Source organism: Argiope bruennichi, chromosome 6, assembly GCF_947563725.1.
Source record: "Argiope bruennichi chromosome 6, qqArgBrue1.1, whole genome shotgun sequence".
Taxonomy (NCBI): domain Eukaryota; kingdom Metazoa; phylum Arthropoda; class Arachnida; order Araneae; family Araneidae; genus Argiope; species Argiope bruennichi.
In genome coordinates this window covers 90,321,223-90,552,601 of record NC_079156.1, presented here as the reverse complement: position 1 = coordinate 90,552,601, position 231,379 = coordinate 90,321,223, and the positions used below count along the sequence as shown (strand labels likewise).

At 29.1% G+C, this 231,379-nt stretch overlaps 10 protein-coding genes across 14 annotated transcripts; 5 read left to right on the top strand and 5 right to left on the bottom strand.

Moving 5' to 3' along the window:
* The first annotated feature begins 9,261 nt into the window (after window positions 1-9,261).
* On the top strand, window positions 9,262-61,245 carry LOC129972095 (TWiK family of potassium channels protein 7-like). Its single transcript, XM_056086076.1, has 4 exons — window positions 9,262-9,632; window positions 21,332-21,455; window positions 53,927-54,641; window positions 58,693-61,245. The coding sequence occupies exons 1-4, from the start codon at window positions 9,351-9,353 to the stop codon at window positions 59,126-59,128; spliced, it is 1,557 nt and encodes a 518-aa protein (XP_055942051.1). The 5' UTR covers window positions 9,262-9,350; the 3' UTR covers window positions 59,129-61,245.
* Window positions 61,246-67,398: 6,153 nt separating this feature from the next.
* LOC129972388 (N-alpha-acetyltransferase 40-like) lies at window positions 67,399-71,029 on the top strand. The gene is made up of 2 exons (XM_056086512.1): window positions 67,399-67,619; window positions 70,335-71,029. Exon 2 carries the CDS (start codon window positions 70,342-70,344, stop codon window positions 70,999-71,001), a length of 660 nt encoding a protein of 219 aa, XP_055942487.1. The 5' UTR covers window positions 67,399-67,619; window positions 70,335-70,341; the 3' UTR covers window positions 71,002-71,029.
* A 3,990-nt stretch (window positions 71,030-75,019) lies between these two features.
* Window positions 75,020-92,597, bottom strand: LOC129971649 (inhibitor of growth protein 3-like). 4 transcript variants are annotated; one of them, XM_056085601.1, is made up of 3 exons: window positions 92,414-92,597; window positions 90,414-90,584; window positions 75,020-76,410 (listed from the first exon to the last, which is right to left on the bottom strand). In XM_056085601.1, the coding sequence occupies exon 3, from the start codon at window positions 76,350-76,352 to the stop codon at window positions 75,114-75,116; it is 1,239 nt and encodes a 412-aa protein (XP_055941576.1). In that variant the 5' UTR covers window positions 76,353-76,410; window positions 90,414-90,584; window positions 92,414-92,597; the 3' UTR covers window positions 75,020-75,113. The 4 variants fall into 4 exon arrangements, with proteins under 4 accessions (XP_055941576.1, XP_055941577.1, XP_055941578.1 ...); XM_056085602.1 differs by having other exon boundaries at window positions 90,414-90,527; XM_056085603.1 differs by lacking the exon at window positions 90,414-90,584.
* Window positions 92,598-93,204: 607 nt separating this feature from the next.
* Window positions 93,205-129,705, top strand: LOC129972561 (digestive cysteine proteinase 1-like). The gene is made up of 10 exons (XM_056086741.1): window positions 93,205-93,421; window positions 98,941-99,096; window positions 102,832-103,004; window positions 108,156-108,426; window positions 114,400-114,592; window positions 118,402-118,592; window positions 120,642-120,733; window positions 123,110-123,271; window positions 125,922-126,111; window positions 129,358-129,705. The coding sequence occupies exons 1-10, from the start codon at window positions 93,370-93,372 to the stop codon at window positions 129,540-129,542; spliced, it is 1,665 nt and encodes a 554-aa protein (XP_055942716.1). The 5' UTR covers window positions 93,205-93,369; the 3' UTR covers window positions 129,543-129,705.
* Window positions 129,706-130,893: 1,188 nt separating this feature from the next.
* On the bottom strand, window positions 130,894-150,287 carry LOC129972562 (protein-L-isoaspartate O-methyltransferase domain-containing protein 2-like). Of its 2 annotated transcripts, XM_056086742.1 has the most exons (6): window positions 150,152-150,287; window positions 149,293-149,343; window positions 142,968-143,293; window positions 140,649-140,923; window positions 139,243-139,360; window positions 130,894-136,890 (listed from the first exon to the last, which is right to left on the bottom strand). In XM_056086742.1, exons 2-6 carry the CDS (start codon window positions 149,316-149,318, stop codon window positions 136,043-136,045), a joined length of 1,593 nt encoding a protein of 530 aa, XP_055942717.1. In that variant the 5' UTR covers window positions 149,319-149,343; window positions 150,152-150,287; the 3' UTR covers window positions 130,894-136,042. The 2 variants fall into 2 exon arrangements, with proteins under 2 accessions (XP_055942717.1, XP_055942718.1); XM_056086743.1 differs by lacking the exon at window positions 149,293-149,343.
* Window positions 150,288-156,827: 6,540 nt separating this feature from the next.
* On the top strand, window positions 156,828-157,673 carry LOC129971827 (uncharacterized). Its single transcript, XM_056085804.1, has one exon. It carries the CDS (start codon window positions 156,828-156,830, stop codon window positions 157,671-157,673), a length of 846 nt encoding a protein of 281 aa, XP_055941779.1.
* A 285-nt stretch (window positions 157,674-157,958) lies between these two features.
* Window positions 157,959-159,353, top strand: LOC129971826 (uncharacterized). The gene has a single exon (XM_056085803.1). It carries the CDS (start codon window positions 157,959-157,961, stop codon window positions 159,351-159,353), a length of 1,395 nt encoding a protein of 464 aa, XP_055941778.1.
* Window positions 159,354-165,210: 5,857 nt separating this feature from the next.
* Window positions 165,211-183,202, bottom strand: LOC129973097 (astacin-like metalloprotease toxin 1). The gene is made up of 10 exons (XM_056087479.1): window positions 183,063-183,202; window positions 181,359-181,391; window positions 178,318-178,364; window positions 176,587-176,662; window positions 175,397-175,514; window positions 174,030-174,205; window positions 171,404-171,631; window positions 170,424-170,561; window positions 170,012-170,262; window positions 165,211-165,429 (listed from the first exon to the last, which is right to left on the bottom strand). Exons 1-10 carry the CDS (start codon window positions 183,106-183,108, stop codon window positions 165,340-165,342), a joined length of 1,203 nt encoding a protein of 400 aa, XP_055943454.1. The 5' UTR covers window positions 183,109-183,202; the 3' UTR covers window positions 165,211-165,339.
* A 6,669-nt stretch (window positions 183,203-189,871) lies between these two features.
* LOC129972156 (astacin-like metalloprotease toxin 1) lies at window positions 189,872-210,745 on the bottom strand. Its single transcript, XM_056086174.1, has 10 exons — window positions 210,630-210,745; window positions 209,694-209,726; window positions 207,375-207,421; window positions 204,752-204,827; window positions 202,172-202,289; window positions 200,988-201,163; window positions 197,965-198,192; window positions 194,103-194,240; window positions 191,834-192,084; window positions 189,872-190,223 (listed from the first exon to the last, which is right to left on the bottom strand). Exons 1-10 carry the CDS (start codon window positions 210,676-210,678, stop codon window positions 190,134-190,136), a joined length of 1,206 nt encoding a protein of 401 aa, XP_055942149.1. The 5' UTR covers window positions 210,679-210,745; the 3' UTR covers window positions 189,872-190,133.
* A 4,245-nt stretch (window positions 210,746-214,990) lies between these two features.
* On the bottom strand, window positions 214,991-225,845 carry LOC129972644 (MAM domain-containing protein 2-like). Its single transcript, XM_056086856.1, has 4 exons — window positions 225,711-225,845; window positions 223,024-223,137; window positions 220,880-221,130; window positions 214,991-215,188 (listed from the first exon to the last, which is right to left on the bottom strand). The coding sequence occupies exons 1-4, from the start codon at window positions 225,760-225,762 to the stop codon at window positions 215,099-215,101; spliced, it is 507 nt and encodes a 168-aa protein (XP_055942831.1). The 5' UTR covers window positions 225,763-225,845; the 3' UTR covers window positions 214,991-215,098.
* Window positions 225,846-231,379: the final 5,534 nt, after the last annotated feature.

Genomic DNA, 231,379 nt, shown 5'->3' with positions numbered 1-231,379 from the left:
TGTATCAATCGACGAATTATTTCATGGTTACCTGGCAACAATATAGGGCACTTAAAATTCTCTTCTTCATCTCCCAGTATGAGCTTAGTTGTAACTTTAAGAATGTCGGAATCGTCTTTGAAAGTTTGCATATTTTTCAATGCTTTCATCTTGCTTCCTGCAAAACTTTCCTTTTGAATTAGCTTTAGCGAACAGTTTTCAGCTGATTGGGCTTCTTCATAGGTTAGTTCGGTTTCCTTACATTTTTCTTTAAGACGACAGTTTTTAATAAAACGTAGTATCCAAGTCAGCATTCTTAAAATCTTTGTATATTTCGAGAAATAAAGTAGATTGTCAGTAAAGTTAACTGATTCATGCTCCACATTACTGACTATTGTTTTCCTTTTCTCTGATTCAACTAAATTTTCATCAATAATTTGTTTTTCATTCAAAGGCCAGTATTCTTGTGACTTTGATAACCATTCTGGACCTTCCCACCACTTGCTCTTCAATAAAATCTTTGCATCACAACCTCTTGAAGGAAGGTCTGCTGGATTCATATGACCTGGCACGAAATGCCAGTTATCAGAATTGGTATATTTTCTTATTTCAGTTATCCTATTTCTTACAAATGTATTCCAAGAACTATCCCGTTTAATCCAAGTTAAGACAACAGTCGAGTCAGTCCAAAAGTATACTTCATTAAAATTTACCTCAAGTCCATCTGTCACTTGGCAATATAATCGGGATAATATAAGAGCTCCCAACAGTTCTAATCGTGGAATTGTAATTTCCTTTGTTGGTGACACTCTTGACTTATTTGCCACTAATTGAACTGAAACTTTCCCGTTATATTCAGCACGTAAAAAAATACATGCAGCATAAGAGGCTTCACTGAAACAGTGAAGACTTATCTGACAATCTTTAAAGGGATTTGAAATTAGTCTTCTTGGAATTTTGCAATCTTTTAGCAGATTTACATGTTTGTACCAAGCTAAAAATTCATTACATATATCTGGTGGAAGCACATCATCCCAATTAATTTTTCTTTTCCATGTTTTTTGTAGAATGATCTTTGGAATTAGAGTAGTTGGACTTGTAAATCCTATTGGGTCGTAAATTCGTTGAGCAATAGATAATAATGTTCGTTTGGTTATATTTTCTTCTGAAATTTTTATAGCACTGTTACAAGAAAGTTCATCATTTTCAGTATCCCAGGAAAGTCCTAGTATTGGAATATATCTCTTTTTTGTTTCTTCTACAATTTCTTCAGAAGTAACCCAACCTCGTAAATCAAATTTGGCTGCAGACATTAGTTCTTTAGCTTCAGAAATAAATTTGGCTGCCTCTTCTCTAGTTTCTAAACTAGTTATGCAGTTATCTACATAAAAGGATTTTTGAAGTTGACGAGCTGTTTCCTTTCTTCCATCTGAGACATTCTCTAGATGATGAGCTATCGTCGCCCCAAGTAAAAATGGACTAGGAGAAGCACCAAATACCACTCGACAATGTCTCAGGGTGATCAATTCCTCTCTTCTTGAAAAATCTTTCCACCTTAAAAACTTAAAATAATCTCTATCCTTTGGGTTCAAACTGATTTGTAAGAAGGCCTTTTTAATATCTGATGTTATTCCAATAGCATTTTTGCGAAATTGTATTATCAATTTTGGTACTAATTCTAATAAATTTGGACCCTTTTCTAAGCAATTATTCAAGCAATTTCCTTTAGAGTCTTTTGCTGAGGCATCGAAAACAGGGCGAATCTTTGTAGTTGTATCTCCAGTCTTTATTACAGGATGATGAGGTAAATAATGTCCTTTATTCTTATCTTCATTTACAATTTCGATAATTCCCTCTCGAATCCATTCATTAAACACATCATCATATTCGCTTAAATGTCCTGACCGAATAAGATTTTTTGTAGTTGACATCAAACGCTTAGTGGCTAATTCTTTGTTGCTTTCTAACTCTGGATATCCACTTTTCCATGGCAAACATACTTCATATCTCTTGTCTTCATTTCTCTTAATAGTTTTACGGAAAAATTCAACTGCTTCTTCATCGGCTACCTGCCTTGATTTAATTTCTACAGGATCTCGTATACCGATGGCATCTAGACTCCATAATTCCGTCAAATCTAAATTGGCAACATAAATAATATTCTCCAAAGATTTCGACTGTTTCGTTTGTTTACCTTGAAGTGTCCATCCGAGTTTTGTTTTTATGGCTACTAAATTTTTATCAATGTGTTCAATTGATCCCGTCAGCAATACACCAAGGTAATCTGCTCCTATTAATAAATCTATTTCAGGAGTGTCTTCCCCTGTATCACTTAATTCTATATTTTTTTCTCTTCAAAATGGGAAAAATGTCAGGATTACTTACACGAGGAATAGCAAAACATATTTTCTTTTCATCTAAAACGGAAATGTTGTGCCTGAAATTTGAACACAAGCTTTGCAATGTAATGTTATACACATTATGGGACTTTTGTTTAGTTTCACTGCCCCCAAAAAGTCCATGACTTAACATTTCTTGATCTACTGGTTCCAATCCCAGTTTATCCACAATATCCTTTTTTATGAAAGATCTTTGAGCACCGGTATCGAATAATCCTCGGATAATTAAAGATCTGTCTTTATTGATGATTTTCACCAATACCGTTAACAATAATGTAGATGAATTTCTTGGTGACAGGAGAATCTTGGCATCTAATTCAGGTGATGGATTCTGTTTTGTTTGATTTATATTTGGACACATAATACTATGATGTTTTTTCTTGCATATAATGCACTTCAAATAGGCCCTACAAATCTTCGAATTATGACCTGGTTTCAAACAAATAAAGCACGCACCTTTCTTCTTTAATATTTCTTTTTTCTCTTCCAGTGACATATCAGGAGCTTAAAACATTCTGTTGTATTATGAAATGACTTATTACAAAATATGCATTGCTTGTCATTTTTTTCAGCTCTTTTCTTTTCACTAGATACAATACAAGCTGCCGTAGGAATTTTATCTTTCGGTTTAATTCTTTGAAACTCTTGATCCTTCGCAAAACCGGATCGAGCAAGTTGTAATCTCTCATCACTCTCGACTTCCGATCGAAGAAATTCTAACAAGTTTCCCAAAATATTCGGCTTGACTTTATTTTCAATTCTGCTACGTGTTCGTTCCCACTCTTTTATAAGATCTTCTGGAAGAGCTGACTCTACTAATGGATACAGCATTGCTTCGTACTTTTCAGATGTCACTCCTAATGTCTCTAATGCTCTTAACTGGGTTTCTAATTTATCATAAAGAGCACGTAAAGTGAAATTTTCTCCATTCTTTGCTTGCGTTAAAACAAGATTCAAAAGTTCACGAACATAAATTTGGATCAACAACTCATCTTTAGCAAAACGCGATTTCAATTGCTCAATAGCTTTAGTATAATTCGCGCCCGACGGCGGAAAACTTTCTACTAAATCTTTTGCGGATGAACCAATTTCCGTCGCTTGCAAAAGATACTGAAATTTATCATCCGAATCAATAGTATCATCATCGTGAATTTTTTTGAATTGTCCCCAGAATCCGAGCCAGTTCTTTATATCGCCGTCAAAACGTTTTAATTCCAACTTGGGAAGGCGAAAAGTTCGTTTTGTTTCATTTAATACACAGGAAGTATCACTATTTTCTTCTTTCGTAGCCAAAACAAAATCGACTTTCGTTTTCAAAGCAATCCACTGATCGCGATAATTTTCCGCTATGTCAAGGTCATTAAAAAATTCTTCTTCGTCAATATTTTCCATTTCGGACCATTTTACTCTTATTTTTTCATCTAATACAAATAACCTTTCAGCTTTATCACTTAAAATATTAAATACCGGTATCAATTCAATTTTACTTACCGGTTCCGTTTTCACAGCATTTTCAACTTCTTTCAACGATTTGGTAAATAATCGCCTGAGTTGTGTTCTCTCCCGTTTTAGATAATCCATAGTCCTGTCACGGACGCCAATTTGTAAAATATCTCTCATATCACATCCATAGTAATTATTGAAGATATTTTACAGGTATCTTAGTTTTATTCACTATACTAGCCGCCTTTGGCGACCAGCCGGTTCGCCAATCTTAATGTTCGTTTAAATTTTAATAATTAAATAAGTTGAACCGGAGTTTAACCACCTTCTTCGCCAAGTTAGCGCGCCAAAGCTGGCAATCTTTATTATGCACTATAATTGAACATCTGCTTTGCTTTTGAACATTTCGCACGACCGTTGCTGGCGATTTTTAAAAATTTCGCCTTGTAGGGGGTTAAACTCCCGTCGTACCATTAAATATTTTACGTAATTCCAACTTTAATAGATTCTTCATCAAAATATTTTAAAACTTCAAATTTTGAGAGTCATATAATTCACTCATAATATTATAAAGGGCTTCAGTCATAACGTAATATGTATCTCTCTAATTTTCTGTTACCTCTCGTAGAATTTATGCTTTAAATTAAAGTGTAAATGATTAATCTGCAATTAGTATAATAATATTTTTTACTGAAACAAAGCATTTTTTTTAATAATATGATTACTGATAACAGAGTCACTGAGTGTTTAAACTTTATGGGCACTAAAGAATATCTTTCTTAATTTATGTAATATCTCAAGAATTTGTCAACAAAATTTTCTCAGACTCATCATGAACAGATCAATTAATTAACAATGTTTAATTTTAAATGCATCAAACACTAACAAAATAAAATGAATCGTTTAAAATAATCGGTCGAAAACAGGTTTAAAAAAACTACTTAAAAAACGATGTACTTAAAACTATAAGCATATACAAAAAAATATATAACTAACATAAATACAATTTAATTACAAAAGCATGCAACTAACCTAAAAATAATTTAAATCATTGAAAACAGGTTAAAAAAAAACTACTTAAAAAACGATGTACTTAAAACTATAAGCATATACAAAAAATATATAACTAACATAAATACAATTTACTTACAAAAGCATGCAACTAACCTAAAAATAATTTAAATCATCCGTTGATAATGGTTGTCATGTCAACAATCAGAACACAATGCGCATGCGTGAATTTTCTTCGCCAGTTATGGTAACGCAAATGCGTGAATTTTTCTACGCCAGTTGGGGTAACGCTATACAGATTAGACATTTTTAATTTCCTTTACTATGTGTTATTTTAATTCAAAAGTACTTCAGAATGAATCTGAAACATGGATTAATTAACAATGTTTAATTTTAAATGCATAAAACATTAAGAAAATAAAAAGAATTGTTTGAAATAATCGGCCGAAATATATTAACCCTACCCTCATTACTGTTGGGAGAAAAAAAAACTGAAGCATTACTCATTTGGTGGTGGGGAAAATGGAAGATTTTTTGGCGGGAAAGTTAGTTTTTAATTAATAATTAAAATTCTAATTAAAAATTCAAAAAAGGGACCCCAGGTGTACATTCTCGACCTCTAAGGTATACATGTACCAAATTTGGTAGCTGTATGTCAAATGACCTGGCCTGTAGAGCGCCAACACACACACATATTGAACTTTATTTATAAGTATAGATATAGATTACGAAGGACAACATCGTGCTGTGTTCCTCCCCGTGGAAGTTAGGGAGGAGAGGCACTCACGCTTGCTGACTGGCATAAATTTCGAAGATTTGCCACCTTCCTCCCTACAACTCCACTCCTTTTTAAAAGTTCATTAGGAGGAGGAAAAATAACAAAGAAGATACTATATTATCTATGAATTCAAGAAAATCCCTTTCATTCAAATGATATTGATTCATGTTGCTCCGATACACATCAAAAGTACTCCGCTAATTTAAAGTTTGAATTCACGACACATTTTCTGAAGAAGAAAAAAGTTATTACATTATCTATGACAGCGTGCAATAGCATGCTAAATGACATGCTTGGTGATGTGATTTTGACTTTGTGTGAATTAACCTTTAGATTTCAAAGTATGAACATGACGATGAAAATGTCTTACTTTGAAGAAGCTTTTGATTTCTTTAATAGGATCTAATCTTCTATTTATTCAAAAATATAATTAAAAGATTTAGAACCAAATATTACCTTGAATGCATTAAAGAAATTAGATAACGCTAACATTTTTCATTCTAATTTTATTTTCTTACTCCTAGAATTTCATACTAATACTGTATTAAATTATTCCTCTTATACTTTATTTCGATTAATTCGAAATCAAAACTGAAACTGCAAAAATAACTTTTATTCTAGAATTGTTTTTATTAGTTAGATACGTTTAATTCTTTTATCCTCGTTGATTACAGTGAATAATTTTTAAGGCCCTTAATTCGCTGAAGAACTTTACTACTGTCAAATATATTTAATAAAAAGGAAGCAAATATATGAATAGAATAAAAGGAATAAATAAATATCTCTTACTTTAAAAACCTTTATGCAGACGTTAGATGAGAATTGTAAGTTCAATTTATAGTTAGAAACTCCTTGTTGCAAAGGCTGTATATCAATTATTTATTAAAAGTACTTGCTTCTTCAATGAAATTATTAATTTGTGAACTTGTTAATTACAATAATCATTGCTATAATTATAAAATCTATTTATTTGCTTAATAATTACTATTTATTCAAAGAGTTAATATTAAAAACAAATTTTTACTGCCATTTTAATTCCAAAATGTATTTTCATGTATCCAGTTTTAGATCCCAGTTTTTATTGATTCGAATTTTTGAATGGATTGAGTTTTCATCAAAGTCTTTTTTCATTTTTATTTTGCTAAGTTTCATTGTAATTATAAAATTTAAAGTAATTTCTTTTATTTCATGTTTTACGTTCCATTAAATCTATATAAAAGATTTAAAGTAATTACAGATGAATTCTGAGAACAGTATAGAAAGCATAAAAATATATATAAAATTAGAAAGAAGAAGTATAAAATGAAATATATAGAAGTATAATATGACGAAGTATATATTAGAATGATGAAGCATAAAAAATATATATATAATTCAAACTATTTCCCTATATTTAGTTACAATTTTTACTAACCATAGTAAAGTTACGAGCATATTTTATATTTTAGAGAGCATAACAATATATTTCAAGAAGAAGACGACGATTTATTATATTTTACCGACGAAACAATCGAAAACTGCACTTTGAGATAGCATCAGTACTCATGAAATTTCGCTGTGTTTCAGAAAAAAATCTTCATGTATTGGAATTTCAAAGCAAACGATTTATCTAAAATCTTTAGAACTCTTTTAGGCAAAAATTTAAAATTCTGGCAAATTTTCAGTTGCAATAACTTGAAAGATCGATTAAAATATATAAAAATTAATAGTCCAGTTAAATGAAAATGAAGTTCTAATACAAGAATAATGAGAAAAAAAATCAAGAATAGATATCAAATATTTTCAGTGCAATATTTTGAAAAATTATATTATAAAATGGTAAAATAGAGGGGCTGAATTATTCCAATGAACCGAATATATTTAGAATTATATTATTCGAAAATGGCTTTACAATATTAAAAGGTCTATACCCAATCAATAACTTTATTTTGATCAAGTGTGATTTATCGTATTGGTATAAAAATCAATTAGAAAACATTTAAAGCTTTCGACAATAAAATAATATTGAAAAAAGCAAATATCTGTAAAAGATAGATATAATAATAAATCTACATTTTATTTATTTTTCACATACTTTTAACCACCTTCTAAAAGAGAAAATAGCAGACAAAGAAAAAAAAATTTTAACAGGTCGAATATGTGAAAAGATTGAACGTTATTTGATTTCCAAATTATATTCCAGAAATAAAATTTATCTGGAATATAGTAGGAAAGAGACACAAGGCGATTTAAAAATGTAAATATAAGTTAAAAATATAGAATTTGTCATTTACATTAAGAAAAAACCATTCATTTACATTATTAACAAACAAAAACCTGAATAATTTTCTTCGAGATGTAAAATAGTCTAAGTAACAATTAATTTCCTTTCAAACTTTTTCTTTTTTTTTTAACGACAGAACCCATTACACTTAAGGGCATTCTAAAAGCGTTGAAAAAAGATCACAGGTTAGATAACTCCATTATGTAAAAAGGAACAGTCACGCTACCCAAGAATTGACATTCAATGTAATTGAAGGAACTCCTCCCTTTTCCATATCCATGTAATATTTCGTCGCGTGGCTTCCGATCTTTCGCTGACAGCTTCCTCGCCTTCTTCCCTCCCCTACAGTAAAGCATATTTATAACCGAAGCCATGCCAAAAACGTTTCTCTACGTAAGAAATCCGGAGGAGTAAGAGAGCAATCACGTGAAACAAGTTCACTTTGTTTCGATGGATTCTGAAATAATTGATTAATTTGGTCCATTGCTCGAGATTTTCGAATTATATGTAACAGCTAAAATATTTTTTAGAACTGAATTAGAAGTTTTAATAAGAATTATAAAAAGGACGAACGAATATTGGGAACGTATTCTAACTTTTGAAATAGGCAAAGATACATGTGCAGAATAAGAAGCGAATAAATTTATCGTCTGAGGAACTTAATTCATGAATTTGAAATCTGGCTCTTTGTATTCTATGGAAAAATTTGAAAACGAATAAAAAGTTAAAATGTTTTGTGAAAAAAAGGCAAATGGAATAAGAAGAAAAAAAATGCCTACGAGTGTTTCTCCAGAGCTATATTTAGGAATATCAGAAAAGAAATTTGTTGGAAAAAGAAAGGCGATGATCTGAAAATTCTATTTTCCAATAATTAGAAGCAAAAGTTTTTGATAGCTTTTTACCATTTTATATACTAGAAATCCTTTATTGGTAAAACTTTATACTGTGTAAGGTTTTGATAGATGAAAGTGGACATGTCGTCTGCTATTTGAAAGCCAAGCAAAGAAGTATTGTGAAAACAAGGTGCAACGATTTTATTTAGTAAAAACGGTTCATCAAATGCATGGTCATCTTCACATTTTAAAAGAAAATTCACTTCACAACCAGCGATGGTTGGAAGCAGCGCATATACGAAAATACTTTTATCTAAGATATTGATGAAAATGTGCAGTTGAAATAAATATACTGGAAATTTTATTTTATTTTTGATTTTTGTTGAATTCTGGTTTAAAAAAGAATTCATTCGATAAATTTAGCAGAAAAGAATGAAAAAATCTATTGAAATTTAAAATCTATTATTGGATACTAATCATAAAATGGTATATAATTATAAATATCGTTATTATTTCTTTTATACAAGCAACCAAAAAAGAATGCTAAAATACATCTAGTAAAGTGATCAATCTTTAACAATTTTTGAATGAATATTTATCATTGGTTTTGAGAGTGAGAGAAATTTTTATTATAAAAGACAAGCATGGCACAGGCAGAAATATCGAAATGTTCCAAATGTCGAAGATATTGTCGACTGATAACAACTTTCCTATTCTCTCACATCGGTCTCTGTGGTTTAGTGGTTGGATACAGTTTGATTGGAGCTTTTACTTTTGAAGCCCTGGAAGCAGGATACGAACAAACAAAACGTCAGGTTATGCTAAAAGAAAGAGAAAATGTCGTTACGGGATTGTGGTCACTAACTACGATGAGCAAAGTGCTATCTGAAAGCAACTGGACAGCCCGCGCTACGGAAACGTTACAGGTATGCGATCATTTCCTTGTTAAAGTTAGAATAACGGTTAAAGTTGCTTTTTTTTATTATCACAAAGGTCAATGACCATTTCAGGTTCCATTATTCGGGAGTGCTTTGAAGCTTTTATTAGCAATTATAACAAATATGCTAAATATCTATAAATGTAACAAATGCACGGATGATTTAAGAAGTTGGTGTTCACCACCACAGCAGTTTAATGCAATCTGCTGAGGAGGCGACTATCTGGTTCACTCATTTTATTACTGATATTAATTTAATAATGCTAATTAACAATAAAATTTTACGTTATTTCATTTTTGAAAAACGAAAGCATTAATCCTGCGAAAGACAAAAATGAATGCATAAGATGAAATGAAATGCATAAGAAACATATACAGCATACGAATAAAATTTTTATGCGTAATTAGAAGAATTGAAATAATAATACTGAACTAGATGGAATTAATCATTTACTCTGGCATTCAAATTCATATTCATATTCAAATTCTTGCATTCTAAATTACAATAATTACAAATTATTTAGTTAAGTATAATTACATTTTTAAGTTAGTATAAAATATAGTTCATAATAATTGAATCGCATAATTTTTAAAGATGGGTGATTTTATATTAAAAAAAGTAAATCCATGAAAATGAATCGAAAAAAAATAAATTTTTTCGATCCAAGTTAACAAAAAAAATCAAATTCATCAAAGTTAATGCTAATAAAAATGAAACAGAAGTTTATTCTTGATTTCAATAATAGGAAATACATTGGACTGAAAAAACTGGCAAAGCAATAAATCTTTTTTTTTTTTTTAATTTTTAAAGCTATTGAAGGAGGTAATATTACAAAGTACTCTTAAAAAATATTTAAAAAAAAATTGTGAATATACAAAATATTATGGCTATAAAATTAACACTGATAAAACGATAATATCCCTGTAAGTCAGCATTCTGTCGGTACGGTATGCTAAATAAAAATTATTTTTATATATCTTTTTTTTTTTTTTTTTTTGAATAGAGGGGAAAAAATATGCGAAACGTGATTTAATGAAACAAAGTAATCGCTTTGATTTTCATTATAATAATACAAATTATTGTTGCACATCATTTTGAAATTTTTCGGATTCGTTCAAATTAGAAAATAAAATTGTACGTTTCTTAGTTAGTTATTTAAGTTAATGAAAAAACTTTTTTATATTATTGCGAAAATACTTTATATACCCAATACTATACTTATACATCGCTCTTTTGTTTTAAGTTCAACTGGTATGTAAAATTAAACGTTTATTTATGAATGAATGATTCCAGCATTGGTTTGAAACATTGTTTTAAATTAAATATAAACAAAATATTGTATCTAAACTACAGATAAATCTCTATTAGTAATAAAAATGTATGTATGTGTGAGTATGTGCGTAGATATATTCAAAAATGCTAATTTAGCTGCCATTTAATTTTTGCCTAGTTTGTATTATTTTTCAAAATATTTTTAGTATATTTTACAATAATATATTTTATTCGTTAGGAAACGCAAATCGTTTTAATTGCAATAACACATATTTCATTCTGGATTTTTTTTCCTATTGTTAATTATCAATGTATGAATATTCGGCTTATTTTTTTTTTCATTCTAAATAGTTTCTGTTTAAAACTTTTAATAAAATTTCTCATCCTTTTTCAAAATTTTATGGCAATTACAGTAAAAATTTGACTTCAAAAGTAAGCAACGGGAAAACGGTTTTAAAAATTCATCCATTTTAAAAACTGACCTGCTCTTTCTTGTAAGGTAATTGAATTTATAAAAATAAATTATTGTTCCTTTAATTTGAAGTTTTGTTTTCTTGTTATATTACATTGAATTTTTTATTCAATCAGATAGAATTCTATTCATTTATTCCCTGAGATGTAGCGAAATCTACAGAATATATTCTGTAATATATATAAAATTTTAATATTTAATGATTCTCCTTTCTAATCTAATATTTCTTAAGAATTTGTTTTGATTCAGCAAATATAATTTTGAATTAATTAAAATATGATTCATCCGGATTCAAATTGAAATTTTCTGTGCAGTTACAGAAAATCCATTTGGGGCATGACATAATGAACAGGACGATGTATGGGCACTTAAATATTCAAATTACGCTTTTATCAAAATTTGAATTTAATAAATTGCCGAGAAAACCATTCAGATCAAATTATGTATGAAAGATTTAATTGAAAATTTACACAATTAATAATATCAGCGAACGAGCTGGTCGCCAGAGGTGAACTTATGAATGATATAAACAACAAATGAAAATCAATAAAAGTAAGATGGATATAAAGGTGAAAATCATAAATTGGTGCCCAAGTTATAAATTACTTCCTCTCTCTCACTTTTTATGAATTGCAATAAAATTTTATCTTATTTTGGAGAATTATTGGGAATTCTATTATTTCCCAATGCAATTTTACAATATTGAGAGTTACATTATCATGTAATATTTACATTAACAATAATGTATAAACATTTTTGAATATTACATATTGTTTCAAACTAGACGCCTTTATCGACCAGCTGGTTCTATAAGCAAATATGTTAATTTAACAATGTCAATCAACTTTAATTTCATTTTTGGTTCGTTGAAGACATTGACTGCTATAAATAACCAGGTAATAAACTGAAAACTATGTGATAGAAAAAACATGAAATGTATTATTATTTGAAATTAATTTTAATACATGAAAAAAAAGAAAATGTTCACAATTTTGTACTTAATATTTTGCATCATGTAAAAGTGTTAGACAAAGTGACTTCCAAAAAATTGATATTAATTATGATTATTTACCTATGGTCAAATATGAATTTAATTTAAACTAAATAATTGCACATAACTTAATTAGCTGTTGGATATATTTAGCAAACGCTCAACTGAATAACAAATTTGTTACTGCAGATAATTTTACCTTGAAACAAAGCAAAATTACAATCATATGAAAACTACAATTAAATATAGCTAGAAAATATCAAAGATAGTAGAAACCATCTAAATCACTCTTACTAAATACAGTGCATGCTAAATATAACTGAAATATAAATTATCATACGCTCTTAATAATAACACAGAAAAAATTGCGATATTTATAAGCTGTAAAATAGCCAGGTCATGTGTAATCTAATTATACTTCATAAATGAATAATATAATTTAACAACTACAGATACTTTAACTTTCATTGAAAATATAATAATTTTTTTATGAAAATATATCTATATCTTTAGAAATTATTAAAATATCCTAAGTATTTCATGTACATTTAATAAACATCAAGAAATCTAATTCCTGAAATAAAAATTACTTTTTAAAAATCATAGAAAGATAAAGATAGAGAGAGAGTGTAAGAAATAAACTGAAATATTTCAGCTATAAAATCATTTACTATCTGTTCATAGCCAAAGGATAAATTAAAATTGCTGATTGAAAAAAATTGTCAGATGTAAGACGATATTTTAAAAATTATAAAAAACAAAACAAAAATCTATGGATTTGATGAAACCATGAAATGATTTAAATTTCTGCTGTTGCCAATCACATCTAAAAATAATTTTACACATGTGTCAAAAATAAGGAAAAATTGAATAATTTCCTTTATAACCCAGAAAAGATTAATTTTCGAATTTTAAGTTGCTGTAAAAAGGACTTTTGTGCAATAATATTTTCAGAAATTTTCAAGTTTAATTAATTAAATTTCATTTAATTTTTATTGTTGAATTATTATTATTGTTTTAATTTTTATTCAATGAATTAAAATTGATTGAAGCATTTAAAAATGATTTCGAGATAAACGTTCAGTTTCTTTAAAGTATATTTGAGGCAATTTTGAGTAACAGAAAATTAAACGGCTAGCCTGAAGTAATGAATTAATATAATGACTTAATATAATATAGCCTTAGTAATGAATAAATATATAGACAACAGATACAAATATTTGCTTTTAGTATTAGCAGAAATCACTGTATAACGAACTTTAATTATGCACAGCTCTTTCATTTAGAAGGAATTATCATGATAAATGGATTAAAGGATGAAAAAAAATTGTAAAATTTTATCAAAGGTTTCTTAGTGAATTTTGTTGAATCAATCCAGAAAATTCGATAATTTTAATTTTAACCGTGTACCAGCGGGAGATGTATTCCTAAAACTTTCTTGCATGCTGTTTAATAAAGGTATATACCAGAAAATGCCTTCCAATTAATACAATAGTTACAAAATATTAACCTTTGGCATGAATTTAGCATTTTCATTGCTTCTGTCAAGTGACCTCTTGGCGAGTTTTTTTTTTTTTTTTTTTTCTGAGATTAATCCTTTTTATGCGGTTAATAGTATTCAAAAATCGAATTTGTGTTTTAGGCGTTTTTTTCCCAAACGAGTGGAACAAAAATTTAATACAAAGCTACACTTGTATTCATAAAATTCCATACCAAATTTCATACAATTAAATCTTTGTGTTTCTGAATTATTTCTGAAAATACGGACCGACAGTCGGTCAATCCCTTGTGAAAACTGATTCAATATTTGATAGGTTTTCTATATAGATTTTAAATATGTGTACCGAATTTTATCAATCTAGCTCCTCTCTTCGTTTTATAATTATCCTGTTAACTTATACTTGAACAGCCAGGCAGACTTCCTCTGAAAGGATTTTACTCAAAATTTGATAGAAATCTACAAATATACTGTCCGTCTATCAGAAAGCATTTTTGAGGTATCCTTGTCACAGACACATAGACATTTTCCTTTCCAAAAATGTGTTCTTCGAACTCCAGGAGGTCTGAAAAACTCGAGTTCAGATATTTTGACGTTTACTATTCTTTTTCTATGCCACGTATACGAGAAAGTAATAAGCTTAAAATAAAAAATTTTCGTGGTATACAAATTTTTTTACACATATTTTTTAGAATTTATTGTATACTAAAAGAAACACCCTCCCCTCTATAGTAGCATGGAGGTGCGAGCTCAAATTTCGCCTTCACATCTGACCACTATTCAAATTTATGAATCCCCAAATGAAATTATAAATTGTCGCAAAACAATTAGAGCTTTACTTCAAAATGAGACGTTAATGTAATGTAATTTAAACTAAAGTAAACCAAACATTACTTTTTATCCGTAATATTTAAAATTAAATATTTGTGACCTTAGAATGGATTATCTTTTCACTTTACCAAACACACAAGGACAGACAACTTTCTAGAGGCCCTAAGGGTTCCAGTCTTATTTTTTGGTATTTTTAAAGTAATTCCATTTTGTGCTTTCACTTCATTTGCAATGGTAATGTACTCAAATATATTCAAATTAAAATCAAGCATCGTTTCAGTTTCAAAGCATTGTTCATAGGTATTTTTTCCCATTGTTTTCAAATTTGATTGCAGTTGATGTTGGTCTAAATCTTTGCAGTTGGCTGACATGCCAACAAATCAGTACTATGGCAATTTTATATTCGAATGTTGCTTCAAAGGGAGACGTTTATATAACTTAACTAAAGTAAGATAGTAAAGAACCTGTTTAGCATGAGTTAAAAATATTTGTTATCACTTTTATAAAATTTTCATCAATTTTTTTTGTTTGTTTACTTTTGAAATACCGAAACCAAATTTCTTGGTGGTAATAAACAATTAAATGGTTTGTTATTTCAATGTGTCGTCACATATATATGTTTTTTAAAAATGTTTACATCGAGCATATATTAAAATCAATAAAGATATTTTATTTTTGAAGGAAAAGAGTGATGAAGCACAAAATCTATCTTGACAAAATGCGCCTACAGATTCATTTCTGTAAATATTTAAAAATGTTTTTTTGCTTTTCCATGCTCTTTGAAAATAGGTATAATATTTTATTTCCAATTATTTGTCACAAACTTCCGAAGAAGCCAACATCCAAGCAATATTCATCGATATATTATCTTCCTTTTTTTTAATATTATATATAAAAAAAATATTCATTCCTTAAGAGGGCATCTTCCTTCCCATTAAGAAAAGGAACGAGCTTACTATTTCACAGGATTATCATATCTCAGAAACATAAAGTTATTTATTATTTTGAACCTAGCTCGAGTTGGGCCAAAGGTTGAAACAGGGATTGTGCTTTATATGTTTTCTCACACTTGAACAGCGTCATCAGAATTTTTTTAAGAATCTAAAGAATAAAAGTTTTATTCTTAAAAAAAAACTAACTTTTTTAATAGATGTTGTTAGTTAATTCCTGCATTTCGTAACCGTGATAAGGACACCCTGGGCATTTGTCTTGGCGATGATAGAGCACAACGCATGAGAAGTTAATTCGAGTGCAAAAATCGACTAGGAAATAAAGCAATTTGAGAAATTTTTTTCATGCTTGGGGGAGAGTTTAACAAACAAAAGGCAGCTTTCTTTGACACACATGAGCTTCACCTTTGTCGACCCTAGGAGCATGTTAAAGACAAGCTGCAATAGATTCGCCCTATTGCTCTCAGACTGAAGGAGAGCCCCGAAAAGAACAATATTTTATTATTTATTCTTTATCGTCCTTTAATATTTTATGTTTTTTTCAGCTTTTATATTTATTAAATGTTGTGTAGAAAATAATTGTAATTTATTCAGTAGTTATTCGTGTAATTTTACTGGAAAGTGCCAATTACTTTTTCTTTGCGTAACGAATCCTTACCTTCTTCCGACTGCATTCATGTTCACATATTTAGGATATAAAATGAAATTGTTGAACTCAAATAATATTAATTATCAACATTTAATCTTAATTATTTCATTTTGTTGTAGTTATTATTATAAAATTACAAAACATAGCAGATATAATATGTAAAACTAATGTTAATTTTCATGCAGGCTATAGCCTAGCTGATCGTTTGTATTCCTTTGAAATTTTACCCATTTCTTCCCGGGCGTTTTTAATTTTCAGAACGTCGGTTCATTTCATTTCTACTTCATTCAATCTACCAATTTCAATCCAAATTGATATTTTTATAAAAAGAGTCAGCAAAAATTTTAAGATGAAACATCTCTGTCTCTCTCTGATGAAATATCTCTCAGTGCAAATTTTTTTCCAACAGAAGTCAATTGTTTTTGGTATGTACATAAATTTAATACTAAAATACATAGAGTATTTTCATACTAAATTTATTATATATGTTTTACACATAAAAACTAAACACAAAAAATGATTTTCAAATTTAAGTAATTTAATAACTTGACAGTTATTCTTATGTGTTTGTTAATATTAAAATTCAATTTAATTAATGTAATATGAAAAATTCGAAATAAAACAATATTTTGTTATCTGCATATCAATTACATTAATTTAAGCATTTTAATGAAAAAAACAATATAGTTTTAAACGAAATAGTAATGAATTTACTTCTTTCAATATTGTTCGATTTTATTTATACAAAGCCAAAACAAATGGAGACATTGCTTTCCATTCTGATTTAAATTGGAACAATCTAGTTCCTTATTTATCAGTTGATATACTTCTATTATTAAATAATTTGAATTTGAAAATCGTTTTATATTAATCTGTCTTCACATGTTGCTTGAATTTTCTTTACAAAGCAAAAAATAATCAAATTGTATTTTTCAAAAGATTTTTCCAGTTTAAATAAGAGCAACTTTTGATAAATCAAAAAGGCTTCAGTGATTTTTATATTTAAATAAAGATACAAGCCGTCTGATCTTTGTATGTCACTTTATAGGTCAATCTTATTGAGATAATAATCATTATTTTCCTCATACAGTTGACTATAAAATCTTATTGACCAGGATACAATTTTAGATCTATGAAAACTCATTGTTCACTCGGGCCTATTATTGTCTATGCTTTGTATTCTATCTGTAGAAATAAGTATTATGTAATTAAATCATAAATATTTTAAACACGTCAAATTCGCAGAAAAGTTTATAAAGCAATGAATTATTTATCGTTTGCAATTTGCAAATATTTAAATTCTCAACTGCCTTTTCGTCGGAAGCTGATAAATGTGACGGAAATTTTTGTACTAACTTGTTTTTTATCTGAAAAACCAAGATTACAGAACATTTCATTGTAACTAGTTTCCTTTAATATTAATGTTTAGCTTTGCCTTTCCGAGTTTAAAAAAAACAAATTTGTAGAACTATGTTTGCCTGTTTTTGAACATAATAATTCAAAAACATTTGAATTATCGTGTTCACAATGAAAAAGATCAAGAAATTTGAAAGGTAACGTCCAAAAAAAGTTGTTTTGAAAAAGATGTCCAAAATGAGTACTCGATTTTCTTCACTATAATACAAAATACGACAATATATTTATATATTTCTATTAAATCTATACTTATAATAAAACTCAATGTGTGTGTGTGTGTGTGTGTGTGTGTGTGTGTGTGTGTGTGTGTGTGTGTGTGTGTGTTGGCGCTCTACAGGCCAGGTCATTTGACCTACAGCTATCAAATTTGGTACATGTATACCTTAGAGGTCGGGAATGTGCACCTGGGGTCCCTTTTTTTGAAATTTTAATTAGAATTTTAATTATTAATTAAAAACTAACTTTCCCGCCAAAAAAATCTTCCATTTTCCCCACCGCCAACTTTTCCGCCAAAAAAAATCTTCCATTTTCCCCGCCGCCAAACGAGTAAGGTTTCAGTTGTTTTTTTCTCCCAACAGTAATCAGGCTAGGGTTAACATTTTTCGGCGGATTATTTCAAACGATTCTGTTTATTTTCTTAATGTTTTATGCATTTAAAATTAAACATTGTTAATTAATCCATGTTTCAGATTCATTCTGAAGTACTTTCGAATTAAAATAACATAGAATAAAGGAAATTAAAAATGTATAATCTGCATAGCGTTACCCCAACTGGCGTAGAAAAATTCACGCATATACGTTACCGGAGCTGGCGAAGAAAATTCACGCATGCGCATTCTGATTGTTGCCATGGCAACCGTTATCAACGGATGATTTAAATTATTTTTAGGTTAGTTGCATGCTTTTGTAAGTAAATTGTATTTATGTTAGTTATATATTTTTTGTATATGCTTATAGTTTTAAGTAAATCGTTTTTTAAGTAGATTTTTTTAACCTGTTTTCAATTATTTAAATTATTTTTAGGTTAGTTGCATGCTTTTGTAATTAAATTGTATTTATGTTAGATATATATTTTTTTGTATATGCTTATAGTTTTAAGTACATCGTTTTTTAAGTAGATTTTTTTAACCTGTTTTCAATTATTTAAATTATTTTTAAGTTAGTTGCATGCTTTTGTAAGTAAATTGTATTTATGTTAGTTATATATTTTTTTGTATATGCTTATAGTTTTAAGTACATCGTTTTTTAAGTAGTTTTTTAAACCTGTTTTCGACCGATTATTTTAAATAATTCATTTTATTTTCTTAGTGTTTGATGCATTTAAAATTAAACATTGTTAATGAATCGATCTGTTCATGATGAATCTGAGAAAATTTTGTTAACAAATTCTTGAGATATTACATAACTTAAGAAAGATATTCTTTAGTGCCCATAAAGTTTAAACGCTCAGTGACTCTATTATCAGTGATCATATTATTAAAAAAAATGCTTTGTTTCAGTAAAAAATATTATTATATTAATTGCAGTTTAGTCATTTGCATTTTAATTTTAAGCATAAATGCTACCGGAACTAACAGAAAATTAGAGAGATACATATTATGTTATGGCTGAAGGACTTTATATTATTATGAGGGAATTACATGACTATCAAAATTTGAAGCTTTAAAATATTTGATGAAGAAGCTATTAAAGTAGGAATTACATAAAATATTTAATTATTGAAATTTTAACGAGCATTAAGATTGGCGAACCGGCTGGTCGCCAAAGGCGGCTAGTTGTGAATAAAATCCATTCAGAAGAAGTCTGGCTGTTTGGTTATCAGAATGCAAGGAAACTCGATAATTATGCAAAGAGCTAGATGGATAAAATTTGGTTCACAAATTTAAACCTAACGTGTAAATTCGTAACAAAATTTGAACTCAATCCGATAATTGATTGATTGTATATCGATCTATACTTTTGCGCATACATGTAAATACGCTAACTCAAAAACACAATAATGTAGATGAATGCAGTTGGGTGTGCGATGCGATCTTGTTATTAAATGTCACTTTGCTTAAATTTTGATTTCATTCGGTCAAAAAAATTGTCTAATAGGCGAAGTCGATTTTCTTCACTATACTACGAAGTACAGAACGCTAGTATGCAAGACTCTGAAAATAAAAATATAAGTACTTATATCATTCATGACTTTCCTCAAAGTTCATAATTTTTTGTAGCAAGGAAATAATGATTTTATTAAAGAGTAAGAGAGAAAGTTCCTGAGAAACCATCCCCTCTAATTATTTTCAGTCTCTTCATCAAAAGAGTAAAATACTGTGCAATATACTTCCGAGTATCCGGTTTGCGACTTTCCGGCTTCCATATTATCCGACCTAATTTTATTTTATGGCAATTAAATGATTAAGGCAAAGCGTTGAATTGGCAACATTGCCAAAGCATTGGAAACAGGTGCCTTCTACAATCCTCCTACGTATCGTGTGCAAAATACAAATTGTGACAAGAAAAGAGCAGCGTTCTTCATTTATCAGTGAAAAATAAAATCAGTTTGAATCGCTTTTCTTATGAATTAGGCCTACGAATTACGTTAATGTTTTGTTTATGTTTCCTGCATTTAAGTTAGGCATTATATAATTTTATGTTAAAATGTAAACAGTTTATATCTTTTTACATACTTTTTCGCTAATAAATTCTTGAAATGTGCAGTGCAGTATATAAACATATATAAACTACCAGTACAAAACCTTCTATTTTAACACGCCAAGTTACCGGCAACTGCTTCTATTATTCTTCGGGCCCCGGCCGCGTTCACTTTCTACGTAGCTTGAGATAAAAAGAGGGCTTAGTACTCAACAAGAATTGAGAAAATACGCATTATAACAATGATTTTTTTTTAATAAAAACTTTGTCTTCTGGTATTGGTGGACAAAGAAGTGAGTTCATAGGACTCCAACCTATCCGGCTTTCCCTCCCGCCACATTAGGCCGGATACTCGGCGGTATACTGTACTTGATTGTCTTTACTATATTACGAAGAACAGGACGCTAGTGTGCAGGACTCTGAAAACAAAAATATATGTTCTTGCAGAGTTCAATACTTTATCCAAGATTCATAATTTTGTATGACGAATGGATAATGCGTATATTAAGGTGTAAGCGAGAAAATTTTGGAAGAACCACTCCCGCTAGTTATTTTTAGTTTCTTCATCAAAAGACTAAAATATTATACATAATAAAATTATTATAATGAATAAAGAATGATTTTGAATTCACTTAGACCAAAGCCGAGCTATAAGCTTAGTTATCTAATGTAATAACTGGAATATTATTATCAAAGGAGGCATGAAATTAAGAGGAAATATTCATTTTAAATAGAAAAGTAATTGGTTTTATTGTTATCAGCAGCAATCACATAATCTGCAATGGATGAAATAAATCCAATAATAATTTGAAATTTTTTAATACTTTATTTATTCTTCCTGATTACTTCATATTACTTATAAAATAAGTAACTTTATAATAAACGTGATTTAATATAATGTAAAATCTTAATTCTTATATTAAATTAAGCTTTTACAGATAAAAAAAATAACGAACTCCTTATTTCAGGAATTCGAAGTTACTCTGGTGAGAGCTGTCAGGAAGGAAGGTTACGATGGTAAAGATGAAAGCCCTCTACAGTGGACGTTTTCTGGAGCTCTTTTGTATTCAATAATCGTTATTACAACTATAGGTAAAATGCCACATAGTTTTTTATTGTATTTTTAATGAATATTTCAATATCTATTATTATTACAATTCAGTAAGTAATAACAGAAATTAGAAACATCCATCTAAATGAAATTTCCTGAAACAAGATATAAGGTTTTAATAAATATAATAATATATTTTATTATAGGTATAAAATAACATTTTCAAAATTTAATACATTAAATTTAATAGATATGATCTATTCTTATAAAAACAGTGTTTTGTTTATGAATGTTTTGATATTCTAAGAAACAGAACTATTAGGCATAGAATTACCGAATTCGGCACTGATATAGAAAGCAAGAATGTATGTCTTGAGGCGATTTAAAAAAATTTTTTATTAATTAATAATCAAATGAAATTCTTATGTTTTTCATCACTCCCTAAAATATAGCAGAAATTTAACTTTCACAGCATTTTAAAAATAAAAAAAATTGCAATTTTAATGATACCAACCTGATTGCGTACAATTATTTTCTAAATTTTGACAGTCATTTAAAAATATTTTTGTGTTATTTTGTATGAGTTTTTTTTTGTATGATTTCAATATATTTCATTGTTGCAATGAAATTCAAAAACTGTTTTTAATGTTTCATCAAATATTTAATTGAGAAATTATCTTTTATCATCGAAAACTGAGGAAGAAAGATCTACATATAATCAATGCAATTTATATGAGGAATAATATAGTGAAAATATATAATGAAGTAATACGGTGAGGTTACAGTAAAAGGCAGTTGCCATTTGAAATGGATTATCCAGGAACTGAAATTTTTTAATGGAGGCATAGAAAATCTTTCTACAAAGAGGTAATGTTAACCTATGCAAAAGAGATTTAATTTAAATAAAACATAATCAACATTCCTAGGAACTAATTGATAGCCAAATACTCCTTTTTCCGTTGATTAAACTTTTAAAATTTATATTTAAAGATTATGATTTAAAGTTATAATAAATCTAATTTCAGAATATAATTGTAAGGATATAGTGATTTTGAGAATTTATTTACAGCTAATTATATAAACCTAAAAATTAACGAAAAGAAAAAAAAAGAGTAGTCATACTTATTTCTCATTTAGAAGTTATAATTATGATTATTTCTCAATTATTTGAACATAATAATTTATATCGCCAAGGCAACATTTTTTAGTAAAAATATTTTAAAGAAATTAGAAAATTATCTAATTAAGATTTTTTACACAAAGGAATTGGAATTTTTATTTATGTAAGGATTTGAATTCACATTTATAAATATATCTTAACTGTTACGGAATTCATCTTAAATAAAATGTCTATATTTCTTAACTAGCTATACACTGAATGAGCCATGTGGCTTTAATTTTGAAATCATTAAAATACAATAGAAAAAAAGACGCGGGTATACACAGCACAGTGTAATCATAGCGATTGGTTAAATTTTTAGTAACATAAACCATTTTTTTTTTTTTTTTTTGTGTGTGTGTGTGTGTGTGTGGCAGTGTCGTCAAATGAATAGATTCCATTACTTGAATTGCTCTATATGTAACCATTTTTTAAATGCAATGCGATTGAAGAAAATTGCTTTAGTGTTCAAAAGGCATTATGCATAAAGCCGATGATATTCACATTGGTTTGCAAAGAAAATAAGTTTTAAAATATTAATGATTGAAAAAGTATTCTTTTCGTGTTTTGAATATTGTATAAGAAATAGCAATTAACAGTTAAATGTATTCAACTAATCTTTCCAAGAGAGAAAAAGATTAAATTTAAAAATTACCATTTTAAAACAGATAATCTTAAAAATTCTTTAAGGTAAGATAAATATTTATCACAAGAAATTCCATAGTTCAAACTGCTATGGAAATTACGATAAAATGATTTTAGTTCTTATGTATATCCTATTTTTATTATATATTCTAAGGGTTTGCTTTATATAAAGATTTTTTTAAAGCTAAATCTAATTTTTTATTTTATTCCTTTATTAACCCTTATGTTCATTTTGTATAGTATACCATACATACAACTTTATAAAAATATACTACCACTATAAAATAATTTTTATAAAGTTGTATGTATGGTATACTATACAAAATGAGATGCTATACAAAATGAGGTATACTATATAAAATGTATAGCTACCTATATACATTTTTTTTTTCTTTTCTTCAAAAAAGCAATCTTACCACGATAAGGGTTAAAAAGATTGATTAAAAGTAATTTCAATAGAAACTACTAAAACAGATATCAGTTTCCGAACTATAGCTGACCTTGTATATAAAAACATCCTAAACGTTACGCAACATTTGATATTATCGTGTTTATTTAACATATTGTGTTTAGCATTTTATCGAACAAATACGTTTTTTTTTTTCTGTCACTGTTTTGGTAACGGGGGACATGTCACATGACCTGCGATCGTGAATGAATTTCGAATCCTCTATTATTAATTTCCCTTAGTATTTTTTCATTCGGAAGCGAATCAAAACACAATAGAAATTCATCTGCTGCTCTATTCTATAAGAACGAATCGTTTTGCTACATATGCGTTTGAGAGTATATTTTTTTTCTTCTTCGACACGCAGTTTGGCTGATACGGTACAATGCGCAGTTGTAGTAAATGTATCTTCCATTTGCAAGCAAGAATGAAAATTGTTCTGCTTGTGTAACTCGAATCATTATTTTGAATTTTCAACACACAACAATTTGTATCGGGATTAGTATGATAAAAAGAGAAACATAAGCTTCCGGAATGCGATGGTCACTGCTTATTGTTGATTTCTTAATCAAACGTTGCACATTACTGAAGTTCGCTGTAGTTCATTCATGCAGATAAAGAGCACAGATGAACGGACCTATCTAAAGACTAATATTAATGAGCAAAAACAAATGTAGTACTTCAATTCTTCGTTTTGGAATCAAATGGAGAATTGGCATTCAATACTTTTATTTCAGTTATTGCTTACTAGATGGAGAATTTATCTATGAAAAATGCTTCTTTGTATAAGGAAAAAAAATTTTGTTACGGGATGTCCAGTTTGAGGCAATGCAGTATGATAATGTTTTAGGTTTGATTCATTTATCTCTCTCTCTCTCTCTCTCCCTATATATATATATATATATATATATATATAAAAGTAATAAAATCAAGTTAATAGGAAAATCAAATTAAACCAAATAAAAAAAGAATCCTGCCTGAAGACTTTTTCAAGGATCACCTCTCTAAATACTATGAAGTTTTTCCTGTTCTTTTTTTGATTTTAGTTTGAATTAGAAATAATCTTTAGTTGCGATTCCGGAACTATTTAGTTTCGTTTTCAAAATATTTCTTACTTTAGATTGGTTACTATATATATATATATATATTTAACATCTTTGTAAGGAGTGTGTTAGGAGTGTATACATCCAGTAGCTATCAAAATAAGAAGCATTTCTAGAAAAATTTTGTATTTTAAATATTTTTAAAAATTTAATGAAATGAGAGAAAAAATTGAACGAAGATGAAATCATCTCTGAAAAACCTACTTTTTAATTTTAAAGTGGTTTTCGTTCAGTAATATGCTCCTAATTTAATAATAAAACGGCAAAATTTGATTTTTTAAAATTAGAAGACTAATTAAACCAATTTTTGTCAATCCAATCTTCTAATACGTTCTTAGACCTCAAAAAAATAAAAATGTGTCAAAAATTTCAACGATTTTTAAGTCATGCTAGTCATATGACACAAATTATTGATAGCATGCCAACTTATGAATATAGTATGTTAATAAGTAGAATTTTCATTTTGTTGAAAAATTGTTGTTGTAAAGACTGACATTTAAAACCATTAACAGAATTAATGTTTCCTAACACTAAAATGTATCGGTTTCTACTAATATTGAAAAGTTTAATTTTTTCCAAGAAAAATTGTCTGCTTATACACCAAGTCAGTGGATGTATAATAAAATTCTCTTCTGCTCTTTCTTCTTTTTGTTTTTATTCTCAACTAATATACTGCATTCTTGCTCATTAGCAGAAACTCCAAAAAAAATTCTAAAAATGGAAACATTTTTAAATTACGAGTGTTTGTTTATTTTAATTGGGTTTCTTTTTACAGTTCCAAGCCATGTGCTACCTCTCCATGCCAGGTCCTTGACATAAAGGTTAATTTTATTGCTCTTTATGTATTAGTGGCGAAGGAAGGTTATTTTTGCGGCTTTTGCAGCTGTTATGTTTGCAGCGTAAGAAACAGTAACCTTAAAATAACTTTTGTCATGCCACCCTTAGTTTATGTTTTGCTTTTCGTGGTCATAACAGTTGTTCCTTTTTTTAAACTCGGTTTTTTTCCCCTCATCATTAAATCGTTAGCAAAAGAGAAATCGTTTTCTCTTTTTAAATGCTGTCGGTAAAGAGAAGCATTTTTATATTTCTGATGGAACAAAAATATGAGAGTCAGATATTGCAACATATGTTTTTCCTTGCAAAAATATTCATATATTTCACACTAACGTGTTCTTTTTAACTCTATGAAAAAGCATTAAGAAAAAATGGTAAGATCACTAGTTTCAAACCAAGAAAATACTGTCGAAGCACATGCAGTCATTCTTAAAGTTATTTATAAATGCAAAAGCGTTTCATAACTTCCATATGTTACAATTTTAAAATCAGTTCTACTGAATTTTACAGGATCTCTGATTCTCCCTCCTCCTGTATATCTCATAACAGTTGAAATATACATGAAAAGAAAAAGTAATAAAAATAATATTTATTTAAAATTATTTGAGATATTTTTGACTAAATGTTGTTCATTAAATATTTATATTTCTTGACAGTTTTAATTTTGCTATTCGAACTAAATATTGCGCATTTTAAAACAAAAGTGCAAACGATTGAAATTACAAAAAAAATTATCATAATTTTTTACAAATTCAATTTTTTTTTTTTTTTTTTTTTTTTTTTTGTAGTATCGTATGAAAAATAAATATACACTTCCCTGAATTAATATTTTCGGAAATGACGGCATTTATTGACGAGGGAGAAAACGCCAATTATTCTCGACATATTGAAATTGCCATCTACTTTTTTTTCTCTGTAAACAATGGAAAATGTGTATTGTGAGAAGATATTACTTCTTTTCTTTCAAAAACATATGCTTTTATTTTTGGACAATTTTACTGCTTAATAAGGTTAATAGACAGCGAGTAAGAAGAGTTCGTCTTCGGGGTCTTTGTTAGCCGCTTTTTCTTTTAGCTTTTCTTTTTTAATATTAATTTCATTTTCTTTTTTTAATCGTATTATTTTTAACTAGATATGTTTATTTACTATATGCTTTACAAAAAGTAAACATTTTTCTATTCTATCTTTCATCTCACCCTATATTAAAGAAATCAAAATCGATTAGCATATGCGCGAAAGTACGGCGGTTTTTCCCATCAGGAAAATTTACAACGGTAGAGCATTTGAAAATTCGAAAAAAAATTTACTTGGATAATCGGTATAAATATATTCATTTTCTGATGCAACATAAATTTAATTTATTTAAATTTTTGCTGCCTGAGTTTGAATTAATATTTGAATGATTGAGTTTTAACTTAAGGAGTAGTTCATTATTTATTTTTCTAATAATTGATACTTCATTATATTACGATGCATTTAAAATTATACAGCTTTTTGTCTCTATTTCTGTATTTGTTGACAAAAATTATAAAACTAAACTATTTAATATGGTTTAATTGCATTAAATATTGAAAATTGCCTAATTTATTGCCTTCCTCGAGATCAAAAGGTATCAAAATGACTAGATGTTCTGGGTGAGCCAAGAATAGTCCTAATTTTTTAACTCTTTATTCTAAATTTAATGATTAAATATTCCCCGAATTTGAATAAAACATAGATTTAATTTCAAAGTAGTAAATTCTGAAGAAATATTTTTCTTAACTGTTGCTATCATTGTTAATATAATGACCAATGTGAATGAAGGAATTTAAAGGAAAAGTAGTAAAAGAAATGGCAAATATGCTATTCACATTTCTTCCTCCTTCTTTTGAAAATATTGAATAATTAACTGTTACACATGGCCTTTTTTACTTTTACTTAAAATTTTAATTGTCTGATTCATCTATCTCTTAATTTTCATGGTGCTGTTACTTCTCATTTTTTTTTAATTCGTAACTAGTTGCTTCAAGCGACCAACTGATTTCCCGGGAATATTGGTTATGTTTAATTTCATTTAAATCGCTTAGACATAATTTCATGTCCATAATTTCGTTAAATTGTCAGGTATTAAATCAATGATATTTTACATTCTTACATATGTTCTATTCATTGAATACATGAACATTTCTAATGAAGACCTGCTTCATGGCATTAAAGTGTTTTTAAAAATGTAACTGCTAGGTTCATTTCTTCTTTCTTTCTTTTCCCCACACCCCTTTCTTTGCGTTTTGTTCAATCACATACATCATAATATTATTAAAAACATAATTGTACGATTCACCTATCTTTTAACTTTCACAGCATTTTAATTTTACTTTTTTATTTGTCTTGTAAAATTCACAAATATTAAACAGAATTCTTCTTTATCTTTAACACTAGAATAAAATCATGCGAATTAAATATTTGATGAAACAATAAAAACGATTCGAATTTCAAGTTAGCAATGCGATCTACTGTTGGAATTAAGCAAAGAAATAATTGCCTAATTCCAAAATTGAAAATTGCCAAAATTCAGGGAAAACTTTGCATGAAATATTTCTGTTTTAAAAATATTTATGAATCAGAGGATTCAGGTGGCCTAACAGAAATAGTTTTAATTCCATTTGTTGATCCATTATCATGAACGAAACCTTCATGAATTCTTACACATATTGCATATACTTTTGCTTATTTCATGATTAATTTAAGCACACACTTTTAAGGATTTTTTTTTTCATATACAAAGCAAGCAAAAAGAAAATATTTTAACTGTCAAAAGATTTAATCAAGATATTTCAGCTCAAACTTTTAGATTTCTCTTAAGTTCATTATATTACTTTTGGCAATGTGTATATATAAGACGCTCCGTCATATATATAAGTCTGTAAAACTTATTGCTCAAAAATACACTTTAACAGTTATAAACTGAATTTGGGTACGTTGTTGTTATACCAAAATCGTAGATCTCTTTCAAATTTCGAACAAAGCTCGGTTACAGGCAATCCATTCATGTTCATATGAAATTGATAACTCGAAAATGCTATTAGCTAGATAGGTTAAATTTAGCACATGACACTCTTTCTAAAATTATAGATAAGTAAGAAATTTTATTTCAAATCTTCCGAATAATAACAAGCTCTCTGTCTGTCTATTTATGCGAACGTATTCTAATGTCTCTGTATATGACAATGATAATTCAAAAAAGCAACAAATTAAATGAATAATTTTACTGTTGAGTTACAGTTACATTGTGGATCCTCGTCTGATTTCGGACCCACTCAGTTAAAAATAAGAGAACAAAACTATGTTTTTGATTTTCTTTTCATTTTATAAAACAGAAATCACGCCATTTTTTGATGCTATGCGAGTAAGTCTAAAGGATGATACTTACTCTCTTGCTTTTACTTAGTATCCAAAAAGAAAACTTTCGTTTCAACATGAAATACGTACTTTTTTCGCAAATAGAATCGATAGTATCAATTCACTAGTATGCTCATTAACAAGATGGATGGTTATTGTTTTTTCAGCCTTTAATAGACAGTCAATAATAATTAAATTATTATAAACCATAATAATTTAACCTTAATAAAACTGCGATTTCAATACAGAAAAAGTGTCCTTGCATATAAATCAACAAACTTACTTTTTAATACATTTTTTCGAAATTTTATTATTTTCTGTTTTGTGTATTTCTTTACCATTTGTTATTTTTTAAATATTATTTTTTTTTCTTTTGATACTTTCACAACAATTTTTATTTTATTTTCTTTATTTGTTAACACATTTTTTTACTGTGAGGATTATTTTTCTCTCTCCTATTAATATCGAAACGCGCATTTTCCTTTGCAAAATCGTTCATATAATATTTCTCAATGTATTCTTTTTTTTTAACTTCATGAATAGGATTAAGAACGTAAAGACAGTTTATTTATTTTAATCTATATCAAACGCAGTCATAGATGAAATTATTTAAACAATTTAGTTTCGTATCATATCCTGATATGAATGATCATACAATTTTTCAAATCGATTAGGTCAATGCAGATCAATAGTCGTGATGTAAAGAATACATGCCAAATTTCATGTTTTTGATTTATCGCGTTTTCAAGCTATCGCATTCATAAAAACATGAATTTATAGAACGTGAATCAGGCGACGCTTTCACCAATTTGGTTCAAAATTTGTCACAAGCTTACAAATTGTCGTTCAAAGATCCTGCACTAAATTCACACACATGAGGTTGCTGATTTTTTAATTATTGCGTTTTGTCCTTACAATGAGTACCACTCAATGTAATCGTAATTAATTTTATGATGAACTTTATACTATCAAAATTCTCTGAGTGTGCATTGAAATGTAACAAAAATATTTGCTAATGTGATTGCTACATCATTTAATGTTATTAGTTACGAAGTAGACAATTGACCTTGTAGCCGCTCTTGTAATACTAACCATAGCTGACTATGATGACATCAGAGACAGCGCCCTCTGGTGCCTTGTGGCGCTATGACTCAGTTCAAGTCCAGCGATGGCATGTGCTGCATGCTTTGATCCATGCTCTTACATAGACATTTTAAAATTATTCCAAAATTTTGTATGTAAATGGTCTGTGTGTAACGTAACCTGTAAATAAATAACAGTTACACTAGTTCGGACTTTTTACTGAATCTCTTAACGACCCTAAAACCTATCTCATTTTCAACCAACTTTAGCAATTGATATTTATGGAATTTTTTTTTGCTTCACTTGGAAGGAATTACCTATCATTTCCCCCAAAGAATGAAGTTCACATTTTTTTGTCAGGATTATAAAGATTTGAATTAATTTAAACGAATTTTTTAACGATTATGATAATTTTTTTCATAAGCGGGAAATTAAAAACAAAGTTTTATATTTACGAAAATATATTCGATTATGAATTCACTTCTTTCATTTGCTAAAATTTTTACTTTATTAAAAAACTTATAAATTTTTATATTTTATTAAAAATTTGAATTCAAATGAATTAAATTAGCTTTGTTGGATGTAATAGTTTATACGTCAAATTAAGGTTTACACTCAGCCACTACAAACCATCCAGTAAAACCACGCATGCGCAGAAACTGTACAGTAGCAAGTAGTTGTCCCATCGGGACAAGAACTTGCTATTGTCCGCAATCTCAGCGCATGCGCAATCTTCCTTTTGCGCATGCGTGACATACTGGAATCTTATAAATAGCTGAGTATGAACCAACCTTTTGGGAAAGCAAATAACAAGTGGGATATTCTTCCCTCGGTTTTTCACGTAACATAGATAAATTAGCACTTTTCTATTCCAGCTTTACGTTCCTCCACATCTCCCGAACGTACAATAGATAAGGGATAGTGTCAAATGGGAGGCCTCAAACCATCAAAGATCATGACAGTCTGCAAGTATGCGTGCAGCCTACTTGGTTACTACGTGTAGTGCTTCAATATGGCGTATTTTGTGCTTCATAATATAATAAAAATAATTACGTATGGATTTTATAAGCTTCTTTTTTATGGATTGAATCCAAGATTTTATAAAGATCTAAATTCTGGATAAAATATCGCAGACAAAATTTTATTTTTTTCTAAATTGTTGTGTTTTTTACCTATCGCGTTCCTATGCATTGAATATACAGATCAACAAATTATTTATTTTTGACGAATTGTGTTCAAAATTTTACAAACATCAGCAATCCTGATAATGTACCAAATTTCATCCACATATCTCTTTGTGTTGTTGTTTTCGTATCCACGTACATACAAATAGACGGACTTCATTGAGAGATTTCGTCAAAAATTTGATGGATATTACAAAATTGAAGCATTTAGTGTGCACACTAAATTCTCGAGGTAGGATTTTCGTTGTAGATAAAGGCATTTTTTTAGTTATTGTCACAGACAGACATAATTTAAAACTCAGAGAAGTCTGCAACGTTGAGATTCATTAAAATCTCGAGGTCAAATTTTTTGACTTACGTATACGAGAAAGTAAAAAGATGTGTAATGCAACTTATTTCAAAGTAGTCGTTGAAAAAGTCCTGGGGGAAAAAGTAGCCGATTCGGAATTGATATGACCACGATAAGTAATTTCGATTTATGTTTAGATTCGATTAATTGAGTCTAGAAGTGAGAGTAGCAAAGAAAAAGATAAATTTTAACCTAAAACTAGCAATATTTTTTTTAAATACTTAATATTTTTAATAACTAATATGTCATTAATAAATAAACAGTAATAACAATGTGATTTGGATATATTTTCAACATTCTAAATTTTGTTTACAAATTTTTTATCACATTTTTTTGTAATTCCAATAAATTTCACTGTAATTCTTTTTTTTTTAATTTCACAGTATCATTTCCTGTTTATACAATAATCCAAAAAAAAAAAAATCAAAATCTGGACAAAAATAAAAATTAAACGAATATTGCTCTTAGAACAATAATCACACACAGGCAAATATTTTTAGAACAGTATTTATTATCTATACTGCCAGAGCCAATCAGTCTGTCAGCATTAGTGATGATTTCTGTAAGAACAGAAGCAACGAGCTAGCGAAAGTTTTGAAAAAAAATAAAAAAATAACGATCCAGTTAAATTGGGAGATGAGTATTTTGGATGTTGAGTTTTAGAGGTTTTTCTCTTTTTGTTTATATGATGTTATTATTGTTTATAGTGTTGTGAGAACTGTTTGTTTTTGCTGAAGAGATAGGCTAAGAATATTTGGATGCATTCCAACATAAATTTCGTAATGAATGGATGCTTCATTATTCGTTAAGTAAATACTTAAATTCTAAATTGAAATTTTTAAGTTCTAGCGTTTTTTTAATGTTAAATTAAATAAAATAATCAGTTGGGAATTTTTTAAAAAGGAAAAACATTTTTTATTCGTACCATACTTATAAAAAATGTATTTGCAAATGAAACATGAATTAATGCTTCTATTTAAGTTGTCTTATAGATATTTTCTTTTAATATATTTAATCAAATTTTTTAAATTATGTATTTTGTATATTTTTATAAAATAAAAAAAATCAATATTTTTTTTTGCTTCAATAAACATTAAGAAATTTATTGAATTATGATAAAAAAAAAGTAAAATAAAATATAGTCTTCATCTGAATTAATTTATAGCTCGAAAAAGTAACGAGCAATAAAACATAAGCTTTTATCTTAGAAAAAAAATTTTAAATAGTTTTTGTAGTCAAAAGTTTCAATAGTTCAATCAATCTCATTATATGTGTTTTCACTTTTGCGGATCAGTAGCTATTACGAAATAAAGGAAAGTTCAATCATAATGCTCTATCAGAAATAAGGTCTAGTACAACGATCTTGAAAAATCGATCTATTTTGGATCTATCAAAAATATTTCGGCCGAATTTTCCCAAAAACTGCATCAGATTCATAATTCTGCTTGTAGCCCTATTATCTCAAATTCCCCAAAACAGCTTTGTACAAATCTGGAACATTCAAAATTCATTCAATAATTTTTCATGAATTATAATAATTATCATTTCTTTATAAAACTGGAAATCTGTGATCTTTTATTTATTTTCTTCTAATTTATTTCCGATGTACCCAACACAAGTTGTAATGTATGCGTTGTGATCATTTATACGAACTCCTAATTATTAACAATTGCCCATCAATCTTTTCTGAAATAAAAAAAAAAACACTTTTTGGGAATAATAAAATTCTTTGGTGCAAATAAGGAACACGTTTTGGCAAAGATCCTTTCCTTTTACTGGATTTTAAACTTATGCTTTTATAAACAAAAATTAAATTTTATTCTTTCTTTCCTTAAATGCAACTAAGGAAACTGTTAAGTGAAAATTTTAAGTGTGACAGAAAATTCAGATTAATTTAATTAATCTAATAAATTGATTAATAATTCAGATTAATTTAAATATAATAGTGTTGCAAGATTCACATTCAATCAGCGATACAGCTTAACGCTGCACGCTTCTCCATTAACAGTGAAAAAGAAACACCGTCTAATATTTTACTGACTATGATCTTGTATTGTGCTGTTAAATGAATTTCGTCCAATCAGCCATAAATGTCAGCAATTTTCCGGCACACTTCTAATTACTTCTAAACCGGCTTTGAAATGAAGCTTTGGAAGACACAGATTAAAAGCTTTCTATTTAAAGATAAGAATTGTTTGATAATTAGAAACCTATTTACATAAGTTTTTATACAAGCAGCAAAAACTCTCACTTGATTCTTTGTAACTACAAATGTTTACTTGGTCTTTAAAGCCTTTGTTATTAAAAAAAAATTTTTGTATTTCGGGAAGATTCTATTTAAAGAGAGATTTGTCTGGAAAATTTTCTAGAGAAAAAATTGTAAGTGAAAGTATAATCAAAAGATTTATATTTTATAAGCAGTTTTATAAGAGTAGAAAGTTTTTTATATGATAACAGAAAATTTATTTCCTTATTTTTCACCAGATTTTACAATCTTTATTCATTATTATCTTGCATTCTCAAAAAAAAAAAAAAAAAAAAAAAAAAAAAAAAAAAACCAGACTTACACAGAATAATCTGCAGTAACACATTAAACTCACAAAAATGTCATTTATAATATATTTAACTTTTAAGGGGGAAAAAATTGCAAATCGTTTGTAATAAACCGATTAGTGTAAATGATATAAATAAATTGTTTGTAATGAACAAAAAAATAAATACACAAAAATCGTTTGCAGTGCTTTAAGCAATACGAAAGAAAATATATACGAAAATAAATCGATAAATAATAAGACCGTCTTCTTTTTTAAATAAAAAATTGAATTTTATTGGTAAAAAATGAATCTGAATTAAAAAATAGTAGAAGGCATCGGACAGTTGTTGTAGAGTTAATGGAATTATATTTATTTTAGCGACCAATACATCATTAAGAATAGCATTTAAATAAATAATAGTTACCTGATTTAGTTTTAATTTGTTGCAATGAAGCATTTCCAAGTAAAATCGTTTGGCGGTTGATTGATTATAAAAGAAATATAGAAAGAAACTAACGTGACAAATAAAAATTATTGAATAGTAGTAGGGCAATTTATCGAATGAAACAAATTTAATTTTTCTTATATGAAATAATATATAGTAAAATATTCTTTAAGAAATTCAAACATCAGATGTTAATGACATCGTAATAATGATTGCTTGGAAAGACGGAAAGGAGCCATATTTCGAATAATGCTAATACATATCTGATGCAAACTTTTTACATTTCGTTTTTAGATAGCCGATTACTTGTTTTCTGCAATTTTAAATATCTACATTTATTTAAACTGTGACGAACTTCACATGTAAAACAAACCAATATACCTTAGTATTTGTGGACTGAAATAAAAGCTTCTATCTTTATTAAAGAATATAGTCCTTTTACGATAAGCTGGTTCTCCTAGATCATTGATTTATTTATTTTCAATTAAATCTCATATGAATAATTTCCTGTTTATTATACCCTTCGAAAATAATTTTAAGCATCAATTTGTGACATATATTACAGGCATTTTAATAATCCCTTTTGCCCACTGTATATATGAACCATCCTAACGGAGTTAAGTGCTATGATATTATAACGCCATTAAAAGCGTAATTTTCCACTTAATCTATATTCTAGCTTTCACAATATTGTAGCTTCCTTTTTTTCATTCGTCTTGTAAACTACTAAGATTTCTTAAACAGCTATAATCAGAATCCGTCTTCCTTAGCATTCAACAATGAAAAAAAAAAACCAGACGAGTAAATATTTGATAAAACAATGGAAGCAGTTTGAATTTCACTACATAAAAGTAATATATTTTTGGAAATTAACCAAAAAATATTTTTAAAAATTGTCAACATTTAGGAAAAATTTGTAAGATTATTAAATTGTATTTTAACGCTAAAATAAAGCAAAATTGTTCAGTAATATTTTCTGTACAAAAACGTCACATTTCGACAAGTTTTTAACTAATTAAAATCCTAATTAAAGAAAGATTGCTCTGTGAAGCACATTCTCTACCTTCAAAATTTGTATGTGCCATTTTTGGCAGCTGTAAGTCAAATGATTTAACCTTGTTAAGATAGACATACATACATTTTTCTTTCTTATTAAAAATAGAGATTAATCTAACTGAGAATACAGAGAAGCAATCATCATAGGAAGAATTCCATTTTAAACAACCATTTAATACAGTATATATAATTTTTTACATTCTACATGAGGAATTTAATATTGTAAACCATATTAATTACAATAATTTTCAGACAAAAATCAGATGTGGGAGTTCGGCGAACTTCATATTGTAAAGATCTCACTAGAGAGAAGAATTTGCTTTTTTTTAAAAAACATTTTCTTTAACATTTTGTTTTATCATTGCTGCTTGCCCGCTTTTGGAATGATCTCGGTATTTCCATGGAAGCAATAAAGTTGAATTCAAATGACTTTTTTCCTGCTGTGATGACGCTAAAAATATTGAAAATATGAAAAAAAAAATGTTATGGCACAATGCTTTCGCTCACTATCTGTGCAACCGTATTTCTTGTTTTAAAGGAAATTTGTCTTGCAGTGATTATTTCAGAAAATGATCTGAGGCGAATGATTATGGATTCTGAAGGAACCTCACTTGAATAGTTTTGACGTTTCTGTGCGCTCATTAATATATTTCATATATGGAAATAATTCCATTTTCGGATCTTTTTAAACTTGTGCATTAAATATGTACCTCAATTTAAATATCTCCTAATTTCATTTAAAATCACATAATAAGCGTCAATGCCAAGGCGGATAATCAAATATTTAGTGTAGTCAACTGTTTAGCAGCTCCCCAACTGTAGAAGTGCTAATTATGAGAAAAATTCGACAGATGTTTTTTTTTTTTTTTTTGTAATATAACCTTATTTTGTGCTTTTGTTTACTAGCGGCTTTAGGCATTATACGGTCCTAGGCAGTGCCCGTTATGAGGCCTCTCTTTCAATAATTACTCAATTCTTCATATTTTAAAATGTTTTCAATTAAAATAACAATTTGATTATTTTTTAAGTTAATTTTTGAAGCATTAAGAGCAATTACTAATTAATTTATGTGTTGATAGATCATTATTCATTGACTAATTATTGATTAATATGTGTGTTGATATATCATTAATCATTAACTAAATGTTAATTAATAATTTTCCTATTTACAAATAAAAGCATTAATACCTTGACTGCCGTGAGGGTCACCGGTGACCAGCGGGCCCATATAAATTAAATTGTAAGAAATTCAGCGCGGCAGTCAACATGTAAATTATATGATAGATTAAAAGGAAATAACAGGTTTCAAAACAAATATAATATAAAAAAAATTATTATTTTACAGGGAGTGTCAAGTGGACTATAACATAACTAATGAAATAAATAATGAATATTTCAGTTTATTATAAATAAGTAATCAATTATATTTTATTTAATAATTTCATTGTAAACGCGTATTTTAGTCCGAATATCTTATAATTTATAAAATTTGTATTTTTTACAAATATATCTATTTGGTAACTTCACAAATGATATTTTTTAATCAATCTACTTCCGGCTCCTCCTTTACTTATTGGTCCTAGACAGCAGCCTAGTCTGTCTAGTTGGAAATCCACCTCTGTTTTCATCTGCTCCACAATAAGGCCATATACATAAATATATTCCAATTAAAGTCTTGTTCTTTAAATTTCCGAACATTATGTTCAAGATTTTATCATGGATCCGTATAAACGTGAAGATCATTATAATCCGTATTTCTCCCTTCCTTTAATGAGGCTTTTCAATAATTCAACTAGACTTTATATTTGCATATTTAAAATGCCTCAAAAATATACGTAATTTTTTAAAACTATTTTATTATAAATTACTTACAAATTTAATTTTTTGATACTCGGCATATAGAAACATATCTCTTAAATATGATTCGCAGCTATATTATTAAGATTTTTATTATTTCAGATTATCATAATATTTACTACTGAAAATTTACTTATCTAAATATTAAATAAAAATCAATAAAAAAATCTGATTTCGAAAATATAGAGTGGAAAAGAGGGTTCCAAAACTTGCCCTCTAAGGGTCCCCTTCACAGAGCTTAATTTGGTCCAGACAACTGCATATGTCATATAATAGCTAACTCCACATTGTGCGATAACATCAGATCCTTTTTATACAAAAATGTTGAATATATCTATCATATAGATAAACATCTATGTAGATAAAAATGAATTTTAAATATTTACAATCACAGCATATTAAAAATTTACTTATTTCTATCTCATTGTTTCTGTGATGTTTCATAATTTAGAAGATATTTCTCCTTTCGACATCCAAATTTACAAATATCGCTTGTGCTGATCATAGAAATGAAATATCTGAATATTTTATTTCTCTGATCGGCGCCGTTTTGACCAATAGATTCCGAGTAATCAATGCGTTTTTATTGCTTATAAGTATTTATGTGTATCTGCTACTTTTATTAACTATATTGCTTATAAGATAATTAAAAAATGTTGAATTTATTATTTGAATTTGGCTCTTTATAATATGTAATACTGATCATAGACTTAATTCACCCTTCAAAACAACAACAACAAAAAATTCAAAATAAAAGAAATTAAGAAAATTCAAATCTCTAATCCGGTATATAGTAGCATGATAATATTTAATGTTTGATTCATCTGTCTTTATTTTCTTTTAAAAATTTCCACTTAATTCAATAGCAGTGAAATGCATTCAATATTGTCGTAAAGAATGACGCTTGCATAATCCCTGTAACTAAAACAATGAAAAGCATTGTTGTTAAATAGCCATGAAAATTTATTAAAAAAGAGAAAAATATTCAAAAATAAAATTGATATAACTAAAAAGTTTATTTTTTCGCTTTTTAAAATAATGAGGAGTGATTTTATACAATAATATGGCCCAAAGTTATTGATGAAAAATGTTGACGCTTAAATTTTTTAACTAAAAATCTGGTTAAATTTTTTAAAACTCCATTGCTTATAGAGAACTTACTACCCAAGAAATAACCAAGACTAACGAGGGCAAATGAACACAATAATTTCAAAAGTAAAGAGCTAGATAGATAGAATTTGGTACAATTCTTATTAAATTTTGAATCAAGTCCGTGAAAGAATTGACCATCTGTTGTCTGCTTTAGCATCATGTAAATGGAATAACTCCTAAACGTAATGAAATTCGGTATGTGATTTTATAACTGTAACTGTAGTTTTGTGTCAAATTTTGGTTACAATCTTCAGGAAATTAAGGCTTCCAAATACATATTCACACAATAGATACCAGAACACCAAAAATCTATATTTCGTCATCAAACATTCACATCAAAAATCTATATTTCATTTCGTTATCGAACATTCACATCAAAAATCTATATTTCGTCATCAAACATTCACATCAAAAATCTATATTTCGTCATCAAAAATTCACATCAAAAATCTATATTTCGTAAATGGTGTTTACAAATGCCATACGAGGCATTCACAGCCTTACAAGGTCCATAATTTTACACGTAGGATAAGACCTTTATCGGAGAGCATGCGAGCAACTTTCATTGAGACTTTCCTCAGAGGCTTCATTATGCATGTCACATCAGTTTACAGATATTAAGCAAGCCAATAAATAATATCATGTTTTTAGTCACCAATGATGGACGATATTTGATGTTCATCTTTACTAATAACAAAGTGAATGTATGTGTTAGTTCGCTACAGTCCAGGCTGTGTGACCACCATCAACGAAATTTGGCCCATAGATGGTGGGAATATACATCTCAGAGCAATCTTTTAAAAATTTTAATTAGAATTTATATTAATTGAAAATTAAACGAATTTTTTGGCGTTTTCCCGTGATAATTTCCAAAAATATAACAGCACGAAAATAATTTTCACTCCGCTTCAAAAAGATATATTTTTGATAACACTAATTTAATAGTTGTGCGATTTTTTTTCTGCATCTAGATAATTTTTAAAAATATTTTTTGACTAATTTCTAACAATAAATTAAATTGTTGCCCAGAAATTCAAACCATTTTTTATTGTTTTGTCCCTTGATCTTCTCCCATTGTTGAAAACTAATGAAGATGGATTCTGTTTAAGTCTGTGTAGTTTACAAGATGAATAAAAAATGTTAGTTATAATATTCCAAAATTTAGCAGATATATGAAACACACATTTACGTTTTCAATATCGCAATGATGTCATGGGACTAGTCTTCATTGGAAAGGTCTATATATACAAATCACAGAATACATGAAAGCCATCTAGAATGTGTTCTATGTGTTTAATGTCCGACTATGAGGGAACCGAAAATTAAATGGACAGGAAATTATATATAAATGATTTTATTGAAATTAAATATAATCCATATCCCTGAAGAAAGAGCTGGTCACCTAAGACGACTTGTGAGTAATATTACTCTCAACACTGAGACAGACAGACAAATAAGCTCTTGTTATCAGATTTCAATAACATTTGATATGGATATGCATGTTTTGTATAAAGATTACATGCCAAATTCACGTTATTATGTTCATAGCTTAAGGACATAATTCCAAAAATGCACTGGTTGGACCAAGGTAATTCTGAAATGTAGGGATTCTTTAGAATCTGGAAATCGAACCTTTCGATGATTGCAATTCTTTTTTTTTTTTTTTTTTTGTCTTTCTGTTTATCTTTTATAAGAGAAAGTAAAAAATGGTGGGTAATAAAAATAGCATTAGCAGAAAGGTGTTATTCTCTTTCTTTCTTCTTTACTTTCGTTTTATGGAAAGGAATCCCGCCCGAACTAACGGAGCGTGCTGTTTACCAGTGCAGAGCACGATCAGTCGGATATCTCTGACGAGTTGAACCATTTCAGTGACATTGCGCGCACTGCAAAAGCTCTCCGGGTGGAAATTAAAAATTATTTCGCGTCTATGGCATAATTGATACAAGGTAAGAGTTTTTGTATATTATTCGTAAGGAGCACTGTATTAATACTTTTGTAATCTTCTAATATATAAAAATGAATTTTTCTTTGTTCGTATTTTATGCACTGCCGTTCTGTGCATCCGATTGCTATAAAATTTTTACAACTTATTGCTTTGAACCTAAAAAATCCCTGTTTTTCACATGGCCAATTGTATGTTGAATGCTCACTAGTTAGACAGCCAAGAAATTTATTTGTTTTTCCTGAAAATGGAAAAAAAAAATATTGTCTATTCTAAAGTACACTTGAATAATAAAGTTAAAAATTAGAATAAATATTATTTATACTTCTCCTTTATATATCATTCGATTTCATTGTCGACAAGAAAATTAATATCATTGTTAATTAAACAAGATAGCTATTTTAAATTTCAAACGATATTTTCAAAATTATTTCTTCTAAGGCAGCAACGCATCGGGTACCAGCTAGTGGAATATGAAAATTGTTGTCATTTATATTCCTATGTTTTTAACACATATATAGTGCAGTTAAATGTAACTAATTCGGATTTTTTTTTCTTTTTTTGGTTATTCGAGTTTTTTTTTCATCCCTTTAATTTTCAATTTCTAATTAACATATTTTAAAATAAGTATATTAAATGAATTAACATTATTATATTCTCTTTTTAACATTTTCTCGTCACTTACAGCATATTTTAGGGTTCTCTCGAAGAAACGGTAATTGTGTGTGTGTGTGTGTGTGTGTGTGTGTGTGTGTGTGTGTGTGTGTGTGTGTGTGTGTGTGTGTGTGTGTGTGTGTGTGTGTGTGTGTGTGTGTGTGTGTGTGTGTGTGTGTGTGTGTGTGTGTGTGTGTGTGTGTGTGTGTGTGTGTGTGTGTGCCATTATTTTAATTTCCCTTGGGCTTATTATTGTAAAAGAGGGAAAGAAAATCGTAATAGAGGGTTAAATGTTTAATACAGTTAAATTTTCAAAAAATTTTAAAAAGAGAAAAAAATCTGAATTGTTTTTGTAAATTAAATACATTTATACTTTGTACTCTGAGTGAGTTATATGTGCTTTTTTCTACTTATTTTGAATTACTGAACAATTATTGCAAGCAATATATAGTATATATTCTTTATTTATTAAAATTATTTCTTTATTTATTCAAATTCTTGCTTTCAAATTATTAAAAAATAGTTAATCTTAACTATTTTCTTTTCATATATAAAAATTATTTACTGTTTGTTTGTTTATTAAACATTTGTTTTACAACTATTAAATATTTTAATTCCAATTTTCGAATGAATTGAAGTGTTTTAGCAAGCCGGACAGCTTTGAATAAATTAATTTCCATAATATGATAAATTGTGAAAAAAATAATCGCGTTTATGTATTCTGCATGTATATGTAAACATCCGTACGTATATAAAATCGTATATGTAAACATCCGACTGCTTATAACAAAAATCATCTAAAATTATTCAAAAGGATTTGAACCAAAAACGATTTGCCGTAGCTCTCTCTAATTCATAAATCTGTCACTTTCCAAAATAATTTCGGAAACTATTATTGAAAGATTTAATTCTGAAATAAAATTAAAATTTCAGAACATTATCTATTTACAATACATCAGTTTGATTACTCTTTTTTCTTCTGATTTTCACATTAAAATAGTTATAATTTTAGGCAAATGAAATTAATGTATTTGATATTCATACTGGATAAAAACAAACTTAAATAAATATATGCGCAATAAATGAAAATGCCTAAGAAAAATTAACATAATAATTTAAAATGTATAATTATTTGCATTCAACATGTATGTTAAAAAAATTATTCGTATTGGAAAACCTTATTTGCTAAATCATGAAAAGATGAAATTCGAGTATGAACATATTTTGGAAAAGAAATGTTTCTCCTCTTCAAAAGATGTAGTTCAAAATCAAACGCAAATTTACAATACAGAACGTAAAGGTCTCGTACCCAATTTCATCCACCCAGCTCTCTGCGTTTTTAAGTCATCGTGTTCACATGTATGTCTGAAAGCAAAATTCGAAAAATACTTGTTTTGGATTCAAAAAGAAAAAAAAAATCTAAAATGAGGATATTTATCTAATTCTTGAAATCAAATTGCTTTAATGTTTACTCAATAACTTCTAAATATTTCCTTAAATAGCTTCGGAATTCTACAATATGATCTGGATAATGATGTGGGAGTTAAACTTTTAAGCTTTTCAAGGTATATCTCCACCAGTGTGTGACGTGATTCAGTTCGCACATTATTTTCCACGGAGATTTCACATTCAATTTCGTCCATATAGATTTTTGTATGTGTTTGTAAAACTTTTCAAAATTAAAAAATGATCGATCTTAAATGCTTTTATAATATAAATTTCATGTAAAAATCCTGTGTTCTTCTACCCCCCCCCCCTCATCCCACTTTTACATATACTTACGTAATGTTGTGCATTTTGTGCGGATCATCGTCATGTGGTTAAGAAAAGCAAATGCGCATTTTCAGAAAATATCTTTGTCCATGGATGAATTTGGTACATCTTACGCAGATCTACAGTTTTTAATCTAAGGATAGCATACCATTCAACTAGTTGTTGTGGTTTTGAATCGTTATGCCCACAAGCACTTGGATAAACAAATAGATAACCAGATTGCTCTTTGACAAATTTTTTACCACATTTGATGAATATCTACGATTTCCAATGTCAAATTTTATTTTCCTCATTCTTTGCATTCCACACTTCCTGTGTTTACATATATATATATCAACAGATATTCAGTCTGCAGTGGTGCGATCTGGATTAAAATTTTATACATATATGTAAATTTCATGCAAAAGCTACATGTTTTGTTTTATTAAAACACCACTTTGGGTTTTTTTTGTATTCGTATACACATTTATAGACAAACAATCTTCTCAGTGCCGAATTTTTGCTAAAATTTGAGACTTATCTTTGACTTTCGACTAAAGGTGGCATGCAAAATTTCATTTACTTAGCTCACTACCTTCTAGAATTTGGGATTTTGTTTACATGTTCGATGTATACAGATGAACACAAATCCAAAAATTAATTTTTCTAACTCAAAGATGTTTAAAATAGGGAGATCTCCCAATATGGCAAGGTAAAATATTTTGCCTATTGCCATTCTCCTCTCTGCGAATTTGGTGTATTAAAAAGTGAAAAGATATTAAAAAGGACAATGGTTTTTCTGTCAATGAGCTGAATTTTGAAAAAGTATCATCATACATTTAGCTATTTTGTCCCTTAATTTAATTTGTAACAATTTTTATATAAATGTCAGTTTATTTAAATTCGGCAATTTGAAGGTCTCCTTTATTTAAATGGACTGAAATTATATTTAATAATTATGTGTTAATATGTTACTACAGCACAAAATATTTACAGACATGGTTTTTTGATACAGCAGAAATTTACTTTTTACCTTTCTTTTCACCAAAAATAGCTATCAGGAAAGAGGCAAAACGGAATTCATACTTTAGCAGCAACAAGAATAATCCTGGATTTTTTTTAACATTTTCTCTAGATTTATTTTACATTCTTAAATGAATGTAAAAAAATATTCCATGGAAAAAACTTGATTGGACTCATTTTCAAAAATTGTTTAAGCTATCTCATCAGATAAATACATTGCATTCTTGATTAAATATATTAAGTCTTATTTCTTCACATAATTTTATTCATAGCCTTTTATGTATTGTTCAAGTATTAAAAATATGATACAGCAAATTATAATAAAAATCATTTTACTTTTTAAAAAGATATGACTTTTTTCCCTATCGAAGTATAAACAACATTAAGCGGAAACGTGTTCAATTTTCAAAAACAATGCATATGAATAAATTTTAGAAAATCACATTTTTGCTATCACTTTATAATTTATTTATAAATTACAAAATAAAATTTTTCTACAAAAATGTTATGTTTCAGAATAAAAATCAAAAATCACAACATGAGTCTATAGTTGAAAAATCAAATGCTTGTTAATTTGTATATTTTCAAATTTTAATTTAACTGAAAAAATTAATAATAATAAAAATATTTAAAACAAGCACATATAATAAATCAGATGTGATATTCAACGCCGCCTGAAATTTTCATGTTCTTTTATCAACGAAAATTATTTACGTTTAATTAATTGCCTCAAAAACTTCAGTCAAATCTTGCTTATACTTCAACATTTGTGAGCAAACTTTTATTTATGCGTCGTATGTAAAAAGATAATAATTTCTATTAGCAATCGACATAATATTAAGAAAATCTATAAACAAAAGCTTTTACAAATTATTTGTTTTTAATTAAAAGTTGTTTTTTTTTATAAAATATTACAGAAAACAAGTTCTTTCTATCGTCAGCAATTTTATTTTTAATAAACAAACTTTAGAACTCTTAGAAACAACAATTTGTTACTAAAATCTTTAAAGAAAAAACAAATATCACAAAATAAAGGTACAGTAGTTTAAAGACTTACTGTGGCCTAGCAACAGAATATCTACATTTCCTTTTTTCAAAATCGTCTGAATCTTTTTCAGTTCGTTATTAAATTATTAATAAAATTCAATAATAATCGAAGAAAAAATTACAAGAAAATGAAATTGAATTAAAAAGGTATTTAGAATGAAAAAAAAGGAAAAAAGAATTTTTGAATTTTAAGATGACATAAAAATATTTCTTAGGGAATAATTTGCTTCGAAGTTACTACTGATAAATGGCAAAATTGATTTATTTCTAGTTAATAAAATATTTAATTACTTCTAGCTTTCAAAAGGTGACAGTATTCTTTCTCTTGTTTTAAATGAAAGGTGTGCAAAGAGTTTTTTGTATTCGGCCCTATTATTTAGTAGGAATGAATACATACATACATACATACATACATACAGATTAATATTATTTTTATTTTAATCATTTTCAGCTTTTTAAGTGCTATATTTTAATCATTTTCAGCTTTTTAAGTGCTATATTTTAATCATTTTCAGCTTTTTAAGTGCTATATTTTAATCTTTTAAAGACAATTAAAGTGAAAATGTCAAAACAATAGCTTGAAATTCAAAAGTTGATTGTACCCATTAGTGGAGATAATTCGATTTTAAACATATCCTCTCAATGCCGTACTTCCTTTCTGTGTTCATCTTGGCCGATCTTCTCCCCTTATTTTAATCACCGGCACTTCACTTTTGACACACTTGTCTAAATTTGGAGAATTCAGGCGGACAGTATAGGAAATACGCTCAGCTACTCAACCAAGTAAGTTTTAAAAACATTCTTGTAATTACATTTAGAAAAAAAAAAAAAGATTCGCTCCTTTAAATGTCACAGTTTGACAAACAATGTTTCCTATTTGCATTATTACTCAAGAATAATTAGAAATCACGCCGGATGTACGGGATTTTTTTTTTCCGACACAAAAGTTCTGTCAACAGCTTTGTCAAAAATACTTTCTTTCCTTTCAAAAGAATTAGCTAGCTAAAAATATGTTATCAATTTAAACCGATTTAATAAGTATTTTGAGATTTTGAAGGAAAAAAAAATCTTTTTTTATTTAACTGTTTTTTTTTTTTTTTACCTTTGAAATTGAAAATTAGTAACTTTTGTTTTCATGTTTTTTTTAAGATTACTTTATGTTTTTAAAGAATTTTTGTTGATTATTCACATGATTATTTCTCACTTAATGAAATCTTCATTTAAATAGATTTTCATATAAAAACACATGTCGACAATGTTATCGCTAAATTGCATTACATTCATCAACTCGTTTATATTTATGAAACGAGTTAACTTGTCTATCAGAGATAAACATCGAGTCACGCTGCAAATTATAATTTTTTGTACTAGTTTGATAAAATGAATTATTGATTACTGGAAGTTATGCAATTAAACAATTAAGTTCGCATTATAAGATGGTGAAATATACAAAGTGGCTCTTTTTTTTCACAAATCTTTAATGCAGCTACCTTTCTAATTGCACATCTGTATTTCAGTTTTTGTCATATATTTTGAGTATCTTCATAGCAATGAAACCAAGTATAATCCAAATATAATTATATCTGGACTTAGTCGAAATTGTGCTCCCTCCTTTTCGAATGTTCCCCGTTATAAAGTATCATATTACTGAAAAATTCAAAAATAAGCCAGTGGAAGTGGTCTCCTTAAAACTTTCTCGCATGCGCTCTAATAGTCAGAGAACGTCTTACATGGCATTGGCATACAATATTTACGAAATATTAATTTTAAATATGAATGTAACATTTTTACTGAATCTATCATGTCATTCTTGGAGAGTTATTTGGTGTTAATAGTACCCAAGAATCAAATTTGTGTTTCAAACCCTTTTTCTTCAACCGATCGAAACTAAAATTTGATAAAAACTGCACTTATAGTCACAATATCCCATAACAAATTAGATATGTTTAAGTCATTGCGTTTATATGTTTCTAAAATACAAAACGACAGATAGTCAACCTCTAGTTGGATTTGAACCAAAATTTGACAGATGTCTACACTACAAATATTAGATCTGTGTACCGAATTTTATCTATTTTGCTCTTTTCATTTTGTAATTATCGTGGTAACTTATATTCGAACAGACGGACTTTCTCTGATAAGATTTTACTCAAAATTTAATAGAAATCTGAAGGCAAAGACCAGCTCAAAGCATTTTTGAGCTATCTTTGTCAGAGATAAGCAGACATTTTCCAAAAATGTGTTTTTCGAACTTAGGGAAACTTAAAACGTCAAAATCTCGATTTCGAAATTTTTGACGATTACTATACTTTCTCGATACTACGTATACGAGAAATTCAAAAGCAATAGTAACAAATGGAAAATTCGCCTGTTCATTAAAAAAAAAACCAGGATTAATGCCAGAAACTGATCAAGCTGTTCATATCGTAGAAAAAAAGTGCCAATATTGCCTGTTATTTCGCTTGAGAAATCGATAGTAATGATGTCAATGAGGGAGAGAGCAAGAATATCTTAACACTTCTGTGATAAAATATAACATATACTCTTTTATAACATACCTTCTTGTCTCGACTGTAAAAAATTTATTAGATCTAATGCTCTTAACAGTGATTTTACACGACAGTTCCCAACGTTGAGATGAGCATTCATTAATGGAATTTTTTTGACAAGGCCACAAAATGAAAGATTACAAGAATAAGTTAATTTATTTAATTCTTTTACCTAACAGGTTTCAATCAAAAAAATTTTGTCAAACAATCATTTATATCTCAGTCAACTGTTCAAATGCAACTAAGCCTTCCATTTTAGGTTTTTTAGGGGGGGGGGAAGAGAGGGAGGTATTCTTCCAAACTACAAAATATTTATAAAGTTTTTTTGGAGGTGGGGGGTGGGATGAGTCATGAACTCTCTTTTTTTGTATCTGATCCTGATTAAAATTCACGTGTATTTATGTACAAAGTTAGATCTTAACTTCCCGCTTTTCGTTAGCACCACTTATCATGTAATGTTGCTGTAATGCCACTTTTGGAGACTACATTTTCCTTTCTGCATTTTAGATAAAAATTTCGTGCACTTGCACAACGGAATACATTTCATGAGGCTACAGACAATATTTTGCTCTTACACAACTTCATTGTCACAAGGGCGCGGAAAAAATAATGAATCATCGCTGGATACATTTCATTCAAATGAGGACCAGATATGCTTAGTTCTAATCGCAAACTTAGAATACAGTATTTCTAATCTGCTATTGAAATATTTCCTTCCTTATCAATACTTCACAAGTAATTTAGTTACGATGTTACCCAACTAACATATGTCCACCTATTAATAAATTTTATATTCGTTAACAACATTTCATGTAAAATTGTTCTAATTACACTGGATATAAAAATGAATATTGAAAGGTAAAATAAGCTCAATACATACTGATAGGCAAGTTCCAGATATGCTAATTAAAATTTGGGGCGAAAGGAAGTCGCATGCCAGAAAAGTTTTCACTATGAATGATAATTTCACCAATTACAGGAAAATAATTAAAATAATTCAAAACTTCACTCTTTAATTTTATATTTGATTCATTATTATGGATCAAAATAGAGAGATATCAAACCTTCTTTAGATTTTGTCTTCTATCAATATCTTCCCAAATAGGGTTCTGAATTTTATTGCCTGAAAACTTTTTATTCTACAAAGGCGTAATTTTAACATAAATAAATTAAATTTTTATAGTATTTTTTAACTTTAAAAAAATGTAATCAGCTTTTTTATCAGATATAATTTAAAGTAAGAATCAAAGTTTATATCATCATCCATTTAAGGAAGTTAGTTACCAAGAATAGAAGATTGATTTACTAAATCGGATCACTAATTTCTTTCAGCACAATGAAAAGAAAAAATATTTTTTATTTACAAATTTACACCAGTATACAGGTATGACATTTTATGTTCTGTATTAGTTCCTCTTCTTCCTTGTTTACACGTACATCAAACAAAAGCACATAATCTTAGATTCTGCTCGTTTCGAACCAACATTTGAAGTCCTTTTTTTTAACTACGGCTTAGATTATTTTCAACTTATGATTTAAATAATAATTAAAACTGCTTTCTGATCTATTATAATTTAGGACAATAGTCCTGAGATTTAAACAGTCCAATTTAGGCTAATGTTTGTGGTTCATTTTAAGCAACATTTAGACAAAAAAAATCAATTATTCTTATTTTAAAACTTTTTAAATAAAGTTATTGTAATCGAATGTTTCCTATACTAGAATATAATAGCATATTTTGCTACTTAAGTTAAAACAGCGCAAGGACTATCAGTCCTTTATTGAAATATTTAATTGATGATATTTAAATCTAAATATTTGTTCTCCAACTGTGAGCACGAAGCGCTTTCTTTTTAAAATGATTTCATGTATCACATTTACATTATTATAACCTAATTTGTCGATTTTTATGGTCCAAATATTAATAGAATTATAGTTAAATATTCTAAGTAACTAATTCCTGCAATAAAACAGTGGAGGAAATCGTCAGTGACAGAATTCTATTTTGATTATAATTCGAAATTATTGACGAAAATAGCTACTTTAAATGCATCAAACCAAAGTGAGCAAATTTTCTAAATGTCATCTCTGAGAGCTTTAAATATTAGAAAGAGTTAAACAAGGATAAAAATTTAAAATCCCGGTGTGTTCCAATTAAATTACTTTTCATCGTCTTTTATGAACATAATAACATTTAAGAAATTTAAAACAGCCGAGGAAATATATTCTATAGTATAAGTATATTTGAACTTCCAATTGGAACTGTAGACGGAAATCGCTGCGAATTAATGTAACAATCTAAAGTGATTAAACTTTCTAAATGTCAACTCATTGAATTTTAAATAACAGGAAGGGATTAAGCTGGGATAAAGATTTACATTCAGAATTGTTCTGGGTGAACTAGAACGTCTTATCATTTTTGCCATTGTCATAAATAAGAGCATGAGAGCACACGTATTGAATTATAAAATTCCAATAAAATTAAAATTACTAAGTTCTTACAAAAATAGCCGTAGAGATGATTTCAAATGGGGTATTAATACAGTTAACTAAGATCAAATGGAATTCGATTTTGAAATATAGTTATTTACAATCTAAGAGTGGCATAACCATGTGCTATACCAACTAAATGCTTTGAAAAGGAATAGTAAATAACTACTGCTGGCTTTAATTGATTTTACACCATTATTTTAAAGATTTCTTAACATGAAATATATACTTACAGTACACTCCTGAGTATCCAGTTCGCGTCTATCCGGGTTCCATACTATCCGGCTTAATTTTCTTTTATTATAATTAAATGGGGAAGGCAAGGAGTCTATTAAGTCATTTATTAAGGTCTTGTTCAAAACCTAAAAACTGTAAGTTTTGGCTCTTATCTTAGGGTTACCTTTTCATATCCATGCAATCATTTATTAGTGAAAAATAAAATCAATTTGAGCCAGTTTCCTTAAGAACAAGGTCTACGATTTACGTTAATGTTTCGTTTATGTTTCCTTTGTTTGGGCATTACTGAATTTATGTTACAATGTGAACAGTTTATACCCTTCAACTTACTTTTTCTCTAAAAAAATTATTGAAACGTGCAGTGCAGTAAATAAACATATATAAACTACCAGTGCAGAGCTTTCTATTTTAATTCGACACGTTACCGGCAACTGCTTTTATGATTCATCGAGCCACGGCTGCGTTCACATGGAAGTAAATGGAGGACTTAGTACTCAATAAGAAGTAAGAAAATAGGGATTATAACAGAGAATTTTGGTATAAAATTTTTGTCTCCTGATATTGGTGGGCAAAGAAATGAATTCATAGAACTCCGGCCAATTCGGGGTGTTTTTTTTTTTTTTTTCGTTATCCGGCTAGTCCTTCCGCCATATTAGGCCGGATACTCTGGAATGTACTGTGTAAGTTAGAATCGGAAAAACTCGAAGCATATTTTTTTTTTTTTTTTCAAATCAAACAGTCCCAATTTCCGTCTCTCCACACACAACCATCCTTCTTTGGAAAATTTCCCTTCAACTGCGAAATAACATTTTTGTATTTGAAAATAAATTATTCGTGTTGAAAATATATAGTTAAATATAAATATTTAAAAACTGCATTCTAAAAGATTCTTCCCATTTTTTACTGTAAGCAGAATATAGCCGTAAGGTTTCAGTAAATAATGGCAGTTAAGTCATGATTTACCTTTTTTATTGCTGTTGTTGTTGCTGGTTCGTGCTATCGTTAATTTCAGTCGTAAAGGATCAGGCATTGAATCTGGAGAGTTTAAATTTTTGACTCTCTATCCCATCTCGACCTCTTGCATTTATACTTGTAGTTATCTAGGTTTAAACTCAGAAAATCTGATTGTTAGTTAATATCTTGTTTCCCCAGCTGAAAATAAAAGTTTGCCCGACATTGTTGATTCATCCAAGGACGAGAAGAGAAGAGAGGAAGGATTATATGAGAAAGTCAGTGAACCTTGGCGATAAACCTTTGATGCTACAAAATAATCGGTCACCTCTCAACAACCGAGAGGAACTTTATTCTGATTACTTGCACTGGCGCACTCAGGGTCAGATGATTGAAGTGTGGATTTAGGCAGTTTGCGATCCTTAGACAGAACACATTATGAGGCTCTTGTATTATATATATATTTGTTTATTTATCGATTATGACTTGTAATTGTTTGATTAGGCGTAACTAATCAGACACTCAGTATCAATATATATTGTCACGAAGAGGTAAAGAACTACTCCGTTAGTTTAAACAAACAATTAAATTTATTAGAATGAAGCAACTCACAACAGCACGAGACTGAGAACTTACCAGTCACTGATGGAGGCTTAGCTTTTATACATATATAGAATGTTCGAGAACAACCCAGTTTGAATATTTAAGAAAGATCTAGAACCATTCAGATCTTACATAAACAATAGATTACAATTTAAATAAAAGAATTCCATTTCTTGGATAAAATACTTTGGCTGGAATTCGAATTACGGACAAACCAATCTTAAATGAGATGCTGACAGACCCACGGCGATTGCCGGTTATTCTGATTTGTGCGGTAATATTAAATATTATATAATAATTAAGTTGTATTGTTATGTAATAATCAAGTGAATATAATAATATAGTAAACTCTTCAACAATACTAGAGTATTAATATTATGATTTCTTTCTGGAATTTTCCAAATTATTTATTTGGCAAATAAACTAACCACATTTTTTAAATCGTCTGCAGTGCCTCATTAGTTCAGTGGGCCCAACTCACACCAAATAGTACTAACTCCACCACTGACTACATTTCTTGAGTACAAATTCGGAATAGGCAAATAAAAAGTGCAAAATAATTCAAATAGACCTACTAACTTAAAGCTATGTTGAGATGGGACCCGTAATTCTGAACTATGATCATATAAAGAGATGATATCTAAGAAAGCAATTAGTGGAGACCTTTGGTATTTTGCAGCACTATGCAGTGCGCATTAAGAAATACTTTTATTTTTATAAACTAGTCACTTTAGCTCCACATTTCAACATATTTTAAACCTAATCATCATGTTAAGGATTTATTTTAAGTTATTTCTTTATTTCAATAATCTTATTATTATTCAATAACATTATTCCATAATTTTGCTTTATATTGAACTTAAATTTTAGCTATTAAAATACTTTTTCTCCAATTTATGACCTTATTCTTTAAAAATTATTCTCCGATTTTTTAGGCAATAATATTTCATACCGAAAAATATATCATAAGATGTATTTTATTTAATTACCTGGGATTCATTAAATAATATACAGACTTTAAGCTTTCAATAGAAAGATTTTTTTTAATTTATTGATTAAAAATGGTCGAATTGATTGCTTTTATATGAAATCAAAAAAATTCCATTCCGAAATATTTTTATATAAATTAGCAAACTAAAATTATATCACGATCAACGGTTTAAATCAATGGTAAAAGAAAGCTGTACAATTTTGGAATTTAATTTAAAACTGACCCATAAATGATTTCAATCTGATAGAATAAATTAAATTTGACAAAAACTGCATGTTATAACTAATTACAGAAATTAAACCGAGTGTAGAGATGCTTTGACTACATTAATTACAAAACAGTATTGTATTCCTGTATTTAGATGCTATACATTCTTATAAAATCTTAATTCTAACTTGTGGAATGGAGAATTTTTTTTAAATTTCATTTTGTAAGTTTTAATCAGTTTAATATTATTTGGCGCCATCTTCTAAGTGATATTTTTTTAAATGTAATAACAGGCATTTGTTTTCTGATTAAATATTTTTAGCTATTTTTGTAATCTTGCATCATAATATTTTGAACATTATAATTAAGAAATGACGTAAAAAAACTTTTTTTCTTGACAATTTAATATTTAAGAAATTTATATATTAAGTCGTTTTAAAAGGATTTTTTTCCTTCATAGTATTTTCCAAATTTTATTTCGCTTTCAGATTGTATTGTATTATTTTTACCTATAATATATACATTTTTTTAATCTGTTAATATTTTTCTATCAATTTTGACAATGCATAGATACTTTATTTAATACCATATTAATGCACCCTACTTTTAAAACATGTTTAGAAATAATAATGTATAACCACAAAAAATTGATCGCCATGGAATTCATATTTTTACTCTTATTAATTAATAGAAAGTTTTAAATGGTTGCAAAAATCGTTATCGTTAAAATCAAAAAAGGCTACTATTCATGTCCATCGAGCTGGTGATCATAGCCTATTTGCATATAGTGTCTAGTAAATTATATTGTTTGCTATATTAACAACTTTTTCTTTTTTAAGGTTATGGAAACGTCGCTCCTAAAACCCCATGGGGTAAAGTCGTCACTATAGTCTACGCCATTGTAGGCATCCCTCTGCTGCTTCTTTGTCTCTCCAACATTGGAGACGCCATGGCACATTCTTTCAAATTCATCTACTGGAAAGTGTGTTGCTACTTTTGCGTACGACCGAAGAAACATCGCAAGAGAACCACGAACAGACTCATAAACTCATCTCATCGAGTGCACATCATGCAACAAGCCACGCAAAGTGCCAGTGTCCACGTCCCATCTCCCATCTCAAATTCCACAGATCCTTCAGATTCGCCGCAGTTACCATCCAGCAGTTCTTACCATACGGCCAGAACTAACTCTTCACCAACAATCAGCTCTTGTAAATCCACTCCAAAGCATGTGGAAATGGATCCATTGCCACCTTTCACACCAGCATTGGTGTATCCTCAGAAGGAAGAAGTGATTCTAAACCATTACCCTTTAAAAGTCAATCGTCACAGTGTTCGTTACCACAATCAGGCACAAGATATTCCGCTGGCACCTATAATTACAAATAAGTATGCCTTGCAGGAAGAATCAAAAGTTAATTCCAGACCTCTGCAGCTGCGGAAAAAAGTTGGAACAGTGCTGTCTACAGCACCAGAAGTTTTTACTATCATGAATTCAAGAGGTCATGAGAATTACAGTTTCGGATCCCATCAACTATTTATGCCACAAAACAGGTAAATTTCATGGATTTTTTCGAAAAATTTAATTTGTCTGTAGATTCAGAATTAGGGTTGAGAAATAATTCCTTTGACAAAGAATTAACAAGTTTTTAAAAAAATCCTTTAATTTAAAAATTTTTCCAAATTGTAATTTATTTTACAACAAAATAATCATTGCAATCTTTTATTTTCTATATAAAAATGAATTTTTTGCATTCCTTACTATTAAACGGCAACTTCTTACAAAAAAATTCAACTTATGTTGACCAAGCTAAATTCTAAGTTTGAAAATAAAAAGATCAAATTAAAAATATTATAAAATTCTCTAAGAATTATATGTATGTATATATAGTTTTTTGACGGATTTTCATATCCTGGCAACAGATTTTTCATGACAGAATGGAAGAGCATTTCAAATGAAAACAGTTTGAAATATTGTTATTTCAAAATTATTATTTGTTATTAGCCACTCTTGGTGACCAGCTGATATGCCCTGGCAATTTCTAATATTTTAAATTTGCTCTTTTTATTTTCAAACTTAGAATTTAGCCTGGTCAACAAAAATTGAAATTTACTGTAAGATTTACTGTAATTGCAAAAATTCATTTTTATACAGGAAACCAAAGATTACAACAGTTATTTTGTTGTAAAATAAATTACAATTTGAGAAAAGTTTTTAAGCATATTTTAGTCATAATGGTCCCTTAACAAAATACTTTTAAATTTAAAATTTTGGTAGACATATTATTTATACTGCTTTATAAACCTTACAAATTTTATATTCCTTGCATTTAAAACTTTTCAAACATTTCCATACTAGAATATTCCATTTAGTTTCATGTGTTACTTCACTTTTATTACTTTATCTAAACTTTGTATACAAATTAAATCCTGAATATGATTTTAAATTTGATTTTTTTAAAAAAAATTTGTCATTTCTAATTTTTTATATTGAGTTTGATGCAATATAATTCCAATAGGTGAAAATATGCAACAATCATAACGTAAGCAAATTAGATTTGTAAATTCCAATTATGAAAAATAACGAAATCCCATAAAGTTACAGAAACAGACTTGGAAAGAAGATTATTTACTTTTCTAATCTTGAAACAAATTTTTTGAACAATTCATTTTTTTTTTCCAAAACTTATTATAGAGCAGCAATCCAATTAAGCACAAATGGATGAAAAACAATTATTCTTTCATACTCAATGATTTCTTGGTTATCTATTTTCAGAAAACAGCTTCAAAAATAATTATGTTTTCATAACAAAATTTACTAAATCATGCTTGTATTCATAATATTTAAATTTCCTCATCATCTAATTTAAATAATTATTTCTAGCTTTTTTGGTGATAATTATTTTAAAAAAACCTTTGTCCAATCGTTTATGTCAAAAATAAGTCAGCTGATTTTTCAAAAAGGAATTTACAAATATTATTTATTTTCTCTTAACTTCTTTCTTCCTCTTTCCGCCCAAATTTGGTTTCCCGCAATTATTTTTTAACTAGTTGGTTTATTGGAAACTTTAATTTCTAATTTAAATCAAAACACATATTTATGAGTCCAAAAGAGTGCCAATTTGGAAACATTGAAGAAAACTGTCTTTACTTTATAAAACTTTTGTTCTAAATTGGTCCATCCGAAATGGTGCTCTGAATTGAACAGTGGAAATTTCTTCTCAAGGCAAAGCTTCTTAAACTTTGATGCATGACTCTAAGTGAGAGAATGTGCAAAATAACCGGATCGCGGAAACTCACTCAAGGATTTTTCGTAGATTGTTCAACATTTATAAGGAAGCAATCCCAATTTCAAACATTTTATTAAAATGATCGAAGCAATACTTTTCAAGTGTATTTTCTTTTAATTGCCATTAATTGATGTTTCCTTATTTATTTTTCCAAAACTTTAATCTCGGCAAAGTTTCCCTAATAGGAAAGGTTTCTTCTCCTAGAAAACGATGGCGGGTGGAAAAAATTTCTGGATGCTTGTTTTAGAGACAAGGTATCAAAGTGAAGATTTCAAAAAACATAATAGGCATCAAATGCGTATGCAAATGAAAATGTACTGTTGCCAATCAATGAATTGATGAAATTCCCGAAATTTATCGTAACTTACATTTATACACTTCATTTAATGATTTGTATACTCTCCATTAAATAGACTTTTACAGATTCCGTGATATATATTAAAAGCATTGGTAGAATTGAGCGTCGAATTTAAAATTTGTCATTTGATGATTCGAATTTGATTTGATTAGATATTGAAGGTGCTTAAAATTCCAAGAGTCAAAAATTCAGTAAAAGTGCTCTATAAAGTCTGTTTCCAACGCTTTCAAATCAGTTTTATTAAAATGCGTAAACAATTGTTTGGAATTATTTGGAACAATTGTTTTCTGGAATTATTTAGTCATACGTTATATCCTCATTCGGCATTGATTTAAAGTTTTCTGCAATTACGAAAAAGTTGTTATTAAATAAACAATTTCTAGAAAGTTCTATTTCGGTAGTAAAGAATAGAGAAATATTTCCATTCTTTTATTCAAGAATACGTAAAAGTGGTAGAATCAGTACATCAATAACCGATGAAATTTAAAATTTGGTATTCTATAGAAACTCTTGTTATTTTTAAGCAAAGCAGAAAACAATTAAAGTTTCGCACATTTTGTAAAGGCATTTTGTATAATCCTAATTGGAAAATCTTGTGAAGTGCGAAAGACATTGTCAATTCATTTTAAATATCGCATGGCAAAGCACGTGGCTTTTAACGCTATCCTATTCAGTTTGCACTTTATTTGCGAGAAAAAAAAATCTCCTTTCTTGAGGCAACAAGTAAATTCAAATTTTATTTTATCTTATTTCATTTAATAAGAAAGATATAAACTTTGTTTTGTATAATTTTCACCTTCCTCTACATGTTCTAAATTTTTAAAAAAATTAATGGAACTTGTTTATTTTTTTTTCTAAATAGCATTTTTACATCTGTTTAATGAAATATCTTTAAATAAAAATTTTCTTTCTTTTCATGCTTTGCATAAAAAGCCTTTATTCTACGGAATGCTCAGGTATTGCTCAATGTCTAAAGAAAATATATAACATTTAAATAAGTCTCATGTTTCAAATTTTGCCTAAAAATTTTTAGATATTCTATACAATACCGCCATTTCACACATTGTCTGCAACATATTTAAAAGCAAAATAAGTACAAATGCTAAATTGACCAAGAAAATGTGTAAAAATTTTCATTCTACTTAAAAATAAACCAAAAAGAGAAGGGGGAAAAACCGAAAAAGTTTTTAATAATATTTTATATATATATATATCCTCCCCTTCCCTTGATTGACTGAACGACGGCAGGAAGAGTGACGAGTAATTGTCTAATAATTTATTTGGACAGATTAAATTAATAATATAATATTGTCATTTTAAATTATTATAATCAACTGTAACTAAATTTTGTTTAAAAATTATTGTTATATATGTTTAAAAATAAACATTGAATAAAATTTGTTGAATTTATATGCAAATCATCTGCCATGTCACTAACATTTATCTAGCTGCTAGAAACGAAGATGAAAAAATACTAAGTGCTTCTCAAGGCAATCTTCGGCTGCATTGTTGGTTAAACTTTCCTACTCAAATGACTATTCCAAAACCATTGAATTGCTCAATTATATGCCAAATAATAAAAAATTATACAAAACACTAAAAAAAAAACTTTAAAATATAAATTTTGTTTCCTTTTTTGTAGACAAAACTAATATGGAAATAATTCCATACAGAATCCAGTATAACGTGCACGTATTTTCCAAAAAATAGAAAAATGTTGAACCACTCCATGAAACTGACTTATCTAGGAGGAAGCGATGCAAAAGATCGATTTGTCACTGCAGCGAGAAAAGAAAAATTCTGAAACTATAACCAAGAAATTTTGTTTTTGTTTGTTTAACGGTCTATTCTGTAAAATGCGAATAGAAATGCTCAATCATTAATTTTTATTATTAGTTGAAATTACTTTTTGATTCACTATGGAATGAATTATTTAAATAATTCTAATTCTTTTCAGATACAGTTGGAAGAAAGATTCCCGATATTCGGACATTGACGGTAACATGGCGGATGATGAATCTCTCAGTGTCCTCTCTACCGAACAAGGCGATGAGGAGGAAGTGAGCGTACCCATGTGGTTGTGCTTTGCCCTAGTCATCAGCTATATCTGCGGTGGTGCTGTCCTTTTCACTTTCTGGGAAAAGTGGAATTTTTTGGACAGCTCGTACTTCTGTTTTGTGACTTTAACGACTATAGGATTTGGTGACCTAGTACCTGGAACAGCCGTCATTTCTGATGACAATCAGTTAACCTTGGGTCTGTGCTCCCTGTACCTATTGTTCGGAATGGCTCTACTGGCCATGTCTTTCAATTTGGTACAAGAAGAAGTTACCAGATCCATCAGATGTGTCGGCAAAAGAATTGGTATCGTTTCTGACGATGAAGATGATTAAGAACTTTTGCTTAAGCTAAATATTCATTTGTTTTATGACTGGAGTAGCAGTATGTCTATTATCCATAGAAGGTATTTGAAAAACTACAATGGTGATTCGAAAGTTCTCACCTCAAATAAAAATACATTCATCTATACAGACATGCATTACAAAACGTCTGTTATAATGATAATTGCATGCTTTTTGTTTCAAATTTCATGCAAGCTAAGCAACATATTTATGGTTAGTTATACGAAATTGTGATCTGATCAATATAGTGTCAATTAAAAATCAAGATTTATGATTTTAAATTATTATTTTTATAAAAAATTTAGAGTATTTTGGCGATTAAGTGAATGTTAATTATAAACCAATTAAAAATTCGAAATTGAATTTAAATTCTGAAACTGTCTTAGAATTAAGTCAAATCATGCTTTCAAGCATCAAAGAATACCTTAGTTTGTTTATTTTTCTTTATGGTGCTTTGTATTCCAAAATTCTTTGTCATTTTGAGAAGTAAATTGTAAAGTCTTTTTATTAAGAATACAACACAATAGTTTTACTTTTTAAATAATTTTGAAGGTAGAAATATTATATAAAAATGCTCATTCCGTAAATTTTGAAGTACCCTTACAAGGTTTTTCAACAACCCGTCGCCTCATTCCCTATTCGACAAAAATACAAAAATAGCAGCAATGAATTAACCATTTTCAAATAATTTTATATAAAAATGATCGATAATGAATTCAAAGAATACAATATTGATTTGTATATAAATAAATAAATTATTTTTATAACAGGGCTCTAATAAATGATTAAGTGCTTGTTTTAATCGATTATTAAAACCCAAGAAAGGTATTTTAGTTGATATTCATGTTTATTTCTACAGTTCATGTTCAGAATGTAATCTGCAATGATTAGCCATCTACCTGTAACTGAAAATTTTAATGCTACAGAAAAAAAGAGGGAAAAAAAAAGCTTAGATCAAAACTATCTAATCAATCTCTGAATTGTTAGCAAAAATAAATTCTGTTGAAATGAAGAATATATTCATCTACATAAATAAAATTGCATCCATCGATGATGGATATGTTATTTAAATAAAGAACATTTGGTTTGCTAAGAATTTTTTTATTTATAGATTCAGTCATATTCAGTCTGTGGTAGACTTTTTCCTTAACGTTTCGACTGAAATGATTATTTGTAGACTGTACTCATGAATTTAACATTGCGTGTAGGTCTATTATTTGTAGGTTTTGAACTAATATATAGTATTCTTTACAAATAATATCTACGCTCTTAGTCTCGTAATCTGTATCTGCAGGAATGAATCCTTATTATAGATTTATAATCAAAATATTAAAACGTTACAACAATTAACTTAAAATGTTCCTTATGGGTTATTTTGACTGATATTCCGATTTGAAGGTTCAGAAATCTTTATACGAAAGAGCAATGTCAGTTTATTCTTGTGAAAGGATATACAGTTGAAGACTATACCAAACAAATTCAAACATGACTTTCACATTAAACTTTTAAATGTACAATGTGTAGTATATTTATTATGTGGTGAACATGAAAAGTGCTTATTGGCTTTCTAAATAATTCAAAGAAGCATAGAGAGCGATCGCGAATGAGGGTATTCAAGATTAGTATGAAATTTATTTATTTATTCCGATTTTCCTCCATTATTCCTCACTTCACAATAATACTTTTTAAACACAACTTTAAGCCAAATTGCGTTCAACTAGATTTTTTTAAAATTATTTTTGATAGTTGAAAAAAAGGAAATTGAGAAATTTAGTTATCTTGAAACGGTTACATAAAATTGCCCATAAGTAAATACTGCATTTGGCAAGGATGATCCAATTCTTTGAAATTTTTGTCCCTGGGATTTATTGATAGTCATTAAATCCCAGGGACATTCATTAGAAATACAACTTCCAGTGGGTCGTCTGGTCATTTGGAAAACCAATAGAATGGGACATAATAGCCGTTTTTTTGGAATGTATTAACTAAGTATTGACAATGTATTCAAGTAGGTGTTTGACGACCATTCTGACCCAACTGATTAGCATTTACATTTCTCATTGCGCTTTTCTTCAAAATTAATTTATGTGTTGGCAATGCAGAATAGATTTAAGCTGTTTAAGAATTGTAAAACTTCCTTTTCGGATTGTGTGTAACTATAACTGTTGCAGTCTCTTTTTACAATGCTTTGTTTGTTGATTTATGTACAGTTTATGTCTTTTGGTTATAATAAAATCATGTTGATAAAATTGTCGGTATATTTTAATTGGAACTATTTTCTTTCTGCTTTTAACGAATTTTAAACTTGGTAAAAATTAAGTTAAAAGGAACATTGAAAATAGATATAATATAGAGTATGACAAATTCGGCATTTTCCTTTCTTATTCTATTAGCACAAAGATACAATATACGATTGCCAACATACACTATACATTATATGATATCTTATTTGCATAGGATTTGAAACATCGAATGAATTTGAGAGATTTTTATGATAACCAATATTATACGATATCTTCATGAGCATAGGGTTTGAAACATCGAGTGAAATTTAGAGATTTTATACAATATCTTGTATTAATATGGTATGTACAGTAAGTGCATCTTTTGCGAATAATACTTTGAGTGAGATATTTTTAATACAACTAATGTGTAATGTACAGTACACAGGATGCTTTAAAACTCTTGATTTTAACTTGTAGAGATTATGGAACACATCTGTAAAAGCAGAAAAGCAACTTACAATTTATTCTTAATTCAAACAGAAAAATGACAGAAGAACCTTGGTTTCTTACAGTGCTGAATTTTGAATCACAAGTTTACATTCATTAGAATGGAGACGGCCTACCTATCCAATGGCTACTCGTCACTTTAGAAATTACTAGTGCAGCAAAAAATATTTTTTTAAAAATTGTAATTTAAAAAGAAAAAAAAATTACCCATAAGTAGTTCAAAACTTTTATTTTCAAATCCGCAAATAAAGTTTGTTGTATTTTTAAAATATTAAATAAATAGTATATTATATAAATTCCTTGTAATTTTAGCAATTAAAATTAAATGAATGTTGAAGGCATTATTCAATAAATAAAAGTATCTGAGGTACACACATACATACACTTTTATCTTCGTTTAATCAGCTCGATAAGACTAATCTAAAAATCAAATAAAATGTATGATAAATGATTTACAACATTCATCATTTCTATATGTAATAAGTAATAATAATAGATTCCACATAAACATTTTCATCTGAAGAGCATTTTAAAAAATTACTTGCGAATTTTTTTTTTCCGAAGACAAAAACAATGAACATCTAACAAAAAAAATAAATATCCAATAAAGCGAATGTATTTTGGTCAAGGTTCAATATCAAAACCAAAGTTCATAAACATCCAATGAGAGAGAGAGCGAGGAAAAAAAAACATTAAGATCTAAGACGAATTTCTAAAAAATTAAGAAATTAGTAACACTATACTTCGAATGTAGTTTGATTATAGCACCAGTGTGCCTTTAAACATAAAGATACAAAAAGGTTATTTTTTTCTTTATATCAACCAATCAATTATGTGCAGAATAGACTTTCATAGGTTGCACGACGAATCGCCACGTCTCGTTACTTTTGCTCGTTTTGTTTTTCATTTCCGGTCTTATTTTTATGTCTTTATTACTTTTTTTTCCCATTTCGTTGATCATCGAGCTCTCATAATGAGAAAGTGATTTAAAAATAAGTTCAGGACGTAATGCTGCTCTGTAGCTCTAATGGACAAGTCGCCATTGCACCTAATATTGATTTGAATGATCTATACACTGGATTATTCGAATTTTATTTTATTTTATTTCTTGATTACATCGGACATTTCTTTCTTTTTTTTTATAACTTCTGAAATATAATGAATTATTTTAGAAAGCTGATCAGAATTTGGCGGATGCATCTTCCTCTTTAAATTCCGTTTGAAAAAGTAAAAGCATATTTTCATAACAATGTATTACTCACCCCCCTTTTGATGGACTACAGCATTTTACTTCAAGTTGTTAAACCTTTTATTAGCTATACATATTAGAATGAATATATATTTTTCAGCATTCCTAAATGCTATCTTTGATACTAATAAAAATGAAATTATGTATGTTTGCCTATGATCTACAGAAAAGATTTTTAACCAGAATTACTAAATTTGGTCTAGACATTTGCTAATGTAACTTTATTTGTAATTATTTCTTGTTTATATAATTATTTATTCTCTAAAGATCTTAATTAATGATGTCTGTAGATAGCGCTGCATGTATTTCCTAAGTATATGCAGTTGGAGAGTGAGTAGCTTTTTTCTTATTTCGGCGTAGCCGTTCTCCCCCCCCCCCCTCCCCTCCAACTTGTGCAATGAGACCCAGTTCGCTCTTTGTTAGCGGCACTCGAAATATTTAAATATTTAATAACTTAAATTTGTTGTATAATATCACAAATGTTATGTTTCGTCCAAGATGGGCGTATGATTTTGAATATCATAAATGAGTAAGCAAAAGACAATCAAGATTCAGGAGACTCATTGGATAAAAAAAAGTTTAATTATTTAACTATCAATGCGGAAAAGCTGCAAACACCTGTACAACACGGCCACGGCGTCTGCCCACATTGTATATCACTGTCAATCTCTCCATCCTTTCATTCAATGTGATTGATTGAATACTCTTAGAACGTAATTTGTTTGTTACAAATGTGCATCCAGTTGGGTTTCAGGGACTGAGGTTTTCTGAAAATACTCAAAGGATGTCCGAACATACATTTGCTTTATAACTATTATATAACTGAGGACCTCTATTGTATATGAACCCCTTAAGCACATGGACTGTCATTGCAATTTTCAAGGAGGGGTATTTAGAACTACTTCAAAGCTTAGGAATTGGTCATTAGACAATTATTATTCTTAACGATATCATTAGTTCCCCATACACAGACCTTAGGTGATTCGTTGTCATCAACTTGGATACAATTATCATTCGATTCATAATTGAGGTTATCAGCATTATCTCTAACTAAAATGTAACTGCATAACTGTAAATCTTAATCGTATTATTACCAACGTGGAAAAATTCTCTATGGCCTGCAGCATCATAAAAATTAGAAAAAATGCACAACAAAAAATTCTTCTACTCACCTTATAGCCAATATTTATATTCGCCCTTTCTGCTTGGTCTAGCATCTCGGATCATTTGACCTTTTTTCCACGATGTCCTGTACCTGAATGCGTTTCCGCAATTCACCTAGTAATTTAGCATTTCTCTCCAATAACTCGATGGCGTTAGGAAGGGGAGGGGAGGATTACTCCTTTTTCTAGCGCATGAAAGTTCATCATCGATTTCCCAATACTCCGTGTATGAATTGGCGAGGAGTTACTGGATGTCCTCATTCGGGTTCCGTGAACTCTTTCTCCACCCTTCCAAAATTTCTGGGACTCATTGGAATAAAGTAACGAAATTTCTGCTGTAAATATCGAACATAAAATTTTCTCTTTATAGTACGTGTTCTTCTCATATTAATTTCTTATTGTTGAAGAATCATGCGGCAATCTCACTGAAAATTTCTTTTCATTCACGAAATCACGTTTTTATAATATTCTCTTTGTTCAGAATCGTAAAAAGATCAATTTTTTTTAAATATTTAAGCAAAGGCAAATTTTACAAAATATTGCAATATCCTGTTGAATAGTTTTCATACATGTTTCTGCAAAATTTTCTGCATTGAACCATATGCGCCAGCGAAAGCTTGGGAACATTATGTTGTTTGGCATTTTTAAGCTATAAATCTTGTCTTATTTACTGCTGCTACAGATGTATTTAACGACTTTGCAATTAATTGATTTATGATCATACAGTTATCTTGTATTTTATCAAAGATTTCACTTTAGAAATATTTGAAATCTGGTCATTTATTGGGTGGGGGTATTCACCCAGAGTCTTCTTTGTAAGGAATGTTTGACATTTTTCGTTTTCCGATTAATAATATTTATTTTGTATTCAAAAATTTTAATACCAGACATTCCACAAAGTTTTTGAATGATGGAATATGAATATTTCTCTTTGAAAAGCGCAAAACATATCTTCCAATCCACAGCTTGTTTATATTTCAAATATCGCATGCTACTTTTTGAAAGAAACAATTTTACAAGTAGCAAGCGATATTACTTATTTCAAATAATAAGCATTTCAAAGATTTTTTTCCAAAATATTTTAAAATTATTTATCGAAATCGTATTAAAAATTTATAAAAATAATAGTAAATTTTTAATTTATTTTCTGCATTTAGCATTCATTACTACACTATCTACCAATAAGTAAGTTGGATACTTGCGATAAAAAATAAATAATTTATTCGTGTTCAATAGTTGGTCGAGTCTCCAACTGAAGCAATAACAGTCAGTCTTAATCCTCTGCGGAATGCTTCTCACAAGCGTTTGGATGATGGACAGCGGTATTTTCTTCATCTCAGCTTAGAGAAGACACGCAAGTTCTTTCACCGAATTTGTACTGTCATTGCACCCTTAATTTGGCGATACGACTCATCCCATAAGATTTCTGTAGGATTCAAATCTGGACTCCGGGAAAGCCAGTCCAGTCGGTTCACCCCATTGTCACCATACCAATCCATGGTAGACCACGCAACATGACAAATGCCATTGTCATAATATAATAATGTGGCTTTGTCTTGAAAATAATAAGGCTCCAATCAGTAAAATAGCCAAAGCGTAGAAAGCAATTGTTGTCTAGAATAGTGTAGTAGGAGTCGACGTTTACCTTATCATGAATTGACATTAAGGGTCCAAGGCCATACAACAAGAAACATTCCTAAACTATAATTCCACCTCCTCCAAACTTTACAGTAAACATAATGCATTCTGGCAAAAGGCGTTCTCCGTGCATACGCCAAACACAGACTCTGCAATTGACTACTCCCAGAAATTTAACATTGATTCATCACTCCAGAGAACCCGTTTCCACACATTTAGGTTCCAGTTTTGACGTGCCTTGTACCACCTCAACCGAACAACGCGAGTGGATTTTGTAACGAAAGATTTATGGGCGGCAGTACGACCATAGTAGCCATGAAAATGTGCTTCCTGCGGATGGTATTTACCGAAACAACAGTCCCGTGTGCTCGTTGGAACTCCTTGAGGTTGTGGGCCACCGTTTGATGCGCGCGGTTTTTCTCGAATTTCTTTGAAAGCACTCTTCGGTCTTTAAGTTACGTGGGTCTGCCGGCTCGACGCACATTCTGACAATCCTCATTCAGATTCACGCTTTATGACAAAAGCCACTGTTGGTTTTGGAATATTTAACTCACTAGGTATATCCCTTATGGATCAGCCATTTCTACGCTACTCAACAATCATGCTGTTTATTTATTTATTTTCAACTTTGATAGTTCCGAATTTTGTCTCATCTTGCATACTACTAATGCCAATGATGTTTCTTACACGATATATAAGTGTAGAGGCCATCACGTAGATCAGGACCCTAGATATCCTCATTTGCATGGGTGCCCATATACTTATTGGTAGATAGTGGATAAACATAATAGAATCTTTAAATCCTTAAAATCGAAATTCATTATCAAATGGCGATACTGGAATGTAATTCAAAATGTAATTATTTTAATGATTAAATTAATGAATAAGATAGGAAATTATCAAAATAGAGTATTGTCATCAAAAATTAATAGATGTTCTAAATTTAAAAATTGCAGCACATCAGGAAATGAAGGAAACATTGATTCGTACTTATATAAAATAAATCAAGCTAAATAAAAAGCAAGAAAATTCACTGTTTGGCCTGGGTAATAACTTGTTATAACGTTATGTAAATGTTATAAACAAAAACGTTTGAATATTGTGAATAAATTGTAAACAATTATTTTATGTTTGTTAGATGGAATAAATTCTTCTTTCCATTTTTCTGAAATATCCTTTTGTTTTTATGTATATCAAATATCGTTTAATTGATTAATTAAAGAACCGAAATCTTTTATGTATCTTGTGCACGTAGCATTTCTTCATTTTGAACCAAGTTCTGTGAACTATTACTGTCTTATTTTGACCAATACAAAGTCTGCGAACAAAACAATTACTGTCTGATTTTGACCAATAGTAGAACGTGATTCTAATCAAATACCTTGCTAAAAATATCTGAATATAGACTCTTCTGTGCATGCGCATACGCATGCACATACGCATGCGCATCATGCATTTTACTTCCTTTCTCTAGCAATTCCCAGTGAATCTGACATCACAATACAATAACAAAAACACTAAAAGGTGGAATTTGGCGCTAAAATACATTTCCCGCTTTTAGATAAATTTCGTTTTGGAATTGAGTTCTTTCGATAAACATAATTCCGACAATTTATGCAATTTAAATTAAATAACTTATTGTGAAAAAAAGGAACCCTTTCTACAACATTGCAAAGCAGATAATTTGTTATATTCTTTTTGTAAGTTATGATTTTTATGCTGTAATTTGAAAATTATTGATCATCAATTTACTATACAATGTAAATTCTCTCGCTTTATCATTTAGTACATGACTATAATTTAGCAGAGAGGATAAAATAATTTCTTAGTGATAATTTCTTAGATATGTATTTTAAGGGTTTTTAAAGGATAACTTATAAATAAATAATTAATTTGTTTTGATTATAAAAATATTTTTTTGTTGAAATATTTGTTTTATTATTTGAATGTCAGTTTTTCAGAACTCATATTTTAGCAACTATTTTAAGGAAGAATAATGATAGTGAGATGATAAATTTATTTTATTATATTGTATTAATATTCAACTTAGAAACATATTCATTATTTGGCATTTATTTTATGATATTAAGCCAGTACATATTATTTCTGATGAATTATTGTTTATACTGAATAGAAAAAAAAATTATGGATTCAATATACAGTGATATATAAAGTTTAAAAAAATATTATTAATATAATTTATGAAAAAATCATTATTATTAATAAAGATGATCATTAATTCATAAATTTTATTTGCATTATTACTATATTTGCAGATCTAAATGATTCTGGCATCTGTTTATGTTGTAGTTTTAAAAAAATTTAATTAACATCCTATATCATGTATTCAATTTTTTATCTCGTTAGTATGAAGTATTTTTATTGCATTTTAAGGTGGTCATGTTTTGACAATGCATTATAGGGCAATACATTCATTTGCTTTTTTAAAAAGATTGTGATGTAATCTGTTGTTAAATATGGATATCTCATACTTGAATCATATTCAAATGAGTCCATTTAATTTCTTTGTAAAAAAAATAAAAATCAACCTAAGTTTATCACAACGAATTGTTTATACAGATAATTTTTCTTATACTAGCATGGTAAAAATTTTATTCTGAACTTTCCTACTAGCAGAGTTTTGTAACTTACTTCCTATAATTCTTTTTTATGCTAACCTCTGGATTGTTCTTGCATTCAAACTTTATTGAAATACTGTATTGTACTTTTAAAGGTAAACTTCTGCTTCTTTTATTTCTCATATATGGCTATGTATGATAAATTATTTATAACAGAATAGTGTGTATAATATGTGCATATAAGTATAGGTGTCATAAATTGATAATTTTATGCATTTTGTTTATAAGAGTTCTTTATATTCTTGGAATCAGAAATCTTAATACCTTTTTACCAAAAATTTGTGTTCTAGGTCTCCTATAAATTGATGTTTTGATCTTTTTAATCGCCATAATTTCATTTCATTGTTAGAATCAATTTAAATTTTATTCTTGTATTTTCTAAAAAATCATAAATGTATCACATGCATTCTCTATAAATAATTTAATCTCTATCTTACTTTTTATACGAGTTCTTTGGTGAGAAAAGGCATGTTATTTATAAGTTGCATAATAAAAGAACTTTTTAAATGATGTAAAGGCAACAATCCTCTAATTCACTTCATTATTTTACATTTGGTCTTTTAAACTATGGTTGATGCATTGTACTGATATAAAAATACTTAAGTTGAAATTGTAATAACTATTACATGAAAATGCATTTTGCTATAATAAGATATTTGTACCTATAATTAATAGTTATACATTTTTTGAACGTGGCCATATAATTAAAAAGTTAAGATTATAACTGCTAATATAATGACTTATTATTAATATATTAATAATAAGTCAATAATTGGGAGCGGTTAACACAAAGCTTTTCTTATACAAATAATAAATTTAAACAAAAGTATAAAACATTAGTACTAAAAATTGATGTTTTTATTTTTAAAAACTGCTCTAATTGTTTTATATATATATCTAAAGATATTTTAAACTCTAATATCAATTTAATTAATTTCCAAGGTTTTATCTTATTTAGCCCATAGTAGCTTCATTCTAAAATATTCTCTTATTTCGTGATCCAATTCCACGTTCTCTACTTAATTAATTCAAGAGAAGCTTTATAAAATTGCTGAATCTGCTAAACGCCGACACATTCTCACACGGTAGATCCCTGTATTTCCCTTACTTGTGATTGACATGTATCAGAAATACCTATCGGAATTTTAATAATATATTAGCACTGTAAAAGAATATTTTCACTATCATTCGTATAAGACAAGGGATACTTTAATATGTAAGCTTTATTTTATGCGAAGCAGAATGCAGTTTTGAAGACAGTGAAAAGACTTTCGATTTTGTGATGTCGTTTTATTTCATTTTGTAGAAGCAGGCATTATGTACAAGCAATGAGCTCACAGAAAGGAATGAGGAAAAAGCTGTTGAATATTTTATCCCTGGTCTTATATAACATGGGATATGGATAGGGAAAATATTTTTTTTACAGTGCTAATATATTATTAGGATTCTAATAGGGATTTCTGATGCATGTCAATCACAAGTAAGGGAAATACAGGAATCTTTTAAAAAAGAATGTGCTTGTTGGACATTTTTCTAGCCCTTCACGCGGAGTGGGAGAATGTGTCGGCGTTTAGCCGATTCAGCAATTTTATAAAGCTTCTCTTCAATTAATTAAGTAGAGAAAGTGGAATTAGATCACAAAATAAGAGAATATTTTAGAATGAAGTTACTATGGGCTAAATTAAGATAAAACCTTGGAAATTAATTAAATTGAAATTAGAGTTTAAAATATCTTTATATATCTTATAATTTTTTTTTTTTTTTTTTAATTTTTAGGATCAGTATGCCTGGCAAACAACGTTCTAAACCAAGATTGACTAGGAAAGAAAAGAAAGCTCAAGTTTCATCTTTGGTGGAATCAGCTAAAGAAGCAACTAATCTCTTATCTTCCTTAACAGAATGGACAACATACAAAAAGCATGGCTTAGATCTCAAAATAGAGTATAAAAATTCTTCAGATTTGTTACCAACTGAATTGAAACAGATATTTAATCTACTTAAGACCAATATGCAACATTTATATGAAAACAGTGAATGGGGATGGAATGAAGATGCCAAATCAGAAGAACTTACAGATAAAGATGCAAGATATTTGATTGTCAAAGATTCTAATGATGAAATAGTTGGATTTTCTCATTTTCGATTTGATGTTGAAGTTAACTATCCATTATTATATTGCTATGAGTTACAGATTAGCAGCAACATCCAGAGAAAAGGTTTAGGAAAACATTTAATGAATATTTTGTCTTTACTGGCATACAAGTTTAAACTTGTAAAAATTCTCTTAACTGTATTTAAAGATAATACTGCTGGACTCAATTTTTATAGAGATTCCCTTGGTTTTGGACGAGATGAATCATGCCCATATGACGAAGAAGAGAAATGTTACCTTATTCTCAGAAAATCAATTGACAAAGAAGAAATTAGTAAAATTAAATGTTAATATGTTGTATATCCTTTTATAATAATAACTGGGATATTTATAATTTTTTTTATTTTGATTTTAAATAGTAATTTGTAAACCTTGGTTTATAATTAAATAAAATAAACATTTTTTTAAAACTGAATTCTATTTTTTTTTTCTGTGTTAATTTTTTTCTTTAAAGTTAGAAAGGAGCATCATATAATATATTATATACAGTATTTGGTTTCAAGGGGATAAAAAAAAACATGTTAATTGACGGAACAACTTAGAAATGTTATTGGCAGATTGACACATAAGGCAATGATGGAAAAGTAAATTATTTTCTTATTACGAGAATTTTGTTTAAGTGAAAAGAGTAGTTAGTTAATTTATTTAATACAAGACATAATTTATATTTTATAATTCCAACTTTCTTTAAAATAATGTATAAAAAATTCTAGGGCTTTCCTTATCTTCGAAATTATATTCCTTTTTTATTTCAAAACACCAAAATTACATATTGTAATAGATTTTAAAATTAAAACAGGAAATGTTTTAAATAAAAAATGAATAAATTATTTAACAAGTGCCTCCAAGTACATTTATCATGCCAGCATTCATGTTTTGAATAGTTCATTTTATTACAGATTAGCCGCCTTTGGTTACCAGCCTTTTCGCGAATCTTAATGCTCGTTAAAATTTTAATAATTAAATATTTTATGTAATTCCTACTTTAATAGTTTCTTCATTAAAATATTTTAAAACTTCAAATTTCAATTCACTCATTATATTATAAAGACCTTCAGTCATAACGTAATCTGTTTCTCTCTAATTTTCTGTTAGCTCCTGTAGAATTTATGATTTAAATTAAAGTGGAAATGATTAATCTGCAATTAATCTAATAATATTTTTTACTGAAACAAAGCATTTTTTTTTAATATGATTACTGAAAACAGAGTCACTGAGCATTTAAACCTTATGGGCACTAAAGAATATCTTTCTTAATTAATGTAATATCTCAAAAATTTGTCAACAAAATTTTTTCAGATTCATCATGAGCAGGTCTATTAATTAACAATGTTTAATTTTGAATTGCATCAAACACTAAGAAAATAAAAAGAATCGTTTAAAATAATTGGTTGAAAACACTACTTAAAAAACGATGTACTTAAAACTATAAGCATATACAAAAAATATATAACTAACATAAATGCAATTTAATTACAAAAGCATACAACTAACCTAAAAATAATTTAAATCAAATTCGCAGATAATTGTAAACAATCAGAACACAATACGCATGCGTGAATTTTCATCGAAAGTTACGGTAACACATATGCGTGAATTTTTCTACGCCAGTTGGGGTAACGTTACGCAGATTAGAAATTTTTAATTTCCTTTATTCTGTTTTATTTTAATTCAAAAGTACTTCAGAATGAATCTGAAAGATCGAGTAATTAACAATGTTTCATTTTAAATGCATCAAACATTAAGAAAATAAACAGAATCGTTTGAAATAATCGGTCGAAAAATGGTAAACCTAGCCTCATTACTGTTGGGAGAAAAAAAAAAAAACTGAAGCCTTACTTACTTGGCGGTGGAGAAAATGGAAGATTTTATTGGCGGTGGGGAAAATGGAAGATTTTTTTGGCGGGAAAGTTAGTTTTTAATTAATAATTAAAATTCTAATTAAAAATTCAAAAAAAAGGAACCCCAGGTGCACATTCCCAACCTACAAGGTATACATGTACCAAATTTGGTACCTATAGGTCAAATGGTCTGGCCTGTAGAGTGCCAACACACACACATTGAGCTTTATATAAGTATAGATGAAGTGATTTAGTACAAACTTTTTTTTTTTTAATATAAATATTTACTCACATAACAAATACAGTAGACTCCCGATTATCCGCGCCTGCGGCACTAAGTTTTTTTTTTGCTTCCAAGCAAAGTAGAAAATGCTTCCAAAGCAAGAAGCAAACACAAATGACTGATTTCTTCAAAAAGGTGTAGTTTTACAGTTATGCTTTTGTAATTACATAATACATTATAGTATTAAAACAGTACATATGTATTAATTTTTCTGTGTATCCTTGATGCCTCTCGTAAATACAAAGCACTTTTCTGTTTTCATTAACAAAATGCATTTTAGGTTAGAGTGATATACTAAAATATTAAGCGTTAGTTAAACATTTCCTACTGTTTATTTTACGTTTTATTGTACATAAAACGATTTTTCAAAGTTGGAATGACTGTTTTCTCTTTTGCTATACCCGTTTTTAGCTTTTTTCGGATTATCCGCGGCGGCCGCGCCACCCAATTCCGCGGATAATCGGGAGTGTACTGTATGTGGATTATTATTGTTTTACTTTTATCCTAGATAATTGATGCAAATTCATAATGGTCCAACATAACTTATAGGCTGTGCATGTGAAAATACTGTTACAATTACTTGAAAAATTATCTGTTTTTATCAAATCTAAAGAATCTGTGGCAGAAAAAGTTGTTCATTAAAACCAATATAGATTTTTTTAAAAATTATATTTTATTTTCATATATTTTTCTTATTCTGTATGTATAATGCTGCCCATTTTCTAAAGGTTTTAATTTTGTATTTATACAAACTTTATATATGTTCTATTTTTCAATTATTTATACTATCTCATAAGAAGTATTAGAAAAAAAGACTTAGGATGGTAAAAATACTGTAGACATTCGAAAAAGTTAACTATTTAATTAAGTAATTATTAACCAAGCAATAATTATAATTGCTATTGCTTTCTTGCAATTTCAATAGAAATGCAATTTTAATACCTAAATAAATGGTGTTAATTTTTTTGATAAATGTTAAATTAAATGCAATATTGTATTAAAACATATTAACTGCCTTTTTCCAAATGATTAATCAATTATTTTTCTAAATAAAGATAGTTCTAAAAAGATAGAAATTAAATGTTTTAAGAATAAAATAAAAGTCTTACTAATGATGCATCAATATTTTATCATAAAATAAAGAGTATATGCTTTTCTAATTTTTCAAAGTAATATTATATAATTTTATTAATATACTTACCAAATACTATAAACTAAAAATATAGATTTATCAGCTGAATAATGCAAATAAATGCTTTTGTATATTCTTTTATTTTCAATCTAGAAGATGTGCTTGTCTAGATAGACTGTTATCTTGGTAAAAATTTCTCGAATATGATTGTCACAGACTAACTAATGAAAGTTGTAGTAGAAAACTCATGCACATTAAAAAAGAACGTAATAATTTTATAAAAATTTATTATTTATAATACATTTTAGATGTAAATATACAGTAATATTAAAAGTTGTTCCCTTGTAGTGGGATATTCTCTATTCATAATGTTCACAAATACTCAAATTAGTTTTTAACTTTTGCCACAACTCAGCATTAAAAAAAAATGTAAATAAAAGTGTGAAGTTTACGATTCCACTACTAATTTTTATTTGCACTTAGTTTTATTTGCATACCATTAAATAGGTCAATTTAATCATAAATAAAAACTTATCTTAATAGCTAGCTATATGTAAAATAAAAGTAAGACTTCATATTCAAGAATGACAAAGGCCAAAAGAACAGGGTTTTTTTTTCTTAACTCCCTAGCATTACAAATGATTATATATTGATAAGTACAAAGTCTGGTTAAAAAAACACTCATCAATCATGTATTAACTATAATTATTTTTTGATTTTACTTTCAAAGAAAGCATAAAATATTTGATTTTACTGTTAATTTTTAAAAAAAATCAAACTTTGAAGAATTATAAAAATATTTCATCTTTTTTCCCTCAGAGTTTTTAGCAGAAAGTAAATTCATAATTTAAATATTATAACTAAGATTATTTATGTATCAGAATGATTCATTTTTTTCTGGGTATGAAAATTTTTGAATTTCAATATTGGCATTGTTTTAACTTTAATTTTTTAAAATGATTACTACAGATGCTATTATCACTATTAGATAAAAAGATTAGATATCACTTAGATAAAAATTTAAATAAGGATAATAGAAAACTCTGAAAACCATTTGGTTGGCAAAACTGCAGTGTATTTATTTACAGTAAACATAATGAAAAAAATATCACATAAATCAGAATGAGTTAATGTACAATGCTAAAAATTATTTATCTTTCCTATTTCTACGCCTCATAGAAGCTGAACATTGAGGACAGAACCACTTTCCCTTTGGGGGTTGGGTGATGCCAACACATTGATAATGAAACCATTCAAATGGACAATCTTTATGATCACAAGCAACCATATCACCATAAGATACCTGATTGCATACACAATATCTAGGTTCATTAGGATCATAATTATCTAGGAACATGTTCTCCTCTAATACCGAGGAATCTTCAGAATCTTCCAACAGAGGGGATGGTTCTGCAACTGGTTGTACAACCATGCTAGTACGTGCTTTCTTACTGACTTTCTTTGGTTCACTTGGCACAGTAACAGAGTTGGCAATATTTGTTGGTGCAGTGACCACACTGTTAATCTCTCGGTTTCCAAGGGTAAGCTCTTTATTGAGATTCTGACCAGAATTAACTGCTTCATAACTTGCCTTGAGACTGGCAGTGCGTCGGCCTTGTTGTACCAAGTTTGACTGGTTCTGAGAAGTGCCTCTTTTCAAAGACTGCTGAGTAGCAGCTATTGCTTGGGAAGCAGCTGCTGCCAAAGCATTTGTACTAACAAATGTGCTCTTTGTCTGTGGCGTTAAAACAATGGTCCGCTCCTGAGCGGAACTGTTGGAACTACTGCTACTAGTAGATGACGAAGATGGAGAATGGCCAGGGAGAGCTACTCTACTGCCACTAATTGTTTCTCGCATAGCTTCCGTTGCAATAGTTGAAAATACTTTCTCTGCGGCAATTTGCTTATCTGGAGTATATGTGACTGATATGTTTTGTTGACCATGCTTTCTCTTTTCACCTCTAGGGTAATTGGTTGAAATTGAATTAGTAGTAGGAGGGGGATTGTCAAGTTCAAGAGATCTCTTCTCTAAGATCTCTGTGATGCCAGCATTATCAGCTTCTAATTCCATCTTAAATTTCTGTAGTTCTTGATCTAGCCGCCTTAAATATCTTTCTACTAAATCATATACTTGATTTGCTATGTGTACTTTTTCATCTGCATCTTCCAAAGCCTTATAATAATCTAATCGAATTTTTTCATACTCGCAATCCCTTTCAGATTGTTTCATTTTCTTGGCATTTGAGAAGAATACTTTGACTCTTTCATCCAATGAGTCAACAGTATTATTCACTTGCAAGTCCATTTCTCTCATTTCTGTAAATCTGTCTCTTAATTCTTGAGGCAAATGCTCAATCATTTCCAAGTAATCTTCGAGGTACAACATCTTGCTTATATGTAATAATCCAAAAACACCCAAAAAACTTTTAATACTTTAATAAAACCTGAAAAAATGAATTCATTAAAATTAATCTACTGTATATACATTACAATTAAATATGTATTATGATTAAAAATTTAATAAAAAAGTAAATTTATATAATAAAAGTGAAAGTTTAGTAGCCTATATGCTAAAAGAATCCAAACTAAAATGTAAGAATATACAAAGTATCTATTCTATTCATGGCCAATAGTTAATTTTTAAATTATACTTCCAATCTGAAAATACTTTAAATGATGCAAATATCTATATATGTTATGCTATTTGAGTCAATTAATATAATGACAAAAAGACTATGCAACTTAAATTTTAATTGCTCTCTGCTCCTATTAATTATTTTTAGTACAATATTTTTGACATATTAGCATTTTAAACAAAGAAAAAAAAACTTCAATTCTAAACTATAATTAAAACTGATTGAATTATGAAATTTCAAATAATATTTTAAGTCACTTTAAAAGCTACCTTAAGGAAGAGCCATCAGTCAACAAAGTTGAAAGATGGATCGCTAATGTTACTTGAATTTGTGGTTGAATAAAGAGAATGAAATTCAAAACCTTATAATATACTAGTTTTAGATGTAAATTATCTTTTTAAATTTTAGTGTATCAAGAATATTTTACTCAACATAATTAATAAAATGAGTAAAATGTATAAAAATTTAGATTCTGTTAGATTTAGATTTTGTTATCATTTGGTAGCATTCTAAGCACATGTTCAATACATGTCTAGTGCAATTTTTAATTTTGAAACAGGTTTTATATCGGATTCAGTTCTAAAAATAAATTTTAATTGGCCTATATATTTTAAGAATCTTTTTGAGGAAAATAATTTGGGATGTATTCAATTTCTGTTCTTGTAATTTAATAAGTTTTCAAGCATCATTACGGTAAAGAAGGTCTACTAATATTGTTGCATTAAACATATGATTTGAGTTTACAGTTTATATTTGAGGCTTTCAAAAATCTATGCTTTATTCTGAAAGAACCCTTTTAATTTTTCTGATTTTTATCTCAATCTGTACCATTTGTTTCATTTATTATAGCAACAAGGTATGAAAAGTAATCAGTTCTGATCCAGTAGGAAATTGAAATATTAATAATTCTGCAGGTTTATTTATATATATATATATTAATGTTTGTCTCTTTATTCAATCAATTACAATTATGAAAGAATTCAGACAGAGCATATCTGTTTTACTCCAGTTTTGATATCATTGTCTCTAATGATATGCCATTTATAATAACTTATGCTCTATTTCCAAAATATAAATTTCTAATAATATTGATAAATGTTTCAAGAAATCAATAGAAGCTCCATTTTTCTAAAAGTCTCAGTCAATGTTGTCAAATGCTTTCCCAAAATAAATAAAATTTATATATAAACTAGTATTTAGTTCAATACATTGGTCAAGAATGTTCCTTAGAACAAAAATATGGTTTAGTATACTTTTTCTTCTTCTAAACCCTGCTTGTTCTGATCTAACAATTTTATTTTTTGATATGACAGACAACAATTGTATTTAGTTAGATATTCTTTTTGGGAGATTTTTACAATAATAGCTTCTTTCCAGGGAAGCAATACTTATAGCTACAAATGATTAAACATCCTTTGCAGTATTGATGATGTAAGCTCAATATCAGATGTAAATTTTTAAGACATTTACATATATTGTCCTTCTCGTATACTGCACTATTCTTTTAGACCCAAATAGCCTTCAGAATATCCTAAACAATAATTTCACTCATATATATATCAAGTTTAAATTTCTTACTAAACAGGAAGATATATTCTGTTTATTAACCCTCTATTTGACATTTAAAAGTTCCTTAAAATTTTTCTCTCTAGTTTCTGCCCATTTCTTTTATTTTATCTACAGCGATTAATAACTTTTCATCTTTCTCCCACATCCAATTTGCTTTATAATTTTAAAGATTCTAGCAACATTGCCTGCATCTTTAGCTTTCTAAGTTTCTGCCAACAATCGGGAAATTATTAGCAGAAGTTTCTATTGTCAATATTTGCATATTTCTTTATTTTTCTGTTTGCTTCTTGATTTTCTAGCTGATATTTAAATTTCAGTCTCTCAAACTGTGGATTCATGCTTTTTCCCTGAGATTTTCTTGTTCTCTTCAATTATTTCCTTGTTTTCAGTGGTTCATGATATATTTAAGTTTTAGTTTCTCGATATATTCAATCCATATTTCCTTTTCTATTAGATGTCAGATATACAGAACACTGAGAAAAGTAATAAAAAAAAAAGATCATCACATTCTAAATATCATTTTTCATCCATAAAGAATTAATATTATATAATATTAATATTATGAAACAAATTTACCTCACTATCAATGCCCAATTCATTAAAAAGAATTGAAGCATTAATAGAAAAACTAATTGTAAAGCAGGTAAAACAATCAAATAATTTTCTCCTAGAATTTAAAATATTATTTTCAATTGGAATATAAAACAAATAATACAAATAGTAGAATGATCTTATTTTAAACACTTAAAATTCAAGAAATTTAATTTTTATAATTTAACTTGAAATAATTAAATAAAAAAAAAATGTCTAAACAAATAGAAAATTGGTTGATGACTAATGTGCAGTATTTAAAACACATATATAAATAAAAGGATTCTTAACTATGGTTATTTTATAATTCCTTCATTATATACAAATAATTAATATTTAACCAGACAAAGAAATTGAGAGAAACTAATTTTTAAAACATTAAAAAATTGTCACTTCACTATTTTCCAAATTTATACAAGTCAAAATAAGATAATTAAAACTATACTATATGTTTCAGATATTAACAGCACTTTTAAGTGGCATAGTAAGATTTATTTGTTGAAATAAGTTAAATTCTTAAAATTCAAAAATTTTTATCACTCTTCCAAATAACAAGATTCATTGTAATCAGGTTATCAGCTCATTCATTTTAAAAATGAGATTTGAAATACTTAAGATAAATTTGTGCTAAAGCATACACCTTCACAAAAATGTTGTTAAAATTTATATTATTCTAATGAATATTACCAATGAATGTGCATATCTATTCAATAGCAATATTTATTCATATATATTCAAATTGTTGAACCATTTTTTATAATAAAAAATTACTATAAATTAAATGATGAAGCAAAATCCTGAAAATATTTCCTTTCTATAATTTTTTTTAAACACGTCTTATTAAAAAAAATGTGTATATTTAAATAGCCATTATTAACTATTTTAAATGATCCAGGATTAATAAACTAATAATCTTTTAGGAATAAATATATGTGAATTTACTACGCAATATCGGGGGAACTGACTGATTTCATAATTTTCATTAACCATACTAAACATTAGTCATTACAATAGCCAATAGTCATTATTTTATGACTATTTTGATAAATGCAAGGCTTGTTTTCACCCATATCCCACCTACCTTTTTACTCTTATGCTAAAAGCACGTACAATAAATTTATGTAAAAGAACTATAGAAACTCTAATTTAACAGCAACTAAAATGTTCCAAATATTAAATGTTCCTTATTCTACAAAGCCATAAAAGGAAATCAAAGATCAAATTCACAATATTAAGTTTTGAAATTTGATAAATTTTGAAAATTGATGTGCTTTACTAAAATTTGCTTGCTTTAAAAAAATGGTTATGGATATGAGTTTTCTTTATACTCTAGTAAACATTACATCACAAAACTGGTCCACTAACCCGGAATCTAAGAAATGCATTATATTGAGAAGTTTGTAATATTATTGCAAAATACTACTAAGTACAATTTGCTGTCAAGCAACCTACTGATGCAAACTAAAAATTGGTATAACAGATGACAACATATTAGCAGTGTTCCAGTATTTAAAAAAAAAAAAAATTAAATAAGTTTTTAGAATTGATACTGCAGAAACTCGACCACAATTGGAAATTACATGGTTGATCCCCAATAACTTTTGTGAAGTTGAAAAAAGAATCTGGTGGATGGAATGATTCCAATAGCAATTAAAAGAACACAAATAATAAACATTTTGCACTCAGGTGTTTAGTTTTGCCTATATTATCTTTAAATATTAATCAGTTATTTAATGGTTTTGTCCAATTCATTTAGATTCTAAAAATCTTCTTAACACATTGTCACATCTTTGCCCCCCCCCTCCTGTGAAATTGGACGAGTAAAGGCAATGTGCAGCAATAATAAATTCTAATTGTTATTACTGCCGGAGTCCTGCCTGGGGGTAGCATGTCTGTAGCCCCGTGATCTGGACGTCCCAGGTTCGAGCATGGTTGTTCTTACCCGTGTTCTATCTAAGAGGTGTGTGAAAAAACTCCTCCCCCTCCATGTAAAAAGGGATTGTGCAAGCGAGTGTGTGGTGTGTGAGTATCATCTTCATATGAGCTACAAATCAGACTTGTGCCCCTATGTGCTTAGGGATCTGTACTCTCAAAAGCTACTGAACCCCTCTTTCCATTGTAAAGCGGACACAACATCATCATCATTACCAATTGTTATTATTCATTCTAATTTCAACTTAGATTTACTAACCTTTAATATACTAGAGTCCTAAATAATCCTAAGCTTAAAATATTTTGTTGATTTGATAATCCATGTTTTCATGGACATAGGAATTCCCCTTCATATTGACTTTTTATATTACAAAATACATACCAAATGATTAAAAATGCCTTTTGAATTACAAAGTCATAATCCGATAACCTGTTAACAAGACCTTATTGATACAGAATTCATCGCTTAAGAAAACACCAAAAATATAGATGAATCTTTGGAAGATAAAATCAGTAACAACAAATTAACTTCAAAATAATGTATAATTATATTTTTATAAAATTCTAATGTTGAGAACAAATAGTGAATCATTTTTTTAACAGTTTAATGCAATTGAATATGTAAAATCAAGCAAAAACTGAGTTGTTTAGTTTAAACTTTTAACATTCTAATCTATTTACATCTAGAAATGCAATTTCGTTTTGTAATATGTGGGGAAAAATTCCTACAAGGGAAAATATATTATTTAAAAAAATAAGATTAAATGTTTGGTCTTAAAATATTCCTACAAGATCATATTAATATAAGTTCTTTAAAAAAAACTATTAGCAACGTTCATTTAAGGCAAGAAATAAATTTCAGATAAAATTTACATTACTTTTAATGTTTAAATTTTACAAAATAAATATATCTAAAAATATATGCAATAAGAAATAAATTGATAAACAGTTGAACATTAATTATTTGTGACAATCACTGAAAAAATGCAATGGTCTTCTAATACAAAGATCTGGCATTAGAATTTTTTTTAATCTATTTTTCTGCACATGGAAGATAAGCATATGACATAATTTGTTTTTCCTCTGTGATACATCAAACTTTGTTTTTTTTAAAATGATAAGTGATGACCATATACACGTTGAATGCAATGCAAATAACTGCACAGTAAATTTTGCAAAAAAAAAAAAAAAAAAAAAAATCATAATAGAGCAAATAAGATTTTATTTTTATTCAATAAAAATTATACATCAAATTTACCAAAATAAAGATTTGTATAATGTTGAATGCACTTAATTGGTTAATGTAGGTGGGAAACAAAAATAAAACTAAGTAAGCTAATAAAATTGAATCAGCACACCTATCCCCTTTAACTACACAAGAAGGGAATTCTTAATATGATATTGAAATTAGCTTATAAAGAGAGCACGATTATTCTTTTAAAAAAAAATACATATAAAGAAATTTTCAGTTTTGTTATAGATTATGAAAAAATTTCCTATTGTAAACCTAATATTATGATAACTAAAAGATATCTTATCAATATTAAAGTTAAATCCTATTACAGACCAAACTTAGGAACAGCCATTTCATATATTTTATAATCTAATTGAGAAAATTTCTTGAATCAAATTGCTAAACTTTTAAATTATTCTAGTAGCAATTAATGTGTCGCAATGTAACTGAAGTAATTAAAATAGAATCTTATTCTAACAATCATACTTTTTTATTTAGAATTGTAATTTCTTTTAATGATATCTAGGGGAAAAAAAAAAAAAAAATCTATCTTACAATACTCTTAAAATTATCTTTGGCATCACCACACTTTGATAATTAAGTATTGAAAGTACAATCTATAAACAACATTTTTGAAATAACATTCATATGCACGCAAATACAAAGGATTTTGTAATTAAGATCAAGAAATCCCAATTCATACGCAGCAAATAAATTGGTAAAGATTTCTGTAGTACTATATAGTTATTATTAATAATTATTTTTTGATGGAATGGAATCTAATAATTAACAGAGCGATTGCAACTTTCTTTTACCAAGGAACCTTTGCTTTTCAATACATTACTATGCATCATATTAAAAAAAAAAAAAAAATGATGATCGTTAGTATGACAATAAAGTGATAATCTACAAATTTGTTAAATGAATATCAATAAATGAAATGATTACAAAATTGCTGAGAATGCAATACTAATTCTAGAATATATATATATATATATAATCACTAAAACACTTAGGAATTTTGAATGCTATGCATATAAAAATGATTGCCTTAAGCATAAATACTTTACACTTCTTTTAAATATCAATCTTTTAATAATGAAAACATTACAGATTTTAAGGTTTATTATACTTTTTCAGGAAGTTTAAGGTTAAGGTTTATTATTCTTGACTTATCTCAATGCAGTGGTTATAAAATATAACAAGAACAAATGGTACCTGAAATTAATCATTATGCATACAAATAACTATACAAATAACAACCATCACACAAGCAGTAATATAAAGATAATTACACTTATAAGCAGGCAATTATCTCCATAAGATTATTATCATTTCTAAGCTTCAGTACAAGATTTTATACTTGCCGAGTTAGGAAAGGGAATCTTTGAAAGAATGTTGTAAGCATTAGGGGATTATATCCCTTCACTCAAGAGCATGAGAAAATGCTGATGTTAGCAGTTTTATAGAACGCATGTAGATTAAATAAAAGTGAGAATTGAATAAGGAAATAAGAGAATATTTTAGAATGAAGTTAATATGTGCTAAATTAAGATAAAAAATGAGGAAATTAATTAATATTTAATTTAGATTTTTTTAAAAATGTCATTACGTACATATGCAATTTATCTACCTATTTTTGAATATGAACTTCTAAGTTCTGAACTGAATGTAATAAATTTCTTCCATTTCAATTAGTCTCTTGCAATGTAACTTTTCTATAGATTGTTTTAGGAATAAAATACAAGTGTTCAAAACGATAAATTAAAAGTACTAAAATGGAAGATTGTTTAAAACTACAATTTTAATTCTATTTCATCTTAGTTCAATTCAATTAAAAAATTCCTGCCATCAAAAAAAAAAATAATAATAATAATAATAATTGCACTGAAAAATTAAATATATATATAAAATTTGGATGACTTAATTTTTTTTTGTATCATATAGCAAGCATACAAGCAAATGATAAAACATTAATATACATTCATATGATTGAATTATTCTATTATGTTAATTACAAAGAGCAGAATAAAGATATAAATAAAATTAATTTTGTGAAAATGTTCAAAAACTATATTCAAATGACTAGAAAATCATATTTATAGAACTTCCCCATTTCTTTTAAACAGTATGCTCTACACTATATAGACTGAAATTACAAAACCAATATTTTTCATGAAAAAAAAAAAAAAAAGAAACATGCTTTTTTTAAAAGAATCACAACTACTCCTTTACAAAAAAATAAATAAATAAAAATCCCTTTTTTATATTAAAAAATTAAATTGTATCATTACAAATCATATATCATTCAAAAAAAAAAAAAAAAAAAAAAAAAAAAACTAGAAAAAGAATGACTGACTATATTGTATCTCATTAAAAAGTTTCTTGCTTTCCTTGTTATTAATAAATTTAAACTCTGGCTTCTTAAAACTTTTATCAATGTGATCCTATTTTCTTGTATTGCATTTTATCCTTTTGTGGTTGAATTTAGGCAAAATTATAATTCTACAACAAACTCTAAATTGGAAAATAAATAAGAAAGTAGTAAGAAAAATTATAATGAAGCAAAAATAATGAAAAAGAAAAATTGCAAATAATTTTAAAAGGAAAATAATTAAGTTATTAGGAACATTTTAATTTTAAATCTTTTAAGAAACATGATTTTCTTATAAATGCTGTAAGTAAAAGACTTATGAATAACAAATAAGATTTTTTGTTATCCCTCTAAATAAGTTTTTCTATTCAAATAGTATAATATGGATTAAAAATATTGCTTTTTTAAGTGTTATTGTTTGATTTGCCTAATTTTGACTGTAGTGCAAATGTAAATTTCCTTTTGATATTTCAGTAATATAGTGGTTATAAATGGTATATTGTTTTTTTTTACAATGTGTGAAAATATAAATACATAAGTTATTTTGTATTAAAATATTTGAACACTTGTTTCATCATCGTCAGCAACAGCCCTTTTTCATAATTCATATTTCTCAAGAAGCATTTTAACTTTCAAAGTTTTAATCCTGATCCTTTAAAAAGTACAGCAGTTTAATATGATACATTTAAACAATTTAAATGTTGAATGATATTGCATGACAAATATCAAAAGACTCCTAAACAAAATTTATGAAGAATTCTCGAGAAATAAATAATCACTAGTAAGCAACAAATTTACTCATAATTTTAGTTTACACTTTTAGCCTTCTTTCATTTTGATCTAAATAGAATGCTTTTAATTGTTCCTCATCCCTCCAATTTTTCCTAGAAATAAGATGCTTTCAAATATTGGTAGAAAATGTACCAATAGTCTTTTTTGATTATACTTATACCTCAAAAATGCATAAATGTAAAACCAAGGTATATACATACGAACACCATTATAAAATCTTTAAAACTTCCTCCAAACTGCATAACTTTAAATAAAAATGGTAAAATTATGTTCATTAATATTGGTTATTATTTAACTTAAAAATTAAGTTTAATTATCAAATATTTTTTAAAAAAAAAATCCACTATAAAGTAAAATCCATGAGTGAGGATTGACAAACAAACTGCAATGTAACTCTACAAGTTATAATCTGTTGCATAATTCTGTTTAAGAAATAAACATGAATGCATTCACTAAGTGAAGACTAAAAATTTTGATGTTGCTTTTTTTTTTTTTTTTTTGCTACATTATCTATTATTTGTACAACTTTTCAAGCATCAAAATCTCATTAAAAGCAATTTATGAGTAAAAACAAGTCTTTTCTTTGCATCACAACACTTTATTTGTTACTCACACTTTTTAAAAAAAATATTATCAAATCAAAATAAGAGCATGTTGTCACAAGCCAGAATCCTGCTACTTTGCAGATATAAAATGTTCCTTCTTAAGTCATCCTCAAATGACTTTTTCTGAGAACAACCAATGTTCAACATTCAAATAACTGTTTTTCAAAGGCTTAGTATGATGTATGTTTTATTGCCATAATTCATTGGCACGAGATTTGTATAAACCTAGAAGCCCAAACAATTATTTTTAGAATATTTTTGAACTGTCAAATAAACAAATAACTTCCAATGTAGAAAGTACGATACAATTTCTGGCAATCTTGTTATTTAAAGTGAAAACAGAAATTACTAAGTTTGGTGTTAAATTTTGAATATTTAATTGTTTATAAATTCTACAAAAGGTTCTAAGGGTTAACATCCACAAACTTATAAATAAAAATATTACCAAGAGAATCTGATAAATTCCCTATGTAACTAAGGTGATACTGTATTAACCTGTGTACCAGATACATTGCATTAGGTATACAAAATTACCAGACAAACTGATAAAGATCAAAAGTATCAAGCACTCAGTACCAATTTTGGTATTTAATTGATGCCAATAACTTTCCCCTCTACCTCATTCATTTCGGTTGGGGGGTGCAGCATCAACTTCATATAAGGCATTACTCAAGATTGATGCAGTATTGTCCTATATTCTGCAACAGTAATACTATTAATATATAATGCATTTTTAAAAAAAACCAATACATATCATATCTCACCATTATTTGAAATATAAGAATTTCTAATGTATTTTTTTAAGTTTCCAAATAAGGTTTATTAAATAAACAAGATTGATATACTTTTCTAGAAATAAATGATTGTATTCTGTATTACACATTTCTTTTAAACTAAACAAATAGGTTACTCAAAAGAGTACAATTATTATAAATAAAATAAATTGGGCAGAAAGATTAAACAATGAATGTTAGTAGAATTTTCAGATTGTGATGATTTAAAAAAATATTTCAAGAGAAAATATCTTTTATTTAAAAATATTTCTTTTTAACTAATATAAGATGAAATCTTAAAAGCAAAACAAAAATTAAATTTCTTATTATCAGCTTTTTTGTTTTATATGCTGTTTTAGAAAACAAGCAAAGGATAATAAAAGTAACCAAAACTGTAGGTAATGAACATTTAGACCAAATAACAGTTAAATCTCCAGTTATCATATCGTAACAGACAATGTTTAATGCATATCAGAAGAAAAAGAATTAGTTGCTGGTTATATCAGATACAAAAGTATTAAGTGTAATTGAGAATCAATAATAACCTGTGCTTGATAAAGCAAAACGGTATCATAACCCAAGTATAATCCTATCTGTAAATTACACACCATAATAAAAGGCAGGAAAATTTTCCATTCTTCCTAGATTCAGCTCCCCAACTCCCACTGTTCCAAAAACTTAAAATTAATAACACAAATTAATAAAACTATTCTTACACTTGATGTAGGCAAAGTCAACCAGTTGAACACAAATTAAACTGGTTAATTGATTAATCCCATATACATACATACATAACTATATATATATAACTAGCACCGAAAGTAAATATTAAGATTAATTAGTGTTTCAAATTATAGTTTTACAAATTTATTAATATATATATATATATTTAATATTGCAAAACCGAATCTGTTTTTCGAAGAGAGGGGATAGATTCATCTGATGCAGACAAAATGTCTGGCTAGTTCATCCAATTTAAGAATAGAACCTCAAATGCACAAATATTGATAGAGAGGCACTGCCAGAGGAAAGAAAAGTTCAAGGAATAAAAATTATGATTTCTGTATCTCATTATTGATAAGATCATGAAAAATATTTTCTAAGCAAAAAAGGTCACATATTTTTATTCTGCAAGAATATAATATAAAAATAACATAAGAAGGTTGTGTTCTTACACTTGATATAGGTTAAAGTTATTTCTACTATAAAAAAAAATCTACTTTTCACAAATAAATTTTTGAATCAACTACTCATAATCAAGAGAAAATAAGTAGCTAAAAAAAAAAAAAAAAAAACCTACCAACTTTATAGTGTGGTATGAATTTATTAAACTATAGAAACAACTGTTATATTACAAGAAATAAATTTACAAAGTAAAGCTTTATGATTCAATTTATTCAAGCCCATTAAAAGAATTTATTCCACAGAAATTCCATTTTTTCTCCAAAAAAATATTTATGTAAAAATCTGACAATAGTTTTTTTTTTTTTTTTTTTTTTTAATAAGTAATAATTTTAAAATGGCACTTTCAATCCTAAAGCAATTCACAGAAATATTTCATCTTCAAAAGGAAAATAATTTAGCAATTCATAGAAATATTTTATCTTAAAAAGGAAAATAATTTATCTGAAAAAAAATTTCATGATATCTTATCTAAATTCAACTTGTTTTAGAGCATTCTACAGTAAACTAATAGGCTTCTGGTTATTTTTGAGAATGTGATAAACAAAATTTGATTTGAACTTTTGTTACAATGGCCACAAATTTATACAAAACATCTTAATGTAAAAGATTATTTTTTTTTATTGGATATTTAAATTCCAAACTAAAAAGTAAGTATGAAATATTGTTTTCAGTTTAATATTTTTCTACCTTTTTTTTTTGTTTAATTTCAAACAAAGAAGATCAAAATGCAAAAATATAAAATTAAATGGAAAAGGAAGAATTCCAATAAAGCCACAAATATTACATGAAACTAAAATTTTGTATGCAATTCAAAAATGCCATAGTTCTATCCTATTTTAAATTACTGTCAGAATCCTTCAAAATAAAAATATGTTAATATGTAAAAAAATCAATCCAATTCTTCTCCTCCCGCCTACAAATTTTTATAATTAACTTTGTATTCTTCTAATAATATTCTTCACTAAAAAAAAAAAAAATCCCCACAAATTTCTATAGTTTACTTTGTATTCTTCTAATATCCTTCACTAAAAAAAAAAAAAAAAAAAATGCCAAATGTATATTTTAATTTTGTTTAATATTTTAAATAATAGGTATTAACTGCATGCTATTGGCAAACTTTCAGCTCACCACATATCACTGGCAAATATTTAAATTTTAGCAATCACTAACATGACATGTTTGGCAATTAATTATTAATATGCCATTAATGCAATAAATAAAATAAAGTAAAAATTAAAAAAAAAAAAACTTTTTTTTTTCTTTCTTCTCTTTACCATGAAACTATAATTAAATTTCTTTCATTACATCGAAAAAACATCGTTTTTTCAAACCCAAATTAATATTTGTATAATCATAATAAAAGGTTAACCACATTAAAAAAAAGGTAAGGAATAAGTAATTCATCAACATTTAACAGTTTGTTTTAGATCATAATTATAACAATAAGTATATATTTAATGCTAAAGTATATTTTAAAATTTTTTGATTAGAATGACATTAGGAAACCAATTCACATAAAATCAATGGGTTTGTCCACAATTCAAGAAATTAAAAATTATGGTTGTGTTCAAGACTACATAAGAAAAATGTACTTTGATCTACAATGTGCATGTTATAAATCTGTTTAGGTTTAATAAAATTTTTGGAAGACTTATCTAAAGATGAACTTTTAAAACAGTTAGCATGCAGCATTTTATTTATAGGACCACTCTATATCACATCTATGACTAAACTGAAAATTATTATTCACTATATTTTACAATTATATTTCACTTTTATTGTCAATATGAAACACTTAAACTCATCCACTTTCTCTTTTATTTAGTCTAAATAATCAATATATATATACAAATTTCTAAACATTTATTTTAGCTGGTACGCATGATCCAGTTGACAGATTCTGAAGTAAAAGCATCATTTTGAAATGTTTCTACTAAGATTTATTTGAGGTAATGCAAAGAATTCATAAGTAATTTTTTTTTTTTTTTTTGTATTTACATTTTAATTTTTTGATATATATCTATAAAAAGATTCAAAATTATTTGTTATTGATATTTTGATCATTTTCCTAAAAAATAATTTTTTAAAAATCTGCATTTTATTCCTTTTTTTACAATTATTTACAGTAATTTAAGATTCAATATAATTTTCGACTCTGAAAAGTTAGTCTGGAATTAGTACTCCATTTTTTAGCTAGGCAGATAAAAATTATTGTAAAAGAAACCGATAGAACAATATCCACAATAAGATTTCAGATTATGTTCTATAAAGATAGTAATTAATTAGTAAAAAAAAATAATTCTAGTATGAGAAATCAGGGTTTTCGATGCAAAAATAATTAACTTTACCAAACATTGTTTTAAAATTCAAAAACAAGCACTATTGTTTTTTTTTTTTTTTTTTTTTAACAAAATCTATTCAGAAAGAAATACATGACGGAAAAAAACACACACCAAGAATCCAATTGAAAAGGCATGCATAACTGATCAATTTTACTGTAACATTCTTAACATTATAATCCCCAGAAACATTTTCAAGTATTTTCCTAATAAAAATTGGCATTCATAGATTTCAGATCTTTTAATATGGCAATAAGAATAGTTGGAAAATGCCAGTCACATAACAAACAGAATATGCTCATTTCCAACTATAAAGAAAATTCGAAAATTATGTGTGGAGTAAAAATACTTGATATCAAAATAAAGGCAATGAAAACTATAAAAGAACCTTTACCAAATTGTTATTAAGATTACTACCTAATATCACTTGAGGCAGACAGCAGTTCTTGTTACTTGAGTTGCACAATGATTCTTTACAGCTGCTCCAAGAAATCAAAGTTTCAATGCCTGATTTCAAATATAGTCTGATGCCTGAGATCAAAAATCAAATCTATTATTTCTTCACACTTTCCTGCTGTATAATTATTTCTAAGAGAGAAGAAAATTAAGTTGCTTTGAATCAATTTTTGAAAAACTTAATCTAATAATATTTGATACTTTTCTGTTAACTAGACAGCATCCAAAATGCATACTAAATTTACTAAATAGAGCAACCTCACATGTGAAACTAGCAATCTTTTGCTAACTTCGTAGCATGAGGTTACCATTTATGGAATAATGGCTCACATTTTGGTGAGTGCCACATTAACTGGAGATGACACGTCATGTCAATATTTATTTGTGACAAACACAGCTATCAAGCTAATGGAAAAATACCAAATATTTAGTTAAATTATTCAATAAAATTATTTCATAAACGCATAGGAATTAATAAGAAATCTTGTCATCCATGAAAAGATAAACTACTACCATTTAGAAAGCCAATTTGCTTACAAATATCAAAAATTTTCTCCCATTAATAATTAAAAGTTATCCATGGCAAAGATTATAACAAAATTATAATAATTTAAAAGTTTCAATATAAACAGAAATATATTGAAAGTTATCATTACTATGAAATATGATTCCAATATTTATAAAATCTTCCAGAATATTAAATAAAGTGTATTATTTTCTTTTATTCATTACCTACATAACCATTGGCATATATTCAAGATAATTATGCTTATATCTTTTTAAAGCATTTCTATTTTATCTTAAAAGAGAAATGCATTAACATTTCAAATATTTCAGCATCAAAGTATCTTAACAAGCATGAAAGACTTCTACTAAAAGAGCTTGCATTTTTTTCAACAGAGAAATAAAATCTCATTTTGATAGTACTTTACGCTCTTTTATAATAGCCTTGGACCAGCTGTAGGAATACAGCATAGTAATAAAAAACAAAAACAATACATACTGTAATAGCAAAGAAAATCCAAATGAAAATTCCATGAATAACATACAAAAATGACAGTGTGGATCATTAGCAGCCGAATCTATGCTTCTAATAGCCTATTTTCATTAATAGCAGTTTATTCACAAAAATATTCAAGAATAAAAAACCTCATCCAAAAAAAAAAAACATTCAGAATTTTTTTTTTTAAATACAAAAGTTTACATACTCGGAAAAATTTCCCCAAACCTAAGAGATATTAACATATCTAACATTTCATGAACAATACTGCTGAGAGATTAATTTCATCAAACTGCAAAGACAGTCTAATATTTAAAATATGTGAAATGGAAACTACATAATTCAAGAGAGAATGCAATAGGGATTAAAATGTAATTTAAATCTGCTTGTGTATGTACAAGATTCAAAAGTGGAATTCAGAATATGCATCTCTCAGTCAGTAATGATTGACAAAAGAATGGTACTTTGGTGGTAACACTAAAAGACCCAATACTCAATATATTTAATCCACCTGCATGGAAGCACTTATTTTACTACTCAAAACAAATGGAATTCAGCAATAACTCAACTATATACTGATTATTTTGATACAATTTTTCTGAACAGTAAATAGCTAGACCATATGGCAGGCAATTGTAAAAATAATATACACAGTTCAGACTTATTTGTCCTCATTTTATGAATTTCTAGAATGAATGTTCATGTATTACAAAATAAGAATGGTTATCAATATTCATAGGTCATAATTAATTTTCTTTGATAAAAGTAACCACATGGCCTAAAAACAGATAACTGTATTTTTAAATTGGAATAACAATGATACTACATCAAGACACAAATAAACTAACATAAAAGGTAAACATAAACAATATATTTTATTGTACTCATTTAATTTCGTGCATAAAAATAAAAATAAGAAAACAGTAGAATCCTTTGTGAGCCCGACTGCGCTGCTACCCACCTTAATGTCAGTAGTAGCTACGGGCAAACACTAAACGACGATACTTTTATACACGAGAATGATTCTTAATCGAAGATGCGAATTAGTAACGTTTCGAAATTCTTTCTAATTAATTGTGCAAATTATATATTCATTCGGTTAGTTTATAACTGACGTGGCACTTACAAACCGCCATTAACTGTCCGTTGCCACATTCGAGTATGGTTGTTTAGAAAAATGCAAAGGCAAACAAAATACGGAAAAATATGCAGATAAATTGCCGAATGTTTTTACGTCAATCTAAAACCACTTCTTTATAATATTAAATGAACCGTTTATACTAATTCGGATAATTTCTACTTCGATAATTGTAATCTATTTTATCCTATCAAACTATCTTAGGAATCGATGTTTCATGACGTAATTTTCTCGTCTTGTTTTTTTTTTTTTCATTATAATTACTGGGGGGGGGAAGACTAGAATTTAATATTTCAGAAATAATGTGAAATGTAACTTAATTGGAACAGCTGAAAAGAATTGGCATAAAATCTTTTATTTTCAAGGAAAAGGTTTAATTTGATAAAATATACTTTTCATTAAAACCTATAAAGAAGCGGCTGATTTAATGGTCTGAACAATATTTTTCTTAATTATCCAAACTAAATTTAATTTTCTGCATTTTACATATAATTTTTTACAAAAAAAAAATAATAATATTTTACTGATATCAGTTTCTATATTGATACTTATAACCGTGTTTGCTATAACGTTGCCTAGACAACAAAAACGAGTTTATTTTGTAGTGAAGATTAGCGCGGTCTTGTTATCTAACTAAAAACTATCACGAGACCATTGATCAAGCTGAATTAAGATAATCATTTCTTGAACCGCGTGACCGATAATTTCAGACAAAAAGCATTAGCTTTTGATCTCTCAGAACATTCCCGTTGTAGACGTTTTATTAGAACAACAGAAAAATGCAGCGTCTGCAACTTTTATGTGTTCTTATAGTGCTATCAGTTTGCGGCAGTAAGTATCATTTAATTTTTTAAATTCTTAATTTCATTCATTATTATTGAAGTTACATACATTTATTAAATATTTTTTCTTAAAAGCGTATTTGGCGTTTAAAATAGTAACTGATATTCTTATTCATTTTTCATTTTTTTCCCTTGAAATTTTTCTTTTTCTTCCTTTTCATAGTAGTATTGATCTTCAGCAATATTATTTCAATAAATCTTCTTTTTGTTATTAGTATCACTTGCTTCTTCAAATTATTCTTAATCTCCATTTTAAAATGCAAGAAATATAAAAAGATACAGAATTTTTAGACATTAAAAATTTTTTTTAATGTCCCATTTTGGACCTCCCCGCCACCTCAGAATAATTAGTTGCAAACGCGCAATATATTCATATGCTTTTTTCCCCCTACTACATAAAATGGTTGTAAAACAAGAAGCGAACATAATTGTAACTTTTGCCTTTATCGTCTAACTTTCGCTCAAAATGTCTCTTACTTATATACATATGCAAAAGTTTTGACAGACCAAAGCTTATAATTTGTGGAATTTTAATCTCAAACGTTTCTTTGATGGATTCAATTATATGGAAAAGAAAATCCACTCATGTGTCGATTTCATACCAGAAAATTTCGCAAAAGAGAGCTGTTAAGGATCCAATATTGTCTGTCATTAAACAATGAATTCAAATGAAGAATAAATAAATAAATGTTACAAACATTTAATACATTTTTATTAAACAATTCCGATTACAAATAATTGAAGCGGTTGCAAGAAACAGTTGCTTTATTTTATTCGCTATCATTTTAACAACTAAAAAAAATGAATGAAAAGGCTTTAAAAAGTCTTTCAACTATAATATTTTTACACTTCTATTGTTAAACTACAAAAATTCCTTATTAATTCTCTGCGTTAAAATCTTTTCTAAGAAATTTTTGAATTTATAAGTCTCCTTCTTCTTATCCCCCCCCCCATTCGATAACTCATACAAATCAACAATTGATTTTTTTTTTTTTTTTTTCCCTTCAACTGTCTCCCTGTCTCCCATCATTGAAAATTTGTTTGTTTTGAACTTTCTAAACAAATGCCATTAAAAATATAATTATTTCTTAAACTATTCATTTAAGAGGGAATTTTTGCATTAAATTTATAAAAGCTTCTAAAATTTCATTCTCTCTCTCTCTCACTCTCTTTATCTGTTGGAATACTTGATGATAATTTCTCGAAATATGCATTACTAATCGTGCAATATTTTAATATACATTCCTATTCGGCAGCTTTACACAATTTCCTGTTCTTATATAAATTGAAGTGACCTATTTAAGAATAATTGTTAAAAAAGTTTTTTAATTTAAAAATAAAAATCCAGAATATATGAAACAATGCAGAATTTATATCGAAATGAAATCAAACATGCAAATGATGAAAATTAGGAAAAGAATGGAACCACTAGTCCGAAACATGATAATATTAATATATCCAAAATTATTTTATTTTTAAAATTTGCTCTTAATTGTACGGCAGAGATGAAATACATACAAAAAATATTTAATATCGTCGCAAAGTGTCCAAGTATAAATCCAGTAATTAAAACTGTTAAAAGTATTGTTATAAATATTTTAAAACTTTACTAAAATTTAAGAAAATTTGTAGGGAAATAATTTTTATCACTCAAAAGCTTATTATTTTATACTTTTTAATAGTTTATTTTTAATTTATTTATTTTTGTAATCATAGGTTACGACTTTACTAAAGATAAACGTTATACCTTTTTAATTATTAGTAAATGTAAATAAAATAAGAGTTTAAAAATTTTGTGGTAGTAAGCATTTGCTACCGTTTAATCACATTGACCAAACTTCTTTGGGAATTATTAATAATAACCGGTTAAAACGAATAATTTCCGATATTTCTCACTTTGACCGAAAGAAGCAGTTATTATTAATAATGACCGAGTATTCACATTGACCTTAATATATATATATATAAATTGTTAGTACATTATTTCTCATTTAAACAAAAATGACAATTAGTTAAGTGTCATGCTATGAAGGTGTTTTTCGTTTAAAGTACTTATGTATTATTTTACTCCCGATCTATTCTGTTTCAGATATATTAAATTACATTGGTAGAATATGGAATCCATGTTTACTCCGTTATTCTTCTACGCTTTTTAATTACTATCGTGATAGCCCAGCACTTTTTTTTTCTTTTAAAGTAATTGAAAAATTCTTAAGGAAGGATGGCAAAATAATAATAGCAATGAATATTATTAAAAACACTTGAAAATATAATGTTTTAATTGTTACTGAGGAATCTAATATACATATATGCGCGCCATATACATATAAGTCTATTTTTTATATGTTTTAACATTCGGAAGGATTAGCTGTTATATTCCTACAAATTTTATGTTTTTACTGAAGTCAATATTTATGAAATTCAAATATTTTAAGCATTTTTCAATTCCTTTTATTCTTTTGAGAATTTACATTGTACTTGCGATATACAAGGCATTTATTTCTTCAGGAATTAATTTGATTATAATTTTTTTACTGCAAATATTATGTCTGTGTATATAGAAAATAAGTAATTTATATCTGACAAGTATGCAAGAAGAATAACTTACATGTTTTCACTTCTTTTTTGTTTGGAAATAATAGATTAAATTTTTACTTATCCCTGAAAAGATATTATTATCAAATACTTTAGAAAACATGTTATACTATCCACAAGCTATCAGTATTTTCTTCGATAAGTGTTGAGATATTCATTCTTTTCCAATGCTGATAAAATATTTTCTGTCCCCCCTTTGTAATTCGCGGGAACTCGACAGTCTCGCACTATCAGAAGTTTGAGTGAACTGATTGATAAAATTCGTCTATCTTTTATGTTATAATCTTTACTTAAAGTACTTTAAAAAGTAGTTTGCTTTTTTTTTTATCTTCTCGGTAATTCCAGACAAAAAAAAAATGATGACTGTTATCTAAAAAAGTTTATTTTCTGAAATTTTTTTTAGTTTCTGTGAGTATGATATTTAACTATCTAACACATATGCATCTGCAAAAAAAAAAAAAAAAAAGAAAAAAAAAGTGTTAGCTATGTTGCTATAGTGAAGCACAATTTTTAAAAATCTTTTCTTTTCAAAAAAAGTAAAATAAAAGCATTGAGTGCGATTTGATGGAAACAAAATTTGTCAAATATTTAGCAATGATATCTTCGATGAAAATTTTTTATGATTTAAATATTTTATTAATTCTATTACTTGCAATTACACTGTTTGTAAGATTTCTTGCATGTTTAGTGATATTTTAAGAAGTGATTATTTTATTAATTTTATTTCTTGCATGTTTCTTTTTAAAGGAAAACTTTGAACCAAATGTATGCTGAAATCATAAAATATGTCATTCAGAATTCAAAATAAAAAGATGAAGAATATTTTTTTAAACTTTCCAGCATTTTTTCCCCTGATGTTTTAACATAAAAATGTTCTATTATGACTGCGAGAAATGTTTCTTCTCATTTTACATTGCTAATCTGAACTGTCCAAGAACGGATCTTGTCCAACTACATTATTTATCCGAACTGTCCACGAATGGAGTTTCTCCATGTTATCTTTAATTCAAATTTTTAATCCTTTTCCGAATGCTGTATAAGTTTTGGAAAAGTTTCTTGTAAATACAATAGTGTTACTCATAGATAATAATCAATGATAATCTACGAAAAACTGCGACGCTTAATATTATTCTTGGCTGCAGTTAGGAATAAGATTTTGATGTATTTGAGAGAGTCGTGCGTAATTTAGTTTCAAAAAATCAATAATTAGTATTCAATGTAATCAAATTCTATATTAAAAAAAATATTCATTTAATTTCATATAAGTCTCTCTCCATTTGAATGAATATAGAAAAGTATGTCTTATGTCGTTAATTGGAGAAGCAAACGCTGATAATATTTTGAGTGCTATCAATTTTAAGTTGGCATTGGCTGTAGCTTATTTAAACATAAAAAGTAAGTAATAATAATAACTAAACTAAGAGAAAACTTACAACAATATTTTTAATTAAATTAATTAAACCATAATACTTAGAAAATGTATGGTATTGTAATTAAACTTTCTAGATTCAAAACATATAGAATGACGGTATTATTTATAGATACTATCTTGATTTCTATGTGTATAAAATTTAACTTAGTTCTTAATTGGTTGTTTTTTTAAGTCGGCAATTCAAACTTCTGAACATTATATTTTACTACGTGACTTCTTAGATGCATGTGCGCAATGTATTTTACCACGAAAACTTTTTTACAGTATTAATTTTAATTAAAATATTGATCTGTGTTCATTAAATGACACCGTATTTGAGTTATCCATTTCTTAATCAATTACCAATCAAAATACTTAGATTTTGATTCTCAGATTTATTCAGATTCTTCATTTATCAGTACATTACAGTATTGTATTTCTAATTAAATGTTTAAATTCTGATTTTCTTAGTTCTGTAATTTAAATTATAGTTTTAATTTTTAAATCAGCTATACATCTCTTTTTTGCTCGTAGTGTTACATTACAATTTAAACGAAATATAATTTAATTTGATGATTTGCACTACATATTTTCTCATGCGATTGTGAATCACTTGCAACGATGCAAAATTGTTAATTTATATGAAGAGTTATCAAAGTTTTTTTTCACGGTACCATAATTTAAGGAATCTTATTCTTGTGCATTTTAATTATCAAACCTTCCTTAAACTCCTCCATCGTATTGTATGTTTTATAATGTATATTTGGAACTGTTACCTGTTTATATGAATGTCTATGTCTAAACTTATCGAACATAGATTTTGCATTAATCTACACTGATAATTATGTATAATAGTGATAAAATAACAAACATTCTTTGAAACTGTCATCATAGTGTATGTATTGTGTTTTTCAAATTGTTTATCTGTGATAAAACAACTGCAATGCCATCTGCATACATTTAAACATTTATCTTTAACGATAACGTATTCATTTAAAGGAAGTCACTGTTGCATGACAAAATTAATCGTGCATTTCATTTAATATCAATTGCAAATTGTCTTATGTTTTTCCTCTTCAAAATTTGCACTGAATATCAAAACATGGTACGTATATTTGATGTGTTTCACAAAGATATGAATTAACTCCTTATATGTGCCGGATATTCTGCAAGCGAATCATAAGTTCTAAAGTTCCAAATATTTCTTGCCTGTTTTCATCATAGCTGCACTGTGATTTTTTTTTTTTTGTGTGTGTGTGTGTGTGTTTGTTTATTTCTGTTATGACTCCACTACACGCAAGTATAAATTATGTAAAAATGAATGAAAGGCTTGCATAGTGATTATTTTTTAAACTGTCTCTTTATTTTCATATTTGTCATGTCTCTTTAAAGCAACAAACAGTAGATATAAAGTATACATCCAATGTTTGTTGCAATTATTACAAAATTGCAATAAATTGTGTCTAATTAATAAACACTAATTTTTATCTTGCCCTATCTAGGCTATTCGCTGCCACAAAAGACCAGAAGTCCACCTGTCTTTGATACCAATTATTCCATCAAAGGAGTTCTTCTCCTTCCCTATGCTGAAATCAGGGAACCCTTCGCAGCCTTCTACGATCAGCAGAACAAGAGAAGTCGCATTGATTATTATGGAAGTGAGTAATACCCAATATTGCTCGTCAAATACTTACAAGAGCTATAAATTTAGTTTAATTTCACCTTAATTATTTGAAGGTCAAATAGTAATTGAATATTTAATTATTTTTAAGTTCATTTTAGGGTTAACTCATTTATATCTGCTAACAGAATAATCCGCACCTGGCGGCTGTTAGTTATCGCCTACTGCAAAATAATACGTTGAACATAGTCGAACGCATATTGCTTCTTAGTTTGAAATGACCGCGGTGGCTTGGTGTTAAGGTCTCGGTTTCAGATTCTGTGGGTTTCAGGTTCGGGACCCGATTCCACCGAAGAACCATCTTGTAAGTGGGTTTGGTGCATGTTAAATCCGTTGGAACCAAACGTCCTCCCGTTGGTATAGTGCGGAACTTTGGAGAGGGCCCTAGCCTTAGGTTTGGCAAAATAGTCATAGTGTTACTTTAAAACGTGAAGTTAATATAACCAACCTAAACTAATCTTAGCTTGTTAAAATTGATAGTCATTGTGCACTGATTATTCCTCTTATGGATTCAAATTAGTTAACTCCTTCAATCACTAAAAACGTTAGCTAAAAATAGCTTTAGAAGTTAACATTTTATTAAAATGGCGGTACAAAAATATACCTTAGAAACTTAAGTACTATCATTCTACAAAATATCAGATCAGATTTAAAAAGATCAAACCGGCATTTTAATAACTGACTTCTATACTGGACTGGCTGGCCAAAGTACAATGTTTTCGCTTTGATTTGGGTGATTTAAAAATAAATCGATTTTGGGTTCAGAATTCTGATGAAATATTACATATAAATGATTTGTGAAGATCCTGAAAATATTGTGTGTGTGTGTTTTGTAATTTTTTGAAAACTAAATCGAAACTTTAAATATCTTTTTATATTTTATTTACTTTCAATTTTTTATATTTTCTATTTTTACAAATGAAAAAATAAAGGGAGCAAGATTTAATACGGTATTCATATTTTACGTAATATATTAATTTAAAAGTCAGTTCTTGGTATTTAGACATGATTAAAAAGAAAATCAAGGTAACTTTTACTGTTAGATTGATGCAAAAATAATCTCAGTCCCTACCAAATAAAGTACTAATTTTGAAATAATGCGTGAACGTTTATCGAGGATTTCTATTTTATTCCACAATAATATGCTATAGATATTTGCTACTTCATTATCCCATATTCTTGGAACTTCTGGCCTTATCAACAATAAAATTGAACTTGCATACGACTTCACTGTACCATTATCAATATGACGTATCCATTCAAAAAGTTTTGAGGAAGCGAAAATAAATAATAGTTTGTTAGCCCAAAATTCGGCTTATGATGATACATGTAGTATTATTTCTAGATAAATATAGCCAGTAATATTTTATGAATCAATAAAACGTGATTTAGAAACGTATTTTAAAATTATTTCTAATTCAGGGTATTTATGTTAACGTTATTTTATTTAATTTTACTAACATTTAATAATCCGTATTAAAATGAACTAAAAATTATCCATATCTTTATAATCAAATCAAATCAAATCAAGCCATAATTTCCTTTGAAAACTTTCAGCTTCATAAGTGATTTGTGTTGGTTCATCACGTTTGCTTCAGAATATTTTCTTTTTATCTGATCGCGGTTCAAAATTACGAGGTCCGTCCCAAAATAGCCCTAGTGTTGCTTTAAATATAACTTAACCAAACCAAATTAGGATCTTTTGAACTGAATTTATGGTAAATAATGCATTTTTATGCTACATTGTTATAATTTGTTTTAAAAATGGGTCGGTTTTGGGTGTAAATCGCTGGTTTGATACGCTGCTTTCTTTAAATTTATTTCACTTAATATGGAATTCCAATACGAAGCTTTTGAAAAAATCCCCAACGTTTATAGATGTTTACTTTGGTTGATAAATGAAACAAAACCTTCCTTTTTTTAATGCATTGAAATATGAAGATTCGAATAAGTTATGGCAATCATTTAGTCATCATCAACTTGAGATGATTGATCTAAATTATGATAACCTTTCAGAGAAAGATCTGAAAAAAGTAAGTTGATAATTTATTTAATCATCAACACCATAAACTACATGTATCTTTTTGTAATCGCTAACAGTTTTCTTTTCTTTGTGAAAATATAAAAGATAAAATATGAGGAAATTTCTTTTTCTCGTTCTGTATTAAAATTCCGCACCATGTTAACAACTTTAAAAAAAACTGTGTTCACTGTTCGTAGACAAAAGAAATAAAAAATCTGATAACCAACCTCAAATGAAATAAATCGATGCCTAGCAGAAAGAATTCAAAAAATAGATGAAAGTTTTGCTTCTGAATAAGCAATTATTTTTGTATTAATCTAATAATTTCATTTTTCGGTGTTAGAATTGCGAAATAACAACGGAAAGAGTATCAGAGAATTCAAATTCTGATTCTTATCTTAAGAGAAATTTGAAGACCAAAATAGAACCTTTCATTTTTCTTATTAAAACACATGAAAAATTTTGTAGCATTACGTTTGAAATATTGTTGTCGAAAACACTGTTATTTTTAATATTTAGAAATATTATCCTCCCATTTATTTGTCCTTTCTCTTTTTTTTTTCCTCTTTAATACCCTCCAAAAAATAATATAATATTCGTCAAAAATATTCCCTACCAATTTAAAAATACTTGTGAAACTATTTTTATCTATTCATAAGCATAGTAGCTTAAAAATGATACACACAATACACGAGAAATTTCGTTTGTGATCAAATTAAAGTTTTCTATAAAAATTTCGCTAAATCGATCGGCGGGGAAGTCTGTTTCTCCATCCTTGCTTATGTGTCCCTGACAACTCAACAATGCAATGAGTCAGACTGGTGAAATTTGGTCTAAAATATCGCCATTTCATGTAGAACAGATACGAATGATGGAATTAAGGCGTAAAGAAGTTTATATATGTTATATTTAGCCTTAAATACAAAGTGCTGAATTATTTAAAATATCGTACCCTATTTTATAAAATTATTAATCATATTTTAGAACAAATCCATCTATGGATTAACTGCCTATACATGTGCTTACGTTAGCGGACGCAAAATAATGCAAAAATGCAATAAATAAATGGAATGGTTACAATTTAATATATATTTACATTAAAACTGTAGATTTTATTTACATTAAAATTGTAAATTGTAGATGTTGTATTAAAATAGAGATTACATTAGAATTGTATTTAATTTTGGACTGATTAAAAACTACATTTATCAATGGATAGACTGTCCATTGTATGGAGAAGCGATTACTCAAAACACGAGCTAAATAGATGAAAGTTTTCATGTGCTAACTCTAAAACTGTGGATCTCAATAAAATCTTGGCTTCAGGTAAAGGAAGAGAAGAAGTCCAATCTGAAAATTCAAAACTTTCCACCATACTTGACAACTTAACACATAATGTGTCGTATTATGTAAATCAAGAAGAGATCTTCCCAATGGCCTTATTGGCATCTGTTAGACCTATTACGTTAAAATTGTTTTCAGTATTGCTTTTGCTTAATTTCTGGAATTAGATGTAGAAATTCGGAATTTCCAGATTAAGAAATTTCATCTATAAAAAATTTAATTAATTAATTTGAAATTTCTAAAAAATTTTAATAAAATATAACATCACAAAACTTCTGTAATAAGGTACATTCCACTTTACAAAATTTTGAAATATATATATGTGTGTGTGTGTCTTTTTTTTAGATACTGTACAGACGTACCAGAGAGCCGACATGGGCGATTTTGGCGTCAGTTACAAAATCGCTTACATGCCCGACGAAAGCGGCACACCAGTGCGCACTTGCTTTCAAGTGAATGGATCAAATGAGAACCCTGTGGGGATCCAGAGTATCATTCCTGATTTGAGTGTATTCGGTGTAAGAAAAATCATTATTTATTTTACTGCAAATTTCCAATTCGTTTACATGCCTATTTACCTTAAAATATCCGCTCAAATTCAGCTCATTAGTGGTGACATGCAATGGCTTATTCGGTTGATGAATGGTTGAGGAAGTAAATCGGCTGGAAAAAAGTTCTAACTTCTGCCTCTGCTCTTAACGACCATTATTCTAAAACAAGTAAAATGATGCTCATTTAGCAGTGATTGCTCACAGAGGTCAAGTTGGAAGATGAAGGTCTTCCTTCATGCGATACACAAATGGTACCAGTTTTCCTCGATTCCTCCTCAGTAAGGCTAACTATTCTTATGTTGTTACATCGGGTATCGTCTTGCCTTGTGCATAATGACGCAGGTTCTTTGGATTAAAATAATTTAATTTACAGTTAAAAGTCGCAATTCACTTTTCAATGATAATTTTTTAAATGACAGTAAAAACCATATTTATATAACTGAAAACTCAATTATAATACAGTACGAATTATATTTGAGCGTGAATTGTAGATATCTCAGTGTACCATAGGTTTTGGTACGTTCAGTATCTCGGCCAATTTTGAAACTGAACTCCAGATCAGTTACATACCTGGTGAGGTGAGAAATCGAAAATTCTGGAAATTTTCTTGTGTCTTGAAATGAGACTTCCTATTTCCCGATCAAGCATTTGATCATTAACACAAAATCACCGCAACGACATATTAGTGCCAAACCATGTTTTTATATCAATGACACGAAAATACTTGAAGATGACTATGATCAGCAGAAGATGTCACATTTCTGCTTGATTTGTGGATTTGGCTGGATATATTATACCAAGTTGGAGTAGAAGTCCCACCTAAATCACTATTGTGGAGAAATTTTATTTCTGTTAATTTTTAACTCTTTATTTAAAGACTATTTTTTACAATTCTAAAGTTATACCATTTCCATACTCTTTTAGATTTCAAATATTTGCTATGAAATAACTTTTAAAAATTAGAAAGCTCACCAGAAAAAACAAAAACAACAGGAATTGACTCAAGTGGTTCATAAATAAATTCACTGCGTCATGGTGAAATAAATTGCACGAAATCAGTGGCAGTCGCCAAAAGGTAAGTGACGTTAGTCGCCATCCACGTTTAGAAAGATTAAATGGCGCCCAGGGTATAACATTATTATGATTATAATTGCTTCCTCCTGCTACAGGGTGTTTCAGTGAACCGTTTCAGAACTTCTAAGAGGAGTAGGGTACATCCTGACAATTCGAAATCATAGAGCAATGTGGGGTCGGAAATGCTTTCCTGAAGCGGTGTTGTACACAGAAGCACCATAAAGAAAAGAGACCGTAAATGAGAAATCGTTTTAATAATACATGAAAAGAAGCATGTGTAAAGTAAGTGTTCGAAGTTTCTTCCACGGGCTACAATGCACGCCTCACATCTCCGACGCATGGACATCCGAACATTCTGGAACACTCCAGGCATATCTCGAATCTCTCCGGCAGCTACTGCGATTCTTGCAACGAGCTCCTCAGCAGTATCAACAGGGGTGTTATAAACTAGCGACTTCATATGACCCCAGAAATAAAAATCAAGACATGATAAGTCTTGTGACCGAGCAGGCCAACGCACAGGACCCCCACGTCCGATCCACCGTTGACCAAATGTGACATCCAGGTAGTGACGGACATCTCCACTATAATGGGCAGGGGCTCCATCGTGTTGGAACCACATTGTCTGTTGCGTCGATGCACAAATCTGTTCATCTCTCAAAAGTTGTGGCAATACTTGCTGCAGAAAGAGTAAGTACGTAGGTCCGGTTAGACGACCCAGTAACAGGTAAGGTCCAATGAGGTGATATCCCACAATACCGGCCCATACATTGACAGAAAATTGATTCTGTGCTGCACGACGTCGTATTGCATGCGGGTTCTCGACCGCCCAGATATGGTCGTTATGCGTGTTGAAAATTCCTTCCCTTGTGAAGGATGCCTCATCGGAAAACAACACTTCAGCAGGAAAAAGGGGATTTGTAGCACATTTTCCCAGGTACCACTGTGCGAAAGCAATATGAGGTACATAATCCTCCGGTTTCTGTGTCTGGACACGCTGCACGTGAAACGGATGCATGTCTTCTGCTCGGAGAATCCTCCAGAAGCTGCAATGGGAAACCCCAACTGCGTTTGCTACACTTCGTGTACTCGTTCTTGGATTCCCCTGTACATGCTGCAGCACATTCTGTTCGGCGTCTGCAGTCCGTGTTGTTCTTACCCTGTCCCTGTGAGCTCTTTCTAATGAACCTGTCTCAGCTAACCTCTGGTGCAGTCTTGCTAAGAAATTATGACTAGGAGTACGCCTCGTCGGATATCGTTCCGCGTACAAACGCTGTGCGGCTGGCCCACTACAATTTGCAGCCCCGTATGCCAAATGCATATCGGCTAACTCTGCGATCGTGTAATCATCCATCCTACTAACTTGGCATTCTTGTGCGAAATGAAGATTCCCTGCACGAATGCTCGAACTTTTCGCACAACGCCATCTACCGCGTCAGGAAAGCATTTCTGACTGCTCATGGGTATATGATTTTGGTTCGTCAGGATGTACCCTACCCTTCTTAGAAGTTCTGAAACGGTTCACTGAAACACCCTGTATATGTTTAGAAATCAACCTAAATGCACTAATGCTTTATTCCCATGGTACCTCATAAGACCGATGTTTGGGGCATCTATTTCTCCCTTGGTTCTCGCGAGTTCGCAAATTGTACAGACTAAGTCTATGGCAAAGGATACCGACGTGCTCTGATTGGTTTAAACCTTGGCATCTTTTTGGCAATGTTTTTTGGCATCTTTTTGGCAAACTCGCTCCCGGCCCTAGGATTATAATTGTTTGGACTTATTACTTTTAGAATGAGTGCACCAAGGTCTTCTCTCGCTTTTGTACCACTCTGAAAATTCAATTTTTTTCCATGATTTGCAATAGCAGATGCATCAGAATATTCATTTATATGCTAATTTTTGTTTATTAAATGTTGTGAGCATTTCAAAGACGTACAGATAGTTTATTGTTGAGTTCATTCATAGGTATCTCAGTCGGATAATATTTTATTAACTGTTTAGATTTATTTCTTCCGTTACGTAATAAATATTTTCTTGTTTTTTTATTTTTTCGAAAGTTGGTATCGTGGTATCTAAGAATTAATTAATTTATTGGTTTGAGGCTTTTAAATTATGGTTATTTCTTTATTAATCCAGACGGTTCACACTATGCCATGGGAGTGTTGGAAATTCAAAACCGATCGTTAATTCGAAAAATCTCTCAAAATTGACATTGGATGGTGTAAAAAGTTAGGTATACAACCCATTCTAATTCCTATCGTACCATTTTTTATGGGCGTTATGTGAATGAGGATAGAAAGGAAGAGGTTTTGAGTGTGTATTGGGCGGCTTTGGTATCAAGATTTTCAAATTTCAGAAAATGCTTCAAAGAAGCTATAAAGTGAAGCTGGCATGAAATGCTTGGGAATTATTCTTAATGATTCGTATTAATTCTTCTTTCGAACTTAAATGGTGAGATAAAAAATAAAATGGTAGGAAGAGCCTCTCCTCCATTGATTGAGAATAACTGGTTACTGAGTTAATCACTCACTAGTTGGATTTCCATAAATACATAAATAGTCGAGTGGAATCTTGATTGTTGTTGAATCAATACTAAACTGGTAGCCAGACATCTCAATAATTCGGTGCGACTACCAAAGTGTTTAATTGCAAGTTTGATATCAACTATTTTTGTATTTTTTCGTTATATTCTTCAATTAAATCTGTCTTATTTTACAAAATGAGAAAAAAAAAAAAGAACAAGTGGGGGGGGGAAGAAAGAAAGTGAAAAGTTGTAGTTTGTACTGCGGCCTTCGATTCGGTTGTTTATCACCGAAAAAGTACTTCCCAGTGAAATCAAAGGGAGTGAGTGTGTGTTGATGTCGTCTTTATTTAATCGTTGAATGACCGCTTGAAAAAAAATGACCTCTGTGATAACCACTGAGAGATCGATGATCGATATCAAAAACTAATGAAGAAATATTTTATTTAATCGCTGTTTATAGAGATTAAAATCTTCTAATGTTTCTGTGAAATTTCAGTTTATTTATTACTAAACCTTAGGACATTTTAAGCTTAAAATAGCTACATAATAAGTCGCTTCATAAATATTAAGATAATGTACATTCTTGATTATTTTTTATATAAAAAATAAGAATCCTATCTAATAATCTTTTGCTAATAATAAAGATGAATATGCGTGGGTGTCTCTCTGAATCAGGTTTTCTATATACCAGGCCATTTGATCTACATTTACCAAATTTGGCGTATATGTACCTAGAAAGGTTGAAACATGCACCTTGGAGCGAGTTTTTAAAAATTCTTAGTTAAACATTAAGTTGAATTTTGGATTTTTTCCTTGATAACTTACTAAACTATTATTACACAAATATAAATATTATGCCTCTTCAAAATTTTCTAAATTTTGGCATTTTTTTCCGTAGTCCCATATTCAAAATTGTGCCCTGGTTGCTTTTAAATCCTATAAAGGGAGCAAATAAATGACTGAAATGACGTGGAAATCTGGAAAGTCAGATGCTGGTTTTATCATTGTCATTTGATCAAAATTTAAATTTTGAGGTCAATCCCAAAATTGTTTTGTGTGCTTCAAAATAGATATTTAATATAACTAAATTAAACCAGACATGGACGTTATTAATCCATACAAAAATACTTGAAATCTATTAACTTTAAAAAAGTACTGTTATTATTTGTTGAATGAAAACGGCAACGATAAGGGGAATGTGTCCAAAATTTGCTAATTATTAAATAAAGGAGAAAAATAGCATCATGGAATTTAAGCTTTAAATGTCTTACTTGTGAATGATGTATTAGAAAATTAATACTTGGGGGCGGGGGGAGGGGCTATATCAAGATTTTATTTTGTAATTTCTCTTAAAATTGGATGTTGAAAAGAAATGGAGGATAAGGCTACCATTGATTACGCATCTGGGATTAATATAATTTCATATAAAATAAAAAGGACAGAAATGTTTGGAGACTGTTTATTTGGTTTTCTTAATTATTTTATTTATTTTTTTAATTCTTGAATATTTTTCCCAGTATGTTAAAGACGCCGACTGCTACGAACAAAATTCTCTGTATCCTTATAAGCCCAATGATGACTTATGCGAACTTTGGCAAGCTGTGAACTCAGTTGGTGATAAAGAAAATAAGTACAGTATGTACATCAGCAAAACAACTGGAGCACCAGTCCACTACGTTATGAGAGGTTACAATAACCTTCTTGGATCTCATTACGATAAGTACGAGCTCTACTATTCCAGCTACGAACCTGGAAGCGTAACAGACGATGACTTTGAAATTGACACAAGTAAGTGTAAACGTTTATTCGTTTATTAATGGTACTGTAATTTGATAAATAAACAAGGAAATCGGTACATATAATTGCCCATCGCTGTTTGCAACGCTGGACGATGTTAGAAATATTTCTACTCTCAATCCATCTCTATAGGTTACAAAATCCCAATTTCTGTTTTGGTGTATAGCTACGGAGACAAGTATTTTTTTTCCACTTGAATTGACTAATTTATATATTTTCTAGTAAGGAATAATAAAAACGATAAAATAAAGTGCCACAATGAGAAGCGTTATATAATATATTTATTCTACACTGGCGTCCAAAATTAAGATCACAAACACGTTTTTCACACACATATACGTATATATATATTTAATACAAAGTATTCCAACTTTCTCTTTTACAAAGAAAGAGTTTTAAGATGTATCGCATATAAAAATATTTGGGAGAAATATTAAAAATTTCAAAAATGCTTATATATGATTATTTGAAATTCATTGCATATGTGTAAAATGCATCTTTTTGTATTGTTTGTAGAATTCTAAAAACTCAAGTTGAGTCAAATTCTAGAAAGATAAAAAAACTAGCACATACCTTGACCTTTTAGATATTTCTGCTTTCCCTACCACGAAATATGAAAATCTTGCAAATGCTAAAAGAAATTCACCGTTTCCAAACTATATCCTTGAGTTGCATGGTTATAATGAAATTTAAACCGGTTTTCTTTCAATTGTTTTATGGAAATCCTTCTGCGTGAAATACATTTAAGCTTCTGTGTTTGTTTTTCTTTTGCATCCGTATCTTTTTTTCCTTTGATATTACGAGTTCGGAAGATAAAATTTTTATTTTAGTAAAAATTGACAAATATTTTTAGAATTTCTTGCTAGATTCGAGAAATTGGTTTCAAAATAAAATAACTTGTAATGTTGGAAATGCCATTCTTTCTAACAGTAAACATTTTATTGAAGGAAAAAAAATCTTCTGTGATTTCTTTCTGACGTTTTGTTTTTAAATTCCTTAACTGTTTTTAAAATTTTCTCCTTGTCAACTCTTTTCTAACATAATACTTTTTTTTTCAATTGTATTACTTGAAGTGGAAATATTCGATGCTTTAAAATTAATTGTCCGTTAATTATTACGCATCGTATTTAATATATACAACCATTATTGCGTTAACAATAATTATAAATATATCAAATAGGTTAATTTCGTATTATCAAAATATCCTTTGAACCGCCTTTAAAATTAGACATGAGAATAACTTAATCAATAATGCTAGTCATACAGCGGCTTTTATTAATACACTTGTTTAGAGATTGATTATATTTTTTTTTTGTAATTAGATTTCTATAAATTTTTTTCACCGTAAAATTTAACTTTAATAAATCGTTAGAAAACGAAATATATGGATAAGATAGTGCATGAAGTTGTAATAAATGAAAGTATAATAAAGTTAAAATATTGAGGATTTCAATTTAGTTCCAACATTGTATTTTGGAATGTTTCTTTTAAAAAAAGTTAAATCTTCTGATTTTGATGCTGTAGAAATGATAAATACCAATTGCTAAAAATAATAATACTCCTTGCATATATATATATATATAATATTATCCTCTTCTCTTTCCAACAGATTGTTCACCGGGAATATTAGTTGTATTTACTTTCATTTAAATATTTTATACATGACTTGATATTCATAGTTGTCTTTAAAAATTTGTTTTTTTCTGATAATAAAATTAAATTTAAAATAATTTTAAAATCCGAACTTTAAAATAGTTATAATTTTTATAAATTTCGAATTGGGTTGAATATTTAAACAATGTTATTTTAATAACCTAGCACGTAGATTTATTGTGTACATGAACTTTCATTATTGAATTATATAGCTGTTACAGTGAAAACCCGAAATTAGTCAAAACGTGAATTCACTAAGGAAAACGCGTTCTAACTGACAGCGCCAGGAAGAACCCGAATAAACAAGGGAAAACGCGTTCTCACTAACATCGCTAGGGACAACAGTTTTATTCGTGTTTTGACTGACTTGTTAGACAAAATTATTTGCATCTATCCAAAATTATTTTATTAAATTATACTTAGTAAAACAGTATTTGAGGAAAAGGCCTATCATTTAAGAAAAATAATTTATTTGTTTCTGTTTAAAGCAGAACCGTTATTTACAAATTATTTATTTCGACAAGGCAAACTACTGTGACACTTAGAATTACAAAGAGAACCATTTTTCATACAGAAACATCTCTTTGAAGTACAGTGCTTTTTACAAGAACTGTGGACCAACACTTGTCCAGTTCCTATAGCTCCTTTTCTTGTTGCTGTTCTCAAAGAAATTTCCTGATTCGGTACTTGTTCTTTAGTCAAGAAAAATTGCGGCAATACATCGAATTCAGATCTAAAAATCAGTGAATATGCTAAACTTTTGTATCGAACTTGCACCCTGAATAGATGTAATCTACTTTATAAAGACTCTTAAAATTTAAAGTTAATATAAATTGAATGAATTATATTTATTGAATAAATATTGAACAAATTAAGTTTAAATATCATTTCTTACCTCGAATACAGTTTGTTCAACTCCATCTTTCGTACCAATTTTGTACAGGCCATCTTTATTTTTTTCAAGCATTGCACCTAGGGATTGCAATACCGGACCAAAATTTCAATACCGGTATTCGGTATTTTTTAGATCTTAATACCGGGATACCGGTTTTAATACCGGTAGTAGAAATTTTAGAAAAAGAAAGAAAACACAGGCGTTTCTTTGTTTTATTTGCCAGTTTTAGAAGAGAGTGTAAATATCACAAAAAATAATTTGTAACTTATAAATTATAACAGTATATAAAGAATCACAGAAAAGTAAAGAAACAACTTATTTATTTAAATCACAAAAAAATTGTAAATATCATTATCCAGTCTGTGATACTGATACAAAGTTTTGAAATGTGATCTTAAAAAACATAATGCATTCATTATACTGTCATTAAGCCTGAAAAGTAATTTTGTGTAAAAATTACCAGCTGTCTAATACTCACTTTCGGCATCTACGCTAGTGGGTGATACTGTTAGCAATGCGCGATTCACTTTTTCCAAGTATTTACCTCTAAATCTTCAAATAAATCAATTTCTCTTCGGATGGTTTTGGATATAGCTGATTTCTGTATTGTATTTTGATTCGTTGAATTTTTTTTATTTATCGCTAATTCTAATTTTTGTTCAAGAGACAATTCCTTTTCACTATCGGCATTAGTGTCATCATAATCTTCGATAACTGAACAGAATTCTTTTGAATGTGGATAGGTTTGTGGGTAAAAAATGCTAAGAAAATTGACTAAAAACTTAATCAGATTCGAATTGATTATTTTCTTTTCTTCTTTTTCATTTTCATTTTTAAAATCATTTTAATTATGTAAATACCGTAAGACATTTTCTATTTCGGTGTGCCTTTCTTCTGTGCGATTTTTCAATGTAATATATAATTATTCAGATAGTAATGTGTGCTGCAACATGAAATTTAGTGTTGCATTAGCTGTTAATAAATTAAAATCTCTCCGACATAATGCCTCTGTAGTCAGTTTTATTGGAAGTAGAGATGATATAGTTCTGGATATTAAGTCGAATTCACTATCTGAAAAATTAATTTACAGATTTAAGTCGATTATTGCTTTTTGGATTTGATTTCTCAGTTTCAAAAATCGGTCCATCATTAGGAGTAAACTGTTCCAACGTGTTTTAGAATCTAATATTAGCATATATTCTGTTTTATTTTCGGTTAGTATATATTTAAGTAATATATCCTTTTTATAGGGGAACGTTTGAATATCTTAACAATTTTTCGAACTTTCTAAATTATAGGAAGCAATTCTTGATGGGTTAATATTTCATCCTCATTAGCAATATTTTTTTCAACAATTACATTGTCATTATCTTCATTGTCAATATCACTCTCATTCTTACTCTCTTCAATGTCAGAATCCGAAGTTTCTATATCCAAAGTATTTGGATTCTTCTGTTCTTTATTTTTTTGGTATAATACATCTATTACTCCTAATTGAATTCTATGTGCATAGCACAATTGCTGATTTGCACCAATCAACTTTCCAACTTGTTTCATAACTATTGCTCCATTAATCTTTATGGATACAATATCTTCTTTCAGGGACAATCCATGTTTCGCTAATTTAGATTTAGGCAATTAGTTAAGCCATTAATTAGCTAATTAATTTCGCCCGTTAGGGAGACATAAAAACAAAAACGTATACTACTTTGCTATGTTGGCGATCCCTGAACAATTTAAACAATTACAAGACAATTTTAAAAATTTCTAGTAAATACCGAAAAACCGGTATTTAAACTTGTGAATACCGGTATTACAAAATTGCACAAATGACTCAAAATACCGGTATTCGGTATCCCGGTATACCGGTATTGCAATCCCTAATTGCACCGATGAGATTTCGCAAATCAGCTTTTGCTCTATCATCATCTGGAATGGGAACAACAACATTACCTCCAATATCAACCTCAGGATGTGTTGCATGAGAGATCTTTTTCATTCGTTTTTCTTGCTTTATTAAATTTTCTTTGGCTTCCTTTCTAATTAGAAAAATGTTGGTCGATTTATTAGCAAGTATATGCTCCCCTGATTGTGCTTGTTCAGTTTCTTGTTCTTCTGCATTTATATCCTCGAAAATTTTCTAAAGTTCATCCTCGTCTTCGATAGTTTTTATAATACCTGATGGCAAAGTTGAGGTTGTCATTCCAACTCTTGTTCAATCCCAAACATAGCTTTGTATGGTGATTGTTTAATTCCTGAATGTGGAGCTCTGTTTTTCATGAATTGGACAAAACGAAGACCGTAGGACCACTTTGTAGTTTTATTATCCTTCATCCATGAAGCCAACATATTTTATACGTCTTGGTTGGCCCTCTCTAACGAACCCTGCGACTGACTGTGACGAGGCTTCCCACGAACAATCTTCAATTCTGGCCAATACGTACATAACTGCTCTACAACTGAATTTACAAACTCTTCCATTATCAGATTGCAGTATATAAAGAGCCCCAAATATCAAACAAAAAAAAATCAAGTACTTGCAACGCAACCTCTTCCGCTCTTTTGCTCTGAAGTGGTCGTAGTAACAAAAATTTTGTTAAATGGTTCTGGTAAACTATAATAAAAATAAATTCATTATCTGCCTGAGATTGCATGTCAATCAAATCCACTTGGCAGCGACCATTCATTTCTGAGTGAATGATAGGTTTAGAAACCAAACCTTTCCTTTTAAAAAAATTTTTTATTGACATGTTTCATACATTGATAAAAAAAAATTGTATCTTCTCAGTGGTTATATTAGCATATTTTCTTGAAGTTTCAATTTTAAGTCTGTTTCTACCACCATGTCCTATGACCACATGTGTATTTTCGATAACGTCAAAAATTTCTTCAACTGGTAAATAATATTTTATGGGCTTATTTGAAGAAATCAACTTTTTTACTCCACTAATTTCAAGAATGTCAAACCTTTTTAACTTGCGGTACTGAACGGAAGTCTTGCTAACGGCAGATTTTGCTTCTTCAACCTCAGATAATTGAATGTTGTATTCATCACGTGTAATAACATTCAAACTATTCTGTTTTTTCTGTAACAACTGTAATTGGTCAAGAAATCTATTTTTCCGTTTTTTAGCGCAAAAAGCGTTAACATTTTCTTAATTCATCGTAAATGAATCAACCAGCATAAACACGCTCCAACAAGAATAAAAGTGGACGACTGCACTTTCTTTTGAAAATTTCACCCACAAGAAATATAGATTCGTACGGTTTTAACTGGGCAAAATTGTAAATAACTAGAGAAAACCCTTTAAGATAGAGAATTTCGATTTGTTATAAGGTATAAAAAGTTAGTTTATATATTACACTTTAAATTTTTTTTGAAAAAATATTTAATTATGTTTAAAATTTTATTTTAGGCATAGAATGCGGTAACTTTCCTGGTCCAGGAGTTGAAAGAATGGTATTTAACAACCCAATGATTGAGTTTATCAACAACGAAGACACGCACGTTCACGAGAGTTTTGAAGACTTCAAGGAGAAGCATGGAAAAAGCTACTCAGATCCCACCGAACATGAAAGCAGAAAAAATATTTATAGACAAAATTACAGGTAAGCAAATTTTCCGACGCTAAACTATTTTCCATATTAAATTTTATTGAATATTTTTTAAAAATATTTTTATATGGTACGTTTATTATCTGGGATAATGCTAATACATCTGAATCAAATAAAAATGCATATAAAAAAAAACCATGTGGTTTTGTAAAATAAGCTGTGTGCAGTTGAAGTGATAGAGAGCACTGTTGAGATCGGCAGATAAAAACGGTCCGTATGTCCTCACTGATGAAATTACGTTTATACTTCATGCATATTTAACACCAACAGTTTTCGTCTTTGAATCGGTATATACAATAGTTCAGCAAAGTCTGTTATCTTGTTTTAGCGTCTAATGATTAAGACAATGTTTTAAAATATTTTTTTTTTAATTATGAGATTTTTTTTATTTATTGACATTTTTTTAATCGAATTCCGGCAAAGATTAATGAGTTGATGTCTGCAATTTTCATTATATTCTCGTTTCACGTGACACTTGGACGCCTTTTTTCTCTCTTTCTTCGTTCATATACTTATTTAGTATTTGGCGATGCATTTTCCTTTTTGTAAGTAGATCACCGTTTGTTTCAATGCAATTTTAATGATTAGTAAGATCGGTGCACAGATTCTTTCGTAGTTCAGTAAAGAGGGATACAGTTTTATTGTCCAGAATTGATTTACTCCATATAATGAACACTTTTTATTTGTACTCAAACGTCGCCAGTTTCCCATTATTTCAGCATATGCGATGACCATCAACAATCCATAAGGGCAGACTTTTTAGCGAAGAGAAAGTTAGTGTAGGTGAAATTGCTTTTTCATATGGACAGCTTTATATTTCATTATCAAGATGCTGGAATTCCGCCGTGATAAAGTTTTAAACGACAATTAATATTTCATAAAGAATGCCATTTGTAATAAAGTTTTTTAATTCACAGATTTCCAGATATTTTTGATGACTTGTAATAATATTATTTATTTATAACTAAAGTGTACTTACTATACACGTTATTTTTTCTCCTATAGTATTTTGAAAATATATGTGTGAGATTTTCTGCTACAGCTTTCGGTAATTAATCTGATATATTGTTAAAGGATCAAACCATCTAGAGGGTAGATCTTCTAATTTTTGATAATCACCATGGTATGAAATCACTTGTCTATCAAGAGATATTAATATTTGAAATGACGATTCACAATTTTTTTTTAGCAGGCCTACATATCGAATAGCCGTGCGTTCAGTAATTTTTTGTAAGATTTGTTGCTAGAACTTCATTCTGAACTTCCTCCAGCATCTCATACACAGCTGTGTCTAAAATAATGGAACACCATTTCATCCAAGCAACAGCGTCAGAAACTATTAAAAACTATTTATTTATTTAAAACCCAACATCTATTGGATCAGATGGAGTGAATTCGTTTTTTGATTAACATAATCATCAAATGGGACATGGATGGGTTTTCTTTGCTCGGAGCGTGATCATTAAGGATCCGATGTACCAAAGTACTTTTCAGTGTCATGTGAAATCTAGGGTCCAAACTATCAGTTCTTGCTGGAAATAGACTTAAAATGGTTGGTTAATATATACCAGTTCCTAGACTGCCGCTGTGAATCTCATCTTAGTATTAATTGTTCTTTTAAGCATCTAATACAACAACAATAATCTTTTTATCCTCTTCCTTCTGCAATTTCTGCACATATTTCATAGCAAATTTTCTAGTTTGATCCCCTCTAATTGTTAATGTGTTTTGCTAAATATTTTAAAATTGACCTTTTCTCATGACCAGCCTGTATTAGATGTGCGATCACCTTAATGCGATCACCGTAAATGCTATTGTTTAATGAAAACATGAAAAAATATTATAAAATTGGAAAATTTAGTTAAACAGAAAGTTAATTAACATAACTTTAATCAGCTGGAGCGGCCAATCCAAAACGTTCCCGCATATTCTCCGATAAATGCTTGGTTTCTTTTTCTCGCATAAAATTGCAATCCTTGGCAAGGCCGCAAATATCTTGTGTGATATTGGCGAACAGTAGTTACAAAAATGAATATTTGGCACAAATTCAGCATTTTTACTGAATCTATTGTGCTAATATGCATTTTTGAATAAGTTCACACGAAAAATGATATGGTACTATAATTGTACTCAAAAGATCACTTGCCGAATTTTATTTTTAGGTTATTGCGATTACATGCATGCGAAAAGTACAGACCAACTGTCCGTCAACCGTTTGACGGATGCAGTTCAAAATTTGATAAGTTTCTTTATTTTAGATGCTAAACCTGTGTATCAAATTTTACCAACCTAGCTTTTAGCGTTTTTTAATTATCGAGGTCACTTGAACTCGAACAGTCGGACTTTTTCTGAAGAGAATTTATTCAAAATTTTATAAAAATCTATATATTTGGTCGTAATTCCATATACTAAATTTCATCTGATAGCATAAAGTATTTTTTGGATTATCGTGTTCAAATATAGGTTGTCACATGGATGAACAAGTAGACAGACATAATTCCTAAAATGTGAATTTCGAACTGATCGAGGTCTGAAATCTGAAGATTCGTCAAAATTTCACGTTCGATTTTCTTGACGATAAAATGCTTTCTGTATACTTCTTAAACGAGAAAATAATAATAATAAAAAAACTTTATTAAATGATGTTACAAAAATTAATTTCCAACATATTTCGTATACGAGAAAATAAAAAAGAAATATGAAATATGTGCCTAAAATCAGGAGTATATTCCTGTAGTACAATGTACGTGCTTATATGACATATTGATTAAAAATAATATTCCCGGTTTTCAATGACATTCTTAAGTCGTACAAAGACTTCCAAATAGTTTATATCTCTTGGAATCGGTATGAATTATTTGATAAATAGGAGGATCTGCCCGATAATTTTTTGACTATATTGACTTTACTTGACTTGACTATATGCTGATGAAAGTGAATGGACCTGCCGTTTAAACTAAATATAGCTTATAAAAATTAGTTCTCACAGTTACTGTAGGTTCATTCAATAATAAACTAAACATGGAACACTTTCACGAAAGGCGATAGTGTTCGAATTACAAACAAGTATTCGTAGAGTGAAGAACGAGGAGAAGTGACATTAATTTAAGACTTGCAGTGAATTCGTTTCAGTAAAGATGAACAGGTGGCAGTAAGCTAGCGAAGTGTTAGAAGTACCTGATGAAAAGAATGGAAAAGAAAATTTTGAATGAATGAATGAACGTTTGAATTTTGATACATTTTGGAACGGTTCCTGAAAAAATATTTTAAAAATTTTATCTGTAAGTTGTATACTATTGAGATGCGAGTACTGATTCAAGTATCATTCTTTTCATCCCACCATCGTTCAAAATTACAAGGTCCTTTCCTTAATAACCAAGTTATGGCTTTAAAATAGGACTTTAATGTAATTGAATCAACTAAATGATAAATGTATAATCTTTTTTGTGCGCTAACATTATTGATTTTTTTTTTTTTTTCCTATTCTCTGAATATTTGTAAATGCTTATCTGAACTTTTTCGATATCATACAAAAACGAATGAACTTGTGAGATTTTTATGCAGTATTTGCCCTCTGAAGAAAGACAGAATACATGCTTTATTGTTATTCACGTAAATAAATCTTAAGAATTTGGTCTCGAAAGTGAATTAATTGAATTCTCGTGCAAATCTGTGACAAATTGATTATCATTTAACAAATAATTCGAGTAACGAACATTATTTATAATGGATTTATGTCCGTTGCTCTTAGCATATGGCATGAAACGAAACTACATCAATAAACCGCTGCTTTTTCCTCCTAGGTACGTGCAGAGTATGAACCGAGCTGGATTGACTTATGCTCTGAAGTTGAACCACATGGCAGATTTCAACGATGCTGAATTCCGAACCATTCGTGGGCGTTTACCTTCTTCTGGTTACAATGGAGGGAAACCATTTCCAAAAGAAGAATTTTCCGAAGCTGTTCCAGATTCTTTGGATTGGCGTTTATATGGTACGATATTATGATCCCTTTCTACAAATGATTGACATTACTTGTACTTTCTTTTTAGTGATGTGCAATTTTGCCTCTTGTAAAGAAGTTTGAAATTAGTAAGAGCACAACAAAAATTGCTTTAGCTATACTGGTAACGGCGCTGGAAATGAGATAGATGATTTGATAAAAAATAAATACCACGGAATTCAAATTAATTGGCTAGTCCAGAACTGAAATAATTTATAAAATATGAATTCAAAGGCACCAACTCAATGGCAAATTAAAACTATTGTACAGTAAAATCTCAATGATCTGAGCTGGTTTGGGCCGTTTTTCCTTTTGGTATAACTTTCCAAGATTTTTTGTTTTGTTTGTTTTGTTTTTCTGAAATTATAAAAGTGAATCCATAAGTACTTCCACGTAATAATCTTTCAACGAACTCAAGATAATTTCTGATAAGAGTATTCATGAATGTTCCTGATTTACGCTATTCCTTTTGCATTTCCCGAGTGATTCTATATTTAATTCCCCTCAACGGCGCGAAACTTTCAGACATATTTATATGAGTGCGAGATGTAAGTTTTCTCCAAGAAGAGAAAAAGTCTAAAAGAATTTTTAAATACTCATAAAACAGTTTATTGGCCGGCGTAGAGCGTCTTCCCCGTGATCTAGGCGTTCCGGATTCGGGCATGGTTGTTCTCTCTGTGAAGTGCGTGAATGCGCCCCCCCCCCTGTAAAAAGGGGTTGTGCAAGCGAGTGTGTCTGTGCTATATTCATTTGAGCTAGAAGTCAGACTTCTGCTCTCGGGTGCTCAGGGGTCTTTACCCTCAGAAGAGACTGCGTAAAAATTTGGCTTAACATAGTCACACGACAAAAAAAAAAAATTATTGAGTATAACGTCTCTTTATTACTAAAAAAGTATTTCTTAATGCATGGCATAAAAAATTAATATAATTTATCACACGTACATTCCTCTACAAAGTGAAAAACATATTACTCTTTATATCAATATTATCACATTTATGTACATATCCATTAGATGACGTCTTTATTTGCATTTTGCTCCACTTCTTTCATTCAATTTTCCGTGCTAATTTTCCATGAAAAATGCATAGAATCTACTTATATCATTAATGAAGAACTTTAGAATGGAAGTGTTGTTTATGTCCCCCAACCTAACTTATGAGTTTTAAAGATGGCATTCCATTAATTATAGTATAGACACCTATTAATTTTTGAGCTGAATCCATCAAGAAATTGACCATCTGCCGGCCTGTTTTTTTTTTTTTTTTTTTTTTTCCAGAAACATGTAAGCGCAACTTCTCAAAAACACAAAAACTTAAATATATCAAATTTGGTATTGGATTTGTAACGGTAAGCGTGATTTTTTTATCATTTTGTTTCAGTCAGTTTGGAAAAACGCGTTTAAAACGCAGTTTGGGTTTTCGGATTCAGTAAAAATTCCAAAGGTTAATATTTCATGACTATTGTTACTCGAATACCATATGTCTCTGGAACAACATCTTTTTTAGAGAGGGTACGAGAAAGAAAGTTTCAACCTTTGTTGGTTTTGACTTAAAATTTGACAGGTGTCTATACTATAGATGTTAAATCTGCGTATAGAATTTTATCTATCTTCGCTTTATAGTAATTGTGTTAATTTATATTCGAACAGACAAACTTCCTCTGAATGGATTTTACTTAAAATTTGATAGAAATCTGCAAATTTGGTATAAAGACCGCATACAGAATTTCAACCGTCTAGCTCAAAGCGTTTTTAAGTTATCTTTTTCGCAGATAGACAGATGGACGGACATTTTCCAAAAATGTGTTTTTCGATATCAGGGAGGGCTAAAACGTGGGGATTCGTCAAAATATCTAGTTCGAATTTTTTTATTATTTCTACACTTTATACTACGTATACGAAAAAGTAAAAAAAAAAAAAAAAAAAAAAAAAAAAAAAAAATCTTGCACATTTTAGTTGTTATTCGAAATATGAAAAACTATTCTACTGGATTTACCACATGCTTATATGATCATTAAAAGAAATTACTTAAAATCATTCAGGTGCTGTGACTCCGGTAAAAGATCAGGCAGTCTGCGGCTCTTGCTGGAGTTTCGGAACCACTGGAACTATTGAGGGAGCCTACTTTTTGAAAGTAAGTTATATTATTAGAAAAAAAAAAAGAAAGGATATTTAACTTCGTAAAAACTTTTAATGATTTCACGATTCAAATACAAAAAGTATGTCTTTTCATTATTCACAAAAAAATATATTTATGATTTTATAAATTATGTAAAGCACAATTAAGAAAAAAACAAACAAACATAGAAAACATTTTAAGCCGTTAAAGAAAAGTGGCTATATCAAAAATCATCATCACTTTGTTTATATTTGAGTAAATTTTAACAATGATCTAAAAACATCATTTTCTTACATGGTAAAGTTTTTTGATTTAAAAAGTTATGCTTTGATTTTCGTATTTCAAAATCATTAATTAACATTTATTAGTGATTATTAAACATTTAAAATTTCACAATTTGAATTAAAATTTGGTTCTTCTCCTTGTATTGTTATTGAAATTTATTCCAAAAATTGTTTAAATATTACATAAAATATAACATATGTATATGTTTATTTGTTATAAAATGTTTAAAAAATATGAAATAGTATTAAGAATATTATCAAATGATAATATTATACATTGCAAGCTGTATTGGGCTCACTGTGCTTTAGGTATATGCATATTGTATAACACACATTTTGAGATATAATTTTTTTATAACGTAATTTAATTCGAATTTTTTTTTCCAAAATTAATTATTTGTTATAAAAATGGTTGCAAGGAATCCACTGTGCAATGAATTGCAGTTGAAGAATTTTTTTTTTTTTTTTGTAACAAATAACACACATTTGGTGTAGTTTTCAATATAAATACAAAATCTATAAAATGATATTTGATTCCCTCATCATATAATTCTGTCCAATTATTCCTTTTATTATATCTAGAAGTAAGACATTATACGAGCTAAGGGTAATATTTGCTGCTACTCATTATATTTTATAATAATTCTTTTATTATTTATTTTCATTACAAAAATTATAGATCTGGTAACATATAAATATATTATATGTATTACGTAATTAATAAAATTATTTAAAAAAAACAGAAACTGAAACTGTGATTAAAATGATGTTTAAAAGAATTAAATTCATAAAAATATTCAATTTAAAACTGTGAATAATGGAGTTTTTTACATTATTTATGATAACCATTCATGAAACTTTAACAGATGCAAGTTAATGTATAAATTTAATATCTACAAGACTGAATTTGTTGTTTGAATATTAGATAGTCATTTGTATGAATAACATGAATTGATAATGTGCTTTATTCATACTCATATGATCAATGTAAAATGCAAAAATTTAATTAATATGCAAAATGCAAAAATTTAATTTAATTAAATTTTCCATTTTAATTTTTATGGTTGTACTAAAAGTCCAAAAATTAAAATTAGAAATTCATCCTGTTTCTTTATACCCTCGAAGTATACAAAGAAAAAAAAACTATATCATAATCGTCAAAAAATTTTATCTCGACAGTTTGATTAATCTCCACATTTCAGACCTTTCTTGGACCGAAAAACACGTTTTAAGAATTATGTTTGTCTATGAACACGATAACTCAAAAACGTTTTGAACTAGACGGAATGAAATTATATGCACGAGCTTTATACCAAATTTATTGATCTCTATCAAATTTTCTTCGAAATAGTTTGAGCTAGACGGATGAAATTTGACATGTAAACTTTTGACAAAATTTGATCCATTAAAAGAAATCTTGTCTTTCCATTTAAATACATGTGAACACTATAACTATAAAACGTAAAGAGCTAGATGAATGAATTTTGCTTCATGAATTTAGCACCTAGAGTACAGATCCGTATAAAATTTTGAACCATATCCTCCGAAGGATTGATTGTCTGTCTATCTGTACCTCCGCTTGCATGTAAATGATAAATGCAAATGACTTAAATATATAAAATGTATGTGTGTGATAATTTTATTTAAACTGTAATTTTGTATAAAACTTAGGTTTCAATCGATGGAAAAATAAAATCCAAAGCGCAAATTCAATTTTTTTGTCATTATACAATAGATATACAAAACATTCATGTACAAGACTCTGAAAATAAAAATATGAGCACTCGTTGCGTTCGTTATTTTATCCAAAGTCCACAATTTTTTTGCGGAATATAACACCTTTATCAGAAGGTAGGCCCAAAAAGTTTTGGTAAAGCCATTCTTTATAAATATTTATTGCTTAATACATTGAATTACTGGCAAAAACCAGTTATGTATTAGGTGACATCACATGCATGGATAAATTAATATACTTAAATCTTTCTATAAATTCCTTGATTTATTATTTTTAAACGCAGCAATCTATAATAATATTTGTTTCCGGATATTAAAATAATTTTTACTTCAAGTGTGTTATTTAAATTGTATACAATCATTTTATTTTTAGAACAACAAGCTGGTTCGCCTTTCGCAGCAACAGCTCATTGATTGCAGCTGGAAATTTGAAAATAACGGTTGCGACGGTGGTGAGGATTTCCGGGCTTATAAATACATCATGGAGGCGGGTGGTTTGGCCAGTGAAGAAGATTATGGGCATTACCTTGGACAGGTTTGTCTCAAATATTTTTTTTAATGATTTGAGGATCTTGGGTATATTAATTGAAGCCTTTTTAAATACTGTGAAATAAAATAAAAATAATATTTAAAAGGTATTTGAACCTCTAATCTGAAACATCGTAACATATTGAAGTTTTAGTCTTGGTTTACATGGTTAATTAATTGCATTAACCGTTGCATTTTCCGCGCAACTATTTTTGAAAGAATGCTTCTCTTAAGAGCATTATCATATTAAATAACGCGAAAATGGAAATTCTTTTTTGAAAGTAATGTCTAATGAAAGCAGTTTTTTAAAAAAGTTATAAACATTAACATTTGCACAAATTTTTTATTGAAACATTTGTGAAATAAAAAAAAATGGTTTGTACTTCATTATAATAATAAACAGCTTTGTTTTAAAATTGAATTGAAGATAAATTTTAAAGAAATTATAAAAGTTCAAGAAAAAAACTGCAGGAAAATAGAATTGATGTCATAAAAAAAACAACTTTTTTTTAAATTTTAAAGTTTTGTAAAAATGTTTTTTTTTTTTTTTTTTTTTTTTTTTTTTTTTTTTTTGTTCTTTAATTTACACTGAAGTTAGTGAGGAAAAAAGTTTAAATTTTCGATCGATTTTTATTAATTGAAATTCTAATTAAAATTTTGTAAAACTCTATCTTAATGAGCAATTATTACTAATCGGGAAATAACTACGTGGCAAATGTCTAGCTCCAGGTAATTGGTCTGACTTAAAGAAAGCTCTAAATAATTTTTTATTACACAGTGCATCACGTGGTACCTCATCCAACTTACAGATTATATATAAGCCTAAATACATTCATAATGGTTTTATACCTATGCTTTAAAAATTACCAATTTTAAATAATTAAAGAAATCTTTCTGAAAGCATCACGAGTTTCTTTAGAAAAGGCTTTTCACAGCAACATGAACAACTCATTTTAACAATCAGGTTAAGGCAATATTTTCTGTTTTTCTAGATACATAATCCTTCACGATTCATACCAATATCAAAATAATCTTCTCTTGTATTTCACCTGTTTTATACACTATTTACCAATAAGTAATCGAACATCTGTGAAAAAAGAGATTAATTTAATTTATTCACATTCAATAGCTGGTAGAGCCTCCAGCTAGCAATTACAGCTGAGGCAATTACAATCTTTACCCTCCGAAGCATGCTTTACACAAGTGTTTCGATGATGGACAGTGGTATTTTCTTCCACTCACCTTAGAGAAGACATGTGGTTTCTTTCACCGATTTTGGATGGTTGCTGCACCCCTTAATTTGGCGATCCAACTCGTCCCAGAGGTTTTCTATGTGGTTCAAATCTGGACTCTGAGCAGCCCAGTCCAGTCAGTTCATCTCATTCTCATCATACCAATCCATGGTAGACCTCACAACATGACAAGTGGCATTGTCATTCTAGAAATAACAATGATCCAATCTGTAAAATTTCTACAGCATAGGAAGCACATTGTTGTCTAGAATAGTGGAATAGGATTCGGTGTTGAGCTTATCATGAATTGGGATCAAGTATCCCAGTCCGTGCCACGAGAAACATCCTCAGACCATAATTCTATCTTCGCCAAACTTTACTGTAGGCATAATGCAGTCAGGAAAAATACGTTCTCCATGCATACTCCAAACCCAGACTCTGTAATCCGACTGGTAGAGATTGAACCTCGATTCATCACTCCAGAGAACCTGTTTCCACTCATTCTAAGGTCCAATTCGACGTGTTTTGCACCACCACCTCAACTGAGTAGCGCGGTTGGATTTTGTAATTAAAGGCTTATGGGCGGCAGCACAACCATGGAAACCAATCAAGTGTTTCCTGGCGGTTAGTATTTATTGAAACAACAGTTGGAATACATATTGGAATTCCTGGAGTATGTGGGCCATCGGTTTGGTGCGGTTTTTCCAAATTTCTTTGGGCAGCACTCTTCGGTCTCCATCTCTTAGTTTCATGAGTCTGCCGGGTCGAAGTACATTCCGACAATCACCACTCACTTTCCACTTCTTAATCACAAAAGCCACTATCGATTTTGAAATGTTTAACTCTCACTAGATATGTCCCTAAAGGATCAGTCATTGCTCTGATAATTACGCCTTTCTCGAAGTCAGATAGCTCTGAATCTCGTGGCATGTGAGTAATGCCAATGCTGTTTCCTACAGAATATTTAAAGTACTGAAAGCGTGATGTAAATCAGGACAGCAAATATCCTGATTTGCTTGGATGTCCAAATACTTATTGGTAGCAGTGATGTCATCACTATTATATCAAAATAATGTTTGTCAAAATATTTTATTGATGCACTTTTATACCCTAAAATATCTGCTCTCAAATCATAATGTTATCACAAAATACCATATTTTGCAAGTGGTTCTAGCTGTTACATTTTTGCTATATATGATTTCTGATTTCCAACATTTTGATATAATAGAGACGATAAATTTTCCACTCATGTCCTGCGATAGAAAGCCTTTGACATCAATGTCGGAGTAACCATTACATTTTCAAAGATATTTACTTTAAATTATTGCGCAAATTCCGTAACTCTGCATGTGAAACTGTCATTGTATGTGAGAGAGAATTAACTGTTAAGTTTCCCAATTCAACTCCCACGATTATATTTTTCAGGATGGCATCTGTCATGACAAGAGCGTTTTTAAAACAGCCCAACTGAAAGGTTTTGTAAACGTTACCAGTGGAGATTTGAATGCTTTGAAACAAGCCATAGCAAAGAAAGGGCCGATTTCTGTAAGCATTGATGCTTCCCACAAGTCATTCTCCTTTTATTCGCATGGTGTCTACTACGATTCTGATTGCAGTAAGTTACAATTTTTTCTCAGTTTTATTTCAATGAATTTAATGAATGAATAGATAATGGAATACCTCAGAATATCTCGCGGGTTTTCATGATAAGGGATTATCTGTTTTAATTAGAAATCTTTCTAAAACACTGCAAGAACACTGTTTGCCTGGGTTAATTTGAAATTTAACATCCAAACAAAAGAATCCAGCATATAAGAATTTGCCATTTCCTGTCACTCATATAGCCCTATAAAACGCTTACAAATGTCGAAATGCATTACAATATATGTATATAATATATATATAATATACACGGTAAAAATGCTATGCATTACTCGATGCGACAATTTGCAAAGCCGTCTATCGGCAAATTTTGGAATTAACGGACCTATATCGTAAATGGTGAAAAATACACGTAAAAAAAGTCAAATAGGAATTTGTAGAGCTCTCGATTTAGTGCGAAAAGATAGCTTGCGCAAATTAATATTCAAAACAGAATATAAAAAATGAACATTTATTTGATTGCGATTGGCATTCTTGAGACCACGATTCTGTCCCCATCAGTTGCATATATACAGAATGTCTGTACCATGAAAATTTTCTGCTCACTCGGTCTCCAGCCATGGAAGGAGACGGACGTTCTGATAGCAGATGCTCAAGTAACCTTTCAACGAGCAGCTCAGGCAGAAATCGTAGAATTATGGTAGTAGGCTTTAAAGGCGATGATGATGATCCCTGTTCCCATAGGGGAAGCAACAAGTCAAGGAATGTTGCAAATCCCAGGGCTAGTAGTACTAACAGCAATAAAGAAAAACAGAGAACTTCTGATTATCTGAATACTCCATTTGGTGAGGAAGTACGAAAAGCCATAGCAAACATATTACCTAGGAAAAACACAGACGGCAACTATCCCAATTTTGAGATCGATCTTGCGGTAAAGGATGATAAACATATGGAAATAGATAAAGTATCCCAAGAAAAACACAAAATTGATGATGAAAACACCGAAACCTTCCAACAAGTCAACCCCCCAAAAGCAGCTAAGATCAAAAAAATTGAGGAAAATGTTGAAAACATGGACACATTTAACAGATATGAAGTACTTAGCGAAAACCAAGAAAAATCTATTAATAGGCCCGCTGCAATAAATATGAAATTATCAAGCAAATACAATATTACGCTCCAATCAATCCATAGGATATTCCCCCAAACAGAAAACAAACTCATCAGAAATATGATTGCAATACACCCTGCAACCGAAGAAGAGAGAACCCAAATCATAGAATTTTTAACAGTAAAACAAGAAGAATTTATCTTATCAGAAAACCAAGATGAAAGACCCTTAAAAGTTATTCTCAAAGGACTCCCAATTAACGCAGATAAAGAGGAAATCAAAAAAGAACTTGAAGAAAGAAATTACGTAATCAACAGAATCTCCCAACTTAGAAATTACAAACTGCAGTCCCTATATCCCATTTTCCTGCTGGAAGTCAAGAAAACTAAAAATGCCATCAGCATATACAATGAAAAATCCCTCCTCCACCTAAAAATCAAGATTGAAAGCTACCAACGAAAATCAACTGCAACAATGTGTTACAACTGTGCAGGGTTCTACCACTCCGCTAGAAATTGTAGATTAGCACCCAAGTGCATCAAATGCGGTGGCAAACATGCAACAAGAAACTGTAATATCACTGAAAAGATCATGGATCCAGTATGCGTTAACTGTAATGAAACTGGTCACACAGCTGCCTGGAAAGGATGTTCCAAATTCCCCAAACTGACAACTAATAATGGAAGACCCTCTTATGCAGAAATGACGAAGAAAAACGTTAGAAAACAAGACCCTCAACCCATTCCCCCACCACGAAAACAGAACACGGAGCCCACTTTGACAGCAGCTGAAGAACTCCCTTCTCTCCTAGAAACCCTCCAAATACTTAAAGACCTTAGAGAAATACTGAAAGAATTCCCAAAACTAATTGAAGCAGCCAAGCTCGCAAAGAAAACTGAAAATAAAGAAGAAAAAAAGATGATAATCCTGAACGCACTGATCGGCTAAGTCCCACCAAAAGTAAAGTCAATCCTCTGCAATATCCCAGCTTTCTGATTGGTCACCTACGTACAATAGTTTATCCCTCACCGAGCTCCGAAAACCCTCTGCATCACCCTCTCCTACTCCCCTGACAACCTGCTTTCCTATTGGCCGAGACAACTCTCCCTCACCTCCAAAGACCAAAATTTTGCTTGAAGATCCATGCCACTTGCTCTCCTTCCACCATCGAGTCAAGACCCATCACAGTTATCATGGCAAAATACTAAAAGTCAAGTTTTCCACCAGTTATGTCATTTAAGGGGATAGTCCTACTCCAAGGACTGGTGCCCCGATAAGCTGTCATCGAGATCGAGATGAAAATTTTCTGCTGATCTTACAAAATCGACTATCCAAACACACAGCTCAACTCAACCATGTCTAATATGAAATTCACATTGAATTCATATATTATGCAAATGAGAATGGAACATCGTACCTGTTCATCAGAGATTATAAAAAGGATGTTTACCGAGTTGTTCGTTAAAGTTGAGGATACAGAGATGTTTGGCAGCAAAGAGTATTGAGAGATATTGTTAATTTACGGCGAATGTGGGCATACGGCAAATCAGCTGCAAGGCTGTATCGTGAACGTTTCCCCTAAAGGCCTGCATCCTGCATGGCAGATTATTTTAGAAGTTTAAAGGAGATAGGTTGTGTGACTAGCGGACCTCATCGTTAGTAAATACATAATGCTTTTACAATGCATTACTTATGTTTGTTTTTCTTCTTCTTTGTGTAACACTTCCTATGTTGCTCAATATGCAGCGGGAAATTCAGTTCGGAATGCAAATATATGTGGTGGTTAACAGCGAAATTTTGAGCGATGTAAATGATCCTAAAAACAAGGAAGTGTCCGTTTCTTTCTTCAGCTCTTTATGATATGATAATTTTCGAAACTGAGACCCAAGAAATGTTCATTTTTTTTGCATTTTGTTTTGGGTATTAAGTGCATTTCTATACGATAGCGTAAATTTTTGTCAACAAATGGACAATAACAGCGACGAAAAACTGACATTTCGATATTTTTTTCTCTATTTCACATAAAAAAATTGTGTAAATATTGAGTTTTATTCGCTTTATGATTGGTAGATAGGGCATTAACGATACATATAATAAATAAGGTTTTTAAAAAATCTCACAATCTGATCCATTTTTTGTATTTTCTAGAAAGCGGATCAGATCAACTGGATCATTCCGTCTTAGCAGTTGGTTACGGTGTAATGAACGGTCAACCCTACTGGATCGTGAAGAACTCTTGGTCCACTTACTGGGGAAATGATGGTTATGTGTTGATGAGCCAAAAGGATAACAACTGTGGAGTTGCTACATCACCAACTTATGTTGAAATGTGATAGAAAAGCAAGCAGCTTCATCTAAGTGCCAAATAATTTTATAGAGGGGAGAAAACATTTTATTCTCAAGACAATTTAATAATATCTACTGAAATGCTGTTCAAGTTACAACTGTCTTAATAAAGAAGCATTTTCAGGTCTAGTGCAACTCAAGCATTTGAAATATGGTTTGTCTCAAATGCTTTATTGTCCATTTCATTTTAAGCCATCTAATTTTTACAGAAGTAATAATTTTCTCGCAAGTTTGACATAGATAAGGAAATATTCAAATAATTTGTTTGACCCTCCCAAACTTTTTTCCCCCCTATTTTGCTAAGGCTTTGTCAGCATATTTTTTATCAGATCAGGATTATGCAAAACACTGATATTCATCACTATACAAAATTTATTAGATTGCCAAGAAATATTAAAACTATTTTAAAAATAGATCATTCAAAAAGAGTCAACCTTTCTAAATTAAAACTATTCTGTTAAACTATACTCAGAAGTTATAAATTTATAGAAGATTAATTAAAAGATACATATTTCATTATAAACTAGTAACTTTAAGAAACTAGCCACTTCGCCAGGAATAATTTAAAAAAAAAAAAAAATCTCTGGTTCATAACTTAATATTGATGATTAGCATCAAATTGCTATAAATCATTTTAATAGCTTTACGCCTGTTTTCGTTTATAGCGGTCATGAACCTTCCGAATAAAGTCCCATCATATTATATTGTAGAAGTGCTATTAAAACTGTCCCAGTAATCCAACTTTCGTGGTACTCTAATTTTAATTGCTTATTCCTACACAGATATAAACAGAATCCTGTTTCCTTAACTTTCAAAGGAAAGAAAATCCCGTGGTGAAATATGTGATGGAAAATTAAGACAATTTGAATTTCAGGGAAACAGTTAAATCTACTTTTGGAAATTATGCAAAATAATCAAGATATTTAACAAACTCAAAATTTAGGATATGTGTAAACCAAATAAATGTGGTCGTTAGAAAGACAATACTTTAAAATAGTGTAAAAATTGCACAGCTATATTTTCAGAGTTATCAAGGAAAAAAAATGTCAAAATCTTGCTTAATTTTTTTATTAATTCAAATTTTTAAAAAAATCGTTTGGTGGTGCATATTCCTACCCACTAAAGTATATATAAGCAAAATTTTGTAGCTCTAGGTCAAATGATTTGTTCTATAGAGCAACAAAAAAATTCCTTTATTATTAGTAGAGATTATGAAAGAAATAATTTTTCTTTATGTTCTTACGACATGAATTGATAAATGTTTTGAGGGATAACTCAAATTGGTAAAGAAATCAATCTCGAATACTGTTTATCGATTAAAAAAAAAGGAATCCGAGCATAATTAAAATATCACAGTTTAAAACATTATTATAAGCTGTTTGAATTTAAAGTACATAGTAATATTTTGAGAATTAAATATGAGCAAAAAACAATTACTAAGAATATCAATATTTGGCAAAATTACATCAGGAAGCACAATATTTTTCAAAGATGCTTTGAACATACGAAGGAGGCCATTTTTAATTAACAACAACATTTCATATATTTTTGGCATCATGTTTATTTACATTCATGTAGCCACCATGCCTAGTGAACACATATATTTTTTTGCAAGCTATCACGATCATAATATTATAATGATGAAATCACAGAAACGATACAATAAATAAACTAATATTTTTTTGAATAAATACTTTTTTTTTACATTTCAAGTTCATAAATATGATTTTTATTAATTATAATTTGCAAAGTTACAATATGAAAACATCTAAAAATTATAGGGAGAAAAGTGACAAACCTCAATGCAAAAGGTAATTTTGAATAGTTTTAGAGTAATTTTATTGATCTAAAAGAATAAATTTAATTACAAAACATGTCTAATTATTCCTCACCATATAAACATAGGAAAAAGTCAAATAGAAAATACTTCCAAATTTTATTTTGGTGCATCTAAGCCATTTGCTTAGTGAAAAAGTTTTTCAAAATTAAATGGCAAGAAATACGCATGCAAAAAACGGGAGGAAGGGGGGGATAAGAGTGTGAAAATGCATTTCATTTCATGCATCAAACCCCACAATTATAATCAAAAGCTCTCTTCACATCTGGCACATCAAATACAAAACAAAAATTCGGACCATGAGAAATGTACCTACATGAAATAAAAACCTCAAACAGCATTTGAAGATACAGTCAAATCAACAAAGAAAAAAAGATAAATATTTACATTCATACACTAGAGATCTGTAACATAATATAATTATATATATGTAATAATAATAAATATATATATATAATTCAAAAGAATTTTTAAATAATTACTTTAAGGTTGGGAGGGAAAAAGTAAATATTATATACAAGAGCAGAAAATTCTTAAGATATAATATAAATGCCTTGCTTTACATTAATTCTTAGATTTAAAATTAAAATAGGAAGCATTCCGAACAAAAATATCCTATTTAATGCATCATTATTTATTATGAAGGAGAATATCAATAAAAAAGCTAGTACTTTTTTGTTCTAATATTTTGATAAAATAACATTGAAGGTTATGAACACACTTTATATTTATCCCTCATTTTATAATTCAAAATTAAAATATACTTAAAAAGCATTAAGTATAAAAAAATATTTATTAAAATTCAATAAATTTAGCAAAGTAATTACAAGTTGTTTGCCAATTCAAATTTATATTTCTAGGAGTTAAGGACTTACTGAAATATGTGAATTTAGGCTCTATTTTTCCCCAAAAGTAATAAAATGTATTCAATGCAATATTAAACTGCTTTAAAAAATATTTAAAAATTACGGTGAGTAGTAAAATTTTATCTTAAAAAATAAGCACCCTTGAGGAAAAAAATTAAGGACCAACATTAGCATAGCAGTTTTGATTATGGAAATAAGTTACAATGAAATTCATTAAAATGACGAAAAAATTATTCAGTTTTAAAAAACAGAAACAGAGAATACCACCAGCAATTATTGCATATTTTTCATAAACATTAAAGCTAAGTAACAGAAAATGTTTTTCTGCATATTTCTCATGAAAATTTAATCCAAGAACTTTCAATCCACATTTGAAATACTTTATTTACATTATAGTCTGTATTAAGAAGAATAAAAATATTAAATTACCACTTCATTAACATTTCAATTTCTTAATAGGAATAAAGGCAAAGTATATAAGGAAACAAATCTAGAATTAAAAAAAAAACATATAAGATTTTATTAACTACGTAGCAATCACTTTTAGAAATTTCACCAAGTCTTTCAACTGTTCAATTTTCTCGTGAATAATTTTTCACAACTCATTAGATTTTTTTTTTTTTTTTTTCAGTAGTGAAAAGTATCTGGTTTAATCAAGTTGTTGAGAAAGTTCTATAGCAGTTTAAGCAATTTTCTTTGTTAAGAGAGATTTATTTTTTCGTAAAGAGAATGAAGAATCGGATTCTGTCTTTTCTTTATGCCATAGGCAGCAATTTCTTTGGCTCTGTTCCTCTAAAAATACGTGATAATTTGAATGGGCTGCTGATGCTGATATTTTCAATTCTTTATCAATAAAATTCACCCAAAATTCCTTTCATAAAAATAGAGTTATAAATTAGCAGAACAATCTTGCTGTTTTTCCTTTTCAAATAACTTTAGCTTCACTTAACTTATAACTTTACTTCAACTTTATAACTTATAAGTATTTGAATAAAAAGATTATTATCTTTAAATCTGTTGGGATCAGAGTAGAATAAAAGACATATTACATATATATATATGATATTTCTTAATTAAAATTAAATTAATTTCCTATTTTTTACTCTAAATTAGCCTATGTTACTTCATTCTAAAATTTTCTCTTGCTCCCTGTTCCAAATCCTATTTTTAAAATTTAATTAATGTCAACATGCTCTCTAAAAATTGCCTTTTCTTTGTTTCCCATGCTGCAAGCGAAAGGATAAATATCCCTGGTGCCTAAGTAGTTTAAAAAATACCCAAGATTCCCTTTTCTAAGTCGTCACAAGTCAAAGAAATCCCTGCCCGATATACATGTGTATGTGTGCACTGATATCTCTTAATCTAATTTAATAATCTTAATTATTTTCTTAATTTGTATCTTAATTTAGCCCATATTCACTTCATTCTAAAATAGTTTATTTCTTGATCCAATTCCTCTTTTTTATTTAATTCCATATGTGCTCTATTCATAACTGCTCACTTCAGCATTTTCTCGTGCTTCAGGATAAAAATTCTTAATGCTTACCACATTCTTTTAAAGATACCCAAATTTCCCTTTCCTAACACTACTCAAGTCAAAGAAATCCCTGTCAAAATCTCATAATAAAATCACCATTGGGAAAAATTTAGGTCTTGTTTGCTCTTTCATTGCGATGTAAATGGACATCAGTTTCATCATCACTTTTTGTACATAACATGCCTCGCGTAGTAAAATAAGCTGAAGTTCAGAATTCAAAGTGTCTTTTATTCGGTCACGCAACTGCTAAAATATGTTTACATTTAAATAGTAGACAGGATAGTTAGCTATGCTAAATGACTCAAATTATTGAAGAATTAAAATTATACACAAATCCACAGGAGAGACTACTCATGCCTGAGATTTAAGTTGCTTTTCCCACATTAGAAATGTTGAATTCTTTAGAACATCATGAACATTTCATTTTATATTTATTTTTAGAAGCCTTTAACGATTCAATGTATTCACTTTTGTATGTCCACAGTGAATTGCTTACACATTTTTTTTGGCATATTATAAAAGAATTAAAAAAAAAAAAACTTTTGCATTAAAATTACATACAGAAAATATTTACATAATTTTTTTGATAAAATTGTTAAAATATAATAAGTATTCTGCTAAGAAATAAGTATGGAACAAAAGTACAACAATGAGGTTAAGTTACAGGTAAATCAACTTTACATCTTATTTCCTTTCTGATCATAAAATTATCCCAGAAAAGAAATTTTTTTCTTTCTTTCCAATGCAAGCAAAAGAGATTTTTTTAAAAAAAAGTTAAGTTAACGAAAGAGATATTTTTTTCTCCATGCATGCATATATACATACAATCATAGGAAAAAGTTTTTTCACCTTTGAAATCATTAATGCAAATGAATCAGCAACCAGCATTACTTCCTTCTTTATGGTCAGCACTTTTCATTGAAAGATGAGACAAAACAAAGAAAATTTATTTCTATACTAGGGCAAATCTAACCTCCTAAAAATGTTACTTAATCTTCAGAAAGAAAAATAAGCACACTTGTAAAAAAAAATTAAGCACTTTTAAGGCCCTTATATAAGAACCATAGAAATAAGCAGTTTTAATGACGCTACACACCCTGGATATTATTCTGAACTAACATGATTTTTTTCCTACTAAGTAGAAAGTTAATGAAAGTTTGCATGGATTAATCAATTTCTCTTCAGGTGTTTAAAGAATATAACAAAACTGAAGGCGGGCTGAGAAAATCCTAATCTTTTTAGGGGAAAAAAAAAAATCCCTTAAGCAATGGTATTTTATCAGATATATGCTATAAAAAAGATAAGACAGTCAACCCCATTATCATATTTTATTTAGCATCAATCTTCTATGTCCCCAACAATTAAAAAGCAGTGAATTATATTAAAACATCATCATTAAATCAGCAAAGGTGATGATTCATCGACATCTATTAGTAATATATATTAAAAGAAATATATACACATATATGCAATGAATTGAAATAGGATTTTCACTTTGCAGATATAAGTTAAATGCTTTGATATATACATCACAAGATGTCTAGAAGCTGTGCTAATTTCAAAATTTTTCTCAGATATTAAGAAATCCTTACAGAATAATCAGGGAAGAAAAATTTAAATCAAGAGAAGGGGCGACTTTATAAAGGACACACGATTCAACAAATGAAGTTATATACATTTTACACCAATACGAGAATAAGAAAAGAAAACAGAAAGCCATTATAAATTTAGATTGGGATGAAATAATTCAACTAAAAAGAAAGTTCACTAAGTGCAAAGAATACACTAGGAGGAATAATATAATAGTTGTATTTCTTATTGACTAATCATATGTTCATAAACTATTGGTATTTACAAATGGCATGAGACTGAACAATTTGAGATCAGTTACAGTGCAGAAACTATATATTCAAGAATTGTTTATTAATAATAGCTACAAAAGAATACTGGAAAATTTTTAAAAACTGAATAAAATATGTTAAAATGAACTACGATGTGCCTTCTTTTACACATTTAAAAAATGAATTTTTTAAAGTGGTTCAAAATCTGTATAACAGAAATATAATCTATCTTACTTATATGGAGATATCGTAAAATACTGCATTTAATATGTATTTTATGTGACACATTGTATAAATTTTCATATCCAATTTGCTAAAGCAGTTTATAATCAAACTTTTAATATAATATTTTGCGAGATATTGCTTGTAATGAATGTTGGTACTAATATTATTATAATGAGAGATATTACAAATTATCTCTCTTGTAGTTTAAATATCTTAACAACAAAGTTGGCAATGGCAGCGCTCCAATTCTCTTCACCATACAATTAGTGTAAGTTTCATCATCAGATGCATCATCTTTAGTGGCAGTTTCTTCTTTCTCTTTTTTCGAATCCACAAATTTTTTCCAAACAACAGTAGCAGCAGTACGGTGTAATTTTCTAAATGGTTCTGATGTAGTCTCAGAACTGGTACTAGCTGCCTTATCAGAATTAGTACGCTTCCTTTTGAGGAGTCGTTTCTTCTTGCTCCGAGTTGACTGACTAGGCGGCTGAGCATAGCTAGAAGATTCATCACTTGAAGAAGATTGTCGAATATTGGACACAGTAATTAATGAAAATAGTTCATTGTCAGATGAACCTTCAGGAACATCCATTTTATTTCCAGTGGATTCTTCAGGAAGTGGGGCAACAGATGCAGGAGCAGATAAAGATGAAGGTACTGGGTTTTGATCATCGTCACTGCTTGAATTACTATGACTTAACTGTTCCTCCATATCTCTCAATAACTGTAATTCAGCATGTCTACGCAAGAAATCCTCGAGAAAAACTGACATACGAGAAGGTAGTCTTGAACTGATCGTGTATTCAGGTGCATCAGAATCAAAATCATATTCTGAGTCACTCTGATTGTTGCTATTATCACTTTCATCATAAAATGGGATAACAATGCGTCGAATCTGACGCCTGGGTCGCCGTTCTTTTTGCAACAGCTTAAGTTTCAATTTTGGGTGCTCAAGATCAACATTGTTTCTGAGTAAAGTTCTGATCCTAGAGCGACAGATCTGTTTCAACATGGGTGGACAGATATCACCTATAAAAATAGCAAAACGTTAATTAAAAATATCATTCACACACATGGAAAAAAATTATATTAAAGTTATTATTCACACATATCTATATAAATAAAAGGAAACTGGATTCTTTTAAACAAATAAAATGATGGACTGAAATCAGATCTATTTTTATATCAAGTGTAATGCAGTGATTAATAAGGGTAAAATGAATACAATGTGGGAAAGTGAGAGAAAGAGAAAAAACAAACTTGATATAGAAAACTTTTTCCTCCAACCAAAATAAAATTTTCATAAAATATAATAACAAAATCATCATTTTATTCTTAATTGAAATCAATTTCCATTTTTCAAAATAAAATTATGATAAAAATCAGTTAGTGTTCACAACAAAATGACATGAAGAAAATCAGAAGGCATTAATCATCATTTGGTAATAACTTACAAATTTATATTGCTTACATGTTTGAATCAGCGGAAAATCTGAGACGATGCAGTTTCTTTTGACTTTAACAGTTTGAACAAAATGAGTTTCAGAGGTGCAATTTCAAATATAAATTTAATTTAAAATCAAAATGTATAAAAATGCTACTGCAAAACTCAGTAGCAATAACATATCTGTGCAATAGAACTTGTGTAATTGTAACCAAATAACAGCGTAATATTAAAGAGATAAAAACGTATTGACTCAACAAATGACAAGGCATAAATACTTCTCACCTTCTGATAGCAATTTGCCATCCAAATTCAAAATAAAAGCATTATTTAGTTCATTTAAGTCTTTAGTAATAATAAATAAAACACAAGGACAAATGTTTTTTAAAATTTGTTTGGTGCTGCACAAACAATGCAATTTTTAAGTTAAGGTGAGTTATTTGGGGTTCTCAGGAGTTTTATCTTTTAATTCAGAAAGTGTCTATCCAAGCAGTCAAACTATAAGTAATACATACCAAGAAGTTTTAAATGACTTCCTTATAATTGATGTAATAATTTTTGATTTTTAAATATTTTAAAATTATATATTTCAGCTTTTGAATTTCTTTCTAACATTTAATATATTTCTCTCATCTAAAAATTTTAATTTAAAACGTTACGATGCAGTTTTTAGAAATTGATAAATAATTAATGACAGCAATTAATGCAATTTCAAATACTTTTTCAAATTTACTTTCAGGAATTAATTTTCTAAAACTTCCAGATATGTGTAACTATATGGCAAGCAAACAAAATGAGCCAAGATCACATTGTGATTTCAAAAGAATTACCAAGTTATTCTTAGGAATGGTGGGAGTGGAGCAAGAAGAATATGGAAATATTTTTATTATTTTTATACAATTTAAATCCTAATAGCATTGTTTATGATACACACATTCTAATCTCATAGTCATTCTAAAGAACACAAGAAAACACTTAATAGGAAAAGTATTGAAAAAATAATTTAAAAAAAATACATAAAATTAAAATACTAAAATAAATTTATATAATTTTTATAATCTACTTTCATTATATATATATTAGTTATCTGATTTTTTTAAAGTATTTTTACATAGCAAATAAAGAATGCTTTATAAACAAAATAAATATTATAAATTAAATAAATTAAAATACAAATTGTATGTACAGGTGTTTTTAAAAATATCTTAAATTCATTTTTTAAAATTTCATAATAGTAAAAAAAAACTTATTTGATACAGAATATTTAATAATTATTTTTATAATTAGTACAACAAATATCATGTAAATTCCAGAAAAAATGGTTAAACTTTTTAGGTCACTATTATTATTATTCAGATATGAGCTAAATCTGAAGCAAATAAAATTGGATTCATGTATAAAATTAACTATATTATTTGCAAATTTCTCTTCAAACATGAGGAAAAGCAAATAAGTAGCTTATTTAAAATTTTCCTATAGCACTTCAGGAAAAGTTTATTATGATAAAAAAAATTAATATAGTATACTATTTTGGCCATTATTTATAAAGTCACTAAAAAGAAATTCAACATTAGTTAATATCCTTCAACTAGTAGTGCAATGAACAGTTAATCTCCATGTTTGTAGTTCAAATCCTAACAACAGTAGTCTAATCCAAGAAATGACATTCTGTTTCAAAATATTATTTATATTCTAGATACTTCATTAAAATTTTGAGTCAGAATATTCTTTAAATATAAAATTCTAGATCCAAATCTTGTAAGCATTTTTTTTTTTAATTTCCTTATGTTAGGAGCAGTTTTGAAAAAAAAAAATATATTGTTATAATAATTTATTTTTCTATGGTTCTTTACATTTTCCTGACAACAGATTGCAACTAAATACAGAATATTAATACTTCCCAAAAACAAATATTAAAAATATGATCATGATCTTACTAAGTTGTGTGGGAATGACAGATTCCTTAGGAGGAGGTGATATAAGTGGTGCAAAAGATACTGATAATACTTTAACAGTATGCCACTTAGTTTCAGAGATTCTAGTAATTTTCAAAAGCTGGAAAAAAAAAAGAGATTCATGCAAAAATATAAAATCTGTCATCAAACTATTAATACAAGTTTTTCTAATGATAATAATATAATCATAGTAAGTATTAAGTTTCATTTTGATCCAAATCAGTAATACCATTTAATATAACTACCTATAATTTATATGAAATAAAAGAATATTGATTTTTTTTTCAAAGTACAAAATATTATCTTTAATTTTTTTTAATGTTATCCTTCCCATATCATTTGAAATTTAATAGTCACCAAAAGTAATAAATAAATTTTCAAATGAATTCTAAAAAGTCATTTTATCAAGACCCATATAGTAAACTTTCAAAAGAAGCACAAATTTCTGATCATATGTTTTATTTAACAAGCAATATAGGCACTATGACATAGCATTGTGTGTGTGTGTTTTTTTATCAGGAAAATTTTTCCGTATAGGATTTTTAGTAGGCAAAAAAAAAAAAAAAAAAAAAATACAGCATGAATCCTTGTGCATATTTATAACTGCTATCCATTATCCAAATGTTTAGCCAACATGGACAGTGGTGAATCTAAATTGCTTTCAACTTCAGATAATATTAATATGCTAGTATTTTGATGGGTCTTATGATACACTATTTTATTATGCCAGAAACAAATAATATATTTCATGTAAGTAGTAATATAAGTGACAATTTCATGAAGAAACTTTTAATAACTCTACAAACAAAGCCACAAAAAAAAAAAAAAGATAATAATGAAGCTATTTACTGCTTTAGCCCATTACTCCATGCACAAACAATTTTAAATTTGTGACAAATACAAGTTTTCTTTTCAAAGAAAACAAAAGGATTAAAAACCATACTCAGACTAGTTTAATGCTTCAAACGAATTTCTGAACTGCCCTCAGAAGTCATGACACAATTAACATTCATATCCCTAAACAAATGTTATCTGTAGTGCTCATATATAGTTCCCTTCAGTATCATGCATTTCAAAATGTTATATTTATTTAACATTTTTTTCCTAATTTTAACAACTTTTATAAAGCAAAAATGTGATGGATTATTTTATAAATATTAATATAAATGCATGATATACAGAAAGAATATGAAGAAATTTATCATCTAAAAATTGAATGTCCAGATAATATGCTTGTATATACAGCCTAAAGGTACAGATATAATTTTTTTTTTTTTTTAACTTATACTACACTAACAAATCAGCATTCTTTTTTCTAATGTATTATAATTGAAGTCAACACATTATTCTATAGGTATATTTTAAATTTACAACAGGCTTAAACCAACCTTTTCATTTAATGGCATTATTAATATGCCACCAACTTTAACCAAGTTTTTTATATATGGCTCATATTCTTCAGGGCATGATGCTCCACAATATACTCTGTCATATTGAGGGCAGTTGCTATCTAAAGTAAGACAATTTCCCACCATGAAAGTAGGTTCACAGAATTCACATTCATCCACTGCATCCGAATTTTTCAAAAACTCATCTAATCGTGCGTATGCAAAGTCTACAAGTTCCTTATATAGTTCAATACCATGGTTGGTACCATAAGGACCTAAAAAAACAAAAGTATCATGAGAATGTCACATGAAAACTATTTTTCTTAACATAGGAAAACAAAAATTAAAATATGAATCAATAGCAGATTTGTAACTTTCTCACTAATTCAACAGCATGTACAATCTTGTACATAAAGCAATTTTAGACAAGGAACAAATCTTTAAATAAACAGATTGCATAAAATTGCTACTATCAATGTAATCAACTTGGCACATTTGGATACTACTGCATAATGAGAAGTATTTATCACCAAATTTTAAAGATTGTTACAAATAGAGTGGAAGCAATGAAAAAAATGCCAAATCATTATTTCACACAAGGCAAGACACCAAGCACAACTTGAAATAAAAGCAATTTTTTCACTCTTTTATAAATAAAAATTACCTATTTAATTAAATTGCTATGAAGACATTACAAAAAACTCCCTGAATTCTCTAATATTTATCCGAATAAGGGATAGGGGAATTAGATATGGAGATAAGAAGTTTCTGATATAATGGATGGTTTTCGATTCTTGGATGTATACAAAAAGGCTACAAGATTGAGTTACCTCTACTTCCATAATAGGACATCCCTTCAATAAGATGTCCTCTTATGGTGATGGCCATTACGACATGACCTGAGTTTCCACTGCTAAATTATCATAATATTCATTCAGATAATCCTGGATACTTAGGTAGGTAGAAGTAACTATAACATGATTATGCAACAATATTTGAGAGCAAACTTTGAAATATTTATTGCAAATTTTGTGATAACATATAATCACATATCAAATCAGCAGTTATAAGTTAAGTGAGATAAATATCATATAGGAGAAAGAATATTATATATAGCATGTTACTTTAAATAAAAAAGTTAACATGCATTTATGTAATTACATTTTTTAAATATATATATATATCATTTTAAATATAAAATTCTTTATATAAAATATTATAATATACAAATTTTGTGCACTTTTATTTTTCATGAAAAAGATATTATCAGTGGCACCAAACCATTTTTAAATTTAACATTTCAAAAATTGCAAATTGCATCAAATGATTTTTAAAAACTGCCAAAAGTTTAATTTTCAAATGAATTATTAATTTATAAAGAATGATGTAAAATTTAGCAACAGGGGTGTTTGTGGGACCCCAAAAAATCCCCTGAAACTTTTACGGACTTACTACCGACATTTTGGAGTTTCGAGAAGGGAGGGGGGGGGGGGTGAAATGAAAAATTACGATTATGAAGTATTGAATGACCTAATTATAAAAGTTCAATGAATTACTTTTTTTGCAAAATTAATAACCATTAATTTTGCAAAATTAAGACCTTTGAACCCAGGTCACATGATCGCACATTTGGTCGAACGAAGTCTCTGCCTTTTTTTTCTGCCGCGCCTACTTGCCGAAAAGAATCCAGAAGAGAATGTCCGAGAACCAGGGGAATGAGTCATAACTCGCAATAAGGAAAGAACAAAAAAGAAGTTTTTCCCCCTTTTCACGCATTATCACTGCCTTTGGAGAAAGAAAGGAAAAGTTTTCACCACACACACTGAACTTGCGTTTTCTGCTTTCAAAGCAAACAAAATTACCCAGATCAAAATAAATAATTCATTATTATTCCTACTTCCTTTTGAACGACGATCCCCGGAATTTCCGGGTATCAAAGTTCAAAATCCCCGGAATTCCGGGGTTTCCCCGGAGCACAAACACCCCTGTAGCAAGCATTGTGAGTAATAATTCAAAGATAAATGAATAAAATGATTTTGAATATCTATCAATAGAAATAGAATATTTACTCAATAGAAATGGATTAAAATAATTTTTTTTTCATATAAGAAAATAATTAAGATAATTTTTTTTATATATGAAAACAATTTTCTACTAATTAAAATTAACTATCATGAAAATTTTATTAAAATTTTCCATATGTGTCATTACATTTATGAGCAATATTAAGAAATTCTATTCAGTAATTTTGAATTTTTACAAAGTATAAACTATTTATGAATCATCACTTATATATAGAGGTTAAAGAACATGACCTACCTAAAAGCAATCCGGCCAAAGTGCTTAGATATCCACTTCCACTTCCAAGATTTAAAAATGACAAACCAGCTCTGAGCTTTAAAGCTTCCATAACTACTGAATAAACACAAGGTGCAGATAAATGTAAATTTCCACTACGCCATGCTATATCTTTATAGGCATTCTGTTTGTGGTCATCTAAGTAATAGTTTCCTCTGTCTACAGATCTAAACACACGCTGAATTAAAGGAGTTTTAATAAATTCTGCTTCCACTAAATGGTCAATGAGCTCATCATTATTTTTTCCTGCGCTGACAGTGCCACCCATGTCGCAGATTAATGTCAAACTATATAAAACGAATTAGAAAATAATTAAAAACATATCAATCATAATTTTTATTTTAATTTGACATCTTATCAATTTTAACCTTGATAATATAAAACAAATATTTTATGTTTATTTTATGTATTTCAAATTTTTTATAAAGCCAAACATTTTTAATTAAAATTATTTTCAAACTACACAGCTAAAATAAAGCTATCCAATATATTTATAAATATGTACTGCATTAATACATACAGTGCCTCAAACAATTGAGAGCACACCTTACTTTTACTTGATAAATCTGACTTCCAATATAAATAACACATTACTAAGAAGTGCAAACATGTTTTTCTTTTTTACACTTAACAAATGGTTCGATTTAGAATAAAAATAAAGAAAAAAGAACGAAAAACTTCTAAATTGAAAAGTTTTAGAAGCATTTTAGATAAACATACACAAAATTTTATCTCAAAAATTTGAGAATATACGAAAGAAATTTTTTCAATATCTCGCATAGAAACAAAGTGTCGCTGTTAAGTTGCATGTCTTTTGGCTCTTGTAATGGCCTCTAAACGTCATGGTACCGATTCAACAAATTTTTGGCGGTATCTGAAGATATTTTACCCCATTCTTCTTGCAACACTTGTTTTAAATGGGTTTTGTTTCTAATTTTGTTTTTTTGTGTTTGTTATGTGTAACTGCTATTTACAATGAAAAAGACACCATATTTTGACATTACTTACATTCTGTTTGGAGTTATTGTCCTGCTGAAAAATGAAATTTCCATCTAAACCCAAATTTTTAGCACTCTCCATTAGATTGCTGCGAAGTTATATCCAAGTAAACCGTATGGGTTTTAATGCCATCCAGAAGAATTAAATTTCCTACCCCGGATGAAGTTATGCAACTTCAAATCATGATGGAGTCACCACTATGTTTAACTGTGGATGTAAAGTTTTTGTATCCAAAGCAATATTAGACTTTCTCCATACAGTAGGATGGTTGTCACTGCTAGAAATGTTGAGTTTTCTTTCATTACTAAATAAAATTTTCTTTCAAAAGTTATTGGTCTTCAATTGATGAGTTTTTGCAAACTTTAAATACTTTGTCCAAATTTGCAAGCTGATGAAGTGTTTCTCTCTATAACAATGCGACTTTTATATCCAGCTTATCTAATGGCATTTCGCACAGTTTCAGCACTTACACTTTTGCCTATGATTTGAGAAGTTTCTGCAGCAAGTTGGAAGAACCATATGGTCACAGCAATCTAAAGGAAAGTGTTAAAAATTTGAGTTTAGATGGAAATTCCATTTTCCAGCAGGATGACGACCCCAAACAGAATGCAAGTAACATCAAAATATGGTGTCTTTTTCATTGTAAACAGCAGTTACACACACCACCACAGTACCCCGATATCAATACCATTGAATATTCGTGGGCCATACTTGAAAAGGTGGTTCTAAAACACAAAATTAGAAACAAAACCCATTTAAAACAAATGTGGCAAGAAAAATGCGATGAAATATCTTCAAATACCACCAGAAATTGGTAGAATCGGTACCATGATGTTTAGAGGCCATTATAAGAGCCAAAAGACATGCAACTTAACAATGACACTTTGTTTCTATGCGTGAAATTGCAAAAATTTCATTGGTGTATTCTCAATTTTTTGAGGCAAAAATCTGCATATGTTTATTTCAAATGCTTCTGAAATTTTTCAGTTTGGAGGTTTTTTTATTGATTTTTCTTTATTTTTATTAAATTAAACTATTTGTTATGGATAAAAATAAAAACATATTTGCTCTTCTCGGTAATGTGTTATTTATATTGGAAGTCGGATTTATCAAGTAAAAGTAAGGTGTACTCTCAATTGTTTGAGTCACTGTATATCTAATAAGTACTACAAAATTATGTTTTTAAAAAATGAGTACAAAAATACTTCGTTTTCAAGTATGTAAATAAAGTAAAAGAAATGGATTTATACAATGTACTTTTAAGTAAATATATTTATACTAAGTTGATTCATGGTGGAAATATATAATAAGGATTTATAAGAACTCATAGTCTTTATACTGAAAATCTGGGTAACATATTTGTCTACACATTATGTTTTTAAAATACAAAATTTTGTTTAGTAAACAAGAAGGTATATTTTTTTTAATGTGCTTTTATGTTATTTCTCATAATATAGAGAGCATAATATCTCTTAATCAAAATATATTCCTATCTTTATTAATACTGAAGGAGAATGTATGATAACTTTCTAAAGGTCAGAAAGTTTTATGCTGAACAACAAAAATTTGCACATGTATATTTTAAAAAATGGTGATCATTTTCAAAAATTTTTTTAACTGATTAAAAATTAATTAAGTAAGATTTTGATATTTTCCACAATAATTTCATATAAGTATTATGGCATCAAACTAATTTTCATATTATTTTTTAAAATTAATAATTAAAAAAAGCTATTTAATCCCTAGAATTGAAAACAGTGTATTTTTGGAGATAATTTTCAATAATGATTTTTGTTATAGTAATTAAATTCAAATTATTTTTATTGTTTCTTCAAAGCTGATAACAGAATAACTGTTAATAAAGATTTTCTTCTACAGTTAAAAATTAAGGTGAAAAAGCTTTGTGAATCAGGCATACAGTTTACATAAAGAATCAGAAAGTGAAATTCTGCTACGAAAAAGAAAACATGAGATTTGAAATAGAATACCCATATACCTAAATTTTTAATGACACTATGATATCAGACTTGACTTAATTAGGAAGGTTCATGCACACAAACAGTACAGGTAAGCTATTAAATAACAATCTTAAAATTTATTACAATTTGATTTTTAAAAAATATTTTTCAAAAAAATCATGAGTAAGTTAAGAGATTTAATTGAAATTAAATACTGTAATACTGAGGCAAACCAGCTGGTTCCAAAGTAGAGACAGGTAAATAAACTGATAAATAATTGCAAAATCTGACCAACATTTTTTTTAATGATTAAGTGTTAATTTTCAATCAACAGAAGATTAATGGATAACAAAATAAAATGATTAAAAATAAAATGGAAACAAAAAGAATGGAGAAAAATATCAGAAACACAAAATAAAATTAAATTAAAAAACATGATATAAGATGGCAAAGCTTTGCAGTAAAAATTTTATTTAATATAGAAGCTGCAATCAAAAGAGCAAGCTTTATTATATAACAATTAATTTTGTTTTATAGTGATTATTTTTATATCACAATGTTTACAAATATTTTTTAAAATTTATTTTGATTGCCATATATAAATCGTACATAAAAAAAATTCTCAGGTATTTTTTATTAGTGATAAATAAAGTAAAATCTTAATAGTTTCTAAGCATCTAAATGACAGCAATAATGTTAGTTTCTAAGAATGAAATTTTAGCTTTCAGGGGGTGACAGTTTATTTACAACCCTTCATTTTTAAAATTACAGTACTGTAACTATTATATTCAAAACAGCAAAGAAAAACATAACATGGCATTTATGTTCTTATATGGTCCTTTTTATTAATTACATTGCAATCATCTAAATGTGTAGCGATAAAAAGGGGGGAAGGGGATGTATATAGTTGTGGGTATGTGTAAAGTAAAAGTTCACAGGTATTTTTTTTATAAGTTAACAACTTCTTTATGAAAATTATATGAAAATCAAAGTCAATAAAACAGTAAAAAAAATTTTCTTTTAAGTGTTTTTAGAAATAAACAAAAAATAACAGAAGACACAGCAACTATATATATATATATATATATAAAGACATTTCTCAACTAAGAAACTAAAAAAAAAAAAGTCTTTTAATTCATTTTCATGTATAACTAGGTAAAAAAAGAAAAAAAAAAAAAAGTCATATAAAAGAATACAAATAAATCACATTTAATATTAAAATCTGCTATCTATTAAATATGAATTAATTAGTCAATGTTTAATGTCATCTAACATAATATTTTTCCAATGATTTGAAGAAACATGTACATAAGAATTTAGAAGTTCATCCTTAAATTCTGATTATAGTATCAGGAAGTATAACTGTTGAACTTGTTAACAGAATTTATAAAGCGCCACATGATATTGAAAATTTTGTATCTTCTCCTCAGAATTTATTTCAAAAAGAATATTAATAGCTAAACAGTTGACAGGGATGTCTAAGCGTAAGGGAAACCAAAAGTTGTCAAAAATTCTGAATCAGAATGCGGCAAAAAATGATTAAAACAATCAAATGTGTGAATGCTATTCTGTATAGTTGTATGATAAAATGTGAAAATAAAAATAATTTATAGTAATTGCCAAATGCATGCAAAAAAAATTTCACTGAAGTGACTCGGTTAATTTTACTAAGGAAGAAGAGAAATTATCAACCTTCACTCTTAAAATGAATAATTTAACTATTAATGTCTCATTTGATATATGAGTAAATATTAATATCATATTTTTAAAAAAGTAAATATAAGTCATTCATGAAAATGAACAACCAAAATCATGCAATTTAAAGATTTTCGCTGAATTACCATTCTAATTAAATTCTATTCTTTTCCTTTGTTTGAAATTTAAAAAAATCATTGACATGAGTTTTTAAACATTAAGCTGATTTTCTATCACATTATCTAATTAAAATACTATTTTAAACTATTAAATTAAAGAAGATGCTTTATGCAAAATAATTCTTCAAAAGTAAAAAAAATTAACAAAAAATTTTAAAAAATATTTTTATTATTGACTATTTAAATCTATATGCAGTGAACACTATTTAAGAAATACCAAAAATTACAATAAAGTGAAACTTTGGCTTAATTCCAAATGATTCAAAATATTAACGTGATGCATATTTAAGTACATATAGGTACAGTAGGACACATTTAACTACTTATTTTTAATTTTTTTACTTATAGAAGCAAAATTATATTTAAAAATTAGTGTTTTATAATATTATTAATTTTTATTCTTTCAACACTTTTACTACAAAAAAATTAATTTTTATCACTTTATTTTATTTATTTATTTTAAGGATAAGGTTCTGAAAATTACTGCATTTATGTATTTATTAAAAACTAAAAATTCTGCAAATAGCAATATGTTATAATACAGACAGTGATATCAGACAACTTTTTGATCAATGCATATTCAATAAACTGTCACTAAGATTTTCTTAATCCCAAACTTGACATATAGTTTTATTAAATGTAAATAATTATTATCAACATTTATTTTCATTAATATAGAGGATCTAAAATACAGACTCATGACATTAATTAATTATATCACTGATATAATATTTTGATCTCTGCACAATTATTTTTATCTATTTTTTGATACAATAAAAAGTAGATACATAAGATAATCACTATTATGATAACCTAGACTATCAGGCCCAATGGGGAGTGTAAATTAGCAACCATTATGGTAAAATACTAATTATTACTAATTTAAACCATAGGTACCTTCTTTGCCAGTCATACTTTCGTAGACATCAACCAAAAACCTTATATATGGGAATTTTAAGTGTATGAAAGAGGAAACAAAAAAAAAAAAAAAAAATCAGAATATACTTAGAAAAGAATTACCAGATTTGCAATATATTATTAGATCTTTACATACAATTTTTTTCCCTGTTGGTCTCAAATTTTTAGTCCCTTTTCAAATCTAAATGTAAGTACATCACAGTCATTCACCTCACATTTATGATAGATTTATTGGAGAAAGTACAGAATTGTCCAATAGTTTCAAAATTGCAATCTTGATGTGCTTGCTCTCTTGCAGAGTTCCAAAATTAGCTTCAATATCACAATCAGTGTTGTAAAAAATACCAAAAAATTTGCCAAATATGTGGACAATTTTTGATATTAACCAATTAGAAAACTTCAAAAGGTGAAATAAAAGTAGAAAAAAATTACCAATTACAAAGAATAGATTTAACAATTCAATATTACAGACAGTATTACTCATGGCCCTAACAAACACGAATTAACAATGATGCATGTAATTGGTATTTAAATTACCTCCTGCCAAAACTCCAACACTCCATTTCTTCAAATTTCCTAGGGTAAAGTCTAAAAGTATAATAAATCATCAAATAATTAATCATTTACTTTGCGACCATTAAATCACTGAAGACATTCAATAAAATTCATCATAAAATTAATATTTAGACACAGAAGTTTTGTTTCAAAAATATTTTAAATGAAGTAAAATCCACAAAATCATACTAGGTGAAATTTAATAACATATGATAACAAAAGTACACACCTAACACACATATGGTATGACAAAAAATTTTTAAAAAATGCTAACTATAACAAAATGGAGAGAATTTGCAACAGTTTTGCTTTTTTAAAAATTTAAGAAATCAAGATTTTATTAGAATTTAAAAAATTCATTCTTTCGAATGTTTATTCAGCGGTTTCAAATCACAACGTCCAACAAAAAGATAAATTAATTTATATGAGGTAGCTTTGATAATTTCCTCCATTTCTTCACATATTTTACCCTATTTCATAAATACTAATCAAAAAAGGAACTGAAGGAATTCAACAAATAAAAAAATGCACTGAAAATTTTATAAATCAATATAATTTTAAGAAGTTCATAGCATTCAATATCAAGAACACATACCAAACAAAATCGAAACTGAAAAAAAAAACAAAAAAAAACTGCGAAATATTTTCAAATGCTATTAACATGCAATTGACAATTATAAGCATATTTCACTTGCAGAATTCGAAAAATGGATGATCTTATGCACGAGACTATAAATTTGTTGACGATTAGTGCGAAAACAAACAGACCAAAGCGTAATCCTTTAATTTGAAAACATTACATACAGAAGAATATGATTTAAAAAAAATCAAGGATTCCTACTTAAGATAAAGACTTCTTCAGAAAGTAAACAATTCTTTAAAGGCAATAACTAAAATTAATTTTTTTTAAACCTATAAATTACAAGAATTCTAAAATGAACATTTGGAAATAAGAAGTGACAAATCTTGTTGCCAACTTTAAGACAAAATTCGTCGAAATAAAATCTCAGACATCGATCAATGATCAATTCTAAAAAAAATACAATGCAATTGATATATTTTTTTTACAAATGAAAAATTATATTTTCGATATATAAATTATTATAAAATGTAAAAATTAAATACTTAAGCTTTTTTTCCCATGTTGCGATACTTATTTAGTTATTCCTATTTGCTAAGTAGATGATTAATAATGTCATTCATTTTCAAAATTGCAAGTTTTTTTTTTTACTTCTTTTTGAGACTTTGTTTTCAAAAAATTATTTATACATTTTATGAATAATATAATGCAACGATTTTTAAGGGACACAAAGCGATTCATTTTATTGCATCAATTTCCCAAATACGATTTATAACAGCTACGAATCGTTCGTTATCAATTTGAAAAAACTAATTTTTGCCATTTCCATGCAAGGTGCAAAAAGCTGTTTTAACTCAACTTGGAGCATTCTTTTAAAGAATGTGCACTTTTGGATTTTTCATTTTCATGCAAGGCATAGAAAGTTGTTTTAAATCGATTTTGGAGCATTTTTTAAAAATTTTTCCTAAATTTGGATTCGAAAGTTTTACATGTTAAGACTGGAATCGCTTCATTTTAATACTCAATTTCAAAACCAACGTTGGTTTATGATACTTGTGAAAGAAACTGACCTTTAGAAAAACCATAATTGAATTATAAAAAGGGTTTTTCTTTCCAAAAAAGGCAAATTCTTTTATTTATTACAAAATATACACAAATACATATTTGAATACACAAATACATATTTACAATACATGTATGTAAGCATTATTTTATGTGAATCAGAATGCAGTTTCGAAGACAATGAAGAGACTTTCGATTTCGTGACGTCGTTTTATTTCATCTTGGAGAAGCACGCCTTATTTACAAGCAGGAGCGACGAGCAACACACATAACACAAAATAACACAGAAGGAAATGAGGAAAAAACTCTTGAACATTTTATCCCTAGTCTTATATAACCTGAGATATTGATAGAGAAAATATTACTCCATAGGGCTTATATATAATGAGATTTCGATAGGGATTTTCGCTACACGCGCCGAAGAGGCAGGGGAAACACAGGGATCTTTTAAAAAAGAATGTACTTATTGGACATTTTTCTAGCCCTTCGCGCGGAGTGGGGGAAAGTTAGGCTTTTAGCCGATTCAGCAATTTTACAAAGTTCTCTTGGATTCATAGAGACAGTGGAATTGGATCAGGAAATAAAAGAATATTTTAGAATGAAGTTACTGTGGGCAAAATTAAGATAAAACCTTGGAAATTAATTAAATTGAAATTAGAATTTAAAGTACCATTACATGTATTTGTGTATAGATAAAATATACGTAATACATATTTGCATACACAAATATATATTTATGATGTATGCACAATCTAGATGGCATATTTTTAAACAGAAAATAATTAATCCAATAATTGATTAAATAAATGTCAAATAATTTTAAATTTATAAAAATTTCCCATTATTTAAAAAATACAGATTCGCCACTTTATTTAAATCTATTAATCAGAGGAAGGCGGTGGCAGAGAATTTGCAGACTGGGGGGCAGGACAAATCCGACAAAGGGTAGCACAATTTCTCTAATATAGCTTGAAAATAACTCGTATTAAGTAATTTTTACATTTAATTAAAGAAAATTAATTATTATTTAACTTTTTAAATACAGATACTCGCCCTTTCTTTACAAAAATATTTTTAATTAAAAACAAAATTTACAAATATTGCAAATTTACGTTTTCAGTTTCTTTTTCTTACCATAAAAAAATTGTTAATATTTGAGCTTATTTTTTTATGAGACTCTTGAGATTTACTCGCACTGAGATCTAATTTTGGAAAAAATATAGTTATATTTCATTTTAAATTTTAGTATATACACAGAGAGAGAGAGAGAGATAGAAACACAGATCGCGCCAGAATGATGCCATGTTAAATGAACATGACATCATTCTGTCATTCATAAAATATATGCTTTTATCATGGAAGCTATTTAAAATGAATGTAGAAACTAAATTCAAAAAGTTTTATAAAAGAAAGTTTATAAAGATCCAGAATAAAAAATATTCGATGTTTTCGCCAAAAGTCGATTTTTTTAGCGAAAACATCGAACATAGTTTATTTCCTAAAACACAGTCACCTACCTAAAATAATTCTTATAAGAATTTCAACAACGAGCAGAAACTCAGATGCATTTCTAATCTGAGGCGAATAAGCGCGCGTGTACAACAGAAATTTAGTATATTTCGGACACGAACAATATAAAATGCAGAAAAGATACAAAGATGTTGTTGCAGTTTTTTAAGAAGGTGAGGAAAATATTTTGTAAATATATGAACAAACTTATTATTTTATATAAGATATGAAAAATGCACTTGTGAAAAATGAGCTACTTAAACATTAGGTTTCGCATATATTTATTTTTCAATGTATATATAGGATTTAAAAAAACAACAACAATGCATTTTATTACAAAAACAATCAGATCTTGGATATGAATTCTCCTATTTTCATTTTTAGGCACATGATCTTATTGTAAAATACCTTTTTCCAATGAAGCTATTGCAAGTTAATATTGTTCCGACCTGTCACTGTGCTGCCCTCTTGCGGCAAAGGGAAAAACACTTCAGTGTATTGTGTAGCGTTAGCGAGTGTGTGTGCGGTAGCAAGGCAGCGCCTGCTAACCAATGATGGCCAGAATAAAGGAAAAAAGAGTCCAAATTTATTCTTGTGTTGTGATTTTTTAATAATGTGATAGCTATCGACATAAATTCAGTGCGTGTGTATTCATATGGTCCGTCCCGGAGGAGTGGAAATAGCGATCAGCGATGGATTACATTTTTTTTTTTTGTGTGTGAGAAAATATGCGAAGTGGATTAGCGTAGGCTTAGGAACCGAAACTTGTAGCTTGAGTGGTGTTTTCTGTTTCTGTTCTCTGTGTTTTCGCGTATTCTCTCGTCCCAATTCTCAAGGATAATTATTGTGGGTAAGTGTTCAATTACTTAAATTTTCATTATGTCTTTGTCTAGTTTGAAAAAAGACGAATTAAAGAGTTTGTGTACGGAACTAAATATTGAATTTGCATCTTCCGCTAAAGTTGTAGATTTGATAAGTATAATTGAGAATAGTGACATTTATAAGCATAAAATTGAGGTTGTGAAAAATTTAATTAAAGAGATTTCAGACGAAAGAAGTAAAAATTCGGATCAAGCCGAAAACGAAAGGCGTTCATTAGAACAAAAATTGGAGATTGAAAGGCTTTCGCTTTTGCGTGTAGAGAAAGAAATAGAGCTTTTAAAGCTCAAATCCTCATCGTGTGAGCTTAGCGATAGCGAACAGAGTTTTAGTTTAGAGAATTTAATTAAGAGTATCAAAGTTTTGATGATTCCTGTTTGTCGCGTTGATTCTCTATATCTATTAATATTGTCTATGTTTCAGCTTTTGTTTTGTTCCGAATGGCAACGGTGTTAAAAAAGATGTATATGTAGTTTGGAATTCATTAAAAGAGGTTGTATTTACTTTTGAGAATGGCTTTGAGTTTTATATTTACGCCATAAACAAATGCCCTTTCATCCAAGAAATCGAAAGCAGAGTCTTTAATGAACGTATCTGAATAAGAATATTATCTGATTCGATGTCAAACCGTAACATCTGGCGTCCGTGACAGGACTCGGTTGCTTTTTAAGAGTAAGTACGAAACATTTCAGCATTTATTTCATTATGGAAACTGTTTTGAAAGACAGGAAGCAACTGAGAAGACTGTTTACTATAGCATGCAATTCCTTTGACAAGACAGAAAATCAACTGAGTTGTGCCGATAAAATCAATAAATTAAAGCTAATTGAGGAGAAAGCTTTATTAATGATGGCATGTGAAGAAAAATTTAAACAGTCGTTGTATTCCGAGGAGACTCGATACTGAAATCGAGAGAGAAGTAGATGAGTCGGAAACTTACATTGATCGCTGGAGATCTTTAAAACAAAAGTTAGAATCATTTGTGATTGAACAGTTATCCTCTAAAAATGAAAGTTTTAATATTGGTACGAATACCTTATTAAATTATCCAAAAAATAAAATTACCTACTTTTGACGGTAATGTACGCAATTGGTTACATTTTTGGGGACAGTTTCAAAAAATTGATGAGGACATTAATATCGATTCTCACGATAAATTTTCATATCTATCTCAAGCAATGGAACGAGGTAGTCCTGCCGAAGAATTAATTAAGAGTTTTCCTCCAGGTGGTAATAGCTATGAAAAAGCTTTAAAACAATTAAAATTGCGTTTTGGCAGAGAAGAATTATTAATTCAAGTATATGTTAGAGATTTACTAGCATTAGTTCTTCAAAAACAGAACTGTTCAAAAAATTCATTAAGAAAGTTGTTTGATCAACTCGAGAGTAAACTACGTTCACTTGAACTATTAGGAGTTACTAGGGAGAAATATGCTGCTATGTTATTTCCTCTAGTTGAGTCATCGCTACCCGAAGAAACTTTAATTACTTGGGAGCGTTATAGATCGGCTCATCGTAGAGTTCGTGAAACGAACACGAATGATTCCGATCAAAATTCAACTAAAATAGAAAAAAGTGATTTAGAATTTATTTTAGAATTTTTACAAGATGAGGTTGAATCAGAAGAACGCATTCTTCTTGCTTCTAGAAGTTTCAACGCTTCTAAACCGAAAGCGGAAGTGAAATATAATAAATTTTCTGGTGATAAAAAAATGAGTGAAAATAAAACTAGGAATGTAAACTTTTATGAGACACCTAGTGCAACTGATCTTTTGACTTCGTCTCAAGTGTCAAAACAGTGCATATTTTGTTCTAATGCACACTATTCTGGAGATTGTTTTAAAGTAAGAAAAATGCCCTTGAAGCAAAGAGAGGCAATTGCTCAACTCTCTCATTTTTTATGCTTAAAAACTGGACATTCTGTCAGAGATTGTAATGTCAGAGCTAGTTGTTTGTGTTGTGGCAAAAAACACCACATTCTTCTGTGTAGAAAAATGAATCCGATATCTGAGTCTAAAGACAAAGAATCGCTTGAAGTTGATAAGAGAACTGATAGTAGTTCTGAAATGGATCAAGCTCTTTCCAACTTGTCTACCAATCCAAACGTAGTCCTGCAGACATTCAAAGTTGTAATTAGAGGCAACGGGAAAAAACGTGCAGCAAGAGCTATTATCGATACTGGTTCACAGCGGTCATATTTACTACGAGCTACAGCTGAAGAAATGAGCTATGAGCCTACCAGCTGTGAATATTTGCAGCACTCCCTATTTGGTGGCAAGCATACTGGGGTATGTAAACATGATGTATATACTTTGTATTTATCGAGTGTACATGAGAATTATAATTGTAATTTTAAAGTTCTTAGTCAACAAATTATTTGTAAAACTGTGCCACCTACTGTGAATGAGTTTTGCGTGAAGGAGTTAGCTGCTTATAATGTAAATATTGTGGATAATTGTGAAGATCCTATTGAAATCCTTATCAGAGCTGATGTAGCTGGGAAGCTCATGACAGGAGGTTATCGTGAAATGTCTTGTGGACTCGTAGCGATTGAAACAAAACTTGGGTGGTCTGTAATGGGACGAATAACTGATACTGCGAGAAGTGAATGTTCATCTTTATTAGTTCAGTCCATGTTATCTACAGCAGAGACAATAACAGACTTATGGTCCTTGGATACTCTTGGCATAACTGACCCATCTGTGAAGAAAAGCCAGATCGAGTTACAAGAAGCTGCTCGAATGCATTTTCTAAATACAGTTCATTTGGTAGATGATCGTTTTGAAGTAGATTTGCCTTGGTTGGAAGATCATCCACCACTCCCAGATTATTTTGATTTAGCAAAGGGAAGACTGAACAAGACTGTTAAACGTCTTAAAACCGAGTCTAATTATGAAGCTTATGAGAACGTTTTTAGGGAATGGCTTGAGGAGGGAGTAATTGAGGAAGTTGCCAAAATTATCAGGCTTCAGTACATTATCTGCCTCATCGAGCAGTTATCAAGGAGAATAGCACTACAAAAATCCGGCCTGTCTTTGACGCTTCGGCCAAGGCAAAGGGATTTCCTAGTCTTAATGATTGTCTTGAGAAGGGGCCGAATCTAATAGAGCAGATTCCGAGTTTTTTAACCCGATTTCGAAAAGAGAAGATCGGTGTTATTGCTGACATCCGAAAAGCCTTTCTACAAATAGGTGTTTCACCCACGGATAGAGATTACTTGAGGTTTTTGTGGATTGGTAATGATGGTCAGCTGAAAGAGTACAGACATTGCCGTGTAGTTTTTGGTGTATCGAGTAGCCCTTTTCTTCTAAATTCTACTATTCAGCTTCATTTACAAACTGTTTTGGAAAAAATAGGAACTGGAGAATCTTCGTATCCAAAAGATGTCATTCAAAAACTTGCGCATAGTTTTTATGTTGACAATTGTGTTAGTTGCGTTAAAAATGAAAAAGAACTACATCGTTTTATTAGCATTTCGACTGAGGTAATGGCCGAGAAAAAATTCGAGCTTAGAGGGTGGGAGTTCAGTGATGTCAATGCTGATACTTCTGCCGATACAAATGTGTTCGGCCTGGTATGGAATAAAAAATCTGACACTCTACGAATTAATACTGCAAGTGTAAAAGAATTATGCTTTGAAAAGGTAACTAAGCGATTAATCTTATCTACAGCTCATAGATTGTTCGATCCTCTTGGTATATGTTGTCCTGTCATCCTAATTCCTAAATTATTGCTTCAAGAAACGTGGAAACAGAAAATAACATGGGATGAAGAAGTTGATAAAATTACAAAAAATACATTTTTAAAATGGCTAAAAGATATTGACTGTTTAGAGAAAATCCGTTTTCCAAGATATTTTGGTTCAGAGATTGCAAGTGGAAATATTTCAGTACATATTTTCTGTGATGCTAGTAAGCATGCTTATGCTGTCGCTGCTTTCATCCGAATACAGACTTGTGATTCAGTTAAAGTACAACTTATACAAGCCAGGAGTAGAGTTTCACCAACAGGAAAGGAAGGGATTACTATCTCTAGACTTGTACTTGCAGCTACTGTCTCAGCAAGACTTTCAACTTCTATTTTGTCAGAGATACAGAGTGAAGAAGTTTACTTCTGGACTGATTCTTCGACTGTCTTGACATGGATTATGAGAGAAGAAGCCTGGAAAGTCTTTGTCCAGAATAGAGTGAAGGAAATTAGAGCGTTAACAAATAAAAGTTCTTGGAGACATATCCCTGGTTCCATGAATCCTGCTGATCTCCCGAGTAGAGGTTGTTCAGCTCAAACTTTATTGAAATCTAACTGGTGGTTAGGACCAAGTTGGCTTTACTAGCCTAAAGAGGATTGGCCAAAAGGAAATCTAAGCTTAAATGAAAACGAGATTGTTCGGGAAAAGAAAAAGACTATAGTTTCATTTGTGACAAGAAGTTTGATTTCTACAAGTTTTGTTCCTAAGGAAGACTGGTATTACAAATATTTTTCGAAATACCAGGAAATAGTTCATCTAATTGCCTGGATTCTACGGTGTACCTTTAATTGTCGAGCTGAAAAAATTAAGAAAAGACATGGAGACCTTGATTTTGATGAAATTTTTGAAGCCGAGAAATTATTAATCAAAATGGTTCAAGAGGATTGCTTTGTAGACGAGAGAGATAATAAATTAAAAACTTTAGGAGTATTTAAGGATCAGAGTGGAATCCTCAGACTGAAAACGAAACTTACCTTTCGACAGGATTCAGAAGAGTTTAAAACTCCAGCTATTCTTCCGTCCGATCATGAGGTGGTCAAGAGATTAATACGATATTATCACGAGAAAAATGCACATGCTGGTACCCAAATTTTAATAAATATTCTTCGAGAGAGATTTTGGCTTCTTAATGCTCGAAAAACGGTGAGATCTCTGATTAATAAGTGCACCGTATGTAGAAGATTTTCTGCAAAAAGCGTGCAAGTTTGCACAGTAAACCCTCCAAACGACAGACTCCGAGAAGCGGCTGTATTTGAAATTTGTGGCATGGATTTTGCTGGTCCAGTGATCTTAAAAGGTAACACCAAATCCTGGATTTGCTTATTCACCTGCGCCGTATACAGGGCAGTGCATCTAGAATTGGTTGAGTCCATGTCTACTGAGAGTTTTTTACTAGCCCTTAGAAGATTTATATCCCGCAGAGGAAGAAGTAAAATAATTTACTGTGACAACGGAACTAACTTTGTAGGAGCTTCAAATGCGCTACGAGATCTAAACTGGAAGCAGATTATTGATGATACTTCTATATCACCAATTCAATGGAAGTTTAATCCACCAACTGCCTCATGGTGGGGAGGTTGGTGGGAGAGAGTAATAGGTATTCTCAAGAGTTTACTGAGGCGAGTACTAGGAAGAGCTTCTTTAACTTCCGAAGAAATGATCACCATTCTCTGCGACTGTGAAGCAGTGATCAACTCCCGTCCATTGACCTATGTTACTGAAAATGTTACTTTAATGCCTTTAAGTCCATCTCTATTTCTTCAAGACATTCAAACAAGTGGTGTTCCTGATCTTGATGATATTGGACACAGAAGTCTGAATAAACGAGTCAAATACAGAGAAAACTTACAAAAGGATCTTCGAAAAAGCTTTAGATCCGAATATCTAGGAGCACTTATTCAAAAATCGGACAAGACAAGATCAGTGAAAGTGAATATCGGTGATGTTGTATTGATAGGAAGTGACAACACCAAGCGACTGAATTGGCCACTGGGAAAAATAATAGAGATTATTCCAGGTCAAGAGGGAGTAACAAGACTTGTGAGACTTAAAAAGGCAAATGGAGAATTACTAAGACCAACTCAGAGACTGTATCCACTAGAAGTCTCTAATGATGATCTTATTGTTGAGAACTTTTCAACTAAGAAGTTGGAAACTTGTAAAGAGTCTGGCTCTAACAATGTGTGTGATGTAAGCTTTGAGCCACAGTTTCAAAAGACTAGAACAGGTCGTACGGTCAAAATACCTAAAAGACTGGACTTGTGAACAATTTTAATTTTGTTAATTTTATATATCTTTCTTGCAACTATGTGTAAGTTAAAGTTTTAATGTAAAATGTTAACTTAGGTGGGAGGATGTCGCGTTGATTCTCTATATCTATTAATATTGTCTATGTTTCAGCTTTTGTTTTGTTCCGAATGGCAACGGTGTTAAAAAAGATGTATATGTAGTTTGGAATTCATTAAAAGAGGTTGTGTTTACTTTTGAGAATGGCTTTGAGTTTTATATTTACGCCATAAACAAATGCCCTTTCATCCAAGAAATCGAAAGCAGAGTCTTTAATGAAAGTATCTGAATAAGAATATTATCTGATTCGATGTCAAACCATGACACTGTTCCCAAAAATGCTGAATGTTTTAATCTGTTTTTCAATTCGCTCGAAAAAGCTTTCAAAACAAAAGCAGTTAGTGATAAATTTAAAGTGGAAATTCTATTAAATCTATTAGGGGATAGAATTGGCAATTTAATGGTTTATATCAAAGAAGAAGAGTTGAGTGACTATGAAAAAATTAAATCTATTGTCTTAAAACAATTTCAACCAACTTATCACGAATGTCTAAAACAATTTAAAAGGGCAGTAAAATTGCCAACAGAAAATTATGTGCAATTTGCTTCAAGAGTTAGATCTGTTTTTGAGTATTACATTCAACTTCGTAATGTGAATGATTTTTCTAAATTGTGTGAGTTAATGGTTTCTGATCAGATTTTTAGCACTCTTCCTCAAGATTTAAAAAGTCATATCAGTATTAAACAAGGAGAATCTGTTTTTAATGTGCAGGAATTAAGTACAGAATGTGATTTATTTGTGGCTTCTAAAACCGAAACCAAAACTGAGTGCGGTTCGTTTTCCCGCGCATTCGTTACGAATAAAAATGAGCAAAGGAATTTCGGTAAAGGAAATTTTGAGAATCGTAATATAAATGTTTCTAAAGTGTTCTTATCGAATACTAATTCTAAATGCGTTATGTGCCAGAACAACCACTGAATATTTAAATGTCAGGAATTTCAAAAACTTTCTGTTAGTGATAGAGTTGCATTTGTGAAATCCCAAAACTTATGTTTTAAATGCCTATCACCAATATGCAATGTGAAAAAGTGTTCTGCAAGAAATTGCTTTTGTAATAAATCTCATAATATGTTACTTCATTATCCCAGAGAGTTTGATCATTTCAGTGAGAGTGGTAAAACCGAAACTAGTACCATAGTTAATAAAGGGGAAAGTTCAACTTTAAACCCGGAAGTGAATTCCTTTTATCCAACTTCTTGCGCAACTAATGAAAATGTGCAATCGACATTTTCAGTTATGAGTACGGTTGAAAATAAACAAATGAGAACTGTATTGTTAAGCACGGCTAAATTTTATATACGAGATAAATTTGGGAATCTGCAATGTGTTAGAGGGTTGCTGGATGTAGGAAGTCAGTCCGATATTATGACTTCGGAGTGTGCAAACAGATTAGGGTTAAAACAAGAAAAAATAAATGTAACAATTTCATGTTTAAATAATTCCTCAATGACTGTTACCAAATTTATTAAAGCTGAAATTTCAAATGCTGATAAGAGCTTTAAGCAAAATTTTGAGTTTCTTGTTGTAGATAAAATCACTGAGTTAACCCCAATTAAATATTTAAGTGTTAAAGAACAAATTCCTTCTAATATTAATTTGGCTGATAATTTTATGGTTCCCCAAAAAGTTGATTGTCTCCTAGGTGCTAAATCGTTCTATCATTTGTTGAGGCCAGAAAAGATCTACTCATCAAATGACGAGTTGTTTTTTCAAAATATTGTTTTTGGATTTTTGGCTTGCGGTAGTGTAATGGAATTTGATTCCCCAAAAATTCATTGTGGGTTAATTATTGATGAAGATTTAAACAATACCATGAAAAAATTCTGGGAACTAGAAACTGTTGAGTTAGAGACCCCTAAATCCCATGAGGCAAAAATTGCTGAGGAACATTTTGTTAAAACTCATTATAGAGAGCCTAGTGGAAAATATGTAGTCACAATCCCACTTAAAGAGGAACCTAGTTGTTTAGGCGAGTCTAAAAGTATAGCATTAAAAAGATTAAATTCACTTTGGAGTAAACTATCTCTTGATAAAACTTATTTAAAATTGTATGAAGAATTTATTAATGAGTATGAAAAGTTGGGACATATGAGAGACGTGACGCATGAGACAGAACCAGAGACAGTGTATTACATGCCCCATCATGGAGTATATAGACCAGAGAAAATGACCACTAAGCTTCGTGTAGTATTTAATGCCTCTAGTGAAACCACGAATGGAAATTCATTCAATAGCTTGCAAATTAATGGGGGAATTGTGCAGGAGGACTTAATTTCAATTATGATGCGATTCCTCAAACATCCATATGCATTTATTGCGGACATTGAAAAAATGTATAGGATGATTTACATTCATCCCAGTCAGCGAAACCTACAAAGAATACTTTGGAAGGACAGTGAGTTTGGTTCAGTGAAAACGTTTGAACTGTCGACAGTTACTTACGGTACTACTAGTGCCCCATTTTTAGCTACTCGAACGCTAATTCAAATTGCAAGGGATGAGGGACACAATTTTCCCCTTGCAGAACCCGTTGTTGAGAAAGATTTTTATGTGGAGGATGTGCTATCTGGTGCTAAGACTTTACCCGTATGCATAGAGATGCAACAACAGCTCACTTCCATGTTAAAACGAGCTGGCATGAACTTGCATAAAGGGCGAGGCAATCATCCTCAGTTGTCTACCACTTCTGGATGCAACTACGACTTTGCAGACTGTGATAACAAAACTTTAGGGGTCACGTGGGACCATACTAATGACTGTTTTTGTTTTAAGGTGTCCATAACTTCAACGGATGTTCATACTAAACGAACAGTTCTATCCACAATAGCCAAGTTGTTTGACCCTCTGGGCCTCCTTGGTCCTGTGATTTCACTAGCGAAAATCTTTCTACAAAAATTGTGGCTTCTGAATCTTCAATGGGATGATCAGCTTCCTCCTGAAATTCATAGTGAATGGGAGAAGTTTTCAAACGAGTTACAGTGCATTAACAACATCAAGGTGAGCAGATGTATTCTTCCATTTTCCGACGTCGAAGCTATAGAGCTTCATGGGTTCAGCGACGCTTCTGAAGCTGCCTTCGGAGCTGTTGTGTACTGCAAATCCCAAACACCTGCTGGTGAGGTTATTGTCAAGATGGTGGCCAGTAAATACAGAGTGGCTCCACTAAAGAAGCTCACAATCCCGAGATTGAAGCTCTGCGCTGCTGTGCTGCTGGTAAAATTGATGCAGCGTATCCAGTCGGCTCTTCGACTGAAAGTGTCCAATACCTATTACTGGAGCGATAGTATGATTGTGCTGTCATGGATTAAAAAAGAGACGTCCCAGTTAAATACCTTCGTGGCAAACCGTGTAGCCACACTTCAAGACCTTTCGTGTCAGGAGCAGTGGAGACATGTTTCGTCAGGAGATAATCCAGCTGATCTTATCAGTCGTGGTGTAAATCCGTCCAAAATGCTCGAGAGTAACTTGTGGTGGGAAGGCCCTGCCTTTCTAAAAAACAGTGAGTATCCGTGCAGAGAAATCTCGGACTCTGTGATAAAGGACGATGTAGACTGTGAACTCAAAAAAGTTGACTGTGAAAGTGTTTTAGTTACTACATTGAACAATTCATGTGTTACTGATATTCTTAATTGTAGTAATAGTTATACTAAAATATTGCATGTAATAAGTTATGTTTTCAGATTTCTCCACAACTTGAGGAGTCCAACTGAAAGGAGACTGGGTCCCTTGACAACAGAGGAAATTAGGAAGGCTGAAACCTTCATAATAAAGGAAATCCAGAGTAGGGAATTTTAAGAAGAGTTAAGGTGTTTAAATAAAAATAAACCTGTTCTTGACAAAAGTAAGATCAAATGTTTAAAACCCTTTTTAGATGAGGTTGGTGTACTAAGAGTCAATGGCAGAATAAGACATAGTAATGTAAATTTTAACTGTAAGTTCCCAATTATTTTGCCTAAAGGTCATAAATTAACTAAGCTTATTATTGAATTCTTTCATAAAAGATATTTTCATTTAGGCCCTACTGCTTTACTACATTATCTCAGACAAAGTTTCTGGCCAGTTCAAGGTAAGGCAACGTGTAGGAAAGTAGTGCATGATTTTATTAAGTGTTTCAGAGTTAAACCCATAGGAGTTAAACAATTGATGGGCGATTTACCGAAAGAGAGAGTGACTCCTGACTTCCCATTTAATTGCTCTGGAGTAGATTTTTGTGGCCCATTTCTTGTGAAACATAAACATCAAAGAAAGGGCACTTATCATAATGTGTATGTCTGTTTATTTGTATGCTTAGTTACTAAGGCAGTGCACCTCGAGATGGTCACTGATTTAACATCAGATGCCTTCATAGCGTGTTTAAAGAGATTTGTGGCTCGAAGAGGTTTATGTTCGAAATTATTTTCAGATAACGGCACAAACTTCATAGGAGCAAATAAGGAACTTTCTAAGTTATACAATTTAGTTGTAAAACCCGACGATAGTCTTGCTAGTTATTTGTCAACAGAGGGAATTGATTGGAACTTCATTCCACCTAGAGCACCTAACTTTGGTGGCCTCTGGGAAAGTGGAGTTAAAGCATTTAAATATCATTTCAAACGCATTTTAGGTAATTCCAAATTGAGCTATGAAGAATTCCTAACAGTTATTACGCAAATAGAAGGAATTCTAAATTCTAGACCACTTGCACCTCTGTTGTCCGATACCGATGTGTATGACGTGTTAACCCCTGCTCATTTCTTAATTGGCAGATCCTTAAATACTGTTGTAGAGCCAAATTTAATCGAAGTTAAAGACAATCGATTATCCAATTGGAAAAAACTGACAAAATTAATTCAAATGTTTTGGAGAAAATGGCATATACAGTATCTTAATAATTTGCAACAGAGGTCCAAGTGGAAGGTAGAAAAAGATAATGTAAAAATCAATGAGTTAGTGCTTCTTAAAGATGAAAACCTACCCCCTCAAAATTGGGCATTAGGTAGAATAATTGAGTGTTATCTGGGTGAAGATAAAAGGGTCAGAGTTGTAAAAGTTAAAACTCAATCTGGAGTTTATAAAAGAGCCATTTCAGAAATTTGTATTTTTCCTATTGATGTGTAATCTTATATTAGCGTTCTTTATTGTGTGATTAATGTTATTACCTTGTAATGTGTAGTGTTTAAAATCTGAATTTGTGTGTTTTTATTCAGAATTGTGCATTGAATTGTGATATTCCATAGTTTTTCCTTGTGTGTGTGTGTTGACAACATTATGTCAAGGCGGGCGGTATGTTCCGACCTGTCACTGTGCTGCCCTCTTGCGGCAAAGGGAAAAACACTTCAGTGTATTGTGTAGCGGTAGCGAGTGTGTGTGCGGTAGCAAGGCAGCGCCTGCTAATCAATGATGGCCAGGATAAAGGAAAAAAGAGTCCAAATTTATTCTTGTGTTGTGATTTTTTAATAATGTGATAGCTATCGACATAAATTTTTGGTCAATGAAAGCAAAATATTATGGAAACCAGAAGTAGTGCTTCATCCCTGAAGTTTGTCGCCAGTCGAAGGGGTACCCAAATCTACACTAGAACCTTTTTTTGTGAATATTAGTTTCATTAAAATTCTTTTCTTAAAGCTGTGAGCGTTAATTTGTCACATAAGCAAATTTGCCTACTTTCATATTAATTTTACGGATTAAAAGAATCTGAAGTTCTAGCATTTTCGTAATTAGAGAAGTTTTATTTATAATATTTTATTGACACTGAATGTTGATGCAACAACAAGTTCTCAGACATATCCACTTGAATAAGCTCTTTCTGACTTTTATTTTGCTTATATTATATACATAAAATGTAATTCTTTTTTATTAAGTAACAAAACTTTTCTTTGTCATTTGGTAATAAATAATGTATAGGCCTGTAATTCACAATTTCTTTTATTCACATTCTCGCATCGCGTAAATGATGTTGTCTATAGCAATGATGCCTTCGCCGTCAGATTTTCTTGTTCGGGCGTCCAGCGAAAACTGTTAAAAAAAAAAAGACGAATGACAATGAAGTAAATTCAGTAAATAGAATTTGAACATGTAGAATTTATAACATTGGAAAGCACTTTAAAGAAAAAGGTATTTGTTTATTTTTACAATTTCAGCGTTTTCTTAGCGATTTTTAAATAGTTTCAAAATCGTCAAGCTTCATTATATACATAAGGTGTCAAGATTCCGCCAAGCTCCGTTATACATAAGATGCCAAGATGGTTGAATTCCCAGATTTGTTTGGCGATTTTCAGATTATGTTAAGATTGCCAAGTTCCAGTATATTTAAGATGTCAGTATTTCATCAAAACGGTTGCATTCCTAAATTTACTTGCTGATACCCAAATTATTCCAAGATCACCGTTTCATTATACATAAGATGTCAAGATTTCACAAAAATGGATTTGCGATTTCTAGCGATTTTTCAATTAAATTGTAAAAATAAACAAGCAGCAAGAAAGGGTTTAATAGCATACAAATTTATTTTTATTTCACACTCTTTATATTTATTTCACACTCTTGACAAAACTTTGGTGGCATGAGAGCTGGCTACCTTTATTTTGGTTAGCAAGGCGTAGATAAAAAATCATAGCAATGATAGCCACCTGTTGAGTGGCTGCCGAAAGTGCTATACTATCTAAATGATTTAATGCCCAGAAACAAGTAAATTTCATTTAAAAAATCCTTTTTATACGTTTTTAATTATCTTAATTTCTTTCATATTTGGAAAGATGAAACTTGAAGTTTTTATGCTTATATTACAACGCTTTAACTCTTTAACATCCAAGCACTTTTCAAGTGGCACTCCCTTTAACATCCAGACTTTTTCAGCATGGTTCTGAAAGACATGGACTCTTCCTAGCTGAGGGGCAGTTACCCCCCGCACTCTGAAGTCATAAAACTGTCGACGCTCTACCTTGAATAATTGCCTTGCGGTTTTCGGCAACGAGATTCATTTTCCATCAGCTTAAGAGTTTTATTCTAATGTATTTATATTTTTTAGTGTGAAATGTTTCGCTCATCATCTTTGTGGGGTATTTTTTTTTACAAAAAATTTGAAATTTATTCTATAATTTAGAAAATAGGTTTCTTTTTTTTGTAAGTTTTATGTTAGGCTTACAAACTATTTAAATAAAAACTTGCTTTACTAGCAATTTCAAAAACATTTTTATGTTTCATTTAATTCTCAATAGGCTTTTACATTTTTTTGTTGCCAAAATTAAATAATATGTCATATATTACCATGTAAAATTTTTTTACATAGTAATGTAAAACATACATTATATATATATCAATGCAATTAGTTCATTTTTTTTAACATAGTATAGATGTGAATGCTTTTCAGTGATTAACAAGATAATGTATTAAATCTTCATTTAATACCAAAATAAAAACATTCGTTGGATAAAAAAAGTGTTATTGCTCTTTTTGAAAGATGTTTAGAAAATAATATGTTCTTTCAACACTCAGCTAAGATTTTTTTTATTGTCTTTAGCATTTTTTTTTCAGTATAAACGATTATCTTTATTGAATTTTTAAATATAAAATATTATTTTGCATTTACGATAGTGATACTAAGAGAAAGGTTTTAGAACTTTAATTAAATTTTTAAAGAAGTTTTCACATTTTTTTCCCCCAAAACCTTACGAATTCTTGCTTTTACCTTAAATAATCGAAAAAGAATGTAGGGAAAATATAAATTCCAAAAATATCTTTATTTTGCCACTCATTTTTACTAATCTTTTAAAATATAACTATTAAATTTTTTTTCTAATCAAAGGAATATATTACGTCAAACCTTAAATATCTCATCTATCGAATTGTTTCGATAGATGAGTTAACATATTTTTAAACCTTCATTTAATAATGAAATACAAACATTTATGAAATAAAATTCGGGGGAAAAATTACTCAGCGAAATATATTTCGAAAATACATTCCTTCAGTTTTCAGCCTGAACATTTTACTAAAACATTACATTCTTCATAAACTAAATATGAAGATTTAACACATTTAAAATTACATTCATCATAAATATTACTTTTTTAGTATGAACTGTCATGTTGAATTTTTCAAGCTGAATTTCTGATTTTAAAATGTTATGTGAAGTTTTCTATAGTATTGTTAAGACAAGATAAATTTTTAAACGAAAGCTTCATGTTAAATTTCCCCAAATTTACATACGAGGGAATCATTTGCAAATTTTTGATAACATGTACATTATATAACATTTTTTTGATTCCTCATCTCTCTCTCTCTCGTTCATCTGACCGACGTTAGTTTCATCTCCTGCTTCTTTGCTTAGAATAAACGAGAGATCAGCTAAAGTATCATTTTTTGACCAACCATCATCTGATAGATCACTGTCACTTTCATCAGAATCAAGTAAAATTGCTTTAATTTCTTCTTCAGTGTGTTCACGATTTCTTTTACTCATAATGAAGAAATAATAAGCGTTTCAATAGAAAAATTACTCTGATAATCCAAACACCCGATTCACAGTACATAAAATAAAGAGTAGCAATTCACAACTGAAGAGAAATTTTCAGAATGGCATTCTAAAAAGGAACTCGGTATTTATATAACTCTTTGAAGAGGGCGATAAAAAATACTCTCAATCTTTTTTTTTTTTTTTTTAATTCTATTTTAAAAGCGGTAGTTTGTACACGGCCTCAGAATTTCCGACAGTCCTTTGATGAAAGAATAAGATGCTTGGAATGTAAAACGACTTCCTTCCATAGTAACAACTGTCGCTACCCATTTTGTGAGAAAACTGTGATGTGAATAGGCCGCAGTGTCAATGCAATGGTTTGTCTTTATATTATTACAATAGTCTTACTACTGAAAAGGGCTTCTGATGCTTGTCCGAAAAATAAACAACGTGTCGGTATCCTTATATATCATTCATCGTTACCAGAGAGCTTCAGTGGAAAATTTCTTTTATAAATGGCCATAAAATCTTTCCAATTTTGAGCTAACAGCACGTGAAAATAGAAACTAAAACCCTTTCAAAATACAAAATGTACGCCAACAACCTATTTACTGAATCCCTCCTCAACCCCTACCGCCCTAAGGCACAGGGGAAACTACTGTGAAAAAGCCGCGATTGTCGAAGATAACGAGGACCTCCTGGAGTGTTCAGTAGAGCAGCCTCTTTTAATACCCATCTCCCCTAAAACGGCTAGCAGCCGCCCCAAACCGCCCCACGTGGATATTATAGGGTAAAGTCTCAAACCGCCCCGCTGGAATCGAGAGGGTTAAAATTTTTTATACTTCTGCCTCCTCGATGGGATCGTCGAATGATTAGAAAATAATGATGAATTATAAATGAAAAAATAAAAAGTAGAAAATAATTAAATCAAAAATCTGCTTATTAGTATAGTAACGAAATAATATTTCTTAAAAATTTGATATTATATCTATTTCAGATATGCTTTAAAATTCGGAACAGTTTCTACTATGTATTTAGCATTACAATAAAAAAAAGAAATTGTAAAGTAAAATTCATTTCGGTGTTTAAAAATAGCATAACTTTCATCAGTATAGATTTATAATTGAATTAAACAACATTATGGAATGGTAGTTATTTTGACTGCATTTATACCAGTCATTTATACCAGTGATTCTGATACTGAGGTAATTAGTGATTGAATTGCGGTGCAAATTTCCAGCAATAGTGAAATAGAAGAAAATAAGAGTAGTTGAAATCTGTAAATCCGATCAGCATGACACCCACTATAGACTTAATACGATTGAAAAGAGCTACATTTTCCCCTTCATAAAAATAAATATGCATTTTATTCATCATTTCTATAAATATATCTAACCGAGAATAAATCTCATATTTTTGGTAATTTGCTACTTATAATGATAATCTAATACAAGTGTGTCAAATGCAAATGCTAGCACAGCGCAGTAAACAAAGTCTATGTGAGTCGCCTACAACTGTAGAAGTAAATTTATTTCGAAAATGTAAGAAACAAGGACAATCTATTCTCTTTGCCATCTTTTCTACTGCCAAGGGCATCTTATCTACAATAATGAATTTCAAAAATGATCCAAGATCAGCAATAGTGAATTAGATAGAATACATTTCCTTTCATAAATATACTTATTTGTTCGCCTTGAGAAGTATTTCCAAACATAGAAATAATTTCATTTGCCAATTTTCGAGTGCTTTCAAATCCGGTTGTCAAATATTAGTAAAATTCTGTTCCTCAGCTTCATTAAGGATTTTTACCTTGATGTTTGAACAGCAATGAGTTTCTCCGGCCTCCATTGGCATATGGTTGTGTCCTTGTTTTATATCCAAAGAAAAAAATAGAAGAAATTGAAGCATACTTTTCTACCAAAGATTTAAAAACAAATTCCTTTCTAAGGTTTAAAATGTTTTCGGTATGTTTTTGATCAGATGCAGTTTCCTTTAAATTTGATCTGTCCCACAATATCATCAGACATTTTTAAAATTAAACCACGAATTTTTTATTACTAGTTTTGTTCCAAAGGTTATGAGTTGCAAATGCAATACTATTGATCTAATAGTATTATTATATAATATAGTCAATGAACTTACTTTAACATAACCTTCGACATCTATATTGACTTTGACTGTCTGCCATTCTTCACTCTTTTCAACATGTTTCATGACTAGTTTTGATGTATGGATGTTATGTATAGAGATATCAAGTGACACAACACCACCTCCATTGAAGTAGGTATCAAAAGTGAGACAGGCCTTCCTGCGTCCATAAGATGCGAAGAAAGGGGATGTAATACGAATTTTACGGAAGGAGGCATCTTCAGCATTCACGTATATGTAGCTTCCTGAAAAGGAAATTGTAAAATTAAATTATACTTCTTGAAGATTTATCATTCAAATTATGACTGAATATGAACTTTACACTATTAATTCACTGCTGCATTTAAAAGCAAATTAAAATTTTTATTTTGAAAATGAAAACGATAAAACATAATATGCATTTTACCTGTTCTTCCTGCTAATGTTCCGTTTTCTCGGATCCAGTTAGTTTTATAGTTGTTTTCATGATTTTCAAAACCACACATGTCTTTCTCAAAATCACATTTGAAGTCAGGAATATCAGGTGGCGGTGGGCGGACGTTTCCTATAAAAACACTCACAATCAAGAAAGTTCTAAAATAAAGCACCAGAATTAAAAAAAAGAACGATATTTTTAAATTAAACCATAACTTCTTAAATTATGGTCCCGATATTAATAGATTTATCGAAACTCTCAAAATATGCGCTTTCGTGTGCTTAAATATAGATAAAAAATCACAAAAATGCTTTTCAATAAGTCACATCTTTAAAATGTATTAATAAGTTTAATGAATTAATTTTTTTTTAAATAACTGATCCGATCGCAAATAACAGATCACGATTATATAATCTACTGATAACACATCTCGCATTTTTAATTCTATTCTTTCGTTTTCAAATGAGTAATTAAGATATAAGTAATTAAAAATGTTTGTTCTATTTATTGCAGTTTAATTCCTTTATAATACTGTTTTAAGCACCACCTCCTCTTACGATTTTGTTTTAACCTCAATATTTTTGATTAAAATAATATTTTCAACTTTTTAGTTTGCTGATAAGAACCTGTTTTTAAAGAATATTTAATTAATTTTTACTTTTTTAACTTTTAATATATTTTAACTCCTTATTATAAATGTTAAGAAATCTTAAATTTAATTTTTCTCAAATACAGTACAAGAAGGAGACTTAACTTCTATAGATTCAATATTTGTAGAAATTTAGTCGACTGATAATTGAATTCCGAAAATATTAAAAATTTATGCTGAAACAAGGAACTCACAAATGTATAACATTTCGGAATTCTAATACATTAAGAAGTGAATATAAAATCGACGACGAATTCCATGTTCACTAAACAAGGAAGTCAAATTAAATAAGAGTGGAAAAATACTAAATGTGTAATCTTACCATCGCATTCATATAGTTTGTTGAGTCTTCGAACATCGCTTTCGCTGAGACCTGGCTTGTCGTTGATGAGACCGATGACAACTCCCTCCTTCTTTGGTTTCATCGTCATCGAATTACGGTCCTTAGCAAAAGCATATTCCCCGTAAAGCATAATGGATTTATAATCAAACTCTTCTCCTAATAAGTTATTTTCCCACGGTCTCAGTTTCAGGAAATTGCGTTCAGCACCTTCAATAAAAAAGTCAGTAACTTTTGAAAAAGAAAAAGCAATAATCTGTGATGTAGTTATGAAAAATTATATAAAGAATATAGTTCACTGCGGTAGAAAAGATAAGTTGTATCTTGTGCATAACTATGATCCTTTTCATCCAAGGATTCGGATTAACATATGCAAATAACGCCAGGAGCATTATATTATTTATTTTCTTTTAAAACATATTTTTCTTTAAACATGACAAAAATATTAACATTTTGCATAATAACCCCACCTCTCTATCTGACCGACGCCTGGGGCATCTATCCTACTCCATCGCCATGCCACTGATTGCACGTTTCAGTGAAAAACAATAGCGGGAAAAATCACACAAATATATGAAACAGGCTCAAAGTGCTATAAAACAATTTTTGTCCTCAAAAAGAGTTTGTAAAAGCTACATGTACAGTCAAATGTATATGGGAACAAGTAGCCTTGTAGTGAGTAGTTTTCCAATGGTGGAGTAATTATCACTGTTTGACTTAATCGTGGATTGTCGTATTCGTATTCACATCTGCATGATTAAAGTTATTACATCGTCGGGAAAACTGCTCACTGCAAGGTATACATTTAATTTAATATGGACGCAGTAGTAAATGTTGATTCCAGTAATTTTTCTGTAGATTAAAAATGTATTATCGTCCGTTGGTAGTTTTAGAGAAAGCAATAAAACAGCGCTACTTGTTCTGTCGCTTCTGCTTCATTCAAAGTCATACTGACGCTAATCCTTTTATAATAACTTTCTCTTAACGCACACAACCATATACCCAGGAAATCTCTAAGTAATCCAGAAGAAAAATGCTGATAGAGCCGCAATCAAATTTTCATTCAGATGCGCCTTACCTATTATTCTTTAAAGCTGTTTTCGTCACCTACAAATAAAAACATAGCCTCAAGAAAAGTATTGTTTCTCTTAAAGCTACCATAGATTTCTAAATATTAATCCAAAAGTACGCATTCTAAATGATTTGTCAATTCTTAATGTTATTCTTATTTTCCTTTAATAAGTAGCACTTATTTTAAAGTTCTTTTCTTTTTTCTTTTTTTTTAGATTATAAATTCTGCATACTTTCTTTCAAATAAAAATTTTTGCTGGAAGAAATTTTTATTGCAACGCTTTCCAGTTCTTGACATTTGTAGTGAAGAGTTGCTATATTTGTAAATACGGATTTCATCAAATTTGTTGGAGCCCAAATGTGGCACCACAGCTCGTTTTTAAAGAAAACCGTAATTTTAGTTACAGTTAGATTCTTTCAACAAATGAAAGAGATGATCTTCTAAGCTTGAAAACTTTAATGTACATCAGTGGAAACTCGGTTGTTTAAGAAATGGAAAAACCGCATGGGGAGATGGCAGACTTCCGCCATAATTCTTGAGATGATATTGCGAATTACTATTATCAATGTTTTAATTTGAGAGTATGTCTTAGTTTTGTATTAGAGAACCCGTTTTGCTGTGTAATTCTCCTTTTGAGAAGCACGTGACTCGTCATCTTTGTTTAAGAACTTCATTAAAAGAATATTTCCGATTTCATTCAACAGTTTCATTACTGTGATAAAGTTCATTTGTTTGCAAATTCATGAATCTTAGAATAATACTGAGTGTTTGTTTAATACTTTAATTCTTAGCATGAATCACCAGGAACTGAAATAGCTTATATCATCAAATTCAATGTTTCGCTGGAAAAAAAGTCATGAATCTAAGTATATAAGCTTTGACTATGGTGGGCAATAAAAGTAATACATATCAGATAAAAACTAACTACACTTTATGGCAATATTACTAATTTATCGGTCTCTTTGTTCGGTTTTCATATTCCTCAGGTCTTAATCCACCAAACTTCTCCTTTGAAATTATCACGAATCATTCTTTTGTTTTGAAATATCTGCAGACATATAAAATGATTTAATAGTATTATTTTTATATCTTCGCTGTATGAATAACGAATTTGCTGTCTTTGAGTGTATCTAATAATAGTTTCCGCGTTATTAGTGACTTTCAAAAGTGTTTCTGGCAGCGTTAAGAAATGCTACAAATAATTTCATTCACTCATTTTTCATCTTTCCATATTCAGCAATGTACTATGCACCAAGAACTGTATTTTAAAAATACTGTCAAATAAAGAATTTCTAATTTTTACTCTACGTTTTTGTCTTCCTCAAATTGCGATGTCAAAGCCTAAATACTTACACGGTATTCATCAATTAAACGTGATTTTCTATATTATGTTTTCTTTGCATGTTTATGTCTATTAATCATTCTCTGAATTTGCCGCTGCAAATAGAAGACACTCTTAATAATTCTTTTCTATTAATTAATTGAGAATTTTCATTTTTCTAAAAAAAGAAGTAAATTCTATATGAATTAATTTACCTGGTTTGATGTTGTCCCAAATTATCTCCAAGTAGTCATCTCTATCAGACCTGCTGTGTTCGTGCCAGAGACCAAGGGCGTGACCAATCTCGTGGACAGCTGACACCTTATCGTGACATCCCTCGCTAAGAGAAATCTCCTGTTCACCTCCCTTGCGTCCCACATTCGACCAGCACCTGCAACCAATAACAGTTATGAATAGAGTTTATAATGAAATATTTTAGAAAAGATATCCAAAAAAAGATCACGCATATACAAGATATCCATTCTAGCTGTGGTCCAACAACCAACTTAAAAGCTGTTGGAGATTATATTTCCAGAAGGAAAAAAAGATTTAATTGGCTTAACAAATTATGTTTTTTATAACATAAATCTGAAATAGAATCAAGTGAGGTTGGAAAAAATTACGAAATCTTTTTAAATAGAACCCTTGTCAACTAAAGATACTGTTGAAAAAGATTTCCTAATTTTTAGTATATTTAGTTCTCTTAGTAGACTTGTATAACATTCTTGACACAAAGAACTTTAAGAAAAAGTTCCATTAATCTGTGATAAAAACTGGCTGATTTTTGAGGCTTTGAACAATATTTTTAAATGATTTTAGATCATTCCAAAGGCATCATGAGAGAATAGTGGTCATTGATTGGCCAAAATAATGAAATTCTATCAATATAGATAGAAGAAAAGTGAAACTTTCTATGATAATATTGTAGGTGTATCCAAAATATTTTTCTAAATATGATTAAGAGGACGGTGTAAAGATTTTAAATTTGTAATTTTTACTGATAACTGATTTTACTGAGCATTTACTGATTAAAACAACATAAAAATTGTTCCTTAAATCACTTAAAGCCTGTTTTATTGAAAGTGTTTCTGCATCTCTAACTGTTTGAAAGTCAGCTCTGACCCATGATTAGAGTGGATACCTTGAATAAAGGAATATAAATCTTACGAAGAAGGAATCCAAAAACGCAATCTAAGTTTTAAATGTCTATTGTAAAAGACATCAGTAATTTAATCTAAATTCTAAAGAAAATTATCCATACTCTTATGGCATTCTTCTTAGAATTACAAAAGCATCGTACAACGAAAAGTTCTAAGATGGAATTCACTAAATCTTGTTGATCATAAGAAGAATTTAACTATATAGAATATCGATCATTACTAGTTGTTATTTAAATCTAACTTTCGTCCAAAATTATCAATTGAATTGATAGTTTTAGACGGAATACATTAATAAAATAATGTCTACGTTCCCTCCACATGAATATATTAGGAGAGAACGTAGATATTATTTTATTGCTTATAATGTCTCATTCGCCGGTTTTAAATGCATTGCCACAAGTTAATAGAGAAATTTTCCTTACCCGCCTTCGATGGTAAATTTTACATAATCATTGGTAGCAGGTGTCTTGGGCTTGAATCTGATGCATGTCTTAGATTCATACTCATCGATTGCTTCCTGGATTATGTCTTTGACTTTCCCTGAGAAAAAAAAATTGAAAGTTTATTATAAAATACCGATCAAAGTTAACTAAAAAAGTTACATGTTTAAATATTATCCGATTATTTATTTATATAAAAGCTTATTGTTATAGTTATAAAAATCATATATGGTTCAATTACTAAAAAACGTCCTTGATATTTAAATAAAATTTAAAATCTGTTTGCTTAAATAAAATTCTCATATTCTTGTAAATCGAAATTTTTATTGAATTTATTTGATAGTCTGCGTCTTCAAACGGAAATTTTTACTTGAATATAGTGGCGAAAAATGATTTTAATTATTTTTTATCAAGTTTAATATGAAAAGTTTTTATCCGAGCATATATTTTCAAACTTTGAGATTTTAAATATATAATTAAAATGAATTTGAACAATTCATTGAAAATCATATTATTTCATCAAATACTCACAAAATCTCAATACTGTTCCAAAATAAGGAATTCGAAATTTGTCCAGTTCATTCTATTTAGAATATAATTGGTTAAACATTTATTAAATTTTATTTTGGAATTTAAATTACTAGATAAGCTATCATTTGTGAAAACATCAATGATAAGAATTTGTAGAACATATTTATTCATCGTGATATTACATTTGAATTAGGTTTTCTGAAAAAAAAAAAAAAATTCTTTTTTTTTTTAATTCCTTCTGTCGTAGCTTGGAAATTTGGTTACTCGAATACTGGTTTAATATGCTTCTTCATTGCACCAAGCCACACAATTTCTCAAACAACACTAGTATAATATATTCTCTTAAAAAGGCCATAATTATTAAATTTCCATCATCTTGCCATATTATTATTAACGAAATAATTATTGATAAGTTAGTTAAATGCGATGCGTTTGCCTTTATTTTAAGAAAAAGTAAATTAAAGGAAGAGCATTTTATAACTAATTTCTGCCTGAATTATAATTATATCAGCTTGCTTTATTTCGGCCATATCTATTTAAAGCTATTGCTCCATTAATTTTCTTATTTCTTTCTTTTTTTTTTTTTTTGCTTTTTAATTCATTAATAATTACAGTTTAAAGGATATTCACCATATACTTACTGAGTTTATAGCCGATTTCGTAATACACGGTTGCATTTGGCCAAAGTTCAGCTTCATCAACAACAGCATTTCGATCCTGCAAATAAAATATTCAGCTTGAATGAAATAGAATAGAATTTTTGTGTGTAGAAAAGCATTAAACATGAAATATAAAATTTAAAAAAATCATATTCATAAACGGACAAATAAAGTGAAAGGCATACAAAAAGTTCGAAATTTAGTTCTTATTTTGCATTTTTTAAGATTCTATTAATTTATATTCAGATAATTAAACATTCAGCATACAAATTATTTATGTGGTAGAAACGACAAAAACGGGAAACAATCACATAAAAATCTATGAGCTTAAAATATAATATCTTTTGCTGTACTTTTTTCTAGACTTAGTTTTTCTTTAATTCTAAATGTTAGATGAATGAATCTCTATTGGGTTGCCGTCAGCATTGAATAGTCAAATTCAATTGAATATGATAAATCTTATGTTGTAAGTGATAATCAATACACCCTTAATCAAGCATATGTAAAACGCAGAAAAATCGAAATATTGATTGGGCTGTATGCTTAGATAGTCTATTAGCCGCACGCAACTGGTTGTGCAATTGATCGCAACAGTGAGTGGCAACGCATTGGTTCTAATAAGACCTATTATTACCTGACTAAGATCTATGGGCAGCCAAGTAACTAGTTGGATTCCGTGTCCTCAGCAACTGTATAGGCGATTTTTAATCCCTCTAAAACATGACAAGGCGTTGTGTTTAATATAACTTTTTAATCACCTTTTGAAAAACTACCAACTACTGAAACTAATAAGTTGTTAGGTTCCCTCAGGATACCGAATCTGTGGATTGAACTGTTCATATACGATGAACTTACAATTAACATGCGACAGCTCAATGATTCTGACTTTGTTGAAATGCTAAATAGAGCCTAGCCTAAATTAGCCTAGGACAGGGATGACGAACCAGTGGCACCAGTGCCATCAATGGCACGTGACACAATATTTTGAGCACATCTGACTGTTTAATCAGATAATCAGACTGTTAAATCAGGCACGTCTGACTGTTAATCAAAAAAAGTCTGATAAAATCAGACTGTTTCTGCAAAATGAGAGAGAAATTGAACAATACCTATATTTGTTTTTTGCAACATATGCCAGCATTTCAATCAATTGAACTTAAAACTTCAAAGCAGAAATAAAAAAATTGTCACCATAATGGATCTCATTCACACTTTTGTCGCTAAACATAGGTATATGCCAGCATTTCAATCAATTGAACGTAAAACTTCAAGGCACAAATAAAAAAAAAAATTGTCATCATGATGGATCTCATTCACATTTTTCTCGCTAAACTACGTGTTTTCAGAAACGATATTATTACAAGAAACTACAAACTTGAAAAAAAATATCAGAAATATCACTCCCCAAACTTGAAAAAAATAACAATATTATATATCAAATTTAGATGTATATGAGAAACCAGACAAAGAAAAAGTTGTTGAAGAATTTATTTGCGTTATTGATTCGTTCGCACCTTTGAACCAGAATTAAGGCCTTTTCAGTTAGATCATTTGATTAGTTTTGATTTCTATTATAAAATACTAGTATTTTTATTTACGATTTCCGGTGCATGAAAATTTGTCTGCGTATATAACGAATTTTTAAAAACATTTACCGATTTGATTTCTTTAAATATTTTCTTTACTCGATCGATGAAATTTTGAATAACTTACTGTAAGAGCAAATGGATCTATTCCAGCGATATCTCCTTCGAATAGCTCTGAAAAAGAAAAAAACCTCCTTCACTCACTGTTAAACTGAATCGGTCATCTTGGAAAAAAAAAGAAGGTAATTTTTACTTCTATATTTTTTTTCTGGGGAGGGATAAATAAAAAGAACTCATTTATTTCTATAATATTTCTAGAAAACTTAGTAATTTTCTGTCATTGAAGGATATTACGCCTGATGTACTAATACCTACATAATAATTTATGGCCCTATAGGGTACCAGAAAAAAATGTCTTTCCTACTGTTCGTTTTCAAAATGAATCTGAGAATGTGAAAGTTCAAGTCTATTTTAAGCTTCGTCGGAAGTACGCATTTTTATGAAACGGTAATCAGTAATAGAAAACAACAATACCACTGCAAAAATTTTTCTGAATTTACATATAAGGTAAAGATGAGGGAAAATTACAGTTGTTTAAACACTTCGTCTATAGTATTTGTCATCCATTTTTTAATTACTCCTTCTATTAGAAAGTATGATATACATTTCTAAATCAGTTTTGTACGAATATATGGTATTCACTTAGAAGAAATTACAATTTTGGCAAATAGGTTGAGTTTATTGACAGTTTGAAATACAAAATTATTCTAACTGAAGTAGGATCTAGCCCTTCCGAGGGTATTTTGGGAACACTTTATATTTGTTAATCGTCCCTGCAGACGGAATATTGCCTTACTAATTAATATAAGGTATAAAAATCTCTTCTATTTTTATTCCCTTTCTTCCAAGGATATTATAAGAATTTGTAAAGAACTGTTGGTTTCTTAGCCTCTTTCAAAATTCTAGAAATAAATAATTGATCTACTTCAAATTCAGTTGCTGATTTATTAATAGCACCATATTCCGACTGTTGATTTTTCTCCAGTTTGTAACAACCTTTTCAATACACCATTGGGAACATTTAATTGTATTGATGTAAAAGTCTTGAGGGCACATCCAAAACGCATTTTTTTGTGACAATTCAGATTTTATTAGAAAGTGGAATATGGCATTGTTATTGATAGCTGAGCAAACGAAAATAAAATGGCAAATAAAGAATTTAACAAACGATTTTTTTTTTGTACTGTCAGTTGATTGTTTTATTTTGATATTTCTTCTTTGTAACCCAATATTAATTTTATTAAAATCCTCCATTTTCTTATAATAGTGGGTGTTATTTTATTTTCTATATAGTACATCGTATTTATTGACATAAAAGATTAGTAAAATAGTAGTATGTCAACTAAAATCTATTTTTTTTCAAAAACTGCCACAATTGCAATTGTCTTCCCTCTGTAATTTTCAACATATTTAAAACTGTAATTCCTATTTTGAGATAAAAGTAGTATTTCAATGTAGAAACTTTTATAATTAGCTGGTATGTATTAGAAAAACATTTTGACCAGGTATTTCCTTAGTATTAATAAGAAGTTTAATTTAGTAAGTTTTCCTTTGTAGACAAAAACATCCTCAGAATGTGAGATGAAGAATAAGCTGTATTATTTTGTATCAATATATATAAACACTTTATAACATTATTTTTTAAGAAACTGCTTACCTGGCTAATTAATTAAAATTCATTTGTATATTTAATATACAAATTTAGTATTTTTGATTTACAAAAAAGATTATAAGCACTTCGGCCTTTATCTAATGCATAATTTTGAGATATTATTGTATACAAATTTTATATAACATTGTTTCTTTAATTTAAAATTTTTATTCTTTTTTTCTATTTAATTATTTGAAATAGCAGTATCACCGTCAAGTACAAATTTTCTTTATGAGCACAGAAAAGACACTATGTTTTGGAAAAGAATTATTATTACTTTAAGGGAGATCTTTAATAAAAATTCTTTAGAAATTCAATGAAATTATGGAATTTCCAAATTTGTAAAGGAAGACCTGTGTTTCATAAAAGGGAAATTTCACAAAAGCATATTTGTAAAATTAAAGAACGGAAATGAATGTATAGCGTTTTATTTCTTTAAACTTATCTAGAGAAGTTTCAAAATATATTATTATATATTTTGAAATATATATATATATATATAATATACATATGTTAAGCTTTTTCACTTTTGTTCATTTTATAATCCGAAATCGTTTTTTCAAGAATCGTTTCTTCATACAAATATTTTAATAACATACACAAATGCCATGAAATGTAAATAAAATTTTGAACCATTCGCCATTGTTGCCAAATCGGCTATTCAAAATTTGTTTACTAGTTTTCACCTTCAGGCAATTAATGCATTCAAATATTCAGTACCTATGGTGAAATAAGATTTTATTTGATTCCTTTTTTTTTCTTTGCCAAATCAATCATTAAAAGTTATTTGCTAATTTTCATTCAAAGCCCTTCCTCCAAGAATTGCTGTTGCGTTCGGATGTTAAAGTAAACAAACAGATGGAAGTAAAACAAAATTTGATTCCATCAATCTTTGTTCTAGAATCAATACTTTTTAAAATTAAATTTATTTTCCTCGGAAATTTATTTTTCGAATAATTAAATTGATGATCAACTCTCCAGTATAATTGAATTTCTGCATTAAAATGGGAAAGGCCTTTATGTAAACATTTCTCAGTTTTAAACGAACATTAATTGTCATTGTTTGAGAATGCATGAAAGTATAATAGGTTGAGTCCTTGAAATGCTAAGACTTTTAAGAAATTAAGAATAATGAAGTATTGTTAGATTTTTTTTTTTTGCTTTATTTTGAATTTATCAATAACCAATATGATATTTCCAAAGATAATTAAAATATAAACGAATTTTGTGTGCATAGAATTTAATCGATCTACCTTGGTATTATTCATAACTTTAATTGTTTATAAACGTGACTTTTTGCTGTAATAAACTATATCAAAATAGTTCATAAAATATACTATTTACCAGATAAAACAGTGTTAGTAATTAAGTTTGAATTTATTTAGGAGTGAATTAAATTATTTATTCCTCTCGTTTAATCAAAAAATACACACAAAGTAATAGAAAGTTCAAATTACCTTCATTTTCCATAGGGCTGCTAGCAAGACCACCTACGAAAAAAAACTTGATTAAATCTATGAGATTACTGGAAATCACATATCAAAGACCTTTATTAATTACAGGTGAATAAATTAAGTCCAATTATTAGCAATTAATATGCAATTTTATAAAGAACAGAAAAAATGTATTTACTATTTTGATATAATTAATAAAAATTGTTATTGACAGAAAATGCCTTTATGATAATTAAATATAAAATTCTTAATCAATTTCATTTGATATTTAATATGGTTGGTCAAAGTGTATTGAAGGAAATACAAATTTGTAAATGCGGAACAATTTTTTTTTTTTTTTTTGTAATTTATATAATTTTATTGTACATCGTTTTTACCTTTATTTTTCTTGATCTAAATGTTTGTTATCTTTTAGACTATTGACTTCATGCCTTAAAGGCACTAACTGATTTCAATTGGAACGTTGAGCGTTTTAAACTTAATTTTTTATTTAGAAAAATGTAAGTGTATAAGCGTTAAGTTAAAAAAAATTGTAAATAAATTAAATAAAACGATTAAAATAGCGAGAATTTTGATTTTAATATTCGGCAAAATTGTTGAGAGCATTTTAGTGAAATTAAAATCAATAAACATCTCAAGGCAAACATCTTTTTTTTTTAGCATAACTCATGTTGGAATATAAACTTATATAGTTTCTAAATTGTGTAATAACTATAAAAGTGCTATTTTTTATTATTATTCTTTCCTTTATTCAAAAAAAAAAAAAAAAGAATTGCTGAAACTCGAATTTCTTTAACCAAGTAGAGGGTAAAGAAAAAATAGTTTTTCGTAAATAAAAAATATTTTTGTATTCTTCCATTTAATTTCATTTTTTCTACCGTTCTAAACTTAAGATAAATAAGGTTGATAAGTGAAGTTTTTGCTTTTTTTCTAATGTCCCAGAGTTTTCAAATTTTGAACATTTATATGTTTCTGAGAATGATTTTCAATGTTTTTAAAATTCTATTTTTAATTCATTTAAGGTTTCGATTTGATACATATCAAACGAACAATTCTTGTTTCATTCCTCAAAAACGAGCTGTAAGTTGTTTCCACAGATTAAAAGAGAAATAGTCCTCAAAGATTAAAAATTTCACTTGGTGCTGAAAAAAAATCATATTTTTATGATAAGAAACTAAGAAAATTATTAAAAAAGAGCATAAAATAGGAAAGAAAAAAAATCAGAAAAAGAATCTAATAATTCCTTATCTAATATTTTAGGAACTTATAATAATTGATTACAAAATTTCCATTATAATTATGAATTATGAAATACACTAAAGATTTAAAAATGAGAAAATAATAAATACGGAAAAATTTTGCTGGGAAACCTGCTTTAAGCAGTATATTAAAAAGAAAATTATTTTATAGAAATTCTGATAATAAAAACGGAAGTCCTGAAACTATTATAAATATGCCTAAAATTCCAATTTTCCTAGATTATTTCTATTTTCTTATGTTCCATGTTTTTTTTAATCTCCAAATTTTTTTTTATATAAAAGCTATTTTCTAATGTGAAAAGCATTGATAAAAGTATATTTTTTTAAAAAGAATATATTTGTCATTATGCTTTACTTTAAACGTGTTATATAAATATATTTATATAAATTATTAATCATAAGCAGGTGAATGATAATTGAAGATTAAAAGCAAAAAATTATTACTTACTATGACACAATAGTGTCACTAGAAGAGTTATGTAAAAAGTCGCCATGGTCTTTCGAATGCTCTTCACCTGGATGAAGTGCAATGAGACCCAGAAAAAAAATATTTTTAACTTGTATTTAAACAATCAGAGCACTACAGGTGTTCCTCTGTGAAATATTACTAGAATAGATTATCCATGTGAATTTAATCGGTTGTTATCAGAAAGTTCCATGTGCAGATATTCCACAGTTTCTAAGATACAGTTTAAAAAATATTTGAACTTCATGATTGTGTTAGATATCGAAAAACTTTTTTATTCAAAACTAATATTACCCGGTGCTGCCCGGTCTTTTTCTTATCAAAACCCTGTGAGTGTTAGGAAACATAACAGTTCCATAAACAACATAGTGTTTATTACTTTTATTTTATTGATATAATATGCTCAAATTCGTCTAAATTATTTCCCAAATTAAACATATGATAATCTTCTTCCGTTTGATTATATAGTGTACTGCATACATGCGTTGCCGTGAATGTCCGAAATCGGAGAATGTCGACACTCGAGTCTTTCACCGAGGTATTTGGTATATGTTGACATTCACCGGTGAGTGTCGACATACTCCAGATTTTGGTCTTTCACGGTAACATATGCACTGCATTATTTTTCTCATATTTTTAGATCGATCCTTGGAAACTTTTTTAGAGTACTGAACAAAGAATTTTATTCTAACTGGCCCATTATTTAAATGTCTTTTAATAATTATCTATCATACAATTCAGATGGGATGGTGTTAAAGTTGATTTACAAGGTGATCTGGGTAGTAGGGGCGGTACAATCACGGCCCTCTAAATAGAAGGTCTGGTGCAATGCACCCGGGTCCCACGTTCTAGAGGGCTACCCACGGTTATCAAGAAATAAATGCTCGCATTTTTGTATTAAGCTCTCGAAATTAAAATATTCCCTTGAAAAACATACACATTAAATGTGATAATTTTTAATGAGTGAGAAATAGCTCTTATTTAAACTTTTAAATACCATTAGTCTTTGAAAAAAATCTGATCGAAAAATGTCAAACCGTTTACACTTTGTTCATTGTCTTATCAATTGAACTAAATACATTTATAAAAAGGAAACGTTCATCGCAAGAGTTAACGGATTATACAAAAATAGAATATATATTAATTGATTTCTGTTGTTTATACAAATATAAGACATTTGGAAAATACAGGGAAATGTCATGATTTCCCCCGAAATTCAGTGATTTTCTGAGGAAATAATCAGCAATGAAAACTAAAATTATTTTTTATTTAAATCAAAAATAGTGCTTTTGTGTGTATCAATTTGTAAATGGGCGAATATATTCGTCTACTTGAAGATTGGATAAGTAACTGGAGCTGAAGTTTCATATTGTAATTGTATACAAACTTTAATCATAGTTTATTTACTAAAATTATTATTAAAATCCTTTAATAATTAAAAATTTTTACTTTCCAATTAAAATTATTTATTAATTATCTATTAGTTGAAAGAGTTATATATTGAATATATATACATATATATTAAAAGTCGTTGCTGAACTCCTTTTGGGATCCAATTCTTCATAATTTGAAATTCTGGACAAATCGGAATTTTATTGTGTTTACATTAGTTTCGAATTTACCAAGCTCTAAACTGCATAGTTATATATGTTTCTAAAATTTGATCTCTATTTAATTCACAATTTCATCATTTTTTTCTATCACTGATTATCTCCTGAGAATAATTAACCACATATGGTCTCATTTCTAAAAAAATTAATTGCAGCTGAATTATTTAATGAAGTATAGTAACTTAAAAAATAAACAGAAATTCATTAGTCAGCATGATATCATGTTTCTAAACGTGAATTTTATGTTGTAAGATAAAATAAGCAAAGACCAAAACAGAATTCAGTTGACATTTAGACATTATATTATGTGCGTATTTTAGACTTCTCGCCGTTGAGGAGCAGAACTTCAAAACAATGAAGATAAATTTGAAGTAAAAGCAATTTCAACAAGTTGAACAACTATTTCGTTGAATGATATTTTGGCAATTTGCATTTGTATGTAATCGGTACAACACATTGTATATGTACTTTTATTTCTTAAATGATTTCTAAATCTTCTCTCTATATATATTTTTTTCCTTGCTTATCTCTTCAGAAATTTGCATGTGGCCTTTTGTTCCAGTTATCTCAGTAACAAACTGACGTTTTCTCAGGATATTTTGCATTCAATAAAATTATTGTTGTCATTTTAGAGAAAGAAAAGTGCTTCCTCTAAAATGACGAAGCAAAACGAGATGATCTGCAACAAAACCTGAAAAGAGGAAACATTTAACAACCATTGCAATATTAAATTAATATAATTGTATACAAGATAACTAGCACTCTTATATAAGCAATAAGTGCAAAAATTGTTTAAGAATATTAATTTTGTTATATAGTTTTCACACAATTTTTTTACTTCAGATCGTATCATCATATTTTATTATTCAGGTTTCATTATATAATATATGTTGTTCTCTTGATCATAATTCCTGTTAGATATCAGTAGTACTCAATCTCTCCTTCTCAACCCCCTTTATCCCAAAGTAGAATCTGCCGTTATGTAAGCAGTCAAAGCTGCACATGCACTAGTTGCTAGATGTTTACGTCATGTGACCTTCCGATATGTTTATATGTTACCTTCCGATCCTTCCTTCATGTTATTGGTTAATCATTTTACTGTAATGTCTCCGTGTGTATGTTATTATATAAATAAATTTTCTTTTGATGTTTTGCAATATTCGCTGCGTAAATCTCCAACAATTCTTTTCATTTATTTCAATGCTAAAAAGTCCTTATAACTTCTCAGATATCCGATAGAGTATTGCCAATGCATGGACCTTTTCTTTTTCTGAAATATGGATTAATAATTTTATATAAACTGCAATTTCATTTCAATTCAAAATAGAACTGTTCAACAATAGAAAACAAATAATATTTCTTTCGAAACTAATATTGTGCTTGATTTTTTTTCAAGCTTTCCAAAGAACTAAGAAAAGGGCGAAGGGCTGGAAAGATCTTCTAGGATTAAATAAATAGCAATAAATACAGTCAATAAAGGCAATCATAATGACAATCATTTAATTTTTTTCTGTTGTAATAAATTAATCCAAAATAAATTTAATAATAATCCAGTGACAAATTTTCGAAAGAAAAATATGCATGCCTTGTAAATCAAGAAGTGCTAATGCACTAAAATTACTGCAATTACGATTAAAGGTACTTCAGTTACTGAAAAAAGAAGGCTGATATTTTCTTCCAAGATTCACATTACGTTATGTGTGCTGATACGACGTATTTAAATGGTCCCTTGACCAACGTAACTAAGGAGTTTTATTGTAGTAGAAATGTTTCTAAATTATGTCTACTCTTTTTTACATTTCGGGCACCATTTTTAAATGAAAAAAATTCGTGATCCAGTTTTTTGTTTCTTTCTAGGATATTTTTGTTATTATTCCAAACATAAAGAAGGGCAATAAAGATTTGATTACTGAAAAATGAGAATATTCGATTTAAAATAATTTTTCAGTAAATTTAAGTTACATGTTTAAAAAACGACGATGCAAATTCCTTAACAAATAATTACAATACTAAAAATAGAGAGCATAATCAAAATAGTGAGGCGAGGTAAAGGTAAGGAAAAATAGGGAGGTGGTCGCCAAAGGCGGCTAGTTATTAATAATTCTTAAAATTTAACTAAACACAATTACTTGCATTTGTATTTACAATTTATCATAGAACATGAAATAAGCTAACCGAATTTCATTCTTCTTGACCGGTAAACCCAAAAGAGCAAGTTTTGAATCAATATTTAAATGTCAGAAAATTTCAAATTCTGTTAAAAGAATTTTTTTTAATATCAGTTGGGTGAAATAAATCTTTTTTTAAGTTTTTTTCTTTCCTATATTATTTGTTATTTATTTTTGTTATTTTAAGCTAAAAAACTTATTATATCTTCCATACTATCATGTTTGATTAGACAATGCTGCATATGCACATTAAAAACATAGTTCTAATTATATAAAAAAAATTAACTTTATAATTTGCCGTCAAGAGTCTTTCATTTAACCCTTCCTTACGATTCATAATATTTTCGAGCAGAATTTAAGAAAATTCTACTCGGAAAAAAATTTATATAGTTTATAGCAATTTGAATTACTATTGTGATTTGAATTCCTAAAGGTAACAAACATTTAACTTTGCAATTTTGATTATATAGCATTTTATGTCTTTAGTTTAGTTATATTAACGTCCCGTTTGAAGCAACACTAGGGCTATTTTGGGACGGACCTCGTAATTTTGAACCGCGGTCAGATGACGAGGACGACACCTGAGCTGGCACCCCCCTCTCCACACCGCACCACACCAGCGGGAGGACGTTTGGTCATGACGGATTTAACGTGCAACAGACCCCCTTATACGACGGTTCTTCGGTGGAATCGGGTCTCGAACCTGAAACCCTCCGGTTCCGAAGCCGAGACCTTACCACCAGACCACCGCGGCAGCATTTTATGTCCGCTTCATATAAAATTATATATTAGCCGCATTTGACGATCTGCTGTCCAGACGAAATTTTCAGCTTTCGCAACTGTTTTAAATATAAAGAGCCAGTCCTCCAGCCAGAAGCATTATAATAATTTCGACATTTTTTATTTCATGTCAAATTACAGATACTAGATGCGTTATCAATTTTCCCTCGTTCTCAATCTGAAAATCTCAACAAAAACTATTTCACTGAGCATTCTCCATGGAAAAAAAATTTCACAGAGCTTCGCAACCACAATAATTAAATGAATGGACCCATTTCGCCAATTTTCATTCCATTGAAATCTCGTGACTCTCTACATAGTTATCAAATTTGTCCGATTCCTCTGCCATCATTTTCGAGAGATATTCCAAAAAAGAGCTTTCAATCTCAACAGCTACACCAATTTCATGATTTTGGAAGTATAATTAACCAATCAGAGGGCTTTATCATCATTATGCAATCATACAATAATATTTTCTATTGTTTTGATGGAATTTATTTCATCAAAATTGGTCGATATGACTACATTAATGGCATTAATATGGTTGTCGAAGACGGCTAATATTAATAGATTAATTTAGTCATATCAATCAGTTTTGATGAACTATAGTTCATTACAACAAAAATAAAGGTTTATCGTAAGTAAAAAGTAAAAAAAAGGGGGGGGGGATTATTTTAAATTGTGCTTTAGTAATAATAAAACATTATGACTAACTAGCTATTGGGTGTATAAATATGTTCTGTCCTTTTTTAAGTTGAAAAAAGACACTTGTTTATAATCGGATTATATATTATTATATAAAATCGATTATAATAATTATATAAAATCGATTTATTCAAATTATTTCCCCTTAGTAACTAACATTTTTCCATATTTCGGACAATAAACGAATTCCTATAAGAAAAATGATTGGTTGGATGCAATTCAGTTATCAAGCCACTTTTAGATAATTGTGTAAAAGAAAGGGCACTCTCCATGGGGTGAAACAAAGAGCAGTCTAAAGGAGTTACGCCAGATGATTATGACGGATAGAGCAATACATCCCAGATCTTGGAATTTCTTTTAATGGTTTGGCAACATTAAATTTTCGTGTAGTAATGCTTTCAAATTTGAATTTTGAATTTTTCTATCTGTTTACCACGCTTTTATTACGTGTAATGAAATCATTATTTTTAAATAACTGAAACCCTTCTTCGTAAGTCGTATTCGATGTCCAACAGCAATCGAGGAAAAACGCTCGACATGACTAAATCGAGAAAAAAATCGATCCTAATGTCCAACAGAAATCGATGCGTTTCTCTGCAGTTTTCATGAAATGAAGCTGTGCAATATAACTTCCACAAATGCTGCTTCATTCGCACAAAACTCGGCATGTTCTCTGAATTAAAATAAATAAATATCAACCAAAGTTCAGACAGTAATTTTTAAATGTTATTGTCAAATCTTTCAAATGCAACTTTCTCGGTTTATTTGTAGACTGGTAGTACTACGAATGCCATCGATTAAAAATGGGTGGGGGTCATATTTAGATAACCATTATACTTCAAAACGACGAAATCATTAAACTAGCAAAATTGTTCGGTTGTTATGGTTAAGGACGCTGTCTAATTTTATCTTGCAATTTTTCTCGAAATGAAGAAGAATGAGATAAAAAACAATTTATATGAGTTGGACAACAATTTAAGAGTCATAAGTATTCCTATGAAACAAAAGTTTTCGAAATTGGCACCGTAATCCTAGCTGTTAAACTCTATCAAGGTTTTCTCTTGTAGAGCATGAGCAATAAATTAATATTTTCGCGATTTCTCTCAAAAAAGTGAAATGATGGACGGCCTATGATCATTGATAAGTATTTCGGTGTCATGAGCTTTCATATAAAATAACACTTTTTGAAGTCATTTCAGTGATTATGGCTGGGAAACTCTATCGCAGGTTTTTATCATGAGAATGAAGAATGAAGTAACTTTTTTTCGTTTATCTTCAAAATAAAGCAATGAAGAGTTGGAGATCCATGCTGTTTCATCTAGGGGGCATAAACTTTCATATGAAACAAAAAAATTCCTGAAACTGGACCTGGAGCTGTGCTAATAGGTATTGCATTGGGTTTTCTTTATTATTTGAAATATGTATATCATTTCACATATTTTCACTATATAAACATTAATCCCATAATTAAGTGTTTACTAAACATCTTTCTTGTATTGCTGTTCAAAAAGTTCATACATTCATAAAAGTTCTTATAAATAGAGTTTATTCAGGAATAAAACTTTTACAAAACATGGAAGATGTAAGCATTTCTGTTTTTAACAAATTATTTATTAAATATCTAACATTCATATTACTATTACTGTACAAATTCACACACATACATTCTATTGCAGAGATCTGTTCACAGTTTCTAAAAGCAAATAAATAACAGTAATTTAATAATTCTTAATTAATTTTTAATAAATTAACAGTTATGCCACTAGTGACTCTAGTTTCTTTTTTTCTCTTCAATCGCATTCCCGAAGCTGGTAGACAATGTTGTCCAAAGCGATGACGCCTTCGCCATCAGACTTTCTTGTGCGGGCATCCAAAGAAAACTAAAATTGAATTTTAAAAAATATAAATAAAATATAATTTTTTATTTATATCTTTAAAATTTATTTGATTATATTTTTATGTTAATGAATATATATTTTTAACTAAATTACATTAACCTAGTATGCAATAATAAATATCTGAAAAAGGCATTAGATTTTTAAATTGTTCTTTAAAAATGAATGAAAGCTTCACAGTTAAACCAATATGTTTTCGGATGAAGGAATATATGCTTAAGGGAGGTTCAATAAAAAAAAGAAATTTTAATAACTTATACTTATTGCAGAAAATTGCATAGAAAATGATAATATATATCTATATCTATGAGAAGCATGTGTGTGTATGTGTGTAGACAAATCTTTAGCATCGTGAAATTTGGCTCATAGGTAGTTATAATGATAACCTGAAGTCCGAATTTTTTAATTTAATGTAGAAAATTTTTATTTAAGTTTTTGTGTTATTTCGAAAGATGCTTAATATGTATTTGTCCTTAGTATTATTTCTAATGGTTGTAAAAAAAATCTTTTCGCCTTTAAAATGAACAAACAATTACCATTGTACAATTTATTTGCTTCTCTGATTTAATTTTCTGAATGAGAAATTTTAAAATACTATTCACTTTTTCTGAAACTTTTTAAATTGAAAATAATATTCCTAAATTTGACATTCTAATTCAATTTATTTTTAAACTTTTTAAAAGTTATTATGCAAGCATTTCTCTTTAATTTAAAGCAAGAAAGATCAAAATATCTTCATCGATTGATTTCTAATTTTATTTTTCTCATAAATCAGAAGAATTTCTTCGCTGATCCGAGGAGAAAAAGTTTAACCTCCTCGCTGATTTGGCAAGGAGCCATATTAGAAAATCAAGAACCGTAAAATACAATCGTTGTATAATTTAAATTCTTATAATGTCTTTGTAACAAATTTTATCATTTCATTGTTTCTTTCTCTCTCTCTCTCTTTTAACTCGTCTTCGTTTTTAGTTATTTTCTTCAATTTTTACTGTCTATAATTGGCCATGTGATATAATTGCTGTAAAGAAAAATCAGTGTACAAAATCAATAACATTTCCTACATGGTTGTTATAAATATTTTTTATGTTATTGCATTCACTGACATTTATCATATAACGAGGAATGCCATACGGGTTCTGTTAGTAATAAATATTACAAAATAAAATTCAAAATCAAATCTGAGTATCAACCTATCTTTCACATCGTACCAAGGACACTAACTTTTGCAGTGACTTGTCAGCATTTTATAGAATTTTGGAAATTTCGGACTACAGGAGAAGACGGATTGGTGGTGTCGGATTATTGAGAGATTACTATCTATCTTTAGAATATTTTTTAATACTTAAAGTTTTTCCAAACATTTCGTTAAACAAAAAAGGTAAGCTTAAAGTGTTTCATTAAAAATTTTAGCGTTATTCACTATAAAAAATTGCTTAATATATGAATTAATCTTACATTCGTGTTTAATTAATTCAAAATTGTTAATGTTTTTCTAAAATTCTATAACAAATTTCAAGAAACGATATCATTAAAAATATTGATTTTTTAAAAAATAATACTTTTTTAACAGTAAACTATAAGAACAATCCACTCACTTTAATATCGCCTTCAAGATCTATAGGTATCTTAACACTCTGCCATTCATCGCTTTTATTTACATGCTTCATAACGAGTTTAGATGTGTTGATGCTGTGCAGCATGACGTCAAGTGCTACAACTCCGCCTCCATTGAAGTAGATGTCGAACTTGAAGCAAGCTTTCTTGCGGCCATAGGCACCAAAGAACGGAGTGATGAGACGAACTTTGCGGAAAGATGCAGCAGCTGCATCTACCGACACGTAGCTCCCTGTGAAAAATAAAACGTTACAGTTTTAGATACTTTAAAGTGTACACGAGTAACAATTAACTATTGAACTAATAATACATAAATTGTTTGTCCAAAAAATGAATACCTCATGTCAAAAGCAATAATTTCAAAAATATAGGCTTCTTGTAGGTTTCTTTTTGTCCAAACAGTGCTCGATTTTTTTTTTTTTAAATTATCCATTTTGGAAACTTAAATCGTATGATGTAGCTTAGTTACACTGATGTCCCATTTGGAAGCGATACAAGAACTATTTTGGAAAGGATCTCGTAATTTTGAACATCAATCAGAAGACGAAGATAACACTTAAGCTATTCTTGTCTTCAAGCTTCTGCATCATACAAACGGGAAAACATTTAGTCAACACTGCCAAGTTAAATTTGCTTCAGTGAATCTTTAGTAAGAATCTGGAGCCCGTCGGTATCGAGACCGCCATCTTATTTCTGCACCAAAGTGGCCATTGTATTGGATAGATATTACAATTTAAAAAAAGATAAGAACTTTAAAAACTGCTTTCAAATTGATTCAAAATTCAATATTTAAACTATTGATTGTTTGGAAATCAACCCAAGAGAAAATTAACATTAGAAAGAAAAGACACGCCATCCATATGAATTAAAGAGTCTTCTGTGTCAGAGATGATACTATCTTTTAAGAACTAGCCCTCAAATTCTACTAAATGCATATATATAACAGTTTACAAATGCAGTGATGGTGAACTGGCACCTTGTATATGAGAAATGCTAATGACAAAGAAGAATCGCGGCACAATCGCGTGCTGTAAAATACAAGAAGAAACGTGAATCATATCATCAAATGTTTATGAATATGCATAGGAATTTATGCAAGCACGATACTTTATGAGTATCGTAATTGTTTATAGAATTGTACTAGCATAAAATATCGAAAATTAAGGAGAATTTAACCGTTATTGACTTATCATTTATCTTTCTTTGTGTGTTCCTTGTTTCTGTGGTTAGCGTTCCATGGCATGCATGTTATTCAAGTCTTGATTATATTTTCTAACTTCTTGTACTTTCATACTAATTTTATTTATATTTTTAACTTTAGAAAACACACAGAAATCGATTATAAACTAAATAATGAATTGGCGTAAAGCAATTTAAGTGCTATTCTTAGCACAGTTTTCAAAATCAGACGTAATATAGATCATAATTATTTTAAATGAACAACGTTATTAGAATAAGTATTTTCCTTGTGCAGCTTACCGAAAACATGGCATTTAGCAAAGAGGTCTGAAAACATATGCCATGTGATTTCATTTTCCAGTCTCAAGCAAACGAGTGATATTTGGTTTGAGCCATCCCTTTGATTAGTTAAACATGAACATCAGCCATGATATTAAACATTATCGAAACAAGAACGAATTCAATTCAAGTGTTTTAGTATTTATTCTCTAAATTTGCTTTAAATGTATTTCGAAACTTTTATTTACACTTTTTTTTTCTACGTTAGTTTTCATACGAATGTTCGATTTGTTTTCTATATGCTTACAAAAAAAAGGACTATTTTCCCCCAATCGAACAGATTTTATTCTGTGTTGTAAAGTGACTTTTGTGTGAAATTTAAGTGTTGAAAGTAAATCAATTAAGCTCAATTATAATAATTTTTTTCATTTATTTTCCCAATTAATAGGACGAATATATACTTATTACTTATATTACTTATACGACTTATATATACTTATAGGACGAACTATGTCTTCCGTTCACGGAGCAAAATGACCAGGGTTTGCATAAAATCCTTTTGGTTGGCAAGACTTATTGAATAAGTATTATGACTTCCTCCTTTTATTATTTTCAGTTTAAAAAATGTACTTATTTGATTTCTTTGGGGTTTTCTGGAGCAAGACCGTGATGTTGACCATGCTGCCCAAAACAATAGGTAAAATTATATCATTTTCAAACAGTCAAATTGTATTGTAGCCTACTTTGAAATATTGTTAAATATGCAAAAGCAGAAATTCTTGGATATTTCACCTGTTCTTCCACCAAGGGTTCCTTTAACGATTTCCCAATTTGCTTTCTGGTTGTTTTCATGGTTTTCCATGCCGCACATATCCACTTCAAAGTCACACTTGAAGTCAGGCACATCAGGTGGTGGTGGACGTACGTTGCCTTCAAATAAAATTGAATATATACATCCAATTTTAATTAAGAGAATTTAGAAAAAAAGAAGTAAAATATATATTTATTGTTTAAAAAGAAACTATTTCCTCTACAGATCCTTATTATTTATTTATCGGAATTAAATTTTCTTGCATTTCAAACTTGGTAACTTTTATTATCATGCAGAAAATGGCCTAATTATAAGGATTTTTTGCATCTTGATAATGGTTCTGTATATCCATCACTAATAGTATAAAACATGTGATGAAAAGAAAAAGCTCGTGAGCATCTAACGTAATTCTCTGAGTTGGCAATAGACACTTTTTAACTGCTCTTCATAATAAAAATAAAATTTAAAAGGCAAAATTTGTGTAATACTGAAATAATAATTTAAATGTCAACGAGACAAATGATATTGTCACGTAGATACTTTAGTATAGAACTCAATGACACACACAATAAGTAGAGCTAAACCAATTTATTAACTGAACTCTGAATACAGTGACTGACAGATCTTCTGCTTTTATACTAGCGGGGAAAGTTCCAGAATACTTTTCTGGAGATAGTAAGAAAAGTTCCGAACACTTATCTGGTAAACTAAAGAAATGTCCGGAATCTTCTGGGACATGAAATAAATGGAAACATAAAATCAAGGAATTAAATATTTACACAAACTGTGAATCGCATTGTCGGGTTTCGAACTCACAATCGCTTGATTATGAGATCAGAGATATGACCATTCGGCCATGGAGAGTCGACTGCCTCTTTTCAATGCGGCAATATAACTCTCAAATATTGGATCAAGCTATGTTTTGAACTACTCGAGCTTTGAGACAATAGTGGAAAAATAAGAAGAAAGGGCTTTGAAAATAACAAAACTTGACTGAATTTGCTTAATTTCAATTATAATTTTTTTCAATCATCCAGAGAACTTTTTTATCTCTAGTAACAAATGTCTACAAAACAATCTCTCGTAACAAATCAATGAATACGGAAATAATTCGTCAAAAATGTTTTAAAATCTTTTTTACTTTCTCGAATACGAAGTATAGAAAGAAAAATAATGTAATAGTTCAAAAATTCGACATCGATATATCGATGAATCCCTTCAAAATCTGATAGAAAATCCTTTTAGGCCCCCTAAAGCCCCAAAATTCTAATTTTAGAATTAATCTGCCCGTGAACATGATAACTAAAAAAATCTAGCAGCTCAGAAAAATGAATTTGGCATATGGTATACCTCATCAAAATTGTAGATTACTCCCAAAATTTGGGTGACATCATCATTCGAAATATGCAAGTGACTACCATAATACAAACATGTCATGGTCTAGATGGATGAAATTTAGTATAATAAATATTGTAATAATTAAAAAAAATCCTCCTTGAGTTTTGATGAATCTCCACGTTTTAAAATGTCCATGTTTGAAAAACTCATTTTCAGAATTATGTCTGTCTATGAGAACAAGATAACACAAAGATACATTGAGCTAGGGAAACGAAATTTGTTATGGAGTCCTATTCCCAAATTTTGGATGAAATTCATCTATGGAAATGCATGTGAACAAAATAAATTAATTAAAAAAAATAAAAGAATAAAAATTTAAAAAAATGGAATTGTAATTTAATTAAACACAAAAATATAATTAATTAGAAAGAAATTAACATATAATAATGACATCTACGATCGCAAATTTCAAATTACCATGTGAGAACATTATTATTCAAATTATCATGTGAGAACATTATTATTCAAATTACCATGTGAGAACATTATTATTTTTAAGTCATTATCTGTCTTAATTAATTTGTCATTAACCAGTTTAAACCGGTTTACGAGAGCTCCAAAGAGAGGTCCAAAACATAATTGCCAGCCAAGAAATAAATTGAAATGAAAATTTCCATTTATGTTTTATTCATTGCCTACGCGATTTCGAGCTTCAAAACACCCTAACCAAAACAACATCATGTTCTTACAAAAAGGAATGCCACGTTTGGAAGCTGAATAACGTGCGTTTCCGTCGAAATGCGATTTCCAAATGATAAATTATTTACCAATAAATTTTTAAACGTATTAACTTATATAGAATTTTTATGAAAACGATATTTTTGTAAACACAAACTGCTATTTTCTAATTTCTGAGATCATAAAACAGTTTCATAATGGTTTAATCTTAGAACAGGAGTCAAATCCTTCAATGTTTCTCACTTAAGAATGAATGAGGTGATACTTTCCCATTGTGGGAAAGAGAAAATACTTTAATCAAAACTGTAATTAAACGCGAGTGAAACTTTTTTGAACTTATAAAAATTAAATTATTTAATTTCCTCCGAAAAAAAATTACATTCCATGAAAATAACAGCTATGTTGTCATTGTTCTACGTCAACCTTTAAAAAACGTATCTGCTGTCAAAGAGGTACACGTAATAAAAAAAATAATAATGGTAAAAGCAGGTCAACCTTTTAAAAACGCATATGCTTTCAAAGAAGCATATATAATAATAATGCAATATTGGTAAAAGCAGATAAAAAAATATATGCGATTAAAAGATGATGATAAAAATTGTCATTTATGCTTTATTCATTGCCTACGAGATTTCGAGCTTCAATATTCATTGCCTATGCGATTTCGAGCTTCAAAACCTCCTGAACAAAACAACATCATGTTCTCACATGATAACAAAGTATAATGAAGATGAAATTTGGTACATAAATCGATCATCAGAATCGTAGATATGGGTTAAATTTTTACTAAATGTCTTGAAGGATTGATCATTTATTAGTTTGTATTGTTATCAAAAAGTCCAAAATGCATCTGATGAAGTGTTCAAATACCAATAATCTTAGTAAAGATAGCGACGCTTCATTTTCTACATGAAAACACGAAACAGATAATAAGAAACTAGCCGAAGCATACACAAAATAGCACCTGCATTAAACAACTGCACACAAACAACTAATCATTATTAAATAACCTCAACAGCACAAAGCGCTCACTGAAGATGTTCCTCAATTGACTGTCTTTATCCTCACGACTGACTACCGCCTGTGCACTCTGCTTTTTATAACCTCCAAGACATGACATCGATTGTTCCAGAAAATCATCAAATCTTTAAAAAAAATTCCAGCGGTTTCAGGAACTTCTGATTTTGTCGTCAAAATCGCCAAACGGTCGCTGAGGTGGTTGCAAAGGCTAGGAATTGTTGACTCTGAATCCATTCAACAGCCATTATTATTTCTGTAAATCTACCTTCCTTACTAGGATACTACTATGCAGGGAAGCAGTATTACAAATTCGTAAAAGCATATCGAAGTGTATGGGAACTCGGTAACTCAAAATTGCTGAAACTAAGCAACAACAAAAAAAGCTACCATTTTGTGGCCACAAATGTAAATTTGTATCAAAATTTTGAACACAATTCATGGAAAATAGGGCAATTATATTATGAAATTAAAAATGTTATATATTGAGTCACAATAAGACAAAGTTCGGTAAAGAGCGATTCGCTTTTGTGGGGGGTTTACTTCTACCTTGCAGCTTTCTCCCTCGATACGTTGAGAATAAGTCAATTTTTATAAAAAGAATTGAAAATGTAGGTAATATATTGTCTAAACATACGAGAAAATCGGGGGGAAAGGATGCTTCTGCTGGTATGAAAATTGTAACAAAGTTTTCATGTTAATGAGATTACAGCATGAATTTGTAAGGGAGTCTGTATTCAAACTACTTACCGTCACATTCGTACAGTTTGTTGATGCGACGAACATCACTGTCGCTGAGTCCGGGTTTATCGTTGATTAGACCGATGACGACCCCCTTCTTTCTAGGCCTCATTGTCATCGATTTGCGATCCTTGGCAAAAGCATATTCTCCGTAAAGCATAATGGATTTGTAATCAAACTCTTCTCCCAGCAAATTGTTTTCCCAGGGTTTCAATTTCAGGAAGTTATGTTCAGCACCTAGTAACAGAATTTAAATTTACAATGGATCAGGTATTCAAGATCAGTTTATGGTATTCTGTTAGTTATTTGTGATTCTCAGCTTCAAAATGCAATAATAATTGAATAAAATTGATTTTAACCAGATTTTATTATAAACAAATATAGAATAATTTAGAAACAGAACAGAGCGCTGTCTCATACCCCCATATCCGTAAATATTCTAGTCACTGAACTGTTTGATGTTCCTGTCTCGGGAATTTTATTAAACACCAGAATATTTGCAGAAGATAAAACAGTAATAAATATATGCAGAATTTACAAACATATAAAATCCGATAATAATATGAAAGAGTTTACTACGATTTTCTACTTTTAAATAGGATAGAAAAAGTATCTGGAGTAATAATATGCAAAAGGATATTATAAATAAAAACACACACGAGTTCTGTGATTATTGAACTTGTTATCATAACATAGTAAATGTAGATACAGTTAAAAAATTTGGTTAATGGTTACATAAAGAAAATCACAATTAAAAAGATATTTATGAGAATATATATGAATGTGAGAAAAAGACAGTACATTTTTTTTTCATTTTAATTATTTAAAACAGGATCAAATAACAAGTTTTAAAATTCAATAATTCGTAAAGGAATTATTCAATTTGCAGAGAAAAGATGGAAATGAAACCTTTTTTTTTCTCTTGAAATAAGTTTTTATTTGTAGCATGGCTTACAATTTAAGCTATTGGATAAATGTTTAGTAAGTGGAATGATGTATGGCATAACATAAGATAGTTAATGGAAAAAAATCGCCTGAAAACAGTTAAGGTATTGTCAATAGTTCAGGAACATAGTTATCTGTGAATTATAATTTTTAAGAACATTCAGAAATATTTCGGTTACTCTTGTTCTGTCATACACACATAAATGATTTTAAGTTATTTGTCTAATCAGATCTCAGCTAAAGTTCAGAATGGAGGATAATACCTGTGACATTTGTAAGCTAAAGTCTTATAATTTGCTTCTACAATTGCAAAAGCCATCAAGAGCATTAAATTAAATACTCTACCAATAAATTCTAATTTCATTACATTGCAAAATATCTGGTTTCATTGCGATAGATTCTGTGCAAATGGAATCCTTCCTTCCATCTTAGTTATCATTTTTAAAAGTTGCTCCAAACGTTCGAATCACCCTGTATTTGATTATTTTTCTATAGTTTCATGTCTTAACCAATTTCTACCAAATAAGAAATTTTACTTTTATTTTTACAAGCCAACGTGATATTGTTTTGGTTGGAAATTCAGCAATAGCTACAAAAGTGCGTGACCAATACGTGCAGAACTGCAACATTTTCAAATTGGTAGCGGATAAGAGTACTTGTCTAACAGATATTTGGGAGAAAGCTAATACTTTTCCTATTTAAATAGAATCTCTTATTTTACATATAGCCTTTTTTAATTTTGATGCACATCAGTAAATTGTTGAAATTATTAAAATGAAATATTTGGTTTTTGAAAGTTTCATGTACTGTGGTCAACAATAACAAAAAAAAATGAGACACTTCTGTAACTTTGTTGTTTACATTCGCAATTTCACAAAATTAGTAATGATGGAAATTACTGGAGAAGTTACTTATTTTGATCAAAAAATTAAATAACTGAGTTAATTCACATAGTTAATTAATTATCACATAATTTTTCCATTACGGAAACCAAGATTTTTTAAATACTTCGCAGTAGCTTTTTAGATGTAATTAATTTTGTTCAATTTTATTTATTTGTGTAAAAAAAATTATGTTCTTTAAATGGACCAAAAAAATTTGTGAAATATAATACAATTTTTGAGATGTCGCTAAAAGTTTTTATGATTCTTTTAACATAAAACGCACCATTTTACAAAATTTTATGACTCTCGAAATTTTTATCAGAGGTTTACAAAATTTGTTTTGGTAGTTAAGTGCATGGCGAGCAATCAATTGAGAGAGGAAATTGGCAGGCATAATTGGAAAATTTCAGCATATTAATTAACTAATGTTAATTGGCAAAATTTATCAATGTGCATGTCTGAAAAAAAATCTGTTCCTTGAGCCTTTTTTTTATCAACACCGGCTTTGTGAAGATACGATAATAAATAAAAAATTTACAGATTACTTTGCTAGCTCTTTGCTTTGCTTTTGTTGGCGATTATACGTCAATAATTTTGCTAACTTCTAGAGTTAATTTCAATCCGATGATTTGATTTACTCACACTGAACAGAATTTTTGTATCATGGAGGATTCTTAAAATTATCGCACGTATGTGATATGATAGTCAACTTCTAAATCGTTATTGATTACGTAGGAGAATGTATAAAAGATCATTCCATATTTAAAAAAAACTTCTGATGAAAGTAAGAAGTATTTAAATTTTGTTCACCATTCTATCATGAATAATACTTATGAAGATGCTTCAAAACTGGATATTAAGATTTCATAAAAATTCATTTTGCCACATGATCATATGAAATATGTTTTGCAATATTCCAATTGTTAAGAATTTCAGACAGTTATCACACTTGTGAATTTATTTTATATTTGATCTGTCTCTAAAATTTTTATGGTCGCATAACCTGAAATGTGACTCCATCATTTCTAATTTTGTAGAAACCTGGTATTCGCCCTTTCATTTTACCTCAGGCTACATTTTGATTGGTAGAATAGTCTGCAATATATTCCTTCCAATTCCAATTTTTAATAATTACTGGCAGTCATTCAATCATTTCAATCAAGATACGTCGTTTGTATTTTATATCGTCTCACTACTTTTTACCTGGTTTGATGTTGTCCCAAAGGATCTCCAAGTAGTCGTCTCTGTCGGACCTGCTGTGCTCGTGCCAGAGGCCGAGGGCGTGACCGATCTCGTGGACAGCTGACACCTTGTCGTGACATCCCTCACTCAGAGAAATCTCCTGTTCACCTCCTTTGCGTCCGACAGAAGACCAGCAACTATATTTGAACGAAAAGATAATAAACAAAGAATAAGTAAATAAAAATTGTTGAACAACTATTGTTAAGATGAGATTATGAGTATTGGAATGGGTTAATCTGCAGTTGTCTTTAAAAAGAGCACAGCATCATATTGCACAGAAAAGTATGTTTTTTATAAACCGAATGGACCAAAATATTCATAGCTGTTCTGCATAAAATGACAACATTAGTCATTGATTCATTTTCAAGGCTTATTAAATATAATGCTTAACTCAGTTTGGGCTTAGTTTTTAATGTCACTCATATAAATGTCATTTTTATTTATTGTCATTGTCATTTTTTAAAGGAGAATCGAAGGAAATTAAAATATTTGGTTAAGTTGTGGAAGGACGGGATGTGTGGGAGGAGGAGTGTTAAATGTTTCGAACGCCAGTCTGGAAGGACTTAAGGAAACAAAATATTTCAGCCTTTAATTTCTTTTAAAGTCAAATATATCAAATCCTCTTTAAAATGGCGTTAAAAAAACGACGCTCTAACGGAAACGACGTACTATCGAATTTTCTATCGAAATGCGGCAATTTACTTTATTCATACGAAGGAAGATTCAGTTTTTGCTAACATTTCCTTATCGTTTTAGAGTATTTTTATGTTTATAAAGTGCCATAGAATATTAATAAATTTTAAAAATAATATCTTTAAACAAATGAATAACATTTAATAATAATTACAGTAATTTTATTTCGGCAATCTTTTTCGTCATTTCTTCTTCCATTTTCTCAGGTTTTTATTATAGAGTATTTAAGAATAAAATAGTATTAGTATTATTAATTAATATAAGTATTATTTTGTTAATTTATTTAATTTGTAATGGATGCATTACAATGTTTACATGTAACGATGAAGTTCATGCCTTTATCTCACCCTTTTCTATCCTCCAATTAGCTCTAAACTATTCTACGCTGTTAATTACGTATGTTTAGTATAAGAAAAAGCAGAAATGAAAGAAATTTGTAATGCGCAACTCACCCAGTTACAATGGTGAGCTTGATGTAATCTTTAGTCGCAGCAGTCTTTGGTTTAAATCTGACGCATGTTTTCTTTTCATATTCGTCAAAGGCTTCTTGTATGATGTCTTTGACATCTCCTGCGGAAGATAGGAAATACTTTAAACAAATGTGAATTTCAATTTTCATCCCATTATTATGCATCACCTAAAAAACTTTATAAAAATTATTATAGTAACGTTAGCGTTTTACCCCAATTTCTGTCGCTTTTCTGCTACTTTCTAACCCATATCGTTTGAAATTTAGTTCTCAGCAATTTCTTTTTTGGTTGATCTAGGTAAAGGTCACTTATTTGAAGGGAGGTGGATTTCTCAACCAATTTGCTCCCAAAAGTATAAATAACCGCTTATGCTGATTAATCTTCTCAAACAATAGCATAATATCTAAACAAAATTTTGGAATATTTCGAAATTTTATTAGAAATTGTTTTTTTTTTTTTTTTTTTTTTTTAATTCAAGCACTCCATAAAAAGATTTTTCCTTACAAAAAAATTGAATTCCTACAAAATTTTCTCCATTTTCATTTTGTTAGATTTTTGTTAAACATTTATCACCTTAATCAATAAAAACATTTATCGCTCAAAACATTGTAAAATTTTCTTTATTTAAATGCTAAGTTTAATGTAGTAGAACATCACCTGCATTTGTCTTATTTAGAAATAAAAAAATTAATTTATGTCTTTATTAATATATTTAAATGCATTTTTTAACAAAAAGTACAAATCGTAAATTAATAAGAAACTCATATAATTATTTTAAATAAATTAGAATTTTAATTTCATTCGTAATCTATTTTAAATTTTAATAAATGCTTCAAAATTTTCTTTATTTAATATCCATTAATTTTCTTATCATACTAAATTCAAAGTTTTTCCTTTTTTTTTTTTTTTTTTTTTTTTTTTTTTTGACTTTCAGATTTTTAAAAAATATTTTTTTTTCATTTTATAGCATTAATAAAAGAATGTTTCCAAACTTTTTTTTTGGGGGGGGGGGATTTTATTTTTTTATTGAATTTTTATTCTTAATATATTTCATTCAATATTACTATATAGTATTGTAATTAATTTTTCTCAAATTCTCTATCAGACAATATTCCTCGAATTCAATCAAAACTAAATAAATTAAAGCGATTAATTGGTAATTCAGTTCTGAAATACCTTAAGAAGTCACTGAAAATTAGTCTACAAAATTTCAAATTAAGTATGAAACATGTGAAATTAAGTTAGAGCACAAAAAGGAGAAAGTAATTTGATACAAAGCGAGCATGAATCTCTTTCGTCAGGATGAATTCTGATTCTGGGTGAAACGCTATGCTTAAAGCTTACTGATGTCTGCATTAAATTTATATTCTAATTCCGTAACCGTCTTTCTCGTGCTTATTGATATATAAAATTACTACTCTCTTAATTCTATAACCAAAAAACAAACTGCCCCAGTCATGTCATTGCCTCCCAAGTAGTTTGAATGATTGAGTTGGCACGACATTTAATTAAATCAGGCTCTAAGATGAGCATAAAATATCCTCCATTGTGGTGCGCAGACCATGCGTTCACTCCCCTCTTAAGGGTTACGACCCGCCATCGGAGTAGAGGCAACTCAACCTCCACACCGTTATTGCACCCTCTAGAGAAGTGAAATTTCTTATACGGCAACTTCTCATTCCCACATCTGAGGCTCCCCACAGTGGGATCTTTTAAATAAGTTATATTAAATAAATCGTAGATGTTATAATTAGATATGAAAATTGCATCTAATCCATTAGCACCTCAAATGGTCTGTGAATTTACATTTGAATCAATTGTGCAGTACAAAGTCCAAAACAGAAAGTGTCTTCTAATTAGATAAAAAAAAAGAAAACAAAGTAGTGAAGGGATTAAATTGTAACCACAAAGCTAACGTTTCATTTTGTAAGAGTAATTATAATTAATCTTTGTAAAATTGACAATAATTCATTGTTACTATTTCTCTTTATAGAATATTTTGGTTCACAAGAATAAGCTTAATTGATACATAGTGCCTTGAATATTAAGCTTAACAAGGCAATTTTTTAAAATAAAATCCTATACAATTGTTCGTTTAAAGTTCTAAGCGAAATTTGATTGAATCGCAAAAGCAGGATCGAAAGTGAGAAAATGCATGGGAATCTGAAACCCTAACGACTATTCCATCTCTGATACGCTAATGCAAGTCATATATAGCCACATATCAATATTTATTATAAAAAAATGTTTTTTTTATGTAAAATAGCGTTTTTTCCAGGAAAGATATCTATATAGATAAACTATAAAGATCATCAGAAATATCATCAGGTCAAATTTAGTTTTAGTATCACTATCAAGCACTAATAAAACGATCATAAATTTACATTCATTGCTGCTTAAAACTAATAAATATGCACATGTGGTCATTTATTAGCAGATTAGACCACAGTGTATTGAAATCTCGGTAAGAATAAATATTTGGAAAATAAAGTACTGAGCATCATCGCAGTTTTTAAAAAACTTCTGTTTTTATTTTATATTTCGGGGGAAAAAATTACTTACTTAGTTTCCAATCTATTTCGTAGTACACAATGCCGTTTGGCCAAAGTTCTGCTTCATCCACAACAGCATTTCTATCCTATAAAATAATGATTATTTAAAGAAACATAACTATTTTTAAATATTTAATTATAATAATACACTAATTAGAAATACTCAAATATGGGAATTATTTCAAGGAGAATAATTATATGGATTTATGAAAGTAAAATTAAGAAAAGTAATTTTTGAAATAGAATGCTGAATTCTTAAAATTTGTCTCGCATATTTTCGGGTAAAATCAAGTAGATTATTCCTTCGCTGTTTCCTCATATACTTATTTCCACAAAAATATGTGATTTACAATATGAAGAAATTTTTTTGTCAGATTATATAAATATTTTCGATTGCTCCCAATAAAATTTTTCTTAAAATATCTAAAATTATCTGCCTTACTAACGGTTCATCACTTTGATCACGTGATTTTGAGGATTTTTGTTGATAGTTTCAAAACGTATTATTCGAATATGAAATTTAATTAAAAATAAATGTTTAAAAGATGTTTTTACTGTTGTGGTAAAAATATAATAAACATCGGATATTTCCTTATTTTAATCTTTTCTACTATCTATCTTCAAATTTACTTTTTAAACACTTTACTTGGTGGCACTATCAGTACAAAATCAAAATTTAATTTGACTAATTATTAACTAATAATAAAGTTCTGGAAATATTTTTAAAAAATTTATTATTCTCGAGGAGAAAGAGAGAGAAAAAAAGTTCAAATCTATAGCATATGAGGAATTGAGCGAAACACTGATGACAGAATTCCATTTTTACAAATTTCTAGATAATATGTATCTAGAAAAGATTTTTATGCCATCTTGAAACTCATATACATAAAATTGTTATTTTTTTAAATAAAAAATTAGTAAAGCTTATGCAAACGAGTGCAACGAATATCAAAATGACTATTTAAGAAACAATTTTACTTAATAATTCTTTAAATTAATAATAATTAATAACTTTTTAACTAAGCAATCACTGTCAATCATTTTTGAATAAATAAAGTTAACTAATAACAATGTCAATACTTTAATTAAGAAATTTTTCCCGTTCATAAATCAGAAGAAAATAAATAAATGAGCTTGCTAATCAATCAACTGCACTACGCAGAATCAACTAAAACTTGTCAGAGAGCTTCCCCTTTACATTCTCTTATACCTGCAAAACATAACGTGTTTTGAATTAATAGCTTACTGATGGAAAACAAGTAATCGTTTCTATCTGTTCCTTTTGTCCGCTTGTACCTAAATTTTACAGTTGATCTAAAATTTTAGAATCTATAAACTATGTATCAAATTGCAGGAATGTAGTTCGTTTAACTTTTGAGTTATTGTATTGTTACGGAAAAAAAAATTCGACATATGGTGAAAAGTCTAACAGGCTAATTAACGGATAATAATGCTTTATTTCATTCGAAACACAGATGGAACGTACACTAAACAGTACTTACAGAAACACTGAATAAAACGCAAGCAACAAATCGTTATTAAAAAACCGCAACAGCATTTAACATTCAGAGAGTACCCACTGATGTTCAACATACTACCTAGGAAAGACTTCATTTCGATTTCGTTTTTTATAGTTTTCATGACAGGGTATAGAATGTTCTAGAACAAACGGAAATGGAATTTAAGTCCTAATGGAATTATCGCCAAGATTTTCGAATATTCTGGCTTCTTCTCTTTTGTCGTCGAGTTCGAAGGTCTTTAACCCGGTATCCATTCAACAGCCAAAAAAATATCTGTGAAACTCTCTTCCTTATTGTGAAGCTAACTGCACAAGGAAGCAATATTGCATGTATGTGCACATGTGGGTAAACCGGCAGGTAGCTAATCTTTTGATAAACCTAATCTAAATCCACAATAATGAAGCCGAATGCCATCTATCTAGTTAATTATCATTTCAAGCTTTCGTGTCCCTATGCACAGAGGCAGAGAAATAGATAATTTTCTGTGCATAAATTTTGGCTGAAATTGAAAGAAATTCCAGCTTGAGTGTGAAGATTATGTACTAGATTTTATTTTTCTATCTTATTGGTTTGTTAAGTTATCATGTTCAAAAGCAGATGTAAACCGACAAATATGTCTTTATATTCAGAAAGGTAGAGATTCAACAAAATCCAATTAATTTTAAGGTCAGATTTTTTTTGGGGGGTGATTGTAACTTTTTTTTTGTGTGTGTGTGTGTGTGTGTGTGTGTGTGTGTGTGTGTGTGTGTGTGTGTGTGTGTGTGTGTGTGTGTGTGTGTGTGTGTGTGTGTGTGTGTGTGTGTGTGTGTGTGTGTGTGTGTGTGTGTGTGTGTGTGTAAACTTTATATACCAGAAATTAAAAAAGTCAAAAATGATTGGAAGGGTATTTCAATCATTCAGTCGTTTAAAAAGTCAAAGTGGAAAGGGCATTTAATATTAATTGTTTGGCAGTGTAGTATTAGATATCTCACATTCAAAATATATAATTAATCTTTATTTTGTTTCAAAAGTAAAAGAAAATTCAACATTAAAAAAGTAATTATATACTACATTCATTTTACAGGAAACGTTTTTAAATTAATATGAGGTAAAAAGTTCTTACGTCGTACTTACAGTGAGAATATAAGGATCGACCCCAGCTATATCTCCCTCGAACATACCTGGAAAACAAATATTAGTCTGTCATTTTAACTCTTCTATGTCATCAACTGAGACAACATAAAAAGAAATAAAAATTAAGTTCTTCTCATTTTGAAATTTTTGTTGTTCCTAAAAATGTTTATTTAGCTTTTCTTTCATTTCAGTGATTTCTTTTTCAATGTGCTTTAGCTTTTCATGAAACGCCATTTTTAATTGAAGTTGCAAAGATGACTCATACAGTTTCACATTAAGATAAATTTAATAACGATAATACTTTTTTACCTTATGAAATTTATTATTTTTCGAAGGTTTTTATAACATGGAAGGGCAGCATATATAAATATATATATATATATAGACTTGAAATGATTATATTGGAATTAATCTATTACAGATCACTGAGAGTGCATATTAAGAAATGTATATACTACAAAATAAAAGAAGTAAGAATGCAATTACGGAATGAATGTAAAAAAATCTATTGTTTGTTTTAATTCTGACATTGGCAAAAGAACGCAATCGAATGTTGAATGGAACAATGAAATTTGTTTGAATTTCATCATATCTTGCGACAGATAGTATATAAAATTAAATCTGAATTATTTATTAGAAATATAAAAAAATGTGTGGAAATAAAATTGATTTCATCAAAAAGGTAATTTTTCAAATTTCAAGGTGATGCAAAAATTAGTTTATTCAAAAGTGTATTATTTTTGAAAGATAATATTTTTAGAAGATATAATTGTAAAATACCCATAACTTACTTAAATTTTAATTAATTTTTGGATTTTGAAAAGCTGACAGTGATTTTCCTTTTGACTTAAAGAATAATGGTTCATTTTTAATTAATATCTATTAAATTCTATTAAAAGAATATAAAAATAAATATTTATTTTCATAGTATGCACAGATATTTGTAAAAATAAGGCTGTTTAGTATTACTGATTTGAGAGAATGAAATGAAATATTTCTACACAAATAATTATTGTAAAAATTGCTTTATTAGCAAAAAAATTGTGATTTATTAGGTTTTAGCTGCAATAGAAAATGAATAAGTAGACATTATAAGCACTCAATAATCATCCAATATAAGACATAGCAATTAAAGCACACCTTATCGAAGCACATGCAGAAGAGAAAGCGTAACCAATAACATATTTTTTTTCAAAAGAAGTTTAACAAATGAAAACATCTGTTCATCTCGTTTGCTTTAAAATTCTTTTTATTATATGCATTAATTGAACTAATATTTGGATAGTAAGGACAGCTGTTTTGAAATGATAATGACAAATATTTTATTATTATGCGATGCTAGTGAGTGCGCATATAAATTAACTCATATTTTCCCGAGCAACAACACGTGTGAATATAAAATAAAAACTGCTAATATACACAGGTGTCTATTCTTATCGAGGCCAAATAATTAATTTCTAATAAGCTAGCGATGAACATATATTTAAAGATGACAAAATATCTACGACTTAAAGAATTACATTTTGAACTCTTGGCTCCAAAAATAATAATGAATGTCGGTTTTAGTAAACAGAAGAAGCAAGGAAGATCCTTTCTTGCTTAAAATCTTAAGATTACCAAAATTATTTCACGAAATATGACCAGCAAAAATATAAAAGAAAAAAATTGGGTTTTGTGACGTTTTCAGCAGCACTTTTATTGTCTCAAAAAATATGATATAACTAATTACATCACTTGGAACATTTTTCAATTTCGAAATATATGCATATTCTTAACGGCTTCAGAAATCAGCTTTTGGGGCACAGTTAGATCGTTAATGATATTTAGCTTCTATGTGAGTGGCAACGCACGTTAAAACACTTGCATAAATGTTACTTACATAATAATAAGAAATAAATTATAATGAGCATATAAAACAAATTATATTGCATCATTTACATATACTTATCAAAATTTAACGCAGAAATGCAACAATTTATACGATTGGCGCTGTTTTTAATTTCGATGCTCACTTATATATGGATAAACATATTACTGAAAGGCTTTTTTTTTTGTTTATTTAAGAAATAAAATTTAAATTTTCATCAAAATCTCGTTTTTAAACTTTTAAATAATTATAAAACTTTCTCAGTATAAAAATATATTGTGTATGTGAAAGAAATTAGAGTAATAATTAAAATTAGCTTGAATATAAAGCTAACTTGCCAATTACAGTCTTTGATATGATGAAAATTCAAAGCAATCCAATTGCATAAAATATTTGCTAGGCACTATTTTTTAATGTATAAAGCCTGTTGAAGCTGAAATTACAAATCTTACCTTCATTCTCCATTGGATTGTCAGCGACAGCATCTATCAAGAAAAAAAAATAGTGTTAAACGAATCAAAATTACAATTCTTAATTCAGCAGTTATTTTTAAATCTTGGATCTTTTCATTCTCATTCTTTTTTCTTTTTTTTTCATTCTCAAGTAATTGCAAAAAAAAAAAAAAAAAAAAAAAAATCTAGAGAAAGAGCTTTTACTTAAAAATAGTTATTAAATGAATACTAATTTATTACATTTTTATTAAATTTTTGATGATGTAGTTCTGTTTTAAATGCAATATTATATATTAAATATTGTGTTTTGTATGTATTTCATAATTAAGTGCAAAAACGTAATTATATCACTATTCTACTTACATTTAAAAAATTAAAAAGGAATCTTTTGTCCGAAATATCGTAAATAATGAAGTTTTAAGTTTAATTCCTGTGCATTTCTTTGTTTTAAAAGTTACTTTAAATTTCATATTAGTGAAAACAGTAACCAAATAAAGCATTTAATATTGTCGTAATGAGCTCGTGAGTTTTAATCCAGTGGAAAACACTGTTGTAAAATAAACATATTTAAAAACTTAGATGCATGAAAATAAAATTGGCTCAAGTGAGAAAAATATTTTTTGAATTTTAAAGTTATACAAAAATATTTTTTGTGAAACGATATGCTCTGAAGTTATTAAAGAAAAACATTTATCAATTTTATTAATTATAAACATTATTTATTAATTATAAACATTATCAATTTTATTAATTATATCATTGGGATTTTAAAAAAATTTTAATTGCTTCACGAACAGTTTGGTCATCAGTGATCCATTCAAAAAAGATTGTTCATCATTTGAACATCCTTGAATTGATCATGGTCGTTAACCTATCAACACTCCATATGATTTCTACTTAAAAGAATGGTGAGATTAACTTTTAAAAATTACTTACTGGGACAAAATAATGCCAACAAAAGGGCTACCAGATAAAAAGATTCCATGGTCTTTCAATACCCCTCGCTTCAGCCGAGCTCAGAGACCTTGGCTATAAATCTATTTCAAATGTTTTCTGATTAAATCAAAGGTATACAGGTGTTGTTTTGTGATATCTATTTGGTATTCGATAATCTATGAGAACTGTGTCAACTGTTATCAAACTTTCCATGTGTTTAATCCCTTACTAGACACATTTGTGTCAATCCTTTAATGTCTCTCTGGTCTCAAGTAAACTTTGGCTTTATAAGGAAGCAGAATTTTGAACGTGCTTTCTCTTGATAATTCAACGCTCCACAATGCTTTATACCAAATTTCTTTAAAAAAAGAGGCTGTGTTTTGAATTCCTCGTTAATCTTGTTTTTTTATGTATTTACTGCATATGAATTTTTTATGAATAATTTTTTTGTTACAGTTAAATAATTTCTTTTTTTTTATCTCCCATTGTAATGTAATCGTCGTTTACCTCCATATTTATACATTATATATAATAAGTTTATTGCATGAATCTGCAATTTCGAACACTTTCTCCATGATCGAAAATGAATTTAATAATGCTGCATGGCACTGATCCAAAAGGTGCACTACGCCAGAAAACGATTCCATGCATTCAACACTTATCTGAAAGATAAAATATTTTTAAGGCTTTGGGCGCAGGGGTACAGAGTGGCGTTACGTATCTCGGATCTTACCTGTAATTACAGAGATACGAGCGATAAGGTCATCCATAGATTCAATAGGGTCTTATACAATTGTGTTTCCAAATGACCCCAGAAAAATGTATCAAGATGTGATAGGCTGCAATTTAGCAATTCAACAAACCAGAAAATGACGTTCAATCCAATGCTGACCAAATAAAACATTAAAGCGTTTCCGAACTTTGTTAGGGAAATTAACGTGACTCTATCAGCCTGAAATCACACAAGGAACCTTGTAGCACTGGAGCATGTTCCTCTAAGTAAAGTTCCGGCATACTTGATATAAAAAGTCAAATATTCTTTGCCATACAAAGGAGGAAATATGAAATAAGGTGAGCTCCAGCAATGCCGCCTAGACATTAGCAGCGGAATGATTTGGAGGGGGAGGGGGGCGGTAACGACTTCCCACTCTACTTGAAGTAGACATTTATGGTCCTGTAATGTAATTCGCTGTACTCTTTAACCCTCCTGTCAGTTTGTCGCACTAGTGCTGAATCATTTTGCATATTTGATCTTTCCTCGCCCAATGAGATTTCATTTTATATCATATTGCTTTTCCTTGAGTTAAGTAACAACTTCAGTTAATTTAAGGCACTGTTTTTAAGTAATACGAGCAGGAGAGACCAGTTGAATTTTGTAACGTTTTTAGATAAGAAGGAAGACAAATGAAGTTTTTCCAAATTCCTGCATTTCCCCATTAAATTATATTAATCTGGAAGTTCGTGTACATGGGGGAATCATATATCAACCTAAGAATCTTCCAGTCTCGAATCAAAGACTATGTTGCCAAGCTACAGTAGATCTAAAGTTCTAAAGATTATATTTATGAGGATAAAAATTCATTTAAAATGTCTGAAATATTTGTTAACGTAAATTAAATGATTTCATGCTAAATAATTGTATTTACTATATTGAATAATTTTATTCTGCAATCAATCAGTTAATCAAACGAAATAAGGTAAGGCAATGTTATTGAGTTCACGAGGTATCTAGACAGCCTGTTTCAATTTTTTTTAAAATATTGAAAAATGTAATTTTCTGACGACAACGAATATATATATTGGTGACAACGGATATGTCTTTCTTTCAAAAAACGGACAGATCTTCAGTCGCAACAGAGCAGTTGAAAGAAGAAGAAGGAGGTGATTTTGCTACTAACAGTTTTAGATATTCTGGTGAATGAAATGATTTTTAAAGGTTATAGTGAGGAAATTTATTGCCTATTTAACTTAATTTTATTGTCAATTGAATATTAGAGCTTTGGAAACAAGTTACGAGTAAGGCCCACTTCCTAAACAAATTAATAACTGTAAAATGTTTAAGACTTACCATAAATGTACGATTTCCTGTCAAACAAATCGGAATCCTGCCAATCTTTCAAAAACGTAACAGAAGTCCGTCATTTTGGATTGCTACCAAAAATGGCAATGAATGGTTTATGGGTTTTCAACAAAAATTGTCAGGATTATATCTGGCAAGAAATCGTTCCAAAATAATTCAGCTTCGGCGACGGTACAATCTTAAGTCTAGCCGTAAGATATATGATATTCCTCATTTACTTATATTATGATTGCTGTTTCTTATTTCTTTGGAATCAGTAAGTTAAATTGTCTAAATAATGATTTACCTCATCTTGTCCGTATGACTTGGTTCAATACCGTATTGCTGAATTTTCAAACATTAAATATCGCGTTCTAGCTTTAATACATTGAATTTTGAATACTTTTATCGTAAGTTTATTTTCATGTTATGAAATGTTAGTTTAAAGGCTTTGCCAATTTCACTTAGCGTGAAAAATTCTCTTGAAGATTTCTTTAACTATTTTGATTTTGTTTAAGTAATATAAACAACAACTTGCTCAAGTAAGAGAATACCGGAAATAATATACTAACCCTTTGAATTCCGAATTTTATTGATCTTCTATTATTTCAGTCATTTATTGCTATTTCCATCCATTTCAAAATTGGAAAGAATTATGCCCAAAGGATATATATATATATATATATATATAGTACATGAGGAACTGATTTTATGTGACTGTCTAGACTTATAAAAGAAAGTTTGTGTGTGTCCAAACAAATCTACCATACTTGCAGACATGAAATTTGGCACAAATTATCATAATAGTGACTCAATGTATTTCAAATCTTGGATTTTAATCCTTAATTCAATTTAAAGTCCAGTTAAATTCTTATAATACATTGCTGGTAGCATTCGTCGGTTAAATTTCTTTAAAGATGATGCAATTACTTTGATTAGTAACCAAAATTGATAACTGTGATATCAGTAAAGATTTGTTTATATTTTTTATATAAAAAGTTGAATTATATGTATTTTAGGTCTGAAATATATATTCAACCTAATACCTTTGTTTCGTGATAAGTCCAGTGCTAAAGGTTAAGATTTAATATTATTTTTTTTTATTTAATGTCGTGTTGTTTCAGATGATTGATCTACATGAATTTATCCGTAATATTATTTCTAATGATTATAGGGGGGGGGGGGACCTGATCACTGTCGAAGAAAAAGAATAATTGTCGTTCTAAAGAAATTTGTTTTGCACTTCTGGTATAGTTTATTGAATTTTGAGAAATTTTTTAAATCCAGTTACTTTTCTCGTAAAATTTAAAATAATTGAAATTAAAATTCATGCATAAAGCCTTCTGATTCGGTTATCTTTTTAAAAAATTTTGAGATAATTATCTATAATTTAAAGCAGGAATTATCAAATGCACTTTTTCATGGATTTTTTTTTTATTGTTTTTCTGTTGAGTTCGAAAATTTTATCACCGATCTGTGGATGAATGCTCTGATCCGCAAGGAGAAGGGCATGCACTTTTTCGCCGAAACCGTTAGAAGTCAAACTAAAAAAATCATTTAATGTTTTTTAAAAAATTGAATTATATCGCTTAAATAAAATTTTTACTTTCATTGTCTTTTGTTTAAAGAGTCTTCATTTCCCATTATTTCAATTTTTATCATCTGCAGTTCGTTTAGCTATATCATCATCAAATTTATATTATGGATTATAATACCAAATAATTTTCCATCGTGGAAATTTTCATTATATAGAAAAATAATACCAAAATCAAAAAAAAAAATTATTTCGTTTCAATAGTTTTAGATTATCAAGAGATTAGTTGAAAAGAATTTATACATTAGTTTAAAGAATAAACTCACTGAATGACTGAATAGTTACGATCACATAAAAAAGAAAAAATGGCTCTCAGGTAATCATAACAAAACGTTCAATCATAGAATAAATTTCTGATATCGTGAAAGTTCCCTCATTATGTCGCCAGTTTAATTTATTTGGTATAAAATAGTTTTAATCTTTTCATTCCATTTATTTTCATCGTGGAAAAGAAGTTAATTTGTGTATAATCTTTAAAAAATACAATTAAAATTAATGCCGTAACTTCTTGAATTCATTAGAAATTATAAAATTTATTTTTACTGATTGATCACAGTTATACCGCCACTCATCCATCATAGAAAAATTTTGTAAGTGATTATTTCATCAATATCCCATCCTTGTTAATCTCTTTTGTAGGTATTTGTTACCGACTATATTCAGAAATTTAAGAAAAAAGCAAGAAAATCAAGAAAATGGAGAAAAAAATTATTTTAAAATTCCTTTATAATGAATACAAATGCATTAATTTTTGTAGAAATTAAGAAAGGAAGGCTCGTGCTTCTTCTTCTTCTTCAGTTTGAAACTTGAATTCCATCAACACTTGCTAATTCTCAAAACTACATTATCTACTGCGACAGTACTCTCTGCATCTATGGAAGGATCAAACTTTGCTGTGAAGAAAAACTGAAACGAAAATGCAGTGTCAGATAAAGCTGCATTCATACAAAAACTGGTACAAATAATAAAAATATATAAGTTGTTTGTAAAACTCATAAGTATACAAATGTATGAAAATAATTTATAATCAAAAATTAAGATGTCGCAGCAAACTGAAATTTTAATTTAATTTATAATATATTTTAATTTTTAATGGCTGATTAGTGTTTTTTTTTTAAATTTATGACAGTTATTGGGATTTAATTATTTTTCCCATGAACAAGAAGAAAATATGTAATCGTAAAAAAATTCGAATTCGAAATTTTAATTTATCTCCATATTTCAGAGCTCTCAGAGTCTGAAAAACACATTTTTGGAATTATATCTTTTTGACTGTGAACAGAATAACTCAAAAAATGCTTCGAAATATTGTGATGCGTTTATTTAGTCAACATAGAGGTTAGAGACAATATGAAAGGAGGAGATGTTTACATTTAACTAAAGGTGAACTCGGAGTTTTTGCAGATTTCAGCGTAAAAACAGGAGATAATGCAAAACATTGTTGAAAAAGATACTTATTCACAATAAAACACTTTAGAGCAATTTTTATTTACTATAAGAAGCCTAAACATCAAATTATGATGAATAAATAGATGATTTCTGTTCTTAAAATTTGGTACTGCAGTTTTTTATAAAAAAATAATAACTTTTATGTTAAAACACTTCTTTTTTTTATTTGTTATTGAATTTTTTGATAACATTTTGAGATTAACAACGATAGATAATCTCGGTCACATTTAATGATATTATATAAAATATTTCTCAGGCCAATTCTGAAAACTTTTTTTGCCACTTCGAATATGCATGCAATTGCGATTAAAATAAATTGCTTTGCAATTTCGAATTAAAATAAAATAGCACGATCAGAAATGATGCGATACTCGCATGTGTAAAAAAAATTGAACGAAAAGGTATCTAATGGGGCGGAAATGAAGGTTAAAAAAATAACGAAGGATTCCGGCAATGCGCTCATCTACATCTCACCCCTTAGAGAGGTAAAATCATTGAAAAATGGCAGTCTTGAAGTGCTGAAACGAACAATAGCCGGATAAAATTTTATTTATGGTCTGCATGAAATTTTTTTCAATTTCTATGAAATTTTGAACAAAATTCATTCCTGGTAGTCCAAGACAGGGGAACTACGAAATGTAAAGAGCTGCATGAATAAATTTGGTACACAATTTAGCATCTAAATCATAAATATATATCCAATTTTGAATCAACTCATCAAAGGATTGACCATATGCTGTTTCTATTTTCGCATGCATATAAACGCAATAATTTAAAAATGCATCAACTTTGTGAATGAAATTAGAATACAATTTCCAGCATCAAATTTGTAAATGAAATTAGAATACAATTTCTAACATCAAATTTGTAAATGAAATTAGAATACAATTTCTAGCATCAAATTTGTAAATGCTTATCAAATATTCGTCAAAGAGCTGACTGTCTGTCGATTTGTACATTTGCACGCACAAAAATATAATAAGACAAAAATGCAATGGCTTAGATTTAAAATATTTGATATATCATCTTATCACTACAATTGTATGCCAAAATTTTGATTTCAAAATCAGTTGAAAGAAAAAGTCGTTCAAAGTGCTTATTCTGCTTTCTTTGCTGTATTACGAAGCTCATGTGTGAGACTTTGAAAATAAAAATCTGAACAGTTGTAGCATTCTCAACCTCGTCAAAGGTCCTCATTTTTATATAGGAAAAATAATACTTTTATTAGATAATAAGCGTGAGGGTTTCGGACAGAATACTCCCACTGATATTTTTTTTTGTTTTCAGTGCACTGACGTCAAGTGCAATACGCATTTGGCATCCATATTTTGATTTTTTTAAGAACTGCTTTTATGATGCACTAATTACAAGCATGCGTCTTAAAGCTTGTTGAAATTTTTTTTATTATTATTTATCTTTTATCTTTAATACATTTCATTATACATCATTACGATTATCGTAGATTCTCGTAATATTTTTTTTTCTTCAAAATTACTACCATAAAACATTTCTCCCATTGAATGACAACTGAATGAAACTAAACGACCAACTGATAATTAGGGAAAATGCATAAATATCGACAATTTCTGTACCTTACATTTTAAAAAGAGAAAAAAACAAAACATATAATATATTTGTATTATAATATACTGAAAAAACATGTTTTGTAATACATTTTTCATTAAAAATGTATTCCAAAATTATATCATTACGAACTTGATATCAGCCCAGTGAAATAAGCCGTATAAATATACAACAGGATCCAGACCAGGGCCATTTTATTAAGCCTGGGGTTTTTATATTTAAAAGTGCCAATGAAATGATAAAATATATTATTTTTATTTCATGTGTTTTACATTTATTATACAAAATGCAGATTCTAATCGTGGTCATTTAGTCAATTTCTTATCCTTTAAAGAAATGTAAATAGTTTTCAGTTAGAAAAATCTTTTAAATGACATAAAGAATTATGTTTTATGTTACATGAGTCTAACTACGAGATCTAAATTTTTATACAAGTCCTAGGTTTTATTGGTTATTTTTAATTAAATATTTTTTAACATTTTAAATATTAAGTTCCAGTCTTTTATGCCTGAAACTGGCCGAGTTATGAAGAAACAAGTTTTGTCGATCTTTTGTAGGAAAAACTAGCAATACCTATGCCCCCCCCCCTTCCTCCCACTGCAGAAAGAACATTCTGATTTACAGGATTCGATGTTGTTAGCTTTCTTCTTGTAAATATTTCTTGCAAACAAATCTCTTTTCTTTCTCCCACTTGTTTTATACTGGCTCATTTACAAAGAGAAATAAATGAGTTTCGTACTCAACCCAAGTTTCTAAGCTTTGAATTTCATTATTACAAATCAATTGCTGGAAGATCTATCTCGAGATCTTCACTGGAATTGTCTAAAATCATCTAAAATAATGATATACAAAGCTTCAATCCTAGTCCAGCTTAAGTGACAAAAGAAAGAAACCTTTTTTAATTAAAAATTTAGAAGATCAAAAACTTTTTGCTAATTCATATAGTCAGAATCCGTATAAAAAAATTAAACTTCTTAATTTTACATTTATCAAAGTAAACATAAAATATATTTTTTATTGTTTTAAGCATTTTTCCAATTGGAATTATACGATTGCATCTAAGATCTAAAAATTTTCGATTGGTTCACAATTGGAATGGGCAACCAATATATTTTAGTAAAAAGCATTTTAAATTTAAGAAAAACGAGAAATAAACCACAGTACTAGAAAGAAAGCCAAAGAAAACTATAGATTGCAGTATGATTACAAAAAATTTATAATACTCTTGCATCAAATTTAAGAAACGTTAAAAGTAGAATCAAATTTCTGCGAATCTATGTAGTTGCAAGAATTTATATAGAAGAAATTGTTTCTCATGGACTGGATAAGTACAGTACCAACAAGTTGAAAGAACTGCAGAAACAACCTTCTGATGAAATTTTAGCAGTAAATTCTCATAAAAAAGACAATATAAAAATTAATTTTTTCATTATAACTGTTGTAATTTCGGTTTACTTTTTTAGCTTTAGTATTGAGGAGCATATATCTATATTATTTAATAGCATGAGAGGCATTTAATTCTGTTAATTTAAGCCATTTTTTCATATCCCTAAACTCTTGTCTTATCAAATTCTTCAAGTGAACTTAATAATTCTTATCTCATTAAACATAGTTTTTTTTTTATTATTAACACTACAAATACAAAACATTTTCTTCCGAGAATGGAGCACCTCAAGCATGGTAATGAAAAGGTGTCTGACTGTATATGTTGGTTTACATTTCCAATAAGATTTAGAAATGGTAGCAAGGCTAATAGGGGTCTACGCATAGGCCGTCGTTCAAGTTGTAGTTCTTGTTTTGTTATCACCAGCTATCTTGTCATTCAGATGCACAGAATTACACCTAGGCTTGATAATTCTATTACAATTATCAAGATAAATCATCTGAAGCTATTTATAGAGTTCCGAATATTTTTCTATCTTTTTCATACATACATATATAAGAACTGCAATAACCTGATTTTTTTTTCTTTTGTTACTAAACAGACATTTAAACAGATTCTCACAAATTTTAGTCCAGTTGAATTATACTTTTTCCTGGAAAAAATATACATAACGAGCAATTTTATTAGCTTAAGTTGTTGAATTGTCTATCCGAAACAGACCTCTAAGTTTGCACTCAGAAATGAAGGAGAAATTTTTAACTCCGATTTTTCAAGTTTAAATAAAAAGCTATCATCTTTAGAAAAAAGCATTAAATTATAATGACATAGGTATTTTTTAAAAAATTATAAAATGGGCTATAGAATGTGATAACTTAATTAGATACGGGGTAAATTTTAAAAAGTGTTAATTTGGAAAAATGTTTTTCATTTTTTAAAAATTTAACCGAAATATTCGAAATTCCGTTTGAGTCTGTATTACCTAGAAGGAAATGTGAAAATTTCAGAGCGATGCCTGCATTATGTTTTGAAAAATTCTACTTTATCGAAAAAAAAGAAAACTTTTAAAGTAATTTCCTATTCTGAAAATCTTATTATAAAATTATCTTGTAGAGATTTCGAATTATATCATAATGGTCAATTTTCAAAAAAGGAAAGGCGGAGAAATTAAAATTAAAAAGAAAAATATTATTTTGTGGCGATCGATTCTCAAAAACGTTAAAAAATAACGTTTGCGAACGTAACTTATCGGGAAAATATTCATGCATGAAAACTGAGACAAAATGTTAATTTCAAATTTAATTTTCATCGCTTCTTTTTGAAACCAACCGCTATGATACCATTTAAAATTGTGGAACACTTTTAAAATAAGATTTGTTTTGGTAAACGAATTCTATCTGATGTAAAAGTTTTTACAGGCATTGTTCAAGGACCTTTTTTCGATAAAAATTGAATTTTCTCAAAAAGTTATGCAAATATCGGCTTGAAATTCTTATTAGGTAACATAAACTTGAATGGAATTTCGAATATTTCGCTTAGACCTTTTTTAATAAAAACATTTTTAATCAGTATTTCCTTAAAAATACTCCTCATCTAATTATGCTATCATTACATTCTATAGGGTAGGTCTTTTAAATTCCTACTTTTTAACTAAACTTTTTCTTTAAGTTAATAGATCAATGAGCAGTAAAATAAATTGAAATAATTTTGCGAGTGAATTAAGCCTATGCTTATAGATTGCATGAATATTGTACCAATCCCTTTGATTTTTGTTGTTCACCCGCTCTTCTCCCAATTTTTTGAGCACAAAATTTCCATATTAAACATGATTCGATACTAGAACAAATATATAATTATTAGTCTGTGGTTAGAAGTAGGAATAATTAAAAGAATATAATCTGGAGTATTAAAATATAGTTCATGTAAAAGTTAAGAATTTTAAGTGAGATGAAAATGGCCACCGAAGAAAATTTATAGAATTGCAAATAAGTTTCTCGGAGCTCTATAATTTCTCTTCACATGTTCCTTGTATTCTCTACACAGAATTCAAATAGAATGCCTCAATTAGACTCTAGAATTCGGAAAAACAATTTTTTTTTTTACACAGCTTTGTCACATACTACGGAATTTTTTTCTTACAATAATTCTAATTATGCAAAGCATAAATGAGCAATGGTTCTTACCCTTGTATTCTCATCAATTTCTACGTCCACTTGGGCTTTCTGCCATCCAGATTTGTTGCCGCTTCGCAGCCAGATAGTTGATATTCCATAGTCATGTTCCTGTTCAACGGTGAACCCTTTCACGCCGTCGCCACTAGCGTAGTAATCAAAGACGAGGCATCCTGGAGCTTCTTCGTGGTGCTCGAAATATGGAGTTATCATTCTAGCGATATGCTTTTCGGTAGAATTGATTAACACTTGCATATAAGAACCTACATAAAAGATTTTATAGTATGTCGAGTATTCCATAACTATTGGCACTAATTTTAAGGAGTGCTGAAGACTCCTAAAAATTAGATATACTTCAAATAGTATAATGCTGATGGACAATAGAGCTTCACTGCTTGACCATCCATTGTATAACGATTTTTATTAATTTAAATATATTCTATAATCTCCCGAGTTTGCTCTAAGTATTCTGGAACACTTTGTACAGATAATGGATTTAGATAATATTGACCTTCTATTTGAAATCAAAAGAATCTTTACTAGGCATGCCTAATTCAAGATTATCTTTCGCGTATTTGACATGGAGTGGGAGTTTTTACATCGAAACTTTATGATATTCCAAACTGTACGGACGAAAGATGAAATCTTAACTGTTGTTATTACTAATTTCAGATAGTCTAATTGTAGACCACCACCAGGAATCCAAAAACTTCTAAAAACTCACAGTAATAGGAAAGGAGCAATTTCATTTGCTCCGAAGATCTGGAGCACCAGAGAGAAAAGGCTGACTTAATCCCAGTCTTGCTCTTTTTATCTGGGGAAAGCAGAATGGTCTTCAGGCCTTGTATGACCTTACCAGGAGTAACACTCCTAACATACTTCGACCATTGTATCCGGGAAGACCCTTCCACCATGATGAGGCCGCAGTGTAGGACTTTGAAGGAATTGAAGGTCTTTGTGTGATAGATCAAAATTCAGAATAAACGGAATCTTTTGTAAGTGATTTTAACTTATGCATATCGGCGTACTGCCACGTGTTTGTGCTCAAACATGTTTATGATTATTCTATGGTAACTATTGTCATAGACAAACTTCCTGAGTTTGTTTTTCTGTGAATATGCATGCTAATATCCTCAACACTAATATAAATCGAATAGACTAGTTTGCATTTTTTAAAATTCATTTCCACAACTTAAAGGAAATTAATACTTTACTTATAAATTAATAATAGAGATTTACTTTAATAATTATAACATAGAATCTACAGCAGTTAAAATGATTTTCTATCAGGAATCGGGTATCTCCTTTCTTTAATCAGATTTCTTGGAGACAGAAAACAGACTTAATTTCTTAAATGACAATGGCATAGCGATGGAGTTATCATTAATAACCGTAAAAGATAATCCTCAGCCCAATTTAGACCTCTGAATCTTCAATTAATTGTAGATTGGCCATTGCCGGCTCAATCATCAACCCTTTCCGGTAGGAGATAGTCCCATCATCGAAAGTGTGGCATAAAACATAATTATACCATCATCATTGGAAGGGAACTACCTTCTAAAGAAGTCAGAATCTGCTTCTTATTCGGCCACTTCTCATTCCAATGCCTGATTTGTATCCATTTGGGAAAGGGTTATAGATGGTAACTTTACTGGAGAAGCCATCTTTCCAAAGCACGCGAAAGTTCACTGATCGAGGGATAAACTGCTCCGATAAGGGATCAGGACAGACACAGGGAAATCAACTCCAACATCACAAGAAATCATGCGAGTCAAATACTGGCAAGAATGTGATTCCTCGCTTAGCAGCTCAGTTTCTGATTGTAGGACATCTAAATTAAGATTTGAAGCAATTTCAAAATTCAAATGAAACATTTCACTCTAATAATCGAAGGACTTCCACATAGTTTATATAAGACATCAAAAAACGAGAAAAGTTTCATTCTAATCCTTATTGTGCTAACGGATTCTTTATACTTTTGATACTTATTTGTAATTTTTAATTTCATGTGGACTCCTGAATCATTCTTCATATGTTTCTGGGTATTTTTAACGCCTTCTTTTTTTTCAGACCAAAATTGTGTAATCAGAATATATAATAAAAATGTTCTCAGCTACATTAAGAGGATATTTTAAATAATTTTCAAATCATTTTACCTTTACGACCTCCAAGTTCCGTTTCCACTCTTTCCCAGTTTGAAAGTTTTCCTTCTTCATTCGTAAAGCCACAAGTGTCTCTTTCGAAATCACACGAATAAGACTGTTCAGCAACTAGAAATTTTGAAAAGAGGATTAAAACAGGTAAAGACTGGACATTTACAAATTAAATTCACAAACTACATTTCTAGATGGCCTATTCTGTTTCATATATACTGTTCTGTTATCTTACGTATAATTGATAGATCAAGTTAAATATTTATTTATAAAAGAATGATTCTAGTACTGGATTGCAACATTGCTTTGAATTAACTATAAACAAGATAATTCATCTAAACTACAAATAAGTCTATTAATAATAAAAATCTGGGGGGAGGCATTATACCGGCCGTACTGTTCGATCTACAGCTATCAAATATAGAACAATTATACTCTGGTGAATGGAAATGTGCTCCTCAGAACGGTTATTTTGAAATTTGATTAGAATTTTAATTATTTAAAAATTAAGTTGTATTCTATTGTTTTTCGTGAAACTGTCAAAAATATTATTGCACAAAAATGAGTTTTGCATCGTTCCAAAATTTTAAAATATTATCGTTTTAATAATATGAATATAATAATCGTGCAAACTTTTCTTGAATTTCAACAATTTTCAAAAAAAAATTGCTTGATTTTGAATAGCAATAACAACACATTATTTGCTTAGGTTAATAACAATGCATTACATTATTGCTCAGAAATTCAAATCTTTACCATTGCTTCATCAAATATTTAATCACAAGATTTTCTTCCGCTCTTCGAAGCTGAAGAAGAACAATTCTATTTTATATCTGTGTAGTTTAGAATACGAAAGAAAAGTGAAGTTAAAATACAGCGAAATTTAGAAAATATTTGCACTCATATTTCCTTTTTTTAATAGCGCTATGATATTGCCTCCATCAGAAAGGTTCATGTATACAATGAGCGGAACATATGTAAGACAATTAAAGTAACGCAGCTTCAATGTGCTGACAATTTGACGGAATTATGAACAATAAAATTAACTAAATGATTGAACTGGATTTAAATTTAACCAATATCCTTGGCGAGCCAATTGGTTGCCAAATGCGACTAATAAAATAAATTACAAAATGAAAGCTAATAAAGAAATGAAATTTATGTAATAAGTATTTCTGTTTTATTATCCAAACTTAAATAAATTGTAAAAAAGAAATCGAGTAAATTAACTTTTAAAAATTCGTTTCAAAATCTATTTATGAAAATAATATTTTGGCCCTTACTGAAAGCAGTAAAAAATGATTTTTATTTATATCATTTTTTTTATCTTTGATCAACTAAATCGTCCTTCTTCGACATTTTATTCAATTTCTGCATAATTTTCATTTAGAATTTTGGATTAAATTATAATATTTTTTTTTACGAAATAGTGAGGTTTTTTTTTTTTTAATCACATTCACTTAAATGTTTTCGATTTCTTATAAAAATTGGAATTTAGAGTATTTTATACTTAATCCCAAATCTTTAATAGAAACGAGTTATCTGCCTGAATTATGAACAGTAAAAAATTCTTCGTAAGAGAAGGAATGTTATCATCTTTGATCTAAGACAATTTGAATTGAATCCATTAACCATTAAGACTTTCATTGTGGCCATCTAGATATATTTTGCGTTAATTTTTGTTTTTATTTTTTCCTTCCATCTGTGATTATTTCTTTACAAGGTGTTGCTTAATCATAAACTTTATCGAGTCGGTCTCCCACTCTTAGGATTATAAATAACTAGTCACCTTTGGTGATCAGCGACTGTCTCCACAGTCGGGAATATTGGTTCATATTTTATTTAAGTCAAGTCGTTTTAGATATTACTTCATTTCTATGATTCCCTCAAACTGTTAGATTTTAAGCCGTATTATTTTACTTTCATTTGTTCATTTCATAAAGCACATGCACCTTTCCAATGAAGACTAGTCCCATGACATCATAACTCTATTAAAAATATGAATATACGGTTCATCTATCTTCTAAATTTTGTAGTTCCTTTTTATTCGTCTTATAAACTGCAAAGATTTAAATAAAATCCTTCTTTTTAAATCGGCAATTATCGAAGAAAATGAAGACATTAACAATTTGAAGAAACATGAAAACGATTTCAATTTCAATAACAGTTGTTAGAAAATAGGCAAAATAATATTTTTAAAAAATTGCCAAAATTCAAGAAAAATTTATATGACTATTAAACTGCTATAATTAAAAAGACATTTTAAAATGGTGTAAAAATATTTTTGTGCTGTACTATTTTCAGAAGTTACCGTGAAAAACGCCAAAAATTTGCTTAATTTTTAATTAAATTTGCAATTAAAACTTCAAAACAATCGCTCTGAGGTACACATTCCCACCTATAAGGTACATATATGCAACATTTCATATCAGCAAATAGAGTGTCTAACCTTGTACAGCGTCAACACACACATATTTATCCTTATTATTAGCAGATATTTTAATAACCTTCTAATGCATGGGGGAAGGGATGGTTTATGTTTCATTATTAAATTGCTAACACAACGGAGCATCTTTTAATTAATGTAATTTAAAATTAGGTCTATTCATTCAAAATTAAACAAAAATTCATTTATAAAGCGTCAAAAATTAATAAAAAACATCAATACAACAATTCTTAAAATTGCTTACCTATTAAAGTTGCAGTTAGTGAAAAAATCCCAAGAACAATGAACATCTTCATTCTGAGAAAATCGAGAGCAGAAGCCTCCTGGATCAAAGTAGAAATGTTAAAGTAACTCCTTTTATTTGTCAGTGTAATTTTTTCGAGCATTCCAAAGAAACAGATAAGCATGAGATAATGCAGGTGGTAATGCACATTTGAGATGGATTTATTTAGATAAAAAAAAGTTATTAAACGTGTTTTTAATTTTCAATTTAATTTAATTCATGTATTTATTTTTACCGGAATCTTCATTTTAAATTTTTGGTCAAGAATGAATTTATTAATTTGTATAAGAATTATTTTTTGTTGCTCTAATTAGGGCTACTGATCAGAATGCGTAAGATAACTTTCATCTATATTTATAAAAGAAAGTAATTATGTGTGTGTGCGGAGTCCAGACAGATCTATAGTACATTCAGTTATGAAAGTTAGCATACTGATATCTGTATTAATGACTTAATAATCACAAATCCTGAATTTTAAAATTTAATTCAGAAATTTTTTGTTTAATATCTTGAGTTGCTTTGGATTATTTTTCTCACGTATTTGTCAATGGTATTGTTGCTAACTATCGTAGAAAAAAATCGATGCACTTTTACAAGAGTACAAGCTATTGTCATTCGAAAGAAATTTATTTTGCACAAGTTAATGCATTTTGAGAAATTTTTGAAAAATAATCGCATTTTCTAAAAAACTCTAAGAATTAAAAGTAATATTCATGGATACGATATTCTGATTCAATCATCATTTTCAAATTTTTCAGATTATTATTCAAAGATTTCTCTCTAATTTCAAATAAGAGATATCTAAATATTTTTTTAACGCTGATTTTTATTTCAATAATTTTTTCTTTGATGAATTCAAAGATTTTCAACACTGATCCATAGCAGAAAACACAGGTCAGTAGGGTGAAGCTTTATTCTTTTGCTGATTTGGCAAAGAGCCAAGTCAGGAAATGAAGAAAATTATTTTGATATAATTGAAATTCTAATAATGTCGTTTAAAACAACGTCTTTCCGAATATTTTCATTTAATTATGTCGATTTTTATCGTCTGTTCATTAGACAATAACTGTGTCAGAAAAAAAAATAGCAAAATCTCTCTATATGTATACATGGAGGTTATAATTGAAGTGGCCCTATTCAGACTCCTCTAGAACCCGTTCTGCCTATCGAAATATAATGAAATGGTATACACGTTACATGGACCATGGGGAAAAGATCTCTGCAATGAAAAAAATAGTTCAAATTTTGACCACGAGATGGTACTTTTTAAAAGTTCCTTATTAGTCAAACCTATAAAGGAACTCGCAATCAGAACCCGAAAATAATTCTGCGTGCCTTTGTCATTGTTAATCATGCTTTAACGACAGCAATAGCTTAGCTGCACTGCGTGAATATCTTTGTAAAGGAATTACGAAAAGGGCCCATGTCGAAGAATGGTTTGGTTATGAAATTTGAAGAGGCTGGAGACTTGAGTATGCTGATAAAAAAGAGGGCGGAAACCGGTTGAGATTGAAACTATCGAAGTTGCTAATGCTATGATTGCCTCCAGTTCTATCTATTCTTTAGCAAGTGCTCGATTGGTATCATGTAAGTTGGCGAATCCGTGGTCGACAATATGAAAAATTCTCGATCCATTTTAAAATGGTATCCGTATAATATCTACGTAGTGCATATGCTAAAAACTTAAGACCTACAAATACTCTATGAATTTGCTAGCTGGTTTTTGTCGAGAATGGAAGATAATGACGCGTGGCTTTGGCAAATTTTATGACCAGTAAGGCGCACTTTTCTTTAGATGGAGCTGCGAATAATCAAAATGGCTGTATATAAGATACTCCACCTTTTAATGTCCTGCACCAACAACACTGTATTCTGATTACGTGACTGCATTGTGTGGCTTTACTGCTGATTTTATCCTCGAACCGTTCTTCTTTATAACTCTGAAGCCTCAAGGTCTTAAAACATGCTCTGTCATGAGTGCATGGTAAAGTGAATTTCTTCGATAGCAGGTCATCCTGCATTGCAGGAACGGCAATATGGAACATCCCACATTGGACGTCAAGTCAAAGAATGCTTCGTGCTAACTTTGGGAAAATCATGTAATATCCAGATGCCTGCCTTCTCTTTCACCCGACTTAAATCGCTGTGATTTCTGGTTGTAGGGATTCCTAAAAGACAGTGTTTACGGAGGAGGAATTAGGACTTATACCCGAGCTGAAAGACAGCATTACACGACATGTTCCGTCGAGAGTTCCTGAATCCCTCGAGAGTTTCTTCGTGCTACCATTGAGAATACGTAATTGATGTCAATGGAGCACATGTTGAGCACATTCTGTAACTGAATAAATTATAATGATTCTGACAGATATTTTGTCCTTCTTTAGGAACCAAAATTCCCCATGAGGTTCAAATTTTTAGCTATTATATATATATATAACAGAAATCTTTTCCCCATGGTCCATATAATGTATAAACCAAGTTTCATCAAAATCCGAAAGATAGAATGGTTTCTAGAGGGATCTGAATAGGGTCACTTTAATTATATTCCCCCATTATGTACACTCTTCGTTTCTATAGTTCATTTAACAGTGGTTTTAGTTTCGCTTACATCCAACATGTCGCGAGCAACACTGAATGACGATATAATATTTCCAATTAGTCTTTTACCTTTTCTACTACTAATACTAATAATAATAAAGCGAATGTATTGGGGCTCTATAGGCAGGTTCGTTTGTCCTACGCTACAAATCTGGCATGCTTATATCTTGGAAAGTGGAAATATGCACATCAGAGCAATTATTTATTATTTTAATTTAGTAAAAGTTGAATTTTGCCATTTTTCAGCGATAACATCCGAAAATACTATTACACAAAAATAAATTTTATGACCATTTCAAAATTTAAAAAATTGTCTTTTTAATGGTACCTATTTAAATAATCATATAAATTTTTGGGACATTTTTTTTTGGTTAGTTTACAAAATAAATTACATGATTTTTTTGAAAATCAAACCATTTTCATTATCTCATCGAGCAATTAATTGCATAACTTTCTGCCCGTGTTAAAAGATAAAAAAGAAAGATTCTGTTCAGTATTTGTGTAATTTGTAAGATGAATAAAAAAAGCGAAATTACTGTTACGAATCTGTGATGTTGCTTCCCAGCATAATTGGTTCCAGAGCTTGGCGACTTTGGCGCCAAAATAGATTATACCCGAAACATCGAGAATTTCCCCTATCCGTCCAGTAGGAGCCAAGATACGCCTCGGACGTTCCTGATTGGTTGAGAGGCTTCTAGCCCCGCCTCCTGAGACCAATAAAAGGAGGCATCCGCAGCTGCCAGAGTAGTCGTTGTCGGAATCGACGGTGAAGAAGGAATCTTCCAGAGATTAGCAGAGCAGTGACGGAGTCAAGCTAGTGCTGAACTACGCTGTGCGCTGCTATCTGCAGTAGAGTCTTGTTGTATGCTGCATGTCTCGGCTGAAGATAATCGTCTTCTATGCTGTATATAGTTGTCGTCTTTGTGCTGTCCTGTGTATCTTCGTGTAAATAAACGTCGTTGTTTTATTTTCTACTGCTGATTGAGTGTTCTCCACACCATATAACTCCCACTATCCAAACGAATCCCGGAAAGTTCATAACATTATAATTAAAGCAACATTTAAAAAATAGATAAATTAGACAATTAAGTTTGTAATAGCGCTATGATATCACGACTGGTTTCTATTAAAAAGGTTCATATACAAAATGAACAAAACATATGCAAGATTATTAAAATGGCATAACTTAAATACCTATGAATCTGTTGCTTAAAAATTTTTTGTTGACAGAATCATGGATAAGAAGTCAAAGAGATTTAATTGAAATTACATACAACCTAAAACAATGGCATAGCGTCTGGTCACCACAGGCGGTTAATTAGAAATAAGAAAATTTATCATTGAAACAAAATTCACTAACGAATTGTTATATGACAAATTAATCGATGTCACTGACTTGTTGCATGTCCAAAAGAAATTGAAATCGCATCTATAATAAGTAAAATGTCTCTGAATAATATATATATATGATTTTTTTAATACTTTTTATCCGTATATATTTGAGTTTCTTTACTTGATTAAATATATTATGCGCACTTTATCTAAAACATTTTTAAGTACGAGATTAACGAAATGCATGTTTGTTTAATATTTTTCTAATCTATAAAATTTTCACACAAGCAACTGTGCAAATTTCTCATTTAAGTTATAATAAATCAAAATTTTGCAAGTTCGGCAAAATTTTCGAAACAATGTAAAATTTGTTTTACCATTTTTGTGATACTACTCGATAAGCCTTTAAGATCAAAGAATCACTCGTATTTATGCTTACAACCACCCATGCTTATTATGAAATTATAATTTCTAATATTAAAAAAGTCCATCTGCTTGTTAGAATATTACAATCTAGATCGTTTGACTTAGAATTACCAATTTTTGGTATAAGTATACTTTGGAGATAGAATAGGCAACTCGAACATATTAGAAAATGTAAGTAAAATTTTAATTAATTAAAAAATTATCGAAATTCCGAAGTATTTTTTTAATGAGAACTTCTGAAAATATTACAATATAAAAATAATGTTTATATCTTAAAATTCTGAAAATTATCTTTTCAATTATAAAAGTTTAGTATGTAATTTTAATAAATTTTTAAATATAATTTTCGTTTTTTGTTGAAAATTAATTCAATAAAAGATTCGTCAAGTTTCTAAAACATTTGTTCTTTTTTCTGTCGAATAAGACCACTATATATCAGATAATATTTTTAATCAGGGGTTTTATTTTATACTTAAGCTATGAAAAGACAGGTAATGAGTTTGTAACATCAGAATGTTAGGTTTTCTTTCTGTTTCTGTTTTAAGCATCAAGTAATTTCAAGATTAAATATGTCATGTGCATTTCTTAAGAGTACATGAATTATTTAGAAAATTTTTATAACTGATAGATATTTTTAACTGTGTAAAAATTATTGTCACCTCTTCTTATTTTAAAAATACTTAATTATAAATTTGTTATCTAAAAATGCGATATAATTAGATTAAATACGTAATTTTTAATCACAAAATAAATAAAATTTTTGTAATAACAATTTGAATCATGTTATTTTAATGGCTAAACAGTTTTAAATATAAATCTGATATATTTTTTCACCAATAATGTTGCCTTTTTAAATATGTTGTATTAGCTAGAACCCACGCGTTGCTGAAATAATTTTGGAAATATCGTTTGAAATAGTTATCTTGTTTAATTAGGAATGATAGAAAGGATGATATTTATTTTCTTGTCGACAATGAACATATTCATTGAAATTGAATTATATATAAAGGAAAACTATAAATAATATTTATTTATTTCTATTTTATTATTCAAGTGCTTCAGGGTAGACAATATTTTTTATATTTCCGTCTTCAGCAAAAACAAATAAATTTCTTGGCTGTCCGACTCGAGAGTATCCAACACAGAATTGGCTTTGTGAAAATCATGAATTTTTTAGTTTCAATTCGCACTTGAAGTGATTGTTTACGCCTTATTGATGAGCATTGAAAATGCAAGTCGAATCGAGAAATGTAATCATTTGAAATGAAAAGGCA

What these genes read in the sequence shown, in the direction of transcription:
- LOC129972562 (XM_056086742.1), bottom strand. Translation starts at nt 149,318, where the DNA reads ATGGAGTGTTGGAGTTTTGGCAGGAG. An exon ending in TAATGCCATTAAATGAAAAG is followed by an intron (nt 139,361 to 140,648) that starts GTTGGTTTAAGC and finishes TTTTTTTTCCAG; the next exon opens with CTTTTGAAAATTACTAGAAT. An exon ending in TGTCATTCCCACACAACTTA is followed by an intron (nt 136,891 to 139,242) that starts GTAAGATCATGA and finishes CTATTTTTATAG; the next exon opens with GTGATATCTGTCCACCCATG.
- LOC129971649 (XM_056085601.1), bottom strand. Translation starts at nt 76,352, where the DNA reads ATGTTGTACCTCGAAGATTACTTGGAAATGATTGAGCATTTGCCTCAA.
- LOC129971827 (XM_056085804.1), top strand. Translation starts at nt 156,828, where the DNA reads ATGGCCGAGAAAAAATTCGAGCTTAGAGGGTGGGAGTTCAGTGATGTC.
- LOC129972095 (XM_056086076.1), top strand. Translation starts at nt 9,351, where the DNA reads ATGGCACAGGCAGAAATATCGAAATGTTCCAAATGTCGAAGATATTGT. An exon ending in GCGCTACGGAAACGTTACAG is followed by an intron (nt 9,633 to 21,331) that starts GTATGCGATCAT and finishes TCCTTATTTCAG; the next exon opens with GAATTCGAAGTTACTCTGGT. An exon ending in AATCGTTATTACAACTATAG is followed by an intron (nt 21,456 to 53,926) that starts GTAAAATGCCAC and finishes TTCTTTTTTAAG; the next exon opens with GTTATGGAAACGTCGCTCCT.
- LOC129972156 (XM_056086174.1), bottom strand. Translation starts at nt 210,678, where the DNA reads ATGGAATCTTTTTATCTGGTAGCCCTTTTGTTGGCATTATTTTGTCCC. An exon ending in TCGATCCTTATATTCTCACT is followed by an intron (nt 204,828 to 207,374) that starts GTAAGTACGACG and finishes ATTATTTTATAG; the next exon opens with GATAGAAATGCTGTTGTGGA. An exon ending in CGAAATAGATTGGAAACTAA is followed by an intron (nt 202,290 to 204,751) that starts GTAAGTAATTTT and finishes TATCTTCCGCAG; the next exon opens with GAGATGTCAAAGACATCATA.
- LOC129973097 (XM_056087479.1), bottom strand. Translation starts at nt 183,108, where the DNA reads ATGGCGACTTTTTACATAACTCTTCTAGTGACACTATTGTGTCATA. An exon ending in CGAAATCGGCTATAAACTCA is followed by an intron (nt 175,515 to 176,586) that starts GTAAGTATATGG and finishes TTTTTTTCTCAG; the next exon opens with GGAAAGTCAAAGACATAATC. An exon ending in AACATTAGCAGGAAGAACAG is followed by an intron (nt 170,263 to 170,423) that starts GTAAAATGCATA and finishes TTTCCTTTTCAG; the next exon opens with GAAGCTACATATACGTGAAT.
- LOC129972388 (XM_056086512.1), top strand. Translation starts at nt 70,342, where the DNA reads ATGCCTGGCAAACAACGTTCTAAACCAAGATTGACTAGGAAAGAAAAG.
- LOC129972561 (XM_056086741.1), top strand. Translation starts at nt 93,370, where the DNA reads ATGCAGCGTCTGCAACTTTTATGTGTTCTTATAGTGCTATCAGTTTGC. An exon ending in TGACTTTGAAATTGACACAA is followed by an intron (nt 108,427 to 114,399) that starts GTAAGTGTAAAC and finishes ATTTTATTTTAG; the next exon opens with GCATAGAATGCGGTAACTTT. An exon ending in ATTTATAGACAAAATTACAG is followed by an intron (nt 114,593 to 118,401) that starts GTAAGCAAATTT and finishes TTTTCCTCCTAG; the next exon opens with GTACGTGCAGAGTATGAACC.
- LOC129971826 (XM_056085803.1), top strand. Translation starts at nt 157,959, where the DNA reads ATGGTTCAAGAGGATTGCTTTGTAGACGAGAGAGATAATAAATTAAAA.
- LOC129972644 (XM_056086856.1), bottom strand. Translation starts at nt 225,762, where the DNA reads ATGAAGATGTTCATTGTTCTTGGGATTTTTTCACTAACTGCAACTTTA. An exon ending in GGAACTTGGAGGTCGTAAAG is followed by an intron (nt 221,131 to 223,023) that starts GTAAAATGATTT and finishes TCTTTTATGTAG; the next exon opens with GTTCTTATATGCAAGTGTTA. An exon ending in AAATTGATGAGAATACAAGG is followed by an intron (nt 215,189 to 220,879) that starts GTAAGAACCATT and finishes TTTTCGTTTCAG; the next exon opens with TTTTTCTTCACAGCAAAGTT.